Here is a 288,358-nt window from a genome sequence, read left to right as displayed (position 1 = left end):
GAAGGTCCCAAAAGGGAGCAAATGTCCATAGCCCCCATGTTAAAATGTCCGTTTTCACAGCATAAATTCATGTTTTTACAAGTTGGTCCCATGGACTTTTATTGTATTTTTTTCGATAGCTTCCGAGTGCCTGACAACTGTGAGGGGGGTGATTTTTTTTCTAACTCGTTAGTTTAGATCGTATTTAGATATAAAATATATGACAATAAGGGTGTGGTTAACTTTGAGTGACAGCTTGATTGACAGCTGACAAGGCAGCGCCACGGAGAATGACAACAAGAAGCGCCATTTTTTAATACAGTTGACATATAATACTACTGTTTCTGTATCATGAAATGTAGTTTTAAGAGGTTTTCAGGCGAGAATGTAGTTGTTTAAAGCTCAAATCTGTGGTTTATTTAAAGATTTATGAAAATTTTATCCAGTTGATCCAGCGATGACCGGGCGCTCGGCGTTCATGTACCCCGCCTGAAGCAGTCTTTCCTCGGCTAGACCTTCTAAAGTTTGCCGCGGACTCTGGGGTCTCTGTAGTGGTTAAACATGAGATATAATTCATCTTGTGTATATCTAATGGGTGATTTTTGGTCTCGTAAATATATAATTTTTTCCCTGGGCAATCATTTGGCTGAGGGGAAGTTTCATAACTTTATAAGCTATTTAACTTTACCGATGTATGGTTAGACTAGAGCGCTGACTTTGTATGTTTAACTGAATTGTTTGCTTTATTTGTATAGCTTCTTATACCTTTTACTTATACTTTTATAATGGCTAATATTGATAAAACTGAAATTTAACAAAAAGAGACTGGGTTGAGTTTTGTCATTTTAAATTCTAATACAACAAAGATGATCTGTAATGTTGTTTACTGCAAAATCTGTTGTTTAGTACAAATGCACATATTGCCTGGACCATAAAATGTTTAATATTTTTATATTATATTTAAAATGAAAAGAGGCAGGTTTGTGTTTTATATTTTGTTTTTTCATAAATAGACAAACGTTATGTGTAGTTGAATATAATCAATATGCGTTGCCTGAACCACATTTGTGTGGCTATAATGTTTACGATTTCTTTTAATGAAAAAGAAAATAGTAAGTATGGTGTTTTATAACATATTTCGTTGCCTAAAATATACACAGAGATAACCGAATTTGCAGAGCGAGCTGAGTGAAGCACGCTGCGTCAGAAGGTGGGCGGGGTTAGGATTTCCCAAGATTTTCCAAGATGGCGCAGCCCATACCCCCCATAAACGGCTTCAAACCCGTTCTTCAGAAAGTCTATGGGTGACGTCACAGACGTTTTGTCCATATTTTTTTTTGCAGTCTATGGTTTTCATACAGCAATAGCTGGACGCTATTGTCCATATTAGGAGTTTCCTGGTATGACTTTCTGCGCGAGAGCGCCATCCGGCTTCGAGTATGAATGAAACACACACACACACACACACACACAGACACACACACACACGGCAGGAGAGTTTAGCGATCCGTGGTGTTCATTTCGCCTTCTGGGTCCGAAAAAAACATCAGGTCATTCGCAGACTATCCTGTCTCTTTGAGTTTAAATCTATATTCACACCAGCTCTTGAAAACCAATATACGAACACACCTGCCCGAAAAGTGTGGGGGACGAATTTCCGTGATGATAAAAGTGGGGGGGACACGTCCCCCGCGTAATCTACGCCCCTGGACCAAGGCAATATTTTAACATAAAATATTTTAACTTCCGGACACTTTTGAATGCTCTCAACGCTTTGTAATGGGTTTGGAGGGGCGGACAGACACTCCCTCCTACCCTTATTACTCGCTCTCTTCCTCCCTCTGGTACAGTAAGTGTCATACATGTCGATGGCGACACCACATATGTGCTAATCCTTAACACAGCGCTATCTGGCAAGTGCCAGGCTAACAAGTTGCGTGCCGTGACTTTAAGCCGATAATAAGCTCTGTCTATGTACCATAGCATTTGAAAACCTATAACCGCCCCCCGAGAGACACTCGTATCGATGGTCAGTCGAAGGCAACATCAGGAAACACTCAGAGGGGCCAAACCCATCGCTAGCGCGTTGTGAACTGCATAAAATGGGCTTAACAATGCGAACTGAGTTAACGCACATACACAAACAATAGCTATTTCTGACGGACTCTGATTGGAGTTAATTCTGTATCACTCCTAAAAAAATATGCAACGTTGTGTAGTACAGTCTAGTTCGCAAAAACGGGTTCTAATGCAGCGTCGTACCTTTTCTCGTTTGTCCCAGCTGTATTGCTTGGGAGCCTCCTGGTTGCTGTCGCTGCCCAGCGCAGTGTTGTTGCTTTCTGGGAGGTCATTGCCTGTAGCGCTCTCGTCCCCATCGGGCAAATCAGAGTCTTTTTTAGGAGATTTTCTCCTCGATTTTTTGGAGAAGAAGCACCCCATTTATGGACGATCAGTCGTGTGATATGTCAGCGCGCCCCTCCTGTTGTAAATGCCACGCGTTTCTGAAATAGTCTCGATCAGCCGCAGCAGCGCTGCTTCTCTCTCGCCCTCCCCAGAAAGTAATCAAGAACGCGCAACCTGTGCGCTTCCCGTTTCCTTGACCCTCGAGTCAGCCAATCACTACAGCGCAGCGCGTTACTAGGGAACAGCGAATCAAAGCTGAGCCGTATCTACGAAGTCTGTAGCTGTGTCTGAAATCGCTCACGCATTCACTCATTCACTAATCCCTATATAGTGTATGGCAGTTGAGTTCACTATATCAGGAAGGAGTGAACAAATAAATAAGTGAACGGATTCGGACAGTGACGTATAGCCTACACTGCGCGTGAGACTTGAAGCTGTTGCAAAAACATTGCCATATGTACTTTTATATTACATGTACCTAATTTTAGAAAATAATACTAATAGCAATAATACTCAAAATTACTTTATATTGCAGTTATACATACCTCCGTGTCAGCTTTGTGGTTTCATCGATGGTATATAATTATTATTTTTTTGTAATGCTTTTATGTTCATAATAAACACACATAAACACGTTCATAATATGTATTTATTATTTTTAGTATCTTGACTCTCTCTCAAGCAGCGTTTTGAGCTCAGATAAGATGGTTGTAGAGCGTCCTAAGGCGACCGTTAATTTTACATCAGAATACACTACGTTACCTGTTATTAACGAAAAAATAAATGTAAATTATCATCATTTTTGTAAGTTAACAACGATGCCATCTCAGTAGATTAGTGAAATATTAAACTGAGTTATTGCCTACATAACATATTTTAATATAAATAATGTAGGAAAAACGTTAAAACAGAAATAATAAAGATGTTAAATTCATCTCTCATTCAAACTCGCTCGCTCCCGCGCTTGCTTCTATGGAAGCGTATGGGTAGCAATATTCAATTTGGAATGTAATATGCAAAATGACAAATGCAATATGTAAAATGACAATGCATTTCTGTATTTACATTTACATTTTCCAATACATTTGTGCAACGTTTGGTACAAAATGAAAATGAAAATTAGATTACATAATTTTCATTTGCCATTTCATACACCAGTTTTAATATGTAAAATGAAAACTAATTTTAACGCTTTATAAGTTGCAAAATTAAAATGAAAATGTATTACAGAAATGATTAGATATGTATAACATGTTCAAGCAAAAACTGTGGCAAAATTATCATTTACATGCTATTTTTCTTAAATGCATTAACACTCACAGTCAAGACACTTACGATTGCATTTTCATTCAGTGTCCCGCAATGAATGTAGCAAAATTCAATGTGCACATTGAAAATGCATTCCGAGCCGATCACGTGTCCGCCCCCTCCCGCCATGTCAATCACTGCGTGAACAAGGCAATGCTTGCAGAAAGTCAGAGACTCAAATCTCAAGAAGAGGATTCAAGTGAGAGAACATGGACAAGACAGTTGGTCCATGTACGTTTTGATCATTTCGGTTTATGGCTTCAATATTTTATTTGCACTTGTGGGCGGAGCTGAAACGCTGCTTTCATCTGATTGGTCGAAACGCTCCACCTTCAGCACGTCTTTTCATTCTTTCAGACAGAATAAGAGTCAGTGCGAGTGAAGCACTGTAATGTCTGAAACCACCGCTCACTGTTAATTAGCATAATATTTGAATCAGATGTAGCTGGGCACATAATTCGTGCTGCTGAGACCTGCAAATTATTTCTAGGTTGTAGTATTGTATGAATATTGTCCCACTGATAAATACAGTGCAAATAGTTCTGTCTCTTTGGATAAAAGTGAAGTGGAAATAAAAATCAATAACAGACTGAACAGTTCCATGTCTGTAACATTTACCACTCTCATCTTTTAAGTCATAAGGCACTAGGACATTAATAAATAATTGTAAAAATTAATATAGTTACATTTGTGAAATAAAAATAGTAAAATTAGCTCTATGCTGCTCAGTGCTCCTGTAGCCTACCCCAGAGCGCCCTCTCGCGGCTGTAGACGGTAATGTTTTCTCTGGGTTCTGAATAAATGCGACTTAATAGTCCAGTGCGACTTATATATGCTTTTTTCCTCGTCATGACGTATTTTTGGACTGATGCAACTTATTCCGAAAAATACGGGTAACATTATTATTATTATTTATTATGAGTAATTGACACAGACTAGAACTTTAATGTTTCACCTAATTCAGCTTAGATCTTCAGACTCGTCTGATTCGTGTTGCTGTATAACTGGCCAGACTTACCTTCCCAAAAAATCCTATTTAATTTTATTTCATAAATTTAACTATATTTATTTCCACTTCACGGTTATCCAAGGAGACAGAACTATTTGCACTGTTTTTATCAGTGGGACAATATTTATACAATACTATAACCTAGAAATAATTTAACGTGGTGTCTTTCAAGTCGCAGCAGCATGAATTATGTGCCCAGCTACATCTGATTCAAATATTATGCTTATTAACAGTGAGCGGTGGTTTCAGACATTACAGTGCTTCACTCGCACTGACTCTTATTCTGCCTGAAAGAATGAAAAGACCGAGCTGAAGGTGGGAGCGATTCGACCAATCAGATGAAAGGAGCGCTTCAGCGCCGCCCACAAGTGCGAATGAAATATTGAAGCCATAAACCGAAATGATCAAAACGTACATGGACCAACTGTCTTGTCCATGTTCTCTCACTTGAATCCTCTTCTTGAGATTTGAGTCTCTTGACCTTCTGCAAGCCCCGCCTTGTTCACGCAGTCATTGACATAGCGGGAGGGGGCGGACACGTGATCGGCTCTGAATGCATTTTCAATGTGCACAATGAAGTTTGCTACATTCATTGCGGGACATTGAATGAAAATGCTATCGTAAGTGTCTTGACTGTGAGTGTTAATGCATTTAACAAAAATAGCAAATTAAATGATAATTTTGCCAAAGTTTTTGCTTGAAAATGCTATACATATCTAATCATTTCTGTAATACATTTTCATTTTAATTTTGCAACTTATAAAGCGTTAAAATTAGTATTCATTTTACATATTAAAACTGGTGTATGAAATGGCAAATGAAAATTATGTAATTTAATTTTCATTTTCATTTTGCACCAAACGTTGCACAAATATATTGGAAAATGTAAATGTAAATACAGAAATGCATTGCCATTTTACATATTGCATTGTCATGTTGCATATTACATTCCAAATTGAATATTGCTACCCATATGCTTCCATACGCTTCCAGCTCGACGCTACTCCGCATTGGATTGTGGGAAAGAGTGCTTCAGCAAGTGTACATCGGTTGTACACTCGAAATCAGAATGAATTGTGGGTAAAAAGTAGTGGACAAATGTAGGGAATGAAGTAGTTCACTCAGAATTCGGACAGCACTACAAAATGGCTGACACCCCATATAGTGCACTATATAGTGGATAGGGAGTGGTTTCGGACACAGCATGTATAATATTTGACCCCTGGCAGATGCAAATAAAGCATTTCGTTAGTGCGTTGTGTTAACTCATCTTGGCATGTGAAAAATTCATGTGAATTATAATATTTGTGCACTCGGATTACACTGTTGGATATTTGTATTTTTGCATATAGTCTACATATCTGTGTATCATCATGTCCCATTATTGTTTTAAGATGAGCTCCTTTTTCTTGTAAGATGTTTTGCTTTTATTGGCGACCTTTTAAAAAAATGAATAAAAATAATAATAAAAATTTTTTAAAAAAAGGAAAAAAAAAAGAAAGGGAAGAAACATTGCGGCTCGCTGAGTTAATTGTATGGAAATGCAGTAAGGCCAAATGTTTTCTGTGTGTTTTATACCATTTTCACTGAGGAACTGTACGTTACATAATTAGCACTCATTTTAAACAAATTATGTTTCTGTGAAAATGAAATGTAAGTGGAAGAAGTACAGATTTCAGTTTCTCGCTTATTTGTTTGCCAATAAAAAAAAAAGGAAAGATGTCAGTTAAAACCTTTTATGTAAACCAGTTGACTTTTTTTTCCTGTGAAATGTGGTTTGACAGAAAAAAATTTCAATCTCTATTAAAAGTTAAACATAAAAAGTATTTTGGGCTTTATGGTGTGTGACTCATCACTTACGTATAAATTTGTACTCAGTATAGGCCTACATGTGACACACACAGCAAACACATTAGAATTGCACTTGGCTGTTTAACTGTTGTGTTAGCAACATACATAAAAAGTTATTTGGTAAACTGCATGCATGAACTCATCTGTGTGATGGAACATGTCACCTGATAACAAATGAAAATTACTCATAATTAAATAAATAGCATTTGATAATAAATATGCAGACTTTAGAAATAATACCTTTTTTTCTGGAAGCATAGAAAGAAAGCTTTCAGAACTGATTGTCAAAAAGTTGATGTCTAAAGCACTGTGACAAAATTCTGGAAACATGATCTAAACTGACTTACACTTGCAAACTCTGCATAAGTGAAAACAACATTTAAATCTCAAATGTGTGATTATTTTTGGGTAATATAGTCATTACTGTACTACAAAGATAGTTTTGTTCTCAGAACCAGAAAATGATGACTTTCCATTTCTCATAATAGCAAAGGAAGTGTGATACATGCAGAAGGTCAAAAAGGAAATCTTAAATTCCTGTTTATTTCCATCAACGTGACAGCTAGACCTTCAGATGTGAGTAAAACTGTAGGGTGTCACATTCTTCAAAACAACTCAGTTTTCAGTTATCTAGACTTTGCTTTAAATGTTTGTATCCCTGTTGAAATTTTAACACATCAGATATCTATATCACCTCTTCAAATTGTCGGTTCAAAAATATTAGCATATTTACAGCAATAGCCAACAATACATTGTATTGGTCAAAACCTTTATTCCAAAAATCAATAGGATATTAAGTAAAGACCATTTCCCATTAAGATATTATGTAAATTTCTTATCGTAAATAAATAAAAACTTAAGTTTTGATTAGTAATATGCATTGCTAAGAACTTCCTCTCAATATTTTTTTTTTGCACCCTCAGATTCCAGATTTTCATATAGATGTATCTCTGGCAAATATTGTCATGTCCTAACAAACCATACATCAACGCAAAGCCTATTAATCTCAATTAAAAATAAATAAATAAAATAAAAAATTACCCTGAGGTCCAGGGTTAAAATTTATTTAATTTAAGTATCAATAACTACAAACCAGAGTAAAACACATAGGCCTACTGCGTGACAGGCAGCTCGCATCTTTTGACTTCCTGGGGTATAAAATCAACACTTTTTTAGGTTAAGCACCTCCACTGCTCATTTGTTGAATTAAAAACAAAAAACAAACACAAACACTTCATTCAAGAGGTTCAAGCACTGTTTTGCATGAAATTCGTAGAATCAATGTACTAGTACTGTAGAGTGAGAGTGGAGTATTGGTGTGCGTGTCTCTTTAAGAGCTTGAGCCGTGGTCTGTTGTGATACCTCTCATTATTGCTCTGGCTCTACCTGACGCAGCTGAAGCGGTTGTGAGGAAACCCGCCACCAGCATCCTGCACCATGGAGGCGGCCACAGCACCAAAGCCATGGACATTATATGCATTAGGAGGACACGGTTCACTGGTTCCTATTTTAATGTTCATTTTAAACCAATGTTGTCAGATACGAGCAGATGACGGCGGCATGGAGGAACTTGCCACGGAGAAAGAGGCAGAGGAAAGTCACAGGCAGGACAGCGTGAATTTACTTACATTCATTTTGCTTTTGACACTCACTATCCTCACAATATGGCTCTTCAAACACCGAAGAGTGCGCTTCCTGCACGAAACAGGACTGGCTATGATATACGGTAAAAAAAAGGGAAAAAAAAAGAAAGTCTTTTTAACGATGCGAAATGCGTTCGGCATTGCCTGTGTCTCAAAACCGAATGAACCGCTGAGCTGGACAGCATCATTTTTTGACCTAGTCATCAGAGCTGAATCATTTTTAGTCACGTGTTTTTGCGCATTTTCTGTCTAGATAGGCAGCTCACTAGGTATTGAGACACAGCCATCATGTTAACTAGCTAACGTTAAGCCTCATAAGAATGAGACCGTGTAGCCTGCTAGCTTAAACGAGTGCTAATACAAACCTTGTGCATCGAATGTCATTGTATTTCAGTCTGGTTTTTAAATGGCTGTGGAATAGATTAATGATCTGGAATGCACCAAAATAGCTGACACGTGTATTAGCCCATATGCAACCCACAGTTTTGCTATTGCATAATATCTTAATGTGTGTATGATTTTACACCATCACTCAGACTCGGGAGTTTCGTTTCTTATTTTGTTTCTGTTATCCTTCCTGTTGAGTTCCTCATACTAGCTTTGATTAGTGTGACAGCTTTTGTATTTCAGGTTGGATCAGTTTAGTAACATGATGTTATGTCTTCTGTGTCAAGACCATAGACAAGACTGAGTCCTCCTCTATAAGCTCTAATTTAAAGAAATAGTTCACCAAAAAATGCATTTACTCTTCCTCGTGTTGCTTCAAACCTTTTTTTTCTGCTGTTGAACACAACATTTAGAAGAATTATACTGGTTGCTTTCCAATGCATTTGCAATTAATGCCAACTTTTAAACTAAAAAAAAAAATAGCCCACTAAAGCATCAAAAATGTTGAATTGTACACTATTGTCCAGGTCTTTTGAAGCCATGTTACAGCTTGGCTTGAAATTTAAGTCATTATTCATTGAAAACATTTACGTCGGCCCTAGTGTTCATGAGAGAAAGAGTGATCACTGCACTTTTGAATCTGAATCATAAATTGCTCTTTTGAAACTTGAGTTGGTTTATCCAGTACACAGAATCTAGTTGCAGACAGATTGTCAACAGATTGCTTGGAGTAAAGTTTATCATTGCATCGCTTATGGCAATTTTTTTATGATCATTTTATGGCGGTCTTTTTGAAGCTTTTACACCTCTCTCCCCATTCATTGTAATTGCATGGACAAAGAGAGCAGTGTGTTTCATCAAAATGTAGTCTTTTGTGTTACGCAGAAGAAACAGCATCACATGGATTTGAGAGTAATATGAGGGTGATTAAATGATGACAGTGTTATTTTTTTATGTACTGATTAATTAAGTGTGAAAAAATCAAAGGCCTTCACTGAGGTCAGTAAACATCGGTCTTGACATCTCATGTCTTCAGTGAAAATGAGAGCTCTATCATCAGTGGTTGCTCTGAAGTTCAAAAGCATTACTTGGACACGAGGAAAAGACTGGGTTGAGACAAGCTAGTACTATTTGGTTTCACACTGTTTCAGTAAATATATAATAGATTAATATGACAGGTATTACCATGTTCATGCATGTTAATTGATGACCCAGGGTTTTTTTTGTGTCTGACCGGGCACATACATGTCTGACATATTGAGCAGCAGTTATGGTTTAAAATGCATGGCTTATAATGCAATGTAAGTTAACAGCCACATTCAGCATTTACAACAGTTCACCAAAAGTCTTGGGGACTTCCGATTCGTTTTGCAGTATTCTTACTGTGCAATTAATAATAGGGGATTTTATAATAAATTCATACACAGTAGCTGGTGTTCTGTGTGAAGTTTAAACAGAACTACATACACTACCATTTAACAGTTTGGACTCTGTATAATTAATTTTAAAGAAATTAATTATTTTATTCAGCAGGGACACATTAAATTTATAATAAGACGGTGAATACAGGGAATGTTACAAAACACTTTTATTTTAAATTAATGCTGCTTTATGTTTTGAACTTTATGTATGAAAAAAATAATGAAAAATTATGATTTCCTCAAAAATATTAAACTGCACACGTTTTCAACATTGCTAGGATCATTTCAAACAGTACATGTATGTCAAGGCTATTCTGTTTCTACTAGTTTTTTTTCCTCTTTTACTTTTTCATGTTATTACTTTTGACAGCCTGGTCCAAGTCATGTTTTAAACCCGATTTGTACTGTTTAACTTGATTTCAAACTGGTCTGTCTCTTTCCACACACTCAAAAGGGATCTTTCATATTGCATCAAACGCTCCATCAGAGCTTTCTCTAGTGTGTTATTAACTTTGATAGTATGCACTAGCTTCCTTCCTATTAATCTGCCCCATTCTACTCCTTGCACATCTTTTTAGGATGAATTGTGATTTCGGGATTTGTGTGTTGTTGTTACATTGGCGTAAACACACACACACACACACACACACACACTTGCTTGTATACAAAATATACAAGAATAAGTACGAATGACATTTGATCAGTGTTTCTCGTGGTCTACTCAGGTTTGCAATCTCTCATAAGTGCGTATGGCCAAATAAAACATTCAACCAACAGGAAGTGGTGTGAAGTAGTGTGAAAAATTTAGTTTGAAAAATTCTTTAGCTTCATGGGGGGAAAAAAAACAATCTAGTTACTTTGTTTAACCGGTTAGCAGCATTTAAAAACATTCTGGACCAAAAAAAAAAGGCGGGGACTTTGTTCCCGTGCCTTATATTGTTCAGCAAAGTAATGTTTTTAGTATCCTTGAAAGGAATGGAATGTCTAACTGGTTCATGCTAACCTCAACTCTTGACTCCCTGGAACCTGGCTCTGGATTGTGAATCTGTTTACATACAGTGTGTATTTTCTAAAATGTCTGGATTACAGATTTTAGCACATAATTGATTATGTGTGTCCTTTGATGTTAATTAATTGAAATTGTGGCCAATTTAATTTGGAAAGAATGCTACGTTAAGACTTTTGCTGCCTGTGAACAAAGCTAAGTTGTTAGCTTTACTTTTGAGTACCATTGAGTACCAAAACCTGCAGATTTCTGTTGAATGTACTCAAAGTGAAATGTGCTAAATTGGCTGCTGTCCACATACTCCCAGAATAAACGTGCACAAACTTTAGGGTATGTATTTGACTCCACAGAAATCTGCAGATTTTCCCTATGAAATCAGTACTGTCTAGACCTAGCATTGATTTAAAGTAGTGTAATTTGCCTGGTTTTAGGTTGTGGTTGTGCGATTATGGTGTTTTTTGCTTCTGTTCTTGTTTCACAGCCCATGCTGTGTGTGCTGTTGACTTCCTCTGGTGCTTCATTAGTATGGAAATACCCTCCAACAGATTTGACACAGCAGGCTCTCAACTCTACTCCCTGTCATCACACAGAAAACAATCTGCTTATACTGTGTTTTTAAGGAAGGAAGTGTAATTTCTGTGACACATCAAAAATGGTTGTTTTCTTTTTCACAAGCTAAGTGTATGTATTGAACGTGTATGTGAGTGGTTTGTCTTCTGTGTGTCGAATAGGTCTGTTGGTGGGTGTTATTTTGCGGTATGGCATCCCCTCCACCAGTTACCATAATAAAACTCCTCCGAGTTGCACTCTGCAGGAGAGGCCTGTCAGCACGGTGCTCCTCAACGTTAGCGGAAAGTTCTTTGAGTACACACTCAAGGGGGAGATCAACCTTAAAGAAATCCACAGTGTGGAGCAGAATGACATGTTGCGCAAGGTATGTCAGCAACGTCATACATGTGTCACACACCTGGACTCATTTTGTGTGTTTTTTGCCCCTGTGACCCAGTTTCTGTCTCTATGTGGTTTGATTAGTTCCCAGGTGTGTCTAGTCATTTCCGCATGTGTTCCATGTCCCTGGTAATTAAGTCATGCCATCCACCTGTGTTTTCCCAATTATCCCTTGTACAAAAGCCTTGTCCTTTCAGTTCTGTTTGGTCGGGTCTACTCGTCTACTTGGTACTTGTCAACTTGTCAACTTGTCTACTTGTCCACTTGTTACCTGTTACTTGCCACTTGCCACTTGCCACCTGTTATTTGCTACTTACCTTGCCTATGTTTGATTTAATAAATCCCTGTTTCGTTTATCCCTCGGCTCCGTGTTCCTTCCAGCAGCGTAAGCCGTGACAGAAGACCCGACCTAAAAAGTTAAAAACTGCGTGTTTTCCCTCCGTTTTGTTTTCCGTTTTTTCACAGTCTTTTTCTTTCCGTAGTGTGTAATGGATCCCCTCTATCGCCCCGAATACCTCCTCCTCCTGCTGGAGCAGGAGGGACTTTCTCTCGAGGACCATACTAGACGGTTTCTCTTCCTAGCTAATGCCACCAGCTACCCGGACCACGCGCTCTGCACCTTTTATCACGCCAGCCTGAACTCCAGGTGCAGAGCGTTGTCGCCCGAAGATGGTCCTCGGGAGGATTTCGCCGCATTCATAGAGTGGAATCTGGTGAGAAATGGGTCACCTCTCACGGTCGGCCCAATGGAGGATCTCGCCAGGTCCACTCTGGACCCAGAGCCCAGCCTACAATCTCCCCACGGTACGAGGCATAAGCCCGAGCCCACCGATGACGGAGAGCCAGAGAGCAACCCGTCAGACCAGGTGCGAGAGCCGGCGACACTGCCCACCACGAGGGAGCAAAATGTGGAGCGCCAAATGGGTCAAAATGAGGGGGTTTCCAATTCACCTATGTCAGTTTCTCAGTTAAGCCCAGGACGGGCTCCTGATCCTCCTTTAAGCCCAGGACGGGCTCCTGATCCTCCTTTAAGCCCAGGACGGGCTCCTGATCCTCCTTTAAGCCCAGGACGGGCTCCTGATCCTCTGTTAAGCCTAGGAAGGGCTCCTGATCTTCCGTTAAGCCCAGGACGGGCTCCTGATCCTCCTTTAAGCCCAGGATGGGCTCCTGATCCTCCTTTAAGCCCAGGACGGGCTCCTGATCCTCTGTTAAGCCCAGGACGGGCTCCTGATCCTCCTGTAAGCCCAGGACGGGCTCCTGATCCTCTGTTAAGCCCAGGAAGGGCACCAGATCTTCCGTTAAGCCCAGGACGGGCTCCTGATCCTCCTGTAAGCCCAGGACGGGCTCCTGATCCTCTGTTAAGCCCAGGAAGGGCTCCTGATTCCCCGTTAAGCCCAGGAAGGGCTCCTGATCTTCCGTTAAGCCCAGGACGGGCTCCTGATCCTCCTGTAAGCCCAGGACGGGCTCCTGATCCTCTGTTAAGCCCAGGAAGGGCTCCTGATTCCCCGTTAAGCCCAGGACGGGCTCCTGTTCCCCCGTTAAGCCCAGGACGGGCTCCTGATTCTCCTTTAAGCCCAGGACGGGCTCCTGATCCTCCGTTAAGCCCAGGACGGGCTCCTGATCCTCTGTTAAGCCCAGGAAGGGCTCCTGATTCCCCGTTAAGCCCAGGACGGGCTCCTGTTCCCCCGTTAAGCCCAGGACGGGCTCCTGATCCTCCTGTAAGCCCAGGACAGGCTCCTGATCCTCTGTTAAGCCCAGGAAGGGCTCCTGATCTTCCGTTAAGCCCAGGACGGGCTCCTGATCCTCCTGTAAGCCCAGGACGGGCTCCTGATCCTCCTGTAAGTCCAGGACGGGGTCCTGATCCTCTGTTAAGCCCAGGAAGGGCTCCTGATTCCCCGTTAAGCCCAGGACGGGCTCCTGTTCCCCCGTTAAGCCCAGGACGGGCTCCTGTTCCCCCGTTAAGCCCAGGACGGGCTCCTGATCCTCTGTTAAGCCCAGGACGGGCTCCTGTTCCCCCGTTAAGCCCAGGACGGGCTCCTGTTCCCCCGTTAAGCCCAGGACGGGCTCCTGATCCTCTGTTAAGCCCAGGACGGACTCCTGATCTTCCGTTAAGCCCAGGACGGGCTCCTGATCTTCCGTTAAGCCGAGGACGGGCTCCTGAACCCCCGTTAAGCCCAGGACGGGCTCCTGAACCCCCGTTAAGCCCAGGACGGGGTCCTGATCCTCCGTTAAGCCCAGGACGGGCTCCTGATCCTCCGTTAAGCCCAGGAAGGGCTCCTGCCCCAGAGCTTACTCCAATGCCTGCTCCTCCAGAATTCCCACCCTCCCACCCACTCCTGCCTCCTCCTCCGCTGTCGTCTGGCTGCCCCTCTGCTCGCCCTCAGCCTACCATCATTGTGGTGCGAGCTCAGCGGGACCGCCATCCTCCAGCGACGCCTTGGTCGGCGTCTCCCTCACCTCCGCCTCCAGCCTCTGAGGCCTGGACTCCGCCTCGGTCCGTTGACCCGTCGGCTCCACCATGGCTCCTAGCTCCTTCCTCTCCGCTGTGGCCCGGCAGTCCGCAGGCTCTGCCTGGCTCCCTCGTCCCTCCGGCTCCGCCTTGGTCTGGCGTCGTCCATCCTATGCCTCGGGACTCCACTCCTCCGGCTTCGCCTCATCCTTCCGTCCCTCCGGCTCCGTCAGGCTCCTTCATCCCCTCGGTTACACCTCAGTCCTCGGTCACTCTGGCCTCACCGCGGCCTTCCGGATCCACATCGCCGCGTCAGTCACCAGAGCCATCAGTTCCGCCTAGGACCTCCGGCTCCTCCCCGTCACCCTGGCTCTTCGGCTCTCCGCCTCGGGCTCCTCCTCCACTTGCTCCGTTGCCGTGGGTCGAGTCCCTGGAGTCGGTGACCATTCCTCCTCCATGGCTCCTTCCACCGTCGGCCCCACCTTGGGCCGTTATGGCTGTGGCCTGGGTCCTGCTGGGTACCTCCTGCTTCAGATCCTTCCTGTCTCCTCCCTGGCTCCTCCCTCCGTCATCTCCTCCCTGGCTCCTTCCTCTGTAGTCCCTGTCTGCTGGCCCCCTCCTGGGAGGCTGTCCTCCACCGGAACCTCCTCCCAAGTTCCCACCCACGCCTCCCTTTGTTGTTTCTACGGTGCGAGGACGCACCTACCGGGAGGGGGGAGTACTGTCACACACCTGGACTCATTTTGTGTGTTTTTTGCCCCTGTGACCCAGTTTCTGTCTCTATGTGGTTTGATTAGTTCCCAGGTGTGTCTAGTCATTTCCGCATGTGTTCCATGTCCCTGGTAATTAAGTCATGCCATCCACCTGTGTTTTCCCAATTATCCCTTGTACAAAAGCCTTGTCCTTTCAGTTCTGTTTGGTCGGGTCTACTCGTCTACTTGGTACTTTTCAACTTGTCTACTTGTCCACTTGTTACCTGTTACTTGCCACTTGCCACCTGTTATTTGCTACTTACCTTGCCTATGTTTGATTTAATAAATCCCTGTTTCGTTTATCCCTCGGCTCCGTGTTCCTTCCAGCAGCGTAAGCCGTGACAACATGTGCGCATAAAACCGGTTTATCAGAGGAAGAAATTTTATTTTGAGGTTTTATTTCTGTCACCTGTGCAGCAGGTAGGGGTGTAACGGTACGCAAAAATCACGGTTCGGTACGTGCCTCGGTTTTAAAGTCATGGCTGGGTTCATTTTCGGTACAGTAAGGGAAAGAAATGCAAACATTAAACTGCAGGTTGTTTATTACTATAAACTTTTTTTTAACAATTTGTTTACACTTTTTAATAAAATAAATAATTAAATATAATTTATAATAAAATAAAAAAATAATAAGAAATAAAATACTGCTGCAAAGTTCTCCACTAAATAAAATACTCTCAGTCTCAAACCAATATCATATAATAAAATATAATGAAAAATATAAATAAATATATTTTTGCTTGTAGGCCTGCTCATATTTAAAAAAATATATAACTTTTCCAAAGTGTAAAGTGCAGCACCAACAGTTTCAGTTTTTAGACCTGCTCAGATTTCGTTATTGCATTGGACCGATCGGAATTAAGAGCAAAGGTCTGTTTAAATGCCGACGGGAGCTGCGTTTGAATTACAATCATTTACTCCTAGTTGTAGTGATGTTCACACTCGCATGATGCCTTTTGAAAACCTTAGGCCGGTGACACACTGGCATATTGCACCTGTCAAACATAGTCTATTTTGCCGTCAATACTATTGACGGTGTCCTTTATCAGTAGGCTTTATATTTATGCTCATGAAGTATAGATATTGTTGTCGTGAAGACAAGATCCTGGTCTGTCGGCGGTCTCCCTCTATGTCACCTACAGCAGCAGCAGCGCGCCAGTCCCACGTAAGGCACGATTCTGGTGTGTAAAGACACAGAAAACGCGAAGCAACTGACATGCAGGAGAAACGCCACACTCACGCCACGCAGCCAGTGTGTCACCGGACTTAGAATCAGCTGCAGGGCGGGATTTGCGCTGAACGTGGAGACTTCCGCCACTTAATATGTTCGTTTGGAAACACGAAAATGTGCCTATGTTCCGCAAAATTGCATTCGGTCATTCGGTACACACGTGCACCGTACCGAAAGCCCTGTACCGAAACTGTCCGGTACGAATACACGTACCGTTACACACCTAGCAGCAGGGTTGTTGTTGTTATCTAAAACTTAAGCTAATAAAATTGTGTTTGTTAGTTGAATTAAAATATAAATATAAAATTAAACAAAAAACGTGAAACATTATTAAAACTAAACTGGAATTAAAAAAAATGAAGGAAAGCTAAATAAAAACAAAATAATGATAAAATTATTTGTATTTATAATGATAAAAAATACACATAAACAGCACATAAAATGACTCAAAAACTGAAAATATAAAAATGAAAGCTACATTAAAATATCAATATACACTATATTCACTATAATAGTATAAAACTGTAAATTATATTAACATTGTTGTGCAGATGCTTTAGACTTCCAAAGCAGTAGCAAGGTCCAGTCTTTAAGACTAAGAATATTTGTTTAAGAATTTCTTTGTCCTTATCCATTAACTTAAAGAAATTCACCCAAAATTAAAAATACTATTATCATTAACTCACCCTCAAGTTGTTCCAGACCTGTATGAGCTTCTTTCTTCACTTGAACAGAAAAGATTATTTTTTTGAAGAATGTGGGTAACTAAACAGTTTCTGGTCCCCATCGACTTCCATAGTATTTTTTCTATATTGTGAAAGTCAATAGGAGCCAAAAATATATTGGATATATTTGGTCACGTTCTTCAAAAATATCCTCTTTAAGTTAAACTCCATAAAGAAAATCAGAAGTTATACATTTATGAATTAAATGATAAATATCCTTTGTTACTGATCTGAACAGCAAAGATGAAAACTGTAAATTAGTCATTAGAAAGCCTATCATGACACCTCAGCATCCTCCTAATTTTTGTATAAAAAGACAAGCCCCAACAATGGCTCTCCACAACTTCCTTTTTCTATAGAAAATACACCAACAAACAATTAGCAATTGCAATTTGAAACTATTTATGAGATCTTTAGAAAGATTAATAAAATTAGTTTAGTTTAATTTTGTCTAATAAAAGTAATTGTTTGTAACAATTAAATATTTTTCTTCCAGGTGACCTTTGACCCAGAGGTGTTCTTCAACATTCTGCTACCTCCAATCATATTCCATGCTGGATACAGCCTCAAAAAGGTATGTGTTTTATTGTGAACTGAGATTTACCTTTACTCCGTTTGCTTGTTTAGTAGAGTGTTCATCCATAAAGGTGCTGCTCCTTACCACTTTACGTTATGAAACTTTGAGATATGATCTAGTTTAATGCAACCTGATCTCTGCTCTCTAATCGTTTTGCTTCAGCAGAAAGTTAACCATAAAAGAGAAGTGAGATGCAGACCAGATACTCATGATCAAGTGTGTCTTAACAGCTGGTCAAACTTCACTTAAATTACACTGGCACCTTTCAAATTGTGTTAAAGTTAAGTTAATATGTATTTAACTTGGGAAGTCAGACTGTGACCTTTGAGTATAATTTATAAAGCCAGGTTTAGTTTTAGTGCTCACTAGCATTATTGTTCCTCATGACCTGTAATTCAGTGGTGTACAGTGTTACTTTGGGCTATTTATAGAAGAATTACAGTGCTTTTTGACAGTAAACAGTAATATGTAGAGTATAGTAGTGTACAGAGGCATTACTTATTATTATGCTTATTGTTTTTTATTTTTATTTTTGATTGAAATCTTTGAAGTTGTAGTTCATCCAAAAAGAGATATCTTGTTTTGTTGGCCAGGTACTTGACCCCCAAGTACATGATAGAATAATGAATTGAATAGGGCTGCACGATTAATCACAAGTGATTGTCATGTGAAGTAGGGCTGTGCGATATGGACAAAAAAAACCTATCACGATTTTTTAATCAATTTTGCGATTTCGATTTTAATCACGATTTTGACACACAGACATGCTTTGCAGTCATAAATGCATTGAGTATAAATTTGAAACATATTTCCAAAAGAAAACCAATGAGAGCTTTATCAAAAAGTTGTAACATGTCTCTAGAAAAGACTTAAGTCAAAATAATCACTAAGTAAAGATGTCAAACAAAATCTAGACATATGGCAAAAAATTATAATAAAAAATAAAATAAAACCCGTGTTCAGGGATGAATTTTTTTATTTTTTCTTTGTTGCCATGCATTGGTTATAAAGCTCACTGTAGCGGTGCCTCAGGTGTTATATGTTTTGCCTAATATATTTATTGCCCAAGGTTCACACGTACTCCGCCTGCAGTGCGTATACAGTAAGTTACGTGTACACGGTTCAGAAGCAGCAACGAGAGCGCATTATTGTAACGCGTAAGCACGTTAAAATAATGCACGAGCACGAATCTATTCACTCGCATGCAGATTTCCTTTGCTCTGTTAACAAAACCAGAGGCGCGTGCTCAGATCATAGACCGTAGGCTCAGATACACGCTGCCTTACAACGTGTCTCCTCTCGCTCAACCTGTGTCCTGTGCAGTCACAACTCTCTCTGTGCTCATGCGCAAGATATAAAATCTTTTCGCACTTTTCTATTTATAACCTTTTCTGTTCTCATCTTTTACCGCGTGCAGTGTGAACGCTGTGATCCGTTAACATGGGCTCGATTAAAAAAAGGCTACGCATCACAGACAGAGTGTGTGAACCTGAAGTTAGGCATATGCCAAGTCTGCTCTGTTCTTGCGCTCCACTTAGGCGCGCTGCATCCTGATTGGTTCAGATAACATACTGCGGGAGGTCATGGCTGCAGAAAATTGTGCTATAAAGCGATTTAGAAATCACGTACACTCAAATCGCGACTTTATTTTGATTTCGATTAATCGCAAAGCCCTAATGTGAAGTCAGCGAAGTCTAGCTTGTCAGCGAACTACGACTCTGTATATTAAGTGCCGCTCCATTTGAAAGCATTTACTGCTAATCACAGAACCAGCTTTAATAAAGAGACACACCTGACAATCACATGCGATTAATCGTGCAGCCCTAGCATTGAACATGGTGTCAAATTAGCTAAAGTGTCAAAACTTTCCATGTAATAAGGGCTTTTATTCAAAGATGTCACTGAAGTACTCTGCCATGTAGACTGCAAAGCATAATTTCACTGTTTGCAGAATCTAATGTAACAATGTCCGTACATTATCCACTCAATTGCCATTTTAATTGATTTTACTGCTGTTTATCAGGTGGATATCATGTTTATCCCTCCTGGATTCTGCCAGCTGTGTGTGTGTTTGACACACAAGGCTACATGGTTTCCTCTCTATGAACCACATTAGACTTTTCTGATGGACCTTACAGAATGAAGGAAAAGCTTGCTGCTCAGGGATTAAATGATTTTTGGCAGCAATTCAAATTAAAATGTTCACAGCACCAAAATTTCTGAGAAAATCTTTGAGAATACTCCCCTGAATTTCCAAGAATTGCAATTTCTATTTTAAATAATAAAAAAAAAAAAAATCTGTCTATATAAGTTTTTGTCCTGATTTTAAGGGATAAATAGTCATTTTTATCCCTTAAAATCAGCACAAAAATGTTAAAAAACAGATAAGATGAAGGTGTAAGAATGAAGGTGTAAACACAGGCTTAAAAAAACTCTCCAGGTTATGAACAACAATGTCTATAGTATAGATTTCAACTAAAATGTGTTAACTGATGAGCGCTTGCATTAGATTTAATACCATTTACTCTGAGGAACTCTTGTGTTCTCCGATCCTCTTCTTTACCTTTCTTAGTTTCGTGCACCTCACAGTACTACTGATCTTCTTCTCTCTCTCGGTATGATAATGGTTTCATTTCCTGAATGTATTTAAAGAACTGCTTTCGTAAATGATTTCGTATCTGTGCTCCCAAGCAGTTTATTTTGGGTAGCAAGAAGGTTTTATTCTGCAAATTGACTATTTCTATCTTAGTGATTACTGTCAGTTCCCATCTTCTCCTTGCACAGCCACGGAAAGGCCACAGTCAGAAAATGCAGGGCAGGAGTTTACAAGAGCTGCAACAGAAGAAGCCCTTTTGACAGTGAAGAGAGAGAGAGAGAGAGGTTTAACATCAAATTGTTTTGTAGTTGCTGCGCTTTGTAGCAGCAGAGTGACTTAGCATATTGTGAATGATACTCACATAGGAAAAAATCTCTGTCTTGCTCTGTAAACAAGCAAGGATAGAAAAATAGAAGAATAAGAATGACAGTGTGTCGGGTCAAGTGTCAAGATGAAGACCAATTGTCTTATGACATTTTAAATCGCGTGAAGGGAAGTCAGATTTATTTAACCTTTGATTTCTCTGGATAATTTGTGTTCTATGGGAGTTTTTGTGTGTGTTTGTGTGTTTTTTCAATTAAAAAATGTTCCACTGCCAAATAAATGAATACTTTTATTCAGTAAAGACACATAAATTTGCCTAGAAGTTTTAGTAAAGACATTATATCTATAGACAAAATAGATATATATGTCCTATATATATATATAATGTTTATATATGTTATCTTTTTTAGCTTTCTATTCATTAAAGAATCTTGAAAGAAAACTGTAATACGGTTTCCACAAAAATAATAAGCTATTTTCAACTTTGGTAAGAATACGGTTCCACAATATTACAGTTTTTACTATTTATTTAAAGGGATAGTTAACCCAAAAATTTAAATTCTGTCATTAATTACTCACCCTTAAGTCTTTCCAAACCCGTAAGATCTTCGTTCATCTTCAGAAACAAATTAAGATATTTTTGATGGAATCTGAGAGCTCTCTGACCCTCTATAGACAGCAAGGATATTACCACAATCAACGCACAGAAACATAGCAAGGACATCGGTAAAATAGTCCATGTGACATCAGGGGTTTAACTGTAATTTTACAAAGCTACAGGAATACTTTTTTCTGTGCAAAGAAAACAATAATAGCATTATTTATTCAACAATTCTTCTCCCTGAGTTATAGTCGTCCGCCATTTTAGAGAGTACTCCAGAACATAATCAACGTAATAAGCATTGTTTATGTTCAGCAGTGTTGGGCAAGTTACTCTGAAAATGTAATCAAATTACTGATGACTGATTACTCCTTTTAAAAGTAATCACGTTTCTGTTCTGATTACTTTATTTCAAAAGTAATTAGTTACATTACTAGTTACATTACTTTTTTTCTATGAAATTTATGAAATCCCAGCATACACGTTCCCGATATATATTTGTTATTAAGGCATCAACATTCACAGAATACTGATATTTTTACCTAAAGCAACGACTGCTGCGTGCATGGCATGGCAGAGTGCCAGCGAAGAGTTCTGCATTTATTATCTCTAAAATACATCAGTTCATCTCAATATCACAAATCTCTGTTATAACACAATGAATATATGCATAATTAATATTTCATAATGTCTACAATTCATGTGTTATAATGAGAGGAAACGTGAGCATGCAAATTTCAGCACTGCATTGCTCAACGCTGCAACCACGTGTTATAGCCTAAATAGAAACTCTGCATACACTTGCGCCGCCTAGATATTTCATGTTTAGATATTTCTATTTTACTGGAGTCCAGTGAATCATTTTAGTCTCCTGAATCCCGCACACACATCAACTCTTTTCCCACGCCGCGCTCTGTTGCGTCGGGTCTCATGAGAGCAAGTCTTTAATCCACTTGCACTTGACTAGACAGTGCATGTGCTACATCCTTTTTACAATCTCTAGATTATAAAACACTGCATTCTGTCAGCAATGTAACGCGGCGGTAACGTATAGAGACTTCGGCTTGTAACTACACTCTAGTTACTATTTTGAAAATTATAATGCGTTACATTACTCCGTTACTAAAAAAGTGATCAAATTAATGCGTAACTGTCCAACACTGATGTTCAGCATGCGTGTGCTGTCTACTAAATGAAAACAACACTGATTACGTTGATTATGTTCTGGGGTCCTCTCCAAAATGGGGTAATATCCTTGCTGTCTGTGGAGTGTCAGAGAGCTCTCAGATTCCATTAAACATTTCTTCATTTGTGTTCTGAAGAAGAACAAAGGTCTTATGCGTTTGGAATGACTTGAGAGTAAGTAATTAATGACATAATTTCAATTTTTGGGTGATTTAACCCTTTAAATGCAGCCTTTGCTGATATAGTATGTATTACATAAAAATACATGCTACAGAGAAAGAGCTGTTTTCTAAGGGCAAGCATATTTTTACGCTTTTTTTGTTTTATTTTTTGTTTGACATGCTCTTAACATGCTTTTCCTTGTTCCTCTAGAGACACTTCTTCAGAAACCTTGGATCCATCATAACTTACGCGTTCCTGGGCACGGCCATTTCCTGTTTTGTCATTGGGTAAGTCACTAAGGTTCAAGATATTCCCACAGACCATGAAATATTTTACTTCGAGACAGTGGATCAGCCATGACATGCCTCCAGAAACTTTTTACAGATTTTACAAATGAAACATAGCTATACTATGGAGTGACTACTTTTCATTACGATTTCCATCCATCCATCTTCTACCGCTTATCCGGGGCCGGGTCGCGGGGGCAGCAGTCTAAGCAGAGAACCCCAGACTTCCCTCTCCCTAGACACTTCCTCCAGCTCTTCTGGGGGGACACCGAGGCGTTCCCAGGCCAGCCGGGAGACATAGTCTCTCCAGCGTGTCCTAGGTCTCCCCCGGGGTCTCCTCCCAGTGGGATGTGCCCGGAACACCTTCCGGGGAAGGCGTCCAGGAGGCATCCGGAACAGATGCCCGAGCCACCTCAGCTGACCCCTCTCGATGTGGAGGAGCAGCGGCTCTACTCTGAGCTCCTCCCGGGTGACTGAGCTTCTCACCCTATCTCTAAGGGATCGCCCAGCCACCCTGCGGAGAAAGCACATTTCGGCCGCCTGTATCCGGGATCTTGTCCTTTCGGTCATGACCCAAAGCTCATGACCATAGGTGAGAGTAGGAACGTAGATTGACCGGTAAATCGAGAGCTTCGCCTTGCGGCTCAGCTCTTTCTTCACCACGACAGACCGGTACATCGACCGCATTACTGCAGAAGCTGCACCGATCCGTCTGTCAATCTCCCGTTCCATCCTTCCCTCACTCGTGAACAAGACCCCAAGATACTTAAACTCCTCCACTTGAGGCAGGAACTCTCCACCAACCTGAAGTGGGCAAGCCACCCTTTTCCGACTGAGGACCATGGCCTCGGATTTGGAGGTGCTGATTCTCATCCCAGCCGCTTCACACTCGGCTGCAAACCGTCCCAGTGCATGCTGAAGGTCCTGGCCTGATGAGGCCAACACGACAACATCATCCGCAAAGAGCAGAGACGAAATCGTGTTGTCACCAAACCTGACCCCCTCCGGCCCCTGGCTGCGCCTAGAAATTCTGTCCATAAAAATCATGAACAGAACCGGCGACAAAGGGCAGCCCTGCCGGAGTCCAACACGCACCGGGAACAAGTCTGACTCACAGCTGGCAATACGAACCAAGCTCCTGCTCCGTTCGTACAGGGACCGGATAGCCCTTAGCAAAGGGCCCCGGACCCCATACTCCCGGAGAACCCTCCACAGGCCGCCGCGAGGGACACAGTCGAATGCCTTCTCCAAATCCACAAAGCACATGTGGACTGGTTGGGCATACTCCCATGAACCCTCCAGCACCCTGTAGAGGGTATAGAGCTGGTCCAGTGTTCCACGGCCTGGACGAAAACCACACTGTTCCTCCTGAATCCGAGGTTCTACTATCGGCCGGATTCTCCTCTCCAGTACCCTGGCATAGACTTTCCCAGGGAGGCTGAGAAGTGTGATCCCCCTGTAGTTGGAACACACCCTCCGGTCCCCCTTCTTAAAAAGAGGGACCACCACCCCGGTCTGCCATCCCAGAGGCACCGTCCCCGACTGCCACGCGATGCTGCAGAGGCGTGTCAGCCAAGACAGCCCCACAACATCCAGAGACTTGAGGTACTCAGGGCGGATCTCATCCACCCCCGGTGCCTTGCCACCGAGGAGTTTCTTGACTACCTCGGTGACTTCAGCTTGGGTTATGGACGAGTCCACATCTGAGCCCTCAGCCTCTGCTTCCTCAATGGAAGACGTGACAGCGGGATTGAGGAGATCCTCGAAGTATTCCTTCCACCGTCCAACGACATCCCCAGTTGAGGTCAACAGCTCCCCACCTCTACTGTAAACAGTGTTGGTAGGGCACTGCTTCCCTCTCCTGAGGCGCCGGACGGTTTGCCAGAATCTCTTCGAGGCTGACCGATAGTCCTTCTCCATGGCCTCACCGAACTCCTCCCAGGCCCGAGTTTTTGCCTCCACAACCACCCGGGCTGTAGTCCGCTTGGCCTGCCGGTACCTGTCAGCTGCCTCTGGAGTCCCACAAGCCAACCAGGCCCGATAGGACTCTTTCTTCAGCTTGACGGCATCCCTTACTTCCGGTGTCCACCACCGGGTTCGGGGATTGCCGCCTCGACAGGCACCGGAAACCTTACAGCCACAGCTCCGAGCGGCCGCTTCGACAATGGAGGTGGAGAACATGGTCCACTCGGACTCAATATCTCCAGCCTCCCTCGGGATCCGGTCGAAGCTCTGCCGGAGGTGGGAGTTGAAGATCTCTCTGACAGGAGACTCGGCCAAACGTTCCCAGCAGACCCTCACAGTACGTTTGGGTCTGCCGAGTCTGTCCAGCTTCCTCCCCCGCCATCGGATCCAACTCACCACCAGGTGGTGATCGGTTGACAGCTCCGCCCCTCTCTTCACCCGAGTGTCCAAGACATACGGCCGGAGGTCGGATGAAACGACCACAAAGTCAATCATCGACCTACGGCCTAGGGTGTCCTGGTGCCACGTGTACTGATGGACACCCTTATGCTTGAACATGGTGTTCGTTATGGACAAGCTGTAACTAGCACAGAAGTCCAATAACTGAACACCGCTCGGGTTCAGATCAGGGGGGCCGTTCCTCCCAATCACGCCCCTCCAGGTGTCACTGTCGTTGCCCACGTGGGCGTTGAAGTCCCCCAGTAAAACGACGGAGTCCCCAGTCGAAGCACTTTCCAGCACCCCTCCCAGAGACTCCAAGAAGGCTGGGTACTCTGCATTGCCGTTCGGCCCGTAGGCACAAATGACAGTGAGAGACCTATCCCCGACCCGAAGGCGCAGGGAAGCGACCCTCTCGTTCACCGGGGTAAACTCCAACACATGGCAGCTGAGCTGGGGGGCTATAAGCAAACCCACACCAGCCCGCCGCCTCTCACCTTGGGCAACTCCAGAGTGGTGAAGAGTCCATCCTCTCTCGAGGAGTGTGGTACCAGAGCCCAAGCTGTGCGTAGAGGTGAGTCCGACTATCGCTAGTCGGAACCTCTCTACCTCACGCACAATCTCGGGCTCCTTCCCCGCCAGTGAGGTGACGTTCCACGTCCCTAGAGCTAGTTTCCGTGTCCAGGGATCGGGCTGTCGAGGCCCCCGCCTTCGACTGCCACCCGATTGTCTAAGCACCGGCCCCTTACGGTCCCTCCTGTAGGTGGTGAGCCCACGGGAAGGCGGCCCCACGTCGCTCCTTCGGGCTGAGCCCGGCCGGACCCCGTGGGGGGAGGCCCGGCCACCAGGCGCTCGCATACGAGCCCCAACCCCGGGCCTGGCTCCAGGGTGGGGCCCCGGCTGCGCCATACCGGGCGACGTCACGGTCCTTTGATTTATTCTTCTCATAAGGGGTTTTGAACCGCTCTTAGTCTGACCCGTCGCCTAGGACCTGTTTGCCTTGGGAGACCCTACCAGGGGCATATAGCCCCGGACAACATAGCTCCTAGGGTCATTCGGGTACTCAAACCCCTCCACCACGTTAAGGTGGCAGTTCAAGGAGGGGTCATTACGATTTAGTGAACTTAAAACAAAAAATACAAAAGATGGCCAGTTACAGCATGTAAATCTATACACTTTCTAACCTAAACTATGAAAAAAGTTATTTGTGTGCTAACCAATGACATACAAGAGCCAGGTTCAGACACGGAGTGGAATTTATGGCACCAGTAATCAGCCACCATCAGATTCATTTCTTCATTTGCTGTTGGATGAGCTCCACCTTCACGCTTTGTACCTTGAGCACACATTTGTGACCCTGGACCACAAAACCAGTCATATGGGTCAATTTCTTGAAATTGAGATTTGTACATCACCCGGAAGCTGAATAAATAAGCTTTCCATATATATATATATATATATATATATATATATATATATATATATATATATATATGTATCAAAATACTGAGAAAAAAAGAGGTCTGTAAAGTTGTCCAAATTAAGTTCTTAGCAATGCATATTACTAATAAGTAGTAAATGTACAAAATATCTTCATGGATCATGATCTTTACTTAATATACTAATGATTTTGGGTATAAAAGAAAAATCTATAAATTTGAGCTATGCAAGGTTTTTTGTTTTTTTGTCTTTTGGCTATTGCTAAGAATATACCCCAGCGAGTTAAGGTTTTTAAATTTTGTGGTCACAGGGTCATATTTTGTCCGGCAATCCAAAAACGATTTTCAGTGTTAAATGTCAGTGTGTCAGACATGTTTAAAAACTGGTTTAAATTCAGCTGGTTCATTTGTCACATTACACATTGAAAATTCAACTTACATTGCATTGTGGGATACAGTATTCTGGCAGTGTGTTTTGCTGTATACTCCACATTTTGGAAAATGTAGTTGTATACCTGTTTTGTTTCATATTTACAAGGAACATTTCAGTACCAAGCAAATAGTCGGAATAGTATTGTAATGTGCCATTATAAACATAGCTTCCCTTTGAGTTGGGGTCTTAAGTCTTTTTTTGTGTGTGTTTTTTTTTAAGAAACCTCATGTATGGCGTGGTGAAACTGATGCAGGTTTTGGGTCAACTCACTGAGAAGTTCTACTACACAGACTGCCTCTTCTTTGGTGCCCTAATATCTGCCACAGATCCAGGTATTTTATCTCTCTCTTCCTCCATTTTTGTCTTTGTTCTCTTTTCAGGTCAAATAAATTTGCTATTAAATGCTGAAATCTTAGCATCTTTAATATGAACTGACTAGTATTGTGCATTAGCATTCAGGATTCCAATACGTTATGTTGCTGATTTATGTGTGTGTGATTTTTAGTCACAGTGCTTGCGATCTTTAATGAGCTTCATGCTGATGGTGATCTCTATGCACTGCTGTTTGGAGAGAGTGTCATGAACGATGCAGTCGCCATAGTCCTTTCATCGTAAGTCCCCATTTCAAACAGTATCACTTTCTTGTTCCCTTTCTGTTGCTACAAAAAATGGTTAAAATCACATGTTTTATCTGCGGCAGTTGGTGTGGGATTTCCCAGGAAGCCAGCACAAGAGCTGGGGACATTTTCACTGTAATGCTGAATAGGGAAAATAAAAGATGCTGTAACTCCAGTTGTGTTTCAGGATGGCACTCTTACTCCCTCTTTTGGACACAATGAGCTAAAGCTGATTGTTTCTGAATTTCTTTTTCGGGATCACTTACACAATTTGGCAGTATAGGCAGATTTTCACAGCAAAACTGTGTTGTTTAGACTTCAGTTGGCAAAAAAAAAGCATGCATATAAAATATTTTTTTTATAAAATGTGCATTTTCAGGCAATCTGTGTAATCAGATGGATTGTTTTGTCTTTGGTATCCAGGTCAATTGTGGCGTATCAGCCTTCAGGAGCCAACACACACACATTTGATGCCTCTGCCTTCTTCAAATCGGTGGGCATCTTCTTGGGCATCTTCAGTGGCTCTTTCGCTATGGGTGCAGTCACTGGAGTAGTCACTGCCCTCATATCCTTTTCCATGCTGTCATTAAATCAGTCTAAATATATGTAGGTTTTTGTAAATAAGTTGTGTTGACGCCCTTTTGGCTTCATTGTGATGTTGATTCTTTTATCTTATTGTAAAATTAGTAGCCCTGTAGAATTATCCTCTAAACAGTGACTGATTTCTGTCAAGAGTAGCTAGCTAATACAGTTTGTACATACATTGTTTGTACATTCATTTTTTAATCAAAAGTCACAGTTAGAGTATTCTTAAACGTACAAAAATCTAATTCATGTGGAATCATGTGACACCCAATACACTAAACTGTCTGATTATTTAATTAGATATGTGGTTTAAATTCTTAACTTTATCCACGTGACAAAATTCACCAAGCTGCACTGTTTCCCTCTGCTGGAGACAGCGCTGTTCTTCCTCATGTCTTGGAGTACTTTTCTACTGGCTGAAGCTTGTGGATTCACAGGTGGGTGTTTTGTGTGGGTTGGTAATAAAAGCATAGTGGATAATAATCTGCTGGGAAAACCAGAGGTCAAACTATGATATAATAAAGTATAATATGAAGCTGCAGCTGCTTCCCCTTCTATGAACAGCACAAGATTTCCTGCTATAGTTAAATATCAGCTGCAATAATACTATCATTTCCTGGTGTTTAGAAAATCATCTGTTCAGGTTTAATGTGCTTTATTAGCATGACAAAATTTTCAGTCATGTTCATGCGAAATCCTTTGCATACAATTATGCAAATAAAATTCAAAAACGTAAAACTTCCTCTGTATTGCTGTTCCTGGGCAGGCCGTGTTGCTGGATGATAACATCTTTGATATGTAAATGTGTTCATTCATTTGCACTTATCCTCTGGTTGTTTCATTAGTCACCTGTACTGAAATTGCATCCCATCCCCCACTTGAAAGAAAAAAGGCACACGTGATGCTGATATCCTTTACTATTTTAGGTGTTGTCGCTGTGCTGTTTTGTGGAATCACACAGGCCCATTATACCTACAACAATCTCTCCGAGGAATCCACCAAACGCACTAAACAGGTAAAATATTTGGACTTTTTTTTTTTTTTTTTTTTTTTTTTTTTTTAAGAAAAACGTGTTAACCGTATGACTTTTAGTTGCTTTTAGAGCAGCTGGACTGTGTCGAAGCTGAAAAAGTAAAAGTATGTAGAAGAAAACAAGGGGGGATGGGAGACCTGCATATTCTTCTTCAGAAGATGCTTTGATGCAGGGGGGACACAAGTCGAGTGATAGTGCTTAGTGGATTCCCAGCACCCCTGTGGTTTCGTCAGAGCAGTGCAATGTGTGATGAAGTCAAGTGGGGTGCATACAGTAATTATGACACCCCTGTGACACTGGATTTCTCTCCAGGGGGTCGGTCTCGCTATGATCAAAGCTCCTGTCTATAGAGAGAAGGGTTAGAAGTTATATAGTCACAGGAATTGAAGATATTGGTCTCAGCTTTAGATCTAACACGCATTACAAAAGTCATTGCAGAGTATACAGAAGTGGAGCATGGATTTCTATTACACTTAGGACTTAGGATTTTTGAAAACGTGTCATTTTGCTTTTGTAAATGTTGTTTCAGCTGTTTTGTTGACCAAATGTGCTGATGTCAGATGCATACAGCTTCACTTGTGACATGTTTCTTTGCTGTTGCAGTTGTTTGAGGTGCTGCACTTCCTAGCAGAGAACTTCATCTTCTCATACATGGGCCTGGCGCTCTTCACCTTTCAGAATCACGTCTTCAGTCCCATTTTCATACTTGGAGCCTTTGTATCCTTGTCTTTCAGCTGAAATCAAAAGTTTCACATAGCAGCTTGTACACGAGGAGCTGGTAATGTGCATTAACCCCTAGCATTCACCCGCGGTCAGATAGTAAGAGCTTGACAGCATTTTAGAGAAGATGTACCTGCGAGCCAAATCTTTTTAAATGGTCAAAAACATCTGGAAAAGTTCATGGCTTTAATTTATCATCTTGATTAAAAAAAAAAAAAAAAAGACCACTAGGAGGCGTTATGTATAGGTTTTGAAGGAATTGCAAGTTAGTATTCTGTTGTATTATTATTATTATATGTGGTATAGTAGCTGAATCTGTGTTATGAACATGAGGTAAACATTGTATTTGAAACTTTTAACAATCATTTTTTAAGCAGCATAATTTACAATAACGTTTAAACATTGGAAGTCGATACAATTTTTTAAAATGCTTTTATCTGATGAAAAATACAGTACAAACATTAATATTGTGAAATATTATAACAATTTATAAGAACCGCTTTTTTTATTTTAATATATTTTCAAATGTATTCATATGATGACTATTACTCCAGTCTTCAGTGTCAGTGATTAAAATGATTAAAATGTTAATGCATCCTACCAAATGTTAATGTTTTGGACAGTAGTGCAGGTCTAAATTTCGATTAACTTAATATGCCATATGTGAGAAAAATTTTCTTTAACATTTTGACTACTAGATAGCCATCTTTATCGGCCGGGCCTTGAACATCTATCCTTTGTCTTTCCTGATTAACCTGGGCCGAAGACACAAAATCAGGGGAAACTTTCAGCACATGATGATGTTTGCAGGTTACTTCCTCTTCTCTGATGCTTGCATGACATTAAAAATACAGAACCATTTAATAAATACAGTGAAGTGGAATATAAATCAGTGCAATCAGTTTTGTAGCATCCTTTAGTGTCAGACTCTTTGATTTGAACTCTCTGTAGATTTCAGCAGCCTGTTGAAGCTTCTCGAGATCTAAATTAAGAGTGAAATGAGGCATCAGAATCAGAACATCTCTAATAACAGCTCTTGAAGTGGAGCAGCTCCCTCCAGACCAGCAACAGCACCCAGCTAAAAGGGCAGCAAAGTGCAGAGCCCCTAAAACACAACTGATCGAGTGTGATGGCTGTTTGCCTGCTTAAGTGCACTTCCATTCTATTTGTAGCAGGGCTGTCATTCTTAGTAAAATCTATCGTGACTGCTGTGTGTGTGTTTGTGCTCTGCAGGGCTGCGAGGGGCAATGGCATTCGCTCTGGCTATCCGTGACACGGCTACATACGCACGACAGATGATGTTCACAACAACCCTGCTCATTGTGTTCTTCACAGTTTGGGTGTTTGGAGGAGGCACTACACCAATGCTGTCCTGGCTACATATCAGGTCAGAGTTCAAGAGACTTGATCGGTGTCCCATCTGACCCGTTTTTAAGAGTGAGAGGGATTTTGGAAAATGTTTCATTCACAAGAAGTTCTAGAATCTTTGTGCAGGAACATTTAAGAATTCAGGGTCAGATTTACAAACAGCTTGAATATGCATTTGTAGGAGTTTCCCTTTCCAGATGCAAAATTTATAGGAGGAGAGTATTCAAATGAATAACGCAACACGATTTACTTAAGTTTGCGCTCGCCAAATTACTGGTATTTGCGGCATTATTTAATGCCCCAAAAAAGCATGTTTTAAAGCAGTCAGTAATTTGCGCTGCTCTTGGTAGATTGAGCAGGTCATAGTGGAAATGATCTGGCTGCGTCTGTGTTCTTTAATGTGCGTTTTAATGTTGGTAAATCACGTGCATAATTTTCCACATCACATCAGCGCTTTAATGGAAATGCACTCTAATGTTAATTTGCTTTGTTTAGTAAATCTGGCCCTTTGTGTTTGCATACAGGATGGTAAAGCCTACGCTGTCCTTACAGAAAAAAATGCCAACTGTGGTTGCCAGAATAATCTTTACATTTTAATTTAAAACTGTAATTTACGAAGAAAATTACATTTTAAACCAGTAAATCAAGCAGTCCTTTTCTGCTAAATTAAGCCACACTGCTAGTAACATCTGAATTGTACTTTAAACATATACTGACAAAGTACATGATGAAATTGAGTTAATACTAAATAGCTTTTCCTCAAGTAAATACTAATGTAGAAGACACACACAGTGTCATAAACACAAAACACCATCATGGTAAAATGCACGATTAGATATAATACACTTTGTCAGCATATGAAGTAAGGGAACTACCTTTTAACCAGTTAATAGGGTTTTATGTGACGCATGTTTGAATGTTGGATGGACTCAGTCAACTTCGAGAGAAGACTTCCACAGTCTGTCCAGCAGGTGGCAGAAAAGCTCACCATAAACATGTTATTCATTTTATTAATCAAACAGATTTTGACAAATAAGGTTGCAATTGATTTTCCTTAGTAATATCGCTTATAACCATCTTGTGGCATCATAGAGGGTTTTATAGGCATTTTAGATGGTGGCTGTATTCACACGTTGTTTGTTTGTCAACTGTGCGCTCTTCCCTTTTGGTTTGTTCTGAGGTGAAATGTTCTCAGAAAACGAACCACTCAAAAGCAGATGGGAAAGGAACTGGGGTTGTTTATGTGGCCAAGAGCCAGTGTTTGTCTGGCCGTCCTCAGCAGGGGCTGGCTGATACGGCACCATTAATAAGTGCTGCTAGTTTGTCAGAATAAAGAGGATTATTGAGGAGCAATGCTGATGACAGCTGCTGTAGAATGAGATTGAGAAGGTCAGGTTATTATCTGCAAAACTGCTGTGCACTCAATGAGTCGCAGATATGTGTAGTGTAACCACAATGGGGTGAATAAAACAAGGGCAAGAATCTGAGCAGCGTTAACAACAGTATTTCTGTAAATGAGTTGCTTTTGTCCGATAATGCCAACAAATCAGGGCGATATGGGTTTCCATTTTTTTTCAAACACCAACTAAATGGCTTTGAGAGCTAATGACTGGCTTTATGTCGGCTGACTGGAATTAAGACCGGATAGGAGTAAGAATAGATTGCGTTCATAACACTAATTGTCTCGAGTCTCCTGCTGCTACGTAACACTCTTAATTGAGGCTTTTTTTTGCATCATGTTCATAATGTACTAACATATGTAGAGTTTTGCATGTGCACTGAATGCCGAGCAGCCATGAAGATAACAGGTCAAATGCATGAGGAATTTTTCATAGTAGGATTTCTTTAAATAGATAGTCCTGCCTAATATTTAAATTCTGTCATATACACACCTTCATGCTACCAGAACATGATTGAATGGTTGTTGTTGTTTTTTTGCATTGCAACCAGTGTTGTTATTGTTAACTAAAACTATAGTGATATAGATAGATATAGTGTTATAGAATCACTTTTAATAATTGAAATAAAACTGAAATAACATTTAAATATTGGATGCCCTGGCAATTAACCGAAATAAGTTAAATATTATTATTACTAAAACTAAAATAAAAATGTATTTAAAATATAAATATATGTATAAATATAAAACTTAAAGGGACTGTAAGTAGGAATTACTCCCATCTAGTGGTGAAATTGTATTTTGCATTCAAACTAATTTTGCTCTCCAGCGCCTCGCTTTTTCAAATGCGCGTTGCATCTACGGTAGGCGATATGTACCAAAAAGCTTTGACAGGATGTCTTCTAATAGCACTTCGTTTTGGCGACGATGTTTTCTTCTCCTGTGGCGCAGCATATGTATGGTCCATAATAAGAATGCAATCCAGACTTTTAAACTTGCCGGTGCAGTTTCAAGCGCCTCTCACTGCTCTGCACCTGCGTTTCTGGCTCTGACTGAAAACGTGTTGGCTTAGTACTTTTTGTCCCTCTCTACTATTATAGTTTTGCAAGATGGTGGAACTACATGGAAGCCTCCGTCGACCTACCCGTCCCATGTATATAAAGATAATAAATTCTTCATTTACGAGGATTAGTTTAAACATTGGCATAGGTATTTGTACACCATTGAGGGCATATAAAAAGTTACTTATTTTCCCTTTAAAATTAAAATGAAAGCTTAAAATATAAAATTGAAAGCATTTGAAAATATTAATAAATACTGTAAAATAACTGATTGGGACACCAATAGGGGATACTTTACCTAAAGTACATGGCAATAATTGCCAAAAATTTGAAAAGTAGACCATATACTCTACATTATAAATCCCTATTTGTGTTTTTGCCACATCAGAATGACTAGGTTTTTGTGGCATACCAGTAAACCAATATTTAAAAAAGCACAATATCAGCATTTTAGTGTGTGTTGCTTTTCACATCACAGTAGAACAATAAGCAAAGTTATAATGTAGCATCAAAAAAGAAAAGGTAACTATCAGAGCTGTGCATTACTGCCCTTGAAAAAAAAAAGTACTTTTCATGTAAATTGCAATCCGACTTCACTGATGTTATGTGAATGGGTAAAAAATTCCACATACTAACAGTGATATATATATATATATATATCCATATATATATATGCACCATATGCAAAGCTGGGATTTAAGAGTTTCTGCAGTGCAAAAATGTAATGGATGCTAATATTGATTTCTTTCTGAAGGGCCTTTAATTTCCCTTTGTATGCAGTGAGGGCGGTTGCTCTACAGCAGTATAGTTGAATTAATTGTTAATTAGCACAGGTTGAGTGGCAAATGTATGTTGTTGCTTCATGTTAAATGACAATACAACACAACTGAAAATTTTTACAAAGTGACAGTACAAAGGATCAAATAATTTTCACTTTGTGTAAGAGCATAGCAACTTTAGTTTCATGAATTTTGCATGTAGAACAATAGTAAGACAATTAAACAGGTGGATTAAAGAGACATTTTGAGTTTCTCTTATTTTAAATTCTGCAAAGCAAGAGTAACAATCCTTTGGTCACATGGTGCATTAGTGTATTAACAGTAGTGATTTTTCTGCCAGCTGTGCTTCCTGAGCATTTAGGGATTCCACCGCTGGCCTGTTGTTTTACTTTTCAGCTAAATTTGATAGAGGTTATTCTCTCTTATTCTCTCCAAAGGGTTTGCATTTCCAGAAATGCACTACAGTTGACCCCTAGACTGGCTCACGCTTCATTTTTCCATGTTGAGTGAGGGCTGCTTTCCAATACTCACACGTACACACTATTCTTAACTCGACTGTGGTTGTCTCCTGCTTTGGGCAACTGCAGACTAATCAATGTGCAATTAAAATAAGCAATCAGATAACTTGCTGAAAACAAAATGAGCAAAGCTACTGTACTTAAGTGTGGATGAAAGAATAGGCTCACGTTTAGCTCAAAGACTATGGAAGCATATGGGTAGCAATATTCAATTTGGAATGTAATATGCATAATGACAATGCAATATGTAAAATGGCAATGCATTTCTGTATTTACATTTACATTTTCCAATACATTTGTGCAACGTTTGGTGCAAAATTAAAATTAAATTACATAATTTTCATTTGCCATTTCATACACTAGTTTTAATATGTAAAATGAATACTAATTTTAACGCTTTATAAGTTGCAAAATTAAAATTAAAATGTATTACAGAAATGATTAGATGTATATAACATGTTCAAGCAAAAACTGTGGCAAAATTATCATTCAAATTCTATTTTTCTTAATTGCATTAACACTCACAGTCAAGACACTTACGATTGCATTTTCATTCAATGTCCCGCAATGAATGTAGCAAAATTCAATGTGCACATTGAAAATGCATTCCGAGTCGATCACGTGTCCGCCCCCTCCCGCCATGTCAATCACTGCGTGAACAAGGCGGGGCTTGCAGAAGGTCAAGAGACTCAAGACTCAAGAAGATTCAAGTGAGAGAACATGGACAAGACAGTTGGTCCGTGTACGTCATGGGTATATATCTATGCGTGTACGTTTTGATCATTTCGGTTTATGGCTTCAGTATTTCATTCGCACTTGTGGGTGGAGCTGAAATGCTGCTTTCATCTGATTGGTCGAATCGCTCCACCTACAGCTCGGTCTTTCCATTATTTCAAGCAGAATAAGAGTCAGTGCGAGTGAAGCACTGTAATGTCTGAAACCACCGCTCACTGTTAATTAGCATAATATTTTAATCAGATGTAGCTGGGCAAATAATTTGTGCTGCTGCAACTTGCAAGTGACCCCTTTAAATTATTTCTAGGTTATAGTATTGTATTAATATTGTCCCACTGATAAAAACAGTGCAAATAGTTCTGTCTCCTCGGATAACAGTGAAGTGGAAAGTCTGTGTCAATTACTCTCATAATAAATAATAATATTAATGTTACCGTATTTTTCGGACTATAAGTCACACTTAAGTATATGTTGCATCAGTCCAAAAATACGTCATGACGAGGAAAAAAACATATATAAGTCGCACTGGACTTAGTCGCATTTATTCAGAAGCAAGATAAAACATTACCGTCTACAGCCGCGAGAGGGCGCTCTGGGGTAGGCTACAGGAGCACTGAGCAGCATAGAGCGCCCTCTCGCGGCTGTAGACGGTAATGTTTTCTCTTGGTTAATTTCTCTTGGTTCATGTCAAATTAATTTTATAGTCCGGAAAATACGGTAAATATATGTGGGATTTCTCAAGCCCAACAAAGAAGACTAAAAAGAGAAACATCATTCAATTTAGTATGTAATAAAACTAATATTACTAATTTATTTCAGAAATTTAACTATATTAATTTTCACAATTATTTATTAATGTCACAAACACATACCTGGTGCTTTCTGACTTAAAATATGAGAAATGTTACAGACATGAAACTGTTCAGTATATTATTGATTTTTATTTCCACTTTTAATAGATATAAACCTATGACGTACATGGACCAACTGTCTTGTCCATGTTCTCTCACTTGAATCTTCTTGAGTCTTGAGTCTCTTGACCTTCTGCAAGCCCCGCCTTGTTCACGCAGTGATTGACATGGCGGGAGGGGGCGGACACGTGATCGGCTCGGAATGCATTTTCAATGTGCACATTGAAGTTTTCTACATTCATTGCGGGACACTGAATGAAAATGCAATCGTAAGTGTCTTGACTGTGAGTGTTAATGCATTTAAGAAAAATAGAATGTGAATGATAATTTTGCCACAGTTTTTGCTTGAACATGTTATACATATCTAATCATTTCTGTAATACATTTTAATTTTAATTTTGCAACTTATAAAGCGTTAAAATTAGTATTCATTTTACATATTAAAACTAGTGTATGAAATGGCAAATGAAAATTATGTAATTTAATTTTAATTTTCATTTTGCACCAAACATGGCACAAATGTATTGGAAAATGTAAATGTAAATACAGAAATGCATTGTCATTTTACATATTGCATTGTCATTTTGCATATTACATTCCAAATAGAATTTTTCTACCCATACGCTTCCATAAAGACACATATGGGGTGCCACTGCTTTTATTCAAGCCGACCAGGTCACCTGAGATTACAGAGAGGCTTTTGCATAGCTCCCTTTTGAAACTGGAATCGATGGTGTACTTTAGGCATTTATCAATGTAGTGTCTGAGTGCTGAAAAAAAAAAAAAACACATCAGAATGCAAAGCATGGCTACTTTCACATCCACATTTAATGATGTTTTTTCATAAAAGTATTCATTTGACCATTGCATTACTTTACTATTGATTTTATTTTAATATTTCAGTTTTAATTATTTATTTTTTTAATTTAACATTTAATTGAATTAATGCAAATGTTTTATTTATTTTTTGTATAATTATTTTATTAATTTTATTTTGATTTATATTATTTACATGTAATATTTAATGTTATTTTTATTTTAACAAACTGCTGTATGAAAACTTAAAAAAGCTTATGTAGAGTTTGGAAATGGCCTGATAGTGGTTGGAGGCTGTCTGTTGCTCAAGACCTAAGCCAGACGATTCTCTTCAGCACTGGTTTAGCTCATTTCCTCTGTGCTGGCCAGTTCTGCCTTTTCTAGAACAGTCCCGGGAGGTTCTGCTTGCTCTCTAAACATTGAGCTCAGTATACACAGAGAGCCAATTCAGAGCTGGAATGTGAAGCCCCAAACATACTTCATGAATCAGAAAGGAAATGGGTATGTTTTACAGAAAGAGTTTAAATGTCGTTTGACCTACATAACTTGACTTCTGTCTCTGTTCGGCAAATGCCTAGGAGGAGCATTTAACCATTATATCACTCTTTTGTAAATTAATTTCTTCATGTGCTTTCATATGTAGTTGTGTACCGAGAAACACAAATACCAATACATAGACACAAAGACCAATCTTTGCATTCAGAGAGTCTTTTCTCAGTAGAAGCTATTAGGATGTTTGATGTTTTCAGGGCTGGTCTCAAGAGTTCTAAGTCGTGCTCTGGGTCGGAGTGACGTCTGCTGCAGAGACTGTGGAATTACATCAGGTGATGATGGACTTTGAACTCTTGTACAGGTGGTGGTGACCTTTTGACTTCACCTGGTAAATGCACTTTAGAAGCAGTCATTTGCGTTGGCGTTTGACACTGTGATGTCTGGGCTTCTGCTTTAATTAAGCACATATCCCTATTGTACACCTATTTCTACAGTGGTATTCCTGCAAATCTGTTCTGCTCCTGTTCCTATCCTGTAGAGAAATAAAAATTCATGTCTCAAATCAACTATTTTGGACACTGGGCTGAAAATATATGCAAATATCTAGAAATTCTTATTAGAATTTTTTTTTTAATTTGGTTACAGATGGCACAAATGTATATTTTCTATTTGTAGCTTTTGTTTGTTTTTCTTCACAAGAGTCTCTCCACAAACAAAGGGTTTATACACTAGTACTGTTTAATTTTTTTTTTATTTTTTTCAGGCTGGAAAACAAAAATGGTGACTGGAATTTCAATGCAAACATTCTAGTCTAGTCTAATCTAATCTATTTTCTGCTTTATTATTTTCATTTAATTTCATTTAATTTCTAATCCTTCAGTGCTGCTATCGATTGTACTCCTGCAAAAATCTTCTTCTCTTTTTCTACTCACTATAAATCATTACAGCACCCCTTTATAAGCCGTTAACTTCCTTTGCACACTCAAATATTTGTTATTAGAACTGGTGGGAGTCACTTTGAAGAATGTGTGTGTGTGCTGTCACTCCTGTTTTCACATTGGGGTGCTAAAGGAAATCTGGACACAAAGCTCACTGGAATAGACTCGACATCCTTCTGGCTTAAGACTGCAGCTGAGTAATACCAAGGCATCAAAAGAAAGATTAGTCTTTTGAAATGAATAAGCTTCTTCTTAAACCTGCATTCAAAACAATCTGCTGTCCTTGGCTTGCTTGGCTCTAGTACATTAGCAAACTCACACACAGGCTGACAGTGAGAACTGCTTTGTCCTGGAACTGGCTCCTCTGACCTCCGTGTGGCCATTAAATGAAGCCCACCCTCCAGCTGCATTAGCCTTATGTTTGTATTACTTAACTTTAAGATATTCTTTGATTTCTTTGTATTACATTTCCTGTTTTGTTTTGTCTCTTGCTGTTCTTTCTCTGAGCCCCTCCATTTTATTCCTTTTCAACTGTCAAGTCTTTAGCACAAATAAATAAATAAATAAATAAATACAGATTTTTAGCTTCAAACATTCCTTCAACAAAGTTCAGCTCCTTCCTTCTCCACTGTTTCCAGTGTAATTTCAATTGCAAATCTTTCCCTGATCTGTAACCCAGAGCTGTAAGTCCTGTTTGGGCAACTTGGGCACCCTTTCTATAAACCACTGGGGAGGAAAACTCTCTTTTTTGTTTTACAGACAGTTCTCCTCTAGACGTGATAGAAACAACAGCAGCTTGTAAAGACACCCAGTCTGGCACCTAGAAATGAAACACTGGTATTGGCAGAAGTATGTTAACTGTTTTTATGTTAACTCACGTTTTGGGAGACAAATATTCCTTGCTGACTATAAAAAGATAAGATGTTCAGTGAAGTTTTAATTGCTTGTCATTGCAAAGACAGATAATAAGTCCGCTCTTTCTGTTTTCATTGGCACTTGTCCACATGGGCTGCACTAGAGGCTCAGAACGCCTGAGCATCTGCTAACCCTCAAGCTCTGTCTGACTTCACAATGAAGTCTCTGTTGATCCTTGTGGTTCAAAAGCCAGCGGCCGCATCATATCCACTGTTCTAATTGAGAGGGAGAATGAAAGACGAGCCAAAGGATCAAAGATCAGTAAATGTACTTAAAGGCCAGAGTGAAAGTTCACTAGTGTATCACTTATCTCAGCAAAGTCTCACCCTCTGAGCTCTAAAGGTCTGCTGGGTTCTCCTCGTATTTCAGCCAGTCAAGCGAATGGGAGACAGGAAACTACACTAACCTTTTCCACTGGTGGCAATTGCGCTACTAACTTTTTACTAACATAATTTGGTCGCACAATTTTTTTTATAGTAAGCTGCTCTGGATAATAATGAACATTAATGAAACTGTATTGCATACAGATGTGCTTTTTATTTTACTTGCCATCTTTTAAACCACATGCTTTCTTGTTTTATTTCTTACAGTACACAGAGTGCATTGATCCGTCTTGGTACCTTAACCCAGGGCCGTAGCTGGGGTTAGAGGGCCCCTGGTGCAGGTTGTACAGTGGGCCCTGTTTGAAATGGTTTAATATTTACTGTATGTTCGTTATATTTATTTATTTATGCCATTTACACAATGTTTCCTTTTTTTAAGTTTGTAGGTGTCCAGAAACTAGGGGTCTAACGATTCACTCGTTTGCATATGCATCGATCTTGAAACATGATTTTTGAATCATGAATCGCCGATCTCGAACAGTAATCGATTCAAAATGCTAAGAATCGAATGAATCGTGATTTCTATAGCGATTCTTATACTTTCAAAATATATACACATTAAGTTATTACAAGCACAAATTAATGGAGACATTGAACAGTGTTCGTGAATCGTGCCTCTAATCTGTCCTTCACGCGCTCCACTGTTTACCGCCTGAGACTGTCACAGTAATACTAAAGTGAAGTAGCTTTACTTTTCTGTAGTTTGTCAATGGCTCTCAGAATCTTACCGACATCGTTACCTGAGCAGTCGAAAACTGTATTTATTCCATGGACGGAGCAGAAATGTAAATGTCTAAATCATATGCACAGTTTCATTGAATGATAAATATGTTTAAACAATGCGGATGAACTGAATGTACGAAGGAAACTGTTAAAATAATCACAGCATTAATGACGACCTTGAAATAAGAGCACAAGGTTTATCTGAAAATTAGATGCATGAAACTAGCGTTTGTAGCTTTAGCAAACAGACATCTGGTGCATTTTCTTTCAGGATCATCATTCGCTGATGGAGAGGAAAAGTTAAATAGCTAGCCTACTATAGCATTTCATTTTGTGAAAATGAGATAAAGTAGTTTTCACACACAAAAAGAGAAGTGATCTCACTCTCATAGACGTGCCAGCCTTTATCTGCAGCTAAACTGAATAAAAGCAGAATGAACTGATGAAACTTAAAAAAAAACCACAATAAATAATTTTTTTTGAATGATGCAGTTATAAGTGACATAATTACTGAACATAAACTATAAAGTATATATTCTACCTTATTCTGTTCAGAAAATTAAAATAATTGCTAATTAAATGTAGCCTAGTATAGAAAACAATCATAAAATTGCCATTAGAAAAATATTGATTACAAATGATTGATTATTGTCCAGTAGTGTATTTGATTTCTTACAGCTAATTAAAAGTAATAAAAAAAAAAGAAAATTCCTTGTAAAAATAAAAATTAGAATAATTATGAAAATACATAGGCTACATACATAAAATTATTGTATTTGATATTTCTGTCACTTCTGAAATGATGGCTATGCCCCTGGTGTGACAAAATGTTAGCCTATACATAATACTCTTTAAGCTCTTTTTTTAAATCTTGCATTACAAAAATTTTTACGTATGCCATTTCGCATCATGAAACTAGCATTTAACAATGGACAAAAGTGTTTTTTGTTTTTTTTTTCCCGTATGGTTCTCTAACCATAAAGGCTGCTGTAATTTGCCCCCTGACTAAGCATTTAAAGATTTTAGGGGAAACATTTAAATAATCCTGTGAATGCACTTAAAATGCAGAATCAATTCGTTATAATCAAATCGAATCTAATTTAATTGTGAATCGAATGGAATTGAATCGTTCTAAATTTGCAAAAATCGTTCTTGAATCGAATCGAAAACCTATGAATCTTGAATCGAATCGCATCACTGCCTTCCCAAAGATTCACAGCCCTACCAGAAACTAATTTAAAATAGCACTGCATAGTCTTCACTGTAAAATAAAATACACAGTCAAACCAAAATGTATTCAGACACCTTCAACATTTCTCACATTATCACAGTTTATTTGCTATAGTTTACAAATTGGTAATAAAATATGACAAGAACTCAGAGTTAAACTCTGATTTACAGTGAGTGAGTGATTTATTTTTTTGGATTAACATTAAAGACACCGACAGCAGAGCTAGTAAATTAGGCGCGGTCACTTTAAGAGACAGTGCATCCATTATAAGGATACACATCTGATTTCTTTCCAACTCTTTACTTTCACTTAACACATAACCACAGACTTTTTCGAACACACTTTCCAAGACAGGTATTTTGACATATTTAGTAAAGCAAGAAGACTTTGAGATGCGTCTCTACTTGCGCCCTGAACACCTGAGCATCGCCGTGCTGAATTGAGCTCTTTCGCATCCTTTTCTGTTTGTTTAAACTGCGATTTGTATTTGTTCGTTCAGGTGCAGGAGGACGCGAACGTCCTGAAGGAGAGCTCGGTTCAGTGTTGCTGTCCGTGAGACGTGGCTCTCTCGTGCGCACCGAACACAGCGCGGGAGTAACCAGCTGTTCAGTTCAGCTTTCCCGCATCGCAGGGCTGATGTGTTGAATGCTCAGAGCACGTTATAAAACTTATTTTTAAAATACACATTTCTGTTTTAATAAATGCTCATAGTAAATCATAGCATATTGCCTAAAACATAAGGTAGGTACAAAAATAATCAGTGATACATTTGCGACCTCAAAAAAATTAGGGTCGCAATGTCATTTCAAAAGGTTGCATATGCAACCATTTTGGTCGCAGTGTAGTTCCCTTGGAGAACATGTCTGGCTCTCAACACAAGTTTGTTCCACTTTACATTTGTTTATTCTGGCCAAGGACCATTCACTTACATAGGAAAAGGCAGTTTTGGCATAAAGCAAACAGGGATGATCTGATATTAAAGGGATAGTTTACTCAAAAACTTAAATTCTGTCATTAATTACTCACCCTCATGTCGTTCCAAACCTTAAGACCTTTGTTCATCTTCGGGGATCAACAGGGATACTCCACCCCAAAATGAAAATTTTGTCATTAATGTCATTCCAAACCTGTTAAAGCTTGGATCGTCTTCGAGAACACATTTTAAGATATTTTGGATGAAAATCGGGAGGCTTGTGTCTGTCCCATTAACTGCAAAGTAAATTACACTGCCAAGGTCCAGAAAAGTATGAAAAGCATTGTCAGAATAGTCCATCTGCCATCAGTGGTTCAACCATAATGTTATGAATCGACGAGAATACTTTTCGTACGCAAAGAAGACAAAAATAACGACTTTATTCAACAATTCGTCTCCTCTGTATCTCTCTGCATCATCGTAGCACCATTTTGGAGAACAAATCCACTGAACGCAAGCAGCGTACGCTCTTCTTTGTCAGCTGCGACACAAGTATATGTTTTCTATGTGTATTTTCACTTTAATTTGAATGAAAACAGCGCATCTGTGCAGCGTGGCTGAAGCAGAGGATCATAGCTGCTTTATACATGTTTTCAATTTATATTTAGTTTTAGTAATTTTTTGTTTTTGTGTTTTTATTAGTTTTTAAATATATTTCAGCTTTAACTTAGTTTATTTCAGTTTTAGTAAATTTAATACTTAAATGTTTTTTTCATCTAATATTGATATTTTATTTGACCTTAAAAATAACACCAAATAACACCAAAATGGTCAGTATTTTATACTACATTCGACTTAAAAGTTTAAGTAGCATCAGTTATGAAGTGCATTTATACTTGTGTATTCTATATTATGTACATTCCTACCATGTATTTAATATATCAGATATATTTTCAATATTTTGTTCATCCTTTGTTGATTTTGTTTTTACATGCCATTTTTGGGTTGTTTTATTTTAATGAGATGATGTCAAAAACTAGATGTTTAAGCCTGTGACTAGCTGAGTAACAACTTCTCAGTGGAAACGTTGCCTTGCTGCAGTAGGCATGTTTTGTGAAATGAGATTGTGACATGATCAGTATAGCTCTGCTTGAGTCAATTTCGCCTGCTCATCTTGCTGCTGCCGTTTGTGGGCTTTGCTAAAAGGTCGTGATGTATTTGGCTGCATAGGTACTGGGTTAAAAGCTCATATCACAAATGCACACAGGCAGACTGATGTGCAGTTTCTCTCTCTTTCAGAGTTGGAGTGGACCCTGATCAGGATCTTCAGCAATGTGGGGACAGCTTCCAGGTCCTTCAGGGAGTAAGTCTCAATATTTTTCTGTCCTCCTGCCAATGAAGCTTTTACCAAGTATTTTATTTTTGCTATAGAAATGAGTGATGGTTCAAACTGTACAACAAAGGAAATGTGATCTAGTACTTTTTAAGCCATTAGTCTTATAATGTTCTCTAGACATGCATTAAAGGAAGAATTTTGCAGATCTTTAGAAACCACGTATGGTGGTTTTGCATTGTCAATTATCAGCAACATTACTTTCCGAATATGTGAAGCTCATGTTCTGAATTGCTGCCACATCATCCTGTTTCCTTTCACACTTAAGACCTCAATATGTAGCTACCAAAAAAACCACACACAAATTTATCCTTCCTGTTTTTGGCCTCTAAAAAAAAGCTGCGCGCTTGTCATTTGTGGAGCGATCTTTCTTAAGATAAATTCAACCCCTTCAAAAGCAACCATTTAAACAGCCTTGACACCTCTGAGCCTTTTGCATGTTGTGTTGAAACCTGTGGGTGTGTTTTTGAAAAAGTACGAATACATGCACCAATACCAGTGGTTAAACGGATCATAGTTGATCTGTGATCTTTACAGACCAAGACCCGAGGCTTGGCACGCATGTGATTCGCGGATTAATTGCAAAATTTAAAGGTGCAATAGGTGATTGACTTTTGCTATACTGATCGAAAGTCTCTTCACATCCCGATAACAATCATCAAGTTAAGTGGTTTAAATGTATTTATATATTCTGTGGAAGGTTTAGGACCAAGAAATGTACGTCCAATCAAAACATTCTATACGAGTGTTTTAAATAGCTTTCCTACCTGCCTGTCAACGTATGTATCTGCATACCCCTGTGTACCCTGTTCGCGCACACAGAATACGTCATTAGCGCATTCACGTACACTGTGCAGACAGAGCTAGAATGGCAGACAAACATCAACAACCCGGTCTTCCTTCCTGGTATTGTAAAACTTTTAAAGTTTTCTCTCTGGTTATTGACACATAATGTAGCCCAGCGGTTCCCAATTCCAGTGATCGTCCACATATTTTGCATGTCTCACTTAGACACACTTGATTCAGATGATCAACTCAAGCTACGTGAATGAACCTGGAATTGGAACTGGAATTGGGAAACGTTGATGTAGCCTATTGTAGTAATGTTGTCTCTGGTATTCTGGTCTGTGAGCATAAATTCGTTCTGGGGGCATGGCTTTGGACTGCAATTGCAGAGAGGGTGGAACGTTCACTTTCAGAGCTATCGGGCTACTGTTATCATTTTCTAAGATCTCCTATTGCACTTTTAACCATAATAGAGTATAAGTTTATCATTTGTTCATATTAACACAAGCAAGCTGATTTTAAACAATTCCAAAGAGAATAGGATAAAGGAAACTCGCGTTACTCGCACGGTGTTCTCTACGTGCTCAGCCGCACACACATGAAGCGCACATGTGTTTTAGACGGCGCGTGAACACCAAACTGAATCCTTTTGTGAATCCTCTGAACAGACACATAACAGATAAAATTAAGACAAAATACCTATCTCAACAGTTATTCAGGTAAACCCAGTCAGTTATGTCTCAAGTGAATAAAAACAGCTGAGACAGAAATCGTATGTGATGGGCATCATTATATTGGTTCCGTGCATCAGGTCTTAAAGGGACAGTGGCCTTTAAATATTGCTGCTGATGATCATCAAACAACAAAACAGCTGTAATTAAAAATCTATATTTAATTTATACAGTGAACACTCTGCAGTGTTATTTTCTCTAATTATTAAATTTCTGTATTTGAATACTACCAACCTTATTTTATTTGTAACGCATTCTGTTATATTTATCTATGCTAGTAATTTGTGTATTTGTTCTTATTTTTGCTGGCTGTTCTCTTGTCTCTGTAATAATTTTTAAACTTTGTTAGTTAATCTAGTAGTATTTGCTGTGGTGTCAAAGTAATTTGCTTTAAGTAATAAATGGAAAGCAAGTTAAATTGAAATTAGATCTGAAACAACTAATCGATTTAATAGATTAAAATCGATTATTAAAATATTTGTCAACTAATTTAGTCATCGATTAGTTGCTAAACGACTTTTATTTGCCATAAGCGGCTCATTTTGTGCATATTTTAAATCTGCGATGACCAAAGTGTGGCATTAATTAGCCACCGCAGGTTTTATTCAGCCAGTACAGCAGGAGAAGTAGCGAATAGCCAATAGCTGGCCTCATTTTAAGTCACATGCTTCCCGAACTGCGTCTGCAGCATTCAGCGAGATGGTGGAGACAGACGGCAGTGGAGTAAGCTTGAGAAAGAAAAAGAAAAAAGTAGAAGATAAAACTAATCGAACGAAGTCATCCAAAGTGTGGGATTAGTTTACTTTAGCCTTCAAAAAAGAAAGAGTAACCTGTAAACTCTGCACTACTGAACTGTTTAACTGTTTAAGACTTTTATTTGTGCAGATTCTTCAGTACAATGTTGTTTGTAAATGTTTAGTCGTGAAAGCTAATAACATTGCTTTTTAACAGTTAACATTTAAAGATTTACAAACATGTTCTGTGATCAGTTTGTCGTTTACAAGTTCATAATTCAGTCTTGCAGCCTAATTATGACTGAATGAGAGGGGTAAATGTTGAAGTATTCACTGCTCTTTTTAACACAGCAGGTTTTTTGTGTGTCAATTTTTTTTTTTCTGGACAACCTTCTGATGGATTTTACTTAAAATTGTGAGTTCTATTCAGGTTTCATGCCACTGGCACTTTATTCAAAGGATTGTTTACAATTTCACAGCATAAGCTATGAAGCTGTTTCCCAGTTGTGTGTTTACAGGAAAAAAATTATAAAATGCAATGTACTGCAAATTTATTCAGTTTTATTCTTATTCTTCGTGAAAATATTTTCTGAAAGATTCCTTAATAAGCTTTGTTTGGGATGTTAAACTACTTTAGGAGCCCTAAGGACTGCCATGGTGAAAACATTATTTGAAATCTCATTGTGAAATTTGCTAAAGTATGGGTCAGTGTTTTGATTGCAGAAGAGTTTGACAAAGGATTACTAACACATAATAAAACAAAACTCCAGGTATATTTTTGATGAGGATATGACAATGCAAAATGGTTAAAATCTCTAAGAAGTCTATGTTGAATGATAAAGACCCTTTGTTAATAATTTAATTGGAAAAAATGGGCAAAACTAAAATATAAGTACATAAAGATTAATCGATTAATCGTAAAAATAATCGACAGATTAATCGATTATCAAAATAATCGTTAGTTGCAGCCCTAATTAAAATACTTTTCTTGCTGATCTGAAAAATTATCCGATCCGTGGGTCAGAAACATTCATCTGTTGAACCACTAACCAATAAAGAGATAAAAGGTAACGCAGACTTCATGCACTGTTGATATAAGCACTAAGGACCTCAAAGTACTGGTACTTTGGTACAAAGTTGATGCAGAAATAATAAAGATGATGACGATTGCTTGTGCTTATGACTGACCATCAGTGGTCAAATGCATTTCTTGGTAAGTTGGTTCATAGATTCATGAAATAAACACTCTGGACCAGATTCACAGAAGTCTTCTCAAAAGGATAGCTCACCCAAAATGTAAAAATCTGTCATCATTTGCTCACCATTAATTTTTTCCAAACCTGTACGAGTTTCTTTTCAAATAGGCAGCCTTTGACTTTCATAGGATTTTTTCTCCCCATACTATGCAAGTCTATGGCTTTCAGCAACTGTTTGGTTACCAACATTCTTCAAAATATCTTCTTTTGTGTTCAACAAAAGAAAGAAATTAATAAAGGTTCAGAACAATATAAGGGTGAGTAAACAATGACCATATGTTCATTTTTGGGTGAACTACCCCTTTAAGAATACAATAAACTCCGGAGAGAGGACCTTTTCATTTTCCACTGTAAATTATTACTCAACATTACTGCCAGATAGTAAATTGTTGAACAGACATTAGTGTATTTCTGGGAAGTCTTTATTACCTGAAGAAAACATGCTTAGAGGCTTTTCTGTTTCTCTCTCTCTCTCTCTAGCTCCCTTTTGATAACCCTTAGTGTTTCCATCTTGAACACAAGCATCTGATAGAGTTACAGTGGGGCTCGAAAGTTTGGGCACCCCTTGCAGAATCTGTGAAAATATGCATAATTTTCAAAGAAATAAGAGAGATCATACTAAATGCATGTTATTTTTTATTTAGTACTGTCCGGAGTAAGATATTGTACATAAAAGATGTTTACACTTAGTCCACAAGACAAAAAAATTGCTGAAATCGTCGTAGATCATCCAGGTAACCACACACAGTATTCAAAACCAAGGGTTTCCAAACTTTTGAATGGGGTTATTTTAATAATTTCAAGAAAATAAATTTGTCTTGTGGACTAAATGTAAACATCTTTTAAATAAAAAATAACATGCATTTAGTATGATCTCTCTAATTTTTTTTAATTATTCACATTTTTACAGATTCTGCAAGAAACATTCTTAAGAATGTTTCAAATTCAGACCAATCAAAATCTTTGCATTTAGTTAATAAAAATAGATAATATTAATCAAACAACAATGTTGAAATTTTTAATGAAAATAGATTTGTCTTTATTATTTCATTCCATTGTTTTAATTTAATTAATATTTATGCTAATATTGTATAAAAAAATTTATCAAGTAGTGTATTTACTAGCATATTACTTATTGCCGTCATATAAACATGTTAAAGATTTACTGAATTTTTTGGTATAATGACAACCCTATATAACTTGTACAGTTTTATTTTGGTTAAAGTACATTTTTTTATCTTTGTCACGCATCTTATCTTATAAACAGTGGTCCGCACTATAGTATTAACGTTAAAGGAATATAGCAAGCTTAGGGTAGGTTGCAGTATAGTGTTACTGTGAGCTTGTTTGTGATGGCGTTAATCTGTAATCTCTTTAAGTGCATTGAAGATGATGTTGAAACTGAACTCGTGAGTTTAGATGAACTGGAATAAATGTATTGGAAAGAGGTTTTTACTACATGTGCAAAGTCAGTGGATAAATTATGGATGAATATTGAGTGTGTGTACTGTTATTTACGATAAACCATTAAGTATCAGGTTCCGTTCCACCCATTCAAAAGTTTGCAGACCATTTCTCCATATGGCCTGGTATTTATGTGACCAATAGTGGATTAACGCTATGGTGCAAAAAGTACCCATTTTGTAATATAATATTATATGATATAATAAAACATAATATAATGTCTTTACATTACAAAAATTAAACTATTTTTAGCCGTTTACCAAAAAGACAGACTTTTGACATTTAAAGGTTTTGACAAACTAAACATGAAAAGCTCCAGATTGACAAACTCCAAATTGACAAACTTGATTTCAACATGCATTGTTGTTTGCTGTACGCTACTGATGGAGTGACATTCATTAATGAACAAATTATTGACTTCTAAAGTCCTTTTTTTTTTTTTTTACATCTGTTCAACTATTTACTTGTTTGCCACAATAAGGATTTGTGTTTTGAATTGTCTTAATTGTTCAATATTTGCTAAAGCTAAAGTATATAGCTCAAGTGGTAGAGCATTGCGTTTGCAAGCGCAAGGTTGGGGGTTCGAATCCCGGGGAACACATGTTACCATTAAATGTTAATTTAATTTAAATGTATATATATGTGTGTGTGTATATATATATTATATATATATATATATATATACACACACACATATATATATGAATATACACACATGTATATGTATATGGACATGTAAGTTTGCATAACTCTGCCATAGATTAAACAAATCACACTTACGTCCTCTTTCTGTCCTCAGGATGGAACCCAGTCAGAAGAACAGAGCAAGACCAAGCAAGAGAGTGCCTGGCTTTTTAGACTTTGGTATACTTTTGACCACAAGTATCCTTTTCAGCATGCCATTCACAACAACACACACTTGCACGCTTTTGTGGTCTTGTCATTAGGACCTTATTCACGGTTGAGCACAACTTCTCTTTCACAGTTGCTCTTCCATGAGCCTAGCCAGTGAGATTACTTTTGCTCCATGCAAATGACTAGGAAAAGACATCTGCTCTCACACCACATACAATGGCAAAAGAGAGACACATATTGATGAAACCCCAGATCTAGATTAATATAAATGGAGAGTTCATCTGAGGCCTTCACGGAGCCTCTAAACCGCCGAATTGACAAGCATTACCCTACTTACGCAACTCCCACTCCAAAAAAAGCTCCAGTCTGAGCTCCTCACCTCAATACGAGCCGCTGGAAATGTCATTACTGACATTCTTTACACAGAAAGTCAAATGAAATGGCTGCACTTTATTTTCACTAAGCTTTCGAGTCCTGAATGAAGCTAATCGATGGTTCTTGAGCTCTCAGCAGGGCTCGCCCACTGCACTTATTTTGTGCTGAGAGGTTTACTGTAGCCATATCTTTTCAGTGAGATGGTCGTGGGTGGTGAGAGGAACAGAATAGAAAAGAAATTGTTTTATTTAGCTCACGGATGCCAGAAATAATGCTTAAAGGTGAAAGTGACACACACACACACACACACACACACACACACATTTTCTCACACACTTCTCAATCCACTTCCTGTACAGCCAGCTTCACATGTGGGAACTCACAGGTCCTCAGAGCTTATGTCAGACTTTTATTAGAAATCTTAGCTTTTGATTTTCTCTGCGCCCACAGCCATGCTTGTCAGCTTACAAGTGTGCCGTCTTATTGTCACAACAACCTACACAACAACATTCAGTTCCTTTTGCACATACCCTTGGGAGTGAATTAAAGTATGTTTGTGTGCTTTCCAGAAGGCCTGCTGCCTGTTTTGTTTCTCTTTGGGTGCCAGACCATGCTATTGGACATCCTACAGAGATATTTTGCAGTCATTACCTCTCTCTAACTCTGTAGGCAGGGTTCCCACGCGTCCTGGAAAACCTGGAAATCCTGGAATATTAATGACCAATTTTCCAGTCCTGGAAAACACATGGAAAATGAGAGAAAACATAGATTGTCCTGGAAAAAAATCTTGTTGTCCTGGAAAATTATTATTTTTAAATTTTCTTGATCATTAAAGAATTGGCCGACAACTGGTTGAAACAATTAACGTAACAGAAAGCGCTCTGTTCTGTTTCTTTTACTGTCTATGGTTCAGGGATGCTGAGTTTTGACACGTGAGCTCACGCTGTTTAAGCTCCCTGTGACGTATGACGCTGTCTCGTGTTGGTCAGGTGCTAGAAATTAAGTGCTGGAATGTTTGCAGCAAATGTTCACTGGTATGGAGGTAATATTTAATTACATGTTAATATTATTGTAAAGTAATTATTTTAATACGCATGTGCAAGGGGTCTGCATGGCGAATTACAGCATGAGTGACGGCATTTGCCTGAGAAAAGGTTATCGATTTGTTAAGTCTATTTTAATATATATTTTAGAATCGTTGGAACGTCTTGCATCCCCATGACAAATCAGACCCAAATTTCCCAAACCTGTTTTATGAACGATATAGGAAATGAAAAAGAAATGCTGACGCGATGCACAGCGATAATTGCATGTTCATAGTGCAGCACAGACTTGTGAACATGAGGCGGAGGCCGGTAGTATATAATAGTACTTATATAAACGTATGTATAAAGGCACGTTTGCTATTGTACTATTGTCTATTTGCTCTGTTTCGCCAACCTAGTCGTTCCAAACAGACGTTTCTCTTAGCAACAAACAGTACAGTGACGTTTCTTTGGCGACTGAATCTTTGAGAAACGATTCATGACCCATTCATGAAGACCGTCATTTTCTTCATTCCTAAATAAGCGTTTTGAATGAATCGTTTGATAGAGTGACTCCAATGATTCACTCATTAAGACTGTTATCTGCTGCCATCTGCTGGTGGTAATAGTTTAATTTTTAAAGCATCTTACCTTTCCTCTTTCTATTCTAAATTGTATTTATTTTAAAACATTAAATTTGTTGCGTTATTTATACAATTGTGATATACTGTAAGTTGATATTTTATTAAAACACTAGATTATTACTAGTGTTTTTTTTATTAAATAAGGAACATTAATTAACACAAGGAAGGAACATCCTGTAAAAATTCAGCTGTTCAAAAAAGAATGTGTCTCCTTCCTTTCCATGACTTGCAAGAAAATGATGGAGAGAAGTCCCCTAATGTACCCAGCTGTGTGGCACTTGAGCTCCCTTGACCCCGTGATCATGGTTGCAAACAGAGATAATTCAAGAGAAATGTTTCAAAAACTCTTAAACGTTTTGCTCAATGCTGGTTGGTACACTGCACCTCAGTGTGATGAGGTTCTTGCACAGTACAAAATGTTTTTAATACACGTCTACACACACCATAAAGCAGAATTCCAAAATTTTGCTTACACTTCTAGGCTGGACAAGTTTCGAAACCAAGCATTGAAACCATGCAGAAAGAGGCAGATGAAATGGCCGTCAGGGCAGAGAGAAAGCATGACTTTACCTTACTGACAAAATCAAATGCCTATCGAAAAAGTGTCCCAGACAAAAGTGAGGAGTTAACAGCTCTAAAACAAAGCTTGGAAAAGTTGCAAGAGAGTTTGAGCCAACTCAAACAGTAAAAAAAATTCACAAGGTTACTGTGGAGCTTAATGCAGTTAATATTTTGGACAGACATTTATTTGTTGTTTAGTCTGTTTGGGACAGATGCTTTTCGCAAACTATTTTTTTATAATGCCTTTTATTTCTTTGGAGACTGCAGTTGGGGGAAGAGGGAAGGGGAAGCTTAACAAGAAGGGCCTAGGCAGTCGTTATAATGTGTTTATTAAAATAAAGTATAGAGTTTACCTTCAGAAGCTGTGTGTGTGTGTGTGTGTGTGTGTGAGAGAGAGAGAGAGAGAGAGAGAGACCAAATGGTCCCCACAAGGATAGTATAACCTGAGATCATCTACATTGTGGGGACCAGCCAGCAGTCCCCATGGGGGAAATGGATCAATAAACAACATGCTAAATGTTTTTTTCAAAATGTCAAAGGTTTTCTGTGATAGTGTAGGGGGATAGAATATACAGTTTGTACAGTATAAAAACCATTATGTCTAAGGAGATTCTCTAGCAGGATAGTGAACCAGACGTGTGTGTGTATTTGGTGCATTTCTGATTTTATAGTTGGGTTATAGCCATAAATTGTATGCTTTTTTTAAGAGAGGAGAGAGGAATATATTACTTGAGGCTGTGAATATGTGATCCTTATATTTTATTCCCATCATCATGAAATTTGAAATGTCCTGGAAAAGTCCTGGAAAATTATCTCTGAAAAACAGTGGGAACCCTGTGTAGGGGACATCCAGTTTAGGTCCCCCTCAAAGATATAATATGCTTCCAAATCCATTACGGGGTGTTCTTGGTTTCAAGCCATCGGTACTTAACTGCTGCCTTCTCTATTTTTATCCCAGTCTGTCAAAAATAAAAAACCTCTGTATTGTTGCCAAATGCTCACTAGCTGTCCTGCTTAGATCTGTGTGCTGGACTCTGGGTGAACTATTTAAGGGGATGATGATCTGTTTATTCCATGATTATGAGGCTGAGACTCAATCATATCAGTTTCTAGATAAGCGCTTGCTGCTGCTGCCATTCTGAATTTTTGTGAGCTTCCATTATAAGAAATGCTATTTTTGAATGGTTTGAATTGATTGCCTGTTTTGAAGTGTTTGACTTGGATGAATGTTGAATGTCTTGCAGACGTTGTTTCTTTTTTGGCTGTTATGAATTAACTAGTTTAGCCAGAAAAGATTTCATCATTTACTTTACCAGAGGACTGTCCAAGATGCTCTTTTGCATGCATACAGTTAAAGTTAAACTTTTTTTTTGATAGAGAATTATAAGCTATGATTAGCTAATGTGAGTACTCTACAAGCTACTATTGTATGATGTTGACTTTACCATACGTGCATGCTTTCAGTTGTTTTTGGAATTGAACGTACATAATCTCTCTCTCCACCTTCAATACCACGACTTAGGTGCCCTTGAGCAAGGCATCGAACCCCCAACTGCTCCCCGGGCGCCGCAGCATAAATGGCTGCCCACTGCTCCGGGTGTGTGCTCACAGTGTGTGTGTGTGTGTTCACTGCTCTGTGTGTGTGCATTTCGGATGGGTTAAATGCAGAGCACAAATTCTGAGTATGGGTCACCATACTTGGCTGAATGTCACTTCACTTCACTTCACTTCACTTCACTTCACTTCACTTCACATAATGTTGTGAGAACTGTCTATATCCACCATATTTCAGTCCAGTGTGTGAATTCTTCTTGGTTCACGTCTGCTTGACATTGACACTTCATCAGAGCTTTTTCCCTTAACACAAGTACAGTTACCTGAAGCCTATCCTGACCCATAGCGGCCCCCCTTTGACCTCAACTCTGCCGGCCTGCTGCGGTCATCTGGCTCGATGTCTGACCAGCCCCCAGGCCTATGAGGTAAGACCACATATGTACACGCATTTATTAAATCAGTCTTTTTGCTATATATACATATATATATATATATATATATATATATATATATATATATATATATATATATATATATATATATATATATATATATATATATATATATATATAAATAAAATAAAATGATCAAATCTAATAAATAAAGGAATCAATGAAATTTGGGGAAATATTATATATTTATTCTCATACACTTTTTTTTGTTGTTGATGATTTTTTTTAATATAAAATAAATTATTTTTGAACAAGTATTTATTTATGAAATATATATGTATGTTTATTCATCTTTTTCAATTTAATATATTTGCATTATTTTCTTTATAAATATAATAAAAATTTAAATCAGTTAAATGTAAAAAATCAGTTTACTTTTCAAATCTAATTGATTATTTTAGTCATTTTTATTTATATATTTTTAAAATGTTTTCTATATAAAATCAGTTATATTTGAATGATTATTTATTTATGAAATAGATTTGTATCTGGTTATTCATTCTTTTCAAATTTGAATAGATTTGTATTGAAATGTAATAAAAATTGATATCGATCAAATATTAAAACGATAAAAATATCCGTTTAAGTTTTCAAATCGAATCGATTTTTTTTACTTTTTATTAAATTTTTTATATATTTTTAATATAAAATCAATTAAATATGAAAAGAAAAAAAATTTGTTTACTTTTTAAAATAAATTTTTTATTATATTTTTATTTAATTTAATTCAATTATATTTGAACAATAATTTATGAAATTTATATATAGCTTTCAACTTTTTATATATTTCTATTTTATATATATATATATATATAGATATATATAATAAAAATGAAAAATATCAGTTTTTTTAAATCTAATTGATTTAAAATTGATTGATTCTTTTTTTTATTATTATTAATTGACTTTTAATAAATACCACCCTTAATTTACTATATTAATTCAAAGTATCCACTAATGTAAATCCAAACTGATACATTTTAGAATTAACCCAATGCCTGTATTATCAAAACGGCTTCTTATTTGCTAGTAGATTGCTGATAACTTCACACTGCACTCTGCCATGTTTCTAAGGATTTAGTTTATTCTGAGTTCCTCAGCAGCACACTTTGGTTTCCATAGCTTGCTTTCTAATGTTGTTGCTGCTCTGTGAAACCCTGTTTGAAAAGAAAAGAGAGAAAGACAGACAGACACACAAAAGCACTGGGGCTTTTAGACTGGACACAGACCCGAAGGAAGACGTATTCAGTGTGCGCCCGGTCACAAAAGAGCCTTTCATCATGCCACTCTGATGATGGTGAGCCCGAGAGGCCTTCCAGTATCTCAAGCATGGAGAACAGCGTTATTCACAGCAGTCACAGGCCCATTCACTCCTGCAAATTCCCCCATTCATCACAATGTTAGTACTGTAGCTCGGCCTGCTTGGCTGTGTTCACAAACATCTTACAGTCTTATTTTCTGCTTTTGGGTCACAATGAGCTAAATGTCCTGCAGAACTGCTTGACCGCCCACCTCTCTCCCACGTAACACAGTTATGCCCCTCATAGCTGCAGCGAATGGTATGGTATGAATACCAGCAGAGAGTTTTTGTAGACCTATAATGAAAATAGTTTATGAAAGCCTCAGAACATGATGTTTGTTTCATACATCCTTTTAAATTGGGTCAGTTCATCTAAATACCCCAGTTTGTCTGTCTGTATACATTTCTATTCCTCTTTTTCTGTCTTGATTGTTCAGCTAATACCTGCCATATGTATCTAAGTTCACGCTTTCTTTTTTCTTTGAATTGCATTTTTTTGTTTTTGTTTTGCTGTTCATCTTTTTATTTTACCCCAGCTCTCTCTCTCTCTCTGTTCCGCAGTCTACGTCTAGATTTCATTTTCATTTTCACTTCCTCCATCAGTTTTATTAGTCGCTTGCTCGTTAAATCTAAAAAGAAATTTATTGTCTTAAGGAATTCCTCATTTTTGGGTTTAATTTTGCTGCCAAAATGTTTTCTTTGGCTTTTATTTAGTTCCTCTGGTTAAATCCATTTTGTATGGTATTAGATATGAATAAAAGGCCTTTTCATTCTTTCAGTTTCCTCTTTGTTTAAAGGTCTTTTGTGTTTAACTAGTTTTTTTGTTCCTATATCACTTTATTTTGAAGAGCACTTGTCCAGAATAGTTCTCTTTAATGATAATGATTCATTTATGGAGGTTAAGTATTGGATAATGTACTGTTTGCTAGTCAGTGATGCAAAATATGCAACATTCCTGTATTTTGATGAGGCAAGAATTGTTTCCAAGAGTGATTTTTACTGTTTTTATTTGGTTTCTTATGGAACCATTTTCAGTGACAAAATAACTGTCCATACTAGTGTAGGGTCCTTGAATGTATTAAGTCTTCATGTGCCCTTCCAAATATTAATGCCTTAAAAGTCTTAAATTCGTAAGTATAAAATTTGCCAATATAAATATCTACATATCTACATATAAATTAAGATACACTTACAAAGATTATTATTTTTTTGTTTGTTTTTAGAAATTGAAAAAAAAAATTAAAGGATTTTCCTCTATGAATTAAAGGGGTCATATGATGTGGCAAAAAAATTAAATAAATTTGTTGTGTAATTGGTGTAATGAAATGTGTTTATGGGGTTTTTACAAAGCTTATCGTTCTGAAAAGCATGATGTGCTCTGATTGGCTAGCTATCCAGTGCATTGTGATCGGCTGAATACCTCAAGCGTTTGATGGAAATATTACGCCCCTTACCATACTGTGATGCCATCTCCCAGCAAACCAATAAAACACATTACAAAAGAACCATTTGTTGCATCCAGTAGGGACATAACTACTGATTATAATGACTTATGCTGTCTTTTTATGCGTTGTGTTGCGTACTCCGTCGTTTAAACAAAACCATGTCTGCATTTGTGAACGGAGGAATGACAAACAACAAGCGCTACTCTACACTGCTTAAAATTCGCGTTTGAATCATCAGTGGCAAATTCTATAAATATAAGACTTGTACTTACAGGCTGTGACTCAGAAGTGCCAGACTGTCCTTGCAAATTTGGAACTGCCCCACTTTATAGAACAGCCTTTGAGCACAGACCCATTGTAGGTTACTCTGCTGGTTCAGGAAAGTCCTCCATAAAATGTGTCACACAGTGTGCTTTGAGTGAGGAATGGCCGGTGGACTTGAGAATGGCACGGCTGGCAGATTTGAGGAAGGAGCTTGCAGCAACCACACTTGATGACCCCGTGCTGGACTCCGCTTTGTCCACGGTGAAAGCCAATCTGGCGATCCACAGCGTGAAATTGATGTATTTCCTCAGCTACCAGCACAGATCAGCTCCAGGCATGATGAAGCAGATATCGTGCTCTTTTGGAAGGCCAAACAAAGTAGTTTCACTTTCACAGCGAAACACACCGCGTCTATACGACATGGCGGCTGCAGCAACAACAATGCCACCACGAGAATAAAATTCTTTGTGTGAACATTTGGGCGGCGTTATGCAAATCTTCCCACATCGTGACGTAGACATGTGGGGACGTGTTAGAACGAGCCATTTTCAGCTGATTTATAAAGATTATCTCTTTGGATTTAAAACTTTAGTCTTTGCAACTTTACAGATCTTCTTGTAGATCTTGTAGAGAGAAAGGAAACAATTTTAATTGCATCATATGACCCCTTTAAGTTCTTGTTTAATCAAACTTACTTCATTTTGATCAGTTTCTATTAAACAAATAAATGTATGTTGATTTAAGCATCTTTAGACTTTTGAACTCAAAAACAATACTGGATACTAGTTACAAAAATTATTTTTTGCAGTGTGATTGTAATCAAAATAAATTGATCAAAAATCAAAATAGATTTTTAAAAATTTACATTTTACTTTTGTAACTTTGAAGTGTTGCTAATACAAGACGTTAACATTTAGAGACTATATTAATGTTTTTTGTTGCATTCAATTTATTTCTTAAATTCTCTTACTTGGTCTTAAATTTACCTTCAAAAACTGCAAAAACCCTGTAATATGTATGCTGTTAGCTATGCGTTCTTGCAAAATAGTTAAAGAGATCATTTTGCAATATGACTGTTATAACGCTACAGTATTCTTCCTATTATTACACCGCTGCATGTCAAATAAACGAAAAAGGCAACAAATGTTGATTTGAGTTTAAATTATGAATAAAGATAGATACCAGGAAATTGTTGCCTGGGACTTAATTATCCATTTAAATGGTAATTATGCAATCAGTCAATCAAAAAATATAATATATATATATATATATATATGGTGTTGAACTGAATATGAATGCATTTTCCCAAAGAGCCATGCAATAAGAAGGAAAGAGTGCAGGTCTAGAGCCTTTGAGAGCTTAAACAGGTTATCTTCACGGACTAAATCACACCACCTCAAGCCATTAACATGGAACAGGCATTATTTAGATCCTTCTCAAAGGATTTAACAGCAGCTATATGTGAAGCTAACTGTTGCGTAACAGAGTTTAGTTTGTTTGATCTGTTGGCACACAGTGTAATCCTCTGGTGTAATTGTGCTTCAGTGAAAACCCCCTTCAATAGTGCCCAGTGATTCTATGAAGTACCACTAAACCCAGTGATCTGTGAATGGCGAGCCTTTAAACTGTGGGAGATGCTTTATTGCAGAATGTTTGTTACATATGCATCATGTGAACCGAGTGGTGTGAATTTGCTGTGTTGCAGGCATAGCTTATGCTGCCTTCAATTCCACATGGGTAGCTCCTACATTTGTGTTGCTTTTAATTGAGTTAACTCGCGTTCAAGACAGGAAACAAGATAGTCTAAACTCACAAAAAAAACTAACAAAAAGATGATCTGCAGCAAATGGTCTTTTTTTCTGTGTAGAAAGCAAAAGTAAATGTCTGTCACGTTTACAAAACCGATATAATCTCTTATAAATAAATAATTTTGATAAAGGAAAACCAGACATGAGTCATTATCTTACTTTACATCACTTGTTTTATAAGTCTTGATGTATATGATAGTAATTATTAATGATAAAAACTAAAGGGTGTGTATTATTTTTCAACAATTAAACATTTTAACCCAACGTGCCCTTATATATATATATAAAAAATAATAATTCTAAAGACCTTATAGTTCTTTCAATTTCAACAATTTTTCTTTTTTTAATTGACACGTTTAGTTTTTTTATTACAAGATTTATTTATTTCTTTAAATCAAGTTTTCAAGTTTTTCCCCCTTTTTTATCTCAAAGCCTTTTATTTTATTTTTTTATGAATAATATTTTCTTTCTTATTTGTTTTATTTTTTTAAATCCAAGCATTTTTCTCCTTTATTTCTAATACTCAAGACATTACTTGACAGAAGTATTTGCTACTATCTACACTGCCCTTCTAATATCACAATTTTACTATTTAAATACCATTGTGAATATTATGAATTTGTTGGTCATTCATGTACACATAACTTGTAATTACAATATTCCCATTGGCACTTGAATGCTGTATTACACAGGTAAGTGTAGAATTTTTTTCCTTTTCACGAGGACATTTAAGTGTATTTCTCTCTTTACCCTGTCTTCTTGTGACTCCACAGTGTCCCTCATGAACCTTTGTGCTGAGCTTGAACTGTGTGTGTGCATACATGTGTGTGAGTGTGTGTGTGCGTGTGTGTTGAAGCATCCCTTCCTCCTCCCTTCATGTCCGACTTGTCACTGTGCTCCGCAGAACCACGAGCCGCTGCGAGACAATGACTCAGACCTCATCCTGAACGAAGGAGACCTGACACTGACCTATGGCGACACAGCCATCACAGCCAACGGGGCCTCGTCCTCCTCTGGCCCCGAAGGATCGGGCGGCAGCTGGGGTGTGAACGGCAAACGCAGCGACAGCACGTCAGAGGACGCTCTAGAGCGAGAACTGGACACGCGTGAACATGAGCTCTTGAGCCGTGGCACACGTCTCGTTTTTCCCATGGAGGACCACGCTTGACCCCGCCTCCCAAACCTTAAACCACGCCTCCCTTCACTCCATACCTCCACTTTCCTTGCACATTGATCTATCGGACCACCAACGACACCTCCAAAGATCTCAAGCAGGGGGTCCGAACACTCAAGGGAACAGAAAGATGGAGATCAGGAGGCTTTGTTCTCAAAGAAACAAAGGCGACATAATTGATGCTGTGGCAGACTTTGATTCCTTGTCTGCCCTTGAAAATATGATTTTGTAGAAGAAAAAAAAAAAGAAAAACCTGCATATCGGACACTTATTGTCCTTATTGCTGTCATTTGCGATGAAGGATTGATGCCGAACGATCTCTGCTGCCCTTAACATTCACATTCATACGATCACTGCCCGCCGCATATTAACATTTTACCTTGGTCATAATTAGTTTTCTGTTAGCAATGCTGCTACAAGCTGGAGATATGATTGATAAATATGACTGAGCCAGTATTTCTTGTATGAACAGCCAGTATAATGTAATTTGCATTCAAATGCTGGTTTTTGCCATCAGGCAAATAAGCGAGCAGCTCATAAAGTTTGTAAATAACCATGGCAGTGGTGTTCGTGAAAGCTCACAAACACAATGGCAGCATTGACATGAGTGCATACGGGAACCTTGTAATATTTAACTCTAGCGTGTTGGAGTTTACACTTCTTGCAAGATCTTGGTTGTACGAATGCCAAGTTGCCAAGCAGTGGGATTTATTTTATTTAAAAAAAATTTTAAACAGCTGGATGTAACAAGAGTGTATGAGCCATGCACTTTAGCTGTAGCCCTTGCATGTTTTGCTTCATTATATTAGCATATTAACCATTGTACACTCTCAGCCAGAATTTGTGATGCAGAATGATGTAATTAACGAGGAGTCTTCATATCTGCATCAAACATGTCTTTTGCGCCTCCTCACATTAGATTGTTCTTAAAGGTGGATCTTTCCATATGTATGAGTTGCTGCTATATAGCAGTCGGCGATTCCTAAATCAGGAATCTGGAGTGTTCGGCGTGATGTTGGCCCGGCTGTTTATCTGTTCATACGGTAATCTTGTGGCCTTGTGCCAGTAACCACCAATGTGCATTCCTTCCGTCCTCCTTGTCTGGAAAAGAATGATGTTAATGAGTGCAAGTCTAAAGTCCAAGAGTTTAGTTAATAACTAACTTGGAGATGTTTGAAATAAGACATAATTCCTTCTGATTTCTACTCAACACAATAAACTAACTTTGCACTCTTGCCATTCAGAAACCTTTGCAATGGTCTGCTCTTGCGCCTGTCTGTTTGCTCGAGTTGTGCGAAGAAAAGCATCACTTCAGCGTAATATAGTTCAACATCTGATCAGAAAATGTATGTGGAGTTTCGGCTAGCGAATGAGCCTCGCAGGCCCAGAACCTTAAACCGACTGTAGCAAAAGACTGAATTCAGAGAAGTCACTCCTCCTCTGAATGGCTCTTTCAACATGTCTGATAGCTTTTTTTTCTGACCACACTATGGTGGATTTGTGTGTTCTATCTACATTAATCTTTTACTTGCTGTTCTGCATGTCAGTATATAAACAAATGACAAAAATCCATAATCGAGCTGACATTTGTTTGTCTGTGATGTATGAAACACCAAAACCCTCTGTTTTCCCATTTAAATCCCTATTAAGATGCACTCAGCCTGTTAAATAATGTGAAAAAACTGTGTTATGGATTGTAGTTTATCTATTGTACGTTTATAAAATAAATAGCCAATGTATCAAAGTGGGCTACAGTAGCAATACCTATGTAAGGTATTTGATTTATGTCATAAAATAAGAAGAACAATAAAACAAGAAAACTATTGTTTACAACAAAAATGTATGTTCAAGTTTTATTTATAAATAACAGATGTTTTCATTAATTAATTCTGACGGTTCACGTAACTTTAGAGTAAATGTTGTTTAGAATGACAAAACAATGTTAACGCAATAATAGTGTGAATGCTGTTGAGCAGTAAAAGCACAAAAACACCTGTATCCTCAAAGAATGATTGTGCGTTTTAGATTTAGATGAGACGTTCTGCCTGTTTAACTATTCAAATTGCAATCCTATCCTCTTCATACACAAATGAACACATTCTGCACAGCCCAGTGCAGACTTCGTATGAAAAGAACAAACTGGTGATGTCCAGGGGGAACTGGGAAATCTCACACCAGGGTTAAGACCTAGGGGAGAGAAATCTGAATTTTATAAATTCTTTCTCCACCCTTAAATTTCTATAGATCTTCAGTTCACTCAATTGCACTTTGTGCTTCACAGACAAGTTGTGCATTCATGTTTTTATTGGGCAGTACCACAGAAACTGGAATGTCCTTAATGCATAATCCTCTTTTCATACATAGTTGATGAATGCCTAGAAATGTTTTGATTCTGAAATCCTCCCAGTGAATTGAACACTCAGTGGGATGTCTGTCTGTCTGTCTCCGGGCCTGGTGCATGTGTAACAGCACGACTGCACGTAAGGACCCGGTCCTGTGTGTCTGATTATGGGCTGCTGGGGATTGGGCAGGGATTACTGCGGATGAAATCTGTCTGTCAGGCCGTTTCATTCTCTCTTGCTGAATGTGTTTCCCCTCTTTGTTATTATTAGTCTTTTCCTTACAGGAGTCTTGTCAGTATCAGTTGAGGTCGATAGGCTTGTGAGTGTTTCTCTTCTGTCGTCTACTCTGCGCCCCGTGGCGGCAATGTGAGGGAGCTCTCGGGGTATTGCTCCTCAGCTCCATCCGTGTGTCGTAGTTTCATATCAGGCTGTTCCCCCTCTGTCCTCCTGTTCCTCCAGCACATCAGGCTTCTACAGCAAAGAGGGAAACATAACTTAGTTTTTTTTTATTAATATGGACGTGAAGACATTGGGATGTTTACCGAAAACAATGATTTTGTATAGAATGTCAACAAAGTTCACTCATAAAAGCACAGTGTGTCATTTCTGCATCGCTAGTATTTGTCACAGATATTCAGCGTGTTCCTATAGGCCTACTCATACTAGAAGCAAATATTAGTTTAATAGTTATTATTGTGATATGAATCGCTATATTATTTACTACTGGTATTTAAATTATTATAAATGTATTTAAATATAATAATCTAATATTAGATTTTTATTATTATTATTATTATTTATTTTGATTATTATTAGTTTGTTTCTTTTGGTATTTTTACCCTGTAAGACAATGCATTATTATCAGTAGTAGTATATTTTAATTACATTATTACATTAATACAATAATAGTAATACTAATGTTAAAATATTATGATTATGTAATTAATTAAAAGTCGCTGTGTGCGTCTGGTGCCAACGTGTCTAAGTGTCGTCATGGCAGAGCCCTCACAGATTGAGCTGGTGACAGGCTCAGCTCAGGGAGCACTGGTCCCTCCAGGGCCTAATCAAAACAAAGCAGTCCCTATTTAAGCCTGTTCCAACCACGTGTGGTCGGTCTGTTAGGTCACACCAGCCCCCCTCATCACATGATGCTGATGGGGATGACAAAGAAGCCTGTATCATGATCCATCGCTGTGTTATACAGCAGAGTTTACATGCCTCGCCATGAAATCGGACTCGAGCATGATGGCTAATTGATTTGACACATAACCCAGTCTGATATTTTTACAGGTCACAGTGTGGAGAGGATATTTATGATATGATGTGCTGACTTGACATATCTTGGTTAAAATTTCTACATATTCAAACATTAACATTAAACTAGTATATTTATAAATTAACATTAATCTAACTAGAAACCTGCTGTTTATGATATACAATGCATTATTTAATGTTAATAACCTTGTAAAGGGTTCCCAATGGTAAAAAAATACTATTTTGTATCTGTGAATCAATGATGTTGACATATTTTAGCTATACGAGAATCTATAACTTTATAAAACAACATGTTTTCTCTTCCCAAGAGGTCGTCGAAATTTATAAAATCAAACTTGGTTCTCTGAAGACATTTGTATGTATCATTATACAGATCAGAACTGACACCTTCAGCCTTTGTTATAAAGCTGTCAGTCACTCGGTGTATGTGCATGACATTCACATATAGCTACTGCACAACAGCACACTGCAGATAAAATCAATGTACATCTTTACAACTACACAAGTTTCATAATCAATCTGGGACTCACACTCTTCTCATCTAATGGGCAGAAGCATTAATGTGTAGTCGTACTAGCTGAATGTAAAACCAAAACTCACCCATCGAACAAATTTAAACTCTGCGCTATCTAAAGCAGGAGAAAACATTGCATTTTGCACACATCTGTTTGACGTGATAAAGAAGAGTAGTAGGACATAGTGACTCTGTTACAGATATAACATGTAAATATCATTAATTACAATATATGAAGGGCAATCCCCCTAAAAGTATAGTATACTATAGAGTATATATAATCCAATCCTTTTCTTTTAGATTTAAATTCCGCTTTACAAAACAATAACACCTTAATTCTGTACTTATGTAACTGTATTTCAATTAAATTACTATATGTAGTACATTTTACAGTGATGGTATCAGATGTAATAGTATGGTACTTTAATACATACTATGGTATTTAAATGGATTTCAAAGAATGCTGCGATGCATATACTGGTACATATTCAGTTACCTTATAAAAGTGTACAGTGGGAGTGCCATAATACAGTACAAAAGTTTGGGGGTGGCAATTTTAGAATTATTTTTTACTAAAGAAGTCTCTTATGCTCACTGAAGATACATTTATTTGATAAAAAATACAGTAACGACTGTATATTAAGTATTATCATAACTTCTATGTGACAACAGTCTTCAGTGTCACATAATCCTTCAAAAATCATTCTGATTTGGTGCTCCTGACACATTTATTTTTATTATCAATGATGAAAACTGTTGAGCTGGTTACTGCTATTGTAACAAGTGTGATATATTTTTTTCAGAATTCTTTGATGAATAAAAAAAGTTGTAAATAGAATTTTTTTTAACAATATAAATGCCTTTACTGTGCCCTTTCTGAATAAACGGCAATAATAATAATAAACTTACTGACCCCAAACGCTTGACCAGAATTATTAATAATATTGCAAAATGAACACTAATGTGAAGTGTGATATACTTAGTCATCATTGAGCCCAATTACGTTGTTATTTCACTAAGTTCTGGGACTATTGGGGACTGAACTGTTGAGATTCAGATAGGTACACATACCATAAAGCAATGTTTTGGTGGTTTTAGGTGTTGTCCATGTTCCTCTTCTGATAGCCCAGCTGTCTCATGACCTCGCTGCAGTAGGCTTCGACCTGGTTCACCTGCTCCACGTTCAGCCTTTCCCTCCAGGCGAAAATAGCCTCCTTGGCATCTCTGGATGATATGAGGAAAGGTTTATCCGAGGAATAGCCCTGTCCGTGGGTCATGTTTATCACAAACTTCTCCAAGGCCGGAGAAAGGGTAAGGTTGGAGAACCGATAGAGTTTCTGGAGCTCGTCCACGGGTCTGAGGACCAGGTCCTCGTATTTCAGCTGCATGTAGTTTCGCTTCACCCACGGCGGAGCGTTCATGACGAGCAGCATGTCGTTGAGCCAGTTATCGCATATTAGCTCCATCGCGCTCGAGACGTAGTTCTCTGCACGGTGGACTCTGTTGCTAGGCACCAGAAGGCGCTTGTATTTGTCGCTCTGCTTCTTGCTCCTCAGCACCTGTATGCTCTCCTTCACCAGAGCCAGCTTAGACTTAAGCCGAGAGTTATGAACGGCCCGGGGGTCGCGAAACAACTGGACTATCTGGAGGTTGATGGCGGGGTCTCGCATGAGGGGAACCAGAACCGCCAAATCTAAAACCCGCACGTCTTTGATGACCATCACAGGGTACTTTTTGCACTCTTTCTCCAGCTCTTTGAGATCTCTGTGGTGGCATTTGCTACACACGTCTCCTTGAACCAAACCGATTTCGTGCTTTTTATACGCTTTGCAGAGAGGCTCGGAGCAAATGACCTTGTTGGTTTTCCAGCCGAAAATAAAAGAGGTGGTTACGTTGGACGAGCCCGCGTAGAGTTTTAACACTGAGAAATCGCATCTAAACAGAGAGTTCATCATGTCTCTCACTGCTCCTTGTAAACTGCCCGCATCTCCGGGATAAAGCGCTTGCCACATATTCCACATGGGCTCGTATAAATAAAACACATCGGGATGCTGATTAAATAGTTCCCCTAAAAAAGAAGAGCCTGTCCTCCAGGTTGCGTGGAGGTATATGTGCGTCCTGGACTGACTCCTGTTGCCGAAGTCCTCCACCTCCGTTGAGTTGCCCGTCCTGGTGCTGCTCCACAGGGCGATGGTGCTCTTCAGATCGGGACACTTTTGTTGCTGATATCCATCTTTAATGTGGGACGATTTGCTCCGGTAATCTAGTACGTAGGGAATTAAAAGCAACACCACTGAGTATCCTAGAATCAAGATGATGTATTTTTTCTGAAGCTTTCTCTTCATGGCCTCAGCTGAGTGAGAGACGCGGATCTCGGCGAACTGAGGCGCCAGCCTCGAAGGACACTGTTAGATTACAGCAGTAAAGTTTGGAGGGTGGAATCTTTTCTCAGCCGTGATGCAGAAAGCCCCGCCTCCTGTGCCAGGATTGGCTAGTGGGAGTTGCTCATAAGTGGATTGTGATTGGATAGTTAGGAAGTCACTCATATAGGCTGAAGGGCGGGGGGGAAATTACACCAACCTCAACTAGCAAAATTATAATTAACTTATAATATATAATTCCTTATAATATATAATTAACATCACTGTGCGATATAAATGTGCCATATTTTGATATTATTAAAAGGGAAAGTTAACATACAGAAACACCAAACCATTGTTTGGGCAAGCTAAACAATGTAAGGTATTATAATAAGGTATGCAATGCTATACCCACTGGATTGTTAAGAATAATCCAAAACTGCCACATATTCCACATGGACTCGTATAAATGAAACATCTGATCTTGTATCTTGACTGTAGTTTCTCTTCCCTTATTGAAAATATGTAATGTTGACCTTTTAGACAGTAAGTGTATTAACAAACTTATTTACAAAGAACTTAAACATGTTATCACTTATGATTATCAGTGTCACTTTCTGGGATATGTTGAAAGGACAAAGCTTTTATCTGTTATATGGCATACCCAGTTGCTCCAAAGGTCAAGGAGACTCATTACAAAATGATGTTTAGGATTTACCCAGTTAGTGACTTTATACAAAAACCATTTCATTTCGAGGTGGATACTTGTGGTTTCTGTTCTTCTTTTCCTGAAACACTTTTTTTTTACTGTAAGGCTTCTTCTAAATCTTGGTTGGATACATAGCTGGTTGTCAGTAAAAATTGAGACAATTCCTTCTATAACTCAACAACATGTCCTCTTTTTTAAGTGTGATTTAAATTCATCCTTCTCTGATGTTGTAAATTTAGTTTTGTTGATGGGTAAATATCATATCCATACTTGTAAATGGAAGAAATGTAAACCGTCCTTCAATATATTTTCATGTGAGTTTGCTAAAATGTTTCAGAGCTTTAAATGGTTCAAAAAACATAATAGAAAATCTGAAAAGTTGTGCTTCTCTTTGTCAAAATATTTATTACTTTAGTATTTTTTCTCTTTATAATGTCTATATCGACTACAACTTTGTTTTCATACATGCTTCGTGTGTTTATTATTATTAATTTTTGTTTATTTTTCTTCTTTTTGAATGTAAACTCTGTGTTTGTCTCAATGCAAGTGTCTTACATTGTTGGTTGTTCCATGTCTTGTATGTACATTAACAACAATAAAATAATTAATTTATATATATATATATATATATATTGATATATATATATATATATATATATATATATATATATATATATATATATATATATATTTATATATACATTACAGACCAAAAGTTTGGAAACATTACTATTTTTAATGTTTTTGAAAGAAGTTTCTTCTGCTCATCAAGCCTGCATTTATTTGATCAAAAATACAGAAAAAAATTTAATATTGTGATATATTATTACAATTTAAAATAATTGTTTTTAAATTTATTATGCTTTAAATTATCATTTATTTCTGTGATGCAAAGCTGAATTTTTAGGGTCATTATCACATGATCCTTTAGAAATTATTCTAATATGATGATTCATTATCAAAGTTGGAAACAGTTCTGCTGCTTAATATTTTTTCAGCACATGTGATACTTTTTTAGGATACTTTGATGAATAAAAAGTAAAAAAAAAAAAAAAAAAGAAGCTATGTTTTTAAAATATAAATATTTTGTAATAAAAATATACACTACTGGTCAGTAATTTGGGGTCAGTATTTTTTTTTTCTTTCTTTTTTTTAAATAAAATCAATACTTTTATTCAGCAAGGATGTGTTAAATTGATAAAAAGTGATAGTAAAGAAAATATATTATTAGAATATATATTACAAGAATTTTTTTTTTTTTTAATAAATGCAGTTCTTTTTAACCTTTTATTCATCAAATATATTAGACAGCAGAACTGTTTCCAACACTCATAATAAATCAGAATATTAGAATGATTTCTAAATGATCATGTGATAGACTGGATGTTACATGTGACACTGAAGGCTGGAGTAATGATGCTGAAAATTCAGCTTTGCATCACATGAATAAATTATTTTTTAAAAGTATATTCAAATAGAAAACTATTATTTTAAGTTGTAATAATATTTCACAATATTACTGTTTTTTTCTGTATTTTTGATCAAATAAATGCAGGCTTGATGAGCAGAAGAAACTTCTTTCAAAAACATTAAAAATAGTAATGTTTCCAAACTTTTGGTCTGTACTGTGTGTAACCGGATTATATATATATATTATATATATATATGGATATATATATATATTATATATAGGGATGGAGGCAGCAACAGGGGAAATGATAATAAATGTATTAATTCTAATAAAATACTGTCAGCATCACTATCACAAAAACAGGTTTGTGCTCATAGACATCTATCTATCTATCTATCTATCTATCTATCTATCTATCTATCTATCTATCTATCTATCTATCTATATATAATTTATTTTTTTCTTTTTAGTTTTTCTCTTCAGAACTTTTGTTTTGTTTTTTTTTTTTTTTTTTTTTTGTCTGGCAGTGTCGCGTCATGTTTAAGGCTACTCGATAGGTGGCAGTGAAGCTCCCTCCGGCGTTATTATTGTTCACGCGACACCAAAGAAGTAGCATCTGGAGGGATGGAGGCAGCAACAGGGGAAATGATAATAAATGTATTAATTCTAATAAAATAAACTCATTCAAACATTGCCCTAAATTCGCCATTCGCAATCGGATTATATTCGAGAGATACACGTATATTTTCGACTAATCTCTGACATGTAGCGAACACCTTTGTCATGGTTTCTTGTTTTGCTAGCCGCAGCTGTTGACAACGACTCGCTACTGTCAGCATCACTATCACAAAAACAGGTTTGTGCTCATAGACATCTATCTATCTATCTATCTATCTATCTATCTATCTATCTATCTATCTATCTATCTATCTATCTATCTATCTATCATTGTTTTGCTTGTGTTTCAGTTGAAGCTTCAATCATCAGAATGGCTCACTGGAGCAGGTTTGAGAAGGAGCTGGAGCTCGAGACCAAGAGACTCATCTCACATTATACTTCCATTCAGGATGAGGAAGATCAGAACTTCCAAATGGCTCTAAAATTTGCCTGGTCCAATTTCAAGTTAGTATTTTTCAAGTGAATTTATTCAGCCATTTACTTATTACTTTAATCGTGGCTTTGAATGTATTTGTGAAAAGGACCCTGAAGAAGAAGTGGAGGAAAAAGAAGTGTAAATGAGTGTGGAGCCCCAGCTTGTTTTTTTTTCCCTTTTGCAATTAATATTTCTTCTTCTTTTTTTTTTTTTGCACATAAAAACAAAAGAAAGCTCTCATCATATTTTTCTCCTCTGGATAGGTTTCATCGTTTCCTTGATGCCAACACACATAATGTACAGCGCTCCATTAATGGGTTAGTCTGAAGCTTTAAACAATTCTGGGCACTCTTTTGTGATATGCTGATGTTTTGATATTATGATATTAATTTTTCCGGTTTCTCTTTTTCCCAGGATTCATGAGAAACTCATGATCCACTCGGACTTAAGTAAAGCAGAGAGTTGGTTAAGGCTAACTGAAGAATTTCTCAGTTCTCCTCTTCCTAATACTGAGGGAACCAAGGTAGGATAACTCTGACATCATTCTCATGATTCTTAGATCCCTACATTTGCTGAATGTCTTTATTACTCTGTCTGTTTTCAGACTGATGTCCACTATAGTGTGCTGGCTTTATTGCTCCATCTGTCCGACTCCCCGTCCAACACAAACTACTGTGAAAGACCTAGACTGAAAGAAACTGGTTCGGCTTTTCTTTAGTGTCAGCACATGCATACTCTTGGACAATACTACTTCTACTAATGTTTATTTCTGCAGAGAAAGAAGACAAGTTTGACTGGGCCAAGTACCTTATGGAAGGAGAAGATCTTGATACTGGACCCTTTCCAGACACTCCAGTGAGTGATCAATATTACACTATTATATCAGATCTGGTCTAGCATCATATACTAAAAGTCTGGGCGATATGGCATATAAATGATTAGTAGTTACATTTCAGCTTATTAATCTAAATATTTGTACTTGCTATTTATTTTTCTATCAGATGAGCCATGGTTTTGCCTTTTGAAGTAGATTTAAAATATTTAAAGCATACACATTTTTATATGTTTATTTGAAGTAAAATACTCTCAGTTTTTGATAACATGTTTAATTTAATTTTGGTTGTTATTTTTGCTCGTTGTTTTTTTTAAAAACATGTCTATATCTTTTTTTTTTTTCTGTTTATTAGATTTAGTTTAGTATTAGTTATTGTTATATGTAAATTTCAACTAAACAAACTAGGCAACTCTTTTTATTTAAAGCAAATAAATGTATTTTAGATAACTCTAATAACTTCAAAAATTCTTCTGACAAAGAATAATTGTATTTACTAATTATAACTTATTTACAGCAATATAACAATACGTAGTACTTAACAGCAATATTCACCTGCATGTCTTATGAAACATTTAAAAACTGTTCTGTACTATATTGACTATAGATATTATTCATAACAGAGCAGCACAGATCATTTAATCTCTTGGCAGGAATGGTCTGAGGATGAAAGTGAAGACGAAGATAGCCAGCAGCCCCTGAGCAGAGAGGATTCTGGTATACAGGTGGACAGAACACCTCAGGAGGACCACGAGCAGAATGACAAGACTGTCCAAGTCACCTGGACCGGTATGGGACAGTATCAGCACATTTTCTCATAGTAACCCTCAGTTAATGAAGGTGGTTTTCAGGGCTCCTAGTTCTTACCGAGTCTTGTGTGTGTAGTGGGTGATCCAGACTCCAGGGCTTGGTTGGAGCAGCATATTGTCACTTCGTATTGGGTTCCCAACTCTCCCCGCTTTCCACACAGCCTCCACCTGCACTCCAATCTCTACAATGTCTGGTAAGACATTTTTGCTTCTAATGTCTTTTTCGCTTACTTCACAAGGGCATTAATTAGAACCTTCTGTCATGATTTAATATGATTTTAGAAGCAAATACTGTTTATTTGAGAGTAGAATGTTGTCATTGTGCATATCGCTCTCTTTCTCTCCAGGGATCAGCACCTGTATAACACTGGGCCTCTTTACCTGCCTGAGGAGAAGTCTTTTGTTACAGAGACACAAGTGATTCGGGAAACTCTTTGGTATGATTATATACTGTATATATACCATTCAGGAGTTTGGAAGTTTCTTATTGTTTATAGTCTTTTATGCTCACCAATAGTGTATTTATTTAACATTATAAAAATTTCAAGGAGCATAAGAATAATTTTTTAGTTTTTTTTAGCAACAATTAATTCAGTCTTCACATAACCTTTAAAAATCAATATTCTAGTCTAATAAAGTCTAATATTCTCATTTGGTGCTCATTTATTGGCAATTATTATTGATGCCAACAACAATAATCCATATATATACATGTACATATATACTGGACAGACATGCAGGAAAATGCATATGCTAAATTTGTGAAAATGACATATGTGGATAGAGATCAGAATGCTTCACACCTGTTGAAACCTGCAGGGAAAGAGCAGTTCTGGGATGGAGTTTTGTCTTCTCAAGATCAGATCTGCACTGGTTGCTAACACACGTTTGTTTACTTACGCAGAAGAAAACACATGCTCACATGTTTATTTCTGCCTCTCCTCAGGCTCTTCTCCGGTGTAAAGAAACTTTTCATTTTCCAGTACAATGATGGCAAGGTGACTGTGAGGAATGATGTGGTGGTCACACATCTAACTAATGTGAGTGGAGACAGTTTTTCATTTCTGTATTTATTGGGATAAACTCGAACACAGGCATTCATTAATACAAATATTACACTACAAAAAAGCCAAATGACACATTTTATGAATATGTTTTTATTTTATTTTACAATATATAATTTTTATTGAAATATTTTTTTTAAGTTATATTATTGACTAAGGCACATTTAGATGCTTTTAGTTTTTTTGAATAAGCTGTTACATTACATTTACATTTATTCATTTAGCAGACGCTTTTATCCAAAGCGACTTACAAATGAGGACAGTGGAAGCAATCAAAAAGAGCAATGCAATATAAGTGCTATAACAAGTCTCAGTTAGGTTAACGCAGTACACGTAGCATGGGCTTTTAAATAATATAATAAATAAAAAGAAAACAGATAGAATAGAAAAAGAATAGAGCAAGCTAGTGTTAGAGGTCTTTACACACACACACACACACACACAAACATACATACACATATATATACAAACATACATATACATTATATATATATATATATATATATATATATTTACACACAATTGCATAACAAATGAAACTAGAATATAAAAAGATTGATAGATAAAATAGATTTTTTTAAAGAATAGAATTAGAATAGTGAGTGTTAAAGTTAGAGGGTCAAATAAAGATGGAAGAGATGTGTTTTCAGCCGATTCTTGAAGATGGCTAAGGACTCCATACTAAAAGTCCGTAAAAGTGACTTTGTGCTTCTTTGGGATGGCACAATAAAGCAACGTTCACTTGCAGAACACAAGTTTCTAGAGGGCACATAAGTCTGAAGTAACAAATTTAGGTAAATGGGTGCAGAGCCAGTGGTAGTTTTGTAGGCAAACATCAATGCCTTGAATTTTATGCGAGCAGCTATTGGAAGCCAGTGCAAATTGATAAACAGAGGTGTGATGTGTATTTTTTTTTGGCTCATTAAAAATTAATCTTGCTGCCGCATTCTGGATTAATTGTAAAGGTTTGATAGAACTGGCTGGAAGACCTGCCAAGAGGGCATTGCAATAGTCCAGCCTGGACAGAACAAGAGCTTGAACAAGGAGTTGTGCAGCATGTTGCGAAAGAAAGGGCTTGATCTATTGATTTGTTATCCTATTACGATAATTAATGAGAGACTGTTTAAATTATGTTGTTATTATGAATACTTATGAAATTGTGCAAGAGAGGTCTTAATGATTGGTTCAAATAGCTTTTTTTGATCTACGTATGTGTTGTTGTACAGAACTGTCTTCACTCTGTACTGGAGCACATAGCAGCCTATGGGCAGGCTGTTTCCCGACTGCAAAAGTTTATTGATGAAGTGACCGGCCACAGTGCAGAGCCTTGTCCTCCAGGACTTAACTCTTCCTCCTCCTCATCCTCCAAGAAAAGCTCTGATCCTCCCTTTAGGACCTACCAAGCGTTCGTGTGGGCCCTGTATAAATACTTCACCAGCTTTAAAGAAGAGCTCAATACTATTGAGAAAGACATTATTGCCAAAGGTCAGATTTTCTTTGTGTCTGCGCTCTGAAAAATATATATTTCGAAGTTGTAAATAAATATGTACGTTTTATATGAAATTAAAGTATATTAGTATGTTTTACTAGAAAATACTATTTCAGTCTTTCGACTTTCTTAGTGAAGGTTGGTTTAAAGTTAATCCTACACCATTTGTTTTCAGTTATTTTTGTGTTGTTATAGTATTGATTCTGTGGTGATTCTTCATAGATGAGACAGTGACTCTGTCATCTGTGCTGGAACGGTTGAGTCCTCATCTGGCTCAGATCACCATGCTGCACAGGGTTTTCTGCACAGGAGTGGCTGATGTGCCGCCCGGAACGCCCAATGTGTTAAGAGCCTCACATTTACTCAACACACTCTACAAGGCCATAATAGAGTATGACAGCGTGGGTGAGGCCTCCGAGCAGTCTGTAAGTGTGTCTGTTTTAAATGTTGAGCATTAGATGCATACATTTGTACATTTACCAATGTATCTCTGATGCCATTTTTTCTCCTTCCTATCAGGTGGCGCTCCTTTTCTCTCTCTGGGTAGAAACAGTCAGGCCATACCTTGAGATTGTAGATGAATGGATTGTTCACGGTCACTTATTTGACCCCGCTAAAGAGTTCATAATTCAAAGGTACAACAGCATTTTTGTATTTTTTTTTTTTTATGTGTATGAACACTGCCATTCAGAAGTTTAGGGTCACTTTTAAAAAAAAAAAAATTATAAGGAGTACGATTTTTATTTCCGTAAAGATACTAATACTTATATCCAGCAAAGACAAATGCTGTTTTGTTAACTTTGAATTCAAAGAATTAAGTAAAAAAAAAAAAAGGTTTCCAGGAAGAACTGTTTTCAACATTGATAAGATTAAAGAAATGTTTCTTGATCACCAACTATATATTATATAGCATATTAGAATGATTTCCAAAGGATCGTGTGACACTGAAGACTAGAATAATGGCTGCTGAAAATTCAGATTTGCCATCACAGGAATAAATGACATTTTTAAATATATTAAAATAGATTACTTATTAAAATTGCTATTTTTTCTGTGGGCAGGCATGATAAGAATAAAATGATTCTTTCAAAAACATTAAAAAATCTTACCGACCCCAAACATTTAAACAGTTAGGAATTCCATACAGTCAGCTGGTCATTATCACAAAATCAACCACTTTTTAGGGTGATGCAAGACCCCTCAGTGTCGTGTCAGGGTGCTTTTCACTCTTTTGGGGTCTAATTTGCACTAACCACCATCTGCATCCGCCTTATCCTGCTAAATACACACCTGCTTATCAAATGAATAAATATATGGACATGTTTACTAGGAACAAAGATGTACCAGTAAACCACAGGGACTTCTGGTACGCCACGTACACGCTGTACAGTGTGTCTGAGACGGTGGAGAGCGAGGAGAGGCTCAGCGACGCTGCCAGTGGAAGCTCTGGTGGAGAGCAGGCGTCCAGCAGCAGACAGCACACCATGGTGTCCTTCCTCAAGCCTGTGCTCAAGCAGATCATCATGGCTGGCAAATCCATGCAGCTGCTGAAGAACCTGGACTGCAAGGAGACCGAGCAGCCTGATGGATCCTCCAGAGGTCAGTGTCAGAGAGGATGACCTTTTTTTTTTCAGTATTAGTTTCAGTTCTTGTCCTGTATAACATAAGACATTTGTTCCCTCTTCCCCTATGATGACACATGCAAAATAATACAAAGTTGTCAAAAATAACCATACAGCGCTTTAGCAGTTACTGACAAGGACATGTGCTATAACTGTACCAGTGCTGCTACAATTAGCAGTAACTTGGCATCCATGGACACATATGATTCAGCATCATGAACTTCATCCACGTAGATCGAGCGTCAGCCGGAGGGTGCGTCAGAGAACAGCTAGTCACCAGTCTGTGTTCATGGCACAGACTTAGAAATATATTCATTTATATTTTGCATTTTATTCAAGGCCTTTGTAGATTATATATATATATATATATAATTTTATTTTTCTTCTTGTCATGTCATGAGTTCCCAAGGTGAAATTTGAAACATCATATTTCTAGAACTGTATCATCATGGAAATTTATACAATATTTAAAAAGTCGTGCATTTCTATAATAAATATACATTTTTAATATTAAGCTCTTAAATATTTTGAGTAGAAATTCCTGAGAAAATTTTATGTTTTTGTGATGTATTATTATTTTTTCCCATTAATTTTATATTGATACTCAGTAATTCTAATTCCTTAAAAAAAATGAAAACAAGCAGCCGTCATTAAAGCAGATACAAGGAATGTCATGGCTTACGTGCTGGTAGTCCTGCATGATTAAAAAGGTTATAAAAATGTCAATAATTATTGATACGAATGATATGAAACATTGTCATTGATGTATTTTGTAGCGATTATCACCCAGCCCTACTTGCCTGTTCTTCTAATTTTGTTTTTAGACAAAAGGGGCCTTGGAGTCAAAAAAGTTAAGAACCATTGAGTTAAATGAGATGCTAATTTAATTTGTAATGTCTTTACAGTGTTACTTCTCTGCAATTCTATTATAACTTCATCCATATTGTTTTCCAGTTTCAGTTAAATTTTTTGTTGCATGCTCATGTTTTTATATTAGTAACATTTTCATTAATGATAACCTTTTGTTTTGTGTTTTAGTACGTTTACTTCATTTTCAGAATGTTTCCTATTGCCTACTATGTCTTAACATTTCTGACGGTGAATTGTCTCTCTGCAGATGCCGAAAGAAAGAGTCTGTACACGCTCTTTTTGGAATCAGTGCAGACACGTCTTCGGCATGGAGAAGACTCACCCACCAACATGGTAACCGAGCAACAGGCCACTAAAAAGAGTCTGATCAAGATGCAGTCCATTGTAGCACGTCATCTGGAGCTGGACGACATCCATGACCCCCTGCTAGCCATTAATTTTGCAAGGTAACAGCAGAATACAGAATAACTGATTTGATGTCACTGAAGTCCACAGAAAGATGTTAAAAATAGATTTGTGTTTTCAAAGATTTCAGTGATATAAAGGCACTAACCTGTGTTTGGTCGGTCACAATTTCATTAGCTTGTTTTCCATTGAGGTAATGTGTGTTATCTCTTGCAGGCTTTATTTAGAGCAGAATGACTTCCATGAGAAATTCTCTGGCAGCGATGTGATTTTGGACCGCTCCTCTGAGTCTGTGACCTGTCAGACGTTTGAGCTCACGCTCCGCTCCTGTTTGTATCCACATATTGAGAGGAGATACATCGAATGCTGTGGAAACCTCATGAGAACCCTGAAAAAAGACTACAGGTTAGATTGAATCTTTTGTGCAGTGTTGCTTTGTAGCGCATTTATCCTTAACCCTCTCATTTCTTTTTATCTTAGGCTTCTTGGGTACTTGCAGGCCATGAGAAACTACTTCCTGTTGGAGGCTGGGGATACTATGTATGATTTCTACACAGCCATCTTTGACAAAGTCCTGGAGAAGGAGAGCTGGCAGCAGCTGGCGTTCCTCAATGTGCAGCTTCAAGAGTCTGTTGGACAGCGCCACCCAGAGGACAGCAGCCGGTACTGCACATAATCTCTAGAGATCCTGTGGTTTACCAATCAACCCTGCCTGATACCACTCCATATCCTGTGGTTGTTTACACATTTTTCTAATGATTCCAGGTTGTCTATATTTCTTGAAACTATTGACCCTGCAAGAAAAAAACAGCCAGTGAATAACCTTGATGGTCTCACGCTGAGTTATAAGGTTACGTAACATTTTTTTTGCTTTTTATGGTTTGAAGATTGTAACATGACATGATATTTTTATATCATGCATGTTATATGAATGCCTTTTTATTTTCTCTTACTAGGTTCCATGGCCTGTTGATATTGTTATTAGTTCAGAGTGTCAGAAAATCTACAATCAGGTCTTCCTACTGCTGCTTCAGATCAAATGGGCCAAATATAGCCTGGACACATTACGATTCAGTGGTGAGTTATGATTTCTCTTCTGAAGTTTTCATCACTTCAGTGTAGTTGTCATAAAGTTAGTGGATATTATTACAAAAAGGATATGCTATTAAATGGCAGTAAGATATTGATGTACTTCGTATTTATGTAACTTCATAGTTCCATTGTATCTCATTTTAGTTTAGTACTTTCAAATCAGGTTGGTTTCAATTCACTATTTCAGATGAGATCTTATATAGAGTCTTCCCACAGATTTGACAGTCGCCGCTAAGAGGCAAGAGGGAGGCCACTCTGAGGAAGGCACAGCCAAAGAGCCCGTAAACCAGCAGATTCATAGGATGTTTCTCCTGAGGGTCAAACTCATGCACTTTGTCAACAGCCTCCATAACTACATTATGACAAGGGTAGGTCTGATGTACATCAAATATGTATTTGTTTATTTGAGTTCAGACTTTCTTAGCTTGTAGACATACACCTTGCTACATTTCATTCGCAGATCCTCCATAGTACAGGTCTAGAATTTCAACACCAAGTACAAGAGGCGAAGGATCTGGACCAGCTCATCAAAATCCACTACCGATATCTGTCCACCATTCATGACAGATGTCTGCTCCGAGAAAAAGTAAGAGGGATATATACAAGGCAAAAATTGCAGTCTTTATTTATTCCGTAAGCTGTCTTCCCCATGATGGTTGGCCTAGTTTTTACTTTTAAACTGTTATAGATGTCTGTGTTATTTTCGATGCATCAATTCAGGTTACTGTGTCTTTGCAGGTCAGTTTTGTCAAGGAGGCCATCATGAAAGTGCTAAATTTAGTTCTCATCTTCTCAGACAGATGGCAGGCTGGTTTTGGGGCCTGGAAGTAAGTTCAAAACTCTTACATCATGTTTGGAATCTCTTTAGATGTTTCAGTCTAGCTACTTGTCCTCATCTTGCAGCTTCCACTTCATTCACTTTTTCGGATTTTACCATTCGTAAAATTACCATTTTCTCCCCTCAGAATCGAGTCGATTGACAAAATGGAGTCGGACTTTAAAAACTGTCACATGTTTCTGGTGACTATTTTAAACAAGGCCGTGTGCAGAGGCTCATTTCCTCATTGTAAGTCATACAGTGCTGTGCATTTGCAAGAAACTGTGAATCTCACTATCCCTGTTCAGATGTCGTCTGTATTTAACTGCAAACAAGAGCAGTACATTATGGAAATACAGTAAACTATTGGTGCTATTTGTTGTATTAACTGTAAAGTACCGGTTTTTTTTTTTTTTTTTTTTTACTGTTTTCAGAGTTCATTACTAGTTATTAAAATACAGTAAAAATCACCATTGAGGATAAAAAATAAAAAACAAATGTCCCACTGCAAAAACAAATGACACTGTAACATCTTTAAAATTATTCTTTTTTCAGTTATTAATGAGTGAAGTCAGAAATATTTAGTTTTACTCACCATATGTCCCTGTTTTCTTTCACAGTGGAGTCCCTGGCATTGTCGCTAATGGCTGGATTTGAGCAGTGTTAACAGATTGAACATGGATTCAATCCAGAGCACCGAACACAAGACAGATTATTTATTGTACTGCTGCATGACGGCTACTGTACTGTTCTTGTTCGTCTCTACCAGGATATCTGACATCATAGCACATGAGAGAGACAAAATCACAATAGCACTACAATAGTACAGAAGTAGCACTTTGTGTCTATAAACAGTGAAACTTGTGTTAAAATTGTCTACTCTGTCTACAGCACAGTTAATGCATCAAGATACTTAACGTAATGTTTTGTGGACAATCTGACTGTTTGTATTTCATCGTTGTTGGCCTGTGTTATGGCTCAATATGTCAGATGTAAATGTAAGCGGCCTTTACATGCAGTGGATATGTGAAGCGCACAAGACTAAAGCAATTTCTATTATGTATATTACATGCAACAGTGAAAAGAAAACCTTAGATTTCAAGTTTAAATCTTGTACATAATATAAACGAACTGAAAATTCTATGCTACATTTGTATGTAGTTCAAGCCTATATTTGTATTATTTGTAGTTGCTTAAGGCCTTTTTTATTGTGCTGAATGGATTGCATATTTTACATTAAATTACCATTACTTAGAGAACCAATGCTGCCTCATACTTGTTTTTTATTTATAAAAAAAAAAAAAAAAAATATATATATATATATATATATATATATATATATATATGAAATACACAAAGGTGGAACATAGGATGAGGTAAGGAAATATAAAAGCAAAAAATATTTACAAGCTGTAGCATACATAAAGTTTGGATATTTACATATTTACATTTCGCACTATATTCTACACGATGGAAACTATACCTGCGTCCCAATGTGCATACTATGCATCCTAAACTCTATGTGAAATGAGTCATTTTCAGTACTATTTAGGACAGATCGAGTGGCTAGTATGCATTTCACATTTCTAAATCCCTCTTCTGCACTCACGGCTGTTTAGTGCGGATTTTTCCTGAAGGACTGTGTTCCTGAACGCCCCCTGCTGGAAGTGCGCTGTACTGCGGCGCTGGAGTTTCCTGTTGAATCTCCCTGTAGAGCGCAACAGGAACTTCCAGCACGAGCTGCGCCAGCGACAAGCACTCACCGCGAGCAGGATTCCTCCGCAAACTCCCTCAACTACTCCAAAACCGCCACATATTAACCACCGAAAACGGCCCAACGGGTTTCCTTCATCCTCTCAGCCACACCAGAACTGGAAACCACAACATAAAATGCATGAATGAATAGTTGAAGTGGATTGTTTTGTCCTGGAAAACTCTAGTAAGTTGTGCAGCTTTGACTTAACGTTACTTTCATTCTGGGTGTTGTCTTTTTTCAACCGCTGTCTTTGTAGTTAGTCAGTTAAAGTTAGTCGCCGTTCGCGTAGTTTTGTTCTGAAATATGTTTGTTTTAGTATGCGAAAGACCGAATGGAAAGGTATTTTAGGGTTGACTTTCTTTGAGTTGTTTGAACTTTTACGTTGTGGGTGAGGTGGGCCCGCACGCGACTGCGCAAAATTAGAACGCTCATATTAAAATAAACGAGGCTGTCTGAACTGCAGACGCGAGAGAACGCTTCGGAGCTTGTAATGTGTGAGTTATGACGTGTAGTTGGGGTGAAATATGTATATATATATATCAACTGTTAGTTGTGTTTCTGTATGTTCTATTGTCGAACAGCAAGTAATGTAACGTTAGTTATTTGGAAATCTTGATGTAATTTATTTCTTGTGTCCTAACCTTTTAGATATTATATATTTTGTCATGCTTGCCTGTTAAATACACTCATGAGAGCATTTTTTTCTGTATGTCTGTCTAATAAATCTGCACATCCTTTTGGGGAAAAATGACCCAGATATATAAAATATAGGTCTGAAAATATTGGTTTCACACTTCTATCTGTAGATCTATGTAGTTGTTAACTGAGTGCTGAATGTGAAACTAATAAAAAGTAGTTGGTGACGGTAAAAAAGTATGCTTTAAGAAAAATGCCCCTGACAATGAGTTCAAGTATATGCAAATATTGCCCTTTAGTAATAATAATAATAAAAAAGATTCAATGAATTTACATATATAATATGTTCCTTACATACGTTTAATTGTTTTGTTTTACATTACATTTTAAAATGAAGGTTTACAGAAACGGAAACCTTATGATCAGAGCAATCAACTTCAGTTAATCAGAGCATTGTAAACTTTCAGATTGTCTTTTAAATCCATGCAAGTTTGCTTCTTCAGTGCAGATTAAGACTAAACATGGATTAAACCTATCTGTCAGGGGTGGTTGACATCAAAAATCCCTTTAGTCTAGAACTAGGCTTAGTCTATGTCTGTAGTCGTACTTCTTTATGGACTGAAAATGACTTAAAGACAGAAAAGAGGGGAATGTCTCATTGGCTGGAGGTCAGTGGGATTGTTGGAAGTTCAGGCAGGCCGTTCATCAGCCCACACCCTTATGAGTTTCTGATAATGATGCTTTAGGAAGTCATTTGTTCCTCTGTGGCAGTCTGAGTGGGTTTTATGATTCAGCAGATCATTTAGAACAAATGAAGCCACCAACAAACAAAGACCATAGGTCATTTATTTCTACTGGCGAAATCTGCAGGGTGTTCTTCTGACCATTTGCGTATGCAAAATGCTTGTTAAAATATATGGACCATTTTCACAGGCTGTGAATGTAATTAACATTGTTAATAAAGTTTTTTTTTTTTTACTTTTTTACTCATCATTTTGTAAGTGTACATTTATATCCCTATATTTTGTGTTTTATTACCTTTGCATTAAATAACAGAAAACTGGTTAACATTGCTGTCGCTGCATGATGGATTGACAGTAATTGTGAAAAGGGTCCATTGGTGGTCATTTGATTTGTGTGTTCATTATTTATTAATTTTCTAAGGTGAGTAAGTGGAGGGCCGCATCACGCCTGCCTCTAGGAGGTGAAACGCAACAGTCATACGCCAATGTAGCACCAAAGGGCATCTTTAGGCTTAATCGATTCAATCAATTTGGTCACAAGTCTACTTTGATGTACTTGAAAAAATGTTTGTGTAATGCAGCAGAATATGCTGTTGCTCGTCATCACATGCAAATTGAGTCTGTGCATTTTTTTAGTGTGCATACTGAGATGTGAAAGTGGCATTTATCAGAAAAGTGTTTTTTTTTTTTTTTTTTTTTTTTTAAGATAGCACAACCAAGGTGTGCTTCAAGTTGTGAAGTTTTTGTAGATGTGCCACCACCTCTGCTGCTAATGTGAGTGTGAAGATCTATGCAGGTGTTAAATCTGCAGAGAATGTGGTGCAGAAAAGGCCGTTTTCATTCTGTATGCAGCTGGAGTTGAGGTCATGTTTTGGCATGGCTAGATATTATGCATCAACACGCTTGGAAATCTTCTTCTTAGTGTGCTAGAGAGCCGCTGTTCTTTAATACTGACTTAGTGGACGTCAGAGAATAAAATAGCTCAGGGCAGGTGGCCAGACCAGGGCATATGGGGTCAAACTGAACATGGCAGAATGAGTCTCAGGGAATGTTTAGCCTGGCTGGTTTTGAGATTTTTCGATTTTCAAAGGACTTTGTGACTTCAGAAGGGACAGTTCATCTGAAATTGAAAATTCTATGATTTACTCACTCTCTGGTTGTTCCAGATCTGTATGAGTTTTCTTCTGCTGAACACAAAAGATGATGTTTTAAGTAATCTAGGTAACCAACATCTGGTCCCCATTGACCTCCATAGCATTTTCTTCATTACTATGGAAATCAGTATGTTCAACAGAAGAAAGAAGGTTTGGAATAATTTGTTGCTGAGCAAAAGATAACAAAATTAAAATTTTTGGATGAACTGTACCTTTAATGTAATGTATACTCTTTCTCTGCACCCAGATATCCAAGTTTATTTGTTCGCCAGGTGACTCAAAATGCGTAATATTTTGTCTTTTGACAACCCCAAGGCTTTTGCTAAAACTACAGATTGACCTTCTGCATTTTTGTACTTCCACCCTAAATCTGGTTCAGTTCAGGTGTGTAGAACTTCAGTGACATGATGAGGCTTGAAAAGCCTGTGGAATGATTGTGGCCTCTAAACATCATTGCATTGCTATATCTGCAGTGGTCTGATGGAGCTAAACACATTATTGTCAAGGACCGGACCTCTAGGCCTAATGATCTGCCATGATTACTGCCAATAACTGTAATAACAAAAGACAAAATTTCTGATTGCATGTCAGCATTTTTTTCGAGGAATGAGTCAACTGAAAAATGTGATCAGGGAACTACTGCAGTGTTAAAGAGGAACGATGTTCAGCTTAAGACAACTTCCTTTTTGCCTCACAGCGATTAACATAAGGCTGTTTAATCCCAAACATTTATGGATTGTGATCATTTAGATCCGCATTATATTTGAACCTAGAGTGAAATGCGCTAGACTGTTTATTCAGCTACAACTTTTGTTCAATTTTCACAGATAAAACCACAATATTGTTCTAACATTTTTTCTTGTTGTCCACAATTTCTTACCCACTTCCTTTTTGATGAAAGATACTGACCCTAACGGTTTCATGCTGTTAAGCTTACAAAAAAAAAAAAAAAAAAAGAATTGCATTTTGGCAATTTAAGGGACAGTAGTTTGCATCATGGCTGGATTAGCTGCTCGTTTATGAATATTCATAATATGAGTTTAATAATAGAGCTGCCAGAAGTGGGTGTAACATGCCTTAGGAAATAAAACCAGCTGCTATTACAGCAGCAGCTGTCACTGTACATACACACTAAGGGCAGAGTAATCATGTGATGTCAGTTCTGAGTTACATCACTTTATTTGTGTAGATCCCAGTTCATTGTGAAAGCTCAGATTGCTGCGATGCATTTCTGTTTGGGTTTGATAGGTTCTGTTAGTGCTGCATTATGACAAGTTATAATTATTGATTAATAAAAGGACAAAAGCTGTCACTGGTGTGGTGCACTGGGGCTTTATTTACCCCTAAAGCATGTTAGTACCTTAAAGTATTTATTACCATAAATGTAATTACATACCAGATTGGTTGAAGAACATTCTAATGGGTGCAGTTATGTATGCAAAAGTAGTTCCAGGCTGGTCTTGACTGCATTACATGTCCATATCACTTTGTCAAATGATTTCAGTTATTTTACAGCAAAACAACAAGCAAACACACACATGCAGTATATGGAAACACACGGAAACATACACACACACACACACACACACACACACACACACACACACACACACACACAACAGAAACATGCTGTTTGCACTGCTCTCATGATTTTATCTGTAAAATAGTTTAGCTATTTAAAGCTACATGACATTTGTCACAAGCGAGGTAACAACTGCGCTGTTCTTGAAGAAGATGAACTTTTCACTATTTGACAGTCGTGCTATTAGTAGAGATGCTGCTACTGATCACTGCTCAGAGATGCACAAACTCAGGTAATTCACTCACTCTTAATCTCTCTCTCTATCTATCTATCTATCTATCTATCTATCTATCTATCTATCTATCGGTCTATCTATCGGTCTATCGGCCTATCTGTCTGTCTGTCTATCTATGTCTAACTTCATTAATGACTGCATAAGTCTGCTATCAATTGCTCAATACTCTGTTACTAGGTCTAAAAGGACGTTTAGATGTTGGATGAGAGTAAGAATCATCTACTTGTACATATTAAAACATATTTTCTGTGGGTCTTAAAAAGTTGTTAAAGAGTCTTATTTTACCTGTCTCCAAATGAAGGCTTCAAGGTGAAATCAGAGCAGAAAGTCTTGGTTTGGAGCAGAGCTATTCAGGAGGACATTAGCTTGCTTGCTTGCTTTCTTTATTTCTTAAAATGAATATAAAGCAGTGTAGATTGTATTTTAAAACTTTGAAGTAGGGCTGATAACTTTTTGTGTTCATCTAGATATTTACATTTAGAAAGAATATTTCACAAAACCTGCAGAAACCCAGTGTATGTATGTGTATATTTAGTTTTTGTAATAGACATCAAATTGAGTTTAATCTCAATAATCAAAAGTAGTGTTCTATCTCAAATTTCATCACCTTTGACTTAAACTCGGGCTTGCAAAAGTAATATTATCCAAACAGCTTTCCAAAATGCTGTCTCTTCTTCCCATCCCCCATCTGGCAAAGGAATAGTCCGTCTCTGTTTACATTCTTCAGGAAGTCATTCTACAGGTGGATTATACTTAGAGTTTTCTCTGCACATTGCACAGAGATGTTAACATTAAAACAAATGATGCTCTTCAGCTTCAATTGAGTGTGTACGATTTGCATTTAAAAGTACAGCTGCTCAGTCAAAAGCAGCTGCCAGTGTCAACCGCAGCAGTGTGTCTGATAACATCACTATGTTTCTCTAGAGACTCGCTGTTCTTCATGATAGACTGCAGACCCTACTCTTTTCTATTCGCTTGCTTCCTGATAATGCCTCCTTCTGCTTTTTTTTCCTCTGTGAAGTTCTCTTTTAACTCTAAAAGTGCAGCACCATGATCAGCTACACTTTTACTTTTTAAATATGTCTAAATGTGTGTCAGTAATAGCCACAGCTCACTATGGATATCTACAGTGTTTATCTGTAGGAATCTCTCCAAGACCACAGCAGCCCCTCTCCATTTCCTCTGGCTTTCATCGCGTTTCCTCTTTTGATGTCCTTTAATTGTCTGTCAGCTACTTCTGTGTGCTTGTGGCCAGTATTAGTTTCAGCAACAAGCAAGCAATTAGTTTTTCCTGCTAAATGTGAAACTGCTATAAAACATGACACCTAATCACAGCCAAGCAGATGATTTTTGTTCCATGTACAGGCTCTGGACCCGTGAGAACAAAGCTATAATCGAAATCATTGTATCTCAGTGATTTGTTTTCAATGTAATAATAGTTGGAATTTCTAGCAGTTTAATCACTGTCAGCATGAAAGCCTCTAGTCTATACAGTGAAGTAGTATTATTATTTTTGTTGCATCGTGCCAGTTTAGCACACAGTATGAGGTTTTGCCCCATAAGGGGAAGAGAGGAAGTAGGAGCACTTTCATTCTGACAGCCGACGCTGTGAGGTGTGAAAAATTGCCCAGTTGCAACGATAAGGGAGAGTTTTTTTGGTTGTTTTGATGTTTTATTTTTTTCCTGTCAGCTAGAAACCTCTCGCTTGCCTTTGCGCTGTTGCTATAGTTTTCAAACATTGACATTAGTTGTTGATGTTTGCCATTTGTTATATCAAATATTAAACATATCTGACGGTATGAAACAGTATTGCGCAAAGAAAAATGTGTGAATGGTACTGTTCTGATTAATTCCTCACTTTTGGGTGAAATGGAAAGTATGTGTTTGGTTCTAGAGTGATGGCGTCCGCGGTGACTCTAGAAGATGCTCTGTCTAATGTGGACCTGCTGGAGGAGCTGCCACTTCCAGATCAGCAGCCCTGCATTGAGCCTCTGCCCTCCTCGCTCGTTTACCAGGTGACAACCGACCTAGACCTTCAGTTTATTTATATAAACCCAAAATACCTGAAGACAGTGCATAACCAAGTTTTTTTTCTTTTTACCACCCTTAGCCTAACTTCAACACCAACTTTGAGGACCGCAATGCTTTTGTGACAGGCATTGCACGTTACATCGAGCAGGCCACCGTCCACTCCAACATGGTAAGATCTTCTCAACATTTCCACAAAATCAGGCAGCTGTTCAACTCCACCTTCTCTAGCTAACCTTCTTTAAATCACTAAACCTCAACTCCATCACAGCTCCGTTGAGCTGATCTTGACTGTCCGAACCAGTCCACCGAGCCAGACCTCTGGAAGCCCTTCTAAAGGAGTCTGTCAGGGGTTTGAATGGATTTAAGAGAGCCCATTGGAGTCTCTCATTGTCCCAGTTCACCATGCCTATTTGAAGAGCCTGGCCAAGCGGAGTGGGCTGCTCTGAATGGTTTTTGTATTGAATGTGAATTGCTGTGTGCTCTATTTGTGAGAGGTAATAGCTGTCAGGGACTCTTTTGCATCATTTGAGGAATTGAAGAGTGTGTGTGGAAGTAGTGTGGTGCCACACCCACTGAGTTTCGGGGTGTCTATGAAAGAGCGTTTCGTTACCCTAGGGAAGATTTTCTTCAAAGTTTTTTTTAGAGAGTTCTTAAGATTAAGTGGGTTAATCTGTTCTTTGGCATTACATTCATCATGAGATAAAGGTTTATTGTAGAAGCTGTATTTGATGTGTAAATTGGGCTTTAAAATTCTGAGATCACTAGTCCAGCAATCTATTTATTTTGCATTGTTGTAAATATTATTATTTTGTTTTTTATTATGTGCTTATTAATTAATAGAAAATGTTGAATTAAAAAATAAATGACTAGCATCACAATTTAAGCTACCTGAAAAAAATGACAGTATTAAAATGTTTTTATGAATTATCGGTTATTTATCGTTTATTTAGTATAGTTTGACAAAGTTTTAACCTTGAAATATTGTAGAATAAATTCTAAATATTTCTGCATTTTACGTTCTTGTTCATTATTCTAAAACAAATTAGAATAATAATTTAAATATAATCAATCAATTGATATAATCATTTACATAGAAAAAAATCCACATTTTCAGAGTGGCCTTAAAGAGATAGTTCACCCAAAAATCTAAATTCTGTTATTATTTGCTCACTCTTATGTCGTTCCAAACCCGTAAGACCTTCATTCATATTCAGAACACAAATTATGATATTTTTGATGAAATACAAGAGCTTTCTGACCCTGCATAGACAGCAATGTTCCCAGGCTCAGAAAGTAAGGACACTGTTAAGATTGTCAGTGGTTCAGCCTTAATTTTATGAAGAGACGAGAATAAGTTTTTGCTTGCAAAGGAAACAAAAATAACAACTTTATTCAACAATTCTTCAAAATATCATCAGAAATATCTTAATGTGTGGTCTGGAGGACAACGTGAGGGTGCGTAATTAATGACAGAATTGTAATCTTTGAGTAAAATTCCCCTCTCATCTTTTGTCCCCACTGTGTGTAGAATAAGTCTGTGTGCTTATCATTTCATGGGGAACTTCTGCTGTGTGTTACAGAATGAGATGTTGGAGGAAGGACAGGAGTATGCCGTGATGCTGTATACCTGGAGGAGCTGTTCAAGAGCTATTCCTCAGGTAAACGTCTAAAGCCACTCAAAAAAAACTCACACCACCATCAACACGGATTTGAAGTATGTTGTTTTGCCCCTCTCCATCTGTCCCTCTCTCAGGTGAAGTGTAATGAACAGCCTAACAGAGTGGAGATCTATGAGAAGACAGTGGAGGTGCTCGAGCCTGAAGTCACTAAACTAATGAACTTCATGTACTTTCAGGTAAAGATTAATGCTGTTTTCTAGATTTCAATATAAGACGTTTTAAGATATACTAATGCTTCATTTTACTTAATTCTCAGAGGACAGCAATAGATCGCTTCTGTGGGGAAGTGCGTCGACTATGTCACGCCGAGAGGAGGAAGGACTTTGTGTCTGAGGCCTATTTGCTCACGCTGGGGAAGTTCATCAACATGTTTGCAGTACTGGACGAACTTAAGAACATGAAGTGCAGCGTCAAAAATGATCACTCCGCCTACAAGAGGTAACTGGGAGCCTCAGTTTTGCATCTAGCCTCATCATTAATACTTTCATCCTCTAGATGGCAGTCATTCTACATCTGAATTCTTCTGGTCAGTGTTATCACTGTAGTATACACACATGTTTTTGGCATTTTACAGACATTTTAAACTAATAAAATATTTAAAGCATTGTATTTACCAGTATGATTTTTTTATTTTATTTTTTTTAAGCAAATTAATACTTGTATTCAGCAAGGATGCATTCAATTTGTCAAAACTTGACAGTAAATACATTTCAAATGTTACGAAAGATATATATATATTTTTTATATATTTATATTTCAATTTAATGCTGTTTCAGTTCATCAAAGAATCCTGAATAAAAAAAAATGGTTTCCACAATAATTTCAGAGATAATGCTAACCAGAATAAATGTTTCTTAAGCATTAAATCAGCATATGATGAATGAGGATGATCAGCAGTGATGTCTGAAGGATCATTTGACAGTGGAGGCTGCTGAAAATAAATAATAAATGATAAAACAGAAATTGGTTATTTGAAATAAATGCGGCCTTGGTGAACATACAAGACGTCTTTCAAAAACATAAAAAAAACTACTTTTTAATATGTGTACGTACTTGTACATCATATACAAAGCATATTTTGTATGGACCATTTCCAGGTTGAAGCAGTGCAATGTTGTTGGATGTTGTTAGTGATGTATTTTTGTTCACTAGCTGCATACTCATTATCTTATACAGTACTTGTTGAAATAGCTATACAAGATTCCAAAGTGTCAAAATAAAGTTATGTTAAATGGAACAGAGGTGCTGCACATCTATGGCTATGTTCACAATATCAGTTTTTGGGATTGACAACCGCATTCACTTACAGGTGTGAGTCTTAATGTCCTGTTCACACAGCAGCTTACAGTTGCGTCTGGAATACTGTATGAACGTGTAAATGGAGTCAAGTCTGTATTTCTTACCAGTAAGCATAGCATCAGTGACCAAAGAAAAGTCAAAGATGGCAACGTCCATAATTCTGAATGTCTGAATGTCCAATCGAGCTGCGAGTTCTTCCATCAAATCTTCCATCAACCGACCCACCTGCTTAACACTTTTTACGAAATGTCAGATTTGTCAACCACCCATCCAGTTTTCACCCATCTCATGTCTTCAAATGCTTTTCTTGTCATTCTCTTGCTGTCTTTCTCGATATCTCTCTATGACTGTCTTTTTCTTATTGTGTTTTTCTTTCTAGGTTAGATTTCCTTTCCTGCTGGGCCATTAGATCAGATTTACTGCCAATATTTTCACTGTTCCCCCCATAAAAACGAAAGCAACATATTTTGTTTAACATGTAACATAAGTGTTTATTAGACAATAATTGAATTTGTCTAATACAAGTATTTATTTATAATTGCTTGTCATAGTGACACATAGTGTTTAAACTGATTGTGATTTGTTCTGTTGGTCTTTCTCTTCTTTGCTGATGTTTTTCTCTCTCTTTCCATCAGAGCCGCCCAGTTCCTGAGGAAAATGTCTGAGCCATCCTCCATTCAGGAATCTCAGAACTTATCCATGTTCCTGGCCAACCATAACAAGATCACTCAGGTAGCACACCATCTTCTGTAAACTAACACCTAATACTAAGAAAGTGCATTGACTGTAAAGTATCTACATAAACAAGATGTGTTAATTTGTTTTGCAACTGTAGTGAAGACATATTTGTGTTTTATGTAGACCAGCTCATGAACTCTGACATTCACTAAACTGGATATAGCAGCATAATAAACACAAACACATGCGGCAGGGCTTTAGACACGTTCTGTGTATGAGTTGCTGATGTTGACGGGCGTCTCTGCTTCAGTCCCTACAGCAGCAGCTTGAAGTGATTCATGGATTTGATGAGCTGTTGGCAGACATCGTTAACCTGTGCGTGGACTACTACGAAAACAAGATGTACCTCACCCCCAGTGAGAAACACATGCTACTCAAAGTAAGCATATATTTTGAATCTTTTTGAAAGGAATCTTTTTATGCTCAACAAGGCTGCATTTATTTGTTCACGAACACAGTAAAAACGGCAATATTGATTAATATTATGACAGTTAAAAAAATATTTTCTATTTTAATGTATTTTAAAATGGAATTTAGTCCTGTGAAGGCAAAGCTGAATTTTCAGCAGCCATTACTCCAGTCTTCAGATGATCCTTGAGAAAAATCTATCTAATATGATGAATTAATGCTCTTTTTTTAAAATATGGAAAACAGTAGCACCACTTAATATTTTTGCTTGAACCTTGCTACATTTTGTTCAGGATTCTTGGTGAATAGAAATTTTAAAAGAACAGAATTTATTTGACGCAGAGATATTTGATTAAATGATTAAACGATTAAATGAATTTGTCCTTGCTGAATAGAAAAAATACTTGTATGGTATAATATTTACAATTACAGAAAAATGGAAAAAAGTGCCTCTGCATTTCTAGTTAAGGATAGTACTATGTTTTTGCTAGTATTTCTTAAACTTCTGACAATATTAAATGTGGATCATAATCTTGACCAAGTAGTCACTGTTACCAAGTAGTACACTGTTTAATGTAAAAATCAAGATATTAAGGATTTTAATGCCAGTTTGGTGTTATTATGTCTTGTAGGTGATGGGCTTTGGTCTCTATCTCATGGATGGAACCAACAGCAGCATCTACAAACTGGATGCCAAGAAGAGAATCAACCTCACAAAAATTGACAAATTTTTCAAGGTGTGTCTGTCTGTGTGTTTTTGGTAATAAAAACAGACGTCAGATTTCTGACATTCACAGATGGAAATGCATTTAACATGCATGTTAATACCTGGTGTAAACCACTTTTATTGGAGGATTTCAAATTGATTTGACCTTCTGCCATGCCACTACAGCAATTGCAGGTAGTACCTCTGTTTGGGGACATGCAGATTGAGCTGGCCCGCTATATCAAAACCAGTGCTCACTATGAGGAAAACAAATCCAGGTGGGTGTCCTAGGATGCCATATTTAAATGTGAACACTGTATATGTAGATGGGTATTAGCTTAACCCAAAATGTAAATCTGCCTTACCAAACTCATGTAACTTAAAGATATGTTTAATAATGTACTGGTTGCTCTTTTCCAAGACACTAATAAATGAAGAATTAAGATTGCAAAACCATCATTAAAATTCTATATTTCTACATCCTTTTTTTTTTTTTTACATTTGGCATTACGTGATTCCAAATTTTCTGAAAGTTCACCAGAAATGAAAATAGCCAAATGTTGTTCTATTTACTGGACCCTTCCATGTTTTTTAATTGCCTGGCCTCCTCCATCCTCTAGGTGGTCATGCACATCTGCAGGCAGTAGCCCGCAGTATAATATCTGCGAGCAGATGATTCAAATCCGTGAAGACCACATGCGCTTCATTTCTGAGCTGGCTCGCTACAGCAACAATGAGGTGAGAAGTTTTTCAAAAAGAAAACTGTCTTTTCATCACCGTCTTTATAAACAAATGAAGTGCAGGCTCCCCAGTTGCCATGCACTGACTCATGCTGCCAGTGACGTTGGGGGATGAAATGTCTATTACCTAATATGCCAAATTACTTGCTATTTCTAAACATAAGACCTCTGACGAAGTTTGTTTTCTGAGTAGCTCTTTGATTCAGAAACTGGCAAAAACAAATGTGTTGTTTAGCGTCACATTCAAGCAGTTGATGCTTATTAGAGTTGGATTTAAATCACAATTTTGGCTGCAGTAATGTTAATTATTTGCTCAAGAATACAGTAAACATTCATGTTGTGAAATAATATAACTGTTTTCTATAAAATAACTTTTTATTTTAATACATTTTACAATGAAAGTCACATCAACCTTCAGAAATCATTCTAATATGCCGATTTTGTGCTCAAGCAACATATCTAACTTTTATAAAATGTTAATATTTTGTGAAAACCATGATAGAATTTTTTTCAGGATTCTATGATGAAAAGAAAGTTTGAAAGAACAGCGTTCATTTAAAATCTGATTCATTTGTTTCTGTGTGAAGCCTTTAGGATCACTTTTGATCAATTTAATGCAAAAGTATTCATGCGGCATATTCTGCTAGTGCTCTAGTTCTTATAGTAACTATGGCAAAAAATACTTGCTAATTAAACTGAGTAAGCCTCACCCTAGCAGATGCTGAAAAATATATTTTAAAAGTGTGTTAATGGTGGGAATCATACAAGAATCAGCAGCTACAGTGGCTTATATTGCCCTTGTTGAGTTAGTTTTTTTCTCATGTGAGTAAATTTTATAAATTATTTATTAGCAATGGGAGAGCGAGCAGCTCTCGCTTCATACATGATTCCCTTTTCCTTGGCTGAATGGATTCAAGGCTCAATCTCTGCAACTCCGCAAGAGTTTGCATTCAGAAGCATGGGGGCTGTATTCTTACAGATAAATATGGAAATGTGAGGGGAGGAGGCCAGGCTGGGATTGAATTAAGACATGGGAGCAGCACTATAATGAAACCGTACTGGCAGCTAGAGGACAACTGGGGTTCGCTATCAGTGACAGCAGCCTGCTGACAAGAAGAAACAGGGGAGGAATTTGTTTGTTCGTTCCACAGCCCTGGTTGTCAGATGTCAGGGGTTTCGACACAGTGCTTGTGTCATGTGTTGTCTTGGATAGCTGAAACAAGGGCACAGAGACAGGGTTTTGGCATTTCCTCCTGTGTTTGTTCATTTCGAATGCAGCCTGTGCTTCTGTAAATGCGGCAGGGATCCTGGAGTTTTGTCATAAGCTTGTGTGAAGAGATTTCAGTGGTTCATTAATTTTCTCACTAATGATAGTAGTTGTGTTGGATGTTATATTATCCTGTTTGCTTGTTGTGTCATTGCCTTCTTTTCTCGTTTTTGCAGGTAGTGACTGGCTCAGGCCGTCAGGAGGCCCAGAAGACAGACTCTGAATACAGGAAGCTGTTTGATCTGGCTCTGCAGGGTCTGCAGCTGCTCTCTCATTGGAGCGCTCAGGTCATGGAAGTGGTGAGTGGCATTGTTACACTCATATTTATGTATGTGACCACCAATCAGGAAAAGCTGAACTACAAATGATGTGTAGTGGTGATTATGTGGGTGACAAATGGCTGGATCCCTGGTTTCATACTGTTCTCTTAGAAATCTCTTATTTTTTTGTATTTTTAAATTATTTTTTATTGTTTTTGTTTTGTTGAAGATTTTATGCTCATATGGTATGGTGTGCAATAAAATATAAAGCTTTTTTATATTAAAGTATTTCAAATATCCTTTGTCAAATATGATTTGTGCATCAGCAATGAGTAATTTTTTTTTTTTTTTTGTTCAATTATGTCCTGGTTTCTTTCCCCTCTCTCTGACTAGTTTCCAGTGACTCTCAACTGTTGTGTTTAATGACAAAATTACAATAAAATAAAACCAAAAGCACACACATCACTGGAAAAATTCTCAAACAAAAAATATTGATAATGAAATAGAAAAATATTGGCACACCTAGGCTCCGAAAATATGTAAAAAGCGACATAATATCGCCAGTCTTCAGACTTAACATGTTCCTCCCTTTCAGGCATTTAAGAGTAAGGAAGAAAAAGAAGCCATATTAACTTGAGATGCTTAAGTTGTCGGTCAACTCTAAAATGTTTTTGTGTTGTACATAAAGTATACAGTCTTCTAAAAGAAGATAACGAACATGCCAAGTTCTTTGAAACCATCTATCATCAGTAACAAACACCAGCCTGTCAAAACCTCTTTTAATGAGTGCTCTCTGATAGAAGTCTCTGAGAGCTGCTTAACTGAGTTGCTCAAAACGGAAAAATGTATTTTCTCAGAAATGAATTTGCTCAGGTCCTGCTCCGTGTCTGAGGACCACACCATGTGCTTCACCTGGCAGAAAGACATCTTGTCGCACATGCTAAAGACTAACTAACTCTCTTTTTTTTCCAGTATCAGCAACCCACCAATTCAAGACAGCTCTTGAACTCATTCATTGAATAGACAGGGCCTGTCAGTCCCCTGGTGTGCACTGCTTTTTGTTTCCACAAGGCCAGCAATGTTTTCACCTTTCATTTGAATCACTTTAATAGTCAATTCCAGCTCTACTTTTTTTCCCCCTTTGAACAAAACATTTTATGCTGTCGATCTCGTGAAATATTGTTGCCATGGAAACAGGTCCATTCTTGGCCATTAGTAAAATGGATTTTGATATTTGTAGCAAATTAGGCTGGGGGTTTCTGAAATTTGTGAAGTAGCTTTGATGTTGTTCTTACATCTCTTGCAGAATAATCGTCACAAGCAATTATACATGAAAGATTGTCAAATGTTTTCCTTTTTGCAGTATTCCTGGAAGTTGGTGCACCCCACAGATAAATACTCCAACAAAGAATGCCCAGACAACGCTGAGGAGTATGAACGTGCCACCAGATACAACTACACCTGTGAGGAGAAATTTGCCCTGGTGGAGGTACTTTGTTACTTACTTTGTTTTACAAATTTTATTTAATTGTATTATTTATTTAGAATGACTACAATTTTAGTATTTAACTCTGTGTAGGCCTGTGTTTTGATTCAGTCCTTCTCTGAATGAACTCACTGAATCTTATCAGTGACTGAATTGATTTTTGATTCTAAATCAATAACTTTTGTCATCTTAATGTTCATAAAATTCAGTGTCATTGACTGATTGTTTAGTGTGTCCGAAGTAAACTCAGAAGAGTGTGTGTCTTCTGTCTACATGTGTTTAGGTCATTGCCATGATAAAGGGCCTGCAGGTTCTGATGGGCCGTATGGAGAGTGTGTTCAACCATGCAATCCGTCACACCATCTATGCAGCTCTGCAAGACTTTGCCCAGGTCACGCTCAGAGAACCGCTGCGTCAGGCCATCAAGAAAAAGAAGAATGTCATCCAGAGGTACAACAGAGCACCAAACTGAGTGATCTTTCTGTCTTACAGCTCTAGTTGTTTAAGTCTGTTTTGGCTAACCGTGACTTTGTTGCAGCATCCTCCAGGCCATCCGTAAGACCATCTGTGATTGGGAGACTGGCAGAGAGCCACATAATGACCCAGCTTTGCGGGGTGAGAAGGATCCTAAAGGGGGATTTGATATCAAAGTTCCTCGTCGTGCCGTAGGACCCTCCAGCACTCAGGTGTGCAACTCTGTAATTCGCAATACAAAGACAATGTAGAAACCCATTTGTACATACAGAAAATGTATGACGGTAAAAAAACTCCTTCAGATGTCTGAAGTTATGATTTGCATTCTGAATGCAGCAGCGTGTAATACAACTCTTTACCTGAAACAACCTAACCAGCCATACAAGCAGAGCAGAGGCAGTGCAGAAGCTGTGTGCAAAAAAATGCTACTTAAGTTGTTGTGGTGTTCATTCACATTGTTTCTACAAGTATTGACAGTGACATAATCTAGAAACAATGTTAATGAACACCACAAAAGCTTAAGTAGCAAATTTAGCAAAACACAAAATTTGTGTCACTGCCAATACTTTTGGCCACGACTGTAATCTGTTAACATGGGTGCCAAAAAAAAAACCCATTCTGCTTACGCATGTGGTGTGAAACCGGCATTGCACACACACACACACACACACACACACACACACACACACACACGCACACACAGCTCCCCCAGTGTCATTCAGAAGAGCTTGTAATCTTCCACTTGCTTCTGCCACAGATGTTGTATGAAGCAGGCTTGATCCGGTGTGCCGGTGAATGGTGTCGTATTGAATGTCAATAGCGCCTCAGGGATTTGAGCTGTAATTGGTGCTGCCACTCAACGTGATCTCAGTGCTCTGCTGCTTGAATCATACATGTTACAGTTTAATTTGATAAAGTATGTGTTGATGATTGTTCCCATGCTTTGTTTTTAATTTTAATTCTTGACTCAATGTTTTTGTTTTAGTGTGGATTGATTTCAAGCTTTTCTGCCATTGCCTTGAGCTCTGTATGATTATGGTTGAATTTCACCACAAGAGGTTTCTGTCAAGACACGGTTCTGAACTAGGGTTGCAATGATGCCTAAAATGTTGGCTTTATGTATGATACCTCAGTGAGTAGTTTACTATTATATACCTGCTTGTTAATACAGACAGAATCTGATCCATTCATGTCTCCATGTTTTTCAAATGTTTTTCTGTTTATGGAGCGGTGGATAAATGTGCATGTGCAAAGAGTAAAGACTTTTTAAGGAGTAAAGATCCAACTTTGCACTGTCTTTCATCTGCTTCCTCTCTTTGTGTCTCTGTGTAGCTGTATATGGTCAGGACGATGCTGGAGTCTCTGGTCGCTGATAAGAGCGGCTCAAAGAAGACTCTGCGCAGTAGTTTGGAGGGTCCGACCATCCTAGACATTGAGAAGTTCCATCGCGAATCATTCTTCTACACTCACCTGCTCAACTTCAGTGGTAAAGAACAGGCTAAATGGCAGTTCACACCAATCTAGCCATTTGTTACAGCATTCACCATTTTAACAACAGTAAAATGATTACAAACTATACAGCTATACTTTTGTTATTTAACCAACCATTCTGCATCAATACCCATTACTGAGCTCTTCTGTGTCCACAGAGGCCTAAAAAAAGTGTGTAGACACTTCAAAAATGTCATTCATTTATTAAAGGCTTTTATTTGAAAGAAAAATAGCACAAATACACATTCATACTGGACATCAAATTAACGTTGACATTAGACGTTGAATTGACATTGAATTTTAGTCATCTGATGTCACAACCGAAATTGAATCAAATATCTACATCTTGTGACGTTGTTGTGCCTGCTGGGATGTTTGGTCTCTTACACACCCGTGATGTGTTGCAGAGACGCTGCAGCAGTGCTGTGATTTGTCCCAGCTCTGGTTCCGTGAGTTCTTTTTGGAGCTCACAATGGGTCGCCGCATCCAGTTCCCAATTGAGATGTCCATGCCCTGGATCCTCACAGACCACATCCTGGAGACTAAAGAGGCCTCTATGATGGAGTGAGAACCACAAATACAATTAACACATGAATTGCCATAGTGCATGTGGATAAAAGAATGCTTTTATGAAATGTGCTTCTGAGTATGTCTGATCTCTTCAGGTATGTGTTGTATTCATTGGATCTGTACAACGACAGCGCACACTATGCTCTCACAAAGTTTAAAAAGCAGTTTCTTTATGATGAGATTGAAGCTGAGGTAAAAACCCTCTTGACCTTCTACATTAGCGCTAAATCAAATCCTTTGAGGTAGTTATTGCATTGCTAATTTCATTTGATTTACTCAAGTTTGAGTGTTCTTTTAAGTGATTTTTCTTCTCTTTCCCCCAGGTGAACCTCTGCTTTGACCAGTTTGTCTACAAACTTGCTGATCAAATTTTTGCCTACTACAAGATTCTCGCTGGAAGGTTTGTTAACTCCGTTTAATTTGGACAGAATCTGTTTTTTAGAACAAACATGTAACAATTTTTCAGTAGTACTGCAAGTTACTTTGGGGACTTAAAAATGTGCTTTATTTTCAGTCTTCTCCTGGATAAGAGACTAAGAGCTGAATGTAAGAATCAGGGTGCCAATATCCCGTGGCCTTCCTCCAATCGTTACGAGACGCTTCTCAAACAGAGACATGTCCAGGTAAGGACACCTGCTCTTCTGTTTTCATTTTCATTACTGTTTGTTAATGCTGTCTTTAAGTCCACACATCCTGTTTTGTCCTTTTCTCTTGCAGCTCCTTGGACGATCGATTGATTTGAACCGTCTGATCACCCAGCGAGTGTCCTCGGCACTGTACAAATCCCTAGAGCTTGCCATCAACCGCTTTGAGAGCGAGGACCTCACTTCCATCATGGTGCCTTATCCTTTAAAATCTGTTTTCATGGAGACCCTGGATTTTCTCAGCTTGTTTTATCTCTGTATTTATGTTCTGTATATTTGCTGGTTCAGGACCCATCTCTCACAGCTAAATTTTAATTCAGTGCAGCAGAAATAATTTAGCGTAGTTAATAATTTAATCACGTTTGTTTCCTGTATGTGTGAGCACGTTAATGTGTACATATCTGAATAGACACGTGCATTCCAAAAAGCCATGACATTTTTCTCATTCATACAAACTGTTGTTGGAGGTCTGTGTGTGCATCAGAATAGAAATGCATTGTTAAATGTCATTGCTGTGTCAGAAAGTGAGAGGGTATTTTTTTTTTTTCCAATTGCTCTTCTTTTCTGTCATTGGTCAGGAGTTGGAGGGATTGTTGGACATAAACCGGATGACCCATAAGCTCCTCAGTAAGTTTTTGACACTGGACAGTATTGACGCCATGTTCCGTGAGGCAAACCACAATGTATCTGCGCCCTATGGCAGAATCACACTCCATGTCTTCTGGGAACTCAATTATGACTTCTTGCCCAACTACTGTTACAACGGCTCCACGAACAGGTGTGTCCGAGGTTTATTTAAAAGTTGCTTACTTATTTCTTTGAAACATAAGTAACAATAATGGTTATTTTTAAAGCCCAGTTTGGACATGAAGCATTTTAGGACATCTGGATTTCTTTTTCTGTAACAAATTGGCACATCTGTAAAGTGACTAAAATCACAGAGAATTAATTATGGTAATTACTACCTTTTAATATAAAATATCAAATATAAATATGAAAAAAATGTGCAGGCTCTACTAATCTTTAATGACAGGGTTTTGCAATAATATAATTTATAATGTCATAAATAGGCAGAATTTTAACAGCTATATTAGTGTAGGCATGAATTTCAGGCTTCAACTGATGGAATATTTATTCATTCATCCATATTTCAGTTTAACAGACGTGATTGAGGTTAAAATTCAACTGGAGCATTGCTTTTGTCTTTAATGTTTTAGAAAATGGTTAATAAGTTAATTCATTAGATATTTATATTAAGTCTATGCTTAAAGTCTATGCTTATTCCAACCAGGAAAAGACTGCTATGTTTCAGATACATTTGATACATTCTTGTTCATAGATTCTTGTTTGCAGCTTTTAAGAAGTATGTAATCTGCAGCAAGTCAAGGCAAATCAGTTATCTTTTTATCAGTTTGTTTTCTTCCTTTGTTAACTTTTTGTCTTTTTTACTGTCAAATAGCACAGTACAATCTTTTTTTCTGAGCATAAGGTACAATCTGACCCATATATCAAATATGACGACAAGTGAGAAAAAAGAAAAAGAGCTTTGTAAGGAATCATAGTGAGGTGAGAAATAGAAGACTGAATTGTGAGGTGTTCAAGATGGGCTGTATAGGATAGACGTGAAGGTAGGCCATGAAAGAGTCTGAATGTGGGATGAAAAGAAGACTAAAGTCATCTTTACACTGTCAGGTTAAGATGGATTCAACATTTCATGGCCTTCATGGGGAAGATAGACATGTTGATGACAAATTTTATTATGCCTCAATACAGCTCATAAATGGTAGAAGGATGCCATGAGTGTTTCAGGTTTGAGAAACTGAGATGCAATATTGGCTTCAGTCCAGCTGTTTTTGGATAAAGGGTGAATAACTCATTTCAGTTATTGTGTCTGCTTGATTCTCTGTAGACTCTCAGAGTGATGGATTGGGTACACACCTGCTCCTGCTGTATTACACTCACACCCACAAGTCACAAGTGACTTTAACCAGCATACTGAGAACAGCACCTAAAAGTTGGTCATGTCACAGCAGATATTTGTATTTATTTATTTATTTATTTATTTGTCATTTTTCCTTTGAAACATGTTCATTTGAAAGCTGTGGTTTGACTTGTGTGATGAGTTTTTTTCACTGTATTGTTACCTGTGAATAGGTCCAGAGCGGACATGCTGAGGACAGCCTTATTAAACAGAATTTTCCCCTTCCTTTAGGTTTGTTCGCACTGTGCTGCCATTTTCACAAGAGTTTCAGAGAGACAAGCCTCCCAATGCCCAGCCACAGTACCTGTATGGCTCAAAGGTGGGTTTGCATGAGTTTAAATGACACACTGCCATCTTTTACATCTCCAGTGCCTCTCACAATCCATAACATACAGGCAAATGTTTTTTATTAAGCAAGATAGATAGATAGTTAGGCAAAGTACATTTCAAACATAGTAGGATTTCAATGCAACTAACACAACACAGATTGGCTATCAACTCACAAAGACATCAAAATCAACACTTTTACAGCCTACACTTTTGTTGGCTCTTTTGTTGCCTTGCAAAACCAGTTGGGCAGTGGTATTTAACTTTAAGCTGACACTACAGACACGATTCCAACATTGTAGGTTGACAGGTGATATAAAATAAATTATGCTTCTGATGTGAATCTTGTGTATTGGACAATTTGGTACTATTTCTTACTGTAAAAATGATCATTTTCAAACAATTATTATTATTTATACAAAATTATACAAAAAATGTGTGTGGGGGGGTATAAATGAATAAAAATACTAATAAATAAGATAAACCTAGATTAATTAAAACCAATTGAATTAACTCATGTTAACAAATGGAACCATTGTAAAGGCATACCAAAAAATAACTGCAGTTTGTAGAATTGTATCGAGGCCAAGCAGCCTCAGGTTCCTTGTTTAATACGTTGGTGATATTTTCATCTTACATTTTAAATGCTAATTTAACCCCGTCTTTCTCCTTTCCTCAAAATGGATTCAACCCCGGCGATTGTCCTCATTGTGTAAGTTCTAATAGTTTAAATTTTTGGGGTCAGTGCATCAAAGTAACAATTTGGTGCCCTAGTTATTCTGACCCAGGGCCAAATTATTACTTTGTGTTAGAAGTTCGCAAGCCTGCCCGTTCGCCATTTCTCTGCCATGCTCGACTCGGAAAGGATTCTCAATCACCGTTGCGTTCTGAGGGTCTTCCCCGCCACAACCTGGCGTGTACAGACTTATTCTTCCATTACTTCCCATGTTCCCACCCATGGGAGTCAGAGCCAGGTGTGGAGGGTTTGGACCTGACTGGCTGCCTCTTTCTGGGTCCCTCTTGGCTGGACACATGGTGTGCAGACATCCCCAAAGCAGAGCCACAGCTATGATCAGCAACAGGATGCTGCTGGCCAGCCAGACGCCCATGGCCAGTTCCCTGCCGCTCTCTCCGAGCTCTCCCTCATCTAGGGTACTGAAGACCTGGCACTGCTCTCTGGTGGGGTTGGCGGACTGGCAGGTGACGCAGAGGATGTAAGTGGTCTGTGGACTGAGGTTGCCTAGACTGGTGGACGTCTGGGTCACGGGAACCCTGTCCTCCCGCAGGAAGCTCTTGCGTGTGTAACCCATCAGCAGGCTGTTCCAGTTAGGGTGATACATGACACTGTAGAACGTGTCCACGCAGCCTGGAGACAACGGCCAGCTCACGATGGCAGAGGAGGATGTGATGTTCTGGATGGTGATAGTCATGTTGAGTTTGTTTTTTAGGTTGAAACTCGGGTCCTTATGCACACAGAGTTGAATGATGTAAGCTGGTTTGAGATGACATGCAATGATTTTTGAAGGATCTGGAAGAATAGAGGGGGAAAAGCTTTCATTTAGAATTTAAGGTCAATTCTGACTACTACATGTAGTACAACAAGGATATAATAGATTAGTAATGGGCTTGCATCTGGCATAAAAGCATGTTTTATTTATTTTTTAAGAAATGGCAAACTTCAGTTGTTGGTTCCAGTATTGAAATTGATTTTGAATTGAAGTGCTTTGTCAAAAGGATTTAATAAAAAAATCACTGGCTGAGGACATGTATGTGTATATATATATATATATATATATATATATATATATATATATATATATATAATATAGAATACAGCTTTGCTATAAACTGCAGATGTTTTGTGTTCTGTGCTGTTGTTTTCTGTCTAATTTGTCTTTCATATTGTAGTAATGAACATTGAGAATGGTTGTGTAGGTAACACACAAGGTGGCTTTTTTCAGGGTTATATCCTCTTTTGTAATTTCAATTTTCTTTTGTATTCAAGTACGATTGCCCTGCTCTATCTATCACGGTGTTAGGAAAAGCAGATTTATCTAGAGGGGAAAAGCACCAGGTTATTGAATACAAGAACAGATTTTTATTTATTCCGCCTTGATTGCTTTGTATCTGTTTTTTTTTCTCCTCAAAACTAGGTATCTACAGCAGGATTATGTGAATGAGTTGAGGAGAAATTTCCAATTGACATTACATCCATATATATGCTTGCCAAGAAAAAAAGTTCTTAAGAGATTCTCTTAAATCATTATAAACGGATAACATTACAGTCCAATGAGTTATAATAAAAAAATATTTATTCAGTCATCTGCCATGCATTATGCATAATCTACAGCTCCCCCCCCCCCCCCCAACAGAGAGACAGCTGTCACTGGGACAGCTGACATTCAGATGTAAAGGAGCAAAAATCTTACCGTAAAAGATGAGAAGAGTTACTTCATACACAGATTGTCTCTCTGTTGCAGACAGAATCTCCCTGAAGCGTTCCGAGAGTGTGACCTGTAGCTGTCTCTGTTTGGCATGGCTCAGGTCTCCTGCAGAAAGAGCTGCACTTCCACACTGCTGCACAGAAAAGCTCTTCTATCTGATTAGAACAACAGACTGCAAATAAAGCAGAGCGAGAGAGAGAGAGTGCAGTGGGGAGGTGGGGACGATTCGTCAATGTTTTGCATAGAATGCAACTCTCTCGTTTGTCCTCGATCTCTTACACATCCTTGCTCTCTCAGTCATTAGAAAACCACATGGCACTGTTCCTCCCCACTCTGCTCTCAATTACTCCATCAGACTGGTGACCCGTCTCCCCTGACTCACTGCCACAACACCTACGGACATGTTTACTCATGAATTTATGATTACTCATTAATCGGTCAACTTGCAGTTCTGCATTCTTATTAAGAGAACAGAAGGAAGCTTATTTCTTTCATGTTTTGTTACCAAAGTATTTAAAACTTTGTTGGTCATTGTTTACATTTTATTTATTTCTTTAATTTTAAATATAAAAGTGTGTGGTCATTGCAATTATCTTATTTATTCCTGTAATGCAAAGCTGAATTTTCATCAGCCATTCCTCCAGTCTTCAGTGTCCTTCAGAAATGATCCTTCAGAAATTATTCTGTATCTTATTCTATATGCTGATTTATTATCAGTGTTGGAAACCGTTGTGCTGCTTTATATATTTTTTTTTAACTTGTGATGCTTTTTTTAGGATTCTTTGAATAAAAAGTGAAAAAAGAACAACATTTATTTAAAATAGAAATATTTTGAAACAATTTACCCTACCTTTCAAATGTTTGTCAGTGTTTAAACTTTTTTTTTTTATTTTTTTAAGATTATTTTATTTAGCAAGCATGTGTTAAATTGATACAAAAGTGATAGTGAAGATTTAAATAGTAAGAAAAATCATATATTTTGAATGAATTTCGTAAGTGCCGGTCCTTTTTTATTTTTTATTTTATCAAAGAATCCTGAAAGAAAAGTTTCCAAGAAAATGTTTCCAACATAGTAAATCAGCATATTGATAATTAATAAATCAGAATATTTTCTGAAGGATCATGTGACACTGAAGACTGGAGTGATGGCTGATGAAAATTCAGCTCTGCATTACAGAAATAAATAGTTTTAAAGTACATTAAATACTGTTGTTGGCTTACAGCAAGATAGGTTTTGATGAGTTTTGTTCCAAGCACTAACTTGCTCTCTTGTCTTTTTAATGATGATTTAGGCTTTGAATTTGGCGTACAGTAGCATATACAGCCTCTACCGGAACTTCCTGGGACCTCCACATATTAAGGCTATTTGCAGACTTCTAGGATACCAGGGCATCGCTGTGGTGATGGAAGAGCTGTTAAAGGTCGTTAAAAGCCTGGTATGTACATAAGCATGCAAACAAATGTTTATTAATTGAGATCTGGGGCATTTTGCAAGACCTTTGACATGTCCTTTTTTTAATCAGTGGCTCTCAAACAAGAGAAGAAATGCATGGTGTACTATTCCTACTAAACCTTCTCAAATGATGACTTAATTGTAGTGGTTTCAACACCAAAGCCATGGGTTTGTTTCCAGGAATGCATGTACTGATATGGTCGGTACCAAATTTTCGTTTAGATAATGCATGAGATAATTTTTAAGGATCTTAACTGAAACATATCATTGTTGGAGCAAATTTTTTAAACTGCTTAATCTAACTTTAAAGGATAACGAATAAAAGATCAAGTTCAGGATGTGTGGGCATTAGCAACTTTCTGCTGAAATCACCTTGCCATCTTGTTTTTTTTTGTTGTTTTTTTTCTGGTGCAGCTTCAGGGCACCATTCTGCAGTATGTAAAGACCCTGATGGAAGTCATGCCCAAGATATGCCGTCTGCCTCGCCACGAGTATGGCTCTCCAGGTGAAAATTGCTCTTTTCTTTTGACCCTGTCTAAATATGAGCTCCCACTATCACCAATAGAAGATAAGCACTGAATTATAAAGCTTTCATAAATCCAACTCTGCAGTGTGTCAGTCACACTGGTGCTTTTAGCAGAGCTTACGCAGCAGACGCTGGGTGTTTTATAAGACTTAAACAGACCCCTCTTGACTTGCTCTCTTTTTCCCTTTATTTGTTTGTTATTTATTTCCGGGTGACCATACTAAGAGGATGTGCTCCACACTGAAACCATGGCTGTCTGATTATGTGGGCTTCAGTCAGCCTGGACAAAAATTAATGAAATGAAGTGGATGGAGGAGAGAGAGGAAGGCAAAGGGTAGAAAAACAGCAAAGGGTCTCTACATGTAGTTAAAGGCTTCTGCTTGTAAGAGTATTACTTATTTTTGGGTTCTTGGATGTAGCTGGTGACCAAAAAAAATGTAAACTTGAAACCAGTCAGATATTGTAGGTACCTACTGTTCTTCAGAAATTTCAGAGACTGGGTATATAAAATGTGTGTGTGTGTGTGTGTGTGTGTTAGGGCTGTCACTCTTTATTCGATATTCAAATATGCATTTGAACATGACGTGAAATATCCGTAATCGAACTATAAATAAAATATCCGGTTTTTAAAATGCCATGTGTAGCGCGCATTTTTTAGTCTATGATTAGACCATTTGTTTATTTTATTCTTTGCCATCTTATCCAGTAGAGGGCACTCTAGACGTATGGTAGTGTAGGCCCATGACCAAATCAAGCGATTAAGAGCTAGTAGCCAGGCACGTCTGTGCGCTCCGAACGTGTGTTCTCCACCGTGGGGAACATTGTAAATAAAAAGAGAGACGCACTTAATCCAGATCAAGTTGATAGACTGGTGTTTCTTGCAAACAATATTAAGAAATGAATTAGGCTAGGCTATATGCCTTACTCCTGCTGCTGTTTAAGTTGTCACGTTATTGTTTGTGCCTGTTCTGAATCGTTTTATTTTTTTTTATTTAGCCTAATGTTGTGGGATATGCATAGTGGCACTTCATATAAGTTGATATTCTAAGTTAATAACCTGCTGTTTCAAACATTAAGTAAAAAAAAGAATAATCCAGATAGTCCTGTTTATGACTCACTGTTAATACACTTGTGATTGAATCTCCATTAGGCTACAGTGTTTTTTTTTTTTTTATGCGCGTGGGGGAGGGCATGTAGATATTCGAATATATTCAAAAACATTGCATGATATTCGATATCCGTTTGAATTAGATTTTTCTCAAAAGTGACAGCCCTACAGTCGTTGCCAAAAGTTTTGAGAATTACATAAATATTCGTTTTCAAAAAGTTTGCTGCTAAACTGCTTTTAGATCTTTGTTTGAGTTGTTTCTGTGATGTAATGAAATATAATTACAAGCACCTCATACATTTCGAAGGCTTTTATAGACAATTACATGACATTTATGCAAAGAGTCAGTATTTGCAGTGTTGGCCCTTCTTATTCAGGACCTCTGCAATTCGACTGGGCATGCTCTCAATCAACTTCTGGGCCAAATCCTGACTGATAGCAACCCATTCTTTCATAATCACTCCTTTGAGTTTGTCAGAATTAGTGGGTTTTTGTTTGTCCACCTGCCTCTTGAGGATTGACCACAGGTTCTCAATGGGATAAAGATCTGGGGAGTTTCCATGCCATGGACCCAAAATTTCAACATTCTGGTCCCCGAGCCACTTAGTTATCACTTTTGCCTTATGGCGCGGTGCTGGAAAATGCATTGTTCTTCACCAAACTGTTGTTGGATTGTTGGAAGAAGTTGCTGTTGGAGGGTGTTTTGGTACCATTCTTTATTCATGGCTGTGTTTTTGGGCAGAATTGTGAGTGAGCCCACTCCCTTGGATGAGAAGCAACCCCACACATGAATGGTGTCAGGATGCTTTACTGTTGGCATGACACAGGACTGATGGTAGCGCTCACCTTTTCTTCTCCAGACAAGCCTTTTTCCAGATGCTTCAAACAATCGGAAAGGGGCTTCATCGGAGAATATGACTTTGCCCCAGTCCTCAGCAGTCCATTCACTATACTTTCTGCAGAAGATCAATCTGTCCCTGATGTTTGGAGAGAAGTGGCTTCTTTGCTGCCCTTCTTGACACCAGGCCATCTTCCAAAAGTCTTCGCCTCACTGTGCGTGCAGATGCGCTCACACCTGCCTGCTGCCATTCCTGAGCAAGCTCTGCACTGGTGGCACTCCGATCGCGCAGCTGAATCCTCTTTAGGAGACGATCCATCCTGGCGCTTGCTGGACTTTCTTGGATGCCCTGAAGCCTTCTCTACAAGAATTGAACCTCTTTCCTTGAAGTTCTTGATGATCCTATAAATTGTTGATTTAGGTGCAATCTTAGTAGCCACAATATCCTTGCCTGTAAAGCCATTTTTATGCAACGCAATGATGACTGCACGCGTTTCTTTGCAGGTCACCATGGTTAACAATGGAAGAACAATGATTTCAAGCATCACCCTCCTTTTAACATGTCAAATCTGCCATTCTAACCCAATCAGCCTGACATAATGAGTTAACAAGATGATTACTGAAATGATCTCAGCAGGTCCTTTAATGACAGCAATGAAATGCAGCGGAAAGGTTTTTTTGGGATTAAGTTAATTTTCATGGCAAAGAAGGACTATGCAATTCATCTGATCACTCTTCATAACATTCTGGAGTATATGCAAATTGCTATTATAAAAACTTAAGCAGCAACTTTTCCAATTTCCAATATTTATGTAATTCTCAAAACTTTTAGCCACGACTGTAGTGTGTGTGTGTGTGTGTGTGTGTTTGTATACTTAAATTCGTTAAAATGAAAAATGAAGTGAGTTTAGGCTTAAATCAAAAACTAATACGTCACTGGGGTATAAAAAACTTTTCTTTGAATTAAATAGTTTTCTGAGATTTGTCCTTGATTGAATCATAAACTTGATTTTGATAAACCTCTCATCTTATGTAATTTACCTTCTCAAATAAATGTATCTCAATTTAAAAATCTAAACATTTGCGCTGGAAAAAAAGACAATTATGATAACATGAGTGAGGTATCTCACTATGGGACCACCTCAGGGCATGGCTGATCGTGGAAGCACCTATAACACCACGTCTGCCAACCATAGCAGACCAATCGCTGCAGTGAGCAGGGAGTCCTGCCTCCCTGTATATAAACCGCAGCTACCTGCCATTTCTCCATTTGAGATTATAAAAAAAGAGTGCGTTAATGCGGCCCTCGCGTTCTGTATCGTCTCAATCACTTTTGGAGGTAACCCAGCTGCATTCAGATTTAGCCTCTCACGGGCCAGGCCCAGAGAGCTAGTTTCTGAGGGAAGAGGTGAAATATTTCCCCCCGTGCTTGTGAGAGGAGATCCCTGCGTGCTGGTAACGGCCATGGCTGGTCATAGAGCAGTTGCGCATTCTCTGCAACCCAAAGTCTCCCCGGCCAGTATGGCGCGATCAGAATCATTACATGCTTTAGTTCCCGAACACTTCGTAGTGTCGGCTTGATCAGACTCAACGGAGGGATAGCATAAAGTAACACGTCTGGCAACTCGTGGGCTAGAGTATCCATGCCCAATGATGCATCGTTACCCACCAGAGAGAAGAACAGGGGACATTGCGCATCTTCACGTGATGCAAAGAGATACAAAAAATCCCACATTCTCAACAGTCCCAGGGGAACCACTGACACTCTTGAGGCCATCAGACCCAGTAGTCGAAGACACATTCCGAAAGAGACTAAACTCCCTTGTTGAAAGAGGGAGAGGCAGGTGAGAAATGTTTTGTTGCGCTCTTCTGATAGGAACACTCGAAACCTCACTGAATTCAACCTGAGACCCAAGTAGACTATTTCCTGTGAAGGATATAGACAACTCTTCGTGTTCTTTTTATATTTATCCCGCTCTGTGACCTCAGCCCTTGGCTTGGATGTGTCAGAGAAAACTTTATTTGTGATGGGATGCTTACGAACTTTTGTCTTTCCTCCCTCAGAACAAACCTCATAAGTGGAGGGAGAGACAAATCTTTGGGGGGCGCCAGGGGAACACGGGCCATTTTCCCGCGAACATTGGACTTTGAACTGCCCACATGAACACTTTGCACACTTAAATTCCTTCTCCGTTTACCCCTTGGGAGGGAGAAAGTAATCGTTTTGAAGGGATGGGACAGAGAAACCCTGAGTGCTGTCTCCAAACCCTTCTTGTTGCCAAACTGATGTCTCAGGTCAACTGCCTCTTTTTGTTCCCCTGAGGGGGGGCCGACCGGTGTTTCGCTGCTGCGAACGATTGTTTTGATTTCACGAAACCAGGCTTTGACTGAGGGGCCACACTTCCCGGCTGTGACCTCCTCTACCTGAAGACCTGAAATTCGGACGGCTAGGGACGAGCTGTCGGCTTTCTGGGGAGACAGACCTCGAATGCTTCTCCCTCTTTTTTCCGCAGGTCACATTGCTGACGCATAGCTGTTACCGTCGCAACGAACATGGCCTTTGGATCGATAGGGGCATCCAAAAACTCCACTTTTTCTTTGTCAGAGAGGCCTGACAAACCCAGCCATAGCGATCTCTCTCCACCAAGCCCATACTCCGATTCAAATGATTCCCCACAGATAATTTTACAGGGGGAGAATATGCCATCCCCAAATCCTCCATTCCCTGGACATCTAGCCTCGAGAAGCCCTTAACAGGTACTCAGTGGGAAAAAAGGCTATTCCTAAAACCTCTTCATTTCAGCCACACAAGACGTGATGGCTGGAATAAACTGCCTCGCTGGAGGGAGACGTGACTGAAGTCTCTTTCCGTCATACAAGTCTCTTTCAGCACCTTTTTCTGCTGGTTGGCATGGTCAATCGACAGTTTAGCCGCGGCCCTGCGACAGACCTTGAGAAGATCTGCATCCGTCTGCACAGGGGAGGGTGAGCTCGCATCCTGTGCACTCGGCGAACGCAACTGTATCGAGGGAAGAATAGCATCTTCATCGTCGTCATCCTCGTCCTCGAGGATGGTCGATAACACTTCGTCATCGTCATCTTCCTCTCCTGCTAACGGATCTTCAAACAGCGGGGGAAGGACGGGTGACACCTTCTCCATCATCTCACCCCAGGAGCTGGAGGCCTGTGGACTATACATCGGTTTCTCTCTGGGTTCAGCAGAAAGGCATGGGTCCGACTTCCCAGCTAATGCAACGCGAAGCCTTCACTCTTGGGTTTTGACCAAGAATGTCGCGCAGTGGGGACAGTCCTCGGGGTTGGACAAAGCTGCCTGAGCGTGTTCAATGCCCAAGCAGGAGATGCAGAGAGCATGTGAATCTTTCGCAGAAATCCACATTCCACACACTTACGAATGAGGAGGACGGCCCTTCCCTCCGGGGCTCTCCGACTCTTTTGCAGTGGCCATGAAGCCTACACTCTCTTCGTACGGTAAGCTCACCACAACGTGACAACTAGTATGGAGCTGTGCTGCGACAGAGAGCTTTTTTCCTACTTTTTCGTGCGTGGTGAGCACGCCAAAAACATAATTAGAAAAATAAATAGTAAAATAAAAAAGAAAAACGTTTTAGTGACTCTAAGTGGCAAGTCACTTGACAGAATCTATTGCGTTTGGCATTTTACCTTGTGGCTCCATCGATAAACTGTTTAGCAATAATTCCCAAAGTCTGCTGAGGACAGCTTACGAAATCTTCACGGGGAAGAGACCGATAATGACGAAATGGCAGGTAGCTGCTGTTTATATACAGGGAGGCAGGACTCCCTGATCGCTGCAGCGATTGGTCTGCTATGGTTGGCAGACGTGGTGTTATAGGTGCTTCCGCGATTGGCCACGCCCTGAGGCGGTTCCATAGTGAGATACTGAATGAATGTTAGAAAGAGAACCTGGCTTTTTTTACAGTGTGAACAGAAGGTTCCTCAAATGTATTGTTTAAATTTCTTTACTCGATCTTATAGAGGTCTTAAACTCAAAATTTACCTTTATTAAACCTTCAGAAACCATAATACATGCATTTGCTGGTCGAGTCAAGGTTAGTTTTAGGGCCTGGATCAATATTACTGTCAATTAGACATCCTGATCTATTTTTGTTAATCACTATGCATTTCCAAAAACAACCAAATTGAGTCATTCTAGTGAAAGTATGGCTTTGTCTCCTGGATGCAGGTATTCTGGAGTTCTTCCACCACCAGCTGAAGGACATTGTGGAGTATGCTGAGCTGAAGACTGTGTGCTTTCAGAACCTGAGGGAAGTTGGAAACGCTTTGCTGTTCTGCCTGCTGAGTGAACAGAGCTTGGTATGACCACTGAGCATTCACACTAAACTATAGAAACCATGCCATAAAATGGTACTGACCAATCCTACCTTAGCAACTGTTGCCACCTGCCATAATATTTTTTTTAAAGAAGAAATTCCAGCTTATGTAAGAATGTCTATTATTTTTATTACCACTTGCAGTATGTTCGCAAAGCAGAGGGTCAGTGCCATCAATAAACAGATCTTCAGCAGACTGATAATGTGGTTTTGAGAGTGAAGAGTGTGGAAGTGAACTTTACTCATTCATTTTGTCCTTTGTGGTTTGGCTCCTTTCATATTCTCATATCACCGTGACAAGTGACACACAAGACGCATAGCTAAAGTCTTCAATCATGAATGAATCTCTTAATATTTTAACTTTTTATAAATTATTCAGGAGTCAATGACAGAATGGAGTCATATACTGTATAGATGTACTGTAATGTGTTAGTTAGGTGTGATTAATTTAGGAAAACGCTCCCTGGCCCTGCACAGACCTGTATCTGACATGGCATACAGCTGTTGACAAACATGATGCAGGGCAATGACTGACTGTGTATTTAACACAATAATGACTTTATCTTTTGGGGGTCATTTCTCAGCCCAAACTGATGTGATTAAATTAAATTAATCAGCACATCATGCAACTCTACATATATATTTAAACACTATACATATTTTATAAATGTGAATATACATTTTGTATAAAAGTACACAATGCAGGTGACTTCCATTTTTAAATCTGTCACCTGCTCAGTGTTTAGGATGTCTGACTCCGACACACTGTTGTCATGGGAACACATCTGCACATTGGCAGCACTTGTCAGTTTCTCCATGTCAGATTTCAACCCTTTTAAGATACAGATCAGCTTCAAAGACATTTTTTTTTAATCTTTTGTTTTTTAACCAGCCCCTAAAACCGTCATGTGCATATTTTTCTCAAACAATGTGATCTTGCTGTTGCCTTGCTTATACCTTGCTTATCATTCAAAGTCTGAATGATAACAAATCACTTTACTCAAAAGTAAAAAGGTGCAAAAACAAAGCTTGCTACTCACAATAAATAACAGTCAGGGGTAGCTGAGTCCAAAGAATGACATCATAGCCACAGGTTTACTTTTATTGGTGTAGTTAACAGCTTTAACTTTCAACATCAAGATTTTAGGTTACAATGAATTTATGTATAAGAGAGTGTATATTTAGGAGCTTTAACTAATGTTTTATTATTGTGTGATCACAAAGCTTTTTTGCAGTTCTTTACCACATTTCACTTTTAAAACCAAGAAAAGAATAATAATACCACCAATCTAGCACGACATATATGAATTTATTACTTATTATCAATTTGATTCATTGAGTTAATTATCAAGAATATGTGACTGTCCAATCAAAAAAAAAAATCTTTGGAGAAGTTGCTTGGGTTTACACTGCATAATGGTTTGTACGTCACTGCAGCATGGTTGAGAATATCTGACATTCATCCAGACACTCAGGAGACTCTTCACTGATGTGACAAGCTGCTGTTTATTTGTCATCCATTTGTCACAATTATGAAAGTTACCCAAGGAGATGCTGTCTTCCACCACCATCCACATTAAACATCAAATTATATAGCATCAACAATTAAGGGTTGTCTTGTAAAATAAAGTTTTCTGTGCCTGTGTGAAAGTACCTGCTCTGCATGATGGCAAGGTCAGTGTAATCAGAGCTGTCAGCTGTAATTCCCTGCATTTTAATTTAAATGTCAACAGCCTCATCTGTAATAGCTCCTGTCAGTGGTGTATGTGACTGCATGGCTCCATCTGCTGGAACCGTACCCATAGAAATCTGTGTCATGGATTTCTAAAAGGCTTCATTGGACATGTATTTAAACACCTCTTTTTGAAATGAAGTGCCATTTCTGTTTTTGTGTTGTCTAGCCAAATCACCCCTCTGTGCCACTAAATAATTCCTCGACACAGTATGAATAACTCATGCCAAATACTGAGGGGAGGTAGTTTGACGTCAGGATATACATAACATTTATGGTTAATGTTAAATTTTAATTTCTACATATACTCATATATTTTTTTTTCATTTCAAGTTACATAATCAAATTTAACGTTAATGTATTTTGAACATTTGGGAAAAAATGTAAGTTATTTCATGATATCAACATTATACGAGACAGCATTATTGTAAAGTGTTACCAAGAACTGCCCACAAACATTAAGCTACGGACTAATGGAATCTGTGCTTTTCTAGTTAACCAGATTAACACAATGCACTAAAACTCTGTGATTTATGTAAATACATGACAAAGTGTCAATGTTGGCTTGTCTCAGATTGCTTATTTGAATTTAACTCATGCTTTTATCCCACTGTTCCATTGATTACTTGGCTTTTTGGCCTTGTGTTTTAGTTTCTGAAATGAGTTTGTCTCTTTTCCTACAGTCTCAGGAGGAGGTGTGTGACTTGTTGCATGCAGCACCCTTCCAGAACATCTTGCCAAGAGTTCACGTTAAAGGTAAGCTCATGTTGATGTTTGCTAAGGATATGCAGTATTTATTTTTACAATGCTTTATTTGAGCAGTTCCTCATACATATCCAATAATCCCTCTACAACCCACACTTGAGCAGAAGGTGAACGTCTGGATGCAAAGATGAAGCGTTTGGAGGCCAAATACACAGCGCTGCATATGGTGCCTCTAATTGAGCGTCTGGGAACCCCTCAGGTGGGAAAAACATCACGGCACTGACAGCCGCTTTAGTCGTGCTCTGCTGCTCTGCCGCCTCCAGTACACACATCTACTTATTGTCATTAGCATCTTCAATTACACACCTCACTGCTGGTTTGAGCTCATACCTGAGCCTTCAGCGTTCACTTTTTTATTCATGAGCTATGTCCGTGGTATTGGCCAAATTGATTATTTTCAAAGAAAAAGTTTTCTCTAAAGTTTGCTTAAAGAATTTAGTATTACTTTATCCTGGTGAGACCACTATTTTCTGTCACTTTGTTACATTAATTGGCATTTCTACAAATGGAATCAGTAACCGCATTTGTGTTTTTTGTAATTGATTCTGTGCTTAAAAATGTAAGAAAATATTTGTCCCAGACCACTATTATATATGGAATAGGTTTAAAATTAGGAGATACAAAGCCATAATTAAGTTGAAACTATGAAGTCAGAATGAAAATGCCTTGATTTATCATGCTTTTTGAGATTAAGGTCTGAAATTCAGAGATAATAAGCCATAATTAAGTTGAAATTGGCAAAAAAAGAAATTATGAGATATAATCAATTGACAAATCAAGATTATCATGCTTCGGTAAATAATGTTTTTGAGCTAAAGGTGTAAAATTATGAGAGAAAAAGCCATAAGGTTGAAACTGACATAAATTGAAATTATGAGAGGAAATCATTACTATAAGGCGAAACTAGTAGCTTCGATATATCATGCTTTTTTGAGATAATGATCCAAAATTATGAGATAAAGCCATAATTAAGTTGAAATTGACATGTTGAAATTATGAGATAAAATCATAACTATGACAAGTCGAAGTTATCATGCTTTGATAAATCATGCATTTTGAGATAAAGGTCTGACATTGAGATAAAAAGCCATAATTAAATTTGAAATTGTTATAAAAATGTAAAGTTAAGCGATAAAAAATAATTACGCTGAAATTGACGTTAAAATTGAGAAAAAGTTGATCATTTCAACTCTGTATCATAATTGAGATAAAAAAATCATAATTAGACATGTCATAATTGACAAAGATGACATTGCATTGTTAATTGTGAGATAAAAAGTCAAAATAATCACATCTCAGTGGTGACTTTATGCCATCATTATTCATTGTTAGATTTATCACAATACTGCATAATTGTGGTGACATCGCCATCTACTGTTCAAATTTTATCAACCACTGTAAATATGCTTTGAAGGACAAATCACATGCTTTGACAAAACAAATACCATAGTAAATCTTGACGCAGACTTGAGTGACCAGTACTGGTCTGATTTTAATCAATACCCTGTACAACCTCTCATCAGCAAATAGCCATTGCCCGTGAAGGTGACCTGCTGACTAAAGAGCGGCTGTGCTGCGGTCTCTCCATATTCGAGGTCATTCTGACTCGCGTCCGCGGTTATCTGGACGACCCAATCTGGCGCGGCCCATTGCCCAGCAACGGTGTGATGCACGTGGACGAGTGCGTGGAGTTCCACAGGTTGTGGAGCGCCATGCAGTTTGTGTACTGCATCCCGGTGGGAACGCACGAGTTCACTGTTGAGTGAGTGCAAACTGATCACCTGTTTTTCTCCTCACGTAGAATGGCTGTTTACAGTGAGATTGGGATATTTGTGCTTTGTAAAGCATATTGATCTTCTTCTAGACAATGTTTTGGAGATGGACTGAACTGGGCTGGTTGCATGATTATCACATTGCTTGGACAGCACAGACGCTTTGATATCCTGGACTTCAGCTACCATCTCCTTAAGGTGCAGAAACATGACGACAAAGATGAGGTCATAAAGAGTGTGGTGAGCTTTTCCTCAATGAGAAGTTTTTTACTTAACTTCTATATTCAAGGCATCAGCTTAACCTTCCTTTTCTCTCTCTTTTTTTTAGCCTCTAAAGAAAATGGTTGATCGGATTCGCAAGTTCCAGATTCTGAATGATGAAATCTTTGCCATTTTGAACAAGTACCTGAAGTCTGGGGATGGAGAGAACATGCCAGTCGAACATGTCCGTTGCTTTCAGCCTCCAATCCATCAGTCATTGGCCAGTAACTAAGATTGGCATACATTTGCACCAATCAGAAGTGGAAGAGATGGTAGAGGGGAAAATTAACAACAAGTTTAGGACCAGTTTCACTGTCACATTCTACATATAGACTCCTTTCATAGACCAGCCAGTAGTGTTCACAGAGCCAGTAAGTTGCCTTGTGATTTGTCAAGTGTGTTGTAAGCATCAATCCATTGTACCATTATTGGTTTTGCACGTCTCAGGCTTTGGTAAATTAGGCCAAAATATGTTTTAAAATGATAGACAAACAGCCCAGTTTTACATAGTGTTTTTTTAGGTTGATTTTATTTTGTACACACACTCGTGCCTTATTATCTTTTATATGTTAATGATAGCACAGCACTACTCATTTTCATGTTTTTTACCAGCGGAAAGCAGTTGGAAAAGGTTAGAAAATGACCAAGTGGGTTTTATCAACTGATTATTTAAGCTTCTGCTGAGAGACCAGTGGTATATTTCGATTTTGTGTTTTTGAATGATTGCATGCAAGATTCTTTTACTTCTATTATCCTGAATAATATTTTAAGCGTAACCAAGTTCTTATGCTCAAACGTGCATTTTTGTATTTGAATTATGTAATCAGATTTTTATTCAATAAATATGAGACTCTGTGCTTTCCTGGGTTAATTTTCAACAAATTAAGTGAGTTGAGTGACTAGTTAACTCAAAAAGAATCATCGTTTAATCAGTTTGAGAACTATATAAAAACTATATCAAGTCTTCAGTGGTTCTCCTGATCAAATGCACCTGAACCAGCTAATCAAGATCTTCAGGGCTGCTTGAAAGCCATCTTTGAAGATGGAGATAAATTTAGAGGACAGTGGGTTGCCAGGAAGATCTTTGGTCGATGTGATGTGAATCATTATAACATAGACGAGTGCATATCGGCGATAATTAAACCATTTTAATTAAAATACCATGAACAGTGATGAGAAAAAACACCGCTATATATAATGTTTTTTAACAAAATCAAAACTAGTTTGAGGTGATGAAGATGAACAATGAATGAACGCCAGTCAATTAAAGCGCTTTGTTGGCGGGTTAATTAACTCACCCAAATGTATCCTATCCATATTAGATTAATCAGATCCACACAATCACGCAATACAAAGTTGTATCGGCACAATGAAACTAATTAAACGTGCTTGTCAAAATGTCAGTATCATGAAAATACACTCTTTAATGTAAAAACAACACAATGAGAAAAACGAATAACTAGAAAAGCAAAATTATAATGCAGTAGTGTAGAAGTATAATGTTCAGGAGCTCAGGTTTTCATGAGTACATTTAAATTTTTTGTTAAATATTGATTCAACGTTTGGAAATTTACTTACGCGACAACTAAATTAAATGCCATTAGACAGTATAATCAAAGTCCCTTTAAAACAAAAAACGGAAAATTCTATAGAAACAAAGGTATTCTATAGTCTGTCTTTGGTGAAATGGACTAAATTTGATAAACATGACAAAATTGTAATCGAATTTAAAAGGTTTTTGTGAAAACAAATGACTACAGATAAAAAAAAATTTAAATTCTTAAACAAGTTTGGAATGCCATGAGGGGGAGGAAATGTTGAATCCTTTTTGTGTCAACAACCCCTAAAAAATAAATCGCAGCACTGCTGATGAACTGAGACCGTCTTCTCATCATTCCACTTGGATGTCTTTATTACAAAGTCAAAGCAACTACTGATTTTGTAGAAAGAAACTCAGTGCATGTAAATACAGATATCTGTACATAAAATATAACAAGTCTCTTAAAATCGTAGTTATATATTTACAGTGCTACATGAGGAATGAGATGAAGATTACCATGTAGTCTAGTCTGAAATGAACAAAACAAAAATGAGCCAAACAAAACCTTTAGTACAATCGATTGGTCCATCTTTTTTGTTTTTGCGTTGAGAGTTGATTGTCTTAGGTTTTATAGTTTTATCTGAAAAGAAAAATGCTAAATGTCCATGGAGCAGCCAAAACATTTTCATAGACGAACTGCTGCAAACCGGCTCCTCTTTGAACCTACGAGACCGTCATAGTGCCGTTTCTTCTGGAGACGCTGTCGAAAGGCAACCCTGACTCTATGTCATCAAAGTCCTCCGTGACGTCGTTACGTAGCAGCTCGTAACTGGAGTGGTTGTGAGCTGCCATGCCATTTAATAAAGGGCCATTCTTCTCGTCCTTCCTGATGGACACGGCCAATGTCGCCAAGCTAATGCTAACGTCCTTAAAGGCGTGCAGCAGGAAGATGCCCACGATAATCGTAAAGAAGCCGCTCAGTGTGCCGATGATGTCATCGGTGCCCATGTGTTCCCATTCTTTGAACAATATGGCAGAGCAGGAGAGCACTGAGGTGGTGAAGAAGACGTAATAGATGGGCGTCACCAGGGACGTGTTAAAGATGTCCAGTGCTTTGTTCAGGTAGTTGATCTGTGTGCTAACACAAGCTATCAGGCTCAGCAGCAGCAGCCAGGCCAAAGGTTTTCCCAAAACTGGCTTCCCAGCGATGGCCTCCTTAATGGTGATGCCCAATCCCTTCACACAGGAGACGGACAGAGCACCAATCACAGAGCAGATGGTGATGTAGACCAGGATGTTGGTTTGCCCGTGGCGAGGGCCCAATACGAAGATGAAGATGAGTGCTATGATGATGACAGCTGTGGCGAAGACCACGAAGCCTGGAGACGGATGGAAGAAAAGATGAGTTATTATTAGTTATATAAAGCAGTCAAAAGACAATCAGACTAATCCCGTTTAGCATCAATATACAACTGTTCAAAAGTTTAGAAAAAAGACAATTATATTCTGCTAGGACACATTAAATCGATCAGAGGTGATAGACTTACACTGTAATTTTTTTTTTAATAAATGCTGTTCTTTAATTTTTCCAAATCCTGTCAACCATTCCCACCGAAATATTCAACAGCTTTTCAACATTAACAAAAAAAATGTAAATGCCTTGAACACCAAATCAGTATATTAGAATGATTTCTGAAGGATCATGTGACACTGAAATCTGGCTCCTGAAAATTCAGCTTTGCCATCACAGGGATAGATTACATTTTCAAACATATTAAAATAGAAAAAAATACATTTGAAATTGTAATCATATTTAAAAAATATTACTGTTTTTTTATGTATTTTTGTTCAAATAAATACAGCCCTGGCAAGCGTGGGTGTTTTTTGTTTTGTTTTTATAACGGTGTCCTTGTTACACATTACATGCACTAGCTATAAACAAAAAAAAAAGTCTGATCCCAAACTTTTTAAAGGTTGTGTAACTGCAATATTTCCCTCATCGAGACCACGATAATGCATACTAATATTAAAGAATATTATATTAAAGAATATTATATAAACTGATATTCACTTTCCAAGGGCCAGTTGCATAAATAAAGCCACTATTTTATTTTAACTTTAAGACTAAACGGTTTATGTATCTGGCCCCAGGAGGTCCTTCATTCTCTTTACATATTGCAGGTTACCTGGATCAACCAGTTTTTTGGCCATGTCTTCCAGGCTGTCGATCTCCTCCTCTTGCGGTGCATGTATCACCATGGTGGTGGAGCCCAGGATACTGAGCAGACAGCCAAGCTTCCCGTGCAGGTTCAGCCTCTCTGTCAGGAAGTACGAGGATAGAAAGGCACTGCAAAAACACACGCATTAAACCTTTAAAGATACTGTTTACGCAAAAAGAAACATTCTCTCTTTATTTACTCACCCTTAAATAAAAGTACTGTAGTTTTTTCTAAACTAAAAAAGGGATTCATACTTTAGAGACTGCATATTTATCATCTAGATCACTTTTTTTGATTCCATGACCCTCCATTATTCACAGAAAATTGTCCAGGTGTTGATGGTTTACTGAATAGTTTTTCTTTGGCTACTATTTTACTCAAAAAAAAAATATATATATCTACCCAATAAAATATTTTAGAGTTTGGCATGCCTGGAAAAAAATATTTTCATAAAACATATAAAAATACCAATGGAAGTTATTAATCTTATGACTTCTCAAGGTTTTTAATTTTTTAATAAAGTTTCAACCCTGGTTCCCAGTTGTTGAGAGGGTTTATTTTTTAGATTTCTATTTTAGCTTATTTTAATGTTTGCTTGGTCTTAAATCATCTTAAGTTCCTAGAAGTTTGTACTGAATATAAAGCAGCCAAGCTGAGACTGTGACCTATGTTGAAGTTTATTTTTGTCCTTTTGAGAAGTTAATACCTTTAACACCTTGGCATTGAGCACTTTGTGAAGTTGATGCATGCAACCACTAAAATGAAGGACGTACTTGGTTTAAAAACAACAAAAAAGGAAACCACAATAATTACTGCTAAACCACCCACACAAACCTCTAGAGTTCTGAGTGCAAGATAGTAACATTTTCTCAAGCAAAGCTGCATTTCATACTTTCCACCTGCTGTCCCATTAAAAGAAGCAACAGTCTTTTATAATTCAGAGAAATCCACCAAAGGTTTACAGACCTGACTAGCACGCTGAGAGCCCCGAGAGGAGTGACGAGGGTGGCGGGAGCGAAGGCGTATGCAGCAAAATTGGCAGCTTCGCCGGCCCCCACTGGCAAAGCAGACAGAAGTCAAATTGTTACTTCCCAAAAAGCCGAGCCACAAAGATGAAAAATATATATTGTACGTGAACAGCTGCTCTGAGTTTGTCTTTAAGATGAAAATGAGTTCTTTCATCTGTGTCACTCACTTGATAACAAGCCAGCCCACCAAAGGCATTCTTTTAAGTATGCGTGACCTCCTTGGCCTGGAAAGAGAGATTCATTTTTCCACATTGTTCAACAATATGTCAGCAATATTGTGTATGACACATTTGCTATAATTAAATTGCACTGAATATAATATATCGGCCCTAGATGTAAAAAAAAAAAAAAAAAAAACACTTATTAATGACTACTTGGTACAAACATACGAATCCCTCAGAAATGATTGAAAATGTCAATCATTTCCTGAATCGGTCCCCTTAATCAAACTAAAAGTTTAAAATGTCACAGATGCTTCAAAAGTCTTGTACTGCTTACGTTCGTTGTCTTACAACCAAATAATGCCATCACAAAACTGGAATGTATAAAACAGAGACTTGACACTTTATAAAAAGCAATTAGTTATAGCTTAATTTTTTTAACAGTAAGACTTATTTTTGTTGTTTTTAATAAATGGCACGAGTCTAGAGCTGAAACAACGAATCGATTTAATCGATTAAAATCGATTATTAAAATAGTTGTCAACTAATTTAGTCATCGATTCGTTGCTAAATAACTTTTATTTGCCGTAAGCGGCTCATTTCGTGCATATTTCAAATCTGCGGTGACCAAAGTGTGGCAGTAATGAGCCACCGGGGGTTTTACTCAGCCAGTACAACAGGAGAAGTAGCGAATAGCCAATAGCTGGCCTTGTTTTATGTCACGTGCTTCCCGAACAGCGTCTCTGCAGCCATAGACATCATATGATGTCTATGTCTGCAGCATTCAGCGTGATGTGGGAGTACTTTACATTGAGCCTTTAAAAAAGAAGAGTAACCTGTAAACTCTGCACTACTGCACTGTTTAAGGGGACGTTCACATATCGCGTCTTTTGCGCGCTCAAGTTCGTTATTTCCAACACCGCACCGCATCGAGTTAAAAACATTTCAACTTTTCAGAATGCAGCAACCGCACCGCGGGTCATGTGACAAGAACTAACCAATCAGCTTCATCCTTTCCCGTAACAACGTTAAAAGCTCAGTCAAGATGAAAGGAACAGCTGATCATAGTTGTATATGGATTTCCATTTTGAAATAAATTTAGTAGCAGAGCTACTGCAAGCGATTTTTTGAGCTGCAAATCCATTTATCCTTTGCTGAAATTTCTGCGTCTTCAAGGAGAGAGCACGTCATGGTTGCTTAGCAAAGGCAGACGCCTCAGGGGCGCTTCTGCGCGAGCGCTTTGGAAAGAAGGAGAAAGCGGTGCGCCTAGCGTTTTCCACGCGTTTTTAGGCGCGATTTGTGAACTAAGACTTTCATTTGTGCAGATTCTCCAGTACAATGTTGTTTGCAAATGTTTAGTCGTAAAAGCTGATAACATTGCTTTTTAACAGTTAACATTTAAAGCTTTACAAACATGTTCTGTGATCAGTTTGTCGTTTACCAGTTCAAAATTCAGTCGTGCAGCCTAATTATGACTGAATGAGAGAGGTAAATGTAGATATTTGAAATGCACTTTTTTTCTAAGTATTATTCACTGCTCTTTTTCACACAGCAGGTTTTTTGTGTGTGTCCTATTTTTTTTTTCAGGACAACCTTCTGATGGATTTTACTTTAAATTGTGAGTTCCATTCAGGTTTCATGCCATTGGCACTTTTTTTGAAGGATTGTTTACAATTTCACAGCAAAAGCTATAAAGCTTTTTCCCAGTAAATAATAAAATACAATGCACTGCAATTTTATTCTGTTTTATCCTTATTCTTCGTGAAAATGTGTTCTGAAAGATTCCTTAATAAGCTTTGTTCGGGATGTTAAACTACTTTAGGAGCTCTAAGGACTGCCATGGTGAAAACATTATTTGAAATCTCCTTGTGAAATTTGCTAGAGTATGGGTCAGTGTTCTGATTGCAGAAGAGTTCGACAAAGGATTACTAACACAATAAAACAACTCCAGGTATATTTTTGATTAGGATATGACAGTGCAAAATGGTTAAAATCTCTTAAATCTATGCTGAATGATAAAGACCATTTATTAATAATTTACTTGGGGAAAAAATGGGAAAAACTAAAATATAAGTACATAAACCGATTAATCGTAAAAATAATCGACAGATTAATCGATTATCAAAATAATCGTTAGTTGCAGCCCTACACGAGTCCATACAGGGTTAAATATCTCCGTACGGTGAAGTCAATGACATGGTCACGGAGTTAATCATTTCTAAAAAGTGTGCAGCAAGTGATCTGTACAGTGCTGCACCTTTATGTTTAAACAATGAAGGCTGCAGAACAGGTGTGTTGCAATCATTTTCCCACCTATACCAGTTAAACCTCTCTGACGGAGCTAGCGGTGTATGTTTCCTTGATACCACTAGATCAAAAGCTTACAAAAAGAAACATACCTGCCCGCATAGAGCCCTTCCTGGCCAGTCGAAGGAGTCCTTTCTTCTTTAAGATGAAACTACCGCCAATAAATATACTGGAACTTACAGCCAAAGCGAGGCCTATATAGAAATCGTACTTTCCTCTGTCTTGACCCATAGTGTCGTTAGTAGAGTTCCCTCGAGTCACATTGACATGCACACACCAAAGATTCAGTCCAGAGGAACAATCCTGGCCTACTGCAAAACCTGGCAAGAAAAAAAAAATTACAAATCATAATCTTAGAATTAAGTTCCTAGTTTAGGGGAAAAAAATAATAAGCTTATACCATTTTTATAAGAAACACCACACACATTGCAGCTCAAAAAATCTGAAGTTACATTCATGATAACCCACACACACAGCTCAGAGGGAGAATGAAGAATGATAGTGTGTGTGATGCACAATAAGTGACATAATGTCATGATAAAGGAAATGACACCAACCACGCCGGCTCGAAGTCCTGCTACCTACATGTGTTGACATTAGGAAAATATAAATCAGCATAGGGTTCAACCGAGTGATAAAGACTCACTTCCGTCTATTCCATACAATGAAAGTGAATGGTTACTGAGATTGGCATTGTGCACCTCTGTGTGTGTGTTCACGGAAGTTATGCATTTAACTTTAGGTTTGAATCAATGGTGAGTGAATAATAACGGGATTATCATTTTGGATGAACTAGCCCTTTAAGTCGCGAGACACGAGCATGCAGCTGATCCAGCAAACTTTAGAGTACAATTAAAAGCGATGACTGACTCGTATAAAATCCCATGTCCATTTTCCCCCAGACATAAACTAGTTGTCTTATAGGAGTCAGCGTTTGGTTGTCGAGGCAGTAGGAGAGATCTTCTTGGCATGATCACAATTACCTCATTCATACAGCCAACCCCAGCCGGATAGCCTAGCCAATTAGCTTCATAATTCACAGCAAAACACGCGTGGCTAAAATAGGTTATGAAGACATTCACAGTACCTAGCTGTTTTCTGTGATTAGCTCGACATCGTGTCCGGTCACTGAGATTTCACGGATTTGACTTTTACATTTTCTCGCCACCACGAAATGCAGACGCGATGTTGACGCAAATCCAAGCAGATCCACCTACACGCCGATTTCCGATTCGTGAGAGAATCATTCTTTTGAATCGAATCTTTTCAACCGAATCAATCTTTCACCAAACATTTTGAACAGCTTTTCCATAAATTCGATTATCTTTTTTTTTTTTTTTTTTTTTTTTTTTGGCAAAGTGAAAATTTACAAGCCCAAATGCAAATGCACTGACTTAGTATAGTACATATAACAATAAATTATAAATCACAATTTATACAAAAGATAATAAAGAACATACAAATAAAATATTGCATTTCGATAAAATATACTGCATATTTTAACAAAATAAATTTTAAACGCAGCACACTTTTACCATCTTAAGGGGTAACCATATGCCGTAATTACGTCATGACGTAAAAGAATCACTGAATTGTTTAAAAGAGTCGAAGAGCGGCAGTGAATCGAATCAGAATAGTGAAAGGTGAAACAAGCGCGCACGCGCGGAATGTCTCTTTTGATTGGTCTTTTGTCGTCTTACGTCTTCTTAAAGTCTTCTTTTCATGCGTTTAAACATTGTAACAAAATGTAAACCGCGTTTTCACCATCAATATGAAAATTACTTGTAGCTATAAATATAATAAATCTGAAATGGTACTTTTCTCACCTAGTATCAAAGTATAAAATAGCTATATGTTGCGCTTGTGACGTAGATGCACAGAGGTAAGCGTTGAGTCAGGTGTAGTAACCACATATAAACTACAGGAATCACTCTTGACACTAAAACAACTTATATTCTACAGCTTATCAAAACAAACATACAATGCAATTTTGTAAATTATAAACATATGTTCTTAACATGCAGTATGTAAAAATATAGGGGTGAACATCGATACAAGCACACTCGAACTCTTTCTGGTCTGTTTTCATAAGGCAAACATTCGGATCGTTTATTAAACGATAAAGTCGCTTACAATATAACGTTAAATATATTAGAATGTTAAACTGTAAATACAACATTAATCCACTTAAGGCAATACATAAAATAACGCACAACCTACTCTGGGATGAAAATGATTTGAGTTCCTTTGGAGGGACGGGATCAGGATGCAGGAGAGTCCTTCGACTAGGAAGTTGCTGTTGTGTGCAAAGGTAAAGAAAACAGCCCCTGCTGGCCGTCATCTGGCCATGCTTTCAATTACATTCAATTATTGATGGTAGACTGACCAAAACTGTCACCATGGAGTAATTCCAGACGGAAATCCTGCCAGTATTTATTTTTAGTAACATGGAAATCATTCTTATTTTTATTTGATATTCACCTGGTTAAGTTTTTCAACAGATTAAAAACCACGATGCATTAAAACCACGATGACCTAATTATATTAGCAAAAAAACAAGATAAAAATGAATAAAACATGTTTATATTTACTTATATTTACAGTCTGTTGGAGAAATAGTTTTATCCATAGCTGACAGCAAAAGAAATATATATATATATATATATATATATAAATGAACAATAAATAACTAACTACTTTATCCCATTTACATTTACATAAAAATGACAAAAGGCCCATATTAAACTATTCATCAATTTATTATATTATTAAAAGTCAATCAATGATTTATTGTAATCGATAGTTAATTAATGAGTTAATACTGATTAATCATAATATTAAAATACAGTTATATAAAATGTTACAGGACCTCTCCCTTGTTTGGATCCACAATTGGTTAATTAGTATTAAAAACAAGATCTGTCAGTTATTCATTAAAAATGATGCACTCATGAATTAGTCCTTTTTAGCTTTGGTTTGGCTCCAAGGAAGTTTCGCTTCTTGAGAGATGCGTAATAAGGCAACACCCACAGATACTGTGACGAAACCAGAAACAATATGTTTGATCACGTTAGTTTCTGAGACTGAGTTCAGGAGGATATTCCTTCACACATGATGATGAAACAGGACTAAGATTTCAGACAAAACAAATGGAGCTTTAATTGTTAAGTGTGGTCAAGGCTATATAAAAACATTATTGCTGTATTGTTTTTTATTTGAACTGAACCAACTCTGAACTGACTTAATCTGAACAATGTTGACACTTGTCATTTAGAGCTGTTTTACAGCAGAATCTGGATGGTCTCCATATTTGAATTTTCATAATCGATTCTGCTTTTTTCCTGTTTTTTTATCGTGAAGCTGCTTTAACGCAATCTGTTCTGTAAAAAGCACTAAACGAAGAAAGGTGACTTGACTTGATATGAAAACAGATCAGAAAAGTTGCAGATTCTCTTATTCAAAACAGCCTACTTGACACTATTTGTAGGAATGGACCTTTCCAAATAACCTGCTGTAAAGTGATGTATGAGTGTTGTGTTATCAGTCTTCCTATAGGAATAGTTCACCTCAATAAGAAATATTTAGTTTTTCAAACCTGTATGATTTTTTTCTTCATCAAAGCATGAAATAATATATTTTAAATAACATTGGTAAGAAAACAGTTTTGGTTTCCATTGACATTAATTGTGTGCCTTGTGCATAAAATAGAAGTCAATGTGAACTCAAACTGTTTGGTATTTCGCAACCATTAAACCACTGGGCTACCACCAAGAATAGATGAATTATGGCTACACCAGACATGTTTTTTATACCCGGGTCTATCAGTCTCTCCTCTTGATGTGACATTTTCAGACTTGGGTGAGTGAATGATGAGCACAGGTTTGCCAACGAGATTGAGATGTTCCTGGAGGAGCCATGATGACAGAACAGCCCTGATTAATGATGAAAAAACTAAATCACATAAATCAATTCACAGTAAAGGTGTCCTGATATGCTAATATAAATGTGACTTAAATGTCAAATGTTGTTGTTGCTGTAATAATTATTTTGAGATTGCTCAGACCACTGGATCAAATAAATTGAGTGTAGAACACCTTGGGGGCAACATTGTATGCCAGAAAATGTCCTATTTGTCTTACAATCACTATAAAAATACAATAATACACACTTTAAAACAACCATTATTCATTTGAATTTAATTTATTAGCAGTAGTAGAGGAATGACTCACTAGCCAGGTGAGTCCCACCTGTAGTAACAGATCATTCACTAAATATTCCATTTATGGGATCTGTGGGACAAAATATGTGGGGTAATAGTCCTCTGATGTGAAATACCTGATTTACGGGCTCGCAGTATCCCCGTTTTGTGAAGTACAAACGTGGATCCATTGATAAAACTGGACACGACAGCAATCACAACACCAACGACAGGGAATGAAACCTCGTCCATAAATCTATGCGATTTTATGTACAGTCATTGTCAGTCTTTATATCACTTATTGTTTTAATGAGTTGATGAAGCCTTAATAGGCCTGTTATGTTGTGGATTTTGTTATTCTAGAAAGGCTCACAAACATTATGACTCGATGTAGCGACATGAAATCCCGGAAGTTCATTCTCAGGAGTTACTTGCCAAACGAACGACCTCTGCTGGTTAAGGCAGAGAGAGGATTCAAACAATATCTAATAAAGAATACAGTTTTAACACAAATGAACAGAGTACAGTTATCGTTGTATTGTTTGCATCATCTGAGTTTCACCATGCATGGAATGTGAGGTGGCTGCCCAAAGTTTTAAGCTGTTTATTACAGCATCATTTACAGTAGGTGGCGTTGTAATATCAAGAGAGACTTAACTTTAAACGGGATATCAAGATGACATTCTCAACCACTATACATTTTCATTGTATACAGGAAAAAATGAAAGGGAATTGTGACTGAGGCAGTAAATTATGGCAGAATTTTCATTAAATAGAATTTGGAACATTTATTTTATTCATGCTAATTTACCAAAAAATTCTGAGGTCATCTTCATGTTTGGTTAATAAAAAAAATGTAATACTTTGACTTTAAAAATACGGTGATGATAATATGAAAAATATGGACAATAACACGTAGCTACTATTTTTTTACACATAAATGCAGAAAAAAACTCTCGTATTTGCAGAAGGGATTGATGATCTTCAAGTCCCTAAAACTTATGACAAGCCTTTAAATGGTGTCCTTTCTTGGGAGGTATACTTTGATGATTAATATTTTGATTTGATTGTCTTCTTTTTGTTTTAATTTTTTAAGCTTATTTGCAATTGTATTTAATTTTTGAGGGGGTTTATTAAGGATTATTTAATTTAAGCAATAAAAAAAATAGTTTTCATTATATTCTTACTCTTTAACTAAATTTTTTTTAGTTTTTTTTTTTTTTAAATGATTTCATTAGTAAGTCTAACCTGTACACTTTATAAAACACTGCAATAATACTAAATTAATTTACCACCTTTTAAAACGTAAAAAAAAAAAAAACTTTTCCCCTTATTCTTATATAACGTTACTCATGCTATTTTATGAGCTCATATTAATTATGAAACTATATTGAATAGTTGTACTTTTAAGAAATATTTTTTTCAAACATCATCATCATAAAAAGGAACCTATAGTGTAATAAAAAAAGCAAATAAAACTCTAAAAATAGAAAATGTAGCCTAAAATCAAAAAATACATATATTATGCTTAAACTCCCCACATAGGTAAGTCCTGGCAAAAATACTTATTTGTAAACCGTATTATAGTTTATGCGTTAGTTTTAGTCCATAGATCTGGTTTTAGTCAACGTCGTTCTCCATGTGTGTCCATCACAGCCTGTGATTGGCTCTTGTGGTGTCCCGCCCCCCGTTTGTTGTACGTCATCTCATTCTTCTTCATTTGTTTGGCTGCCTATGCTGTCAGTCAACACACGACATTGCCGACATTAAAGTGCAGTAAAGCTGGTGATAGGAGCGAAGAAGCAAGGATTCAATAAGACATCCAAACAGGTAAAACATGCGTTGATTCCGGAAACACTTCTAGGACAGGAAAAGATAACTGGCTTGCGGTATTAATAGGCTGTGATGTGTTCAAGAATAGTAAGTCAAAGCGCTGTCAGTATTTAGGAACGTCCTGTCTTTTAGCAGCTAGCGGCAGACAGCCTGATGAGTTCAATCAACAACACACCGAGCACAGATAGCAACCTGCAGCGATACAGCAACATCTGTTGATAAAAAATAAAAAATAATAATAAATAAATATATATATATATATATATATATATATATATATATATATATATATATATATATATATTTTTTTTTTTTTTTTTTACTAACATCTAACGTTACATGTTGACTCGGATGATTAGATATGGAAAGGAGAATATGACTAAGCCAACACCCAGTTTGTTTTAATAAATTATTTCAGTGATGCTCTCCTGTTCGATCAGGTGTGGATGTTGTACCACAATCATATTTTTATCATTTTGAATAATGTTATTTTCATATTATATTGCTACAATTGCTCATTTGTTCATTTTATGAACTGTGGAAAGAGGTGGAAGATGCATTTTAACATTTCAAGGTTGATTTACGCTTTAAGATAAAGGTACAGTTCACAGAAAAATTAAACATACGCCAATATCTACAGATCCTTGTGTCATTCCAAATCCATATGACTTTATGGAAGACAAAAGGGGAAATTTGAAGAATCCGTTGAGCAGTGACAATGAGCGCTGTCTGAATATGTCAAACATCAGTAAGGACACAAAGTCATGATAATTGTCCATACTGTTTGTGAACTTATATTTCAAGAATCGCTTTATCCAAGTCACAGAATGAGTCTTGGTGATTTTTGAGTTCATAGACTCAGTGATTCAGTGACTGGAGGGTAAGATTATCAATGAATAACTTAAATTGCAGTGTTTTTTTTTTTTTTCTCCTTCAAATACAGGTGCTGGTCATATAATTAGAATCTTATCAAAAAGTTTATTTTTTTTTTACTAATTCCATTCAAAAAGTGAAACTTGTATATTACATTCATTCATTACACACAGACTGATATATTTCAAATGTTTATTTCTTTTAATTTTGGTGATTTATAACTGACAACTAAGGAAAATCCCAAATTCAGTATCTCAGAAATTTAGAATATGAATTAAGACCAATACAAAGAAAGGATTTTTAGAAATCTTGGCCAACTGAAAAGTATGAAAATGAAAAGTATGAGCATGGACAGCACCCAATACTTAGTTGAGGCTCCTTTTGTCTGAATTACTGCAGCAATGCGGCGTGGCATGGAGTCGATCAGTCTGTGGCACTGCTCAGGTGTTATGAGAGCCCAGGTTGCTCTGATAGTGGCCTTCAGCTCTGCTGCATTGTTGGGTCTGGCATATCGCATCTTCCTCTTCACAATACCCCATAGATTTTCTATGGGATTAAGGTCAGGCGAATTTGTACCATGGTCCTTAAACCAGGTACTGGTAGCTTTGGCACTGTGTGCAGGTGCCAAGTCCTGCTGGAAAATGAAATCTGCATCTCCATAAAGTTGGTCAGCAGCAGGAAGCATTAATTGCTCCAAGACTTTCTGGTATATGGCTGCGTTGACCTTGGACCTCAGAAAACACAGTGGATCAACACCAGCAGATGACATGGCACCCCAAACCATCACTGACTGTGGAAACTTTACATTGGACTTCAAGCAACGTGGATTGTGTGCCTCTTCTCTCTTCCTTCAGACTCTGGGACCCTGATTTCCAAAGGAAATGCAAAATGTACTTTCGTCAGAGAACATAACTTTGGACCTCTCAGCAGCAGTCCAGTCCTTTTTGTCTTTAGACGCTTCTGACGCTGTCTGTTGTTCAAGAGTGGCTTGACACAGGGAATGCGACAGCTGAAACCCATGTCTTGCATACGTCTGTGCGTAGTGGTTCTTGAAGCACTGACTCCAGCTGCAGTCCACTCTTTGTGAATCTCCCCCACATTTTTGAATGGGTTTTGTTAAACAATCCTCTCCAGGGTGAGGTTATCCCTATTGCTTGTACACTTTTTTTTTTCTACCACATCTTTTCCTTCCCTTCACCTCTCTGTTAACGTGCTTAGACACAGAGCTCTGTGAACAGCCAGCCTCTTTTTCAATGACATTTTGTGTCTTGCCCTCCTTGCGCAAGGTGTCACTGGTCGTCTTTTGGACAACTGTCAAGTCACCAGTCTTCCCCATGATTGTGTAGCCTACAGAACTAGACTGAGAGAATTTAAAGGCTTTGCAAGTGTTTTGAGTTAATTAGCTGATTAGAGTGTGGCACCAGGTGTCTTCAATATTGAACCTTTTCACAATATTCAAATTTTCTGAGAAAATGAATTTGGGATTTTCCTTAGTTGTCAGTTATAAACAAAAAAATGTGGAGTGAACAATCCCTTTAATTTCTAGATGTTTAAGCTAAATTTTAAACACAGTATTATACTGAATGTGGAATGAATGAATAGTTCTGAATTTGGCTATGAAGATGGTTCCCAATGATCTGAAACTGCTGGATTGCATCATGAACTACAGACTGTGCTGCACTGAACAACTGCGCCTTTGGGAAAATCCATATGCGAATAATCAATATAAACTGGGGGGGGGGGGTAGTTTTAATTAGATATAGATAGCTTGATGTGATCTGTTTTGCTGGTCAGAGCTTCACAGTGTTAACTTGTCGTTTGATCTGAATGTGAATGTGTCTCTTTAGGGAAGGCTGCATCTGCAGCCTGGACAGCCGAGGGAAGGATGCCGTCTCCATCTTTTTCCCTTGATGCCCAGCTGCGCTTCCACGACAAATGGCTGAAGATAGACTTGCAGGTAGATTTTGGAATGAATTTGATCATTGGCTCAAATATAGTCCTTGATGTTAAATATAGAGTGTTGCTGTTTTTTAAGGGGGCAGGGATTTATTTAAGTCCTTATCCGAAAGCTATTTGGTTGCACTGTTGGTCAACATTTACATCTTTTAGCTGTGTTCAGTTATACAGGCAGTGTGCTACCTAAGTTTCAGCAGAAACAGGAATTGTTTTTTTTTTTGAACCTGGAAATCTTTTGAATCTTGTTTCTCGGTGAGTACTGATTCTGAGTGGACATAGATAATTTATTCTGGCAGTAGCATATTAAAAGTATTGCTTAAAGTCTTAAACTGTTGAAAAGCTTGCATTGTGTGCGTTTCAGTCAATGTGCCTTTCTGTCAGAGCTCTTAAAGCGAACCACAAAGTCTCTTTATGCGTATTTTTCTGGCCTCCTGTTGGTGTTTACAGGGAAATTTCCCATGCGGCCTGATTTAATGATCATTATTAGGTTGGCAGAAGCTGTCTGTGTACCTTTTGTGTGTGAGAAGTAAAAAAATTATATAATATATAATATGAATATTTCTGAGACACTGAAAACACCAGATCATGCGCTGTTTGTGTATAAAAAAAAAACACATAGCAGTGCTTCACTTTGAAACACACAGTGCATATATTTATAAATTAATGTATATATTTATTTATTTACTTATTTTTTAAAAATGCAGTAAGCAGGGTTGGGTATTAAGACAAATTTCACAATTTATTAAAATTTCGATTCAAATTTCAAGTTTGCTGTTAGTTTCAGTTACGATCTCGATTTACTCTACAATCAGATACAGTATCTTTTTTTAAGAAGAAAAATCTCTCTTGGCTAATGCTGTGAACTGTACAATAACCCTTTTTAGCTAGTACATAACTATAATAAAGTAATTACACAGCAATTTTATTTCTCTCCAGCCTGCCCGAATCTGACAATTATGGTTTCCCTTTATATGTCCTTTTTACATTTTTCATTTGTCACACCAAACAGATTGGCCTATACAAATGTGACGTTTGCTAAATTAAGATGCAGGTAAATGTTCTATACTGCTATATTATTATTGACATCTTGTTTGCAAAAAATATCCCTTCTTGTTTTGAAAGGAAAATGCATGTGCTGTAAATAATTGTACAACAGATTATGTTTCAAAACACTGGCTGAATATAGTACTGATTCCTGGTAGTAGTGAAGTGATGTCTTATGAAATCAACATCCCAAAATGCTGTTTATATGTATCTGTATGTGAGTTTGAGTCTGTGACATTTGTCTAGTGTATTGCTCAAGGTGCTGTAGCTGTTATTAGCATCAGCTCGGTTGTTGTGAAAGTCTCTCTGCTTTCTACAGTCTGAAGTCTGTTGTGTCAATTAATTTTTGACATTTGAAAGTTGAGTCTGGGCTCTGAATTTGAGTAATTATTGCTAAGTCCTCAGTGAGCCTGTGGTGGCATTTCAGTGGGTAAGTTGGCCAAAATAGAAATGTTACAGATGCTAATGGTCAGTCACCAAAAGATAACTGCCATCTCTGCCATATTTGTATATCAGCTGTTATGAAAGATGTCTGTTTTTTTTTTTTATAAATAAAGGCTGTTCTACTAAACTTTCTATAAATTAAAAAAAAAACTTGCAGTTTCTACAAAAATAATTTGTGTGTGTATACTATATACATACATGCATATACAACCCGGATTCCGGAAAAGTTGGGACGTTTTTTAAATTTTAATAAAATGAAAACTAAAGGAATTTCAAATGACATGAGCCAATATTTTATTCACAATAGAACATAGATAACGTAGCAAATGTTTAAACTGAGAAATTTTACACTTTTATCCACTTAATTAGCTCATTTAAAATTTAATGCCTATTACAGGTCTCAAAAAAGTTGGCACGGGGGCAACAAATGGCTAAAAAAGCAAGCAGTTTTGAAAAGATTCAGCTGGGAGAACATCTAGTGATTAATTAAGTTAATTGATATCAGGTCTGTAACATGATTAGCTATAAAAGCTTTGTCTTAGAGAAGCAGAGTCTCTCAGAAGTAAAGATGGGCAGAGGCTCTCCAATCTGTGAAAGACTGCGTAAAAAAATTGTGGAAAACTTTAAAAACAATGTTCCTCAACGTCAAATTGCAAAGGCTTTGCAAATCTCATCATCTACAGTGCATAACATCATCAAAAGATTCAGAGAAACTGGAGAAATCTCTGTGCGTAAGGGACAAGGCCGGAGACCTTTATTGGATGCCCGTGGTCTTCGGGCTCTCAGACGACACTGCATCACTCATCGGCATGATTGTGTCAATGACATTACTAAATGGGCCCAGGAATACTTTCAGAAACCACTGTCGGTAAACACAATCCGCCGTGCCATCAGCAGATGCCAACTAAAGCTCTATCATGCAAAAAGGAAGCCATATGTGAACATTGTCCAGAAGCGCCGTCGTGTCCTGTGGGCCAAGGCTCATTTAAAATGGACTATTTCAAAGTGGAATAGTGTTTTATGGTCAGACGAGTCCAAATTTGACATTCTTGTTGGAAATCACGGACGCCGTGTCCTCCGGGCTAAAGAGGAGGGAGACCTTCCAGCATGTTATCAGCGTTCAGTTCAAAAGCCAGCATCTCTGATGGTATGGGGGTGCATAAGTGCATACGGTATGGGCAGCTTGCATGTTTTGGAAGGCTCTGTGAATGCTGAAAGGTATATAAAGGTTTTAGAGCTACATATGCTTCCCTCCAAACAACGTCTATTTCAGGGAAGGCCTTGTTTATTTCAGCAGGACAATGCAAAACCACATACTGCAGCTATAACAACAGCATGGCTTCGTCGTAGAAGAGTCCGGGTGCTAACCTGGCCTGCCTGCAGTCCAGATCTTTCACCTATAGAGAACATTTGGCGCATCATTAAACGAAAAATACGTCAAAGACGAGCACGAACTCTTCAGCAGCTGGAAATGTATATAAGGCAAGAATGGGACCAAATTCCAACAGCAAAACTCCAGCAACTCATAGCCTCAATGCCCAGACGTCTTCAAACTGTTTTGAAAAGAAAAGGAGATGCTACACCATGGTAAACATGCCCCGTCCCAACTATTTTGAGACCTGTAGCAGAAATCAAAATTGAAATGAGCTCATTTTGTGCCTAAAATTGTAAACTTTCTCAGTTTAAACATTTGCTATGTTATCTATGTTCTGTTGTGAATAAAATATTGGCTCATGTGATTTGAAAGTCTTTTAGTTTTCATTTTTTCATTAAAATTTAAAAAACGTCCCAACTTCTCCGGAATTCGGGTTGTAAATAGACTGGAATGTACTTCAAGAAATCATAAACATATACATACACACACACACACACACACACATATATATATACACTTTATTAGTGGTCGACCGATAATGTTTTTTTTTGATATCTTGGAAAGAATATAAAATATATATACTTTATATTTTTATATAAAGCCGATATAATTTTGAAAAAATAATATTTAAGAAGCTAAATAATTACATAAACTAAATAATTTGACAATGAATTAAAAAAGAAATTTGTAAAATAAACATACTTTAGATGACAAAGTATTTTTTCACAAATAACTAAATATTTAAGAAAAATATAATTAAAAAGGAAGTAAACACTGTAACCAACAGGGCACTCCATATTCTGGGAAGTTTGTGTGCATTGGGAATCATATAATATTTTTTTTTCATATAAAGCCAGGGTAACACTTATTTTACATACAGCACACAGAGAAAATGACATGAATATGACAGTGTGCAAATGCATAAAGTGCAGCATAATTTGAAATCTAAAGTTTAAAGCATTCAATTCACACAGACCGACTGCCACAGAGAGAACAAGCAAGCATGCTGGGTAAAAATGCACACTTCACAAGATCTCATAGCTGGAATTGAATAAGTTTGCAAGGTTTGTGTAATTAAATGTTCATTAGACATTCAAAGATTTGTTTAAATTATATAAATGAGTATTTGCTTAATGCTGACATCAATGAGAAAGTACTATAATGTTTACCTTTTATTACTAATAATATAAAAGCAATCGTTAAAATACTTTTTGTATACATTAATTCTTCTATCTGATTAGTAGACAGACGTCTATCCGTATTAGACAGAACTATTAACAATGACAATCATATCATATCATATCATATCATTTAATATCATATCATTTAATTTAATATCATTTAATTTAATATCATTTAATTTAATATCATTTAATATCATTTAATTTAATATCATTTAATTTAATATCATTTAATTTAATATCATTTAATTTAATATCATTTAATATAATATCATTTAATATATATTTTTTACTGGGCACACCAGAAATACATTTAACTTTCGTTTTCTTATTTTATATACATTATAAAGTAATATATTAATATATGCAGTATTTTCAGTTAGGTCTTGAATTAATTGAAAAGGATTAGATGGCTATAATATAATCTCTTCTGTGTTACAGCGAGCCTTCTCTCCAGAAGGACTGAGCGAGATGTGGAACGAGATGGTGAAGGATGGAGAGATAGTCTTTGACAGAGAAGAATCCGCCCATCCAGGTAAAAAGTCACCCTCGAATCCTCATGGATTACGATATATTTGTGAAGTCAGCTTCTTTTCTTTTCTTTTCTTATAGTTTTTTTAGTTTTCAAAATTTCTAAAATCTGTCAACTTCTCAGAGGACTGTGCTGATTGCACCCAAAAGAGAGATGATACAAACGATAAGGAAAAGAAGGAAGAGGAGGAGGTGGCGGCTTCATCTTTCCATCACTCCATCATTGAGATGTGGGACTGGGGGAGGCAGCCAGGTGGGTGGTGATGTTTAATGACATGCTCTGGGTTCAAATAGAGAGTGCTGAACTCAACATGCTGATTACTGCATCTGCTGACTGTCATCTTGCGCGGTCATCCCACTCACACATCATCGGCTTCATCTGCATAGGATTTTCCATATGCACAAAAACATGTTTTTGCATGCTGTCTAGATGTTTTAAAAAGGAGGATCATGTCCTGTGTTTTAGGTATGTTTAATGTTGGAGAAAGTTACTTCTATAACCAAACACAATATTTTTGAGTTAAACACTCACCCCTTTAAAACCAATGCAAAGAAACCCACCATACTTTTTTTTTTTATAATCTTTTTTTACTCCGACCTGTCACAATACAGAAGAAAAGATACGTTGCTATTTCCGGTTCATCTTTAAGTATTAAAACTTCAGCATGTGTCATCCTGCATCTAATCATACACGACACCCCCAACTTCACACGTTGTTCTCCCTCCTCAGCACATGACATCGAAGTGCAAACCCTTCAGCAGTTTCCATTGGCCGAGTTTCTCATCAGCAAAGTGCTGTAATGTAGGATAGCAGATGGATTTGCCACATCTAAATGCGGCCCAGTTATTCAGCCCTGTCACCACACAGGTGACCTACTCCTTCTCTGGCAGACCCGCACACAGTTTGTGTTACCCTGCATGTGTTTCGGTTTGTGTATGTGTGTGTGTTTTCTGGTTGGCGCGTGAGGTGTTTGGGGCTCGGGTAACTGTACATACTGTCTGTGAGGTTATTTTTGCCCTGTGTGTGGTTGTAGGCCAGGTCTAGGTGGAGCAGCTTTCTGGTGGGTAGTGATAAGAACATGCTGATGGAAAGCCACATAGGCCCCCTATGAACATCACATGGTAGTAGAGCAGGTGCAGTCCAACACACCACCTCAGCAGGATTTCCTATAACATCCTATTGCAAAATACCATGTCCATAACAGTGTTTACTGCAGAATTTTATGTTTGCATTGAGGGAGCCCATCCACCCTTTATTTAGTACTGGAAACACTGAGCTACACCATGGTATTTTAAGAGATTTGAATTACAAGGTTTTTGCTTAATACTCCAAGTAACACCACTGTTCAGATATTAAGATTAAGATTTGGTATTTTATGCTCACCAAGGCTGCAAATATTTGATCAAAAATACTATTGTGAAATATTATTACAATTAAAAGTAACTTTTTTTTATTGTATTATATATTAATTTCAAAGATGAATTTTCAGCAGGCATTACTCCAGTCTTCAGTATCACATGATCCTTCAGAAATCATTCTAATGTGCTGATTTCATGTACGAAACACATTTCTTATTTTTTATCAATGTTAAAAACAGTTTCTTGGCTTAATGCTATTTTTCAACCTTGTAAAAATTGAATCATTCGCTCTGCGATATTTGCGATACTTTTTTTTTCAGGATTCTATTGATGGATAGAAAGTTGCAATAAATAGCATTTAAAAAAATATATATATATGTATGTATGTATGTATGTATGTATGTATGTATGTATGTATGTGTTTGTGTGTGTGTGTGTGTGTGTGTGTGTGTGTGTGTGTGTGTGTCTTTACTGTCACTTGCTGAATAAAACTATTAATTTTTTTTTTAAAAAAGTTCTGACCCCACACCTTTGAACTGTAGATTAATTCAGAGAATAAAGATAAGGACAAAGAAAGAATTTTTTATTCTCACTAAATGGGATGATTATAGAGAAATGAATAGATTAATTTTCTTTTAAAATGTATTCCTCATGTAAAATAAAAGAACTGCATCAGATGGCAATTTTATTCTTGCACAGATTGAAAGTCAAATATATGAATTTTAGATTGGGTTTTCCTTTTGTAAAATAGCCTGTAAATGTTAAAGTGAGTTTTGATCTGGATCATCTGGCCCCTGAAGGAGACCAGTAGAAGAGCCCTATCATTTCCTCTCATCTCTCCATTGTTCTAGCAATTAAAGTGGTGGTGAAAAAGAGGACTTTACTGATAACAGCACCAACTGCTATACTAGAAGCATAATATTGAATTGCAGGAAATGAACAAGTGCTTTTTAGCTTTTGAGGGAGCCTGTTTAAACCGAAATAAATCATCAAATAGCAATGTGGAAGTTAAAGCCGTTCTTTTACTTATATTTGTGTGACATGCTCAAACCCTTTCTTTTTTTCACAGTACCATGCACTATGACCTCTTAGTGCTGCTGTGTACAGACTGCACTGCTTCAGGGCCTGTGAGGGTTAGGCAGCTTGGCTTACATAAGGCTTAAGTGGATTTCAGATCGGCTATTTTAATTCACCCTGTCTGCCTGTATGAGGCTTTTATCCAGAGGCTGTGAAGAGCAGAATGCATGCAAATCCGTAACAACAGTTCAGTGGAGCCAGACAGACAGTTTCAGGCAAGCATAATGAAGGCTTTGTTATACAGCATCATTATTACTAGATTAAATTCCATATAGACTTGCGTTTTGGTTTGGTTAGACTTTGTCACTTGAGATTGTATTTCACATAAACAAAACATAGTTCTTAGTTAATTGGTACAAGGCTGATATCAAATTTGTGCTATCATAATATCAAGAACTTGTTGAAATTATCACACAGAGACTATTTATAACCTTTGTGTAGTCAGGGATTGGAGTAGCAAAAATTTTAAAAAAGCCCACTAGAGCTGGTCTCTTAAATACAGTTATTATACTACCTATGTTTTGTAACATCAAATATAATAATAGACCAAGGTTAATATAATAATATAGTAATATAATATAATAATATATAGGGCTGGTAAGCGGTTAGAATTTTGTGGCGTGTAATTAATTGCAAATTAATCGCACATTTGGCTGAGAAATTACTCCCTAAAGTTGTTGTGTAAAGCATCAAACAGACACTACTAAAAAAGTAAAAGTAGCTTCAGCAAGAAATATTTAGTTTGATATCATTTTCACATATACACTCTTGAACCATGAAGGTGAGTAAATGATGATACAGTTGTCGTTTTTGCATGGGTGAACTAGGGCTGCACGACATTGGGAAAAAATGACATTGCGATTATTTTATTCTTCTGCGATATATATTGCGATATGAAATCTAATCTAATTTTTTCTTACAAACAAAAATGGGGTGAGCACACTTACATTCTCATTTTAAATGATTTAAACATCGACACCATCATGTCAATTGATTAATATGCGCGAGGGAGAGAGAGCAAGACAGCGCTTGTGTTGTTTGAAGACGGTGAGACGGGGCTCTCTCTCTCTCTCTCTCTCTCTCTCTCCCCCTCTGTCTCTCTCGCGCTCTCTCTCTCTCTCCCTCTCCCTCTGTCACTCTCCCTCTCCCTCTGTCTCTTTCTCCCTCTCCCTCTGTCTCTCTCTCGCGCTCTCTCTCTCTCTCTCGCGCTCTCTCTCTCTCTCTCTCGCACGCGCGCTCTCTCTCTCTCGCACTGCGCTTTCTCTCTCTCTCTGCCCTGTTAAACTGACAGGACTTAAAAAACATGCAAATTATAAACTTTCATCTATGATGGTTAAGCTGTGCAATTTATCTGCAATCACATTCGTGAAGGGCCGGGGAAAAGCTGGCCCGTACAGTTGGATCAACTACGACAGCCTACATCGCACATCCTGCGATGTGACTATCGTGTATTCGTACATCGCGATATCGATGCTTAAACGACACATCGTGCAGCCCTAGAGTGAACCATACCTTTAATAATATATTTTATTAATATTACTATGGAAATATGAAATTATTTCTTTAGTGAAATTATACTCTAAATAATAAACTAAAACTGCCAGTAGGTGGTGGTAAATGTCTTAATGATGAAGTCATAGTCATTTATTCATTCGATTTGTTCAAATGGCTGATTCATTCAGGACACAAAAAAGAAAGAAAAGAAACCTGGAATGACACAAAATAATAACAAGACACTAAAAACTAAATTAATCAAGTAAAAGCAATCCTGAAGTAAAAAGTCATAGTTATTTACTTGTATATCTCATCTTTCTTTTCTTTTCTTTTTTTTTTTTTTACACAGAAACTGGAGAGCTGAAGGACTGTGTGATGGCACTGGTAGACGACCAACAGAAGCTGTCTTCCCAGACGGCTAAGAGCACACTCTCCGCTCTGCGCCTGAGCCAGAGACTGGTGATCCTGGAGCGCTACCTCATCTCACTCACCCACAGTATGATGGAGGAAAAGTACAAAGTGCGCTGGAAAAGTCCCCCCAGCCCTCCGCTCTCTGCCGTCGATAACAAAAGGTATGAGGAACAGAGCTTGAATTGAAATTGGATTACATTTGAAACTGCTTTAAATAGAAGCAATGAAAATAATAGGCTGAAATGTTTTTGTCTGTTTCCTCAGTGCTCGGCCAGTCAGTAAAGGAGTGGAGGGTTTGGCCAGGGTGGGATCAAGAGCGGCTCTTTCCTTTGCCTTTGCCTTTCTTCGTCGAGCCTGGAGATCTGGTAAGCCATTTCCAGCATGGTTTGGCTAGCCATGAAAGTTACTTGCACATTACCCAGCATCCATTGCCCAAAATGGGCTGTGATTGCAATTAAACTTTTGTTGACATAATATTAATGGCATCTGTTTGTCAGTGAGATTCTTGGAAAGAGTAGTTTAACAAAAGCAGAGGATTTGCTGATACTTTACAACTATTTCCAATTGTTCTGTGGTTCACATGAGGTTATATATATATATATGAATCACCTGTTCAGAAATCCTTCCGTAACTACACATGGAACACCGTCTTTCCCCAAAGAGACACTTAAGAGGGTTTATTCTACAAATAACTCAAAAAATAAAAAAAAAATCATGTTGCAGAAAAATGTGTTTAGAAATTGTGTATGGTCTCTTGTTCCAAGTAACCTCCCTGTCCACTGATTTTTGCCTCTCACGAAAGCCGCAAAGCCTTCCAAGAAGTCAGTAAAGGCTTATGTCATGCTTGAGCTTTATTTAGGTTGAAACTTGAAAGTTAAGTTGCACGTAGGCCTGTTGCAATAATCAATATATCTATCGACTTATTGCTCAATATATGTACATGACCTCAATCATTTTTGGTGACGCAATATATCGCCCATTATATTTACTTAAAAATTTATGTCACCATGTTTTGTACATTCCACTTGCACCTGTGTCTTTTGCAGCTTCTTGTACCTAACATGGTGTAGTGGTAAGGAGCTTGTTCAAATTTAAAACTTGCTTCAACAAAAAAAGTTAAATCTGCAGATTTGGTCTTGATTAGGGATATGTGCCTTTGTGCATACTGACTGCTAAGTAATGATTGTGATAGTGTGCACCCTTTATTTACAGAGAAAAGAAGGTCTGGGAAAAATCTGTAGATGGGAAAATCTCCATACAAATTTGTTGTGCATTTTTCTTTTTTTCTACTCTTTCCTTTGCACATTTAGTAATAAAAAAAAAAAATAAAAAAAAAGTTCATTTACTATTAAGGTTTTTATCAGGGCTCTGAACCAGTTCAAGTAACGAAAACGAAAACTGGAAACGAACAAAATTTTGACAGGAACAGAACCAGAAACTAAATTACATTTTATATTTCCGAACAGAATCGCAAATTTGAAATGGTCATTTACCGGTTAATAGCTTTATTTTATTGTTTAACAGTACGCGACTTAAGGTTTTTTTTTCACTCTCAAAACACTGTCTTATACAAGTAGCGTTTTTTTAACAATGCAACTTTTTTGAAAATCATAAAAGATACTTAAATGTCTTTTAAAGTGTTAATAGATACTTTCTTTTATTTAGTGGCCTACATTTGGTTTAGTTTTCATGGTTATGTATGCAATTTCAGCAATGAAAAGGTTTTCTAAAAAGAAAAATTAGTTGTTTATTATCTCTTGTATATTTAGTATTGCTCTTTAATAAAGAATAATATGTATATGATTAATCTATGGAATAATCTATGTAGAATACTTGATTACTAAAATAATCAATAGCTGCAGCCCTAACATGAAGCCTATGAAGGCAGTTAATCATATAATTGACACATTTATTGATCTAGTTTAACATATTAGTGACTTTAAATGGGCTTAAATTAACTTCTGTCAAACCTTTCTATGTGGCCTAGTGTAGGGACAAATAATTGCTCAGATTCTAGATTTTATGAGCTTAATGTGAAGCGCATGAAATTGTTTTTCTGTTGGGCTGTTCATTAATCTTAACTTCAGGTAAGTTTGACTCTGCAGTTTAACCCAGAGTTTAGGGCAAACGTAAGCAGAATTTTCTGTCCTGCATGTAGCTGAATTACTAAGGCTGAGCAGAAGGTTAGAGACTGGTGGGAGATCTAGTTGTGATCTGTTTAGATGTTGAAAACGCTGCAGCACAGTGTCCACAGGGAATGGGTGGATACCTCTCTGGCCCAGGATATAAAGCCTCCCTGAAACCTGAGCCATTTACATGTTCTATTGAGCAGCCGAGAGCTGGATTTGAGCCGAGCTGCCATAGTTGTATATATGAGAGAAAATATAAGGTTTGGAATGGGAGGAGCTAGAGAAATGAGAGGAAGGGTGAATGTTTATCCTGTAATAAAGTTTATATTGGTCAGGTTTTCCTGTCTTTGGTGGGAAAGAGAAATCAAAGATCATACATGGAGCCTGCTTCACAATATTTACACTCCAATCTCAGAGGTTCATTTAAGAATAAAGCAGTGATCCACTCAAAAGGTCATGGACGATATTGATTTTTACTCCTGGAATGATGTGTTTTATAATTCTCGATGTGCTGTTTTGAGCCTATTGTTTTTTGTTGTTGTTTTGTCAGTTTTTTCAATAAATAGTTAATCAAATGAAATAAAGTTCCTTAAATGTATATATCTATATATATATATATATCTTTTCCAGTGGTGCAATACTCCAGTAGTATCAGTACTCTAACTGTAACAAAAGTGGAGTTATGCCAGCAGCATTTGTCTCCGTGAGCATCAACTGCAGAAGAACGATATACACTGAACAAAATTATAAACACAACACTTTTGTTTTTGCCCCCATTTTTCATTGGCTAAACTCAAAACTCTAAGGCTTTTTCTATGTACACAAAGGCCTATTTCTTTCAAATATTGTTCACAAATCTTTCTAAATTTGTGTTAGTGAGCACTCCTCCTTTGCCGAGATTAATCCATCCACCTCACAGGTGTGGCATATCAAGATGCTGATCAGACAGCATGATTACTGCACAGGTGTGACTTGGGCTACGTCTACATTAATCCGGATGCATTTGAAAACCGCATTTTAATTTTAAAACGCTCTCCGTCCACACTAGCGTTTTCAAGCATTTTGAAAACTGTCTCATCCACGTTTTTATGCAGATTTTCTGACAGGATTATTTTATTTATGTAAGGAACCCACCATTCAGTGACGCATCCAAGTCGCACACACTCACGATTTGATCTATGTCTGATCTAAAACACAACTGCCCTCATGTTTTGCTGCAGATAGCAATTGCGAGTAAATTTGCTTTCACCTTTGCAGGACTGTTATATGAAGAGTGTACAAAGTAACACTTTTGTAGTGTGAAAGTGCATAGCACATAACATGCACAATACCAGTATAAACACTGATATCTATTGGTATGATATGCATCACATGACTAAAGTTGCATCATCTTTTTCAAAAGCCTTTGTTTTCACAGTCTACACCACAACGTGAAAACGGCATTTTCAAATTCATCTACTTTGGAGAGCGTTTTCACAAAGCTCAGTTTTCTTTGACTAAAAACACTGTCTCCGTGTCGACTGAAGGCCAAAACAGAGAGAAAAAGATGCGTTTTCAAACTAAAATGTTTTAGTGTGGACAAGGCCTTAGGCTGGCCACAATAAAAGGCCACTCTAAAATGTGCAGTTTTATCACACAGCACAATGCCACAGATGTCGCAAGTTTTAAAGGGAGTGGGCAATTGGCATGCTGACTGCAGGAATGTTCACTAGAGCTTTTGCCCATGAATTGAATGTAAATTTCTGTACCATAAGCCATCTCCAAAGGTGTTTCAGAGAATTTGGCAGTACATCCAAACGGACTCACAACCACAGACCACGTGTAACCACACCAGCCCAGGACCTCCACATCCAGCATCTTCACCTCCAAGATCGCCTGAGACCAGTCAGCCGGACAGCTGCTGCAACAATCGGTTTGCATAACCAAAGCATTCGAGGGTTTATGGTACTTGGGAGAGGTGTTCTCTTCATGGATGAAAACAGAGCAGATGGAAGACAGCGTGTATGGTGTCGTGTGGGTGAGCGCTTTGCTGATGTCAACATTGTGGATCGAGTGGCCCATGGTGGTGTTGGGGTTATGGTATGGGCAGGTGTACGTTATGGACAAAGGACACTGGTACATTTTATTGATGGCATTTTGAATGCACAGAGATACCATGATGAGATCCTGAGACCCATCGTTGAGCCATTCATCAACGACCATCACATTATGTTGCAGCATGATAATGCACAGCCTCATGTTGCAAGGATCTGTGCACAATTCCTGGAAGCTGAAAACATCCCAGTTCTTGCATGGCCAGCATACTCCCCGGACATGTCACCCATTGAGCATGTTTTGGATGCTCTGGATTGGCGTATACGACAGCGTGTTCCAGTCCCTGCTAATATCCAGCAACTTCGCACAGCCATTGAAGAGGAGTGGACCAACATTCCCCAGGCCACAATCACCATTTTAATCGTTTATAATTTTGTTCAGTGTATAAAGATAGAGCCTATTTGAAAGCTCTTAACACGTTTTCAGAGAAGTGAGCTCCAGGCTGACAGCAGCTGTTCAGAGCTCATATATCCACCAAGAACAGCTTTATCTCGGCCAGTCCTTTGGGAATTTGCTGCTGACTCTTTATCCAGATGATGTTAAACAAGGTATAGGTTTAATTCATTTTGGTTATATTAAATGGGCAATCTTTGGACTTCTTAATCTATTACTTGTTCCAGGAAAAGTCTATTTGGCTCTAGGAAAAAGTTAAGTTTCATATCTTTTTATTTTTATTTTATTAAATCCTATATTAACTAGAGTGCTGTATATGTGTGTGATGGGTGAGGGCGGGGCTGAGAGCCGGTGGAGTGATTTGGAAATGAGCGACACCTGCTCCACTCACCGGTTTCGCGTCCCACAGAGGAGATCGGAAGGATACAAAAGAGGAGAGACGACAGTGAAGGACGAGAAAGGACCAGGCCTGGGCTTTATTTTGTGTTTGGTTTTTGTTTGTGTGCGGCAGTCATCCATGAGGGGCTGTCGCGCTGTTTTGGTGTTTATTTTATCATTAAAGATTTATTTGAATGTCCGCTGGTTCCCGCCTCCTCCTTCCCAAGATTATGAAGTTTGGAAAGTGTTACAATGTGGTATTTGGTATTTTGAAAGGGTATTTGGTATATAATCACTGTTAGTGATTATAATTTCATCTTCAGAGAAAGTTACAGTATTACGATTGTCTTTGAGTGAGTTGCAAGGACTTTTATATTGAAAGGGACTGAAACAAGGACATTATTGTTGCTTTAAACAGCCTTATGAGATGCAACCATAGGGACACAGCCAACAAGTCCGCTATCATGGGAAATCGTCTTAACTGTTTAAAGTACGAAGACAAAGATATTGCTTTCCTTAGTGGATATTCAAACTGATCTTGTGATTATGGATATAAGATCGGCCTGACGAATGAATATCAGATGCAATTAAAAGACTCAAGCAATCTCTCTCATAATACTTGTCTCTACATAATACAATGAGCTGCAAAGAAGCAACTCAACGTTCCTTTACTAGTTCTAAAGTGATGTTTTTGATTTAGTAACAGAGACTTGGGCTCAACTGTTAAACTGTCGAAACAAGACTTGAATCTGTGGTGGAAAGTAGTAGTTCTGCACAAAAGAGGATTTAAAAGGGATTCTTGTTGTTGTCTCTTCTTTATTTACACACTTGTACTGTTGAACTGTGTTGTATAAACCCAGTATCTCAATAAACTAAATCGCATGACTACTCGTGATATTGCTTCTACATACATGGATATATTTAATATATAATAGAACTACATTTGAATGGGATTTATCTTGTAAACCTTTTATAGTATTTTATATTAAATCTTTGTTGTGAATTGTTTCATTGTTATAATGTAAAATTTCTCGTATCATTATTTTCGGCTGTTTACCACCATTATTTTGATTTCAAATCAGTTACTATTTTTTTTTTTAAAGCAGTAATTATCTTTTTACATACAAGCACAATATATTAAAATGACTTCAGTATATATTTATATATTATTAAGATACTCAAACAAGTGGCAAAATGTAAATGCAGCATGCAGTCTTCATTTCTTAGGTTAAAAGGTAGTAGGCTATCACACACATTTTAAATTAAAACTTACCATTGACAGAAACAGCCGTCTCATGCCTTTTCTTGTGCATTACATCCTTATTACAATCCTACTGGTCATAAAGAAGTTTTTCTTGCTCCACGAGTGTCATCTATGTTGCCGTAGCGTAGCCTATTTAAAAGAGTACTTTTTTCTTGCTTGACCCCCATTAGGGCTGTCACTTTTTATTCGATATTCGAATACGCATTCGAAACATGACGTGAAATATCCGTAATCGAACTATAAATAAAATATCCGGTTTTTAAAATGCCATGTGTAGCGCATTTTTTACAGTCTATGATTAGACCGTTTGTTTTTTATTTTATTCTTTGCCATCTTATCCAGTAGAGGGCACTCTAGACGTATGGTAGTGTAGGCCCATGACCAAATCAAGCGAATAATAGCTAGTAGCCAGGCACCGAACGTGTGTTCTCCACCGCGGGGAACATTGTAAATAAAAAGAGAGCCGTACTCATCCAGATCAAGTTGATAGACTGGTGTTTCTTGCAAACAATATTAAGAAATGAATTAGGCTAGGCTATATGCCTTACTCCTGCTGCTGTTTAAGTTGTCACGTTATTGTTTGTGCCTGTTCTGAATCTTTTTTTCTTTTTTCTTTTTTCATTTAGCCTAATGTTGTGGGATATGCATAGTGGCACTTCACATAAGTTGATATTCTAAGTTGATAACTTGCTGTTTCAAACATTAAGTAAAAAAAAATAATAATCCAGATAGTCCTGCTTATGACTCACTGTTAATACACTTGTGATTGAATCTCCATTAGGCAACGGTGTTTTTTTTATGCACTGGGGAGGGGGGGGGCACCTAGATATTCAAATATATTCGAATACATTGCATAATATTCAATATCCGTTCGAATTAGATTTTTCTCAAGCCCTAACCCCCATTGCTAAAAAGCCGTCTTTAGGTTTAGGTACTTTTTTGCATTTGTGGTGTAATTAATACAGTCTTGACCATCATAATGTAACAAATTCATTAAAGAATACCTTATTTAAATCTGACATAATAATCCACCATGGCATTTTTTTTTTTTTTTTCGTTTTCCCTCTGTAAAATTTGGTGTCAGCAACAGCTAACAATGTTGATCATTGATAGCTCATTTAAAGGTAATGTCACCACCAATAAATTGGACTAATTTGGACAGTTACGCTAAATGGAGTCAAGGAGTCAATTCCGTTGACTCCAGTGTTGGGAGTCAGGAGTCGGAGTCGACTCCGAAAAACCTGGAAACGGATGCTTCTACCTGGACTAACTTGAAGTAAGAAAAGGAAGTAAAAATGTGTCCCAATCAGACACAGCTTTTAAAAAAATCTTGAATATTTTTAACTTGATACGACATCAAGTTTAATGTTCAGGGGAATGTGTTAAAAAGAAACCGCGTGCCGTGAGATGTGATGCAGAAGCCAAATATCTCTTGCCTGAATGTGTCTGTGAAGATGGTGCTTTTGATCAGAATGTATCTGAAGATGTAACTTCATTATAAAAATCTATTGACAGTGCAGACTGCCTGGTAGCCAAAGCACTGTATGATAATGGAAGCCTTACAATTTATACTCTTATATTCACACTCATTAATTGTTTGTGGCATCTCAGGTGATGATGCAGACCTGTGCAGTGAGTTACTGCAGGAGTCTCTGGACGCTCTGCGGGCTCTCCCAGAAGCTACCCTGTTTGATGAGGGCACAGTGTCGCCCGTCTGGCTGGAGGTGGTCGAGAGGGCTACCAAATTCCTCAGGTTTGCCAGTCATTCATCTTCACTATTCCCAAATGCAGAAGTAGTAATATTAATTCCTGTGTAGTAAGTTTTTATCTATTAACTAGAAAACTTGCATCAAGATGCAGTACACCAAGATTGCATTTATTTAAACAAAAATACAGTTACATTTTATAGCAATTAATTTAATTGTTAAAATTTTTTTATAGATATATTTTTAAAATGTGTTTTTATTCCTATTTTATATGGCAAAGATGTATTTTCGGGAGCCATTACTCCAGTCTTCAGTGTCAGATGATCTTTCAGAAATCATTCTAATTTGCTAATTTGCTGCCCAAAAAACATTTCTTATTTTTATTAGTTGAAAACTAATAAAAATAACTTTACAAAAAATGTGTTCACTGTAACTTTTGATCAGTTTAAAGTGTCCTTGCTAAATTAGTATTAATTTCCTTTTAAAAATGTTCTTTCTGACCTCTGTTGGTCCACTCCTATCTGATCATCAATCTACATTGCTATTTAAGCTCATTTTACTCTGTTGTTTTTCAGTGACATTCATGGAATTGCCAGTGGAAAAGCGCCCAGTAACATTCCCCTGCAGGATCAGCACTTGGCCCTGGCCATCCTTCTGGAGCTTGCAGTGCAGCGAGGAACTCTCAGGTATTCAGCATGATGTTTCATATGACCAGTGTTGGGAAGGTTACTTTGGAAATGTAATAGGTTACAGATTACAAGTTACCCTGTTTAAAATGTAATAGTAGTGTAACTTTTTCAATTACTTTATTAAAGTAATGTAACTAATTACTTTTGAGTACTTTTTGATTACTTTTCTAAATTTGTGAAATTTAAAGAATAATAAATAAAAGCATATACATCAACTTAAATACATTTATCTAATAAGCATGTGACGTATTCTGTGTAATAAACTCCTGAAACATTGGTGTTTTTGTGAAACTGCTGTCTCTTTGTATATGATGATAGTTTTCTCAAAATAAGTAAAATGCACATGAAGTGACACAAAGCAGTTCTAGAAATTATGTTTATGTGCTCGTGTACTCCTATACTGAGGCAGCAGAGGTTGAAAACAGTGCGAGCTTCAGTAGGCCTATATATGTGTAGTAAATGAAACCATGTCTTTGCCATTAATTTACAGGAGGGGCGGACTGGGAAAAAAATTCAGACTGGAAAATTCAAACTCATACAAACAAATTCATGGACAATACTATTTTTTGTATGGACCTGACATAAAAAAGGTTTAAATCTTTAATTTGGGGACATGCAAAATAATTATAAGTTCTCTCCTGAACTGTACCTTCACTTCCATTTTTCTCTTCAGTCTCTTTATTTTGCCCTGTTATCCATCTCTCTCATGACTTTAATACTCAAGATTGAACAAAACTATACTTTACAATACAATACTCTACAATACTACAATATCTTTATAGAAAAATCCTAATACTGTACACGAGTCATGTTTTTCCCTTACAAAAAATTACCATGCTTTTATTAGCCTATATAAAAGTAAAATAACCTTGTTTTGTTTGTTTTTTTTTGCAAATGGATTTGTATTTATTTTTAAATAAATACATTTGTAAAATAATTTTACATTTTTGGTGATCACAGTTAAACAATAGTAACCATTTTCTCTGGATTTATAGTTAAATATTAAAATTTTCGTAAGGGTTGTGTTGTTGTCTGTCGTAGCTCCCCCTAAACCTATAAAAAAAATCGGATTTTTTTCAGATAAATTCCTACTGTAACATTACAACTGATAATAATGATGTCCTTTATATAGTTTTTTGAGTGATGACTGATGAGCAACGTGCTGCTGCTTGATTAAATTAAAAAAAACAAAGACAAAAAAGCATCTTTACAGATGAAACTGACCTAAAACCCTGAACAGGAGTTCTGCTTCTCTGCTCCAGCGCGCGTCCATAGTCTCCCTCTCTCTCTCTCTCTCTCTTTCTCTCTCTCTCTCTCGCATTGATTATTCTGAGTCTGATCCAAACCGTTTGGCGGAGGCGCGGAGAGCGCGCGAGTCATGACTAACACTTCATGACTTATTAGAGATTTAATTATCAAATGGCGGATTCGCAAATGATCGCTTTAGTACATTCGGCAGGCAATTATACAATAATGATATTAAATAGTGGGGCAAAATCGGCTGCCAGGCCACGGGGAATTGTCCCGGTTCTCCCGGTGTCCAGTCCGCGCCTGATTTCCACAGACACGCAGAATGTGCAAGTCATATATTGCATTTCTGGGGCTTTATATTCACAGACACTAGTCCATGTCATGTTTTGATTCAAGTGTAGCTACTGACCTACTTTTGATTTAGTCATCCAAAATGTGGCATATTCCATCCGCGTTAGGCATTTCGTTTTTATGACTGGATTCTACGAACCAGACTGTATTTCCGCATCCCGGAAATTATTAGGGCGGTATGTCTCAGAATAGTCAGTGCAATTTGGGAAAGAAATCAGTTAAATCTGTATGTGGATGTGTGTAAATATTCAAATGTAATCCTCTTTGTAATCGTAAAAAAATTCATAAGTAACTGTAATTTAATTACTCATTTTTTCTTAGTAACTGTAACTAATTACAGTTACTATAATTTTGTAATTAAATTACGTAACGCCGTTACATGTAACTAGTTACTCCCCAACACTGCATATGACCCCTCTCCAAAATTCCTTTTGATAAAATGATCAGAATTACTCTGTTGGACCCTTACCTAGTGTTAATTTTGGACATTGCATGTGACTTTTCTGAGATTGTTGATAGGACCGTAGAGTCGTATTCATAAATACTCACTTTTGCATGTGATTTTTGTGTTTTAGTCAGCTGCTGTCTGCAGTTTTGCTGCTGCTGAGGCTCTGGGACAGTGGAACCAGAGAAATGGATAATGAGCGCTCGACCCAGGGCACCAGCGCCCCCTTACTGCCCCTCCTGCAGCGCTTCCAGAACATCCACAGCAGTAAGGAGGAGCCTGTTCCTGAAGAGGAGATTGAGGTGAGATCGAATTCTTGAATAAACTGCACTGTTCTTCCTGGTTTTATGTCTCACTACTTATGTTTTCAGATCCTTTCGGCCCCTCTGAGCCCAAATGAGAGTTTTCTGCGCTACCTTACACTGCCTCAAGATAATGACCTGGCCATTGATCTGCGGCAGACAGCTGTAGTCATCATGGCACACTTGGACCGCCTGGCGGCCCCATGCAGCCCCCCGCAGTGCAGCTCACCCACCTCTAACAAGGTACTACATGCAACACCGTGCCTTGACATTTTATTTGCATCTTGCATGACTTAACAGTGGCTCAGCTTTATGTCCTCTTAATCATGCAACATGTTTGCCTAGAGTCCCACTTTTATTGTTTGTGTTGAAGCTGCTTATTGACTCTAGAGCACAATGAATCTCTAGGAAGCCCCAGGGAACTCTTGTTTGTGGTTATGATCCATAATCCCTCTTTTGGGAAAGCAAAATCATTCTTCACAGAGCTCAATCTCTTCTTGTCTTTCCTCTTTCAGAGTACCCTGCAGGAGGTGATTGGTTGGGGACTGCTTGGATGGAAACCTTACGCTAATGTCAATGGACCAATTCAGTGCAAGGCACTGTCAAACCTGGGCGTCACACAGATTGTCTGCTCAGAGAAGGGTTTCCTCATCTTGACCATCACTGGAGCGGTCTACACACAAAACTACAAAAGCAATACGCTAGTGAGTCCCTCATTTTGTTAGCTGAATGCTATGTTATTGTTGTTTTGTCTCTCCCACTTTAGAGATTAATGTAAATGTATGTGTATAGCTGTTGCTGACCAACTGTCTCTTTATTTTTCTACTTTTGATTTGTGCACTGAACTAATCTGTGATTTCCTGTTAGGCCCCTATGCTAGTCCACGCATTGTCATCCAGGAAAATAATGGAGCTTGCAGCTCACCCGGATGGGCAGCACTACTTGGCACTTTCAGTCAATGGGGAGGTGTTCTCATGGGGTTGTGGAGATGGAGGCAGGCTGGGACATGGAGACACTACGTAAGAGCACACCAAAATCATCAAACTTCCAATATCATCTTTCAAACCCAAATACTGTATATGCAGTATAACAGTTCAGAAGTTTCAGGTAGATACAATTTTTAAAATGTTTACAATGCTTACCAAGGCTGCATTTATGTTAAAAAAATTAAGTAAACGGGTAATATTGTGAAATATTATTACAATTAAAAATGTTTTCTTTATATTACATTTTATTTACTTTATAACCTAGCTTTGACATTACAGAACTAAACTGATTTTTGATCCTTCAGAAGTTATTCTCATATACTGATTTCTTGTTGTTATCAGTGCACTGATAAATATTTTCATGGAATCTGTGCCTTTTTATAGAACAATTTACTTTGAATAGAAATGTTTTGTTCATATTTTTGTTAGACAGGAAGATCAAAGTAGAAAAACATTTATGTTCTCACGGCAGGTGATGTTTCCGAGCCTACAAGCTCTTCATCAGACAACGAACACATCCAGAGTTCAGCCCTTAAATACAAGCACAACCTAAATCACATGATCACCCACATGACCAAAAAAAAAAACATACGAGGGCAATAAAAAAAAATCACCTCACATAATGGTAATAAAACATAAAAGTGAAAACAAATTAATTACAAATGCTAAACTTAAACATATCAAAAGATACCAGACTGGAAAAAATGTGAATGAACAATATCTCTCATATATATATATATTAGGGGTGTAACGGTATGCAAAAATCACGGTTCGGTATGTACCTTGGTTTTAAAGTCACGGTTCGGTTCATTTTCGGTACAGTAAGGGAAAGAAATGCAAACATTAAACTGCAGGTTGTTTATTACTATAAACTTTTTTTAACAATTTGTTTACACTTAATACTATAAATACTTTTTTTAAAAATATATAGAAAATAAAAAAGAATAAGAAATAAAATACTGCTGTAAAGTTCTCCACTAAATAAAATACTCTCAGTCTCAAACCAATATCATTTAATAAAATATAATGAAAAATATAAATAAATAAATATGATTACAGTGCAGCATTACCAATCCCAGCTTGTAGGCCTGCTCATATTTAAAAAATATATTTAACTTTTCCAAAGTGTAAAGTGCAGCATCAACAGTTTCAGTTTTTAGACCTGCTCAGATTTCGTTATTGCATTGGACCGATCGGAATTAAGAGCAAAGGTCTATTTTGCCGTCAATACTGTTGACGGTGTCCTTTATCAGTAGGCTTTATATTTATGCTCAACAGGAAGTATAGATATTGTGACTTCCGCCACTTAATATGTTCGTTTGGAAACACGAAAATGTACCTATGTTCCGCACACAAAAAATATTGCATTTGGTCATTTGGTACACACGTGCACCGTACCGAAAACCCTGTACCGAAACGGTCCGGTACGAATACACGTACCGTTGCACCCCTAATATATATATATATATATTATACTCCCTGACAAAAATCATGTCGCCTATCCAAGTTGTAGGAATAATAAATAATAACTTGACTCATTTGGAATCACAAGTGGCTTATATGAAAGGCAAAGGCATCTAGATTATGCTTATTTTACCAAAATAAAATCTTATCATGCCTTGACTTTCAATTATTTAATTAGGACAGAAAGGTCAGACTTTGCCTAGAGAAAAAAAAAAGTATTGTCACTTAACAGAAATAATGTACAGTACAGAGCCTAAAGTCATGGTGCAGTGGAAAAAGAATTAATATTGTCTATCACTCCCATGAGCTTGGAGGACTGAATCCATATTTCTCGCCAATGACTCAAATAACTGACTCATCTGGAATGGCAAAGAAAGCATTCTTGCAGGACTCCCAGAGTTCATCAAGATTCTTTGGTTTCATCTTCAATGCTTCCTCCTACATCTTACCCCAGACATGCTCAATAATGTTTATGTCTGGTGACTGGGCTGGCCAATCCTGGAGCACCTTGACCTTCTTTGCTTTCAGGAACTGTGATATGGAGGCTGAAGTATGAGAAGGAGCGCCAACCTGCTGAAGAATTTGCCCTCTCTTGTGGTTTGGAATGTAATGGGCAGCAAGAATGTCTTGATACCTCAGGGTGTTGATGTTGCCATCCACTCTGCAGATCTCTGGCATGTCCCCACACTGAATGTAACCCCAAACCATTTTTTTTTGCTGTCTTCTGTTTGATGCTGGTTTCTGAGCACTAATTCGGCCATTGAGACCACTGCGTGAGAAAATTCGACAAACTGTTCTTGTAAATACAGGGGTTTTTGGTGACCAGTTCTTATGTAGCTCTGCTCTGACCTGGGCCTGTCATGAACTGCTGGGGTTCTTCTTCTACACACCTGAGAATGTTAATTACAGTATTTGACCAGTCAAAACCAACCATTGTAGTATGCAATTTAAAAACAATATAGTTCTTTGGATTCTTTGTATGCAAAGAATCACACAACATAAAGTTTGTTTACTTGTGCTTCTACAGGTATTTAGAGGAACCCACCATGATTGCAGTATTCTCAGGGAGGCCGGCAGGGAAGCAAGTTATTCACATCGCGTGTGGCAGCACGTACAGCGCAGCGATCACAGCAGATGGAGAGCTGTACACATGGGGCCGAGGAAACTACGGCAGGCTGGGCCACGGTAACATCTCCAGTATAAATCCAGTTCAAATCCACTGCTGTTTATAACAAGACATATATAATCTTACTACAGGACACAGTTAAATGATGCTTGCATGTTTTACTGAAGGCTCTAGTGAGGACCAGACAACTCCCATGCTGGTAACTGCTCTGAAGGGGCTTAAGGTGATCGATGTGGCCTGTGGAAGTGGAGATGCTCAGACCCTCGCTGTGACTGAGAATGGTATACATCTCATAAAGGCACATTCAGAAATGGTTTTAAGATAATGTGTGAATGGCATGATAATTTCTCTCGCGTGCTCTTTACAGGTCAGGTGTGGTCATGGGGTGATGGTGACTATGGTAAACTCGGTCGTGGGGGTAGTGATGGATGCAAAACACCAAAACTTGTGGAGAAGTTACAGGATTTGGATATGGTGAAGGTGTGCTGTGGGAGCCAGTTCTCCGTAGCTCTTACTAAAGATGGACAAGTGTACACTTGGGGCAAAGGAGACAATCAGAGACTTGGCCACGGCACTGACGAACACGTCCGCTATCCCAAACTGCTTGACAGTCTACAAGGTTCAGTGTTTTCAGTAATTGCATTTTCACAACATACATATTTCAGGTTTTCGAAATCTGAAGGCAAAGTCAACATGAGATTTATATATTTTATAACATGTTCCACATCTAATATTGAAAAGTTCCTCATTGTGAGTGTTTAATTCACACATTATTCCAAAGAAGGAAAACATTTTTTTTCTTTCATTGAAATATTATCGTGTTGTTATAGAGGAAACTAAAATGATTAAAATTAATTTTCTATTAAAAAAAGCTGATATTAAATATTAGACGAAAAAGTAAAATTACTAAAACGAAAAAAACTAAAACTAGTTAACATCAAAATCGCATAACAAAATTACTAATATTTTAATTAAGATTTTCTTTTTTATATATATTAATAAATAATCACTATAGTCCCGTATAAGTAATACTAAAATAACGAAATATCTTGATCTGCCTCTGAAAGAACTTGGAAATGCTTTTTTTTTTAACAAAACAACGTAGATTTAATCAATTCCAGATGGATCAAATCAAGTCTCTCCCTACATTTTTTTGCCAATTGAATATTCTCTTGTTCCACTTGTAAATGTTACATTATGGAAGCAAAATGGCATATAATGTTGACTTTATCAGCACATACATTTCAAAATATGGTTTATTTCAACTCTTTTTTTTTTTTTTTTTAAATCTGAAGTCTGCTTTTAACATTTAATTCTTTGTCATTTCAGGTAAGAGGGTGGTGGATGTAGCAGTTGGCTCTACACACTGCCTGGCCCTCACAGAAGAAGGGGAGGTGCACAGTTGGGGCAGTAATGATAAACTACAGCACTTTGATACACTCTTCTCCAATAAGAAGCAGCCTAAAGCCCTGCCAGGCCTTAATTCTAAACACATAATAGGCATCTCCTGTGGCCCTGGCCAGGTATAACCTGTCTTTCACCAGAATGGAGTTCATTGTATGCTGCTTTTGACTGCATATTACTTATATTTTGTCATATTCTGTTTTTCAGAGTTTTGCATGGTCGTCATGCTCTGAGTGGTCCGTAGGGCTCCGTGTACCATTTGTGGTGGACGTGTGCACAATGACCTTCGACCAGCTGGACCTGCTGCTTCGGCAGGTCAGTGAGGGCATGGACGGCAGCTCTGATTGGCCACCGCCGCAGGAGAAAGAGTGCATGGTTGTGGCCGCTCTCAACCTGCTCAGACTACAGGTCAGTTGTCTAAAATTTTAGGCTTCTGCCTGCCATATAATTGAAAAAATGTACATTGATTTATTCCAAAATACCTGTTTGAATAGTATGTCCTCCCTAAAGCATAATTCATCTTGAATATTGTCATTGTATTCTATCTCTTCCAGCTCCATGCAGCCATCAGTAACCAGGTGGACCCTGAGGAGCTGGGTTTGGGCTTGGGAAGTGGGCTGCTTAATAACCTCAAGCAGACAGTGGTGACGCTGGCCAGCAACGCCGGGGTTTTAAACACCGTGCAGGTGGCTGCCCAGGCCGTGCTCCAGAGTGGCTGGTCAGTGCTACTGCCCACTGCGGAGGAAAGAGCGAGAGCCCTGTCCTCACTGCTGCCCAATGCAGGTCAGTTCATAAATAACTAAGTGCTACTAAGTGCAGCAAGTGGCTGGTTTACATCTGGTAACATCTATGGATAAATCATCTTCGCAGCACTTCTGTGATGTGCAAAAAAACAAAACAAAAAAAACAAGCAGTCAATGTAATGTTTGTTTCTATCACAGCATTGATGGTCAAAAGCAATTCTGTATTTTTTAGCAACTGCTAATGAGATGAGTGTAAGTCCTGGCCGTCGCTTCATGATCGACCTCTTGGTTAGTAGTCTGATGGCAGACGGAGGGCTGGAGTCTGCTTTGAATGCTGCCATCACGGCTGAGATCCAGGTCAGCATGTTTTATTCATTAGACACTTCATCATTTATTTACCCTCCATGCCTTATATCTCCAACATTTAACAGAGCACTGCCAAAAACCAAACAGAGGAAACTGATTCATGACCCCTGAGGGAAAAGTGTCAAAAATCATTTTAGTTTTAAATGATTGTTTTATCTATTATTTGAAACGTGTTAACCTCAGTTTTTTATTAATCCCTTTGTTTAATTTTGGTTTTGTTGTTTTTATTGTGGTTTGTTTTTTGTTTTTGTTTTGGTTTTGCTTTGTTTTTAGTTTAGTTTGGTGTTTTGTTTTTTATTTTATTTTGGGTTGTTTTTAATTTTTTTAGGTTTAGTTTTGTTTGGTTTAGATATTGTTTATAGATTTGTTTAGATATGTTTTTTATTTAGATATTTTGTGCTTTTTTGTTTTGTTTTGTTTTGACATTCCAGTTAACTACTTTCTCTGCATTTCTTCTATTAGGATATCGAGGCTAAAAAAGAAGCACAGAAAGAGAAGGAGATTGATGAGCAGGAAGCCAGTGCCTCTTCTCTGCATCGCTGTCGCACCACACTGGACAAAGACCTGATCAACACCGGCATCTATGAGTCAACAAACAAGCAGAGCCTTCCATTGGTCCAGCTGGTCCAACAACTGCTCAGGTAATGCAGTGATTCACTTTTCAATGCATGAAACTTAAAGATGGTTTTGGAAAAAGTAACTCTTAATCAACTGAACTTCATAGCCATTAGTAACACTCTTCTTTGTGTTTTATTCTGTAGAAACATTGCTTCACAGACTATAGCTCGTCTTAAGGATGTGGCACGACGAATCTCAAACTGCCAAGACACGGAGCAGGTCAGCAAGGAGCGCTCGGCCTCTCTGGACCTACTGCTGCGCTTTCAGAGGCTGTTGGTCTGCAAGCTGTACGTGGGGGTCAGTGGCACTGTGGGTGTTGGAGGATACAGTAAGTAGAAGAACTTAATTTTTCAGGGATTTTGTTAAGGTTTGAGCATTCAGTCAACAGTATCTCTTATTGTCACAGCTTTGAGTAACTCGGAGATTCTGGGAGTAGGGTCTCTTTTGAAGAAGTACATGGCTTTGCTGTGCACACACATTGGAGATATCCTTCCTGTTGCCACCAGCATCGCCCTCAACAGTCATCGTCACTTTGCAGAGGTGGCACGTGTCCTTGAGGGAGATCTCACAGGTAAAAATGCCATGTTACCATGTAAAATTCACCAAATCACAATCTAGCATTGAAGGAATAAATTAATCTAAAAATGACAATATTGTTATATGTATGTTAATGTCGTTCCAAACATATGTGATGCTTTTTAACTTCTGAAATCTCTGAAGGCATTTTTAATTTCAAAGCATCCTGTTTCTTGATTCTCCAGGTGTTTTGCTGCCAGAGTTGATCGTCTCCATCGTGCTACTGCTGACCCGTGATGCTGGCCTGATGCAGGAGACTGGATCCATTCCTCTCCTCGCTGCTCTTCTGGAGCACGTGGACCGTTTTAACCATCTCTCCCCTGGAATGGAGAGAGATGACAATGAGGATCTCGCCTGGCCTGGACTCATGGGTATGAGACCGATTAATCCACACACCTCCCTCATAACCAAGACGGTCTGACTGCTTAATTGAGTAATGTTTTAGTCCAGTATGAATATATTTATGTATTTAAAAAAAAGAAAAAAAGAAAGAGAGATCTTATAGTAAAAAATAAAATAATAGTCAAAATAATTCTTTCTTTGAAGGATTCTTTTTCAATGGGTCAAGCTCAAAGAACAATGAGGAAGTGTCGCTTATCCGCAAAGCTGACCTGGAGAATCATAACAAAGATGGCGGTTTCTGGACTGTCATTGAAGGGAAGGTCTATGACATTAAAGACTTCCAGACGCAAACTTTAACTGGGAACAGCATCCTCGGTATAACAACATTACTAAACTGACTAAAACCTTTTATTTTGTCTTCAAATAAAAAGTTTTCTAAGTTTATTCACCATTTCCCCTCACAGCCCAGTTTGCTGGAGAAGACCCTGTAGTAGCTTTAGAGGCCGCTCTCCAGGTTGAAGACACAAGGGAGTTCATGCAAGCTTTCTGTGTGGGACAATACATGGAGGTCTGCGTGTCTTTGTTTTATAGGTTCTAATTGCTTTATTCTCAAATTGTTTGGACTTCATGTTGGTCTTCTTTTTTTGGCTGTCTTTCTCCAGCCCAACCAGGAAATGGTGACAACTCCTGACCTGAGCAGTCTGTCCTCACCTCTGATAGATGCTGAAAGGAACCTTGGTCTGCTACTGGGACTGCATGCCTCATATCTGGCTATGAGCACCCCTCTCTCCCGCATTGAATTAGAATGTGCCAGTGAGTCTGTTTTTTTGCTTATAATATTGCAACCGTTTCAGTGGTCAATTAAAAAAAAATATCTCCTTTAATCTTGTACCTTCCAGAATGGCTCCAGTCATCGATTTTCTTTGGTGGTCTTCAGACGAGTCAGATCCACTATAATTATAATGAGGAGAAGGATGAGGACCACTGCAGCTCTCCTGGGACCACCACACCAGACAAAGCCAAACTCTACTGCCGCAGAATCACCCTGAGTGATCACGCCCAGCCCTTCCTGCAGGCCATCGCTGACAACAACACCCAGGACCACACTGTGAAGGTCATACACAGAGAGAGACTATCACTTATTTGTCTCTTTATTTAGTATAATTTATTATGCAGCCCATTTCCTAATATTTGACTGTCTTTTTGATTATTACAGATCATGTATAATTGTTGGATTCTTTCTTATTTGCTGCAGGACTTTCTATGCCAAATCGAGCGGTGCTGTAAACAGTACCATCTCATCACTCCCATCACTTTTCCGCCTGAACATCCTGTAGAGGAAGTGGGCCGCCTGCTGCTCTGCTGCCTTCTCAAGCACCATGACCTTGGTAACTTAAAAAGTGCTGGTTTTATGGCTTCTCTGTATTTTTTGATTTCTGAAATCCTGCTCTGTCCACTTGTCAAAAACTCTACACGGCGTTGTCAATGTTACCGTTATAATTTCTGTTTTCTTATACAGGTCATGTCGCCCTCTCACTTGTTGATCAGTGTGCCTTGGGTGTGGACCAAGGGAAACAGAGGTCCCTCCCTAAATCTGTGATTGATGTGTGTCGAATGGTGTACCAGGCCAAGTGTTCTTTGATAAAAGTGAGCGTAATAACGGGAATATTCTTGATGCAGCTCAAGCCGTCATATATGTGATAAAATGTAAATTAGTAATTACAAACACTTTAGCACCGTAGCTTTCTAATTTAATGCATGGTTATGCAAGGTGTTAATGGGGTTGGAGTGTGATGATGATTTCTTTGACCCCCCACTCTCTGATCTTTCCCCCATCTGCTACAGACGCACCAGGAGCAAGGCCGCTCTTATAAGGAGGTGTGCGCCCCAGTGATCGAGAGGCTGCGTTTCCTGTTCAATGAGCTCCGGCCTGCTGTCAGTAATGACCTGTCCATTGTGTCCAAACTGAAGCTGCTGAGCTCTCAGCCTCGCTGGAAAAGGATCACGCAGAAACTGATCAGAGACCGCCGCAAAAAGAGAGGTGACAGGTCTAATAGTTCTTTTAAATGTTCAGTGTAAAAGGATTTTAGGAGTTTATAATTCTAGCATGTTTTGCTTATTGTCTCAGTGCCTAAGAAATCAGAGTCCGCTGATTTGGAGGAGGACAAGATGGAGAGGGAAGGGACCAATGAGGAGCTGCCTGATCCAATCAGTCCCGCCCCTGTGGACAAGAAACAAACCACTGTCAGATCCCCAAAGGTTTGCTGTTGTCCATTTCTCCTCAGTATTCTCTCTCTACTGCTTGATTTGGGGATTTACTTTTTGTTCTTTTTGTTCGGCATACACTTGTTGTCTTTACCAGTTTATTAACTTGTTTTACTATTTGTAAACTAATTTTCTTACTAGTTAATTATTTATTAACATTTTAATGGTTTAATAGTGTCTCTGTGCGTTAATAAATTTGACGTGTCTTTACTGAGGAGCTTTTGTTTATGATTATACAATTAATTTGAATTACTGTAAAGCATGTCACGTAATTCATTCTATTACATTTATTTGATTAACAGCCTCGTTCATTTTCTTCTCCGTTATCTTGCAGCAGGATAAGTGGCAGCCTCTACTAAACACCATAGGCAGTGTTCAGAAGTACCGCTGGTTAAAGCACAGCGTTCAGGGCTCCTTCTCTCAGTCCAGCCTCATGAGCGCCATCGTTGAGTTTGCTTTGAAAGAGGAACCGCTGGATGTGGAGAAGATGAGAAAGTGCCTTCTTAAACAGGTAGTTAAAATGTTTTGTTTTGTCTAAAAAGGTAGTTATTAACATAAAATGGACTTGTAAATGACAGTATTTTACTCCTAACAATAACACCTGTGTACAGTTGGAGCGAGCTGAGGTCCGGCTAGAGGGTATAGATACTATGTTGAAGCTGGCATCCAAAAACTTCCTCCTGCCTTCCGTACAGTACGCCATGCTCTGTGGTTGGCAGAGAGTCATACCTGAAGGGACCAATATTGGGCAAGTTTAAAGATATAAATGATCTTCAAGCAGGATATTTGTTTTTCAGTGTTCTGTTTTTAGTAGATTCTTTTGTGTTTTGCAGAATATTTTAGTATGGCTGTACAGTATCTTGCATTGGTTTGTATTTACATTCAATATCTGTTTTGCCCTGGTAGAGAGCCCCTGGCTGACTGCCTAAAGGATGTAGATCTCATTCCTCCATTTAACCGCATGTTGCTGGAGGTGACGTTCGGTAAGCTCTATGCCTGGGCTATCCAGAATGTCCGCAACATCTTGTTGGAGGCCAGCGGCAAGTTCAAGGAGCTGGGTATGAGTGATGTCATTACAATGATTATGAAACACATTTAATTCATGTATTTATGTACACTACCCCCTTTAAAAGTTTGGGGTCAGTAAGATTGTTTTAATTTGTTTGAAAGAAGCCTGCTATGCTCACAAAGGCCACATTTTTTGATTAGAAAATAGTCAATAAGTTAATATTGTGAAATATTATTACAATTTAAAATAACTCTTTTCCAGCCATAGAAAATAATAATAGTAATATATTTTAAAATGTAAATTATTGCTGTGGTGGCAACACTGAATTTTTAGCATCCATTTCCCCAGTCTTCATTACTCGCATGATTCTTCAAAATCATTCGTACTGATTTGGTGCGCAGTAAAAAAATTTGTATTTTTGTCAATGCTGAAAACAGTTTTGCTGCTTAGTTTATGGAAATTGCTAAAAAAAAATGAAGATTTATTCAAAAGAAAGTTCGGCATTTACTGTATTTTCCGCACTATAAGGCGCACTTAAAACCTTTAATTTTCTCAAAAAACGACAGTGCACCTTATAATCCGGAGCGCCTTATATATGGCTCAAGGAGCTCTGTCATAATGTTGACATTCCCTTTAGCACAGCTCCATCTAGTGGATGCATATCCCAAACCCAGTCAAACATTTGACTGCAGTATCTTCTATTTTATGCGCCTTATAATCCGGTGCGCCCTATATATGAAAACAGTTCTAAAATAGGCCATTCATTGAAGGTGCACCTTATAATCCGGTGCGCCTTATAGTGCGGAAAATACGGTACTTGAAATATGGATTCTTCTGTCACCTAAATGTGACATAATGCATCCTTGCTGAATAAAAATCATTTCAAAAATATTTTATTAAAAATAACAAAAAAATCTTACTGTCCCCAGCTAATTGAATGGTGTTTGGTATTACTGAATGTTGTTTCCTCTATTCCAGGTGTGCAGCCAGTGCCTTTGCAGACCATCACTAATGAGAACCCAGCAGGCCCCAGTTTGGGTACCATTCCTCAGGCACGCTTCCTGCTGGCCATGCTCCACATGCTCACTCTCAAACATGGAGCCAACAGCCTCAGTCTCCTGCTGAACTCTGGCATCCTCGCCCTCACCCAGAGTGTTCTTCGACTCATTGGTCAGGACCTTCTCTCGACTTGCTTTCATAAATCAGATGAGTTTTATTTTATAGAGCCAGTTGTATACTGTCAGATGGACTTTATTGTAAAGGGTAAATTTCAACAGGGAGAGGTTGATCTCTTCTATACTGTTTGATGTGTTTTGTGAATATGTCGGCATTGCATGGCACAGGTCCCAGCTCTGATAGCTGTGAGGAGGAGCTGAGCTCTGTAGCTCACGGAGACTCTGCTACAGTTCTCGAGGAGTCCAGGAAGGAGACGACCCCCACCCCTCTTTCTGCCTCTGGCCCTGAATTGGCAGCTATGATGAAGATTGGCACTAGGGTGATAAGAGGACCTGACTGGAAATGGGGAGATCAGGCAAGTTAAAGCTGATGTGTTTGCCTTCTTATTTACACTTGCAATGGAGTGTTCCTATAAGTGTGCACAAATTAGGGGTGTGTGATATGTATCGCCTGCAATTTAGTAAAGTTATTTTAACATTTGACATTATGAAGTATTTTGCAGAAACCATGCAGTGCACATTTAGAGTGCATTCTTTCACTGCACGATACAATCTGTTAAAATGCATTTAGAATGATCACAAAATCAAGACATTGGGGCAGAAAATGTATATATTTAAATTAAATAAATGTATTAAATTTTTTTATTTAATTTATGTATATATTTATACCACTTCATATAATTTATTTCACACAAAGAGTGACGTATAACAAGAAATTAAGAGATTTAGACCTTTTTTTTTTTTTTTGGCACTATTTAGACAACATGATAGTGTTTAGTTCCTGAATGAATCAACTGTTTAAATGATTCGGTGACAGTGACTTGCTGCCACCACATTTAAAGTGTCTTTCATTGATTTAAATCATTTAAAATTTTAGTATTCAACATTTTATGTTTAATATCAAAACATTATTTATTTGTAATTGCAGGTTAAATGCATCCATGTCTTGCATTAAACATTGTACATCTAAATGCCATCTAAATGTTTCCTCAGCATTCTGAAGATTAATTTTATCAATACTGATTTAATTTGCTTGGTAGCAGCCTAAATGTCTTGTTATTCTAATTCACTGATTCAATGTAAGAATCTGACTCAAAAGATAATGGTCACATTAAGAAAATATGGCTTTACAAATGTAGAAATTCCCATGAAATGTAAAAATCTGTTTTGACTTATTGGAAAAGATTAATTCCTATCAGTGTGAACTGACCACCACTCAGAATATGAAGAATATCTAAGACTTTAGGAGTCAGTTGTCCACAGCAGTCCTTTAGGTACCAACACAATAACACACTCAGCAAAATATTGCCTAATTATCTATATCGATAAAATCCCCGAAAATATTGAGATATTATTTTTGTCAATATCGCACACCCCTAGCACAAATGCATTGTCTGGTCAGTTTATTCATGTTTCTGTTTGGTGTGTGTTAGGATGGACCACCACCAGGCATGGGCCGAGTGATTGGGGAGTTGGGAGAAGATGGCTGGATTCGTGTCCAGTGGGACACCAGCAGCACCAATTCCTACAGGATGGGCAAAGAGGGCAAGTATGACCTCAAACTGGCCGAGCCGCCACCTGCCACCCAACCGGCCACAGAAGACTCTGACACAGAGGACGACACAGGTTTGTGATGCACATGGCACTGTGTCATTCAAGAGAACAAAGCATTTACTACCCAGTCTTGGTGCTTTACTGTATTTGTAATTGCCGCATTGATTTATACAACCTCTCCCTCTTTGTCTCAGAAGGGGAGGTGATGGAGAAGAGTGTTCACCCAACTGCAATCATGTTGACCAGCACAGTTAATCTGTTGAAGACACTGTCACTATCCTCTGGGATTCACGCTGAGGTGATGCAGGCTGATGCTATTAGCACTCTGTGCGGTCTACTCCGGATACTGGTGGAGAGTGGAGCCAATGACAAAACTGGTAACAGCCCAGAGTTAATTTGTTCATTATTATTTCTTATTATATAATATAATGTTTAAATTATATTTCCCTTTCTTCTTTAGGTTGTTCATCTCACAAGCTGGTGTCCTGTGAGCAGCACAGGAGCTGGTGCACACTAGGATTTATTCGCAGTATAGCTCTCATGCCTCAGATGTGCAGTACCCTGAGTTCCTCTGCGTGGATCAATCTGCTCATACGCATCGTGGAGGGCCACCAGTCCTTCACTGCGGTCACGCTACAGAGACAGGTGCCAACATTGCTTCCTAGTTTCATTTAACACTTACTATGAGTTCTGACTGGCTTTACCAAGAGGATGAGAGCTTTCCTTGTCTCTTTACAGTAGAATTGTTATTCTAAAACCTTCATGAGTAGCACAGGGTATGTATGCTATGTTTTAATCCACCTTTCCTCACTCCCTGGCAGATTCTTGCCCTGCGGCTTCTACAGGGTGTTTTACCCTCCTGGGATAAGACGGAGCGCTCACAGGATATGAAGTTTCTGGTGGAGAAACTCTTTGGGTTCCTTGGCAGCTTGCTCAGCACGTGTTCCTCAGATCTGCCCCTCCTCAGGGGTACTGTACATTTATTAACTCCTTTCTCACTGTGTGCTCTTTGTGAGGTAGTCCAAATGCTGATAGCAGGATGCCACTTTAACATCACGTTTTGTGCTTTACAGAAGGTTCGATGCGTAGGAGAAAGTCCCGCCCTCAAGCCTCTCTGACAGCCACTCACAGCAGCACCCTAGCTGAGGAAATTGTGGCTGTACTGCGTACACTTCACTCCCTTGGCCAATGGAATGGCCTTGTTAATGAATACATTAACTCCCAGCTCAGTGGTATCAGTGATGTAATGGCAGGCAGACACACTGAAGCGGTACAAGTCCTATTTTGACGTTATTAGCCAAATAATAGTAGTGTTGTAAAATAATGGAAGTATTTTACTAAAGGTATAGTACCATATACTGGTTTTAAGCCCTGGTTAGAAGATACTGAATATTTCTACATTGTGTTTCTGTCAGGCTGTGCTTGAAGACTACCTTCCCAATGCTGAAGCCCCGGCGGTGGGCAGTCTGATGGCAGTTTTGGCGGTCATCGGTGGGATTGATGAGCGTCTGCGTCTGGGAGGACCGGTGGTTCATGAGGAATATGGGGAGGGCACTGTGACTCGCATTACACCTAAAGGACGAATCACTGTTCAGTTCCATGAGATGAGGAACTGCAAAGTCTGCCTGCTCAGTCAGCTCAAACCGGTACATGTGCACCAACACACAGCATTGCTTCCCAAGTTGAGCATGTTGCATTGTGGGATACAATATTCTACTCAGTGTTTTCTGTTGTCTATTGTATGTATACTACTGTTCAAGCGTTTGGGTCAGAAAACAATAAATATAAGAGAAAAGTATACCTTTATTCAGCAAGGATGTTTTTTTCTTTTTCAAAGCATCCTTAAAAAATTATATAATAAATAATTTTTAATATAATTTTGATTAAATAAATGCAGCCTTGTTGAGCATAAGATAACTATTTTCAAAAACACAAAGAAATCTTGTTGACCCCAAACTTTTAAATGGTTGTGTAAAAAATAAGTGATAAGTGATGTGACATACAGCCAAGTATGGTGACCCATACTCAGAATTCGTGCTCTGCATTTAAAGTGCACACACACCGCAGTGAACACACACACACCATGAACACACACCCGGAGCAGTGGGCAGCCATTTATGCTGCAGTGCTGGGGAGCAGTTGGGGGTTCGTTGCCTTGCTCAAGGGCACTTCAGTCGTGGTATTGCCGGCCCGAGACTCGAACCCACAACCTTAGGGGTTAGGAGTCAAACTCTATAACCTTTAGGTCACGACTTCCCCACAAGTGTAAATAATGTGCAATGTACATACATACACTTCTATATCCTGCAGATATATCAAGAGTAGTACATTTATTTTATATGAATATAGCCATTATTGGTCATGACTAGAAGGGATACAGCTAAAACCGGAAGCTGACAATAAATTAAGTTTTCTACCAATTAGAAAGTGTTTTATTAACGTCCACACACCTACCCCTTACAGTAATGCAAAAACAGTAATTGTTGTTGTACAGTGTAAATTACGCTGTATTGATGAGCACGAACCCAGTTGATGAATCTGCATACCATCTAGCCTTAAACATCATTATTGTTCTTTATGGTTGATATCGCTGTCTGTCTGGATGTCTTTGCAGCTTCATATGGTTCCATTCAGTGTTCAGAACCTGCCCTTCACTGAGCCTATGCTGACAGTATGGGCCCAGCTAGTCAACTTGGCAGGAAGCAAGCTAGAGAAGCAACGCATGAAGAAATCCCTCAGCAGAGGACTTACGGGTACGCCACATGCAGCAATCACAAATCAAATGTCATTTTGATGATTTGATTGGGAAAAGGAATAGACTGTTCATGCAACCATCCAAGCATAAACATCTGTTCTACACTATCTACGTATGATGATAAATATTCTGGTTTGTTTGTTTGTCATTGCAGTGGATCAGGTGGATGTGCATTTGTTGCGGTGTCAGCAGCTCAGACTTTACATCCTGAAGGCAGCGCGTGCTCTGCTCTCCCACCAGGACAAACTCCGACAGATCCTTTCTCAGCCAGCTGTCATAGACATCAGCCCCAATCCTACAGGTGAGACCAGAATGTCACCCTTGATCTCACTTCTAGTTTCAATCTGCATGCATTTTCGGATTCACTTATTTGGTATCGTCTTAATCTCGGTGCAGTTATCTTTCAATGTCTGTGGTGTCAAAAGTTATAATTTTTTCCTCACAGCTCACACCAAGCAGAAAATGCAGGAGTGATTATATCTGTTAACTGTTTATAATGCTCTGGGAACGACCGACTAGTGTTCAGTTGTATCACATCACTACCCCCTGGTGGTCACATGTAGATTCTTATTGTTATTATTATAATTTTGATGACTGCTCTTAAATATGGCATCTTCTCTGACAATTTTGTAATGCATATGTTATGATTTTGTATCTTTGTGTTCAGAGGATCAGTGTGTGTCGTCTCCTGAGGTGGGAGATTTGTCTCCTGAGGGTCCTCAGCCTCCCCTCATCCTCCTCCAGCAGCTGCTGTCAGCATCCACTCAGCCATCCCCCATCAAAGCAATATTCCACCGCCAGGAGTTGGAGGTCAGAGACCGTATTTACATTTCCTGTATGGCAAATTTAATGGCTAACAATCCAGAACATTGACCCCCAAAAATATTATCATTAATATTTACTATTAGCTGCAATTTTTGTTACATAATATAATATAATATAATATAATATAATTTGTGTGAAGTGTGCGATTAGAAAAAGGGTGTGCTTAATTAGATTAATTGCAATGTGGGTGAGCATAAAATACTTTTTAAACACATGAAAAACAATCATATTTTAATTATAGTTATTATAATATAAAATATTTAATACATAATTTTTTTGTGGTAATCAACCTTATGCTTTAGATGCTGTTGATAAGAACTTTGTAATTGTGATCTTAAAGCCTTTCCGTTAACAGCTCAGATGTTACATCACCCATTTCTTTCATTTGTATTTTTAATTTTTTTTTCCTCCCTGAATTTCAAATGTCTTTTGTGCCGGTATGTGTGATTAGGCAGCAGCTCTGGCAGTGTGTCAGTACCTGGCAGTTGAGTCCACACACCCGTCCTCCCCCCTATTTGAGGACAGCAGCTCCAGCGAGGCCACCACACCGGTCACTGTGCAACACATGCGCCCGCCCAAGCAGAAGAAACACAAGACTTCACCTGTGCCCCCTGCTCCCATCGTCCTGCAGCTGATGGAGATGGGCTTTCAAAGGAAAAACATTGAATTTGCACTTAAATCACTGTCTGGAACCACATGTGCTTCTGGAGAGCCAGGTACTGCACCACTAACTCAAGTTTATGAAATGTTAAATTGAATTCTGTCGGTACTGCATGCTTGAGTACTCAAAGTTCCTACACTTAGAAGAGAGTACCATTGCTTGCATGGTAACTTAGTAATGCTGTGGTCATTTGGGCACTACCGTGTTGATTATACCATTGTTTTCCCTTTTTTACAGGAAGCATTTTTGTTAGCAACTGATTCATTATGTTTGGGTTTTAGGTGTAGAGGCATTAGTGGGCTGGTTGTTGGACCATCCAGACGTTCAAACTACAGATCTGTCAGATGCAGATACTGTATCAGATGAATACTCTGAGGAAGAGGTGCTGGAAGAGCTGGAGGAGCCTGAGCCAGCCTTCCCTGTGGTGCGTATAATTACACATACACACAATGATCCTTCACACACCAGATTAACTTGTAGTCAGTGAATGCGTAACAAACGCTCTTTCCCTTGCATGTCAGCCTCCTGGGGTTGTGGTGACTGAGAGTCAGACTTTTAAAAAGAGGTCGGATTTTCAGAGCAATGATGATTATGCTGTATATGTGAGAGAGAACATTCAGGTGAGGAGCTACGCTTGTTTATTTATGGTTTTGGGTGGTAATGGATGAGATGAGCTGATCAGAGGCCTGTGTGTTGCAGGTGGGCATGATGGTACGATGCTGCAGGACATATGAGGAAGTGTATGAGGGAGATGTGGGGAAAGTGATCAAGCTGGACAGAGATGGCCTGCATGATCTGAATGTGCAATGTGACTGGCAGCAGAAAGGAGGAACTTACTGGGTCCGTTATATCCACACTGAGCTGCTGGGTAAATCCTCTTTATCTTCTGCTCTTAAACACTTTATATGGACTGAAATCCTAATTGCATTTTGGTTGTATCAGTAATATTTAGTTTTCCTGTTGCTTATAGTGGATTTGTTTATTTATATACAGTATTTGTTTAAACTAAATAAATGTTATTCTCTATTATCCAGGGTTTCCTCCACAGAGTTCTCCGTCTCATATAAAGATAGGTGATAAAGTTCGAGTGAAGCCCTCGGTCACAACGCCAAAGTACAAGTGGGGATCTGTCACTCACAGGAGTGTGGGTGTTGTCAAAGGTAACACGATTACCGTATTTTTCAGACTATAAGTCGCACCTGAGTATAAGTCGCATCAGTCCAAAAATACGTATAAAAACATATATAAGTCGCACTGGACTATAAGTCACATTTATTTAGAACCAAGAACCAAGAGAAAACATTACCGTCTACAGCTGGGAGAGGGCACTCTATGCTGCTCAGTGTAGACTACAGGAGCACTGAGCAGCATAGAGCGCTCCCTCTGGCGGCTGTAGATGGTAATGTTTTCTCTTGGTTCATTTCTCTTGGTTCATGTCAAATTAATTTTGATAAATAAGTCACAGGACCAGCCAAACTATGAAAAAAAGTGTGACTTATAGTCCGTAAAATACGGTATGTTTAAACAGGTTTAATCTAGTGCTGATTTTTAGAAGTTTTTGTTTACGTGTGTTTATTGTGTATATTTATGTGTACATGTAAATAGACACACATACATATACATATTTCAGAAAAATGTTGTTTATACATTAAATATATTTATATATAATGTAAATTAAATAAATAAATATATTTTTTTTCAAAATATATTCTGTGTGTGAGTGCTATATAAATATAGTATTCATATAAACATAATAAATATACACAGCACACAGACATAAACTATGTCAACAAAAACTTTTCTTTTGGATGCGATTTAATCGTTTGGCAGCACTAGTTTAAACACAGTTTTCACCTTTAAATTAACTGCTTGCCCTCATGTTCAAAAACTTTTTTCAGTTTTGGTTGAACCATATTTTTCTACGGAATGTTTTGCTATGTATCTCGAACCTGTAGCACAGGGCTTTCTCTTCAGGGATAAATGAAAACTGTTGTTGCTGGGTTTATGTCCAGCTTTCAGTGCCAATGGGAAAGATGTGATAGTGGACTTTCCTCAGCAGTCACACTGGACTGGGCTGCTATCAGAGATGGAACTTGTTCCCAGTGTACATCCTGGTGTCAGGTACATTTAGTACAAGTGAAAATCACCTCTCAACAACAAATAAATAGATCAACTAAAAGAAATGATAGTGTTTCTACATTTTCCTTAGGTGTGACGGATGTCAGATGTTCCCTATAAATGGCCCCAGGTTTAAGTGTCGGAGCTGTGATGACTTTGACTTTTGCGAGAGCTGCTTCAAGACCCGTAAACACAATCCTAGACATTCATTCGGACGAATAAATGAACCAGGTCTGGGAAAATTTAAAGTGTTGTTTTATAGCTACTGTGTCATTTAACATTTCAACACTGTAACCTAATAATTTCCCTTTAGGTCAGTCACCCACCTTCAGTGGGCGCTCGGGAAAGCAGCTAAAGAGGCATCACAACAATCAGCGTGGCATGCTGATTGATGAGTGGTCCAGAGTGGTGAAGAACCTCAGCGTTTCATCCTCTGTTAACCAGGCGTCTCGGCTCATAGACTGTGGAGAGCAAAGCTGGCAGTCCTCAGGCTCTCAGGGGAAGGTCAGTCTAATCAAAGTTTTCAGCAGTACTGTATAGTTGCTTTTTTACATAGCAAAGATCAATTGGAAACACTTGATTATAAGTTTAATTGAGAGGGAGGGAAAAATCTATGCTATGTTTTGTTTTGTTGGTTTTCAATAGCACTGGATTAGGTTGGAGCTTTTCCCAGACATCCTGGTCCAAAGACTGAAAATGACTGTAGATCCAGCTGACAGCAGCTATATGCCCTCACTAGTGGTGGTATCAGGTAAAGAACCATGATGCCTTTCAGGTCATTCATAGTGAAACCTTTTATGGGTGACCTGATCAACTGTCTTTAATCTCCAGGTGGAAGCTCTCTCAACAATTTGATTGAGTTGAAGGCCATCAACATCAATCCCACAGACACTGCTGTCTCTCTGCTCAGTGACTGCACAGAGGTTGGTTTGAATTTCTTCACAAGTATTAGAGAGAATTTTTTAGGGCTGCTCCGATCACGATCGGCCGATCGTTAATGCGCATCTCGTCAGTAAAGCCGGTTCTCTAATCAGCGGTAAATTTCATCAGGTGCGTGATTTCACAAAGAGCAGCTGTTACTACACAGAGCCGTTGTTAACTGAGAAGATGCGCAAATAAACGCTGAAAATGATGGATTTGCGCAGCTTCTCAGTTTACAATGGCTCTGTGTAGTAACAGCTGCTCTATGTGAAATCACGCACCTGTTGAAATTTACCGCTGATTAGAGAACCGGCTTTACTGACGAGATGCGCATAACGATGGGTCGATCGTGATCGGAGCACCCCTACAATTTTCTGTAAGGCTGTTTCTTTAGGAATGTGGGGCACTCATGTATTTGTGTGTTCAGTATCACAGGTACATCGAGATTGCCATAAAACAGTGCCGGAGTTCAGGGATTGACTGTAAGATCCACGGCTTGAGCATTGTGGGGCGTGTCCGCGCAGAGGACGAAGATCTGGCCACTGGGCCTTTCCTGGCATCTGACAATGAGGAAGAGGAGGATGACAAGACCGCAACTGGAAGGTGTGTGTTTTGGTGCATTTGGTAAAGCAGAGAAAGCATGAACTGGTACCTTATTTAGTTTCTCTTTCTATCTCCTTTTGCAGTCTGACTCGAAAAAGGTTGTCAGGGCTGGAATCCGCTGCCACTATCAGAACCAAAGTCTTTGTCTGGGGTCTCAACGATAAGGACCAGCTTGGTGGACTTAAGGGGTCTAAGGTCAGAAATGTGTAAAAACACATTCAAATTTGTATTAATATATTATTTAATATAAATTATATTTTCTATAGAGGTCTTGATTATATGATCGCATAACTTAACTTTCATAGCTATAGCACGCAATGACAAACCTTAGTGTCTTGTTTTTTTCTCTTAGATCAAAGTCCCATCATTCTCAGAGACCATGTCTGCTCTCAATGTAGTGCAGGTGGCTGGAGGCTCTAAAAGTCTTTTTGCTGGTGAGTTGTTTTAAAAAAAAACGCCTTTATGCCTTTGCTGCTCAGTGACATGCGTTACATTGATTGCACCACCAGTCTATGAAATTTCAGTTCCAACCCTGGGTGTATGATGCAATGTGGTAAAAATCACTGTAACACATGGCCTTGTGTATCATTTTTCTTTTGCAAATTATGCAAAATGTGATACAAATTTGTCTTTCTAGTTTATTTTTATATCTTAAATTAATGTTTTATTAGCATTGGATGCTTATTTTGCGGTAAGATAACAAAGGATTACATTATACTCTTTTAACCAAACAAATGATTGATTCTTTCTCTTTCCAGTGACTGCTGAAGGTAAAGTATATGCCTGTGGAGAGGCCACTAATGGAAGACTTGGTTTAGGATTGTCCAGTGGAACCATCCCTATACCAAGACAGATATCTGCCCTCAGCAACTATGTGGTCAAGAAAGTTGCTGTACATTCAGGTATGCCCTTTGTCCATTTCAAGAAAAACATCCTGTTTTATTCTCAGAATGTGTTGTTTTAAAGTAGGCAAACTTTGTGTTCAGGTGGCAGGCATGCCATGGCGTTGACTGTGGATGGAAAAGTATTTTCTTGGGGTGAAGGAGATGATGGCAAGCTTGGACACTTCAGTCGAATGTAGACCATTTATACCCCTTTCAATAAGAATGTAGAATATGTGGAAGGTTTCTAGAAGGATCTCATGAGAATTTTCCTTTTTTTTTTCACCAGGAACTGTGATAAGCCACGGCTAATTGAGGCATTGAAAACCAAGCGCATACGAGATATTGCCTGCGGCAGCTCTCACAGTGCTGCCATCACCTCGAGTGGTGAACTGTACAGCTGGGGTCTGGGTGAATATGGCCGTCTGGGCCACGGAGACAACACTACTCAGCTCAGACCCAAACTGGTATTTGTTTTACTTGCAGTATATCATTAAACTCGGAGCTCTGTTCTAAACTGCAGGGTTACCTTTTTTGCAGAGGAATCCTTGTAAGTTGGAGTTGATGGAAACACATTTTTATCATATACTATTTTTAATATAAAGTTAAAAATTACTTTTTGCAGAATCTTTGAAGATTTAAGCCTTGCCCCATTTATGTAGATAGTAGCTGCACTTGTATGCCTATTGATATAATAAAAAAGAAAAGAAAATGCCAAGGTGCCAAGATGGCTGCAGAGTGGACTGACTTGCTTTAAACTTGCTTATTCTCATTGTGCAGTTTAATTTCAGCCTATGCTGTGTGTATCCCCCATTGCTCTAAATCAAACTTGCCTGTGTGTGGTTTGCAGGTCAAGGTGCTTTTAGGCCATCGTGTTGTCCAGGTGGCTTGTGGAAGTCGAGATGCCCAGACCCTTGCCCTAACAGATGAAGGTATATAATCCTGCTTTTTCTTTTGTGGATTTTAATGTAAGGTTCATTTGTTGTGTTTTTTTTTTTTAATTATTATTATTATTTGGTTTTGCTTGGCTTTCTTTGGTTCTGTTTAATTTCTTCTGGTTTTGGATATTTTTGTTTACTTTTGTTTGTTTGGTTGCATTTGATTCAATTTTGTTTGGTTCTGTTTAGGTTCGTTTAGTTGTTTTGCCTTGTTTCACCTGGTTTTGATTAAGTTTGCCTGAGATTTTCTAGTTTGTTTTAGTTCAGCTTCATTTGATTTTGTTTAGTTTGTCTCCATTTAGTTTCATTTCATTTGTTTAAATTTCGTTTTGATTAGTTATGTCTGGTTCTGTTTGTTTTAGTTTCGTTTGCCTTCGTGTTATTTGGTTTTGTCTAGTTGTGTTTGGTTGTTTCATATAGCCTGACTTGGTTTTCTTTTTAGTTTGGCATATTTTTATTTAGTTTCAATAAGCTCTGTCTGGTTTTGTTTGCTTTAGTTTCAGTTGGCTTGGTTTGGTTTGATTTAGTACTTTTTTGTTTGTTTTTTGGTTACGCTTAGTTTCATTTGGTTTGGTTTTATTTTTAGTTCAGTTTTGTTGTTGCAGGCATATGAATGTATGTTTTTATGTTTTTTAGGACTGGTGTTCTCATGGGGTGATGGAGACTTTGGAAAGCTGGGTCGTGGTGGAAGCGAAGGCTGTAACATTCCTCAAAACATAGAGCGTCTGAATGGGCAGGCGGTGTGTCAGATTGAATGTGGAGCTCAATTTTCCCTTGCCCTCACTAAATCTGGAGTTGTCTGGACCTGGTATGAATATTAGAGGAGATTTGATTTTTAAGATGCATTCATGACTGAGTCTTAAAAATGCTCATTTCCTCAGCTCCTTTCCTTTTTAACATGCTGCTGTTGCATTGTGCAGGGGTAAGGGGGATTACTTCCGACTGGGTCATGGCACAGACGTTCACGTCCGCAAGCCCCAGATGGTTGAAGGACTGAGGGGGAAGAAGATAATTCATGTGGCCGTTGGGGCCCTGCACTGCCTGGCTGTCACAGACACGGGACAGGTGCGCTACAGGATTGTTGTTTAACATTTAGCTGCTCTTTGGCATAGAGGAGTAGCACAACTACTACTTCCTCCTACTGTTTTGTTTTGGTACATTAAACTGCTCATGGTGCATGGTAAACAAAACTCACCTTTTGTTGACAATTTATTCACTTTAGTGCTGGTGTAAGATGAAGTGTTGTTTGTGTAGGTGTACGCGTGGGGGGATAATGACCATGGGCAGCAGGGGAACGGCACAACCACAGTCAACAGGAAGCCTACGCTGGTGCAGGGTCTAGAGGGGCAGAAAATTACCCGTGTGGCCTGCGGCTCCTCTCACAGTGTGGCCTGGACCACCGTAGATGTCACTACACCCTCCGTCCACGAGCCTGTTCTCTTCCAGACTGCTAGAGACTCTCTGGGAGCCTCTTACCTTGGTAATTTCCACCCAATCTCCATTTCTTTTCCGTTGTTGTGTACCTCTTGCTTAAAGTGAAAGTTTTGTGGGTGTTTCTTTATAGGTGTACCATCAGACAGTGACCCATCTTTATTAAGTAATAAGCTGAATGGCGTGAGCAGTGTGAAGGCCAACAGGCCATCTCTGGCAAAGATTCTACTCTCTCTAGATGGTTATCTTGCCAAACAGCAAGCCCTGTCCCATGTGCTCTCTGCCCTGCAGATTATGTATGCCAGGTATGACCTTAATGCATACAGTATATTTAAGGTATTAGAATGACTCTGCATTCCAGATTGATTGTTTTCTGCTTCAGAAAATAAAATAAAAGCTCTGGAATCACTTAATTACTCTCATGTCACACAGGGATGCAGTGGTGGGAGCATTGATGCCTGCCTCTATGATGCCTCTGGAGTGTCCCTCCAGCTCTCCAGTGCCCCCTTCAGATTGTTCATCAGCATCCAGCCCCTGTGAGGCTGAGGGTCCAGCCCTGCCCTCAGAAACAGAGGAGAGGGTCAGTCCACACCCCTGGATGGACAGCAAACGAGGAGAGGTGAGGAGTGCTGCCTATGCATGACTGTCTTCACATTTGCTGTACTTTTTTTTAGTATTTATTTATTTTCAGTAGTCTTTATTCTGCACCAGTCACCTATCTTTTTTTTTCTTTCTTTTACAACACAATCATTCAAATGTCCAAGACACTGCTACATTTACAAGCTTGTTCTGTCATATGGAATTGTATGTTATTTTGTGGTCTAGGTGACGACATCTGAGGAGGCCATTACCCCTTCTTCAGCAGTGACCCCTTCCACTGCCTCTGCTTCATCACGGCCCTTCATCCCAGTCACAGATGACCCTGGTGCTGCCAGCATCATTGCTGAGACCATGACCAAAACCAAAGTGGTCAGTCACAAATGCTTTTATACCATGTTTTAATAAAGTTAAACATTTATTTATTGATTGATTGATTGATTGATTTTTTTTATTTGTTGTTGTTTTACTTTTAATCATTTTTAACATTTATTAAAAAAAAAAATTTTTTGGGTTGTATCGGCTTTTTACATTTCTGTTTTAATTAAAACAATAAAAATAAACTGCTATAATGTACTATAATGTAATTATAGATGTGTGTGTTTCTTGTTTTGTTTATCATCTGGTTTGATTTATTGGAACAGGACTCTGAGAGCCAGAGTAAAGCAGTGGGCCTAGAGCCACAATACCTGGATGAGTTCACCAGTCTGCTGATTCCCGATGACACGCGGGTGTTGGTAGACCTGTTAAAACTGGCTGTGTCTCTGCGCTCAGGCGATAAAGGAAAGGAAGTGCTGTCTGCTGTGCTGTCTGGCATGGGTACAGCCTTCCCACAGGTAAAAACCAACCTCTTTTCTATCTCACTGCATGTTTTTATAACTAAAATGGTATCATTTCATCTTTGAAATGCATGTACTCATATCTAAATGTGTTTGTTGGCCCACAGGTGGCAGATATGCTGCTGGAGTTGTGTGTGACTGAGTTAGAGGATGTAGCCACTGACTCTCAAAGCGGACGGCTGTCATCGCAGCCTGTGGTGGTGGAGAGCAGTCACCCGTACACTGATGACACTTCCACTAGCGGAACAGTGAAAATACCAGGTCACCTTGTGTTTTTCTGTTTATTCAGCATCTCAGCAGCCATAACAACCTCATTGCTGGTGCTTGCCAAAGCATTATTATTTTTATTTGAACAAATTCCTAAACCTAAGTATTAAACTTGGGCACAGTTGCTGTAGACAAAGTATTGCACAAGCCACTAATATTTTCTTGAGGATCTATAAACATCTAGTATTTTATCGTTGATGGAAATGATCCTGTGCTGGATTTATTTGATAAAAAAATGCAGTTATATTGTAAAGTTATATTACAATTTACAAATAATATATATATTTTTTTTCTTGTACTTTATTCCTGAAATGGTATGTTGAATTTTTTGCTGCCATTACTCTAGTCTTCATCGTCATATAATCCTTCATCTCCTTCAGCTTCATTTCTAGAAACATATCTAATTGTATCAATGCTGAAAACAGTTGTGCTGCCTCATATTTTTGTAGAAACCATGATGCTTTTTTTTGATGAATAGCAGATTTAAAGATATTAAAATTTGATCTTGCGTGTGGTTATTTTAGGTGCTGAAGGGTTGAGGGTGGAGTTTGATCGCCAGTGTTCAACAGAAAGAAGACATGACCCTCTTACCATCATGGACGGAGCCAATAGGATTGTGTCTGTTCGATCAGGTCACATTCTTTTTCCTTTTTTCTTTTTAATACTATTCAAAAAGTGGTTTGAACATTGGCCACATGACCTTTCTTGTTTCCACCCCTTTAGGTCGTGAGTGGTCTGATTGGTCCAGTGAATTGAGGATTCAAGGAGATGAGTTGAAATGGAAGTTCACCAGTGATGGCTCTGTTAACGGCTGGGGCTGGCGCTTCACTGTCTATCCCATCATGCCTGCTGCTGGTACAGCAGTTTAATATGAAATCACTTCATATGTAACATGATATTCTGAAGAGCTTGACCTTTTTATTGAATTACCTGCAGGTCCTAAAGACCTCCTGTCAGACCGTTGCATTCTGTCCTGCCCTTCGATGGATCTAGTAACATGTCTGCTAGACTTTCGCCTCAACTTTGCTTCAAACCGCAGCATTGTGCCAAGGTTGGCAGCTTCACTTGCTGCTTGTGCCCAGCTCAGTGCCTTAGGTAAGAGAAGACCTTTGGAAAAATCTCAGATTTAATCTTGAAATCACAAATTGAAGGTTTTAGAATTAGAATTTTACTATGTCTCTTGTGTGCTTGTTCAGCGGCTGGTCATCGTATGTGGGCACTGCAGAGGCTACGCAAGCTCTTAACCACTGAATATGGCCAATCCATAAACATCAACCGCCTCTTAGGAGACAGTGAAGGAGAGGCTCGCTCTATGGTTAAACAATGTTCTTTGTAATTAAGTAATGTATTCATTTATTTATTATATACTTAACATAACTCGTGTTGAATGTTGTGTAGAGTTTTACAGGAAGTGCACTAGCCGCTCTGGTGAAAGGACTTCCCGAGGCTTTACAGAGACAGTATGAGTATGAGGAACCCACAGTCAGAGGTGGCAAGCAGCTGCTCCACAGTCCTTTCTTCAAGGTATGTTTGTCTTCCTAACAGATGGGCATAGTAAGAGATGCCACATGAGTTTTCCAAAAATATATTTTTCTTGTCTTTTGTAGGTGTTGGTGGCACTTGCATGTGATCTGGAGTTGGACACTCTTCCATGCTGTGCTGAGACACACAAATGGGCTTGGTTCCGCCGCTATTGTACAGCATCTAGAGTGTTAGTGGCTCTGGACAAGAGGACTCCTTTGCCCCGCCCTTTCCTGGATGAGGTAGGGTTTTCTAATATTGGTTGGAAATTAAAGAATCTCTTACTTAACGGAGAGCTGTTGTATTTATGTTCTGTGAATTTGTTTTACATTTTTTCCACTAGGTGGCTAAGAAAATCCGTGAGCTCATGGCAGATCATGAGAACATGAACACACTCCATGAGAGCCATGACCTGTTTAAGAAGGAGCAAGATGAGCAGTTAGTTCAGTGGATGAACAGGTAAATCAACTAAACAAATCTGAGACCAGTGTTGTTTAGCTTGTGAAACAACCAAAAATTACTCGGTGCTCTTTATGTAATATTTTAAATGGATGGAATTCTATTATAACAGTTTTTTGCTTAATTTCACAATTTTGTTGTTTTCCGTTCACTAGAAGACCAGATGATTGGACTCTCTCAGCGGGCGGCAGTGGGACCATCTACGGCTGGGGGCACAATCACAGGGGTCAGCTGGGTGGTATTGAAGGAGCAAAAGTCAAGGTTCCCACACCAACAGAAGCTCTTGCCACACTGCGACCTGTTCAACTGATCGGTGGAGAGCAGACCCTGTTTGCCGTAACCGCTGATGGGAAAGTAAGGCTTTTCAAATGTTAAAAATGTTTCAAATTCAAAGCCAGTAAAGGTTCCTTTTAAAATCTTCAGTACACATCTCATTTGTACTTTTTGTTTTCAATGCCCAGCTGATAATTTTTTTTAAAATTTAGTACAGACCTATGCTGTATATTCAGCAGTTGTTCTAATATCTTATGTCAGCCGAATAATGTCCTTAGTGACTTGACTTTGACTTTGTCTTCAGCTGTATGCTACAGGATATGGTGCCGGTGGTCGACTGGGAATCGGAGGCACAGAGTCCGTCTCCACTCCGACCCTGCTGGAGTCGATCCAGCATGTTTTCATCCGGAAGGTGGCTGTGAACTCTGGCGGGAAGCACTGTTTGGCTCTCTCCTCTGAAGGAGAACTGTACTCCTGGGGAGAGGCTGAAGATGGAAAACTGGGACATGGAAACAGAAGGTCAGCCCCATACTGTGGTTACTATTGTGCTTTCACATGAGCATCTTTGGTTCATCTCATGTAGTGACCTTTAACTTTCAGTATTTAACAGTTTCCCATTGTCACAGTGAAGACAAATGTTTAAACAGAAAAGAAAATTTTGGACATGATACTATGATATTCTTTATTGTCTTAGAGTACCATGTAAATTCTGAATACTGTACTATGGGATACATAGGAATTAGAGCCAGACCGATATAAGTTTTTGGGGCCGATACAGATATTAGGGAGTAAAAAAAAACATAGATATATTTGTATTTTAAATAGTTTTTTTGCAGATTTGATTTAAGTTTACAGACCGGTTTTTATTTATTCATCAGAAATTAGACCAATTCCATGAAGTTCCGCATTATACAGTAAATTACGCTTTTATGAATGGATTCCACTATTCCGTCTGCGTTTAACACATCGCAGAAAAAACAGGGCCCTACTAATATAGCAAACAAGTGTGACATGCTCATTGTGAAAGTGAAAGACGGGGATATTGTTGATTTACTTTATAGCATTGAGTCTCACCAACCAAGTGACAACGTGGCGTTAAATCACCATTTTAAAGACTTAAGCCACCACCACACTGCCAACTATTTGAGCGCAGAAAGATACTAACTTTTCAGTCTGCTATGTTACTGACTGTGCTGACACAACATGTCTACACTGGATTTGACAAAGAAACCATTGAAAATAATTTGTACTTTGTGTCAGATACTTAAAAAATGGAACAAGACATCAGTTTACTGTTGGGATTTGTTGTGCTGCGTCACATCAAGTGTAGACAGCATCATTGATTATAATGGTTCTATTGTTTTTTGCCATCCCATTCCGCACCACACTGCTTGTGTCTGGTGTAGACACCCAGTTAGGAAATGTGATGTGACCGGTGTGATAAGCATGAGATCTGGGTCCTGACATGGCCAGTATAACCACAAGCATTGACTTGATTCCCGCGATCAGCTCCAGTGACCGTGGAGCCATATGTGCCACAAATGCGAACAGTGGTTCATGGATCAGCTCTAACGTCACTGATTCTGCTGTTAAAAATGAACCATCCATTCATCATATCATCATGCAAAATTTAGAATCATTGTAATGTGTAAAGTTTGAGCTCTACTCTACTCATCTCTACAATTACCTGAGTCGCCAGTAGCAAACAATGGAACGCGCTCTGCTGGACAAGCTAAGAAAATACACAATTTTGAAGCATTTCATCTGTGTTATATGGCAGCATATTTGCTTATATGATATATCTGCGACAGGCTTATATCAGCTGATAATATCGACAAAACGATATATAGGTCGGGCTCTAGTCAGAATATCATCATATTACCGCCTGTTCCCATGACTAGATAGTACCACAGAACTTCATGTAGATCCTTAAAAAAGCGAAGTCATTACCCACTCCTATATGTGCGCCAGACTATCACTGATTTGGTTTAGCAGCTTATACTAAGAGGTACAGTATGTGTGACTGGTAGTGCTGTCTTTTCCTAGCCCATGTGATCGCCCACGTGTGATCGAGTCTCTCAGAGGGGTGGAAGTGGTGGACATTGCGGCTGGTGGAGCCCATAGCGCCTGCATTACAGCCAGTGGAGAGCTCTACACGTGGGGCAAAGGTCGTTATGGTCGCCTTGGTCATGGAGACAGTGAGGACCAGCTTAAACCAAAACTGGTGCGTTCATTACATGTTATGCATATTTATCGGGCACAAAACAAAATGATTGCAAAAAGAAAATAACACAAATTTACTTTATGGAAATATTTTTCTAAAACGAAACCATGATACGTGACATTGTTTAATGAAATGTGCATTACTAAATATTGTTACTGTTGACTTTTGTAATATAATAACTATATCATATATGATTTTATATATATATTTTATGTTACACAACAATTTCTGATTCATCATTGTAGAGTGAAAGTACAATCTCTAATTAAAAAATATGTATACAAAGTTCTGTCATGAAACTCTAGATGGCGGAGTCAAATAGATCAAACTCAGTATGACATAATGACATAATTATCACATGGCACAGCTGATTGGTTCTCTCCTGTATCGGTAGCCAATGAGCTCGCTGCTCAACATTCAAATATTTGGCAGTGTTTGCAGTAGCAATGCACTTCAGAAACCCTCCACCTTCCCCAGCTCCACCTGTACAGATCTGCTACAGGGTGATCATGTATGCTATGGGGGTTATTCATGTTATATATGCAACAGTAATACTCCTTGCATGCTAACAGCAGCATGTTGGGGATGTGATGTGGAAGTCTCTGTACTTGCTCTATTCCGCTAAGGGCAAATACATAAACATTGCCATGTATATTTACCATGCAAATCACTCAGAGAGTTGTCATGACAGAAATATTTTTATTAAGCAACTGAACATTTATGGAAATTCATTGAATATATATATATATATATATATATATATATATATATATATATATATATATATATATATATATATATTAGTATTATAATAAATAACTGTAAACTAACCAACAAACTGATTTTCTGAAATTAGTCAGTGGTAGTTTTAAATGGCTGGTAAGTTTGGTTTAGTTTGTTGCATCTCTACTCTCTAACACTGTATATTCTGTGAATTGCCTGTGCGTGTTTATAGGTGGAGGCACTGCAGGGTCACCCGGTGATAGACGTTGCATGTGGCAGTGGGGATGCCCAGACCCTGTGTCTGACTGATGATGACATGGTGTGGTCATGGGGGGATGGAGACTACGGCAAACTGGGCAGAGGAGGAAGTGATGGATGTAAAGGGCCTATGAAGGTAGGACTGCTGGTGTAGTTACTTAAGAGTCAAAGTCTTTCACTCTCCTGTGTGAATCTTCATATCTCATTCTCTGCTTAGATTGACTCATTAACTGGATTGGGTGTTGTGAAAGTGGAATGTGGCTCGCAGTTCTCTGTGGCTCTTACCAAGTCTGGAGCAGTTTACACATGGTAATCATTCCCACAATGCAGTGGTATATAAACTGATGTTTTATTTAGTGAGAAGACATGATTTTATGTTTGTGATTGTTTTAGGGGGAAAGGCGACTATCACAGACTGGGACATGGCTCGGATGATCATGTTCGCAGACCCAGGCAGGTCCAGGGTTTGCAAGGCAAGAAGGTCATAGCCATAGCAACTGGTTCTCTTCACTGTGTATGCTGCACAGAGGATGGTAGGTCATCATGTGGCATGTTTATATGGAAAAATATCAGGTTTTCTTTTGTCTGGCATAGTCTATACCTATTTGGAGTTTTTGGTAAAGACACAAATTTAAACTCACAGGCGAAGTGTACACATGGGGTGACAATGATGAGGGTCAGCTTGGTGACGGGACCACCAATGCTATTCAGAGGCCCAGGCTGGTGGCGGCACTGCAGGGCAAGAAGATAAACCGTGTGGCTTGTGGCTCAGCACACACACTTGCCTGGTCCACTAGTAAACCTACCAATGCTGGAAAACTGCCTGCTCAGGTACTGTATCACCAAATATATCTGAATCACGCAGGACTTCCAAAAAATCTCAAAGAACTTTGTATGTAATGTCATGTTTAAGTAATTCAATATTTGTCTTTAGGTTCCTATGGAGTACAACCACCTACAGGAGATCGCTATCATAGGCCTGAGGAACCGATTACTGCTCCTGCACCACATCTCTGAGCTCTTCTGCCCCTGTATCCCAATGTTTGACTTAGAAGGAAGACTAGGTGAAACTGGACACGGCGTCTCCGTTGGTTTTGATACACTGCGTGGAATCCTTATTTCGCAGGGCAAAGTAAGAGTATTTTTGTGGATAGTACTTGCATGATTTTTTATTTATTTATTTTTTTTAAAATAAATAACAAGTTTGAATTATATTTGTTTTCAATATCTCTAGGAGGCAGCATTCCGTAAAGTTGTTCAAGCCACTATGGTTAGAGACAGGCAGCATGGGCCAGTGGTGGAGCTAAACAGGATACAGGTATACTTGTTTAAACTGCACATGTAGTTTGAGATTTACAATCAATTCTAACCTAATTTGGCCTCAAGTAAATCTCATAGTCAGAGTCAAAATGAAATGTTTTGCATAAATGTGTATTTATTTTTTTCATATTTGAAATATGTTGGAAAACAGGTTTTTATTTCAGTATATTCAATAGCAACTCATTGTTTTGTTATTATTATTATTACTATTATGTTTCAAAGAAAAAATACAATTTATTTGCTCTAATCAGAAACAGTCAGACAGTTATTTTCTGTTGCAATTTTAACCCATGTATTTGTTTCAATTTTGTAAAATAATGACTAAAATGCATGTTATTTATTCAACAATGTTATTTTTGCTTGCATTTCCAATTTGGTTTGAGAGTTTGTTAGGGTGGTAAACAGAATCCAGAATGAACAGTTACTTTTAATGGGCAAAAATAGCTAGCGCAGCCTCCATAAAATTGTCTCCTTTCCCTAATCGTCGTAATTATTGTTGCATTTCCTGCTCCTCTCTGTCAGCACGGACACGCAATGTACACCATATGATTATTATTATCAGTTTTATTTTTGTTCGAATTTGGAGGGTGTTAATATTTAAAGAGATTTGGTCATTAAACATCATATATAAATGTGTGATTTTTTTTATTTTTTTTTGGATCTGCTCAAAATAAGGTTCTTCATGAGATTTACCCCCAAATATGTTTATTCATGGACCAGTGGCCCTCTAATAGGGCCCCTGGAGCCTGGCACTGATCTGGCAAGTCTCACAGCCAGAAAGCATAACAATGGAGTTTATACATCGGAGCAGAAATGCTGTATATGGAGAAGCCTGTAATAACTTACACTCATTCTCTCGACAGGTCAAGCGTTCCCGCAGTAAAGGAGGACTGGCAGGGCCAGATGGCACCAAGTCAGTATTTGGGCAGATGTGTGCTAAGATGAGCTCTTTCAGCCCTGACAGTCTGCTGCTACCACACCGGGTCTGGAAGGTCAAGTTTGTGGGTGAGTTTGTATTTAGAGAGGGATGAAAGATGGTAAAAACAAGAGAAAATGCCATTGGATGGTATCTTAACCTGTTTTTTTTTTGCCCTCTGTGTGTGTTTTTAGGCGAGTCAGTTGATGACTGTGGTGGTGGATACAGTGAATCTATCGCAGAAATGTGTGAGGAACTACAGAACGGTCTCACTCCTCTCCTCATCGTCACTCCTAACGGCCGAGACGAGTCGGGAGCGAATAGAGATTGCTTCCTGCTCAACCCAGCTGCCAAGTCCCCTCTGCACATCAGCATGTTCCGCTTCCTAGGTACTTTTTGCTTGTGTTTTCCACACTGAAAATGCTTTCAAGGCTTGATGAAGCAGTCTAAAATCGTACAGCTGTAGTACTTCCCTCCATTTGACCTGTTGATCTGCCATGCTCTCTTCTTGTAATTGTGTATAGGAGTGCTCCTGGGCATAGCAATCCGGACAGGAAGTCCTCTAAGTCTCTACCTGGCAGAACCTGTGTGGAAACAGCTGGCAGGCATGAACCTGACCATTGCTGATCTCAGTGAGGTAGGACCGTGTGTGTGAATCCTGAATTCTTATCACAAACTAAAACTTTTAAAAACTAAAACCTCAATGTAAAAGAAAATATTCAATTATAAATGAAAACATGTTTGTTTTGCTGTTTTCTAAATTAATACTTCGGGGGTATTTCAGAAAGAATTACTTATGGTGACACATGGTACTACATACTGTACCTGGGCTTAACTTTCATTGCAAAAATATAAATTGTTACAGTATAGTTATATAATAATTAAAATTCATATGTGACACATCTAACTTTAAAACAAATGTTTTTTTCAATCATTTTATTTCAACTTTATTTAATTTTCTGTGTTTAGAACTATTTGTCTTGATTTTATGTATTTTTTATTTATTTTGTCTGTGGGTGTATGTGTTTATGTGTGTATGCCTCTGGTTATTATTTTTTTTTTTTCATTTAGTTGATTTGATTGGATTTGATTTGATTGACTCACAAAACCAAAAGCAACATAAATCAAAACAAAACAATAAATCTAAGACAAAACCACAATCGAAACAAAACAAAAATCAAAACAAAGCAAAAATGCTTAAACCAAAACGAAACAAAAAATCAAACCAATACAAAAATGTATAAGACAAATCAAAACGAAACTAGAAAACAAAACTGCTAAAACAGAAGCCATTTAAAAGGAATGATTGCTTGAACTAAAAGAAAAGACTGATCAGTCTTTCTTTTTTAATTTATATTTTTAGTGACAGAACAAACTTCCAGCCACATTTTGCAACCAATAACCATGAGTAATAAGGTTTAGATTAATCAGCCAAGAGTTATCCCTGCTTTCTGGAATACCCCCATTATTACATTGATTACATGACATGGTAAATCTGTCTGTAGTTGGAGCTTATGGCAAGCCCTTTTGAATTTATGCAAAAGAAATGAGAGTACATGCATTCTGTACATTTGTCTTTAATGGTGGTCAGCTGACCTACATGACAGCCATAAACCTACCACCTCTAATGCATATGTACTATAACCAGCTTTCTCTAAATCTGTGTGGTATGTTTATGCTACATTAAGACATTTCTCAGCAGTTATCAGATATCATTTTCAGATATCATTTTTTTCCTTTAAAGATCTCTGAGATGTGCTGTTTGAGATGCACAGTGAAGTGTGTGGTTGTGCGCACGCACATGCACGTGTGATGTGTAAAAATGAATGTGAGTGTATGCGTCTCCTGCATTCACGCTGAGATCATGTGTTGCTGAGACGTCTGCAGTGATGGCATTTCTCGGCGCAGGACGTCTCTTGCTCACAGAGCAGCTGTTGTTTGTTGCTTTTGCCTGGAGATATTAGAAAGGTTAAAGAGAAAGATTACCGAGCACAAGACAACAGTGAGACTCTGACCATGATGCACTCAAAAACCACCCACACGTTCTTCTCATTCCGTTCTTATAGTCATTTGCACAGGTTTAGACAATCTTCAGTCATTTTTGTTGAATGAATCTACTGTAGGTCATGGAGACCATCTCCTCCGCAAAATATACTCCTGCTAGATCTCTCCGATCATCCAACTGCAATTTGAAGATTTGCTGGTACCTGAATCTGAAAGTGGCAAACTTTTATTTAAATATGCTCAAGTCATTTAGAATACTAGTGATACATACTTACTTATTTTTTATTTTTTTATTTATTTGCTTTTGAATTAAGTCTTGTATGCTCATCAATGCTGTTTATTTTATCCAAAAGAAAATCAGTATCAGTAAATCAGACATACTGGTAAATGCTACTAAAATTTTAAATAACAATACTTTAAAATGTAATTTATTCCTGTGAATGCAAAGCTTGATTTTTAGAAGCCATTACTCCAGTCTTCTATGTCACATGATAGTCCAGAAATCATTCTAATATGATGTGGTGCTCAAGGAACATTTCTTAGTATTATCAATGCTGAAAAAGTCTTGCTGCTTAAAATTGTGGGGAAACTTGCACTTTTTTTTTTTTGTGGTTATAAAGTTGAAAAGCACCCATTTGGCCCCCGTTTTTTTGTGTTTGTTAGGTGGACAAGGACTTTATTCCAGGTCTGATGTATATCAGAGATAATGAGGCGTCTGCAGAGGAGTTTGAAGCTATGCCTCTGCCCTTCACTGTGCCCAGTGCCTGTGGACAGGAAGTTCAGCTCAGCTCCAAACATTCCCACATCAGTCTGGAGAACCGCAGCGAATATGTGCGGCTAGCAATAAATTACAGGTGTGAATATATGCTGAAAAATTTTTACCAACCAATTTTCTGAAATAAAAAGTGAATCAAATGGATATGTTGTCGTTTTGTTTGTCCAGGCTGCATGAGTTCGATGAGCAGGTGTCTGCAGTAAGGGAAGGTATGGCACGTGTGGTACCAGTGCCTCTGCTCTCTCTCTTTACTGGCTATGAGCTGGAGACCATGGTGAGTGTGTCATAAACGCAGACTGAGCAAATGTCATTCTTATTTGAATTCTTATTTGACTCCACATCACTTGGTTGTGTTGTTTAGGTGTGTGGCAGTCCGGACATCCCTCTGCACCTGCTCAAATCAGTGGCCACCTATAAGGGGGTGGAACCAACTGCTCCACTCATCCAGTGGTTCTGGGAGGTGATGGAGTCTTTCTCCAACACAGAACGCTCGCTCTTCCTCAGGTTCGTCTGGGGTCGAACGCGCCTCCCCAGGACCATCGCAGACTTCCGTGGACGAGACTTTGTGGTGCAGGTAACTTGTGGCTCTGAAAAGTGTCACTTAAAGGGACCGTTCCCCAAAAATTAATATCTACTTAACTGCATATATACATATATATACACTACTATTCTCACCAAGGCTACATTTATTTGATCAAAAATATAGGAAAAAGCAGTAATGTTGGGAATTATTATATGAATTTAAAAAACTTTTTTTTTAAATAGTTTAAAATGTTATTTGTGTCTTCAGTGTCACATGATCCCTCAGAAACCATTCTTATATGCTAATTTGATCAACATTTCATAGTTATCAGAAATGAAATATTTTTTTGCAGAAACTGTAAAACATGGAAGTTCAAATGAACAGCATGCATTTTAAATTTGATTTAGATTTTTTTTATACAAAAGTTTAATAATTTTTTTTTTTTTTTTTAATTGCATAATTATACTTGTTTTTTGAGCAATTCTGCATTTATATCATAATTCTGAGTTTTTCTCATAATTGTTAGAATTGCAAAATATAAACTCCGAATTACAAGAAATAAAATCTGGAGAAAAAAGATCAGTATTGTGTGAGATCACTATTATCTTTTTATTATTTTTTAAAGAAAAATTTAATTGCAAGATGTGAACTCAGAACCTCTCCTTGAACTGTCACCTTATCGTGTAGGAGAGGTTTGAGTACCCGAATGATCCTGGGAGCTATGTTGTCTGGGGCTATATGCTCCTGGTAGGGTCTCCCAAGGCAAACAGGTCCTTGGTGACGGGCCAGACTAAGAACAGTTCACAAACCCCTTATGTTAACATACACATCAAGGACCGAGACGTCGCCCGGCATGGCGCAGCCGGGGCCCCACCATGGAGCCAGGCCCGGGGTTGGGGCTCGTTTGCTAGCGCCTGTTAGCCGGGCCTTCCCCCATGGGGTCCGGCCGTGCTCAGCCCAAAGGAGAGACGTGGGGCCTCCCTCCTGTGGGCTCACCACCTGCAGGAGGGAGCGTAAGGGGCCGGTGCATATTGGATCGGGCGACAGTCGAAGGCGAGACCCCCGACGACCCGATCTCTGGACACGGAATCTGGCTTTGGGGACGTGGAATGTCACCTCTCTGGCGGGGCCTGAGCTTGTGCGGGAGGTCGAGAGGTACCGACTAGAGATAGTCGGGCTCACCTCCACGCACAACTTGGGCTCTGGAACCACACTTCTTGAGAGAGGCTGGACTCTCTACCACTCTGGAGTTGCCCATGGTGAGAGGCGGAGGGCTGGAGTGGGTTTGCTTATAGCCCCCCAGCTCAGCCGCCATGTGTTGGAGTTCACCCCGGTGAACGAGAGGGTCGCTTCCCTGCGCCTTTGAGTCAGGGATAGGTCTCTCACTGTCGTTGTGCCTACGGGCCGAACGGCAGTGCGGACTACCCGGCCCTCTTGGAGTCTCTGGGAGGGGTGCTGGAAAGTGCTTCCGACTGGAGACTCCGTCGTTCTACTGGGGGACTTCAACGCTCACGTGGGCAGTGACAGTGACACCTGGAGGGGCGTGATTGGGAGTAACGGCCCCCCTGACCCCCTGGCCCCCCCTGGTCTCCGGTGCCTGTCGAGGCGGCAATCCCCGAACCCGGTGGTGGACACCGGAAGTAAGGCCTGGATGGCTTGTGGGACTCCGGAGGCAGCTGACAGGTACCGACAGGCCAAGCGGACTGCAGCCCGGGTAGTCGTGGAGGAAAAAAAATCGGGCCTGGGAGGAGTTCGGTGAGGCCATGGAGAAAGACTATTGGTTGGCCTCGAAGAGATTCTGGCAAACTGTTCGACGCCTCAGGAGGGGGAAGCAGTGCCCTACCAACAATGTTTACAGTGGAGATGGGCACCTGTTGACCTCAACTGGGGATATCGTCGGGCGGTGGAAGGAATACTTCGAGGATCTCCTCAATCCCACCGACGTGTGTTCCGTTGAGGAAGCAGTGGCTGGGGACTCGTCCATCACCCGGGCTGAAGTCATCAAGGTAGTTAAAAAGCTCCTTGGTGGCAAGGCACCGGGGGTGGATGAGATCCGCCCTGAGTACCTCAAGTCTCTGGATGTTGTGGGGCTGTCTTGGCTGACACGCCTCTGCAACATCGCAAGGCGGTTGGGGACAGTACCTCTGGATTGGCAGACCGGGGTGGTGGTCCCTCTTTTCAAGAAGGGGGACCGGAGAGTGTGTTCCAACTATAGGGGGATCACACTTCTCAGCCTCCCCGGGAAAGTGTATGCCAGGGTACTGGAGAGGAGAATTCGGCCGATAGTGGAACCTCGGATTCAGGAGGAACAGTGTGGTTTTCGTCCCGGTCGTGGAACACTGGACCAGCTCTATACCCTTTCCAGGGTGCTGGAGGGTTCGTGGGAGTTTGCCCAACCAGTCCACATGTGTTTTGTGGATTTGGAGAAGGCATTCGACCGTGTTCCTTGTGACATCCTGTGGAGGGTGCTCTGGGAGTATGGGGTCGGCGGCCCCCTGCTTAGGGCTGTTCGGTCCCTGTACGACCAGAGCAAGAGCTTGGTTCGAATTGCCGGCAGTAAGTCAGACCTGTTCCCGGTGCATGTTGGACTCCGGCAGGGCTGCCCTTTGTCACCGGTTCTGTTCATAATTTTTATGGACAGAATTTCTAGGCGCAGCCAAGGGCCGGAGAGTGTCCGGCTTGGGGACCATACGATTTCGTCGCTGCTTTTTGCGGATGATGTTGTCGTGTTGCCTCCTCAGACCAGGAACTTCAGCGTGCACTGGGACGGTTTGCAGCCGAGTGTGAAGCAGCTGGGATGAGAATCAGCACCTCCAAGTCCGAGGCCATGGTTCTCAGTCAGAAAAGGGTGGATTGCCCACTTCAGGTTGGTGGAGAATTCCTGCCTCAAGTCGAGGAGTTCAGGTATCTTGGGGTCTTGTTCACAAGTGAGGGAAGGATGGAACGTGAGATTGACAGCCGGATCGGTGCAGCTTCTGCAGTAATGCGGTCGCTGTACCGGTCTGTTGTGGTGAAGAAGGAGCTGAGCTGTAAGGCAAAGCTCTCGATTTACCGGTCAATCTACGTTCCTACTCTCACCTATGGTCATGAGCTGTGGGTCATGACCGAAAGGACAAGATCCCGGATACAGGCGGTCGAAATGAGCTTTCTCCGTCGGGTGGCTGGGCACTCCCTTAGAGATAGGGTGAGAAGCTCGGTCACTCGGGAGGAGCTCAGAGAAGAGTCGTTGCTCCTCCACATCGAGAGGAGCCAGCTAAGGTGGCTCGGGCATCTATTTCGGATGCCTCCTGGACGCCTTCCCAGGGAGGTGTTCCAGGCACGTCTCACTGGGGGGAGGCCCCGGGGAAGACCTAGGACACGCTGGAGGGACTATGTCTCCCGGCTGGCCTGGGAACGCCTCGGGGTCCCCCCGGAAGAGCTGGAAGAAGTGGCTAGGGAGAGGGAAGTCTGGGCGTCTCTGCTTAGACTGTTGCCCCCGCGACCCGGCCCTGGATAAGCGGAAGATGATGGATGGATGGATGGAACTCAGAATTCAAAGGAAAACTTTTAGAATTATGAGATGTAAACTCAAAATTCTAAGAAAAGTCGAGTTTGTCACCATTCTTTTTCCCCCCTCAGATTTGGGAGTTTATATTTTTGCAATTTCATATTTATATATTAAAGTTTTGAGAAATAAAAGATGAAAAGGTGCAGTTATCTTTTTTTTATTCCATGGCACAAACAAGTTTGTGTGTGTGTATGTGTGTGTGTGTTTGTGTACATGTATATGAATGTTAGATAAATGATATGTACAAATAAATATTAGTGCTCATTATTAGTGTATTTTTCCTGTTTGACCAGGTGCTGGACAAATACAACCCCCCGGACCACTTCCTCCCAGAGTCCTACACCTGCTTCTTCCTGCTCAAGCTGCCTCGCTACTCCTGTAAGCTAGTCTTGGAGGAGAAACTAAAATACGCCATTCACTTCTGCAAGTCCATTGACACGGATGACTATGCACGAATTGCTTTGAGCGGAGAGCCGGCCGCAGATGACAGCAGCGACGACTCAGACAATGAGGATGCAGACTCCTTTGCTTCTGACTCCACGCAGGATTACCTGACAGGCCATTGAACTCTTAACCCCTGGTTAAACTCCATCTCACAAACATGCACATGCACACAAACACACACACACACACACACATAGTGTAGGAAGTCTTGAAAATAAGCTGACAAAAAGAAGTTTAAATGAAAACTGAATGGAAGATGTCTTCCATTCAACCTGACTTATTGATATGTGCATAGACACAAATACAACTAAATGAAGAGAAACAAGTGTATATCATTATGTGCAATTAGCTTTAAAGCACTATAAAGTTGGTGAAAAGCAAGATAGAGATTTTATCTTTGTTGTGAATAGAATCAGGAAGATGGGAGAAACTACACATCTTTGTTAAACATTGTGTTCACGTTTTATTACAGGGGAAAGGCCGCTTATCCTAGCACTGTGGTAGACGACTCCTGACAGACTCCTGATCGATTTTGTGTTAAATAGGTAGTATTATGAACTGTAGCTTTGCCTTTTTGTTTGAAAACAGCAGTGTTTCTTTAAGAGCATTTTAACTTTGAGCAGCACATTTAGTTTTTTCTCATTTGGTCAGTGGAAGCCTGATCAGGGGTTGTTTTTAGGTCGTCGGTCACCGTATTCTCTCCTCCTCCTATATGTGTCTGCACTGTTCTCCTGATGGAATGTATATAATTTGATTGTGCCATGTGTTTATGAGAGGTCTCATTCCCATGTTATAAATAAATGTTAATTTCTGTTAATAAATTTAAACCAAATTTCTCTTGTAAGTTTTATTTTCTTGTTTTGACACCTGTTTTCCTAATTTTCTTTTTATTTTATATAATTATATTTTTTGTGTCTTTTATAGAGTGTGTATCTTGTTTGAATTTGGGAAAAATTAAATGCAGATTTATAATAATAATAACAACAACAACAAAAAACTAGCGATAACAGTTTCCAATTTAGTTTCCAATATATCGGTCAAAATATTGATTCATATATCATAGATATTTTGACTTTATTTTTTCTAAATTACTTAATTATACTTGATAAAACCTTTTTTTTTTGCAGAATGTATGTTAGCTTTGTGTTATTCTCAAAGGAAAACTGTAAATATAACATTTTAAGCAATATCAATATGTAGTTTTGATTATGTCTGATACTTAATATGGTAGCCTGTATTATATAAAAATCAATATTCACTGTCTGATAGAAGAGAGTGGTAACAGTTTATTGTAAAATTCAAAATAGTTTGAATGTAAGCTCTGAAATTACTTGCCTCTGGTATCAATACTGGTATACATGTTTGTGTGTGTGTGTGTATATATATATATATATATATATATATATATATATATATATATATATATATATATATACATACATACATACATACATACACACATACACACCCACACACACACACACCCACACACACAGACACATACATACATACATATGCATACATGTATATACAAACCCGATTCCAAAAAAGTTGGGACACTACAAGTTGTGAGTAAAAGAGGAATGGAATAATTTACAAATCTCATAAACTTATATTTTATTCACAATAGAATATAGATAACATATCAAATGTTGAAAGTGAGACATTTTGAAATGTCATGCCAAATATTGGCTCATTTTGGATTTAATGAGACACATTCCAAAAATGTTGGAACAGGTAGCAATAAGAGGCCGGAAAAGTTAAATGTACATAAGAAACAGCTGGAGGACAAATTTGCAACTTATTAGGTCAATTGGCAACATGACTGGGTATAAAAAGAGCCTCTCAGAGTGGCAGTGTCTCTCAGAAGTCAAGATGGGCAGAGGATCACCAATTCCCCCAATGCTGTGGCGAAAAATAGTGGAGCAATATCAGAAAAGAAGTTTCTCAGAGAAAAATTGCAAAAAGTATGAATTTATCATCTACAGTGCATAATACCATCCAAAGATTCAGAGAATCTGGAACAATCTCTGTGCATAAGGGTCTAGGCCAGAAAACCATACTGGATGCCCGTGATCTTCGGGCCCTTAGATGGCACTGCATCACATACAGGAATGCTAATGTTATGGAAAACATTGTCGGTGAACACAATCCACCGTGCCATTCGCCGTTGCCAGCTAAAACGCTATAAGTCGAAAAAGAAGCCATATCTAAACATGAACCAAAAGCGCAGGTATTTTCTCTGGGCCAACGCTCATTAAAAATGGACTGTGGCAAAGTGGGAAACTGTTCTTTGGTCAGACGAATCAAAATTTGAAGTTCTTTTTGGAAAACTGGGACACCATGTCATCCGAACTAAAGAGGACAAGGACAACCCAAGTTGTTATCAGCGCTCAGTTCAGAAGCCTGCATCTCTGATGGTATGGGGTTACATGAGTGCGTATGGCATGGGCAGCTTACACATCTGGAAAGGCACCATCAATGCTGAAAGGTATATCCAGGTTCTAAACCAACATATGCTCCCATCCAGACGTCGTCTCTTTCAGGGAAGACCTTGCATTTTCCAACATGACAATGCCAGACCACATACTGCATCAATTACAACATCATGGCTGTGTAGAAGAAGAATCCGGGTACTGAAATGGCCAGCATGCAGTCCAGATCTTTCACCCATAGAAAATGGGACAACATTCCTAAACTTGAGCAACTTGTCTCCTCAGTCCCCAGACGTTTGCAGACTGTTATAAAAGAAGAGGGGATGCCACACAGTGGTAAACATGGCCTTGTCCCAACTTTTTTTGAGATGTGTTGATGCCATGAAATTTAAAATCCACTTATTTTTCCCTTAAAATTATACATTTTCTGAGTTTAAACATTTGATATGTCATCTGTTGTATTCTGAATAAAATATTGAAATTTTAAACTTCCACATCATTGCATTCTGTTTTTATTCACAATTTGTACACTGTCCCAACTTTTTTGGAATCGGGTTTGTATATCTATATATATGAGGCAATTAATTTCAGAACTTAAATTTTCAAATTCAAACAACAAATTTGAATTTTACAATAAACATATTTACATTTATAGAAATGCCCAATATGTAGTCAGTTTATCATTTTTTCAGGATAACCAGGTTTAGGCTCAGTCTACTTTGGCTTTAGTCTCATGTGGAATTTCCAGACTTTTTAAGACACATTCCTCTCAAACGCTAACCTAAACGGTTTAATAAAATCCTTATAATGACGGCTGAGCCATCGAGCTCCACATATATTACTTTTGGTTCACAGGCTTTATTGTAAATGGACCACAGTAGTAAGCTAAGAGGTCAAGGGTCACATCGTACCCCGCCTCCTCTATCCTCTGTCTACGTCAAAGCGTTACGTAGGCCGTGGAGATAAAAGGGTATTAGAGGTGCATGACAGAGGAAAGAGGAGGGGAAAGCGTTATATGATGGCTTAATTTGGCTTAGAAAGCTGGAGCATTCTTCACAGTCTTAATGCTTTTTTTCTTTCTTTCACAAGCAGAAATCACAGAGCGCATTATGCTGGAATGGGTCAGGTGCTCTACTCATGTCGGGTTGGCTCCAGGCAGGCAGAAAAGATGAACCAGAGCTGTAAAACTGTACTACTTTAGGAATGCAGCAGCAAGGTCTGACTTTACTGTACATTCAGAAATTGTTCAAACAGCCTGAGAAAACCAAACAAGTCAGGCTTAATCAAACTTAGTTAAACTTTTCACTTGAATTGATATGCTGATCGTATTTGTAATGAAAAATAAATCGCCTACATGTGCAATATCTCTTTCTCTCTCTCTCTCTCTCTCTCTCTCTCTCTATATATATATATATGTATACAATATTTTTCTAGTGGACCCCACTGTATATTTGGTTATGAAATACGGCTTTAATTAATCTTAAAAATGTAGGAGTTCCTGTACCCTTCTTGCTTTTCCTGTCGATTGAGGAAATGAAATGTTATGTAAGAAGAGTTGAAATCATTCAGTTGGATTGCATACGCAGACATCCCTGTAGGAGGGCATGTGTGTGGTCAGTGTGGACTTTTTTTGCGATTAGGAGATCTCAGACAGCTGGGATCCTTTGATAATGATATATAGTTAAACTAATTGTGTAAGTAGTAAAACAATACAAATGCAAACGGAGCAACAACAAAAAAAGTTTTAAACATCTCGAGTTCCCCCTGCTTTGCCTCACAGTGCTTTGGTCCACTGCCTGACCACCACCGACACACAAACAGTCCGGTCTGAAAAAACAACGTGTTCCAGTAGTTGTGGCACTCCATTAGTCAAGCTTACTTTATTCACATGAAACATCGGATGACGTGATTATTTTCTCTTTAATATAGATGATGCTGAGTCATTAATAAATCGTGTCCAAAAAATATTATTGTGTACCAATTTACTTTTGTCACCGATGTAGTCTTCACTGTAAGCGATTATAACGTTTAACTTACCCTTATACAGGCGTTTACCTAGCTTGTTTAATAACATCTTACACACACCAATAGTGTACGCATATACAAGTCTTGTACGTTAGATTAGATTAGTGCGGGTGCTCATTTAGATTTTCCCGCGTTCACTATGAGTCGGTTTTAGTGGCAGCGGCTCGTCGGGTGAGGCACAGTTTCCCCCAAATTTTGAGGTGAAAATGAGGAAGATTTAATGTTAATAAAATTAATTTCAGTTCATGTCTCAGAATGTATATATTTTTGTTTGTAATTTCACAGTTGTAATAGCTGTAATAGCATTACATGAAAGCTCCGCTTTTCTATCGCGAATGTGCCGAATCTGCTGATTTAATTACACCGCTAGTTGAAAGAGCAAGAGAAGGGGAGGTGGGAGTGTTCACTTTCAGCGCTGAGCAGTGCTGAGAAAAGTAACATCATAGAGGAGGCTAGCCTCCCTTCTGGTATATCAACCAACCATCATAGAGACGTAAATTACGTGCTATTAGTTTGAAACTGTTTTTATACAGTATATGGTTTGAACGTCTCCCGGAGCGGCTGGGCTGATAATTTACCAAGTATTTATAATGAGTAGCGATATTGAATATATTTTCTTTATGGTTTCTGACTAAAAGCCACCAAAAAGGTGGCCAACCATTTTAAAGTGGTTAAGCAAATAATAATAATAATAACAATTGGCAGGGATCCCCAGACCAATACAATTAATTTGCCTCCTCTATTTTAAAATCCACGAGCCGCCACTGGTCGGTTTATTTCATTTAATATAGTTAATCTAATATAACATCATAGTAAGAGTGCAGTTGTTCTCCAGATATTAGCATAAAAAATTGTATTTAGATTTTTATAATAATTGAATAAACAAGAAGTTAATATTATGTGCATTTTAGGCACCATATTGCCTGTTTTAGCTCTATTTCACCAACGAAAAAAGTTGTAAACTAAGTTACAGCAGTAACATCACTAATTTTGAGAAACACACTGAGGAGGTGTTTCCTAACTGAGTGAATCCACTTTTTGAACAAATCAGTCATTGATGTAATAAATTATTATTTTTTGTTTTTCCCCCTCTCTTTCACGTCTATACTGATCTCACTATACAGTTGTGTGAGGGTGTATGTCTAAGAGTGTGTATGCCTTCATTTTGCTAGGCATGGCAAATGTTTTTATATATGCATGTTTTAATTATAACTGTGAAGCAACAACATTGCTATTAAATGTGCTATATAAATAAATAAAAGTTGAAGTTAAGTTCAAATTCCATTGTATTTTGGTGGCTTGATTGTGTAAACAACTTCGAAAACATTGCAAAAAAAATGTTTTGAAGAATGTTTTGGTCAATCCAGCTTTTTCATTGAACCAGAAAGAAACTTTGAGAAGAAGGATAATGGAATGGTCTCCATGCAATAGTAAGGCTTTTCACTCTGTACACATATCCTTAAGTACAATTTTGCCTGTTTTATTGGTGTCCCCTTCAAAACTTGCTCGTGAGAAATGTTATTTTTATTGTCCCCCCCAACATTTAGATGAGATTTTCGCCCCTGTACACCAGTATAAATGACTTTGAGCTGATAATACATCACATCCAGGATTTTTTTCTTTGAGGAAAGTGCAGGAAGTGCTTAGGAATTATAAATTAATTCAAACAGCTGTCTGATTGAAGTTGTCTGTCTTATTCTGAAATCAGTTCCCACTTATCAATATCGTGGCTTCATCAAGTTCCCCATTTGCTGTAATGACAGCAGCACTTGAGCACGATCTCAACATGATTGCATAAAACTTTTATCCCGCACGATCCAGCTTATGTGTGAATCCTGTGTTGTTATATTGGCCATAGAGGAGCGAAGACCTCAGACTGTGTGCACTGGGCCAAAATCCAGAATTTACTAGAAGTCACATGAAAGTCTCTCACTCTTTCCTCTTCCCCACAGCGATTAACGGCGCTTTGTCCAACCCGTGTGATTCACCACATCACCTCCATGATCACTCAGCTCTCTCCTGCTTTCCATCTGGCTGCTTAATGACACTTTCACATGCATTTTATTCTGAAATGTGATTCAATATGAAAAGAAAAGAGGGTAATTTTAAGTCTAATGCAGAACTATGTGTGTTAAAAGTTGCCCACCCAGAATCAGCTTAGATAATTCATGTCTTTCCTGCTTAATTAGCTCCTTTAAAACATGTCATATGATCTCTGATGTTGAATTTTGTGGTTAATTTGACACCTGACCTGTGACTTTGACCCATGCCAATAATCTGCTTGCTGTGTCTCCTCATTAGTGCTGACACCTGTGCTTTTTATTTATTTATGTTTTATCGATGCTTGTGAAGACTTTCAATTCTGTGGATGTAGATTGTAGAAAATGTGCATGTACTGAGTTAGTAATGCTGGTAAATAAATAAATATATATATATTAATAATATTGCTCATTAAAGCTAATTTTATATTTCAAGGGACTGATTCTTTTTAATGTCAACTTTGATTAATATATTTTTCTTAAACTGTGTTAGGCAATATAACAAGTCAACTGATAAAATACAGTGCATTAATGGAGCTATAATATTATTGTTAAGAGCACTGCATAGACAATTTGGATATAGAATTATCTAATGGCAAATATTTAAATTCATATTGAAATATCTGACTGATAACAGTCTTTCAGAGCAAAGTTTGTGACAACCATCAGCATTCTCTTCTTGAATTTTAAGAGAAGACATAAGAAAGAGTCTCTTTGATTTGGTTTGGTTTGGTTTTGTTAAACTGCTCTTTGTAAAAGCAGGTCTTGGTCAGTAAGACGGATGCAAAGTAGGGCAGTGAGATTCCTTCAGCTCTTGTAAGTAGGAGAAGCTTTAAGCAATAACGTCACACATAGTAATTTGCTAGTGAGTAATACTTGACTGTGTGTGTGCAAGAAACAGTCATTTCTTCTTTGTGTGTATTGTTTTGGTCTGAAAAGGGGTGGGTGGGTGTCTTCAGGCATTTTGGGGAAATTGGGCAGGCCGTAAACACTACCAGTGTTAATGAGTGTCCACTTCTACAAGTTACCAGAGGGTCTGAGAGAAGAGGAAAGAGGAAGGGCTGTTAATTCACTCTCTTCTGTCTGTGTGCAGAGTCTGCTTTGGGTCACTCCCTTCATCTCCTAAAAGAAGTCTACAACTTCCATTTAAGTCTGAGCTTCTTCCTCCTCTTCGCAGCCTGTGTGCGGCACTCATGAGGCACCCAAACCTGTTTTGATCAGCTGGATTTCATTTTTGACTTTTACATTTTTGTTTTAATCTGATAATATTATCATCATCATCGTTGTCATCATCATCTTGCCCACTTCACCGTTTCATTCTCTGAATTGGCAGGTAAGGAATTTAGTTAAAAAAAAAAAAAAAAAGAAAAATAATGAATAAAGTTAAAATATTTCTATTTTTAAGAGTTACTAAACTGCAGCAGTGAAGTAAATTCAATTATCATTTGCAGTATATAAAGTATATTTGAACTAGTTGGCTTTGAATGCAATCTGAATATTGAATATAATTTCAGACCATGTCTATTTAAGTCTCTGCAGTTTGTGATTTGAAATGGTCTCCTTTTCACATACAGTATTACTAAATTTCATTTTTCAATGCATAATATTTTCTTCCCACACTGGAAGAGAGGAGAGCGAGGGCAAGGAGGAATGTAATGTCTGGAGAGTGTGTGACAGCTTTGTGTGTGTTAAGATTCTTTACGGATTATTATTTCTCTGATTCAGAGGTAAAGGGTAAAGTTCTGTTTTATGAATAAACACAAATACACACACACACACACATATATATATATATATACATATTGTTTGTTACAATTCTGAACCACATTTTTGACAACAAAAATAAATTAGTAATTAATAAGTTAATAAATAATTGAATTTAGTTTTTTATTGTTTGACCACCCCCATCTCTCTCTCTCTCTCTCTCTCTCTCTCTCTCTCTCTCTCTAATATAATAATATACTTATTAAACCGGGTTTGAACAGGGGTAGAAAGAGAAATATTCCTGATGTGTTGAATTTACAGTGACACACTGACAGTGTGCACTTTGTATTGACCACAATAGAGCTTGTTTGTTTCGGCAACAGTGAGGAACAGAAATCAAACAAGCACCGGTCACTAGTCATTGGTCACAGGTCACTGATATGTCCAGGCGTCTATTCAGACAGACCTTGAGCTTTCAACACAATGACTTTCCTCTGTGTCTGAACTGTAGCACAGTTTAAGAAAACAGTGACCACTAGTCCTAATCCAATTACTCCTGAAGTATTATTGTTTGGCTTCTAATTGATTAGTCATGCCACTTCTGGTGTTTTTTGTTGTTGTTGGTGTTGTCCCCCCCCCACCCCCACCCAACACACACACACAAACACACAGACACACAATTTCCACTAGGGGAAGCTGTTCTAATAGAATGAGTAAAGCTATTACCATTGCTCAGTCTAAGGGTTAGGGATTTCAATACTGAATAGATAATTGAATTCATGGAATTAGTAAGCTGATTTTATTGTTTTTAATTCTGTATGTTTAATGCCGTAACATTTAACACCTTTAACTATTTTGATAAAATACCTATGCAATAGTTCTATTATGTAGTGTTATATTAATATTGTAACCACTGATCTCTCTCTATTTCTGTATTTTAGTTTTAGGGTTGTGCAAGTAGTTTCTGTTTATTTTAATATTTATTTACCCTTAATTTATTTTAAGTAGTTTGAGTACTTCTTCTTAAACATATTGTAGTTTACTTGTCGGTAATAATTAAAATATGTGACCATACACTTTAAGAAGGCTTACAGTAGTGTCTGTGGCATTAATAATTATTATTCCATATATCTAAAGTGTCCAGGTAATTAAAATGAGTATTGATGGTAAAATGGAGAAGGGTCTGGCTGCAGACTTGCACTCTCAGACACTTGTACTTCCACACGCTTGAAGCACTTATGTTGTTTTGTCAGCCCCTGTAATTGTTTTTTTATTTTATTTTTAATTTTATTTATTTTTTCTTACTTGATATGATGTGAGTTTGTACTGTTTTAAATGCGAGCACATGTTTTTTTTTCCTCAAAAGAGTTCTTGATGTAAATTTAAGTTCAAGTTTATATGACATATTGTAAATAAAAAATACAAAAAAAGACACTTGTACTTCTACTAGCGATGTCACTTGCAGTCTTTATTTTTTTATTTAGTTGAATTTTTTATTACTTTTGTTTGAATTTCCCAACATTTACAACAGTAGTCAGGTGGTGAAGACAAGAAAAAAATAAACTAAATTACAATGTCACTTACAATCGCTACTTGCACTCTCCGCTACCTGTGACGTCACTTGCAATCAACACAAATCGTGCGTGTTGCCAATGGAGACAAGACGCTGTGGTGGTGATTAAACGATTAAAACTAAATTAATATATAATTTACAGGGTCCTGCAAGAAAAAGAAAAGACTGGCAAATCCGTGGCCAGAACAGCAGAATATAAATGCAATGCACAGTCTTTCGTTAAGCGTTTTCCTCCTGTAGAAAAAAACAACACTTAATATGGCATAATGTATTAAGATACATTAAGTTCAATTAAAAGACAAATTTGATATATAGTTATTATTTAATGTACTACAAGTACTACAAGGCTATGAACACAATGCGCAAACTTTGTCCTCCCATACAGCCAAATGCTTAATGTGGCCTAATAACAGACATAATATGATAAAGACAATTTAGTAGGCCTATAGCCTATATGTCTCATTGTTGACTCAACGTATATACAGTCGTGGCCAAAAGTTTTGAGAATTACATAAATATTAGTTTTCAAAAAGTTTGCTGCTAAACTGCTTTTACATCTTTGTTTCAGTTGTTTCTGTGATGTACTGAAATATAATTACAAGCACTTCATACGATTCAAAGGCTTTTATCGACAATTACATGACATTTATGCAAAGAGTCAGTATTTGCAGTGTTGGCCCTTCTTTTTCAGGACCTCTGCAATTCGACTGGGCATGCTCTCAATCAACTTCTGGGCCAAATCCTGACTGATAGCAACCCATTCTTTCATAATCACTTCTTGGAGTTTGTCAGAATTAGTGGGTTTTTGTTTGTCCACCCGCCTCTTGAGGATTGACCACAAGTTCTCAATGGGATTAAGATCTGGGGAGTTTCCAGGCCATGGACCCAAAATTTCAACATTCTGGTCCCCGAGCCACTTAGTTATCACTTTTGCCTGGCACGGTGCTCCATTGTGCTGGAAAATGCATTGTTCTTCACAAAACTGTTGTTGGATTGTTGGAAGAAGTTGCTGTTGGAGGGTGTTTTGGTACCATTCTTTATTCATGGCTGTGTTTTTGGGCAGAATTGTGAGTGAGCCCGCTCCGTTGGATGAGAAGCAACCCCACACATGAATGGTGTCAGGATGCTTTACTGTTGGCATGACACAGGACTGATGGTAGCGCTCACCTTTTCTTCTCCGGACAAGCCTTTTTCCAGATGCCCCAAACAATCGGAAAGGGGCTTCATCGGAGAATATGACTCAGAGAATATGAGAATATGACCCAGTCCTCAGCAGTCCATTCACTATACTTTCTGCAGAAGATCAATCTGTCCCTGATGTTTTTTTTTTTGGAGAGAAGTGGCTTCTTTGCTGCCCTTCTTGACACCAGGCCATCTTCCAAAAGTCTTCGCCTCACTGTGCGTGCAGATGCGCTCACACCTGCCTGCTGCCATTCCTGAGCAAGCTCTGCACTGGTGGCACTCCGATCCCGCAGCTGAATCCTCTTTAGGAGACGATCCTGGCGCTTGCTGGACTTTCTTGGACGCCCTGAAGCCTTCTTTACAAGAATTGAACCTCTTTCCTTGAAGTTCTTGATGATCCTATAAATTGTTGATTTAGGTGCAATCTTAGTAGCCACAATATCGTTGCCTGTGAAGCCATTTTTATGCAACGCAATGATGGCTGCACGCGTTTCTTTGCAGGTCACCATGGTTAACAATGGAAGAACAATGATTTCAAGCTTCACCCTCCTTTTAACATGTCAAGTCTGCCATTCTAACCAAATCAGCCTGACATAATGATCTCCATCCTTGTGCTCAAGTTAACAAGACGATTACTGAAATGATCTCAGCAGGTCCTTTAATGACAGCAATGAAATGCAGTGGAAAGGTTTTTTTTGGGATTAAGTTAATTTTCATGGCAAAGAAGGACTATGCAATTCATCTGATCACTCTTCATAACATTCTGGAGTATATGCAAATTGCTATTATAAAAACTTAAGCAGCAACTTTTCCAATTTCCAATATTTATGTAATTCTCAAAACTTTTGGCCACTACTGTACACACCAGCAAATATGAACGTGCATTATGAAATGCATTAAGTGATTTTAAAAGGATCAACTCTGTACAGGCAAGCAGACGAGTACAGAACGCAGTGCGTTAAATTGTACTGAAATAAACACTGTCCATTATGCCACATTTTGCGGTATGTGAGGAAAATAATATATGCATATCCATTAAATTAATGAAATGTATATTCAATTTGATATTTTAATAGCATCTTAATACATTAAGCCATGTTAAGTGTTTATGTTTTTCTACAGGAGGAAAACGCTTAGCGAGAGACTTTGCGCAAACGTTCTGGTGTTCTGGCCACGGATTTGCCAGTCTTATCTTTTTCTTGCAGGACCCTGTACGTTATAGTACTAAATTAGGTTTAACCGTTTAATCACCACCACAGCGTCTTGTCTCCATTGGCAACACGCACGTTTTGTGTTGATTGCAAGTGACGTCACAGGTAGCGGAGAGTGCAAGTAGCGATTGCAAGTGACATTAAAATTTAGTTTACTTTTTCTTATCTTCGCCACCTGGCTACTGTTATAAAATGTTGGGAAATTCAAACAACTAAAAAACTAAAAAATTCAACTAAATAAAAAATAAAGACTGCAAGTGACGTCGCTAGCGGAAGTGCAAGTGTCTGAGAGTGCAAGTCTGAGAATGCAAGTCTGAAGTGCAAGTCTGCAGCCAGACCCTCGCTATATGCATGGGAACCACTAGAGGGGGCAGGTGCATCCTTATGGAATAAAATCATACGCAATGCAGTTCTGTATTTCTAATTATTTCTGTTTATACATCATTGTTCTCTGATGTATGGCTCACAGAAGTCTTTTTAACTAGAAATGTAAGTCTCAAAAGAACTCATCTGATGCTAATTACCAGAAATATAAAACCTATGCTGCATTAAAAGATCATTTGACCTCAGTGTTCCCCTTCTCCTTCAGTTGCGGTCCAGTGTGCCTGAGTGAAGATGTACCTGGAGAATAAGAGTAATATTGAGGTGGAGATGTCTCAAACCGGAGGCCAGGGTCACTCCAGCAGGGTAGGCTGCAGGAAGTCTGACACTGTGGCTGGGAACTTTGATGAGCTTCGTCTGCTGGAGGGATTCTCTGGGAAGATAGAGACACATAAATCGCTGCTGGCTGCAGCCATGCCCTCGGGAAACTGCATAATCTACACTGACGTCCATCAAGATGATAGGTAGGACAGTCAAATAGTTCATCAAGGATCAATTCTGTTAAAGGGATATTTCACCTTAAAATTAAAAAAAAAAAAAAAAAAAAAAAAAAAAAAAAAATATATATATATATATATATATATATATATATATCCTTTTAAGTTAGTATTTTAATTTTATATTTTCATATTAGAATTTATTTATATTACAATTAATAATTAATACTAATTAGTTATTAGTTTGATTAGTTTACTTGTGCATTCACGTTAATAATTAAAAGTCGGAATTACAAGTGGAAAACTCACAACTTTCTTTGAGTTGCAGCATCTGTATTAATAGTCAATTCTTTATTAATGAAATTATTATTTTCAATATTTTTACATTTACAGTAAATCTAGCTACATGTTACATGAAAAATAGGATACAATTATGATAAATAATATATAAATACAATATTTAACAATTTAATATATTCATACATTCATAAAAACATAAAAAGCAAACCACAACAGCATTCTTTGTTTGAAATTTTCTAGTAGTTAAAAAAATATTTATTTATTTGTTTGTTTGTTTTTATAGAAAGGTACCTCTGGTGTTAATTCATTATCATTGAGATTAATATTTCGAATCTTCTCCCGTTTTAATTTTAATTTTAGTTGTTGTTTGTGTGTGTGTGTGTGTGTGTTTGTTTGTTTTTTAGTAATTTTAGATTTTGGAAGTTTTATATATTTTTTGTTTTAGTACATGAAAATAAATTAAAAAAAAGAAATATTGTCTGAAATGAATTTTTGAGAAATTATTTTATTTCAAGTAAAGAATTTTTGAATGGTTTTAGTTGAGTTTTAGTTAATAACCCTGGGAATGTTGCCACCTTTCTCCAAACAATGTGGCTTGAACACACCTAACGTCATAATCACGGCTCCCCAAATTGTAAGTATGATTAGTTTCCTGGAGGACTTGAATGCATCATATGCCAAAGATGATTTGGACAAACAGGTTGTCCAGCCCAAACACATTCAACCAGACTTTTGAACACAAACAAACAGAACAATAGTTTTGATAGTGCCACAGTGTTTACACTATTCTGGGAGATGAGTCAATGAATGACTTGATTATATTTGTCTCTGCACAATAAACTGTGGTAAGAGAAAGTATTTTAATAAAGTAACACGCTTCACCTTTGAGATGTTTCAAAGAAACCTCATGCTAGAAAATCTTCAAGCAAAATGTGCTTCCATTGTACTTCCACTATTATGGCTGACATTAAGCAGAACACATTTACCAGATAAGGTCTCCAGAACCCTTAGTGAGAGCTTTTCTGTGTGAAACAGCTGCTAATCGACTCTAAAGAGGATTGGTGCTCACGTGTGGAGTCGCATTACTGTAGTAACATCAAATGTGTGTCTTTGTGAGAGAAAATTTTTTAGTGTGTGATGGTACTGTGGACTATGACAATGGGGGTCTTAATCTCAAGCTTGTGGTTGTGACACTTTTCGGATTAGAGAGTGCAGTTTTAGATCAGCCATCACGTGATTAATTGTTAGTCATGCATGAGATGTGGTCTTCTGCTCTCATGACTGCTCTCTCCTGCAGGAATTCTTTAATGATAACCACTCTCAATGAAATCAGCTGATCATATCACATGTATTATTTAAAAAAAAAAAGTATTTCAATAGTTGTTTGTTAGTCTTTTGTCCTATGGGAAATATGCCAGAGTACGCCATATATTATTCCACATATATTATTGTTTAAAATGGTGGTTTCAGTCAATTTTTTTATGTGTTTGAAAGTCTGTTATGCTCACAGAGACTGCAATTATTTATCAAATGTACTTTAAAACACACACACACACACACACACACACACACACACACACACACACACATATATATATATATATATATATATATATATATATATATATATATATATATATAGACACAAGTTTGTTTTTTACTGTCCCTTTTGGGGCATTTAATGCATTCTTGCTTAATAAAAGTATTTTAAGTAAAGTAAATTAGTCAACAATTTAAATTTTCTTCATATTGTTCAGGAAATTAAATTGAGTATGTAGACTTCAATTAGGCTGGTATTTGAGGCTGGATCTAAAAGGATGGTATAGGTGTCCCACTGGGTTACGTACTCCCCCCTCTTTGGTTTCATTCTCATCTGGACCTCACACATTTGGATTCAGGCACAATAAGTGAAGGCTTTGCTTCATTTATAAATCCTGCATTCGGTGAGCTAACATTTCAAATCTCCTCTCTGTTGTGTAACAGCAGGGAGAAGGATTAAAGGCCTTGAAATATCCTGTCTAATCTCCCTTTTGCCCAAACTCAACACCAGGATATATTCTGGAGGCCATGCCTATTATGTCTTGTCTGGAGCCCACAGACACACACACACACACACACACACACCATCCCAGCTATTTACAGTGAGCAGAGGCATCGGTAGGGGTGGGTGAGTTGTTTGAGTCCTCTGTAATGCTAAGCAGCTGAGGTTTGGGATTTGCCCAATGATGTGTTAGAATTGGACTAGGCTTGACTCTATAGTCTGGCCTGTGCTGAGCAGCATTGATCTATTCTGGCATTCTGCAAAAGGCTCTCCATAACTCACACACAAACTCAGAGCCAATTGAAGAGGGACTTTACCCATTTAAACTGTCATTAATTATGACAAACAGAGAATCTTTCACAATTATTAGATTACTGGAGAGGTTCCAGTAATTAGCCCACAGAGTTCTCTGGATTTCCATCTGTTCTATTCACACAGGCCGAAAAATATCAACACTGCTGGTGTCTCTGAGCAATAGCTCAGAATCCATCCTTTCTCTCCTCCCTCTTCTTCTGGGGACTTCTATTGATTTATTTTGTTGTTATTGAGTATATGAGATGTGAAATGTTTGCTTTATGACTACAGTAAATAAAGCTGTCCTTGTCTGAGGAAGTTTAGAGGATAAAGTATGATTACTGCATGAAACAATGCTAGTGGCCCTTTTCAATTAAATTGAAATATACTGTATTAATGATATACTACAGTAAGCATTTAGTGCCATATTAATATATTTACTTACCTTTTATGATGCTTACATTTCAAAACATTGAAATAATTATAATTGATGCATACCAGGGGCTTCACAAGGAAACTGCATGGGGTTCATGAGTTAATGAAAAGCTAATAATTAATATTAATAATGAAGTAAATCAAATGTACAATTAAAATAACCCAATTGTGCCACAGAATTAGTTGAAATAAAACCGAAATCACAATAGATTTTATAAATATACATTTAATATATGAGATGAAATGCCAGCAGTTCAAATTTCAGTCACAATATATGACAAAAATAATTTCAATATAATGTTTTGGCCATCAAAATATATGTTTATTTGCATGCCATGTGACAATTAACCAGCATCAGAAGACATGCAAATGTGTTCTTAAATTATTGAAATAATAGCTTAAATTCTCAGGTGGTATTTCAAATAAATATTTTACATCCTATAGTTTGGGAACCCCTGTCTTATAGAATACATTTTATTTTGGGAGGAACAATAAAATATGTACTTTAGCTTCTTTAGTTTTAGTTGCCAATTTGTTTTAGTAATTTTTTAATGGAGAAAAAAATTCCACAAAAAAGTTTGACCCCCTGCTGTACTGCCGTGGAGCCCCTGTTGAAAACTCCTGATCCGTAGCCCTAGAGAAAAGCAACTTCTAAACCAAGATACTATTAAGACATAAATCTGGCACATTCCCCTAAAAACAATTGATATCCCGTGTCAGGATTTCAGATTTATATGTACATCATAGTCCTGATTTCTTTGTATGATGCTCTAAACTTGGATATCTGTTATATGACATGTTGAAAGATACATATTTTAAAATCATGAGATTTACTTTTGTTGGGGATTCATGCAATACATGAGCCTTTCACTGACACAAAATAAAATCACAGAGCAACTGTTTGATTTATTTAAACGTGTCCCTGTATTTTATAGCATCGAAACCAAGGCCAGAACCTTATACCCTAGTATTCAAGGCCCGAATAAGCAGGATGCTGTTGTCCTTAAACCTGTCATAACCATATCACTTTCATGTCTCTGTAAATCTGCCCATCCACCCTGACAAATTACGAGGTGTCAGTTAAATGATCAAGACAGCTGTAGAAGGACATAGTGGACCAGAAGGATGACTTATATAATTGTCGTTAAACTTTTGGATGTTTGAAAATCTACATTTATTTTATGATCATGTAGCTTAGACCTTGTTTGACACACAAGACAAGGATGTTTCATAGTGGTGTAAAGATGATTTAGAGTCCAAAAAGGAGGAATGACTTTCAGTTCTGCTCAAAGACTTTTAGTTCCATTTTATTTCAGCTGCCAGTTTTTATAGACGAGTCATTAAAAATGGATGCCAAGAATTGATTTCTAAATGTGGCTGAGATGCTATTTATGACAGACATCATGCTCGGATTTAATAAGTTCTCTCCTTGTTACCAGGCACAGCTTCAGCATGGTAAACCTCCTCAAAGACAAATCAAACCAAGGCAACCACACAGAACAGTCACCCCTTCTCAAGTTCCCCCAAAATGACAGGTGAGCCTATATTTATTTCCCTGTTGGTTTCACAATATTTCATATTCAATGTTTTCTTTTCTGTTAAGCAGTGAACAATTCTGGTAAGGTTTGTTTTTCTGGATTCATTTATTTACTTTATGTATGTATTATGTATTTATATGTATTTATTTACCAATAACAATAAAATCCAATGGTACTCCTGCTTTAACCTTATTATCTGCGAGCAAATCAGAGCTTGATACGTATTCAGGTATAATTATATATACCAAACTATATAAATCAATGTTTTCTGGCTATTTAATTAATTGTTTGTTAAGCATAATAGAATATAATTTTCGTTTGCAAGTTGTTTCTTTCAAAGTTGCAGGACCTGTTGACTTGGCTTTAGTCAAGAAAGCTTCAGCAGAACAGTTGTAGGAATATTGCCTGGGGTCTGTAATTACCGACCTCATTCTCATTCAGTAATGAGAAAAAGTGGCTTTGTGACCTTCATTTCCAATAATTACTTTATATATTACCAGGTTGAAGGCAAACAGAGCTCCTCACATAATGTATGGCATTTTGAAACCTTGAAGTGGTCTTGACCTCTATGTACTTCTTAATTAAACCAAACACTGCCTGCAGTACAGAAGCTGAACTCTCAGTTGTCAGCGTCTATAATAATTGGGAATGATTCCAACACATTGAATATAATACTAGACTGGAGCGCATTCCAGTTTGCTCAACCAGTGAGTAATATGTTCCCACTGTTATTTGCACAAGAATACCAAATTTTCCATACAAAATGTTTGTATTTTTGTATACAAATCAATAATTTTATGTGGGGAACCAACTGTAATACTGTAGTTCTTAGTTCATCAATGTTTTTGAGTTATGAGTTATTTTGTTTAATGCATTTCCTGTTTTCTCCAGAATAAGTCCTTGATTCACCCATGTATCCTTACCAGAACTCTAAAGCCAGTGATTTTATGTAACAAGAAGAGTTATAGTCATAAGGATTACACCTGTATTAATTCTGTTTGGAGGATATTGTGTCCTCCTCAATGCTGAATATTCCTATTTTCATGAAACATTATTTTATCAGGTACATCAAGAAAAATCTCATAAAAAGTAGGATAAGTTGTCTTATGGAAATTGCAAACTGAATGAAAATTCTAATGGAATCAAACACAGGATTATATATATATTTTTTATGTTTGTCTGTTTAAGGGACCCCATATTGCAGTTTTTCTCAACCTGAGGGCCAGGGCCCACTGGGGGGCTTCAGCAAACTTCTGGGGGTGGGGTGTGGCTTAAAATGACTAAAATGTAGACAAAACATATCAAAATCAATTTAAACAACAAAAATTAAGATATTTATTATTTTGATTCAACCCACTCAATATCTGAAGAAGCCTCCTTTTAAAAGTATAATTTCTAGATCTTAAAAAGTCATGTAAATTATAAAAAAATTGTATAAGTTTCTTTAGTTATGCTAAACTCTAAAATACTTTGTGTAGAAATTGTGAGCAAATTAAAATGTTCAAATTAAATCAAATTCTATAACATACTTTAATTTACAACATGAGAGACCATATTGATGTATTGACATACTTGATTGCAGATGAATATAGAGTATAACATAGTTACTGTATATACATGACATTACCTTTTAATAATAAAATCCTTCTAAATTTTAGCTTCTAGATGTATTTGAAGTTAAATTAAAATAGTTTTTTGTTTATCAGTTCTTCACCAATTAGTGTAATTCAAAACAATTGTTGGGCCCTCTGCAGTACCACCGTGGACGCTCTATTGAAGACCCCTGAAAGACAGCCCTCTGAGATCAAGGGTCCTACATGGAGTAAACTGTTGTCACAGTGCTAAAATGGCTGGTTGCTATCTGCTGCCCTCAGTAATACATCTTTCATTCCCTCTGTAAGGCAGTGAGCTGAATGCTAATGCTGCTAGCGATTATATTGTGCTCTCAGTCAGAATAATGCATCTTGCTGCCTATAATCAACACAAAAGCCTCAAGTTATGTCTAGGCACTTAGGTGTATCCTCTCTTAGCATGAATTTGTCAAAGAACTGCGTAGCATAACAGGCTTTTAACACCTTTCATTAGTTTTAATCTCTATTGTGTGGCTGCAATTAGCATTTAGATGACTGATCGCTTCATAGCGGCAAGAAGTGATGTTTTACTTTGGATGATACTAAAAGTTAGCCAAGAGGGATTTGATTTTCACAACTAAATTTAAAGGTGAAGTGTTTATTCCTTGAGACTTGCGGCAACAGAGGTGGCTTTAAAAATAATGATTATTGTAAACCGGTTTTCCAGGTCAAGCTAATTAAATTTAACCACTAAACAGAAAGTTCTGCCCCAAACTCAAGCCATTGGTTGAGTCAGAAGTCAATCTCTTGGACTGCTCAAACAAACAGAGCAATATTTTGCAAGCACCACAGTGTGTAACCCAGTGTTTTTACACTGTTTTGTGCAGTATAACTTACATGACACTACATGAGCCCAGCCTGGGGTCTGGAGAAGAATCATGGGAGGCAAGCTCTGCTGAATTGGAGAGGAGGTGCAGGCTGGGCAGCGAGGTGACCAGTCTCTCCCACATCACATCCATGGAGAAATGTGAACATTACTTCAAACTGTCATTTCCCATCAGGTACAGCATACACACACTACCATTCAAAATTTGGGGTTACTTATTTTTTTATTTATTTTTTTATTATTCAGCAAAGACATTAAAGACATTTCTGATGTTACAAAAGGGTTCTACTTTAAATAAACACTGTTCTGTTGAATATTTTCTAAAATAAATTACCCTGAATCATGTGACACTTGAGATAAGAGTAGTGGCTGATGAAAATTTAGCTTCACCATCACATAAAAAAAAAAAAAAAAAATATATATATATATATATATTGGGACAATAATTGTATTTCTGTTGCTAGGTAGATGAGATAACATCTGCCTACATTTGTTTTTATAGGCACTGCTTAAGGACAACAAAAATCATCACCATCTTCATCATTGTTGTTCTGTGTTCAGTAGGTTTTCTACTCATCAAATTTACTCCACAGATTTTGTTATATCGAATAAAACCCATTTATGTTCGTTTTACTTAAAAGCTCAATGAACTTGTCAGGCACTCTGAAATAACTATATTTATTTGAATCATCAGCTGTTCTTCAGCATGTATCCTGACAGGGAAAGCCCCTGGAGGATGCTGGCAGTCTCATCCACCGAGAGCTTCTGTATCCTCCCCATTTGTGTACTTTAGAGAATCTGCGTTGTTTGGGTTTGCATTGACTAGATAAATAAGAATCATTAATGCACAAGTCAACTATTGTGATGATGCATGCCACTGCGCTAACTACTCAGACCCTGCGGGGATTTTATGTGTGGTTCGGAGATTGCACTGAAGGGCTGCGCTAATTCATTTCCGTTTCTGTGACAATCTCACCATCTGCTATTTACAGCGGCCTCTGTCATGGTAATAGTCTTGCCTATGACTTCGTGCATAACAGCAGATCTGCCTGATACTTGAAGCAATCTGTGGGTCCTGGAGAGCTTGAGAGATGAATGTGAAGGGTGAACAATGCACTGAAGTGCTTCAAAGTACCTTCTGCTGGTGGGAGGGGATTGTCTGTCCAAAATGAAACCATGGCCAGCTGACATCAGTTTGCAAAACTTTTCCAAAATGCTCATGTTTAAGCTTGATGGATATTTTGTGTTATGTGTTTTCATTGGTAATGTGTTTCCTAGTTTTGTGGACATTTTTCTTAACCTAACTGATCACCGTAGCTATGAATCTTACTGATTTTCGTGACAACTCCCTGCTGAAGCTGCAGGTTGGTGGGCCGTTTTTGGGGGGGATGGAGGCAGTACAAGAGGCCCAGGAGTATATTCTGATCCAGGTGGAACAGACTGAAGAGGCGGGGTCTCGCCGGAGAAGAACTCAGCAGGTTAGAGTTGTTTCAACAGAGCCAAATCGAAGAGTTATGTTCTTCACACTACCAGCAGATTAAGCTAATGTTAAATATAATTAGACTGTCAATTTGGCCACACAAAAAAAGTTTGTTTATGCTTTAATAAAATAGTTCGGGGTCAGATTTTTAAAAATGTTTTTGAAAAATCTTTTCAAATCAAAATTACAGGAAAAACCGTAATATTGTGAAATATTGTTACAGTTTATTGCAGTGATGGCAAAGCTGAAATTCCTTCGGAAATTATTTGAATATGCCGATTTTGTGATCAAGAAGAATTTTTTATTAATAGAATTTCTGAATATATAAAAAAATTATCTCATCTCTTATGATGAAAACAATTGTGCTACTTATATATGTTTGTAGAAGCTGTAATACATTTTGTCAGGATTCTTTGTTGAGTAGAAGTTCTTAAAAAAAACAAGAAAACAACAAAAAATTAACTTACTGACCCCAAACTTTTGAATGGAATTGTACTGTAAATTATTTATATACTGTAATAATAAAAAAATGCCTCATAGTTTTATATTAATGTATATAATGCAAATGCATTCATTTTAAGGAGTCCCTTATAAGTATCCAAATACTTTTTGAGGATGCTGTATGTAAAATACATTTAATTAAAATTAAAAGATTAAAAGAGATTATTCTATACATTCAGAATACAAACTGTAGTATTTTTCGAACAGGTGCTATATAACTGGACTATACCATTGCATTCCCAACGAAGTGACCAAATTCTGAGAACAAGGACATTCGAAATGGTTAGCAGGTAAGACCAAACAAACAAAATCAGTTGCTCTATATTTTAAAAAGTAAAATAATATTGTCATACTATTAATTGTCATCAGATTTTTAAATTGTGTTAACAGTTCAGTAAATGCGATCATTTTATAATGTGGGTTATGCACATTATTTTCCTGTAATGGTGCATGCTCTAGTGTGTCTCCTTCTCTCTAATCTTTCTCTTTCTTTTGCCCTCCAGCGCTCATATTCTGATCAGTGTGCAGGCCTTTCTGTTAGACAGTCAGGTGGTTCCTCTGTCCATGACTCACCAGTCACTCTATGTAACCGTGGAAACACAGGTGCTTATCGCTGGATTGATCCTGGCAGGAGTCTATGTGCTCATCATCTTTGAGGTAAAATACGAGGTGTCGGTGTGAAGACATTATTTTCACCCCGCACGGTAATCCTTTCAATGGTCTTTCATGACTCATCCCATATTTCATCCCCATAAACAAGATCATCTCGGCTGTTTTGCCACACTGACTCTGTGTGGCGTCGTCTGAGATTTGCATGTGCACATCTGTAGTCTTTTGTATCTCCTCTGGAAGAGTAGATGCCATGCTGGGTATGTTATTCATAAACTTTCTAAAGTTGTGCTTGTAAATCCAGCACTACACTGAGATGTCTTTGACAGTAGCTATTCATAAAGTGACTGAGGTCTTTTTTTTCTTTTTCATTTGTATCTGTACTGCTGTTGAGCACTAGAGGTCACTAGGCTCTACTAATGCTATCAGGAAGAGCTTTCTGCTCACCCACACTGACTGCGATTCCACAAAAATACACAATGTTTTAAGCCTCTGAAACATTGTAAATGAAATATTTTGAGGTGAATTCAAGAAGAACAATGTGACCATATGAACTCTTGTACAAAATGTTGGATGTGCCCTTGCTTCCATTGAAACTCAAAAACTGCCAATGCAGCTCATGCAGCCCGAGTGCAGCTGTCAGTCAAATCAATAAGGGAAATAATTACTAAGACATTCTTAAAATTCATGTTAATTTTTCAATTAAACTGTTCACTCGAACTTGATCATTTCATTTGATATAAAAATGTAAATGACAAAAGAGTGCAAAATAGGTGCATTTTCACTAGTGGTCTCTTTTGGACTATATAAAAACACAATTTTCTGGTCTTTTTTGATTATGACACTAATTCACCTTAAAAATTATTAATTTCTGATTTTATATATTTATTTACTTTTTTGTTCACTTTCATACTATGTTCGTCATGTCAGTCTGAACAACTAGAGCCATAAAGAGCCTTACAGCAAAACACTCCTCCACATTTTTAACTTCCTCTTCTCCCTGTAGTGCACACTTTTTTTTTTAAGAGTTTTGCGAGAAAGTGGCGCTTTAGTGTGGCTCCAGGGGGACATGAGGGCAGAGGGGACCTCCTTTTCTAATTACATTTATTTCTTCAGGAGGGACAGCATGCTGCGTGTCGAAGAGTTTAATTAGACCTTTGTGAGAATGCTAATGGAGACTTTGGGGGCCCATGTTTCCACTTTTACCGTTAATACTAATGCTTCACAACTATGGCTACACTGTCATCAAGGAGCTGAGAAAATAAAAATAATGTTTTTAAAAGTGAACTAATGAACAAATTTGATGTTGAATGGGTGAGTCATAGTTAGTTTATTTATTATGCTTTTAAAATAGAGGAGCGTTACATCTGTGATCATCTATTTATAAGAAATTTCCCCCAAATCCCTTCCCAGTGAGAACACATCCAGTATCTGAGAATGGATTACAGATGAGGTTCATCAGATAATCCCATTGTTGAAGACTGCATTATATTATATTATATTAATTTTCTCTGGACATGAGAAAACATTAAAACTTTAATTAAGAGAAAATATTACAACTTCATTCAACTATGAGATGTATATGAACTAGTTCCCAGGCTTTTTAGAAATCATCAAAAAGTGTTGGAAAAACAGTAACTTTGCTGTCCAACTGAGTGCAGTCTGTCCATTTTTAATGATGAATATCTCACACATAACACAGCATGACATTTGACTAGAAGTAACATAACAACTAAACAACACTTGCTCATACAGTCAATCTCATACAGTCTGAATGTATCGCTAGCTTTTTGATCTTGATTTTAATACTAGGAAATACAGCCGCCATTACTCAGTCCAATTATAATTAAAATATTGCTGTTTTTCATGTATTGATCTAAATGGCAAATGATGTAGCCAAATAGATGTGTGTGTGCCAGAAGGAAGGTGCAGTTGCCCAGATTGTGCCTTCATAATCAGCTTTTAATAGACTGCTGAATCAGATGATATACTACAGTACTAAATATTAAGAAAAAAAAATTTGAATATAATTTTTCGACATTGAGTTACACATTACATTATCAGCATAGCCATTTTAGTGGGAAAAAAGAAAACTTTTAAATGAAGTCTTATGTGTTGAAAGCATTACCATAGATTTGTATAAAAACGAATGATCATATTATTGTGCATAATTTGCACTCTTCAAAAGAGTCTTGTCATTCAGTGGAAGTAAGAATATCTGTCATCATAATAAATGTTTTACACAGTAGTTCACAGGGCTGACTTAATTAGCAACCAAAGTGCAGAATCTTAAATTTTTGTTAAATTTTCTTTTATCTTTAGAATCTTCCAAAACTTTGTTTATTTCCAAGTTAAAATAGACTTGAATAGCATTACAGATTCCGCAGAAGTTTGTGTTCTCAGACATTTGTACTCCATTGTACATAAGGAAGCATTTGTTTTATCGGCCTTGGCCTGTTCTTCCTATCTGCATTGTATAGCAGCTTAGTGATAATCCTCCGAACTGATCTAGAATCAGCACTCTGAAAACTACTTTGATTACAAGGGCTCAGATGGTGAGTTTCATCAGCAGCTCTGACAGCTAAAACTCATTCCGAGAGAGGGCAAAACCTAAAATCTGAGATATATAACAGTATGATATGCTTATAAATATTGGTATGCCTTAAAAGATTCATGAATAATGCATCTTCACAATCTAATTGCCGATATCTTGTAAACATTTTAATAATGGCTGATAGATTATTCTTAAATTAGACTAGAGTTGCAGTTTCTCAGTTACTGGGGGGCTTTGAGTATAAAACTAACATTACATCTCACACAGGCACATTTTGACTTTTCATTTAGCCATAAACTGTTTCTTACCCTATAATTGAGAGTAATTGGTTTAAACCACAAAACAGAGAAACATTAGTCTCAGAGGATACTTTCTTATGCGAAGCAGCACAATATATATTTATGTTGCTGATTAATTCTGCTCAGAAAGCAGTGTTCAACCATTTATCTTAATGACCTGTTTTAGACTTACAATCACAACATTGCACCAAGTGTTCCTCCCCCTCAGGGAAGTTGTCGGACTGACACAGATTACTTGTTCCTTCGAGACTGGAGTCATTAGCTTTTACCCAACATGTTCTGTACTCATTGCCCTTCTTTGGCTCTTCTAGCTGATTACAAGCTCTTGTAATGACTGCTTCATCTTGGCACATGACTCTGAAAGAGGTGCATCAGAGAAAGTCTGATTCAGGTGTTCCAGTCAAGTGCTCTCACCAGGAAAACAGATGTTGAAGATGCTGATATCTGACAGTGCACTTTAAGGCGGTGCTTTTAGTCCAGAGGCTGATTGAAGAGCAGAAATCTAGAAGACGCTGTCGACTGACACGTATATATCCTTGTGATTTGGCATTTATCATTTGATTGTAAGAGTGCATAAAAGGGGCAGAATGAGTTTAATGTAAGAAATGAGATTTGAACACACCCCTAATCCCAAGCATTACAATTTTGTGATACCTCATATCATCCAGCTTGTTGAGATGAGTTGTGCTATTACTTTTCTAAGCAATCAGACTTATGATTTTTGCTTGGCAGGTGAAAAAATAGTGAGAAAACCATACTGGCTTTCAATGTAAAGAAAGATCATGATATGATAAAGAAATTGGGGCAGTAAGCATCCACTTACAACATGCCGCATAGCAACATGCCAAAAACACTCAGAACATCTTAGTGAGCCCATAGCACAAATCTAGTTTGTGTTACATTGTGCCCATTGATATATGACCAGGTTTATAACAACATTTCCAAAATATATAGTATTTCAATTGTGAGTAAAAATGTTGCATCTGTGTTTGCAGATTGTTCACCGCACTCTGGCTGCAATGTTAGGATCCCTGGCTGCTCTGGCAGCACTGGCTTTCATTGGAGATGTAAGTTTTAGAGAATGTAATTTATTCTATTCTGATGAAGAGTTGGACTCTGGGATTTTATTAATGTTGAGAACTGCAGTGATGGTCTTGTGTTTTATTAGCTTATGAGCAAAGCAACATTCTGTCATGTGCAGAAGTCTGTATAAATAATAAATCGTGGCAAATTCAAATTACAGTTCACGAGCTTCAGAGTATTTTATATATATATATATATATATATATATATATATATATATATATATATAAAATACTTATATAATTATATACACACACACACAGTATATGATAAAAGACACTGACATTTACACAATTAACTAACCGGGCTATTTAACTTAAATGGGATATCAGTGGTAATTGCACTGATTTACTCTAATGTGCTAAAATCTTGCTTTCTCATTGCAGCTCTGAGTATTAGTTATTGTATTCCAGAAACTGGAGATAAGTACGTTATTTGAGCATGAGTAAAATTACTCAGTGAACTTCTGTCTGTTTGATAGATGGAGTGTCCTTTAAAAAGACCCATAGCTCCCTAGTCTCAAATGTCTTTTTTTTTAACTAAAAACTTTAAACTTTCAAATCCAGTAAACAGAATACAGTAAGAAGGCCTAAATGGTATGGTAATTGATGCAATTATTGAAAAAATTCAGAAAACCCAGTTAAGACTAGGATGTGAAAATGTTCTTTTGTATCTGAGGAAGGAGATAAACAGATGATGACTATTTCATCTCACTGTCTTTTTACTGTAGAGGCCGAGTCTGATGACTGTTGTAGAATGGATTGACTATGAAACTCTTGCATTGCTGTTTGGAATGGTAAGCATTTTTCTAACAGGTCTAGAAGCGCTCCAGAACTTTTTTACTCAGTTAACCTCAGTAGGAGGGTTCCAAAGAAATATATTAAATATAAACTCACAGCAGGGCTTTTCAAATGATAAAAGTAAAAAAAAAAAAAAAATCGTATTTGTTGTGCTTGCTTTTTTAGCACTATCACTGTCATTCTTAAAAAATATATATATTAAAAAAAAAAACAGAAAAACGGTGCTCTGTTTGTACTATGAGGATGTGTGCAGTTACATTTAGATGAAACTGGACTTATAACTTTGTGATAAAATAGGCAAAAAATACCACAGATGGAATTACACATGCCAAATCTCGCAACCGTCATCATGTTTTCTTCAGATAAAACCTAGTAATTTAATTCTTTCATAGAGCATTAAACCTGGTGTAATGAGATGCTTTAACCTTCCTGTTGGAGAAAGTTGCCCTGCTACTGTAAGTGCTTGACAGTCTGACAAAGCCCCTTATCCAACCCTTAACCCCAACCTACATCAGTCTCTCAGGCTGCTCAGCCTGCCAGGCACTTCTTTAATGTGCTGTTAACCTACAGTAATGCTACTGTTAGAAAGAATTCCTCAGGGCGTTACTTGCGTTGCATGTACTGTACATTGCAGCAGCACAGTCGGTTGAAATGTTTGCTAGGTGTGGCTGGTGGTCTGCATTAGTCATTAGTCCATATTTTACATGTTAATGAAACACAATGTGACCAAAAAATATGAATACACATTAAGAACACACAGCCTCTCTAATATTATTTCTGAAGTGCCACCCTTTTCAAGATCTCTGTTTGTTCAGTGTCTGTCTCCATGGAAACAAATACATTCAATCAGCCCTCATCCAGAAGACTACATGTAGGAGTATTTGAGGAAAAGCATAAAAGAAAATCAGAGACTGATGATAGAGAATGAATCATAGCATCTGTCAATTTTAAAGACTGGCTATCAAAGAGACTGAGAGCCATTTTACATTAGACACATTTGCTTTAAATAAACTCAGAAATATTGATGTTTCACTTTATTGATTTTCTATAATTCGAAGATGTCTGTTTCTGTATCTCAAGGCAAAAAAATAAATAAATAGAAATTCAGAGAAGTATATATGTGGCATGAAATTCAGAGAAGTATATATGTGGCATGAAATTCAGAGAAGTATATATGTGGCATGAAATTGAGTGAGAGACCGTGTGGTATTTGAGACATAATGTGATTTTATAGCGACACGTGGCAGTAAGCACTAAAAATAGAAACCATGAAATGTTCAAGTCTTATAACCCTTCCTATTTACTTTCAGATGATACTGGTGGCAATATTCTCTGAGACCGGTTTCTTTGATTACTGTGCAGTGAAGGTGAGCTTTCTCAATAATCATGTTGCATATGCTTGTTTGTGATTTGTTTAGCAGAGGTCTGCTTAAGTCTTGGTTTCTGAGAGACTTATTTCATCATATCCTTTCTAAAATTAGTCCTCTCAATCTATCCCACCCACCTTAACATATGCAGGTAAAATTATATACAGTTATATGCCTTATATACTTACATATACAACTACTAATGTTTAGTCAGAAACAACAAGGTAGCGTGTGAACTGCTGCTATTGATTCAGTCTGATATGCTTTCATTTTACATTATTGATGTCCCTATTTTTGATTTAGTCTCTGTAATCCCATCATGCTATTTTCCCCAGTAAGCTTTGTGGAAAAGCAGCAGAGCTATTACGATAGCTGCCCTGAAAATCATTCACTCTTATGCAAAGTGAGGAGAACCCCACAAATGTTTTATATATGAAATTTATGGGGAAATATTGAGCCCCAATAGAGATGTGAAAAGGAATCAGATGGAACAAATCTTTGTTAAATGATGCAAACGTTTATAAATCATGAAGAAAATGGGTTAGATTTAATGAAAGCCTAAAAATAAATCTTAGGATGAGCTTCATTGGATAAATATCGCAGTCCTTATTTTCAGGGATTCTGGGGACTGTTGTAAAAGACCTGTTGGAACATTATGGATGTGCCCTGGACATTATGAAGGCACATGCTTATATCCTCTCATCCCATTTATGAATATTAAGAGGGTTCTGGACGAGGACATGTTCCACAATTTAAAATATTGCCATACAAACAACCCTTTTGATTGAACATCATCTCAAGACAACATAAAGTATTTTGCTTTGAAATAAAAAAATCAAGATTATTTTATCCGTGTGTGTGGTCTTGTGTGGTTAAGGCCTGTATACATGAAGAATGATAACTTTAACGATAACAATATTAGTGTCCGCACCAACGCACGGTAATGTTCTGTTTATTATAAACGTGCACTGCAGTTGTTATCTGCGGGTTTAAAGGTGACATATCATGAAAATCTGATTTCTTTTGTTTAAGTGCCACAATCGGGTCTCCGGTGCATCTACCAATTACAACAATTTTTCAAGGAAGCCTTTCTCAGCAAGCTTGTGAAAAAAAATTACATATGACCCTTTATTAATAATATTACTGCCCCTTAATCTGCATGTTTCCCCCAACAGCTAACGCCATGTAAAAAAGTTTGAGCAAAACATGCTAATTGTTCTGTCTTTGGCTGCACTGACGAGCACAGAATTATTTAGAGTCCCAACCTCAGAGGAGACAAGAGAGCAGTGGATTTATTGATTTATTTACTATATATTATGCTGCTGCCACACAGATCTAATATAAACATGCAATTTCTTTCTGGCTGTTTACCTTCACAGACATAACCTACAGTTTTTTGCAACTTGTGTGTTTTAAACATAAACCTGTGTGTATTTGAGAGTTTATGCACAATAAGACATGAAAGAGAACTTAGTTTAATACTCACATGCCATTTGAAAGCCGCTCTCTGTGCATGTGCTTTGGATCCATGTGCTCAGAAACCCCTATATCAGAAGTTTAAACTAATATGGTTTAAAACAAATAACTTTCGTACGATAGACATGATAATCAAAACCAAAAACAAACCGATTGTTTTTTTTTTTGGCAGACAGAGTATCTGAAGAACAAGCTGTAAAGGCAGCGCTCTAATCTGGAAAATGGGGGAGGGGGAGCAGCAGCAGCTCATTTGCATTTAAAGAGATATGCCTGAAAAAAGCATGTTTCTGCTTCCACTCAAAAAGGCATTTTCAAAATGATATAATAAATGATCTGTGGGGTATTTTGAGCTGATAATTCAAAGACAAATTCTGGGGAAACAGGAGTTATATTACATATTGTAAAAAAGGCATAATATAGTGGTCTCAAACTCAATGACTGGAGGGCCTCAGCTCTGCAGAGTTTAGTTCCAACCAGCTCCAACTCACACCTGCTTGGAAGTTTTTAGTAATGCTGATTACTTTGTGCCTTTCACAGTTGTGATATAGGATATTTTATTCTTTCTTTATTGTTAACATTATAGTTATCATCCTTGGTGTGAACAGGCCTTTGCTCTGTTTTTTTTTTTTTGTCAGTTAGCATCTTTTTTTGTCAGGAAGCAGTGACATAATAGGTGGGTTACAACACCCCTGCATTACCACTTGATTAGTATGATTCCAGACAGCCTGATAATGTCTCCATAGCGACAGGCTCTTAAAGTTGGAGGTCTTTTTTTTTGTATTCTTTTCTTTTCAGCCACGAATGAGCAAAAACACTATAGATCAGTGTCAGTTTTTAGACTGAATTCCTCATTAAAGTTCACTTTTGAACATTGTGTTCTGAGACCCTCTCAGAGGACTGCTTTTGATTCTCTGTCTTTGAGGCACTGTTAAATCCATCTCCCCATTCCACTGGAGAATGCTTTGAACACATGATTTTTTTTTTTTATGTTCATAAACAAAGGCAAGCGATTTTGGGGTTTAATTTATTTTTGACCCAGTTAGTTTTCATTAATGAGAAGTTACGAGAAAAATCAAACCTTTGTAAACCAAGGATTCCCAACAGTGTTCTGTATGTCTCCACACAGGCATATCAGTTATCACGAGGAAGAGTTTGGCCCATGATTATGATTCTGTGCCTAATTGCGGCCGTTCTGTCAGCCTTTCTTGATAACGTCACAACCATGATGCTCTTCACCCCTGTTACAATCAGGTAATGGTCTCTCTTCCTGAAACAGAGTCTCTTTCTCTCTTAATATCTCTTTTGACTTATTTTTTAACCCTGTTTAGTAATACAAGTCTATGTGACAAGTAATCACACTGGAATAAACTTTAAAATACAATGTTCTGAGGTTGAAGCCACAACATGTGAGACTCCATAGAAAACCTCCAGAATGCCTTTCCCAATAGACATTCTTTGTAAGTGATTTGCTGTAAAACTTGACTTCCTTTTTATTTTTATTTTTATGAGGGACAAATTCATTTCTTTGGTAAGTGACAGCATGCCACAGATGCTATCAATAGAGCTTAATTTGCATTGAACTTGGAACATTTCTCCAATAAAGAATAAACTTTTGTTAAGAAGTTTGTTAAGCTGAACTGCTACTACAAAAAAAACAAAATAAAAAATAAAAAAAACCAAGGAGAGATTCCAAGAGGCCTTGGCTTTTATGCTGACAAGAATTTCTCTGTTAGTCTGTGCTTAGATTTATATGAGGATTCAATAACTCATGTCTCCATGCTATAAACGTCCCACCTCATTGCTCTTTTCAGCTCCATTTGAGCTTATTTTCTTCCATCTTTTCACCGTTGCACGTTGTCCCTCAATGTGATTTATTGGTGCCTGTGCACATTATATTTGTGTTCTCAAGTCATTTATATGTTTTATATCCTGATGTACAGCATCATTTACATATCATTTGTTTAGCAATGTTTAGGACACCCTACATGTGATATGAACCAATTAGGCGTCATGTAGTATTGTTTTATGTCTGATCCCTGCTTAAAAAAAGGGCCAACAAAGCATATCTTTTTTCATCTTTTTTTTTGTATTTTCATCCTCATGCAAAATTAATCCGTCAAATTCTTATCATCTTATGTAGACATTAAAAGTAAATCTCTTCTGTTGTACGATAAAATAAATCTATATTTCACAAGTAGCCATTAAAAAGTTATACGTTGCCTCAGCATTTTCATGGCACTGCTAGTGAGAAATGACTCCTTTTTTTGATTATGCATCACCAATAGCATCTTCAAACACCTTCGGGGTTTCAGGGTTCAGAGACACAGTACACACACACACACACACACACACACACACACACACACACACACACACACACACACACACACACACACACACACACACACACACACACACACACACACGTTAAAGAACGAATTTGAGAAATTAGAGAGTTCAGCTTTTCGTTGACAGGCAATTTGCTTGTGCAAGAGTTTTTTAATGCCAATTTAGCAGGGGAACTGATTTATCTTTAGATTTGCTTGAAAATCTCAGCTTAACGTTTTGCTGCTGAAGAATCGTGTCCTCACCTTTTTTCATATTTTATGGTAAAACATATTAGTCTGTGTAAAACTACAAAAGCTAGGATGCTACAATGCTAGGACATTGTGGTGGTTGCCATGTTGTTGCAATGTGGTTGTTAACCCTAGTGAAAAATAGGTATACTAAAATGTACTTGAAATGCATTTATTATTACTACAAATACATTTACATTATTTACGTACCTGTACTTAATAAAATTACCCTGCAACTGTACTTTTAGTTAACTAAACTGGTATACTTAAAGTCTGCTAAACTGAAACAAATAATTTTGTACTTAATGCACTTTAATTGTGCGTAAGTAGTGCAGAAGTCCAACTAAAGATGCACTGAAGTATATTTGATTGTGCTAAAGTGGAGCTATTGGAAGTATACTTCAGGTACACTTTGCATTTCTTGCATTTAAAGACTAATACAGTATACAGTATATTATTCGATTTATATTAATATTTTATTTAAAGATCATGCAATCTTCATCAGTGTGCATTGTGCTCAAGTAGTACTCCAAATAACGTTGATTATAACTTTTAAATCAATAAGTCTTGAGTGATATGTCAGTAATATGTTAACAGATTTTAACTATACTTAGTACAGAATAAATATATTTGAAATATATTACCTTTTTTATAGGTGGAAGGTATTCTGTGTGTGTTTTTTTGCATGTTTTATGTTCTACCAGACAAAAATCATAGAAGTAGGATTGGATTAGTTCAGTTCAGTTCAGTTTCAGTTTATTGTCCCCTAAGGGAAACTTGTCTTAAAGCCAGGTAAACACACAGGTAGCACAACAGGTAAACAATAGAATAACAATACAAACTACTAATTAAAAACACTGTTTCACTACTACTCATCTAGATCAAGAATTGTGCAAGGCAGATAATAGTACACCTTTTCTCAAAAAATGACTAGTGAGCATTTAACTTTTATGTAACATGTTTGCATTGCATTGGTGTTCCAGGAACAACAGGTCTAATCAAGTTTTGTAATGTCTTCCGTACATTAGGTTATGTGAAGTGCTCAATCTGGACCCCAGGCACGTCCTGATTGCCGAGGTCATCTTCACTAACATCGGAGGAGCTGCCACAGCTGTTGGAGATCCACCCAATGTCATCATCGTATCCAATCAGGATCTGCGTAAAAAAGTAAGTCATTAATTCCCACCGTACTTATTTGATGCTGGGTTATTCACGGGTGAAAGGATATTGTGCTACTGTCGTGTGCCTGTTGAGAATGTCTCGGGGAGCTTGTTGGACAAATTATACATGACTGCACAAATAAACAAAAACACACAGACACAAGCATGTGGCATAGAATGATAGCCTTGTGCCAAAACACGCTGTCACTATCTACTCAAGGCTAAAACACCATGGCATCCTGTCTTACACCTCAGACTATTAATTATGTAGGAATACTTCTTGCCAGCTTTAGTTACACTCTGCCAAACTCTCTCTCTCTCTGTCTCTCTTGCTCTCTTTCTCTCAGGAGAGTTGAAATCTTTTAACTTTAGTAAAAACTAAATGGGAAACCTGTACAATCATTGTGTACAAACTCTGAGACCAACAATTTTTGACTAAGGGTAGGGCTGGGACAACGCGTCGAGGTCATCGATGACGTCGGCGCAAAAAATACGTCGACGCAAAATATGTGCATCGATACGTCGACCTGTTTTTATTTCTCTAAAAAACGTTTACCTTATGTGCGCTGAATATACGCGATGGCCGGATCAACATTCTGTCCAATGTTAAGGCTGTCAAAGCCTTATTTGATCGGTGAGTGATGTAGAATATAATGACTGTGCTGCGCCTGACAGGGCGCGTACGAGAGAGAGGCCCGGCTGTGCACGCGCACTCACAGTCTTCAAACAACGTGAGCGCTTCTTGCTCTCTCCCTCGTGCATATTAATCAAAATCATTAAACACGATAGAAAAAGGGCGAAACACCCAAGTTTCACGCGCGCTCGCGCACTCACAGTCTTCAAACTACACGAGCGCTGTCTTGCTCTCTCTCTCTCTCTCTCTCTCTCTCTCTCTCTCTCGCTATCTCTCTCTCTCTCTCCCTCGTGCATATTAACCAAAATCATTAGACACGATAGAAAAAGGGCGGAACGCCAAAGTTTCACGTGGAGCATTCTGAGATTTTTTTTTCTACATGACAGGCTGCTGGCTCCCACTGTTAATTTTTATTTTTTATTTTTTATTTTTTGGAAAAGCACTCTCTGTATTAGCTTAAAGCCCTAAAGTTTACATTGGTTACTGTATTCTTTCAATTGCTCTAAACAAGTATTTTGGGTGAACTTTTTTATTGAATGCTAGACATCAAGTTGTTGTTATTTTCATCTGAAAGAAGAACTTTTTTTCAGTAAGCTAGGCCCTATGTGTTCAGTAAGCTTGTTTTAGTAAGCTATGTGTTTTCAAAGCTTCAAGGTTTTATTGAATGCTGTCTCTATACAAATGCAAAGTAATGCATTCTTAGTCAGTCTTTTATTTTGTAATTTTAAGAGCAATAAACATATATTGCAATGTTAAGGAATTCATGTTTTTTTCATTCAGATATGTAAATCAACATGTATAAATTGTTAGTAGTCAATTAATGGGGAGATAATCGAAATCGAATCGGTCTGAAAAATTAATCGTTAGATTAATCAATGCATCGAAAAAATAATCGCTAGATTAATCGTTTTAAAAAATAATCGTTTATCCCAGCCCTAACTAAGGGTATACGGGATGTTTGGCTGCAATAGACTTGTTACTCACAGTATCTCTCCTGTTTTGACATACTATGCAGAAACAGCATGTAAGGTATTGACACATTGCACATCAAAAAAAAAAATCAAGGTCATTTAGACAGTTTTATTTGTCATATTACCATTCAAGTGTAAATATCTTATTCTTATTAATGTAAATTAGATATACTGTATATAGAAAAAACAATACGTTACACTTTATTTTAAGGTGTTCTTGTTACAATGTAATTATACATTTAAGTACTAAGTAGTATTAATTAATGGTTAGGGTTAGGATTAGTGTTTGGCTGGAATACTGTCATCTACTATGTTGGAGTGTCAACCAGTTATTGGCGCTGGATTATTTATGATATTATGTATGTGTACTATTAACATGTTATCAGTATTTCATTTTTAAATGGTTCTCATTGATATCAGTATATTGTGACACTCCTACTTGGTTATGCACTGTGTGAAACAGATCTTATTGTGTGATACTTGATGCTGTTGAAGGTACAACGAAGCAATGCCTGTGGATGCAAGTGATTACAAAATAGGTCTGCAACATCGGCTTGTACTTTCCTAACATAATCACAGAAGTTTATTTTTTCGTTGTACAACTTCAAAGTCTATGAGCAAACTATTTCAATCAAACCCTAACTCGCAGGAAAACACAATTTAAAGTTCCGTCCTGCCAGTTGGACAAGGTCACAGGCAGGCTGAATAATCTCCAGGTTTATGATGTGACCTCAAAGCACAAAGTCTTGTGTGGTCTTCTTTGAGGCTTGTGTAATATTGGCTTGATTTGAAAAGGCGAGGGAACATTTTGTGATTTATTATTCACTTTAATTGAGGAGACAGAACAGTGTGACCCAGGTTGTGATTGATTAAAATGTTCATGCATGACCTCATCGGTTGTATGGCTAAATTCACAGTATATGTCTTGGAGCTTATTCTGTCTGTATTTGAGTGTCTGCCAGTTTGTCTTTTTGTAGTCGTGTTAGTTGTTTTATAGCCCTTATTTAGGATTATGGATATGAACGGCTAACCCTTTGAGTGCACTTCATAACACAACAGAAGTATGCGTTCTCTGCGTTCTTGGCATTGCCGCAAGCTGGCATTAGCGTAAACTGTCTGTTTCTAAAGCTAGTTTTCTCTTTTAAATCAGAGAAGGGGCAGTATGAAGAGAATGTTGCTGAGCAGGTTAGATCTCATAAGTACGTTTACCTGAATAATAACAAATCTGATTCAATAGCGAAGACATTTGAAGCTAGATCTATCATCCCATGAGATTTGTTATCGTCTCCATAGTGTAAGAACAAGCATACGGGACTGTGGCAATTTTGTGTGTGTGTTCAACGGGACTGTGCTCGCAATGCTTTAGTTGAGCATTTGCATAAAGTATACTTCAGGCCTAAATGATGCAGCTTGTTGAGGTGTACCTGGGGATTTACAATACAACAGACAATGAAAATCCCATAGATGTGTATTGAAATTGTATTGGCACTAGACTGAGGAAACAGAACATTATACAGACTTTCGCCATATCCGAATATGTGTACTTTCATAATATATAGTAGACAGTGAAGGGTATATTACTTACAAATTGTAGTCTATTACTGATTACATATTACATGATCAAAACTGTAGTTAGTCATGTAATCTACTGTAGGTCACTATAATCTGACTACTTTTTAGACTACTTTTAGATTACATTTGATCTAACTAGTTTTAAACTTACCATTAAACATATACCATATACTTCTCTCTCTCTCTCTCTCTCTCTCTATATATATATATATATATTTTATAAAAACAATGCAAAATGCATTAAACATTACGTAATACAATGGTTTCCCAAACTAGGCTTAATGTAATAACTGGAGTGGGTTTGTGAGTTGATAAAAAAGCTAAACCAAAAATAATTTAAACATTATGCTTTTATTTGTTTACCTGCATGTCATTTTGGTCCATTAACCAATATCAGAGAACTGTTTGGGAATCCCTGCATTTCATGAACGAACATTAATAAACACACGAAAACCACAAAGACATTACACAAATATTTTTGTCCAGACTTTCAAAATCAACAGTTACTGAAGGTGATTGGATATGATGAGTGTTTAGTAGCTTGCATAATTATTTGTCGAATGTATGGTCTAATTGCTTAAGAGGTGCTTTTCCCTCAAATTCAGAAGCACATTTATTTACATGCAATTTGTGAATATAGTCAGAGCTAAACGGAATGAATCTGTAAGTTATGAATCATTTACGACGGCAAGTTCTTCTTCCATAAAAGCATGTATGCTAGTGTATGTGTTAGTGCATATGGTCAAAATGTATGTCAGTAAGTAGCCTACATGTACAGGTAAGTGTCCAGCTAAAGCCCTGAATGAGACACAGAGGACGAGATAGAGCACTTTCATCTCCGGCTCTGGATGCTGATTAAAGATGCTCTCTTTAGAGCCACTCTACCCTGCAGCTCTTCTGTCACACACTACCACAGACACAATGGCTAAGACACAGAACCGTGTGTGTGTGAGTATCAGTGCAAAAAAGAAAGGGAGGGGAAAAGGGGCGGCTAAAACAAAATAGGAGATCCATCTTTTTCTGACAGTCTATTTAAAAGGCTACACGCCAAAAGAACAACTATATGCCTAAAATCCTCAATCCATTCAGAGCCATACATTTTGATGTCATATAAACATCTTGTCAGAGAAACTGATTTCCAGCACCATCACACTTTCTGACAGAGATGGATGAATTAGTGTGTGAAATTAGCTGTTTTAATCAAGTGCTGCTTCACATTTTAAGTGCGTTTTAAAGGGAGAATCTCAAGGGTGACTTGAAGGGTCAAGCAAAGGTAAAGAGAGGAGTTTGGTAATGCACACGATTTTTTCAGAAGTCATCATAGCAAAAGATTAATAGTTAGTTAGGGCTAATTTTCACATGAATCAAAAATTTCACAAGGGTTGACACAATATTTTAATTTTTAATTAGCGCATAAATTCTGTTAATAGTTTTGTTGTCAGAATTATTGTCGAAAACTGGTTCGAAAACACATTTTGGAGACTCCAATTTCTGAGGTCTATGTCCATTGAAACTTTATCTGCTGCCTAGGGATCCTTTCTTGGCTATTTAGAAAAACTAGCTGCCCAACCAACATCTTAATATTTTGCAGCACTAGTCCTGTATTTAATTTAAAAGGTATTGCACATACATGCATTTTTATTGTTTTTATTTTATTTTGTTATATTTATTTGTTTTTATGTTTTTTTTATTTATTATTTATTATTTTCTTTGATAGTGCATGTGAAGTCTGCAACAGTGTTGTTTGTTCTGTGTTGCACTATGAAAAATCCTTAAAATAAAAAGGAAACACAAAATTGAAAAAAGGAAACACATTTTAGAAAGGAGACCCTTGAAATTTTAAACTAATTTAAACAGAAATAATTTGTTTAGAACAAACTATCCTCTTTTTTATGTCATTTCATGGCTTTTTAGCCATGTCAAGCTGCAGCTGGCTTGGCATTTCAGTGTTGTCTTCTGATATTTTATAGTTTAATATTATTAAATTATTTGGGAAATTAAAAGATTTGTAGAAATCTGGGATATGAAAGATATAAAATTCATGATACACACAAAATGACAGACATTTAATTAGTAAAAGGGATGAAAAGGAAAGTGATATTATTAGTTTTAAAAAAATTGGATGAAAACCACCTGATATTTCATAAACGTAAAGAAATGTGCAAAAAAAGATGGAAAGCGGACTTAAAACATTTCTTATTGTATGTAATAGTTAAAGAATTGCGTATTCACTTTTAATACATGTTTGTTAATAAACTAATATTAACAAATGAAAATCACATTTTAAAATGTATTACTAAATGCAGAAATGAACATTATTTAGTGACACTTTAGTAAAGGGACCAGTTCTCACTATTAAAAAGTTGCTTATTAGCATGCCTATTATTAACATAACATGACCATAATCCCACCCAATACCTAAACCGAACAACTACATAACTATTAATAAGATGCAAATTAGGAGTTTGAGGCAAAAGTTTTAGTTAATATTTTGTTAATAGCAAGAAAGTGATTAACAAATGCTGTAGAAGTATTTTCCATTCATTTTTAATCCATTATAAGTCTTACTGTAAGAAGTTTTTTTTTACTTCTCTGTAAAAAAAGGTCATTAAACTCATTAAAACCCATCAACAAGGGCGACGTAAATATTTCATGAGAATAGCTACCATGATGCCATCAGTTTTTAATTTAGTTATTCCTCACACCCTTCCATCAGCGACAGAAAGGGGCCTGGTTTTAATGATTGTTTCTTCAGCTGGCTTTCAGAGCTGAAATCGCTGTGGGGTTTGAGTTCATTTGTGGCTCAGTAGAAACACTGTCCTTGCCTGTCAAACCGGCTGTTGCACAGGATGATGCAGCGGTAATCATGCTCAAGTTATATTTTCCACATCAAGGTCCCTTCCTGTTGGGCTACAATTAACAGTGGGAAGTTTAAAAAAAACAATCTACATAAACTTGCATTTCTGACAGGCCTAAATCTCTGGAGGGTGGAACCCTGAAGACCCCCCTGCTCTAAATGTACTACTTTATAAACATAATTTTTGCTTTCTGTCAGGATGTTCAGTGATAAATATGCTCTTGTAGCGCATACACAGAGGAGTGAGGGAAGTGCTGGACAGATTCATCAATTCTGTTCCGCAGGGAGAGATTGCATCTGCTGTAATTATTGACATGGATGCAGTGGTTTGTGTTATCTCTGTGATACACGGGCCAGATTTGTTTATATTTGAGAGGGCTTCTGTTTGTTTTGACAACATGCAGATGATGAATGGAGATACAACTTCATGTGCAAAAAATGACACACACATACATATATGCAGTTCAATACTTGCTCATTTGTTGATTGCTGTGTGCATTGATTTGGGACCTATTTAGCTGGGTCTTAAAGTTAGTCACATAAAATACCACTTTTATAGCATTACTAAGAGATTCCCTGTTTTATGATGAAACACTTTTCTGCTTTACACATGTCTATGCATGTGTCTGAGGACTCGGGTTCCTGATGCAATAGAGGTAGGAGTCGATGAAACTATGGGCTCTCCGTGAATGACTGATCCAAAACTATTTTTAAACTGGTTCAAACAGGTGCTTTTATGGTGTGTGTATGTGTGTGCACATAAAGTGGTGTAATGTAGTTTACTGATCCTTTGTATAAGCTTAAAAGTTCTTTAGGCGATTTTTCTAAAAATATAAATGTATTTCTGTACCTGACATTTTTTATTTTATTTTATTTTACTCGCAGACTTTAAACTAGCTTGACTCTTTCTGGGTGTACTGTTGTTTTCAGCTCTGTATGTAAATGAATGAATATTTGCATTTTTGTGTGACTCATGTCTGTTTGCTTGTATATAGCCAAGGATTTAATTTGAGTCTATAGTGAAGCCACCTTCTCCAGCAGTCACTTAATCCGTTTATTAAGCTCCAATCAGCCTTAAGATCTTTAGATCTTCGGGATTCTGAATGCAAGCTCTGCCATACAAATAGAGGGATGACACGTTACCATACAGCTTAATAAAAAGCACTGTGCTTTACTAATCCACAACTTCAAAAGATTTTATGCACTACCTTGACTTACAAAAAGCAAATAATGTAATCTGTATGATGGTTTTGAAAGAAGTCTTTTATGCTTACCAAGGCTGCATTTATTTGATTATACATACAGAATTTTTTTTAATTTAAAATAATTGTTTTCTGTTTTATTATATTTTAAAATAAAATGTATTCGTTTCATGGCAAAGCAGAATATTCAAGCAATTTAACTCCAGTCTTTAATATCAAACCTTAATACTTTTTTTGTACCATAAAACAACATTTATTTGTAACACTAAAAATGTGTGCCATCACTCCTTTTTTAAAAAACAAAAATCACAGTTTGAAAGACCAAATTCACACTTTTTTTAATATTAGGTTTTCCATAGTTTTATCAAATGATTGTTAGAGAGCAAATGAGTGGTAGATGGTAGAAAATCGGTTGAATTGATTTATGATTTTCTTAATATCTCTGACTTTTCCAGGCCTAGAACTCAAAATTTTTATAACCTCCAAAGTTTCCAGGTTTTCCCTTAACGTGTGAACCCTGTCTGTCCCACATTTCCCCGGCAGCAGTCAGTTATGACGGAACATCTTGTACTTGTGGCCTCTTTGTTTATTTATTTGTGTTTCTCTGTTTGTTTGGGCTGTGCAAGTCGAAATGGGCCCCCCTTCGGTCTCGACAGGATTTCTACAGCAGGGATGTTGCCATTTGGTCAGTCAAGCATCCATCTGTGAAGCTCTCTGTAGATCAGATATTTGAGCCTGGGCAGAAGGAGTGTTTCAGGGTCGCTGAGGAGACATCTCATAGACCCTGTGCCTACTCTCTGGCATCTGCTGGGCTTTCAGTCACACTTCCAGAAATCTCAGCTGCCAATCAGTGCTTCTCCTGGCCCCAGGCAGACGGCTTTGGCAGACTCTGGTTTGACCGTGGCCCCTGACTGCTCTCTAATCAGTTAGCGCCAACAGTGAAGGTCTTTTTGAATAGTGATTTCTCATTCCCTCTTCTCATTGCTTTATGAAGTTACTTTCTTGGCTGCTAAAAGTGGGACAGTGACAACAAAAATGGAGTAAGGGGAGGTCTTATTTAAACCCTATATCTAAGTCATTATCATGACATGCCTGCCTTCAGGACAAAACAAGAGAATCTACAAAGAAAAATCCCAGAACACTGCCTATTGTCTGCAGCTGCATTGCTGACAAAGTAATGAGGACTTATGCATCTACTCTATATGACAGGGCATACAGCTCAACAGCGCAGGAAATCCATGAGGAATAAAAGCAGAGAACCACTTTAATGAAATGTTATTGACAGATCCCCACTAGCCCAGTTTGCCCCAATAAGTCTGTATAAGTATATCTCTTATTTTCAGTAGGTTCAGACAATAGAGTGATACTTCTGACTTTTAGATGCATTGCAAAATTCCTAAATTATTTTAAAATCAAATGATCCCAAGGCTGGTTCATTTTAAACTAATAATAATATTTTAATTTTCCTGAATCTTTCAATATATTAGTCTTTACTTGAATCTTAAAGTGATGAAAATTCTGTATCATTCGTCACCCTCTTATTATGTCTGTTATTCCAGACCTTTAGAATTCAAGAACCTGATCAGGTTGATTTGTGAATATATATATATATATATATATATATATATATATATATATATATATATATATATATATATATATATATATATATATATATATATATATATATATATATATATATATATATATATATAAAATGGATCAGCAGATTGACTGAAAAAAAATCTGATTTTATCTTTTCACAAATCAGACATCACTTTTTGCAATGAGGATGAATAAATGATGAAATAATAAATATTTGAGTGAACTTTTTCATATATCCAAGGGGTTTCCCCTTGTCTTGCAGTGGTCCTTTCATTTGGCCTCCCTGTCTTTTGAGTGTATTTTTCTCTTTATATTGTGGTTAAATAATTCCAAATAATAATTCAATGCTGTTTCCTTTAAAACGCCTGTACAAATCGAATTTATAGAGTTCACAAATGGATGTGTGTTCTGAATGACCCTCTCTCTCTCTCGCACTCACTCACTCACTCTTTATTCCTGATCCCCTGTAGAGGTCACTGTATACCAGTCTTCACGTCTCTTTTTCTCCATTCACATTTGTTTCATATTGGCATCTGAGATTGGACATGTTGTTTACTTGTTGTTTGCTTACTAGCATTTAAATTTTTTATTTTTCCAAATAATACAAGAACATATTTATCCTTTCAATAGTGGTTTTGTTTTAAGGGTGGAGGATTTAGTACCTTGAGCTGCTTGAGGGAGGTTATAATGCCAAAACCAGCATCAGTGCCCCCCCCCCCCCCCCCCAACACACACACATACATATTCACCAGCCTTTCATTTCATTTCTAAGAAGTACCTCCAAGTCCTGGGCTTTTGCCAAGCTTGAGCAATGCTGGGAGCCGAACTACGGCAGGGATGCAATTATCTTTTATCTTGCCAGTTCCTTTACAAAATAGAAGAGACTGGGTTTAGTTGTCCCATTTAAAAAAAACAATGTTGCATAGGTACAAAAAAATAAAGTCTTGGCTACAATAAAGTTTTTTGCCATTATTATTGCCCAGGAAAAAAAAGCACAGTTTATTTAACACCTGTTGACCTTTTGTTAAAATGATATTGGTTCTAAGTTGTCACAATGGTAGCCTGCCATTAAATAGTTATTTAATGTTACAGACTTCTCACTAAGCACAATTTAAACACGAAAGCAGTTTGAGAACTATAGAATTCTTTGTAGAATGTCTTTGTACTAATTATGTACAACCAAAGATACCTCATGGGTTATAAACCAGCGATGTATTGAAAGATAAGTTGTTGGATTAGATTTCAGGCCACGCGGATCTGTTTTACACATCTCTATCAGTGCTGCCATTTGAAAATGTGATGCCATCTGGTTATGATGAAAGATGGGGTGGGCTGCACAGTCAAGAAAATATCATCTGAAGCTAGATGTTCAGCCGAGAGGACTGTGTGCTCTTGATATGAATGAAAATTAATAAATAGTCAAGAGCATTTTAAGAGGATTTGTGCCACAAGCAGGTGCTCATTTAAATCTTATATAAGTGTTTAAATGCATAAAGATGCATGATTCTGTTGATGAAATGTAATCAAGGCCTCCATCCACATTATATGGAGAGCCAGTAAAGTGGATGTGATCTCTACTTAGTGCTTAGAATAGATTTCATGAAATACCACAGCAAATTAATTGCATAATTTTTAAAAGGGTGAAAATTAACCCGCCCTCTTCTTCCTCTAGGGGATTGACTTTGCGGCCTTTACGGGTTACATGTTTCTGGGAATCTGTCTGGTGCTGCTGACCTCATTTCCTTTTTTGAGAATGCTGTACTGGAATAAGAAACTTTACAACAAAGAATCCAGCGAAATCGTGGGTGAGTATTCATTTATTCTGATCTGTTTCCCTAACTCACACGGAACTACCCTCAAGTGTATGCAGAGCCACTCTGCTTTCCTTCCTTTTTGATTCAAGCTCTTTTGTTCTGACATGTGCAATGAAAAATTAATTCATAATCCCATTGACCTAGATCTTAAGGAATGAGCAATCTTTTCTTAAAACCATAGAGTTGTTGAGGGCACACTTGACCTTCCCTTGTTGACAGCAGTTCTTCCTATATGAATAAGTATATGAATAAGTCTCATACACCATTTGACGCTATTTACACCAAATCTCATATCCTATCCAAAGCTCCTTACATTTGGCCTTTGAGCCCCAGTGACTGGGATAGGCACAGCCTACCCTTTCATGAATGATTAGAATCTCAGCAATACATCAATTTATCATCAGCCCTTCCTCCTCCCCCACCTCTGACGATCACATTGATGCATTTAGTCTCTCTGTCCCCTTCAGGCTGTTTTCCCTGATATTTCCATTATTCTTATCGAATGAGCCTGTTCTGAAAGCCGTAACTCGTCTGTATTAAATACATAAATCCTTTCATAGATGACCTCTCTCAAGACCTTGACTTATGCACAGTTTTCAGACAGGACATGTCAGGGGGGTCAGTGTTTGTCTGGTTAGCATGGCCCATTTAGTCTGAAGGTCTGGCTAAGCGAGACTATACAGTTACAAACAGTGAAACAGTTGTTGGAGCTCCGTTCCGTTATCACTCTAATATCGCACTCTTATCAGCCAACCAGATTCGAGGACCAGAAAGAACTGTTGCATACTGTGTATAAATGTGCACACACGCACACACACACACACACACACACACACACACACACACACACACACACACACACACACATGTATTTATATTTTTTGTATTTATTTAGAGTACTAGAGCTCTAATGAACATTGGGCTTGGAACAGTGTGTTCTTGCATAATTGTTCAAATTTACAGTTCAGGGGTCTCATTTATAAAACTATGCGTAGGATCTTTACTAAAAGTTTACGTGCGCCCAAAAGCCAAAAATGGCGTACGCCAAAAAATATTCCGATTTATAAAACCGTGCGTACGCACACCTGTAAGCAATGTTCCCTTTATAAATCACAGATCACCCGCAGATGTGCGTACGTGAACCAGCCTCATATCCCGCCCTGTACACGCCCATTTTTAACCATAAATAGTCAATGCAAATCACCTCATGATTGCTGATCAGCATGTAAATGAGAGTGGAATCCCATATATACCTGGAAAACTGGCATGCGACCCGCCAATTAATTAATCCAAGAAAGTGAAAACGTGCATTTCTGTTAGCCTAATTTTAATAATGGCGACAGGTGAGAAAAGAGGAAAAAAACGTAATTTCTCAGATACTGAGATTGAAACACTTGTAGGGGAGGTGGAGGCTCGGAAAACTGTGTTATTTGGTGGCCACAGCAGTGGGGTCACTAATAAAAAGAAGCAGTGCGAGTGGCAAAGTATTGCTTCTGCCGTCAATTGTGTCAGTGGGACAGAACGGACAGTTGCAGAATTAAAGAAAAAATGGTCCGACCTGAAGGTATACAAATTTTTTTTTTACCAACATATTACATTTATGTTTTATTAGGCTATATACCTATATAAATAGCAATATTGATTTTCAAAAAGTTTTATTTACATGTGCTTACAGTATGCAAAATATGTGAAATAAAGATTCTCATTCATTCAAGGTGGAGGCAAAGAGAAAACTGTCCTCCCACCGCCAGAGCGTGGCTGCAACTGGTGGGGGCCCATGTACAGCTGATCTCACATCAGTGGACAGCAAAATCGCGGCTATAATTGGGGAGGTCAGCGTGTGTGGTATTGTGTCGGAAAAGGAGGGAGACACTGACGTGACTGAAACCACAGAGGAGCAAGGTTAAACCGATTTTTAATCATTAACGCTGTACATTTGAGTGTGTGGGGTGATAAATGGATAAATGTTGCCAATTGTTTGTCCTCCAGTCCTTCCGGAGTCTGAAGCTGTAAATGAACAGGAGGTTCAGGGTGAGGGGTTCTCAGATGCAGATGCACAGCGTCCGGCTCAAAGCAGTGCCCCTTCTGCGTCTGGCACGTCCAAAAGTGGTCGGGTACTCACTGACGCAGTCCTGCAGTTACAGCGAGAGACAATAAACGCTGTCAACGGGGTTGCAGATGAGCTACGGCAGATGAGAGAAGTGATGCAAGAAATTGCACAATCATTAAAAGATGCAGTTAAAACATGAACCTTGAGTTTTGTCTTTCTTTACAAACGCCGCATGACATCCTCACGGATTCTTGCACCTCGTTGATATCCCTCTTGTCGGCCAGGGGGCTGTGGCTCGGGGTCGTAATGCTGGGGTAGAGGGAGATCAGGAGGGAGAGGAATACCGTTTCTCAGTGCTATATTGTGCAAAACACCACACGCCCTGACAATCTTGCACACTTTTGCTGGATGGTATAAAAGTCTGCCACCCGAGGCATCCAGAGCACGCCATCTGCATTTCAGGATGCCGATGGCACGCTCCACAACTGCGCGGGCACGAGAGTGGACCTCGTTATAATGAGTTTCCTCTGCGCTCTGCGGGTTTAAAAATGGGGTGAGGAGCCAGCGTCTCAGGGGGTAGCCACTGTCGCCTGCAGGTTATAATTATATTAAAAACAATTGTTACAGTTTCTACTTTTTAATATTGTTAAACTCACCAAGAAGCCAGCCATCACGTACTGCGCCTGCATTTAGTCTGTTCCCTACACTGCTATGTGTCAAGATAAAGGAATCATGTGTTGAACCAGGCCAGCGTGCCACAATGTTTGTGAGGGTCATGTTGGAGTCACATATGATTTGCACATTAATAGAATGCACATGCTTTCTATTAACATAAGCAAATTCATTTTCAGATGGTGCCCTTATAGCAACATGAGTGCAGTCAATTGCGCCGATTACATTTGGGAAACCAGACATTGCTGCAAATTGCGTTTTAATTTCGGCCTGTTCTCGCACAGTGTAGGGGAACCTGATGTATCGACTAACCATATTAAGTATACCATTTAAAACGACAGATATTATGGCACTCAGGGACGGCTGTGATATACCAGACCTATAGGGTGAGATGATAGATTCCAATAGAATTATTTCATATACAAAAAGGTCTTAGAGACAAATTTGAGGATTACTTATAGTTTTTTTATATTATTAATTTACCTGTCTGCCAATTCCCGCTGGAAACAGCCGGTTGCCAAGAACCCCAGAGTGGTGAGGACTTGTATTTGGACTGGGATGGCATGGTTCCGGCGTGTTGCCCTCTCTAATACTGGACCCAATTCAGCACATAGATCCAAGAGCACAGCTCTAGGGAATCTAAATCGGCTTATTAGCCAGTCATCATCATGGGCCAGGAAATCATCATGGTCCCTGAAAACTCGTTCTCTCCTTATTCTGCCATTAGCGTAATCCTCCAACAGTGCCAGGAGTGCCATCATGAAGCATTACATACCCGGGTCACCGGAGAATTTATATGTTTCTAGCAAATAGACTGATCGTTAACACCTTGACAAAATCACTTAATTAATTTGTGGGCGAAAATTTAAGACGAAAATGTTATAGTGAACACATGCTTCTTGACGGTTTTGTAATGAACACCGTAATAGTTAGGACCGATGATGAGTAGCGATTGTGCTTCATGACTGTATTTGCAGACTTTGACATTTTATGATATAGGCTATGTACATTAAGGAAAATATTTCCTTTTTACACTGTGTTCTGCAGTTCTCTAATAAAAGGGTATTTCATGCTATTCTGTAGGCTATCACATGTATCGCGCCATGTCCTCCTGTGCTCCCGTTGTGGACAATGTGACTGTAAGGCAGCGCTGATTATTATTTTATTTTACTTTTAATACATTTTGAATTACGTTTGGATTTTACTAGATGTATATAGCCTAAAACAATCGGCACAAATAACACTGTTGGATTTAATCTTCATGATAATGTGGATATAACGTATGAAATGGAGTGAAAATTAAATGTCATTCATTCTTATAATCGTTCTTCTCACATTTATTTTCTACAATCTAACTTCAGTTCACGACCTCACCATCGGTGTCGCCAATTCCCTTTGTCTCCAGAATGTGCGTACGCACGGCTCAAAGTTTGCTTAAAGGTGCGCACATTCTCCCGTCAAGTTTGTTTTTTATAGATCACAACCTTTGCGTGGGAACTGGCGTACGTACGTTTCCAGCCCCGTTTTGTGCGTACGCACGCTTTATAAATGAGGCCCCAGGTGATTAACTCCAAAACTCTGCCCAGAGCTTCCTACGAGCAAAGATAGCACATTGTAAATGGTACTTTCAGGTATCAAGTGTTTTAAATTTACAGTATTGAACATTTTCTTGCTATCTACACAAATACACCCTAACAGGGTGCTTTTTAGAGCATGGTTATTGTTGTGCTGTTATCAGCCTGTCATAATGTCTATTGCACTTGTATCTTGATATCCACCGTTGGGTAATGCTTGCTTGAAATTGGTGCCGTGTCAAAGAATTGCATATTTATGACATTTTGAAGGAACAGGGCACATTTAGCCCAAGTGTGAAGGTGCCAATGCAGCTAGAAAGGCCGTTAAAGCCATTATAGACAGACAGGTCAATACCACTCTCACCTAGGGAGTCATCGCTTCATCACCGCCTCCACTGAGAGCCCAGGCATGCTCTGTTCTTTCCCTCTTCTTTCACAGGCAGGATGTATACACTTTCTTACCATTTCTCCCATTTTGGCAAGCCACTAAAATTAATGGACAAACAAATATCTTCATCTTCACAGACTTCACACTGACAAAATGTTGTCTCACCTCCATTAGTCTTTCCACGAGTTTCTTTCTTTCTTTCTTTCTTTCTTTCTTTCTTTCTTTCTTTCTTTCTTTCTTTCTTTCGTTTGAAAAACACCCATATACTAAAAGTCAGTGGGGTCCAAAACCAAGAGGATGAGCAAATGCTGACAGGATTCATTCATTTTTTTTTGTAAACTTACCCTTGAGGTATTCAAGCTACAAAATAGGATGTGTAAGCATTATTACAATCTCATTTTAATGTATTCATTTTATTTGCTTGGTTTGATCATTTTTAACCTCAGCCAATGTTTTTTGGTCTTTTTATTCCATTATTCATTGTGTAAATAAATAGACAAAATAATCAGATGAGTCCTCTTCCTCCAGTTGTCAACTTCTCTCTACAGATGGCCATTAGCCTCTTGAGCAGCTGCTCCCTCTGCTCCACAGAGACCAACTCCTCACATCTCCCATACACCTCCACACCTGAGCTCTCCTTCACACACCTGACAGTATGACAATGGCTCCTTTATAATAAACCACTCATTTCAGCCATTTACAGGCTGAAATCTGGCTCTGGGGTTCCCAGAGAGGCTTTCACCATACCCATAAATCAGAATGAGAGGAAAACACAAAGCCTTTTCTAAGTTGTGTTCCTTCTGAAAGTTCTAAGAGTCACACAGTGGTTGGTCATCCGATTTAAACCAGGTCTTTTGAGACATTATTTGATTCTGTAAAACAGCTTGACACTGAGAACTGCTTGTTGATCAGCCCAGTGTCACAGTTAAAAGAAAAGTATAGCAGGTATAAAAGTATGACTTTTGTATAGATCAATGTAAGCAGGAGTTCTGTCTAACTTTCATTCATCATGTAAAACTGCTTGAATAGACCTTTATATCATAAGATTTATTACTTAATAACTTTACATTAAACAGTGAACCATCAGTTGACATTATTAAGGCGTCTAAAAGATAATCATTTTTTTCTCCCCATTCTTGTTTTTGTTACACTGTAAAAATTATTTTTTGTAAACAAAATAAAGATTATTGGAGTACATTTTCCAATAAATAAATAAATAAATAAATAAATAAATAAATAATCTTAGACTTGCTTTAAAATGTCATGTTTAATTCAGAGTGTTACTTGTAGTTTCTTTTCAATTATTTTTTAAATTTACTAGCAATTTCTGAGTGAAAATTATTTCTCATTATTTTTCTTTTGGCAATGTACTACTCTAGATTATAATGGCTACAAATGTAATATCTCTAATTTACAACAGTAATTTTAAAGAGTGTAAGATTTAAGATTTACAGGATTTAATGCCTGTCAACCACCCAGGCTTAAAAAAAAAATAGTTAAAACTATTGGGACATTTTTTAATTTTTTTCCCTATGAACTTTAATATATTGAACTTAAAAATAATATTTTTATTTGGCATTTGTTTACAGTTGTGTACTTTATTATTATTATTTTTTGTAATAACAACAATAAATCACTTTCCCCAGCGCTGTAGCTAGGGGAGCAATATAATTTTTTGAAAGTTTCCATTTTACAAATCATCATTTTCTTTGATCTTAGACTAGTAATAATATAGCCTTAATTACATATATTCATATATTTTTGCGCCTATCATTTTAGACAAAACAAGGTGATAGACAAGTAAATAAAATAAAAAGAATTTCTTTCTCAGAAGGCAGGAGGCACACACTGTTGGCATTCACCCACTGTGAGGATTGCCTTCCCTTTGAGACATCATCAGCATGGGACTAGCACCTTCCAGAATGCCAATCTTTCCCTTTGTTCTGTGTTTATTGGGCTTTTGGGTGGCTAACACAATGAGAGAGTACTAGCTGTTGTTGAGCTGATGCAAAGTCTTAGAACGCTGCTCTATAAGGAACAGGAACTTAAATGATCGGCTTGCCGGTTCCCCATGTGCATGCTGCGCCTGGAACCAAAGACCTCCACAAGGCCTGATGGTGACCACTCAATACCAGTCCAATTTCTAATTCTGTAAAGCCTTAAGTCCCCACAGAGCCTCGCTTTAAAAAAAATCAAACCTGCTGTGCGTCTGATACAGTTTTCCAGGCCCTCGGCATGATGCATTACTGTCGATTGTGATCAGCATGTTTTCCCCATGTCAATTAGCCTCTGGGAAGCTTTCCTAGCAGCCTTCCCATAACATGGTGAGGAGTCACGCTGAAGGACTAGTGAAAAACCTTGCTTCTCATATCTCTCGCTTTCTTTCCTTCTCAATATATTTTCTATCCTTACTTTTTCCATTCTTTGTATAATTTCCTAGCTTGTACTTCATCCTCCTATCTGTCTGTCTGTCTGTCTGTCTGTCTAATATATATATATATATATATATATATATATATATATATATATATATATATATATATATATATATATATATATATAGTTTTTTTTACCTACATTATATACCAAATTTTATTTGTAATTTTTCATGAGACAAGCAACACTCTTATTATTTTAAACTACATACAAACTCCAACTTCGATAAATATTTCATATTACAGAAGTCAGAGCGATTCAAACTCACAGCCATTTTAATGTGATTTAATTTACTGCACATTATCAAACAGTTGTTTGGATGTCTGTCACTAAATGTAGATGTACTGTAGTGAGATGTCCGTGTTACCTTTATAAAGTAATATTTTGATTCATTTACATGTATACAGTAAGTGCCATAATAATTGGAATCATGGAGAGATAGTACTGTTTTAAATACTTAATTGACAGTTAAATAAGAGTCATCTACAAGAACTATAAAGCTATTGAAATCAAATGGAAGTCTTACATATTTTGGGCTTTTTTGATCAAATCAAACATTTATTTTAAACAGTTATCGCTCCATTGAAAATTGGATTTGTTTTTTTTTTTTTGGTCTGATTTGGTCACAGTATTAAAAAACAAAACTCTTCACATTGCTTTGTCTGAATTCAATGTCTACCAAATTAAGTTATACAATTAATGGGCATACATAGTGACTACAGACATTTTAAAGATGTTTGAGGTCAAATTTCAAAGCTTTAGGCTAAAAATATTCTGAATGAATGAGCGAACTAAAGTGTCCCAATTATCCCTCCTTTATTATTATTTTTTTCTGGACTGTAGATATAATTAAATTTGAAATTCTTATCTTAATTCGTTTTTGTCTGTTCTACAGCTGAACCCTTTATCTTGTCACGATTTGTGTCGCCCTGCAGAACTGAAGCATGAGATTCTGGTGTGGAGTCAGACAGCCCATCGCATTAACCCTGCCAGCCGAGAGGAGACTGCCGTCAAGTGTCTTCTCATGCAGAAGGTGCTCAATCTGGAAAGCCTCCTGCACAAGAAGCTCAAGACCTTCCAGAGGTGCCACACTCATGCTCAATCCGTTCTTTTCCTTGTCGGCCTGGTTAAAATACAAGCAGTCTGTCTACACCTTACATGGTGGGCTTTAAAACCATGGATGTATGTGGAATAGAATTTTTATTTTTTAAATAATTGTATCATGAGGATAAAACATATTAGTCTACACTTACACAGTCCAGTCCAGATGCATTCTTAAGCCTTAGAATCTTTCATCATTTTGATATTGCATATAAGGTATTAAGATGAGTGTCTTTCTTGGTATGAGATCTATAGGGTCCAATTCACACTGATAACTAGCTGCTTATTAGCATGTCTATTATTAACATATTGGCTGTTTATTAGTGCTTATAAAGTACATATAATGCATGACATCCATAATCCTACCCAATTCCCTAAACTTAACAATTACCTTATAAACTATAAGTAAGCATCAAATAAGGAGTTAATTGAGGCAAAAGTTATAGTTAATGATTAGTTAATAGTGTGAATTGGACCCTAAAATAAAGTGTGACCAAAACACCCTATTAGGTCCAAAATATATCCATTCCCCCTGCATGACACCTGTTGTGTCTAACGGTAACACTTACCCAGAAGCCCAGGATGATGAATGAGCAATAATTAACCTGTAGAAAAGTAGATAATTGTTCTCAATTGTGTTGGCTCTCTGAAGCTCTCATAGAGAGCTGAAATTTTAATCATGCAGAATAATTTTGTTCTCAACAGTAGCCGGTTTTTATTTATTTATTATTATTATAATAAATTCTTCTTTTAACTAAAGAAATCCGATTAGTTCTGCTTGGGGTTTTGTGGGGCTTGGGGTTTACTTTGATGAAAGATAGAATAATCACAGCAGCTATTTACAGAATCACATGCTGAGCTGAAAAGGTTCGGGGTGACCGCATGAAATCACCACTCCTACTCATTTGCAGGTGTCCATGCTGGCTGAAAGGATGTATTAACACCCTCTATTCTGTTTTATTCCTTTATTTTCGTAGGCAAATATCACAGGAAGACAAAAACTGGGAACACAATATTCAAGAGCTGCAGAAAAAGGTAAACAAAGCTTAATTAACATGGCTTTGGTTGATCAAGTGTAGTTCCTCACTGCTAAACCTGCTTTATCTTTCTGATGTTATCTTATTATATGATAAGAAACTTCACCAATTTATTTGATTCCATGGGAGTCAGAATTTGGAACAACCAGAATTTGGAACAATAATTACATAATAATTATTTATGTATTTACAGCCATATTTTTTGATTGTACAAACATAAACAAAATGGAAAATTATCACATTAATTGTCATAATATTACTATGAGCTGATAATGATTTAATTTTTGTTTTTATTTGGTGATTGTATAAGCATCAGATGTATTTAAATTTTCATTTATTCACTAAGAAGATGATTTTATACTAAGTGACTTACAAATTAAACAGTGATTATAATTTTGTTTCTAAATATCAATTCATATTTGTGACCCGTGCTTGCAATATGAGTTGGAATGCGCAAGTTTTGGTCGAATTTGATGTTTTCACAAAAATGAGTTCATTAAGCCCTCGTCTGATCCCAATGCTCCAATAGTAATGTAACATCTAAAATGATCTTTATTTGGACATTTTCTGAGAGGACTACCTTGATCGCTTCCCGTGCTGACTCTCATCTGAAGTGTGTGCTTCTGGCAGTGCGAAATCCCGATAAATATACACATATTCACAGAATTACAGTAGGCCTATTTGAGGATTCACACAAACATAATCAATTATGTCTTAAGTGAACGTTTGGGGAACTGTTGGGGAAAAACATTGGAACGTTATGTGTGGGTATGTACTGTAGTTTACAGTTGCCCTGACTGAAACCCGACGGTACGCCACTATGAGTCATTTTGCCACAGGTCACATTTGATGGTTTTATTCACTTGGAAGCCAATAATACTCTACCAAAACACATTTGTGTTAGGCATTACTTTAGCCTTTGTGTTGCATCCATATGTAATGTACTGTGGGTTATGTTTTTGTTAAATACTATTTATTGGAGTTTAATTCGATGCATTACCTTATCTGACGTCAATAACAATAGATATGTTTTTTCTCTCTTGTAAATGTTAACCTATAAAGATAACCAAAAATATATATGATTAGCATTGTAATATTTGCAGTTTTGCTTTTTTATTTTTTCACTGCTATAAGTGAACGTGTCAGGAATAGACTTGTGGATTGCAACTCAACAGCTGAGAAGCACTGTTTATAGAGCATAATAGGTATTTGACACGTTTATATCTCTCCTGTATCTAAACATGTTTTTCATGGTCTTTCACAGCACAGAATAACTGACAAAATCCTTCTGGTCAAGTGTCTGACTGTCCTTGGGGTGGTCATCTTTATGTTTTTCCTGAACTCCTTTGTCCCTGCCATACATCTGGAACTGGGTAAGCGAGAGACAAACAAGGACACAAATGTTCAGGATTCATCCGTTTCTATTGCTGAACTGGCCCTCCTGTTTACATGCCTCCCTCTATAATTATGAGGGCTTGTTTCCTCTTTGTTTGAGCAGAGGAAATGGAATCACAAGAATATCTAGCTATTTTTGAAATTATACAAAATTTGCCAATTCCTGTACCATGGAGCAAACATTTAATTTTAGATACATTATATTATGGTTCATAGAATAAAATTAGAGAAACAAATGTTACTAGGCTAACCCCTTTCTCCTGTGATCTACAACCCGAATTCCGTAAAAGTTGGGACGTTTTTTAAATTTTAATAAAATGAAAACTAAAAGACTTTCAAATCACATGAGCCAATATTTTATTCACAATAGAACATAGATAACATAGCAAATGTTTAAACTGAGAAAGTTTACAATTTTATGCACAAAATGAGCTCATTTCAATTTTGATTTCTGCTACAGGTCTCAAAATAGTTGGGACGGGGCATGTTTACCATGGTGTAGCATCTCCTTTTCTTTTCAAAACAGTTTGAAGACGTCTGGGCATTGAGGCTATGAGTTGCTGGAGTTTTGCTGTTGGAATTTGGTCCCATTCTTGCCTTATATAGATTTCCAGCTGCTGAAGAGTTCGTGGTCGTCTTTGACGTATTTTTCGTTTAATGATGCGCCAAATGTTCTCTATAGGTGAAAGATCTGGACTGCAGGCAGGTCTGGTTAGCACCCGGACTCTTCTACGACGAAGCCATGCTGTTGTTATAGCTGCAGTATGTGGTTTTGCATTGTCCTGCTGAAATAAACAAGGACTTCCCTGAAATAAACGTTGTTTGGAGGGAAGCATATGTTGCTCTAAAATCTTTATATACCTTTCAGCATTCACAGAGCCTTCCAAAACATGCAAGCTGCCCATACCGTATGCACTTATGCACCCCCATACCATCAGAGATGCTGGCTTTTGAACTGAACGCTGATAACATGCTGGAAGGTCTCCCTCCTCTTTAGCCCGGAGGACACGGCGTCCGTGATTTCCAACAAGAATGTCAAATTTGGACTCGTCTGACCATAAAACACTATTCCACTTTGAAATAGTCCATTTTAAATGAGCCTTGGCCCACAGGACACGACAGCGCTTCTGGACAATGTTCACATATGGCTTCCTTTTTGCATGATAGAGCTTTAGTTGGCATCTGCTGATGGCACGGCGGATTGTGTTTACCGACAGTGGTTTCTGAAAGTATTCCTGGGCCCATTTAGTAATGTCATTGACACAATCATGCCGATGAGTGATGCAGTGTTGTCTGAGAGCCCGAAGACCACGGGCATCCAATAAAGGTCTCCGGCCTTGTCCCTTACGCACAGAGATTTCTCCAGTTTCTCTGAATCTTTTGATGATGTTATGCACTGTAGATGATGAGATTTGCAAAGCCTTTGCAATTTGACGTTGAGGAACATTGTTTTTAAAGTTTTCCACAATTTTTTTACGCAGTCTTTCACAGATTAGAGAGCCTCTGCCCATCTTTACTTCTGAGAGACTCTGCTTCTCTAAGACAAAGCTTTTATAGCTAATCATGTTACAGACCTGATATCAATTAACTTAATTAATCACTAGATGTTCTCCCAGCTGAATCTTTTCAAAACTGCTTGCTTTTTTAGCCATTTGTTGCCCCCGTGCCAACTTTTTTGAGACCTGTAGCAGGCATTAAATTTTAAATGAGCTAATTAAGTGGATAAAAGTGTAAAATTTCTCAGTTTAAACATTTGCTACGTTATCTATGTTCTATTGTGAATAAAATATTGGCTCATGTGATTTGAAATTCCTTTAGTTTTCATTTTATTAAAATTTAAAAAACGTCCCAACTTTTCCGGAATTCGGGTTGTAATTGGTGTGTGTATGAATCCGTCAATGTGTTGATGTCATAATTGTTTGCAGCTGGGCTTTAAATGCAGAAAGAGACACAAACGCAAAACCATAACAATGAGATTAAATAAGACCACCCAGCTTTTCATTTTGCTCTAGCTTTGTTGGACTGGTTTATGGACGTGTTTATTGTACGGTGAATGAGATGTCAATTATAGATGGAAATGAGATCGAGAACTTCACCAAACACTATTAAGTGTGAATGAGTTGGTCAATCAGAGAATGCAAGCCTCGCAGCTTGCTGAAGTTGTTGTATTGTTTGGGTCTGATTGTGTATTGATAATCAATTCTTATTTGTGGACAGTTTGATCTTGTGGAAAGATGACACATGAATATTATTTTCTAAATTATCATTTCTCATCTCTTCATACATTCAAAATCATGTTTTTTTTTTTTGCCTTCCACAGCTGTGTACTTAATTAATTGGCAATGATCTAAAAAATAATCACTGTACATTACCATAAAAAAAAAAAAAAAAAAAAAGTTTGGTTCTGCTTTCAAATTCCTCATTCTGATCAAAACCCGGGTCGTCCAGCATGGCCTGCAAATGACTGTCATTAGACTTTCATTAGGTTGACACATCACCACTCAGTTTGACCTTTGATATTGATTATTTAATCATGGGCAAGGATACAGTGCGCCTGCTGGAGGGTAATGAAGCATGCAGGATGCACTGCACTCCTCATGTCTTTCCAACGAAAAGCACATTCATGACAATTAAGTGATTCTTAAGCCCCAAGGCCACCCATTTCCCAGAAAAATTATGTAATTACAGTTTGATTCTGCTATAATTGACTGGTGAACATTTAACACATTCTGTGAACAATATGAGCAGTAACCGTGCATCCTAGAGTTTTCTTGATTTTTTAGATCACTGAAAAGCTGTTAAGAGATTAAAAAAATTCTATGAAAGGTCATTTCTTTAAGTCCATCAAAACATTTCACGTGTAGGTCGTAATGGATTTTCAAGGAAATATCAATCATTTTCTCAGTGTGAGACTTTACTCTTGAAAGTAAAGATATTTTCCTGCTCAAAAAATCCAAAGAGGTTGATAGAAAACAACAAGCAAAATTTGACATTTGACTTAAGAAACTTGCAGTACTTATTTTCTTATGTAGTTAAAAATCTGCATTTCTGCTTAAAGTTTCTAATTGATTTGCTAGTTTTCCCAATATATACCGACACCTAGTGGCATGGATACAGATAGAATAAAGCATGAACAAAAATGTTCATTACGCATTATAAAAATACCCAATTCATATAGTAAGCCATGACTAATTTATTCCATAAGCAAAGGTTTGATAACAAGAAAAGTATCTGGTCATGTGATCTCAACATTTCAACCACCATGAGGCGATGCTCCGTGTGAATTAAGCAGCTTTATTATCTTTATTATTATGGATACGTTTTTATGAGTCTATTTCATGTGAATGTTTGTTTTAAACCATTTTCTTTTAAATATGCGCTATGAAACTTTGGCCTCTTCTCTGTTTGAAAATGTAAAATAGCAAAATTATTTCTTTACATGGGTTATGCTTTGGCACTGCTCCTCTGCAGAAGGATAAATCTGATGGTTTGAGGAATACATGTTGATTTGTTCATTTTGAATCTCTCCTGTAGTGCAACTTTAAAGCAATATTAATTTATTTAGGGGTAAAACTTTTAAACAAGGAAACGGTCACATTTAAGATCTGGACCACATGCATATTAAATATTGCTAATGTAATTCATCTCTTAATATGGTCATTTATTTATGAATAAATAAGTTAAAATCCAGACATAATTTATCTCCTGGGTAGCACCAGGCAGCACAAAAGCTGTACCACCAAATAATGAACGAGGAAAAAGAGGAAGATTAATCAGAGTAAAACATCCTGAGAGAGACAGAGTTCTTTATAAATAAGGTGCTTGTGGAAACACATTTGCTTTAAAATGAAGAACATGATGCGGTGGTGTTTGTGTCTCACTCTACGGGCTAGAATGCCTGCGTTGTTTTGGGTATGATGAATGAGCCTCCCAGGCTTCTCAGCAAACTTCTTTTAATTGCAGAGCCTTCTTTCTCTCTGTCTCTCTCATTTTTCTGCTCTGTTTGTGCTGCGCACTGCTAAAGGCCCCCAACTCCTCCTCCGTCTTCCGTTGGATGCCGTAGGGGAACATTGAAGCAGAAAGAAAATCAAAAGTTACTTTTTTTGGACTAGTGTTGTGACAAAACCGTCCCAGTGCCAGTGTGGAAGAAGTCTGGGATTCATTTCACACCATGCATGAACTACAATGCTAGAGTTTATATGTGTGTGTGTGTGTGTGTTTGTTTCTTTGTGCCATCCAAATCAGTGAATATGCTTCACTTTTTGAGAAAAGATGCACAATATGTGTACATATATGTTTTGTTGTATAAAGTATGTAAAGTTTTGTTGCACCCTAAAGCCCATTTAATATCTCAAAAAAACATGCTTATAATTTAAGTATCAGACTGATACTTCTTGACTTCTAATCTTAAAAGGGGAAAAAAAATTATAATCACAGTTTTAAAGAGATTAAAGCTTCATTAATTTATTTCTTCTGGGTTTTCTTTAGATATTTGGATATTCAAAGACTCTGAAGGGAAAACAGGAGCTTAATTTTGGTATTACTTTATAATGTTTTAAAATACTGTATGTTTACATATGCATCTTTAGGGTACAAACCAAACAAGAGGGGCATAACAGATATTTGAACTTCATCAATTAATATTAGTGAGTCACACTTTCATTTCTACTATTCAGTTTTAGCTTCCATCAATAAATTTCCATCAACTCCTTCCTGATTTGCAAAAATCCACTTTTTTTAATTAATAGACTTGATCCTGTTACATAATATTGTCTTCCATCATTCAGCTATTCTGAACACCAATATCTTTACCACATTTAAACCATCTTTACATTAATATATTCTCTTCCACAATTACAATACATCTGTGTCCTCTGTGTGTCTGCAGCTGATTCTTTCTCTGCCTACTTCTGTTCTTTCTCCTCCTGTCTTTGGCTCTTCTTGTTTTTGTCCTTCTCATTCCTTATTAAATGATTTCCCACAGGCAATCTCTAGCACTCACCTGTTTAATCAAATTTCGCTAGAATTGGAAGCATACTGTTGCCTCCTTGGCTATGATTTATAGTGTATCCGTTTGTTGCAGCATTTACTGACCAGCGCTGGTTATAGTCCCAAAAGTATGTGTGCCATGCATTTGTTGTGTTTTGTGCTAAATTTGGGAAGCTTGAATAGGAAAGTGTTTGACCATTGTCCAGCTTATTTGAATGGAGGCACTTCAATCACTGGCATCGCTGGCTGAAGTCCAAAGCCCCTGATGGTTAACAGGAAATAGTCTGGTGGAAATGGGGTCTTTAGATAATTGCTCAGTAATTTGTTATCCTGCTTTGAGTGGGTTGGATTTTTGACACTTGTGAATATTTCTGCTGTCAAAATAATAGTGAAAAGGTTGAGCCTTTCATGATTGTGCAGTTTGATAATGAAAATAAAAAAGAAAGGACTCACAATTATCCTTTCTGGCTTAAATTCACAGAGCCCTGGGACAAAATGTTTATGGAAGACCCCACTTTTCTGGGCCCAAGTGCTGATTTTGGCAAATGTTTTTACAAGCTGGCGATCCAAAACAGTTGTTTATCTAGAACTTTTTTGTTGGTATTTTCATGTTGGCACATACTTTTTGCTAACGTTTGCTACAGTAAACGCATCACTTAAGAAAACTTGGGCACAACCCTATTCTAGCTGATCTGGTGCATTTAATATAAATTTTAGCCTCATTGAGGAACTCAATGCGAGGGCTAATTAAATGATTGATGGTTATTCAGATCTAAGCAATTGCACATGTTACTATAAACTTGGGATTTCACATTTTTCATTCCCTCAAACTCATTCTTTCCTCACTTTCTCTCTTTCTGCAACTTGTGTGGATGTATGAATGTGTGTGTGTGTTCATGTGCTAGATTAGTTTATATGTCTTTGATTTATCCAATAAAGCCTTATTTGTTTATATTGAAAAGAGAAGTATCTAGTGTTTTCGACGATCTTGTTACTCATTAATAGTGTTTTCACTATATTTTGGATTTTAATATACAGTCCAGAGTTGATGTTATATGGCTCGTTCAATGAATTGCTGGCCTATTCAGTGATCAGCAATGAAACAGTGATTCTGCCCAAATTTTCTTTAAAATCAAAAATAATTCCCTTTGAGCTAAATTGACCTGTTTCCCTTACAGTAGCTGGTGCTGTTGTAATGCTTAAAAACAACAATTAATTTTAAATAACCCAATAAATTAACTAAATCATTCTTACTTATTTAGGATTTAAGACAAGTCTGGAGCTATCCTAACTTTAGGAAGTTATTAACAAAGTATAATTTTTGGGAATACAACATATTCTTAATCCACTACCTGCACTTATCTACATTTCTAAGTCTGATTTTACTCCTTGTAAATGTTTCTCCCATGGTGTAAGAATACATTAAGTGAGCTAATGGCATCTATTTGTTGTAACATTTGCAGGCAGTCATTTATGTCTTTTGTTTTTTTGAGATTGCCAACGTCAGTTGCATGTAATACGCAGGTCCAGAATAAAGCCTGTTTGTCTGTGGCTATTATAGTAAAGGTCAAAGGCCGAGATGTGACAAATTAGCTGTGCACGGTCTTGATGTCTAAATGGCACACTCATTATGATGGACTTCTACCACCGCATGTGATGGAGCAGTATAACGCTGGTCCGCTTCATGCTGTATTATCCGTCTCACTTTAGTGACTCGAACATTTTGTTCCTGACACGCTGCATATGTTTTTAATCCCAGAGGCTTCTGGGAAACAGTACATCACTTAATCAGCAGTAAAATGTCTGGCAATATTTCTTGACAGCATGCACAATATTCACACCAGCTAATGGCCTTTTATATTTGTTGATTAAAATAAACTGTGGTACAGATTGACTTTTATTTTGCTAATATTTATTGAACAGAGCACAGGGAATGCTCACATAAAATTGAAGATTCAGGCCTCATTTATTATATAACAACAACAAAAATGACATTAGAGACTTTAATTAAAATTTCTATCTCGAATAAATGCTGTTCTTTTTAGTTTTCTATTCATCAAATAATCTTGAAAAACAAAATTATTACCCTTTTTCCACAAACATATTAAGCAGCATAATTATTTTCAATATTTATAATAACTAGAAATGTTTCCTGAGCAGTAAATCCGCATATTAGAATGATTTCTGAAGGATCATGATTCATGAGACACTGAAGACTGAAGTAATGGCTGCTGAAAATTCAGCTTTTCCATCAAAAGAATAAACAACATAAAAAAAATATGGTAACACTTTAGAATAGGGAATAATTATTCACTATTATCTGCACTATTTCTCTCGATAAATTCTTAATTTGCTGCTTATTAATAGTTAGTAAGGTAGTGGTTATGTTTAGGTATTGGGTAAGATTAGGGATGTAGAATAAGGTCATGTAGAATAAGGCATTAATATGTTCTTAAGCACTAATAAATGGCTAAAATTCTAGTAATATGCTACTAATCAGCAACTAGTTAATCCTAAAATAAAGTGTTACCAAAAATATATTTGAAAACATCTTAAGATCATCAATAATATTTCACAATACTACTGTTTTTACTTTGTTTTTGATCAAATAAATGCAGCCGTTGTGAGCATAAGAGACTTCTCAAACATACAAAAGCATACAGAATTAATTACTATGATCTCCTGTCTCAGGGAAACTGGCACTTTTATGTTCTGTTATCTCTGTTGTAGTTGCGATTCCCATCATTTATTTAGAATGAGGTTCTTAGATCAGTGTCAGGCACATCACAGAAGCCTTTAATGAAGGCTTTCCAGTAACTGGCTTATTATTCTTATGCCCTGACAGCCCGTAGTCCATTGTGGTGATGCAGACTACCTGTGGTGTCAGTGTATCGATGTGCAGAGCGATTATGAGTCTGTTTGTGGGGCGGCTGGGGTGTGTTTCTAATTGAATGCCGCTGTTTGTTCTCTCTCCTGCTGAATGGTTTTTTGTGTGAGTGGAATGCCAGATTTAGGACCGCTGTGGTCGGCTGATGAGAAAGTGTTTATGGTCATGGGAAGGCAAGATAGATAGAGACATAACATATGATTGATGCATTGCATTAACCACCGGTCGGCTGTTTTCCAGGATTCCATTATCTTAAAACCTTTTCGTGCAACAACAGGAAATAAAATGTTTGTGTGAACCGTGTTCTCGGTTGTTTTCCAGTGATCTCCAGTGATGTACTGTTTTGATCCTCAGGTTGGATCGCTATCTTGGGGGCTCTGTGGTTACTGGTGCTGGCTGACATTCAGGACTTCGAAATCATACTTCACAGAGTGGAATGGGCCACCCTGTTGTTCTTCGCTGCTCTGTTTGTGCTTATGGAGGTATGCTAATGCTCAACAAACGCCCACATATCCCAAAGTTCTGTCATCTGTTACATCACAGTGATGGCTAGTCATTGTTTACCAAGATCAGTTTAGCTGGTCACTGGTCCATGTTGTGTTTTTGGATGCTGGTTTGGAGCCTGTCATACCTTAAATGTACCCCCTCATTTTCTTTTTTTTATGCAACCAAAAAATGTAATAATAAAAATTTTATAAAATTTTATTTCCCCTAAAATATGATCTTAAAAAATTATATTATCTTATTATATTATATTAGACTTGTATTAACCCTAAATTAATTTTCACAATTATTGTATGAAAATGTGTTCTAGTTTTTATTTTTTATTAAATCTATTACACACACACACACACACACACACACACACACACACACACACACACACACACACACACACACACACACACACACACACACACACACACTGTTGTGTCTGTTTTTATATTTATATACTCTTTTTTTTTTAAGTGTGAAAAAGAACGAAACTAAGTATTTAAAGTGCGTTGTCATGAAAGATATGTAATAGTATATTATTATGTATAGGCTTAATACATTTTTATTATGTCTATATCTATTTTTGTTATTTTCCCTGCCTAAATTGAATGTGTCTTTTTGTTATTTACAAACCCGAGGGAAAAAGTGCATTGTTATAGAGAACAAAATAATTTTAATATAAAATACTGTATAAGTGCATTGTCATGAAAGATAAAATATTTATAGTGTATATAGTAGTGCATTGTTCTGTTTATTTTTATCTATCACATTCATAAATAAAGAAGGAGAAAGAGGTTGACTTAGAGATTGGGAGTCTAAGTAAGGAGAAAGTGAGCATGTCAGCAGCAGAAATGCTAGGTTTGCTGTTTGTGTTGGTTTAATCCTTTGTTTTGTAAGGAGGACAGTATTCACACGGGGAAGCCCACCCCTTGGTGCCAGTGGGGAGCTTATCGCTGCTCCAAGATAAACTGTTTGCCCTCTATAAGCTTTAACATTCACAATCACTCATACCAGTGTGCACCGAAAGCGGCGAGACAAAAATAGATGAATACTGATATTCCACTTCCATTGTTTAAAAGATGGAAAATCAGAGCTGTCAGGTTAAATGTCTGTTGTTTTGGTTTCTGGTCTATGACTTGATTTTCTCTGTGGTGTGTTTTTAAGGCCTTAGCACATCTGCAGCTCATCGACTACATCGGGGAGCAGACAGCAGTGTTGATAAAAGTGAGTATTTGCTCCAGAAGTAGTCTTTGGGGGGGATTTCACTAGGAATTTATATTTGCATGGGCTGTCTGTGTTGCTTTGCTGCTCAACTCACTAAAGGTGTTATGCAATCAGCAGAAAATCTATCCCAAAAGGTGGTGTTAAATATTGGGTGATACGATCACAAGTGGGAAGGCGACACATGCTGTTTACACCTTGATGTAACATCTTTCAGATGTGTCTCCTGTGACCACTTGTGATCGGATTTTGAGGAAAAAGTCTGTTTCTGCCTCAGAGTAAAAACAGATTATAAAAATAAAAATAAGAAGATAATCATCGTAAGTCACATTGTAAGATATGACATTTTTAAACGCCAAAATCTAAAGTTACAATTATAGGAAACAAACCAGCATTTGCTAAATAATAGGTCATTGTGAGACATAAGGTTAATTTCTGAGAGTTAAAATCAAATTTTTAGATATAAAGTTGCAGTTCCCTTTGTATTTAGATTGACTGTTGTCCGAGTTCTGTGCTGCAGCTTAGTCTAAAATGAAGTGCCAACAATTGGTTTCTGAAAAATCCCATTCATTTAAGGATTGATTTTTAACTAACAGGTACTTACAGTGTGAGCTACAGTACAAAGTTGTTAATTGATAGTACATGTCCATCTGCCTGCATTACATTTTAAATAATCATTTTAACAGCAGATGAGAAACTAAATTATCCAATGATTCAGCAATGACATCTCCACCAGTAAGAGAATGGCAAGCAAATTGCGAAAAAGGAATTCTTTATCGATTTCCTGATTTGTCTGCCCACATCCCATGAAGCATCTCAAATGAAGTACACTGTTAAAAATAAAAGTTATAGAATATTTTTATAATCAGAAGAACCTTTTCTTTTTTTTTTAGTACTGTATTTGTCTATATATGCATATTTTGAAGTAAACAAAATATGTAGTTTTGTTTGTCTTTCACAGTTCTTCATCGGGCTGTGGGAATTTTTGCTTCAGATGAAAGTTTGTTATGTGATTAACCTCGTTGCTGGTTGATTTGGTTCATGGTTTATAACTCTTGAACAAAGACTTAAAAAAATCTATTATCTTATTATTATCTTTGATCCAGTAGTAGGTCTATGGTGACCATAAATACAGAGATTTTCATAGACCTGGAAGTGTCCAGCTCTTCCTGGCTGGCGATCACACTCTAAAAGACCCATCAGCTTGGGTTTGGTGTGCAAGCCTTTTACAATCACAGTAATTATTCATGACAGGTCTGATGCATTCAATCCAATCAGCAGCACCAGGACCCCCAAAATCTAACCATGTAGATGAACAACCAGAGAGAGAAATAGTGGGGAAACGACTGAAATATTTTTTTCCCCTAATAAACAGCATTCCTACATGCTAATAAAAAGGCTACGGTGCGTTTTCACATACGTTATAGCTGTAATGACAACAGGCATGTGGTGAGAGTGTGTTTTTACGTCAGTTTGTGTACATGTGTGGTGTTTCGGTTTATGAAAGCAACAGTGTGAAATAATGAATCCAATGTGACTGTATCATGAACACATTGTCTGCAAAGCCCTCCCACCTTTGTGTTGGCATCTACGTGCCTTTATGAGACGGACAGAGAGAGAGGGTTTGTGTGTGTGTGTGTGTATGTGTGTGTGTTTGGTTGTGACTTTTTATTGTTATCTTCTCTTCCAGGCAGTGCCAGAGGATGAGCGGTTGGCCATCGCCATCATTTTGGTCATGTGGGTCTCAGCACTGGCCTCCTCTCTTATAGACAACATTCCCTTCACTGCCACTATGGTAAGGAACTCACTTACTCCTTCAAGAATTTGCACGCAAACACAAATATATGGTAAAGAAGAGGAAAAAATAGCTCTAAATCACACTCTAGTTTGTCTCTAGTTTATCTTTCTTACACAGACCTTTTATTAGTACTTGGCCTTTTTTGTGAAATATTGCAATTTAATATACATTAAAATATAATTTATTAAGCTAATTTATTAATTTAAATTGCATTATTTTTGTAATAATAAATATAGTGTACAGTAAACATAGTATCATCAAGTATATAGTATGAGATGCTGAAACCGCTAAAGTCTTTTATAAAATAGTTCTGTGGATAAGAAGTTAAGTCACCTGATCTTTATCACAAAATAAGACAGGTGATCTGGCCTCATGTGAACCAGGCGGATCTCGGATGAACCTGAAGCTATTAATGTAATGACAATGACTGAAGTCCCTTACCTAAGTTAAAGGATTGCCATATCTTGCCTAGAGACCCTGAACCACTGCCTTCTTTCAATTTAATCCCTGTGAACAAAGTAAAACGTGAAATGTCCCAGCACTCTTTAAACATTGTTTATCCAAAGTAGAACACTGGAGCTGTTTTATGATTATAAATTAATTGCTTTTTAAAATACTTTTAGTATTGCATGTCACACTGCAGAACACTGCTGTCACTGCTTACCATGTTACCTACTGCCCACATTCTGTTGACAAATAGGTGAAAATAGTGCATCTTATCTTCTATAGTCAGCTGAAATGTGTGAGCAACAGTAGTGAGTGATGATGTTCTATCAGAGCAGCGCATGGATCATGTGCATCATGAAGGAACACGTGCTGTGAGCTGATATGATGAACATGGCACCAAACAGACAGAGCTGTGCACCGATCGCGCACTGCCAAATGAGCAGAAGGGAAGAATCCAGGGCAGATGAAGAGACAAGTCACTTAGCATTTCAAAAGCCTTTTCATTTCCTTCTTCTCCAGCGTTTTCCACACGTTTCATTTGATCTGTCTATGTTGACCTCTTTCCTTACTAGCTTTCACTTACTTTCTCGACTTGTGTGTTGTAGGTATGAACAGAACTACATTAGTTGTTAGGTTGAGCAACTAGTTGAGCAAAGTTGTGTTGTGAACAACTAGCTGAATACTAGTCTAGTATAATTAGCTTGTCAAACTGACCACTATATTATATATATTAGAGTATATTTCTTAGGACGCGTGTACATAAAGTCGATTGTTGGATGACTAGTTAGCCACTGGGACCTGCAACTCTGTCATATTCAGTGTTATTCTTGCTTGTTGTCTGTCTCTTTCACTCGCTCTGTCAAAAAATAAGAGATAAACAGAGTGAAATGTACTTGAGCTCAGCATACACCTGTGGTGGAAATGGATCACTTTGATTTTGCAGACCCCATCACTGTATAAATACAGAAAAGACTTCTCAGCAGTGCCCTCTAATAATTTGAAGCTGGACTAAAAAGACCATGCAGTTAAACACACACTTCATTTCTGTATAGCACAGAATGTTCCTGTTTTTGACTCCACTATCAACAAAAATCAGCATGTGTTCGGCTATTTTTATCCACGCTCTTGAAAAGTGGTCTGAATGCTGGTATGGTGGTGTCCTCATGGGCCCACATAACTAACTTAACCCTCAAGCCTCATTTGGTAAACAAGCTTCATTAGAAAGACCATTTAACTAACCAAAATATTCCGCCATGGAAATTCATAATGGTTCAAGCATCAAGTTCCCTTTCAATACTTCACTCGTACTGGGAAAAACTCTTTTTTTTTTCTCCTGAACTGAAGCCTTATTCAATCACGCAGTGAAACTGCACGGCCATTGGTTCGTGCAGTGTTATTAAAACAAACCAATGGCTCGGCAGTGGTGCTGCACAAACCTATGGCAGCGAAGCCCGCCAAAGCCAGCCAAAATGGGCGGAGAATCTGGCTATATATTGGCCGCTTCGCCACAGGAATTCAGATTTCTTCTCCTTCAGCGACGACGTCACATCGCTTCGCTGATCTCCACTGAACTGCTTGCCGTTGACAAGCCCTCCAGTTTTCTTTCTCCCGCGAGCCGGCAAGGAAGAAAAGGCAGGGCAGAGGATTAAAGCAACAGGATGAAAGCGAGCTCACGCCGGCTCAGCCCCCGCGTGCCTTGTTTTCTCCACCCAGAGGGGATTCCGTAGTCCTCTTTATTCTGCCAGACCAATGTCCCTCTGCTGCCGCGAGTGATCTGGTCTTGTTTGGAGGGACTGAGGAAGAACTGCTAGAGGACAGCATGTCTCTAGCTGCTTCAGATGCTGAGGAGCTGTCGGGCTCGCCGGACCCCTGCCTCCTCGATGTTATCTGAACCCAGCCGCCCGAAACTCGGGATAGATGCCGAGCTTATCCGCGTTCTCTCCAGGGCAGTGGATGAGCAGGGTCTGGAATGGTCTCCTCCAGAGGAACCATCCCGTAGCCGTCTGGATGAATGGTTTCTGCCGGGGCGCCAGCAAGCCCCTCATCAGTGAACCGCCCCGTTCTTCCCGGAGGTCCACGACAAGCTTACAAAATCGTGGCGCGCCCCCTACTTGGCGCGCTTGCGTACTTCATCTTCATCTACCCTCACCTCGATTGACGGCGCTGAAGAGAGAGGATACGAGCGATTGAGAAGTGCAACAGACTTGGCATTGCGTGCTACCAAGAGCACTGCGCTCGATGGCTAACCTGGTAGTCCTGGAGCGCCCACTTGTGGCTTAACCTCACGGAGATCAACACAGAAGTCAGAGGCACAGAAGTCGTCCCAGGCGATGTGACACTTCCTGTCAAAACGCGCTTCATCTGCTGCTGCCAGTCGCCCCAGACAGGTGCCGACTCGTCAGCCCCCCAAGCAAGCGCCCGCTGCTACCACCGCTGCCCAGCCTGTGAAACCGAGCCTCGACACCATTCTCGCTCGGCCACCAGACGGTTTCAATTCCCTAAACGCATGGGACCCCGGCCCAAGGTAGTGCTGGACCCTGCGCCGCCGCCGTCATTCTGATCTACAGGAAAAAAAGATGAGGGGGCTAAGTCTCGCTGCGGCTGGACCACCCCCCAAACTGCCCCGTGTGTTTTGCTGTCCATCTCCAGGTGTCGACGAAGTTGCTTTTGCTGCAAACAATGGGCCCTTTTTAGCGCCCAGAAAGCAAAGCGCTGTTATAGTGCACAAAATAAAAAACACACTCCTTCACAAAAAGAGCAGTTTTCCTCACATAACACTCACGAGTGCTATGTCCCCCCGCGGCAGACAAACACTCGAGTTAAACCAACCTCTGTCCATCCGGGCCTCACAATGGCAAGCCATTCCCGGGGTATCAGATTGGGTCATGGGAATAATAAAACACGGCTATTCCCTTCAGTTCGCACGACGACCACCACGCTTTCGCGTGGTATGGTTTGCAGAAGGAAGGTGATCTCCACAGACGTGTCCAACAAAGGTTGGGGCGCGCTGTGCGAAGGGAAACCCGCTTTTGCCCGATGGTCGAAAGAGGAGAGCAGGCTTCACATCAACTGCCTCGAGATGATTGCAGTTCAACGAGCCTGTCAGAGATTCCTGTCAGACCTAAAGAGCCACCACGGGCTGGTCAGATCAGACAGCATGACAGTGGTCTCTTACATAAATCACCAAGGTGGGCTGTCATCGACTCTTCTCTTCAGACTAATGTCGCGACTGCTGGAATGGACCCAGAGCAACTTGGGGTCCCTGAGAGCAGTGCATCTACCAGGCAAACTGAACAAGGGCGCAGATATGCTGTCAAGAAGCGGAGTGTCCTCAGAAGAGTGGAGGCTCCACCCACAGACAGTTCAGAAGATATGGGACATCTTTGGCAAAGCGGAAATAGACCTCTTTGCCTCAAAAGACAACTCTCATAGCCCAACATATTTTTCCAAGATCGAGGACGCGTTGTCCCAAGACTGGCCCAACCGTCTTCTTTACGCTTTTCCTCCGGTTCCTCTGATTCCCCAAGTAAACAGGCCCAAGTAAATAGCCCCACTCTGGGAAAATTAGCACTGGATAGCCGACCTGTCACAGATGCTGACTGCCGCCCCATGGCCCGTTCCTCTGAGACAGGACCTCCTTTCTCAGGCGGACGGAACGATTTTTCAGGGTACTTTCTGTGTGAAGGTCACCTTTTTGTTCCTCATTTGCATGCTCTTGGCCATTCTTCGCCCAAGACTCAAACTCTGCTCGTATGCACTCGGTCCCTTTGGTACTGAGGTGATACGAACATGGGATGATCAGGCTAGGCCAGACGTAACCTCATTGAGCTTATTCTGCTCCTAGTTGCTATTGTCATATCTTGGTATCACAGATCAAGTATGATTGCGTTGGTCGTCACCCCCTTCTTAGCATTGTGTGATTGAACTTGGTTCCCATAAGCATCTTCGACGCAGTACGAGTGAAGTATTGAAAGGGAACGTACTCGGTTACTAACGTAACCTCGGTTCCCTGAAATACGGGAACAAGTACTGCGTCAGAACAAGTACTGGGCTTCGCTGCCATAGGTTCGTGCAGCACCACTGCCAAGCCATTGGTTTGTTTTAATAACACTGCACGAACCAATGGCCGTGCAGTTTCACTGCGTGATTGAATAAGGCTTCAGTTCAGGAGAAAAAAAAGGAGTTTTTTCCCATAAGCGTCTTCGACGCAGTACTCGTTCCCATATTTCAGGGAACCGAGGTTACGTTAGTAACCGAGTACGTTTCTGTGGTTAGACATTTGCTTTAAGTATTGACTTCATATCACACCATGCATAAAGCAATTCTAAATTGTGCTCACCATGTTTAGGTTCACATATCAGCCTCAGCGTGTTCAGTTTGAGTACCTTTTCAAACATGACACAATCACTGACATCCACATGAAGCATTAAACATCTGACCTAAAGATCAATACAGAAGCGGTTTACTTCTGTCCCTGGTCTCATCGGCAATGGTTTATGACATATACATGGCTGCAGACATGTCTCTGCTCTTCCTCACCATGTTTGTATCTCCTTTGTGTCCCTGGCCATTTGATGGGTGACTTGCCAAGGATTGTTCTGTAATTGCAATAAGTAAACTTGATCAGAGTGCTTGTGGGACTTAATGAAGGCAATCATTTAATTTGAACATTATTGACCATTCTTAACCTGTATTATTTAAGGTTCTGTCTTTGTGGTAAACCTTTAAGCAACAACTGATATTATATTTTTAGGAACACTAAGTGGTTATCCTGAAATAGATCTACAAGAATATCCCAAACGAACCACCTGGTGAGAACCAGAATCTGAAACTGACTGACAACAATGACATTTTAATCTAAATATCTGTTTTCCATTTTTTTTCTGTTCAAATAATTTAGAATGTAATTTATTCCTGTGAGGGCAAAGCTAAATTTTCAGCAGCCATTACCCCAGTATTCAGTATCATGTGACCCTTCAAAAAAATAATAATTTGCTGATTTGTTAATTGCATTAATTATAAAGTAATTTTATTTGTGATAAATATACTAATATTTAAGATTTCAGAGTTATGATTACAGAGACCATGTGTGATATCTGTAAAAATGTTTCCATGCCACCTGTGTCAAGTTAGGATCTTCCACACAGATTAAAAATGTGCTATTTGCGCTCCACTGCAAACATAAAACTGCTATTTTCTTGTCAGCACAAGTGTACGATTGCTTTGACTTCTGGTACCCTCCCATCCACGCTGGCGATGCCACAGCTGAATGAACCGGATGGCAAATGTAGTAGAAAATTTAATCACAGTTGTGCTGTGTAATTTATTCAAGTCGATTGCAGTTGAAGCTGATGTTAGCTGGGAGGCCAGCGTGTAGCGGACAAGTGGCTACACACAGAAATCTTCAAGGCAGAAGACATTTTCTGCAAATATGCAATCTTTAAATTACACTACACTGGTGGGAAGATCGAATGCTTATTTGCCTTGAGAAATGGATGCATGCATATCTGTTGTTGTCGCCACAGGGATGCATTCTCTGCTTTTCACCATTATATGCTCATGCTAAGTACTGATGGCTATAGCCATTGTGGAGTGTTTTTGTCTCATTTATATCCATGTAGATTTCATGCCTGGGCCAAAGTGATGATGCTTGGATCATACATGCTGTTTCATGATATTTTCATTTTCTGTTTATTCAAGCTCTGTGTCTGTGCAAAAAGAGAAATCTAATGTCATCAACTATTGATTTTCTTGTTCTTGACTTGTGGAGCAGAAGAATATGACTCAATCTGCTAATAGGTTGGACGGCTGTCAGAATTATTGAATATAACAATCCTCTAGTTTGTCAGGAAACATGTTGATGGAATTTGGGGAACACTGTCTTTAAGTTGGAGTTATTAAAATTACCTGTGACAATAAATGCAGCCTCCGGGTGAGCATTCTGCTGTTTACTAATGGCCACATGCAGTTCGTTCAGAGCAAGCTTGGCATTAGCATCTAGTAGCATAGGCTGCAGTTATAATGGTGGAAGTGAACTCCCATGGCATATAAAAAGGTCTTCACTTAACCATGATTAACTTTAGGGTAGCTGAGCAGTGTCTCCCAACAATGTCAGAGTTCGTACACCAAGCTTTGTTAACATAGATGCACAATCTGCTGCCTCTGGTCTTCCTGGAGTCATCTGCTGTCATATCTGCCCAGAGCATGTAGCGTCCGGCTAGCTCAATAGCATTGTTCACCAGTGACTGCACATTAGCGAGGGAAATGCTGGGTAAAGAGGGCCAGAGCAGTGTTAGTTTTAGCTTAGCTCTTAGTTCTCTGCGCTGCCCTCACCTTTGTTTACAATCTCGACGCCGCCTGCAAGCACTGCCACCCAGCTGGGTAGAGTGCGTAGCCTCAGGTGTTCTGGAGATCTCAGGGATGAGTCGAGGATTGGTGATACAACTGTTGGAAAATTGCACACCAATATCCAAAAGCTCCTGTTGGGTGTAAGATGTTAATGCAAAGCTGTTCAGTACGAACAGACCCGAGATGAGCAGGAAAAATATAGCAAAATTGCAAAAACTGGAGAGACGATGAGCCTTGTGATGTGTACGCACCGCCATCTTGGTCTTGAAGGTCCTGCCATCTTGGTCTAGAAGAATTATAGCCTTTAATAACGTTTTATAATGCAAATATAAGCAAGGCTTTAAGTTAAGTGTTACCAATATATTTATCTGATGTGTTTTTATTTCTTTCACAGATTCCTGTGCTTATAAACCTCAGTCAAGATGCAGATGTCAACCTACCAATTAAACCTCTCATTTTTGCATTGGCTATGGGTGCTTGCCTTGGAGGTCAGTTGCATTATTAACTCTCTTATATATCATGCCATTACAGCCACCATGGTTCAAGTCGATTGATGAACTGTAATGAACACTATGGGCCCTATTTTAATGATCTAACCGCAAAGTGTAAAGTGCATGGCGCAGGTCCACTCAGGGCATGTCCAAATCCACTTTTGCTATTTTAACAACGGAAAAACGGTTGCCGCACCTGGGTGCATGGTCTAAATGGGTTGTCCTTATTCTCTTAATGAGTAATGGGTGTTTTTTGTGCCATGACGGATTTGCTATTTACACGGCGGAATTTGGCAAGCGCAAAGACAGAACGCGTCTCCGAGATGAAACGGAGGTGTTCGTGTGCCTAATTCTGAAACATGCGATGACTATCCATTATGACATGTAGGCATTTATATATATATAAATTTAGCCTACAAAAAAAAATCTAATGCATTGCAATCCTTTAATTTTTTATATTTGGCATGCTTGTGTGCTGCTGTGTGCTGCTGTGTGTTCCTGTGTTTAATAAGCAACAAAGAAAAACATTGCACCAGACTTTAGACCAGTTTTGAGTTGGTCTATGGCGCAGTCTATTTTCAGCTCCTTAAAATATCATTGCACCAGCAATGCGCCTGAACACACCTCTTCTTTAGACCAGCACACCCATGGGCGCAAAAATGAGCACAAATGCATTTGCTAATTAAATGACGTGGTGCTGGACGGGAAAATGCGAACAGGACAGGAATGAAACTAGAAAACACATTTGCACTGTGCCTTGCGTCGCATTGTGCTGGGTGTACAGTATTATAGGGCCCTATACTTTTATAAAAGACAATTTGTCGCTTTTTCTTTGAATTTCAAAACACTTCCTATAGATGCGAGAAGTAATTACTTTGCCGAAATGTATCTGTGATATATAACTAGCATCCATACTAGTAATTCAAAAAAGGTCTCTTTTCATTACGTTGTGTCAGCCTTAATAAGCTGTGGTTTTTCAGTGCCACAGACTTCTTCCTCACTGGCTTTGAAAGCACAATAGATCACTCTACATTTAGGAATGTATGCTTACAAGTCCATCTGAAAATGCCTCATTGCCTATTTGGCTCTAAGGACACAGAGAAAAATGTGGCAGTCCTACAGCCTAATCAAAGGAAATGCGTTACCTGTACTATCGATCCATGAAATGCTAAGGCAAACAGTTTTGTCACGCTGTCACCTTTCAAGAGGTGTACCTTTCATATGAAGACCATTCTTCTACAAGGCTAAGCAACATGCTTTAAGAAATATGTCTTTAAGAAAATTACAAATTTACGAGTGTAAACTGCCTTTAGAATTTTAAATTGTTCAAAATCAGAAAATGCATCCCCTATAAGGCATTTAGTCAGAAAATTTGGTGAAAATACTTTTGTGAAGAGCCTTCATATATATATATATATATATATATATATATATATATATATATATATATATATATATATATATGTGTGTGTGTGTGTGTGTGTGTGTGTGTGTTTTAACATATTTATTTGGAATATCATTGTTTATGGCTTGGTATGGTAAACAGTCTAAAACAGAAATTTATGACATGCTAAAGACACATTACACTGGTTTCATCCCAGTTTTGGAAGTTTTAGAGATGGAACAATAAATTGAAGAACACGTTTAGATGCTTCAGAGTAAATTTTTCTAGACATACTATTGATGAAGTGATGACCTCTGTCCTTCATCAGAAAGCTATCATGGCTGTGAAAAAAAAAAAAACTTGCTAAATCACCTCTGCAATTTAGCACTGAAGGTAATTTCATTGCTGTTACTCTAACATAAGTGATTGCACAGTGGAGAACTTTAAATTGCAATCAGTATAACAAAATCTGCTGTGCACAATTCCATTCTAATATTCATTTATAAAGATATGTGTTGGTACAGTGTTGTATTTGTAAAGGACATATAGATGCATCTCAATAAATTAGGATATCGTGGAAAGGTTCATTTATTTCAGTAATTCAACTCAAATTGTGAAACTCATGTATTAAATAAATTCAGTGCACACAGACTGAATGCACAGAATGCACACTGAGACTTTGGTTCTTTTAATTGTGATGATTTTGGCTCACATTTAACAAAACCCCACCAATTCACTATCTCAGCAAATTAGAATATGGTGACATGTTAATCAACTCAAAACACCTGCAAAGGTTTCCTGAGCCTTCAAAATGGTCTCTCAGTTTGGTTCACTAAGCTACATAATCATGGGGAAGACTGCTGATCTGACAGTTGTCCAGAAGACAATAATTGACACCTTTCACAAGGAGGGTAAGCCACAACCATTTATTGCCAAATAAGTTGGCTGATCACAGAGTGCTGTATCCAAGCATGTTTACAGATGGTTGAGTGGGAGGAAAAAGTGTGGAAGAAAAAGATGCACAACATACTTTCCAGAAGGCCAACAATTCACTAAAGAAATGTGTTTTATTGGTCTTATGAAGTATTCTAATTTGTTGAGATTTGTGGCTTTTTGTTAAATGTGAGCCTAAATCATCACAATTAAAAGAACCAAGGACTTAAACTACTTCAGTCTGTGTGCATTGAATTTATTTAATACACAAGTTTCACAATTTGAGTAGAATTACTGAAATAAATGAACCTTTCCACGACATTCTAATTTATTGAGATGCACCTGTACAGTGCTATTTAAACATTTACAAATTCTCAGATCCTCTCTCTCAAGCCAGACTCATGTGATTGGTTAGAGTGTATATGGAAGAATTCACTTAGGCAAACATTTATTTATTTTTCTGTAAAAATAAATGAATGTCTATGTTTATTCAAGCTATCAGTTATCCAAGATTCATTTTCCAATTCACTCATTTTTTGTTCTTCTCTTTCTATTCCCAAAGGAAATGGAACACTGATTGGAGCATCTGCAAATGTAGTGTGTGCTGGGATTGCTGAACAGCATGGTTATGGATTTTCCTTCATGGAGTTCTTCAGGTATTTCTGTTGGGCAAAAATTTATTCTTGCACAAATATTTTTTTCCTCTTCGTAAAAGCTGGTAACTCGAACAGCGAAATTACCCAAGAATGCCCTGGTGCAAGAGTCAATCCCCTAGCTTTATGTCCAGATGTTTATAGATTTTCATGTACTCTCACTCTTCAGGGAAAATCGTGATCATTCCAGCCAGATCTGTTGGCCAGTGGTAGCTTAAATGGGTTCTGTTTCAGGGCACACTTTTCACCAGCAGCTCCTGCAGTCTGTTGCTTCTGGTCATGTTCTCCCTTCTCTTCACATTATACAATACATTTAAAGCTGGAGCAATATTGCAATCAAAAAGAGAACAGCATAACCAGCAGTTACAATCAAAATTTCACTCAACTCGAGCTTGTTTAATAGATGTAAACGTTATGTCTTATAATGGCCTGTATTCCTCTGTATTTATGTAAGATGTTTTGTTGAAGTCATTTGTCTTGCATGCTCCATGTAAAATCAGTGTAAACTGATCATGTTCAACATGTTCCAAAAATATCCCTAAGTGTGTCTCTCTTTTTAAGAAGTGACAGACCTAGTTTTAGAGAGACTCTTAAGACAGCTTGATTTCAAGCACTCTTTAGCGTATCAACAAATACATCTGAATGTGGAAAAGGAGTTGCTTGCTGATTACCTCTTGGTGAGAGGCTTGTGGAGATATTCACCGTCTCTTTTGATTCGGTTCTCCCTGCTTGTTACCACCTGCTCGATGGAAGTGCTTTCCATGCAAAAACAGATGCATGCAGATATCTGGCTTTCTCCCAGTCGGTGGGGTGTTGGTGGTCAATGGTGAAAAAAAGGGGAAGCTGAATGCACATCTGATTGGACTGTGAAATGATCCCGGTGGGAGACAGTGGGGTCTTTCAATCCCAGTATATATAATCTGAAAAGGAAGTTCAGACATGCCTAGCACAAAGCCAAACATGAAGGCACTTCACACTTTCACTTTTACCTTAGGGATTTGTCTTTGGATTTAAATACTACTCGTCTAGAAATTTGCCCAGCCCCCCCCCCCCCATATATATATAACTTTTTATTTATTTAATGCTTTCATCTGTCATGAATGTAATGCTTTCATCTGTCATGAATGTAATTTATGTACTTTACATGTAATATGTTTTAAATATATTTTGGGGGATTTTCTATGCTATTAGTTCTGTTAATTAATTATTATTATTAACTTATTACTTAAGTGTTTTTATTCAGATTATGCCAATTAATTAACAGAATTATATGAAACACTTGGTTCAGTAAGGTTAAATTGGTATCAATTAGGTATCATGAGCTTCCATTTATCAATACTTTTACAGCATGTTTTTTTAAATTGCAAGTTTTATGAAATAACATAAGTCACTGTATTATGAACAAGCGTGAATTAACATTAATTAATATATGATATAAAATAATTGTATTTTTAGTTCGTGATACCTAAATTATATCTAATGTATGAACTAATAAATGCAACTTTATTATAAAGTATAACAAAAAAGAATAATATAAATAATAAAAATAATATGAAAATTATATAAAATATAAATAATAAATATATATAATAAAATGACAATTATATTTATATAATACAGTATAATACTGTATACAATACATATGCTTTTATTAATAAATATAATTAGTGTTTTGATAATTTTTCCATGACCTTACAATCCATCTTCATTAACAAGCAATCACTTACCATTATGTAGTTCCTTTGCTTGTCTGTCTAAGTCTAAGTGGCCATGGCACTTTTAACCCCTGAAACAGGAGAAATCAATGGCATTAGACAGAGCCCAAGGCCCTTGGCTCAACACAGGGAAAGAATGGGAGCTCAGTATAAACGGCACATCAGACAGGGAGATAAGGCAGATCAATTCAAGCTAATCTTAAGAGTGAATCCAATCCGTCCTAACGATAGCAAGAACCCCAGATTCTGCTTCACTCTTCACTTTAAGTTGAACGGCTGCCACTTGCTTCTGATTCTGTTTCAGTAATGAAGTACCTCTGCTAAGCCAAAGAGCTGCTCGCTGTGTGCACTCATGAGACATATTCTTGGATTCCCTCCTTCCTCATTCTGGGACCCATAGGACTGTCCAGAGGCAGGTAGAGCAGCTGGGCGACTCTAGGCTGAGCCAAATGGGAATGGGCTGATGGCAGTGGGGTGGGTGAGGGAGGAGGCAATCGCCCATGGGAACTTATTTTTTTGGCAGTGCTAGGAAAACAAACAGGGTGGCAGCAGATGTTTGAGTAATTGCTCATTCATCATTAACTCCCCTCCTGCTTGATACTCACAGAGAATTCAAGTCATCCTTATCAACCTCTGCATGTCATCTGAACTGCTTCTATACCTCTTCAGGTAGAGTCTCAGAAGTAGATAAATTGCGATGTAATCCTGAACTTCTGCATATTTGCTTTTTGTATTTTGGGGCCTCATTTGTATGGCATGTGATGGTTGGGACTTTGTGATGAATGGGTCCTCAGCTCAGCCTGTAATTGGCTGATTGGTTGGTTGCTATGGGGATGCAGTGAAGGGTATGGGGATCGTCAGTAAAGCCGGTTCTCTAATCAGCGGTAAATTCCATCAGGTGCGTGATTTCACATAGAGCAGCTGTTACTACACAGAGCCGTTGTTAACTGAGATGATGCGCAAATCCACGTTCATTTTCAGCGTTTATTTGCGCATCATCTCAGTTAACAATGGCTCTGTGTAGTAACAGCTGCTCTATGTGAAATCACGCACCTGATGAAATTTACAGCTGATTAGAGAACCGGCTTTACTGAGGAGATGCGCATAACGATCGGCCAATCGTGATCGGCACAGCCCTAGAGTTAAGGGATCTACAATACGGTCATGCAGAATAAATAATTAATATTATCTTTATACTAGTGCTAGTCCAATATGTAACCAGTATTTCTTACTTTGTAGTTTCATCAGAATCCATTTATGTTAATATATTTTGATCAATGACAGGTCAGGATACTCATCTTGTCTTCCATCCAAATTAATAGTAGTTTAGTGAGGTCAAATAGGTAAATTCTTTGGTAACACTTTATTTCTAACCCTACCCCAACCCAGTTTGCGCTGTTACCACATCATTAACTATGACTCTTGCCTCAAAAAACTACTAATTTGTTGCTTATTAATAGGTTATTAAGGTAATTGTTAACTTTTGGTATTAGGCAGGATGAGGGATGTAGAATATGGACATGCAGAATATATGCTTTATATGTACTAATAAAAAGAATTTATCAATATGGCATGCTAATAAGCAACTAATTAATAGTGAGAATTGGTCCATGTCTTACCATTTTTTTTTATTATTATTTTTTTTTTTAGTCAGGGTAGTTTAAAAGTACAGTTTTCAGCAGGGCTGTGACTGTTAAATATTAGGCAAAAGAAAATTAGCATGCATATTTATTTAATATTTTTAAGTTACTTTAAAGGATGCATTATTTTGTCTTGCACTTTTTTTGGTCTGCTGCATACATGCAGATGGGTGTATTTTTATAGTTCAGTCTTTCAAAACTCTAATGCATAGTTCAGGCATCTCACTGGCTGATAAAAATATCTATAATATTTAAAATGATTGCATGTCATGACTGTACTTTTCAGTTTGAAAAATATCCTCACCACATTCTCTGGCAGTGAATTTAATCTAAACTTTCTGCTTGCTCCAAAAGCCGTGGAGTAATCTGTCCAAATGTAAGTGACAGGAAGTCTTCCATTGGTGTTCAGATGAGTCCAGATTTTATTAAACCGTGCATCGCTCTTTTTTCCTGTCAATCTCCTGCCATTTTCCACTCACCCTAGCCTTTCCCAATAGTGGCGATATTGGCTTGTGATGACTCGCTTGGCTTTGCAGCCTTGCCCCTCTGACCTCCATATATACCTTTTCTTAGAAAACTAGTACTGACCATTTTTGGCATAAGGATGGTAGTCTGAATGACCAAGGGGACCTGCTCTTAAATGGAGCATGTTTGTCACACCAGGGCAAGTTGCCTATATTGAACACTTGTTTTTTTTTCTCTATCCAACATCCATCTTCTGCTGGCATTTTTAGTCTCTGGCCAAGCCCTCTGAGTGAACTGCAGAATTAATGAAGTGACATATGGAGACGTAGCCTGACCAGCTGTAAAACTTTAATGATGCATAGCTTGTAAATCCATGGTATACGCAGTTACCTCACATTATTGGCAGGCTATATTTTTGACTCTTGACATCTTTACACATACTATAAGTGTGTCCTGAGCAGCTGTATAAAGAAAAACCTAAGTAGACAAATTAACTATAACAGTTTGATTGCATATTGTATATTTTGTACATTTGTTTGGCCTTTTGATAATATGAGGGATATATTAGTGTGATTAGTTAAAGACTCTCTGATGAATTAAATGCAGTTCATTTTTACTTTACTCCACTGAAAAGTAAGAATAGCTAGACATTGCTGCTCTGGTGTAAAGATCAGTCTAAGATAGCCAAAATTATTGGAGCACTAGTAACCAGTTTTGTAAAAATTTTTTTAAATAATATTATTTCATTTCACACTGCAACACTTTGATAGCCAATATAATGTTATGTAATGTAATGTCATGTTTGGTAGTTCCACTACTGTAAAACTCCACACTTCAGCTAGGATTATAATTTCCCCCTTAATTCTATTCTTCTCTTAGGAATTAGGACCTATTGTCAGTGTTGGGAAGGTTACCTGGAAATATAATAGGTTACAGATTACAAGTTACCCTATTTAAAATTGACCTCAAGTAACAAATATCTGTTTTACAGAAAGTATTTAGATGTGACCCTTTCTTGTAATTGTTAACATTTTGATAAGTAACTTATGTAATTACACATGTTTGTTTTCAGTAAAGGAAACAGATTACAGTTACAGTATTTAATTAAATTATGTACTGTAACACCGTTACATGCTACGAGTTACTCCCCAACACTGCCAGTTTCAGTATGCAGTGTTTAATTTAAACACAATACTGAAATGGTACTTTTGGTGAAAAACTGAGTGCCAGTAATGAGAGTATTTTATATAAGATATTTGCTTCTGAATGTGTGTGTGTGGTTTAGATTAAGGCACACATAAATATAGATGTATGCATTTGCATACAAATGCATCAGCATCTTCATTAATTGCTGAATTAATTAATTTGAAAAAGTGTATTGCAAAACACTTCCAGCAAAGACTCCATGAATACCATTGACTTGCTTCAGGGCAGATACACAGTCGATGTAACTATTGTAAAAACAACAAAGACAATACTGGCTGATTTGCGTGGAAAGGACCTTCTTGTTCTGTTGTTTTCAATAGACGGATCTCCCACGTCATGTGATGTAATTAGCATTCCCATTTACAGCTGTGTCTCGATAGCCCTGTAGCACAGACAATACCAAACCTGTGCTTGGATACTGCAGGTGTGTAATCTGGATTTGGCACTAAATCAATTACGTACCATGTATGGTAAATCGAGAACAATTTCCAGCTCTAGTGCAGGGCAGGTTTGGACATGGAAAGAAGGGGGGACACATTCAAACATGGACATGACTTCTACTCTAATCAAAATGAATGAAGAAATCTACTGTTCACAGAAGTTAAACATGGAAGATCGCAACCAAGTATGTATTTATAAATGTGTTTTTATATATTTTTTTTTGTCTGAAAGTGTGAATTTGCTTTAGGAGGGGTTTGTGTCTAGCTTAATCCATCAATTCAAAGAACAAGTGGTAAACAAAAGTGAAGACATAACAAAAAGCAGGAAATATGCAAGAAAAGCACAAAAAAAAGTTACAACAGAAGTATGACAGTTTCTAGTTTTCAATCCATAAAAGTGGATAATACGTTTTTATTTTATTGTAAGCACGAATACAAAATGAAAGCATGGTTTATGGACAATGTGAGCTAGTGCATTGCATATAATCATATGTCAAAAGATAGCATTTATGATAATTTCTCAAGAGATGTTCTTCATACTGCATACTAAAAGAATGCATTAGGCCACTTATTCTGACTGTAGCTATATATGACTGCTTTCATTTTATTGAAAGATTCAATTTCACTAAGATACAGTACAGAAATTATCAAAGTTGTTCAACTGTTTTAAGGCCCATTTCTAATGCTGTGCTTAGAAATTATTATTTTACAATTGGTCTGTAATTGTTAAGAACTGAGCCACTTAAATTATTATTTTTCAGAGTATCTCACACTATAACCACTTTTTTAACCTTTATGCAATAGCTTTTAGACGTAATCATGATTGTTGGCCTTTCAGACCTTTTATGATCAAAGTTTCAAGCTATTACTAAGCTGCAATAAGACTTCCTCTCCATATCAAATTATATCACTCTCCCATTTGTTTGAAGCGCTGTGAGAGTTTTAGCCACGAAGGAACGCTTGTTAGGGATCGGACTACATGCTAATGGATTTCCTCTTTAACATTCATTTAGGAACAAAGGAAAGGGCTTTTAAAAGTTTATCCCGATTTTGATGTTTCAGTCACTGTTCTATTAAAGTGCTGCACTTCTAAAGGCGTCAAACTCAAGTCTCATGTGATTTTGTGTGTGCTTTAGGGCAAGACTTGCCGAATGATTAGGGGCCCATTATTGCAGACAGGGAGGACCTAGATTGGTGCTATTTATAGCTGCTGCTGTAGCGTCACAATGGGAGTGTGATTGATGCTGTCAGGCTTCTGTAATTAAGGGAGGGAGTTTAAGTGGCACACCTGGGCATACAGGTTTATAGAAAAGGAAGATCAGTGATTGAGTCTTTGAGAGAGAGAGAGAGAGAGAGAGAGAGAGAGAGAGAGAGAGAGAGAGAGAGAGAGAGAGTGATGCAAACTTTCAGAAGAGCGATCCATTTGTGTGCTTTTTACATTATATTAGTTTAGATAGAAATTGTAATGTGGGTTTAAAGCAAAGAACAAGGAATTATTATTTAATCACATTTAAATTGTTGCTTGGCTTCTTTGTTATTTTAATCTTAGACTAGAGGACTTGGTAATATGCTATTGATTACTCTCTCTCTCTCTCTCTCTCTCTCTCTCTCTCTATATATATATATATATATTAACAAGCTAAATTAAAATACAGTATAGGCATACAGTGTTCAAATATTTCTATGTTTTTTTTTATATTGGTTCAAATTGTTCAAGAAAGTATTCAAGTAAACAATCAGTAGTAAAGGCCAAATAAATGAAAAGCCAGCTTGTCAGTATTGATCACTATTTGATAAATATTATGACATAATTCAGTGGCATTTGCAATGCAAAGCCTCATGCCAGATATCAGATAATTTGACAAATCTGACTTTTTGTCCTGGTTGTTTACATTAATATCCCATATACCATTTTGATCAAAAAGTGCATTTGACGATTCACTGCTCAAGATCAGCTGCCTCTCTGTCTGCATGCTTGGTCCCAGCAAAAAGTAGGTAAAAAAGAAAGAAAGAAAAAAGTTTATGTTGTTATTATAGTAGTATCAATGTGCTACTGAACTAGTGTTGTTCATATCCTGAGTTTGAATTAGCCAATTATTTCAATTAGTTAAAGCACTGTGATGTCTCCATTCTGATACAGAAAGCTTATTGTGTATTAAACTTTGCAACCCCCCACCCTGTTTTTTGTTTTTCACACAGTTTCACGTACATCCCTAGAGAGACCATGTTATAACGGCCTAATGTGAAACTTAGTTCTGTTTCATTTTTTCTAGTGAGTCGAATTGCTCATTGCTTTTTCACCTCAGTTTACACTCTCTAGAGTAGACAGCTCAGTTAAACCCCTTTAGCTAGTCTACCTCCACAGATTTCTAAAAGTCCTTACATTTTTAAAGATGACATTTGAGAGTGCTCCATTACATTTTTCTCTTCTCCTATCATTTCTAATGAGTCTCTGTTCAGCTATCACTCTTATAGTGGTGGAAAATGTGGGCCTAGCATGCACAACATCAGCAAAGCTTTTGAAATAATTTCCATTTCTATTTCACATCACTGTGGTCAGTTTTAAGTGCAAATGCAAAATTAATTTATTAAAAAATATCACAATACCAGATAGAGCAACAAAGAACTGTGATTACAGGAGCTCCATCATTGCCTAGAAAACACTCATAATGACTTCATATGATGTATATTTTTTTGTGGAACATAGTCCTTACCTGAGCTTTATTCAGTAGTAAAAGGGTTATCATTTCAATCTTTTTGGATCATATGATATCATGTTAAAAATGGTCTAGTTTCAATGAAATGTGTTTGAGAATGGATACATATTACTTTAATAGTACAAATCTGCAGATTGATAGAAATAGAAGTTCATGTTGTATCATAGACCCTAGTAATGTTTGTTGATCTGTTTTTTCATGCAGATATGTTTCCTTTTCTTATTGTCTTGCATATCAGAATTATCATCACGTTTTCTCAATATTAATACGATATATAAATACATTTTTGAGAAATTCCACCTACTAGCCAATTTTGATATGTGGTTTTGCACATCCTTATTTTCCATTCCTAGTCGGTCTCTTTCCCCCATCTGTTGGTATGAATATACTTATATTTCTGTGCTTTTTCAGAGGAGAGAATCAGCATGCGTGTGTATGTAACCATGGGCAATCATGGCCTATTGTACAAACAAAACCAGAGCTTGGATCGCATTGTTATTCCCAGTATCACGCCAAGCCACTTTGGCTTTCAAAATCCATCATGTGCCCCCTAACACTGGCATGTAAGATAATGGTGGATGTCCAAATGACAAACCATCTGGTGTGTCCCTTATGAAAAGTACAGAATTATGACAATGATGGCATTTATAATAATGTCTGAAATATCAGGCTTAATCAAAACTGACCTTAATTTCCACTCGCTACCGTATCTTTTTGTGACTTTGAGAAAGTCATTTCCTTCCCTAGTTTTAATGGCTTTCCTGTCTTTTTCTCCAGTTGTAACTGAAAATTGGCATTCTGATGCTTTCTGAGCCCCATGAGATGGGTTTTCACAGTCGTAAGGAAATGTTGTGTACATCAGCAATCTTGTAGTGATAGTGAGTGGGATTGTGGCAGATAGCAGTTCTGATCTCATCATGTTTGAGATGTTGAGGGTTTTTAATACAAAATGTGCCACATAGTCGATAGCCTTGAGCAAGGAAGGGTGGGCAACATGGATAAAAGAATCTTATTTTTTCCCTCAACTCAAAACAGATTTTTCCCCAAGGTCATGCATATGCGTGTTATGGTTTAGTGGTAAAGATCTGAGCTTTTAATTCAAAGGTTTTAACTTTGAACCCCATTATATATTACACATCCTATATTAACCTTGACAAGTTAATGATACAAGGATAGAAATGAAATGGTTCTTTTAAATCTTTCAAATAAATTTTAGATGACTGCATAAATTATTCTAGGCACACTTTAGATTAGAGTCCAATTCTCACTATTAACTATTATTTTTGTCTCAGTATACTCCTATTAATACTGCTTATTAATACTTAGTAAAGTAGTTGTTAAATTTAAGGATTGGATAGGAATTAGGATTAAGGATTTAGAATAAGGTCTTGCAGAATAAGACATTTATATGTGTTTTTACTATTTACTATCTAATCATGAAAAACTATATCTCGTTGGAAAAATAAGACTCCTAAATAGATATTTGACCACTCTTTGTTGTTAAAAAATATGTAGGAACAGTAATAGATTAATTTATGACAAGAGTGCACCTCAAAACATATACATCATAACAGGAGTTCTGACATTTGTCACAAAAAATCTTCTTTGCTTCCTTTTACCCTATCACATGTTTTAGCAATCATCATAAATTATATATCATCTGTCAGGGTGCGTACTAGACAGAGGACTCAGAAGCAGAGTAGAGAAAAGGAGAATCTTTATTCTCGCCACAAAACACAAAATAACATAAACAATAATAAAATGCTCTGGCGCACACAGAGATCTCCGAGCTGGCCGGCACACTGCGTACCACTTGCGCTGCCGGATCTCCGAACTACGGATCCTTAGACGGGAAAACAGAAGGTGAGACTGAGACTTGGAACCATACAAAACATGGGCAAAGACAAAACAATCTACTCACGACGACAGACAGAAAAGCAGAGACATATAAGGGAGTGGAGGAACGAGCGACAGGTGGGGAAGAATCAGCTCGTGATCTGCACAACCCCGCCACGATCAGCGCTGATTGCCCAGACCACGAGCTACCGAACAGACAGGACAACACAGACCGCAGGGGAAGCTGAGACGGCACCCTGCACCGTGACATCATCTGAAAGCCTAAAACCTTCAAATTCATGCGTTACCATGAAAATCTTTTAGTGGGCTCCTCCCCCTTAGTGGGAGGTGTCACATTCCAAATATATTACGGTCTTTTAGAATCAAAACTTTTCATAATCTTGACAAAATACACACCGTTGGAAAGGTCTGAGTCTCAAGATTTGGTGGTTATTTTATCATAGGCATAATATTGAGAGAGAAATTGATACATTTGTGACAGAAAAATGCATCAAAAAAATTAAATGGAGTTTGAATGGCACCTGGTGGCTGTTTGTTGTATAATGTCTAAACAAAATTGCAAAGGAACCAAATTTTTTATTATATCAACTTCAAATTTGGAACACAACTTATTTAGACATATGGCTTTAATTTTATAGCAATTTTGGATTAAAATATATTTTATAAAAAAATATATATTAAAAAACAATAAAAATAGTATAGTACATTTTCTTTACAGTGCATTTAAACTTATATAACTTTTTTATGCTTTCATTTTTTGAAATGATTTCACTTCTGTAATAATCTGCAGATTATCTTCTTGAAAAAGAAACCAACCTTTGGTCTGTATTTAAAAGTATTTATGAATTATAACAATTTAAGTTTGAATAGTGTACTTTCACGTCTATGTTCAAATGGGTGGGGGGGGGGTTGACAGTTAAGGGGTTAACTTAATGTATTTATAGTGAGAATGGTGCATAAAAAGCATGCACTTTAAGGTTAGGCTTTACATTTTTTTATGTTAAATCCACTATTGTATTGTATAGAAGTGTTCTAGAGTCTATACACAGTATCAAGTTCAATTGCATAAGAAATAACTGTAATTAAATTACAGAAAAATAAGAGTAATCTCTTTCTTTACATTTTCAAGGGAAAAGTAATTAAATTACAGTAACTAATTACTTAGTAACTGATTACACCCAACACTAATAAGGACCCACTAAATCTTACTATATACGAGTTGCTTATTAGCATATTATATCAAAATATTAGCTGTTTATTAGTGCTTATAAAGCACACATTCTGCATGACCATATTCTACTTCCCAATTCCTACTTAATGCTTAAATTTAACAATTACCTGAATGACTATTAATAATCAGCAAATTTGGGAGTTTATTGAGGCAAAAGTCATAGTTAATGGTTTGTAAATAGCAATAATTTGACCTTAACATAGAATGTGATAAACTGTTTTCATCATGTATAAAAGGCGTTGTGATGGTAGAAGTGGTAAAATGTGTAATTGAAACACTGTAAAATTAAACCCAATATGGCACAATTAATGAGTTGCCATCCTTGTGTCCTTGAGCAAGATATGTAAACTCAGGTTACTGACTCTGAGTGTCATGCTACTGAAAAAAAGATCATAGTGTCACTTTAGATAAAACATCTGCTAAATGAATAAATGTTATTGTAATGCATTGAATAGCTTGAAAGACTGCCTCAGTATGCTGTTGGAGTCATCTTTGTCCTCCAACTTGTATGGACTTGTATCACCTTTGTAAGAATTTAGTGACTTTACTCTTCCTTTCATTAGGCCGTTAGAGAAAAAAAGCATGCCTTTCATTTTAGAATGGTTTATGCAGTACTTAGTGCCGTTTAATGTGCTATTTAATCTGCCTGTTTAACAAACCACATGTGGGGACGCTTTTCAGGTTGTACATCTCACACCCTGGAAACCCTGTGTTTTGGTGCACATCGATTTGCCCACTTCACTACATATGAATCGGGCACCTGGCTGCTTCATTCACATCACTCAAATTGTGCATTAGCAATCTGACCTGCCCTCACACGCGTGGCACATGGACCTGCTTTGATATATGCCTTATTCAGATAATAAATACCTGTTCCTTCTGCAGTCCAGCATTTAGCTTCCCCACCTGCTTTCTGGATACTGAACACCTGATTTGTTCCCTGAACCAGCTGTGTTATCTTTGTCATGCTTACATAATAGGCCTTAAAATATGTGCTTTCCAATAATCTAATTTTAGAGTATGTTAGAAAGAGATGAAGTAGAAGACAGGAAGTGCTAGAGGACACTGTTCCACGTGGAAGTGTATTACCCTAATGTCTCGTTTTCTGTCTTGATTTGTGTCCTTTGGCAGCCCCTTTCTCTATTGACTCTTTCACTGATTCCTTATTTCAAATCCTAGTTTTATACTTTTTTGTGTGTTGAAGGGACAAACTAATTGACTACAGTTCTGGGTGTAGTTCATTTTTGCTGTAGCCTACATGTTACATTTATGCATTTGGCAGACATTTTGCACTTAAAGCACTTAAACAACTTGCACTGCACTTAAAGAATAAATTTTATTAGTTCATGAGAATTGATCTCGAATTGCAAGCAGCATGATCTACTATTCTGAGTTTAAAGGTATAGTTCACAGTTAAGTTTGTTTGTTTATTTAAATAGATAGTGGTAGAAATTAAGCATTGCATAACTTGTTGACCATTGAATACCTGGCATGGCAATAAATGGGAGCCATCAGAATCCAAACAGCTAAAATGCATTACAGTGATCCACTGTTTAAGAACTGTTTTAGACTGTTTTTGCTTGCAAATGGTATTTTATCTGTGCATATTTCTCTTCTGATTCAGACGAGACAACATTATCCCTGGAAAAAGCAATAATATGGATAGAGGAGTTTTTAATAATGAATTTGTTTATTCTAAACACAACTTTTTGATTCACAAATCGTTAATGGACTTTTGTGATGTTTTTATCAGCTGTTTGCATTCTCATTCTCACGGCACCCATTCACTGCAGAGGATCCATTAGTGAGCAAATGAAGTAATGCTACATTTCTTCAAATCTGTTCAGGAGAAGTAACAAACTCATCTGCATCTTGGATGGCATGAGTAAACTGGCGGAACTATTATTCACTTAAGCATTTATTAGACAAGAGTTGTTTGGTTTAAGACTGTGATTTGCAACATTATCAGGAAACCTTGTTTCTCCCAGTTTTTTCCCTCTTTTTAATCATCCATTTGCTTTCCATCATCCTCTCATCTAGTGGCCACTTGCTCTTCTGAGCTTGTTGATTTCTCTATGCCCCAAATGCTCTGTATTTACCCATGCACTCAGTATCCACTGGGCTGCTGAAGGTATGCACTCGGCCTAAATGGATGTCCAGTGCTTTCATCCTCACAAGTGCTTTGTCCTCTCAGCAGCTCTTTCACTCATTTATTCATTCCAGAATCCCTTTCTACAGGACTTTTTATTCGGAAACAAATTCACAGTCTTTTATAAACTATCAGAGAAGTAAACAGAACAGAAATTATTAAAATTGCATGTGGAGTTTCAGTGTTCTCTAAAAAGAAAGAGGGGACTCAGATCGGCAGGCTGTGGGGCAAAAACAAGACGGATTTTTTATGTAAAGGTGCAGTGTTTAATCTTAGAAATCTGTTAAATGTAGAGTACTGCAAATGTAGTCCACAATCACATGACTTGTGTACAATATTTTAAATTAATTTAATTCATTATTCGCTTATAATCTTAATCTTCCCCTCTGGTGAGCTGTTAAATGGATAACTGCTGAAACCTGATAATTAAATCAGTGAGGCAATTTCAGTTCATGAACAAATCATTTTTGATTCATGAACAAAATATCGAGTTTCATTCATCTGATTCATTAAAAAGAACTGGTTCAAAAGATTGAATCATTTCCTGATTTGGTTCAACCTGTCTCAGTAATCCAGTCACTGCAGCGTTCATATTATAGGTTCATACATGTTTTGTCTTTTCCCTACTCATATGGCTTAAAAAGACATGAAATATTGCACAGATGTGGAATGGACTAAATTTTTGGTAACACTTTAGAATAGGTAACACTTGTTAACTATTAACTACGACATTTCTCTCAATAAAGTCTTAATTTGCTGCTTATTAATAGTTAGTAAGGTAGTTGTTATGTTTAGGTATTGGGTAAGATTAGGGATGTTGAATAAGGTCAAGTAGAATAAGGCATTAATATGTTCTTAATTAGCACTAATACATGGCTAATATTCTAGTTATATGCATGCTAATAAGCAACTAATAGGTGTTACCTATTCTAAAGTGTTACCAATTTTTTTCCCCAAGTCATGAACACTTTGAACTTTGTTATATGAAACAAGAGTTACATATAGATGTTTTAAAATTCTCCTTGTGTGTTTCACAGGAAAATAATAGCACAGATTTGAAACGGCATTGGGGTGAGTTAATAATGACAAAATCTAATTTATATTGGTCTTGATTATTTGATAAAGGCAGGGGTGGGCACTAACATTGTTTTGAAAACAGATTATATACTGCTCTGTGTATTTTCTGGGTGCTATTGTCCATGTTCCCTTTATAATCTGTCCACTTCTCTTTATAATCTGTTGATTTCTTTTTTTACTGATTTATGTGTCTGCACATAGTGTCCATGTGCAGTTCTACTGATAATATTTGAGGTTGGATGGCATGTAGTATAATCCTCATGGACAGATGAGACGCAGCATGTTGAACCGAGGGTCAAAAGGGCACCGATTCATGCCGATCGAGTCTGGAGATTAGGCCAGTGTCCAGTTGTAATTACAATGGTAATTCCACTCTCCAGATGGATGCTTTTACAAGCAAACACAACAAGTACAGTCCACGTGTCTCTGAGAGTTGACGGCTTTGAGGAAAGCAGCTTATGTTAAATGGGGGGACAAGTATCATCAGTCCTATTGCGTCTCCAGCCTTTGACTTCAATAATAATGCCTGGAGATCATACTTTACTGCTTTTGTCCCCTGCCTTTGACTCTGCCGTAATGTTTAAAGACTCACACTTTAATACCAAGTCGATGAAGCAGTTAACGTTCCTGTCACGCTCCTCAGCAGGAGAGCATCGAGACCCCTGCTGATCAGAATCGAATCACACACACACAGACAGACATAAACAAATGCTCCGCAGAAGGGTGAATAATGCAAAACTGCTCAGAAATCATCATATGAGAAACAAACGAGGAATGACAGAGGGGAATGCTGGGTGATGCTGAGGGATGAACTTTCAGTGGAACACAAGCATAAAGTCTTTCATTAAGAAAAAGCACCTAACATCAGACTGTGTTGCAGATTCTTTCCCCAAAAGCTATACATTGAATTCTCCCTTCTGACAGAATGGGATTTACAGACTTTCTAAAGTTCAGTTTTCATCTTCATAACATGAATTCTTGCTGTGCTCTATTTCACAGGTTGGGCTTCCCTATGATGCTGATGACCTGCACGATAGGCATGTGCTACCTGCTCGCAACTCACATCGGGCTTGGCTGGAACACATAAATGTTCCCCCTACAGTATATGGGGAAACAAAAAGACTTTGGGTGTGTCTGCAGTTTACATTTGAGTGTGTGTGTTTGTGTTTTGAATGACACATCTGTTCTTCTTGGAAGGATCCATGAAGACTTAAACTTTTTAGACCTGGTTCATCCTGAGGGACTTTTCTTTACATGCAGGAGAGACCATGAGAAACCATGGGAACATCTAATCATCTGCTGTATTCCTACAGGTGTTTTTTTAAACAAAAAATATTTTTTTTTATATTTGCCAAAAAATAAGAATTTATTTTGTTTTGTGAAAAATGCAGATCTGTTCATTTTATTTGGTGATTATTTTTTTTTTTTTCAGTTTAAAATTCCCTCTTTGAGACATCTTCCAAAAGGGATCCTCTGTGGCCCACTATTGTTTTTAGAAATCTTAAAATTGTACAATTTACATAATTACTAAAATAATGATATGCATGTAGTTATCCATTGATTTTTATAAAAAAAAATTGACCCACCAATGTCTGCATATAAAATTTAAATGAGAAAAGTTTTTAATGAGAGAAGTTTAATTTGCACAACATGTACAGTAGTTGGGTAACACTTTCTAATTATGATGACTGTATCTAAAATGAACGGTATTCATAATGCCTTTTAATGCACCTTATAATCAAATTTATGGTGTAAATAATTGTAACCACATTTGTAATACATTATAATGCTTGCTTAAACATTGAACACAAAAAACTGTGTGTTTAATGCTTTATGGTGAATAGTGAAAGGTAAATATTAATTGTGGTTACGGTTGTTTACAGTATGAATGTGAATACCTTTATATAATTGAAGACCTCTATAGTGCATTATATAGTGCATGCTTATAGGACACATGGAAAGTGTTACTGTTGTGGGTGTTGTCAGGATTTTGGTTCGATCATTGTGTTCAGTCACTGTTTGTTTGTTTCAACAAGAAATTCTTGCATCTGATTGCAAGGAGAGAGTTTATGTCATCAATAATGCATTTAGTGTTTTAATCAGTTCCCACAATTTTTTTTTTATTCAGTCATTTCAGCTATGACCTAATTAAACACTGCTATAGCAATCCACTACAGAACTACCAGCTGTTTTAGAATTAATTGTGCAA

At 37.9% G+C, this 288,358-nt stretch overlaps 9 protein-coding genes across 19 annotated transcripts in view; 5 read left to right on the top strand and 4 right to left on the bottom strand.

Annotated features, from left to right (window-relative positions):
• rp2 (RP2 activator of ARL3 GTPase) overlaps window positions 1-2,565 on the bottom strand; it is an 8,788-nt gene extending 6,223 nt beyond the window's left edge. Inside the window, exon 1 of the mRNA XM_059570889.1 lies at window positions 2,242-2,565. Within this exon, the coding sequence (XP_059426872.1) occupies window positions 2,242-2,418 (177 nt within the window). The 5' untranslated portion in view covers window positions 2,419-2,565. The remainder of the gene's footprint in view (window positions 1-2,241) is intronic.
• Window positions 2,566-7,901: 5,336 nt separating this feature from the next.
• On the top strand, window positions 7,902-61,155 carry LOC132161089 (sodium/hydrogen exchanger 7-like). 4 transcript variants are annotated; one of them, XM_059570897.1, is made up of 16 exons: window positions 7,902-8,276; window positions 11,739-11,941; window positions 17,609-17,686; window positions 22,768-22,844; window positions 27,339-27,451; window positions 27,625-27,730; window positions 28,160-28,301; window positions 28,653-28,758; window positions 29,248-29,336; window positions 29,958-30,071; window positions 30,773-30,884; window positions 31,308-31,461; window positions 44,556-44,619; window positions 50,420-50,502; window positions 54,954-55,059; window positions 60,677-60,951. In XM_059570897.1, the coding sequence occupies exons 1-16, from the start codon at window positions 7,988-7,990 to the stop codon at window positions 60,686-60,688; spliced, it is 1,848 nt and encodes a 615-aa protein (XP_059426880.1). In that variant the 5' UTR covers window positions 7,902-7,987; the 3' UTR covers window positions 60,689-60,951. The 4 variants fall into 4 exon arrangements, with proteins under 4 accessions (XP_059426880.1, XP_059426877.1, XP_059426878.1 ...); XM_059570894.1 differs by having other exon boundaries at window positions 7,903-8,276; window positions 60,808-61,155; XM_059570895.1 differs by having other exon boundaries at window positions 7,903-8,276; window positions 28,160-28,306; window positions 28,658-28,758; window positions 60,808-61,155.
• Window positions 61,156-62,900: 1,745 nt separating this feature from the next.
• On the bottom strand, window positions 62,901-67,614 carry chst7 (carbohydrate (N-acetylglucosamine 6-O) sulfotransferase 7). Its single transcript, XM_059570888.1, has 2 exons — window positions 66,280-67,614; window positions 62,901-63,890 (listed from the first exon to the last, which is right to left on the bottom strand). The coding sequence occupies exon 1, from the start codon at window positions 67,551-67,553 to the stop codon at window positions 66,303-66,305; it is 1,251 nt and encodes a 416-aa protein (XP_059426871.1). The 5' UTR covers window positions 67,554-67,614; the 3' UTR covers window positions 62,901-63,890; window positions 66,280-66,302.
• A 2,654-nt stretch (window positions 67,615-70,268) lies between these two features.
• On the top strand, window positions 70,269-80,817 carry tubgcp5 (tubulin gamma complex component 5). 3 transcript variants are annotated; one of them, XM_059570887.1, is made up of 25 exons: window positions 70,269-70,345; window positions 70,492-70,544; window positions 70,657-70,810; window positions 71,045-71,098; window positions 71,196-71,304; window positions 71,386-71,482; window positions 71,557-71,636; window positions 72,267-72,402; window positions 72,499-72,616; window positions 72,770-72,859; window positions 73,369-73,462; window positions 74,713-74,971; window positions 75,198-75,400; window positions 75,495-75,610; window positions 76,306-76,574; window positions 77,715-77,913; window positions 78,089-78,277; window positions 78,353-78,535; window positions 78,638-78,722; window positions 78,829-78,949; window positions 79,181-79,332; window positions 79,425-79,550; window positions 79,703-79,791; window positions 79,930-80,030; window positions 80,402-80,817. In XM_059570887.1, the coding sequence occupies exons 3-25, from the start codon at window positions 70,677-70,679 to the stop codon at window positions 80,446-80,448; spliced, it is 3,051 nt and encodes a 1,016-aa protein (XP_059426870.1). In that variant the 5' UTR covers window positions 70,269-70,345; window positions 70,492-70,544; window positions 70,657-70,676; the 3' UTR covers window positions 80,449-80,817. The 3 variants fall into 3 exon arrangements, 2 of the variants coding, with proteins under 2 accessions (XP_059426870.1, XP_059426869.1); XM_059570886.1 differs by lacking the exon at window positions 70,269-70,345 and having other exon boundaries at window positions 70,370-70,544; XR_009438095.1 differs by lacking the exons at window positions 70,269-70,345; window positions 79,930-80,030; window positions 80,402-80,817 and having other exon boundaries at window positions 70,369-70,544; window positions 79,181-79,336; window positions 79,703-79,725.
• A 667-nt stretch (window positions 80,818-81,484) lies between these two features.
• On the top strand, window positions 81,485-118,112 carry cyfip1 (cytoplasmic FMR1 interacting protein 1). The gene is made up of 31 exons (XM_059570885.1): window positions 81,485-81,720; window positions 87,782-87,902; window positions 87,998-88,087; window positions 89,499-89,576; window positions 89,672-89,773; window positions 89,854-90,035; window positions 91,532-91,628; window positions 91,885-92,013; window positions 92,675-92,779; window positions 92,935-93,026; window positions 93,369-93,486; window positions 94,932-95,054; window positions 96,379-96,504; window positions 96,785-96,951; window positions 97,040-97,187; window positions 98,308-98,461; window positions 98,874-99,030; window positions 99,132-99,228; window positions 99,360-99,436; window positions 99,551-99,659; window positions 99,754-99,873; window positions 100,259-100,458; window positions 101,893-101,980; window positions 105,725-105,868; window positions 106,300-106,390; window positions 112,580-112,710; window positions 115,143-115,215; window positions 115,329-115,423; window positions 116,748-116,986; window positions 117,089-117,236; window positions 117,325-118,112. The coding sequence occupies exons 2-31, from the start codon at window positions 87,786-87,788 to the stop codon at window positions 117,487-117,489; spliced, it is 3,762 nt and encodes a 1,253-aa protein (XP_059426868.1). The 5' UTR covers window positions 81,485-81,720; window positions 87,782-87,785; the 3' UTR covers window positions 117,490-118,112.
• LOC132160510 (fibronectin type III domain-containing protein 9-like) lies at window positions 102,430-104,573 on the bottom strand. The gene is made up of 2 exons (XM_059570180.1): window positions 104,418-104,573; window positions 102,430-103,516 (listed from the first exon to the last, which is right to left on the bottom strand). Exon 2 carries the CDS (start codon window positions 103,416-103,418, stop codon window positions 102,759-102,761), a length of 660 nt encoding a protein of 219 aa, XP_059426163.1. The 5' UTR covers window positions 103,419-103,516; window positions 104,418-104,573; the 3' UTR covers window positions 102,430-102,758.
• Window positions 118,113-119,142: 1,030 nt separating the features above from the next.
• On the bottom strand, window positions 119,143-126,879 carry LOC132161078 (magnesium transporter NIPA2-like). Its single transcript, XM_059570884.1, has 6 exons — window positions 126,733-126,879; window positions 124,605-124,832; window positions 122,212-122,268; window positions 121,983-122,073; window positions 120,984-121,144; window positions 119,143-120,176 (listed from the first exon to the last, which is right to left on the bottom strand). The coding sequence occupies exons 1-6, from the start codon at window positions 126,851-126,853 to the stop codon at window positions 119,521-119,523; spliced, it is 1,314 nt and encodes a 437-aa protein (XP_059426867.1). The 5' UTR covers window positions 126,854-126,879; the 3' UTR covers window positions 119,143-119,520.
• Window positions 126,880-130,447: 3,568 nt separating this feature from the next.
• Window positions 130,448-195,573, top strand: LOC132161077 (E3 ubiquitin-protein ligase HERC2-like). 5 transcript variants are annotated; one of them, XM_059570881.1, is made up of 93 exons: window positions 130,448-130,540; window positions 133,264-133,373; window positions 137,858-137,951; window positions 138,072-138,200; window positions 142,227-142,449; window positions 142,553-142,653; window positions 150,158-150,299; window positions 150,828-150,938; window positions 153,119-153,290; window positions 153,360-153,533; window positions 153,806-153,994; window positions 154,158-154,309; window positions 156,768-156,925; window positions 157,034-157,147; window positions 157,234-157,485; window positions 158,196-158,389; window positions 158,478-158,678; window positions 158,825-159,053; window positions 159,246-159,370; window positions 159,842-160,020; window positions 160,141-160,325; window positions 160,404-160,568; window positions 160,759-160,944; window positions 161,120-161,290; window positions 161,380-161,483; window positions 161,578-161,728; window positions 161,815-162,029; window positions 162,171-162,303; window positions 162,435-162,562; window positions 162,761-162,956; window positions 163,044-163,174; window positions 163,515-163,691; window positions 163,792-163,932; window positions 164,091-164,238; window positions 165,168-165,359; window positions 165,533-165,720; window positions 166,798-166,990; window positions 167,113-167,295; window positions 167,379-167,563; window positions 167,740-167,887; window positions 167,992-168,188; window positions 168,334-168,564; window positions 169,533-169,671; window positions 169,828-169,974; window positions 170,341-170,483; window positions 170,950-171,214; window positions 171,441-171,583; window positions 171,681-171,779; window positions 171,859-172,027; window positions 172,194-172,319; window positions 173,172-173,280; window positions 173,369-173,508; window positions 173,591-173,781; window positions 173,923-174,028; window positions 174,109-174,200; window positions 174,626-174,801; window positions 174,885-174,996; window positions 175,154-175,235; window positions 175,560-175,703; window positions 175,788-175,878; window positions 175,972-176,149; window positions 176,533-176,614; window positions 177,257-177,428; window positions 177,541-177,685; window positions 177,875-178,100; window positions 178,185-178,356; window positions 178,484-178,670; window positions 178,877-179,020; window positions 179,293-179,484; window positions 179,595-179,748; window positions 180,279-180,386; window positions 180,478-180,609; window positions 180,691-180,849; window positions 180,951-181,069; window positions 181,153-181,278; window positions 181,362-181,517; window positions 181,619-181,734; window positions 181,890-182,088; window positions 182,312-182,526; window positions 184,054-184,231; window positions 185,187-185,348; window positions 185,430-185,521; window positions 185,606-185,745; window positions 185,856-186,043; window positions 186,147-186,344; window positions 186,447-186,530; window positions 187,396-187,537; window positions 187,643-187,837; window positions 187,973-188,085; window positions 190,116-190,306; window positions 190,396-190,501; window positions 190,589-190,801; window positions 194,591-195,573. In XM_059570881.1, the coding sequence occupies exons 2-93, from the start codon at window positions 133,302-133,304 to the stop codon at window positions 194,861-194,863; spliced, it is 14,490 nt and encodes a 4,829-aa protein (XP_059426864.1). In that variant the 5' UTR covers window positions 130,448-130,540; window positions 133,264-133,301; the 3' UTR covers window positions 194,864-195,573. The 5 variants fall into 5 exon arrangements, with proteins under 5 accessions (XP_059426864.1, XP_059426865.1, XP_059426863.1 ...); XM_059570882.1 differs by having other exon boundaries at window positions 163,512-163,691; window positions 163,792-163,928; window positions 164,087-164,238; window positions 167,116-167,295; XM_059570880.1 differs by having other exon boundaries at window positions 163,512-163,691; window positions 163,792-163,928; window positions 164,087-164,238.
• Window positions 195,574-202,280: 6,707 nt separating this feature from the next.
• Window positions 202,281-287,460, top strand: LOC132160509 (P protein-like). 2 transcript variants are annotated; one of them, XM_059570178.1, is made up of 24 exons: window positions 202,281-202,573; window positions 207,500-207,755; window positions 212,238-212,333; window positions 214,795-214,968; window positions 215,296-215,353; window positions 215,488-215,560; window positions 216,111-216,271; window positions 216,982-217,064; window positions 217,278-217,431; window positions 221,232-221,303; window positions 222,050-222,115; window positions 223,430-223,486; window positions 226,089-226,213; window positions 228,567-228,705; window positions 239,212-239,344; window positions 247,409-247,556; window positions 248,552-248,609; window positions 249,876-249,984; window positions 258,237-258,364; window positions 259,542-259,601; window positions 261,289-261,393; window positions 268,586-268,679; window positions 271,562-271,655; window positions 287,149-287,460. In XM_059570178.1, the coding sequence occupies exons 2-24, from the start codon at window positions 207,526-207,528 to the stop codon at window positions 287,234-287,236; spliced, it is 2,505 nt and encodes an 834-aa protein (XP_059426161.1). In that variant the 5' UTR covers window positions 202,281-202,573; window positions 207,500-207,525; the 3' UTR covers window positions 287,237-287,460. The 2 variants fall into 2 exon arrangements, with proteins under 2 accessions (XP_059426161.1, XP_059426162.1); XM_059570179.1 differs by lacking the exon at window positions 207,500-207,755.
• The last annotated feature ends 898 nt before the right edge of the window (window positions 287,461-288,358 follow it).

The sequence above is a fragment of the Carassius carassius genome, chromosome 17 (genome assembly GCF_963082965.1).
Source record: "Carassius carassius chromosome 17, fCarCar2.1, whole genome shotgun sequence".
NCBI lineage: Eukaryota > Metazoa > Chordata > Actinopteri > Cypriniformes > Cyprinidae > Carassius > Carassius carassius.
The sequence above is the reverse complement of the archived record's forward strand: the minus strand, read 5'-3'. Positions and strand labels throughout refer to the sequence as shown.

Coding starts and splice junctions, on each gene's coding strand:
- LOC132161089 (XM_059570894.1), top strand. CDS start 7,988: ATGGAGGCGGCCACAGCACCAAAGCCATGGACATTATATGCATTAGGA. Junction 11,942..17,608: donor AGAATGACATGTTGCGCAAG/GTATGTCAGCAA, acceptor TTTTTCTTCCAG/GTGACCTTTGACCCAGAGGT. Junction 44,620..50,419: donor GCTTCCAGGTCCTTCAGGGA/GTAAGTCTCAAT, acceptor TTCTGTCCTCAG/GATGGAACCCAGTCAGAAGA.
- chst7 (XM_059570888.1), bottom strand. CDS start 67,553: ATGAAGAGAAAGCTTCAGAAAAAATACATCATCTTGATTCTAGGATAC.
- tubgcp5 (XM_059570887.1), top strand. CDS start 70,677: ATGGCTCACTGGAGCAGGTTTGAGAAGGAGCTGGAGCTCGAGACCAAG. Junction 74,972..75,197: donor GAAAGACATTATTGCCAAAG/GTCAGATTTTCT, acceptor GATTCTTCATAG/ATGAGACAGTGACTCTGTCA. Junction 76,575..77,714: donor GCCTGATGGATCCTCCAGAG/GTCAGTGTCAGA, acceptor GTCTCTCTGCAG/ATGCCGAAAGAAAGAGTCTG.
- cyfip1 (XM_059570885.1), top strand. CDS start 87,786: ATGGCGTCCGCGGTGACTCTAGAAGATGCTCTGTCTAATGTGGACCTG. Junction 87,903..87,997: donor CCTCCTCGCTCGTTTACCAG/GTGACAACCGAC, acceptor TACCACCCTTAG/CCTAACTTCAACACCAACTT. Junction 96,505..96,784: donor AGAAATTTGCCCTGGTGGAG/GTACTTTGTTAC, acceptor ACATGTGTTTAG/GTCATTGCCATGATAAAGGG.
- LOC132160510 (XM_059570180.1), bottom strand. CDS start 103,418: ATGACTATCACCATCCAGAACATCACATCCTCCTCTGCCATCGTGAGC.
- LOC132161078 (XM_059570884.1), bottom strand. CDS start 126,853: ATGACGGCCAGCAGGGGCTGTTTTCTTTACCTTTGCACACAACAGCAA. Junction 122,074..122,211: donor GTGGGCTGGCTTGTTATCAA/GTGAGTGACACA, acceptor CTGCTTTGCCAG/TGGGGGCCGGCGAAGCTGCC. Junction 121,145..121,982: donor GCTCTCAGCGTGCTAGTCAG/GTCTGTAAACCT, acceptor GTGTTTTTGCAG/TGCCTTTCTATCCTCGTACT.
- LOC132161077 (XM_059570880.1), top strand. CDS start 133,302: ATGCCGTCTCCATCTTTTTCCCTTGATGCCCAGCTGCGCTTCCACGAC. Junction 142,654..150,157: donor TCGTCGAGCCTGGAGATCTG/GTAAGCCATTTC, acceptor GTGGCATCTCAG/GTGATGATGCAGACCTGTGC. Junction 167,564..167,739: donor CGGTCACGCTACAGAGACAG/GTGCCAACATTG, acceptor ACTCCCTGGCAG/ATTCTTGCCCTGCGGCTTCT.
- LOC132160509 (XM_059570178.1), top strand. CDS start 207,526: ATGTACCTGGAGAATAAGAGTAATATTGAGGTGGAGATGTCTCAAACC. Junction 215,561..216,110: donor CTCATCCACCGAGAGCTTCT/GTATCCTCCCCA, acceptor TGATCACCGTAG/CTATGAATCTTACTGATTTT. Junction 258,365..259,541: donor CTCTGTTTGTGCTTATGGAG/GTATGCTAATGC, acceptor TGTGTTTTTAAG/GCCTTAGCACATCTGCAGCT.